General features: G+C 37.5%; 4 protein-coding genes across 15 annotated transcripts; 2 read left to right on the forward strand and 2 right to left on the reverse strand.

Annotated features, from left to right (window-relative positions):
• Positions 1-4,587: 4,587 nt before the first annotated feature.
• On the forward strand, positions 4,588-39,716 carry SRD5A3 (steroid 5 alpha-reductase 3). 3 transcript variants are annotated; one of them, XR_009052853.1, is made up of 7 exons: positions 4,588-4,911; positions 11,743-11,885; positions 13,707-13,904; positions 17,293-17,427; positions 18,277-21,897; positions 36,390-36,448; positions 39,633-39,716. XR_009052853.1 is itself a non-coding variant. In XM_057729601.1 (5 exons), the coding sequence occupies exons 1-5, from the start codon at positions 4,691-4,693 to the stop codon at positions 18,534-18,536; spliced, it is 957 nt and encodes a 318-aa protein (XP_057585584.1). In that variant the 5' UTR covers positions 4,588-4,690; the 3' UTR covers positions 18,537-26,155. The 3 variants fall into 3 exon arrangements, 1 of the variants encoding a protein (XP_057585584.1); XR_009052854.1 differs by lacking the exon at positions 39,633-39,716 and having other exon boundaries at positions 36,390-36,921; XM_057729601.1 differs by lacking the exons at positions 36,390-36,448; positions 39,633-39,716 and having other exon boundaries at positions 18,277-26,155.
• Positions 39,717-45,112: 5,396 nt separating this feature from the next.
• TMEM165 (transmembrane protein 165) lies at positions 45,113-70,943 on the forward strand. Of its 2 annotated transcripts, XM_057729600.1 has the most exons (7): positions 45,113-45,832; positions 53,353-53,378; positions 55,745-55,970; positions 63,913-64,088; positions 64,646-64,828; positions 69,306-69,411; positions 70,092-70,943. In XM_057729600.1, exons 1-7 carry the CDS (start codon positions 45,328-45,330, stop codon positions 70,166-70,168), a joined length of 1,299 nt encoding a protein of 432 aa, XP_057585583.1. In that variant the 5' UTR covers positions 45,113-45,327; the 3' UTR covers positions 70,169-70,943. The 2 variants fall into 2 exon arrangements, with proteins under 2 accessions (XP_057585583.1, XP_057585582.1); XM_057729599.1 differs by lacking the exon at positions 53,353-53,378 and having other exon boundaries at positions 45,520-45,832.
• Positions 70,944-74,570: 3,627 nt separating this feature from the next.
• On the reverse strand, positions 74,571-206,056 carry CLOCK (clock circadian regulator). Of its 9 annotated transcripts, none has more exons than XM_057726671.1 (25): positions 205,719-206,056; positions 204,354-204,436; positions 166,668-166,755; positions 160,344-160,485; positions 141,912-142,003; positions 136,132-136,221; positions 133,623-133,682; positions 129,677-129,816; positions 126,487-126,578; positions 121,424-121,513; positions 116,068-116,188; positions 112,588-112,701; positions 112,332-112,450; positions 110,260-110,342; positions 109,982-110,088; positions 108,085-108,232; positions 107,450-107,525; positions 97,648-97,789; positions 95,659-95,759; positions 95,047-95,136; positions 91,948-92,100; positions 90,895-91,104; positions 89,992-90,197; positions 85,607-85,859; positions 74,571-79,837 (listed from the first exon to the last, which is right to left on the reverse strand). In XM_057726671.1, the coding sequence occupies exons 6-25, from the start codon at positions 136,176-136,178 to the stop codon at positions 79,658-79,660; spliced, it is 2,532 nt and encodes an 843-aa protein (XP_057582654.1). In that variant the 5' UTR covers positions 136,179-136,221; positions 141,912-142,003; positions 160,344-160,485; positions 166,668-166,755; positions 204,354-204,436; positions 205,719-206,056; the 3' UTR covers positions 74,571-79,657. The 9 variants fall into 9 exon arrangements, with proteins under 9 accessions (XP_057582654.1, XP_057582653.1, XP_057582647.1 ...); XM_057726670.1 differs by having other exon boundaries at positions 89,992-90,194; positions 129,677-129,825; XM_057726664.1 differs by having other exon boundaries at positions 129,677-129,825.
• A 6,613-nt stretch (positions 206,057-212,669) lies between these two features.
• PDCL2 (phosducin like 2) lies at positions 212,670-241,077 on the reverse strand. Its single transcript, XM_057726912.1, has 6 exons — positions 241,021-241,077; positions 240,229-240,349; positions 239,561-239,651; positions 226,652-226,795; positions 216,554-216,762; positions 212,670-213,145 (listed from the first exon to the last, which is right to left on the reverse strand). The coding sequence occupies exons 1-6, from the start codon at positions 241,075-241,077 to the stop codon at positions 212,988-212,990; spliced, it is 780 nt and encodes a 259-aa protein (XP_057582895.1). The 3' UTR covers positions 212,670-212,987.
• Between the last annotated feature and the right edge of the window lie 13,006 nt (positions 241,078-254,083).

Raw genomic sequence — 254,083 nt, forward strand, 5'->3', positions numbered from 1 at the left:
AATCAATAGAGAAAATTAACAAAATCAAAAGCTGGTTCTTTGAAAAAAAATTAATAAAACTGATAAGCCTCTAGCCAGGCTAACTAAGAAAAGAAGAGAGAGAACACAAATTACTAATATCAGAAATTAAAGAGGGTACATCACTACATATCCCACGGACATTAAAAGGATAAAAGGAGTATATGGGAGTTCTCTGTACTTTCTGCTCATTACTCTATAAACCTAAAACTGCTCTAAAATAAAGTCTATTGATTAAGAAAAAAACCCTGAGGCATATCCCATCAGCAGGGTTGAGCAGGGAAGGGTGGGGAAAAACAGATCATTCTCAATGGATGGGGAAGAGGGCATATGGTAACAAAAAATGCTTGTGCTTGAAAAATACATTGAATGAATGAATATGATCTCCAAATAAGGTTACATTCTGAGGTACTGAAAGCTAGGACTTCATCATACAATTTCTTTTGTGGGACACAACTCAACCCATAACGTGGGGCGTGGAATGGAAGGCATAAAGCAAAATTGGACCTTAGGGCAGGAGAGGCAGTGACCTAGAACAGCTGAGAGCAAACAGGCTGAGGGAATGAATGGGAAGCTACGCGCCCCAGGCTCAGTTACGGGGAAATAAAGCCAAAGGGGACCTTCAAGGCTCAGGCAGAATGCTGATAAGAGCTAGCTGGGGAGGACCAAGCCCAGCAGCTATGCCAAGATTCAGGCAGTCAGGTCTGTCACCTGCTCAGGCTTGATTGGCAGAAAGGACGTAAAGAGAGGTACAGCCATCAATATAACCACAGGTACAGAAAGTGCACCTCAAAGATCCCTTTTGTGAAGTAGGTATTCAGATCAGGTATTCAGGTACTGATATGCTGTTCAAGGAGCCTATGATCAGGGCCTGTGGACCCGTCCCCTAGTTCACTGTATAAAACCTTATGCAAACAATTAAGAAAATGGTAATAGGAACATACATATCAATAATTACCTTGAATGTAAATGGACTAAATGCACCAACCAAAAGACACAGACTGGCTGAATGAATACAAAAACAAGACCCACATATATGCTGTCTCCAAGAGACCCACTTCAGACCTAGGGACACATAACAGACGGAAAGTGAGGGGATGGAAAAAGATAGTCCATGCAAATGGAAATCAAAAGAAAGCTGCAGTAGCAATAGTCACATCAGATAAAACAGACTTTAAAATAAAAAATGTTACAAGAGACGAGAAAGGACATCACATAAAGATCAAGGGATCCATCCAAGAAGAGGAGATAACAATTATAAATATATATGCACCCAATATAGGAGCACCTCAATGCATAAGGCAAATGCTAACAACTATGAAAGAGGAAATGCAAGGCAGAAATAGAGACACAGATGTAGAAAATAAACACCAAGTGGGGAAAGCGGGGAGGGTTGGGGGTGGAATGAATTGGGAGATTGGGATACCAAATTATACACTCTAAATATATGCTGTTTATCATCTGTTAACTGTATCTCAATAAAAGTTCTTAAAAAAAAAAACAACCTTATGCGTGGTGGGGGTTCAGTAAATTTGTTCATTCATTCATTCATTTCACAGATAATTACTGAGCACATCCTATGCACCAGGAGGTACAAATGTGCTTCCTAAATTAAGAAATGAACGCATGTGGCATGGCATGTGGTGGCAAAGGCTACGGAGAAATATGAAGGAAGTGTGGGAAGTGGGAGAAGGTTCTGTTTCTGGGCTCTCCATAATGCTCCACTATCTTTTTGTCTATCCCTGCTTCTACACCACACTGACATAATTACTACATCTCTGTATTAGTCTTGATATCTCATGAAGCAAGTCCTCTTTCTATCTTCAAGAGTACCTTGGCCATCTTCAGCCCTTTCTACTTTTATATAAATTTTAGAATTGGCTTCTTAAGTTCCACAAAAAGCTGGGGTTTGATTGGTATTACATTTCTTCCATGATCAGCTTGGGGAGAATTGTAATTTTAACTATATCGAGTCTTCCAATCTGCGAGTTTAGTATCTCTCTCCTTTTAAATATGTTTTCTTTAATACCAGTAACATTTTATTTTCTTTGAAGACTTACATACATTTTATTAGCTTTATTCCTAGACACATAATAGTTTATGCCACTGAAAATGTTATCTTTAAAGCATTTATTTTCTTTGTTGCTCAGAAATAGAAATGATCAATATTTAGAAACTGATTTTTGTATCCAAACTTACCAAACTCTATTAGTTCTAATATCTTATTTGCAGACTCACTGGAGTTTCATATTACCTTCAAATAATGACAGCTTGTTTCTTTGTAGTCTGTAGGACTTTTATTTCTTTTTCTTATTTATTGAGCTAGCTAGGGCCTTCAGGAAAGCACTGACTCCAAAGGTTACTGAATTTTGGTTTCATATTTTGAAGGTAAAGAGCCAACAGGATTTGCTGACAGATTGTATTTAACAAGAAAGGAATCAACATCGAGTTCAAAGTTTTTGGTGTGAACAATTGGAAAAATGGCATTGTCACTCACTGTAGACCAAGCCAAAGGTTTGTTGATTATATAGTGCAGGTAATGAAATGAAGAAAGACAAGAACTGATTGATACTTATTGGTAATGATCTCTCTTAACAGGCTTTAGCCTGGTTTTCCACTTTCGAAGTAACTCACTCCAGTAAGGATTTAAACATTTACAAATGCTCGCAGTAGGGTTTGACTTGTGGCTTTCTGTTCAGCCACTGCCCTCTACAGGGGGCTTATCTAAATATGAGCTGTGCACTCTGATTAAAATCCAAACCAGAAAATATGGGATAGAGCTTCCCTGGTAGCACAGTGGTTAAGAATCCGCCTGTCAACGTAGGGGATAGGGGTTCGATTCCTGGTCTGGGAAGATCCCACATGCCCTGCAGCAACTAAACCTGTGTGCCACAACTACTGAGCTTGCGCTCTTGAGCCCACGAGCCACAACTAATGAGCCCATGCTCCGCAACTACTGAAGTCTGTGCGCCTAGAGCCCATGCTCCACAACATGAAGCCACCACAGTGAGTAGTCTGCACACCACAACAAAGAGTAGCCCCTGCTCTCCACAACTAGAGAAAGCCTGCGTGCAGCAACGAAGACCCAACGCAGCCAATAAAGAAAAATAAATTTATTTATTTATTAAAAAGGAGAAAAAATATGAGATAATTTTTCCCTCCAGCTTCAATCCTTCCTGTTTACACTAAACAAACACACACATTCCCCCCCCCCCCACATTTTGTTTTGTGATCTTTCCTCAGATCAGGTAACTACAACAGAACTTCCCACTCATGAAACTTGATCCCTGCAGTGAACTTCCAGGTAGCTTGTCAGGAAAGATGTCCTAGAAAGGCCAGCAGCATTTCTATGGGGTTACCCTGATAACAGTGAAGAGACAATCATACAAAGATACCTCACTGTCCCAGCTGGAAGGTCAATTTGACCAACCGTTATGCCATGTTTCTCAAGTCACTGGTAAAGCCTGAAGTGTCCTTGCACAAGCAAGCAAAACTATAAGAAGCTGGCAAATTTAACAATCCAAAGGACTGTTCAAGCCACATTAACCTTCCCACCCAGTTCCCTGCTGCTCATTCACCACACATGTAGGGTATCACACGGGGGTAAGGGCTGCCACTCCCCTCTCCCACCCCTCACCTGCCACCCAATCTCAAGAATCTAAACTCCGAAAGGCAGGGACGTTGTCCTGTAAGCCTCTCTCTCCTCAGTGTCCAAAACGATGCCTGTCATATAATAAGGCATACAATATTTTCTGGAATTGACATTTTCAAGGCTTTAAAAAAATATTACCTAAAAGAGTTAAATTTACATTTGTCCTAACTGAAAATCAATGTTGTTTAAAATTCATGAGTTAATAATAACAGCACTGTCACTGCATGGACGTAAATATCAGAAGGAACGGCAGATGGAGTTAATAACTTTGCCTCGAAGGAGCAGAACTCTAGAGGCGAGGGAGAGGATTGCAGTTTTTAAAATACAACTTCTACCACTTTCATTTTTGTATTTGCAATTGCCTTGACTTTCTACTTTACCTGTGTACATTATACACAGTCCTAATATCCTAATACAACTATTCATTTCCGTGTATGACCCGCCTTCTTCATCCATATATTCATACATTCATAGTGATACAGCTATTCACGACCATAGCTATACATTTTAGCCGGCTTCTTTTTTTCACTTGACCTACAGTTTCAGTTATAAACAGTTTTCCGTGTTTGTAGTCTTCATAACTACGTTAATGGGTTCATGATATTCCAATGTGTTACTGTACCATAATTTAGCTAGATACCTTAAGGTGGATTGCTTTCAATTTTCCAGTGAAAATACTGCTGCAGTGAAGACTTGTAGACATGCGGTCTTGCTCATTCCGCTGCTTTGAGTCATAAACTGCTGAATTATATTTCTGGGGTTCCACGTGGGCACCCCTGACCCAGATGAGGGACAGAGAGGGACCGTCGAGTACCTGCGTCCCCCAGACCAGGGAGCCCGCGCGGCGGGGCGGGGCCTGCTCCCGAGGGGCGTGTCCTGGGCGGGGACGAGCTCGCCCCGGCCCCGGGCTGCGTCACCGACGTTCGGCGCCGCTGAGCCCGGCGCGCCGCGCGCGAGTGGCCGCCCCTCTGCTCGCCGGCTGTGAGGGCCCGGGGAGCGCGGACGCCAGGCGCGCCGGCCATGACTCCCTGGGCGGGGGCCGAGCTCTCGGCGCTGAACCCGCTGCGCGCCGTGTGGCTCACGCTGGCCGCCGCCTTCCTGCTGACCCTGCTGCTACAGCTCGTGCCGCCCGGCCTGCTCCCGGGCTGCGCGCTCTTCCAGGACCTGATCCGCTATGGAAAAACCAAGCAAGGGGGCCCGCCGCGCCCGGCCGCCTGCCGGGCTTTTGATGTCCCCAAGAGGTGAGCGCGCCCGGGCGCGAGTCCTTGGTTGTCTGGGCGCGAGGGCCGGGGGTGCCCCGCTCGAGCAGCCGGCAGGGGGCAGCAGAGGCGGGCGCGGGGCCGGCGCGGACCGGGCCCGGGAGGCCCAGGCGGGTTCCGCGACGCGGCGCTACCCCGGGCCGCCCGTGGGCAGCGCCCGCGTCCGCCGCTTGGCCCGGGGGGCCGAATGCCGCGAGGGTCCGCCGGCGCGGAGGATGCTGAGCCGCGCGCGCCCTCGGGGGCGCGGGAGCGTGAGCTTGTGGCCGCACGTAGCCCTTCCTTCGGGGGAAGTGGCAGCGCTTCCCGATACAGGCCTGGTCACCAGGCGGTGAAGTGAAGTCTCCTTTGTCCCCCAGTTCTGCTCTTTCCCCGCTCCTGCGCTCTACGGGCTCATAATCTAACCTGAGGTCTCCGGAACTCACCAGACGTGAAGGCACGCCCTCCTTTCGCGGCCCTGTGTCCCCTGTTTGTTTCGCCAAGCCTCAGTAGGCAGGATGAAGGGTGAAACGATGGTCGCCAGCGGGCGCCACGTCCTTCGGCCGCACGGACCCTCCTAACCCGCATCTCGGCAGGTGCCCCTGGAGAAGGCTGCCCGAGAGGGCACTTTGTAGGCAAGCCTGGTCCCTAAGCGCCGTTGGACTTTCAGCAGACTTCAAAACTAAGTTCAGCGACAGGTTAAATCGTCATGACTTAGAAAGAATTCTTTCAGAAATTGTGAGGCTTGTTATAGCTTGTTTTCGTTTGTTTTTACTTTAAATTCAGAACATAACCAGGGAGAGTCAGCCAAACACTTCTAGGTGGTAGGAGTATGGCGGTGGCTTTTCTTGGAGATACGGCCTAAGTTGGCATTTGGGAAGGAATCTGGAGACATGTGATAGGGTTTCTGATGTATTAAAACACCTGAAACCTCTTATTGGCGGTGCCCCAGGTCTGCAGACAAGAAAGGGTCTAAGTGAACTCGGCTTCCCACTGTTGACTGTTGCAGAAATATTCATCAGGTGTTAACACTGAGAAGCGAGCACTAGGTTATTCTGAGCAAAGGTAACAGGGATGAGGCCTTGGGAAGAAGTAGACGATTCAAACACGGTAAAGCTTCTATTTCTTAAAGGCTCTTTTTAAGGTAAAATTTCCTGTCACCCTATTTTTAATCAGCTTTTGAGTGTAGTACTTTTCTGTTTCATAGCAGGGACATTCCTAGATTGTCATCTTTTTAATGTTATAAAGTGAAGGAAAAAATTCTTTTGGGAGTGTGAATTCTAACAATTGAAATTCTGAATTTTAAAAAAGGTACTAGTGTGGCTGGAATAAAGGGCACATTTCAAATCATTCCGTGCACTTACCTGTTTCTTTGGCTTCCATACCCTGTCGGTGACTACCCCAGTCTGTCATTATATGTGACAGCCAAGAAACAGATTTTGTGCTTTTCCCTTACTCATTGCTACAAAATTGGTACTCTTTGGGCTTCTAGTAATTTCTACTATATTATGAAATAATTTACGCCTTTTTCTTCTTCCAGAATTGTAGAGTGGACCCTCTTCTGGTGTTTTGCTTGGCCTTTTTTCTAAATTTAAAATTTCTTTTCATGCTAGAGAAGGTACAGCAAATCCAGGCCAATAATGAAAGGCAGAATGTCTAGATGCTATATTTAAATATTTTTCCTTGTTCAAAATTCAGTACTCTTAAAGGTGAAAATAAGCCTGTAATTTTTACACTTAGAAATAGGCAGCTGTAAAGCATGTTTCTGCACCAAAGAGCTTAGGTGAATATATTCGGGATTATTTTTTCCTGAAGAGGAATTAAACCTTAATTGAGTTCATGGAATGTTTGATTCCATTATCCCTGTCTGGTAGTTTTTTGTTTTTGTTTTTTTTAATCACAGTGATAGTTGCTTGTTTTCTTTTGGTTCCTGGAGTTTATTCAGAAAGTCTGAATAAATACAAGACCTCGAACATGAGTCACCGTGCTCTTGACTTGCATAGTGTATATGGAAGTACTTTTGTTTCTGACATTTCAAGATGTTCTAGAAACATTGCAATTGAATTGAGCTTTAGAGACAAAGAGAACCATCCAGACTTTTCCTACTGGAGTTCAGAGGTCCTAACCAGCAGTTCAGGGGAATCTGTGGATAGAATTTGGGGCAAATTGTGTTGGAAAAAATTACATCTTTATTTCACTAACCTCTAGCTGAAATTCGGCATTTTGTTAATGCTGAGTATAATCAACAAATCACACTAGAATCAGCAATACCTGCAATTTTGTGACAGGTTTTTTTAATATTGTATTAAAAATGTTGAAGAGACTTCAAAACAGTATTTTCATCACTATAAGAACACTGTATTATCCTCCACTATATCTTGTTATTTAATACATTGATTAAGAAGCACATATATCACAAATGTTTCTTAGTGGTTGTGTTACCTATATTTCAGCATAATTGGTTTACTTTGTATCCCATATGTATTTTAAGCATGTAGGCCTCACCACACTGCCAAAGGAGTCCATGGAAGAAAAATGTCAGGAATCCCTGCTCTAGACTATAAACTCCATAGGTTTACATTTGTCTTGTTTGTTGCCATATCCCAGGCTCAATGCCTGACAAATAATTAGGTCCAAAAAAAAAAAAAAGGTTTTAATTTTAATTGGTTTGTTGATTAACTTGGCTGCTTTCTCTGAGAGTAACTTTGGATGTGGTACCTTCTCTTTCATTAATTTATTTAATCAGTGTTTACAGAGTACTTACTATTGCCAGGAGCTATTCTAGGTACCTTGGAGCCTTTGTTTTTGTAAAACAGTAAGTATGTAAACAAATTTTGTAAAACACACAAGGTAATTTCAGATGGTAATAAGTGCTTCAGAGGAAGTGCAGCATGGTTACTTGATCATGAGCAAGGTGGGGGTGGTGATGACCACACTGGAAGGGTTGATTGGAAAGGGGCAGGGCAGGAGATGAGTTCATTTCGGAAGGCCAGGATAGTGGCAGGCCTTATGGACTGCGGTGGAGATTAGATTTTATTCTGAGTGTATGGAAAGCAGCTTTCGGATGGGAAAGGAGGCATGGCATCATGTGATTTATGTTTGAGAGGGTGACTAGCCATTGTGTGGAGAAGACTGGACAAGAGGCTGTTAATGGTGGTCCAGGCAAGAGGTGGTGGCATGGATTAGAGTGGTAGCATAATAGCACCTGTTTGTCATATAGGTGGTGATGACATTAAAGCACGTGGCACAGGGCCAGGCACCTAGTCAGAACTCAGGAACCATTAGTTTCCTTCCTTAGTTAAACTTGTAATTGGTCCTGGGATCAGTTCTGGCATTCATCAAATATGTATTAAATCAGATCGTATCTCCTGTCTCAGAACCATCCAGTGGCTTTCAGCTCACTCACAGGAAGAGCCCAAGACCTTATACAGTCTTGTCCCCACTGCCTCACTTGGGTTCTATAGTTTGCCTCCTGTGTGGCTCCAGTCCAGTTTTCTGGGTCTCTCTGCTTGTTCTTTCTCCCACCTCAGGGCCTTTGCACTGCCTGTTTCCTCTACCTGGAAAGCTCTTCCGCCAAATAGCCAGATGGTTTATGCCCTCACTTCCTATAGTTCTGCACAGATAGAACCTTCCTATCCACCCTGTTTAAAAGTATAATACTACCATCCACAGCGCTCCTTCTCTTCCCAGCTTTAGTTTTCTTGTTAGCGATTATCACCTACCGACATGCTGTAAATTTTACTTCTGTGACTATAAGCTCCATGAGGGCAGGAACCATTGTCTTTTGTGTTCATTGCTATATTCCCAGAGCCTAGAGCTGTCCCTGGCTTATAATAGGCACCAAAATGTTTGTTAAGTCAGAGGAGTGCTTGCTCGGTGCCCAGCCCTGTGTTACCGTAAGGGTAACCTTATCCCTGCTCCCAAGGGCTCACTTCAGTTAAGCGAAGTGCCAAGGGAGGAAAAAGAGAGAGAGAGAGCGTCTAGAACAGAAGGAAGTGGAGTTTTCAGATCTGCTTTTGAGGCTTGAGCTGGGTCTTTTGAAAAGAAGCGATATGACCTCAAAGAGTAGAGCACGTTTCCTATAGTGGGAAATCAGGCAAGTAAAACAAGTGATAGAATGTACAAAATGTAGGAATAAGAAAAACAATCTGCCTGTGAATCAGAACCCCATGGCACAAGTAGGGCACAGCGAAACGTGGCTTAGCTTATAGCAAACATACTTGAGTGGTTGGTTTGGTATAAATTGGTATGTGTAAGATAGGGCTGGAAAAGCAGGTTCAGGTAAGTCTAGATCACATGAATAGGAGCACAGCTTTGTGATTTTAACTTCAGAGTCATCAGGGTTGAGTCTGGAGCCAAGCACTGCCACTTACTACGTGACCTTGGATAAGTAACTTTACCTTCTGAGCCTCAGTTTCCTCATCTGCCACGTGAAGATAACCATGTAAACTTGACAGGATTGTTGGGAAGATGAAATGAAATACTCTTACTGCTCACCCCACAGCTAGATGATTCTCTTTCCTAGTTACCAGAGGGATTTCTTTAATTTAAAAAAGACTGAAATGAATGAGCTGTCCTCTCTCTCTCTTTTTCTTGATTGTGATAAAATATACATGACATAACATTTTCCGCTTTAGCCCTTTTTGAATATACAGTTCAGTGGCTTTAAGTACATTCTCATTATTGTGCAACCAACACCACTATCCATCTCCAGAACTTTTCCATCAGCCAGAGGGATTTTTAAAACATAAGTTATCACTTCACATCACTGTGTTTAAATGCCTCCCCATCACACTTAAAAGCCAGTATCCTCACAGGACCCTGTAGGGTCTGCCCCTCCCTTTTCACACCCTAGCACCCTCCACGCTGGTGTCCTTTATTGTTCCTCGGGGCCTTTGTGGTGGTTGTTTCCTCTGCCTAGAAAATTCTTTCCTCAGCAGTGCACAAGGGTTACTCATTCTAGCCAAGTGTCACTTCCAGAGAGGCCATCCTTGACCGTCCATCCAGAATGACCTCCCCTCTGCACCCTCTCTGTCCCCTCACCCAGCATTGGACTAGATGTCTACAGGTTCATTTGCCGACTGCCTGCTGGAAGATAAGCTCCATCAAGGCAGGCACCTGGTCACTTTGCTCCCTGCTGCATCCCCAGCTCCAAGAACATCACCTAGCAGGTTCTAAGTGCTCAATTAAGTTTTGGGGGACTTCCCTAGTGGTCCAGTGGCTAAAACTCCATGCAGGGGACCCCAGTTCCATCCCTGGTAAGGGAACTAGACCCCACATGCCACAACTAAGAGTTCGCATGCCCCAACTAAAGATCCTGTGTGCAGCAACTAAATAGATCCCACACACAGCAGCTAAGACCCAGCGCAGTCCAATGATAAACATTCAAATAAAAAAAATTCTTTTTCAGAAACATGAAGTAGGTAAAGTGGCTCAAAAATTGCTCCTCAGAAGCTGGCCCCTCCTCTTTCCATGGGAGCCTGCAGAGCAAGGTTCTGCTGGCATTCTGCTCTGCTCTGCTCTGTTGGCTCAGACCAGAACTGGCTCAGTTCTGGGAAGTGTATCTTAAGGAAGACCCTGGCAGGAAACAAAAACTAGGGACCTGGGGGTGGGGACAAGGGGATAGAATTGACACACATGCATGAACTTTGGAGGAAACTAAGCTCTTGAGCCTGGAGAAGATCCGAATCTGGAATAACAGGACATCTCAGAGAGGACAGATCCAGTGATAGAATTTGTAACAATAGTGGGGAGAATTAAGTGGGTTGCTGTGGAATAATCAGCTTAGATCAGTGTTTGTCAGGCTAGGTTGTGGGCATGGTCTGGGGGACTGTAAGTTCTGGTACTAACGAGCGTATGCTGGATCAGCGGGAAGAGGAGTCCCTGAGTCTATGCGTAATCCTCTTGACTCCAGGCCGTCTTACTGCATCACAGATTAATGAGACAAGGAGAGCTTAATATAGATGTGGTGCATTGAAGACCAGGGAGGCCAGATGACCTCCAGGCACCCTGCAGAGTCACAAAGATTTTGAATTGATTTGATTAGAGAAAAGTAGTAGAGGTATACGTAAAGAGATCTCAAAAAAAACCACAATAGGCCCTGGTGACATATTAGGTGATTTCACTGCAGCAAACTAACATCATCTTTTGCATTAAATTGACATTGCTAATTGCAACTTTTATCGGCTTTGTGGTTTTATTTATTGCATTCGTTACTGTGTTGATTGCAAAATACACATTGTATGCGTAAGAGAGATGTACCTATCATGAGTCAACAGCTAGTTTTATGAGTTAATATTTGTCATGTTATTATAAACGTAATTTAGGTCAACGCAATTTAGGAAAACACTGAATCAGATGACCTTTAAGGTTTCTTGCAGCACTGAGAGCCTGTGATTGTGCAAATCTTGTGTAACAGTTGTATGACTATTGCAGCAATGTTACTCAAGATTTAGAAATCTTCCACAGATTTGGCTTGTGTTAGCACAATCTAGGTTCTCTCTGCCAGGCTCCAGGGCCCCCTTTTTTTGAGTTTGAGCCCAATCCTGTTACCTCAAGATAAGAGAGAGAGCTAATTGACCCTCCATCTAAGTTTAAAAGGTCATTCATGTTCTTGTTAACCTCAGGAAGCCTCTTTTTCTTATTAGTTTACCAGTCCCATCTTTTGAAAGGAAATTTCAGAGATCTGAACATCTGTAGGATTCAGGTTCTATTAAAAAGCCAAAACTATACTTGTGGAATGGGGGAAACAGGATAGGAAACTAAAAATAGTCTTCCTATATAAAGGCTTAAAGTGAATGTACTCTGATGATTACCTAACTTGTTTTCCCTTCACAGGTATTTTTCTCACTTCTACATCATCTCGGTGCTGTGGAATGGCTTCCTGCTTTGGAGCCTTACTCAATCTCTGTTTGTGGGAGCGCCTTTTCCACACTGGCTCCATGGTTTGCTCAGGATTCTTGGGGCTGCGCAATTCCGAGGTGACAGCTCCACTGGCTAATTCCAACCGTTGCATCCTGTTCCTGTCTTTCCTGCCTGTGGGGAGCTGTTCTGGGTATTTCACAGCTACTCTCAGGCTCCTGCTCTGTGGGGCTGGGAAGTGGAGGGTGCGGGCAGAAAGCGTTCTGCATGGATCATGGCCAAATGGCCAAGGGGAAGGCCCCCGCTCCTTCACTGAGATTATGGCAGAGCTGAGAGTCTGCTCTTCATCCCTGGTTCCCCAGCAAGTGCTGTGCTGAGCAGACTGGCTGTCCTCCCTCTGATATTTTTAGTACTGTTGATAAATTTATACAGAAGTCTTCACACTTAAGGGGAAAACATTTGCCTCAGCTTTGCCTCGAAACATTTATCGTATATATAGCTCCAACCAAAATCATGCCTCTGAACTCCAGAAATTTGATAGAAAATTACTTTTTGATCATAACAAAATGTTTGTTATGCTGTGAGACTTTAGTTATATAATACAATTGACTGTAAATAATTGTTGACCAGATAATTACAAAATAGCCTTTAAATTTGCCTCATTGTGCCTCGAATAGAGGATACACAGAGCAATATAAAAAGTAAGGACTTGAAGGTGAAAACCATGAAGTGCCCTCAATTAATGTCAGGCAGCGGAAGAGGGGCAGAATTAGAAACAGATTGTTCTGGTGCAGTCTCCTTGTTCCAGCAGCCAAACCACTGGCTCCCTAGGAACAGTTCTTTTCTGTATAACCAGAGGAACTTGTTGCAAAAGATGACAGAAAGGAAAGCTGTGTAGATCCTACCTGGGAGGGGAAGATACCTCAGTGAATCCCACTTCACCCATTAAAATTTTACCTCTTCATTTGCTTACTGGGGGGCCAGCTGGAGTTCTGATATTTGGAGGGCAGTTGTGAGGAGTTTTATTTGGTTGTTTGTTTTAATCTATTCCTGGAGAGTTAGAACTAGGTTTAACTATATTTAAAAGAGAAAAGCAGGCAAAGCCAGGTTATGTGATAGAAGTCTCCATAGAGCCTGCCCTTGGGAGGGTGTGGGGAGGGGCAGGGCCTGGAAGGGAACATGCTGGTTGTGTTCTGTTTCTTGATCTAGGTGCTGGTCATATGGGTCGGATGGGCTGGTGTAGTTTGTAAAAAAATCATTAGGCTGTATTCTTACAGTATTTTTATGATGTGTGTGCTGACATTTTAAAAAAACATCTAGATTGTCATTTTTAAAGCCAGCATTTCTTCTGACTTCTTCTGGGGCAGAGGGGTGAGAGGCAAATAGGAAAATAGATCTCAAGGCTCACAGTCCCCCAAAAGTATCATCTCTCTCTCTTTTTTTTTAATATGGAAAGAAATGCATAATTCTTCCTGTCTCTGTTCTCATCGCCCTTTCTGCTTCTCTACATACCTGTGTCTCTTGTCCCCCCTGACCTCAGGGATCCCACCTTGCTCAGAGGTCATCCAGGAACTCTTCCTATTTTCAAATGGGGATTAGTGCCCAGAACCAGAGACCATGGAGTTTGGTTTCTGAGAGCACAGACCCCTTCACAGCCATGTAACCCAGAAGGCTTTTACATGACAGAGTAGAGTCAGGAGACCTGTGCTGGTCTCAGCTCTGTCACTAGCTTACTGTGCAACTTTGAGCCAAATTCCTTGACTTCACTTGGCTCATGTTCTCATTGCAAAAAAAAAAAAAAAAAAAGAGGAGGTGTTAGATGATATCCAGGGCCCTTTCCCATCTCTGATCTTGTTTACGCCTGTTTAACAGTAGGGAAAACCATAGCTTTGGGTCCGTGCCGGAGAGGGATGCTGAGTGTGTTCTGTTCTGAGTTGTAGGGGGTGAGCTCGCGCTGTCTGCCTTCCTAGTGCTGGTGTTTCTGTGGCTGCACAGCCTGCGAAGACTCTTCGAGTGCTTCTATGTCAGTGTCTTCTCCAATGCCGTGATTCACATCGTGCAGTACTATTTTGGACTTGTCTACTATGTCCTTGTTGGCCTAACTGTGCTGAGCCAAGTGCCAATGGACGGCAGGAATGGTGAGTGGTTGCTGGGGTCTGTCAGCCGAGTCACTACGTGAGGGACTCTGGGTGAAGCGCTCCACCAAGCATCGTGGACGTTAGAAAGTAGGAGACCTGCCCAGTCCACTTGGCATGTCAGGAGTTTGAGCTCTAATTGTAGCTTTAAAAAGCCAACAAGCCCAGGGGTGCCTAGCAGATACGTATCACATTACCATGACTACTAAATCCTGAGAGACCCCGACATAAGCAGCAGTGCCTTCAGTTAAGAGAGTAAAGTGCAAAGTCTTCAGGAGGCCTGGTTTAGGGATGAAGACATGCGATGTGGGGTTTCCCTCCGTGGGACTGAAGTCCGTGAACGTCTGTGGAGTTAGTCTGGAAGGAAAGAGGCAGTGTGGTCAAGAGTAGAACAGGAAGCCGTGGAACACACCAGAACAGGAGAAAGGGTCCGCAAGCCCCGTTGCCTCACCAGAGCCTCGTCGTCCTGGGCTGGAGGGGTGAGGGATGAGGCTGGGGAAGGGAACGATGTCGTGCAGGGTGAAATCGTGGAACACCCGAGGGGGAAGAGGTGCCCGAGCTCGTGGGGAACAGTTGGGATTTGAAGAGGAGGTGGGGAGCCATTTTGTTGCCATTTAGTTCTTGTGATTGTTCCCGTTTTAACAAAGCTTTTTTCAAGCGAGGCAGCTGGAGGGCAGAGGACAAAAGAATATTGTGGTAAATCAGAATTTGCACTTAACACGTCTGAGCTCTCACTAGCCAGGAAGAGGGAAGCAAAATCATGAGCTTTGTTTAGGAGGAGGGAATGAAGTGTGATTTGGGGGCCGGGGGAGAGGGAGGGTTGGGTGTCTAACATATCTGACCATCATTTTTGTAAAAGCAGTGCGTACATATCATAAAGAGTTCAGGTTATTTTGGGTGATTGAAATGACTTTCCAGCGCTGAGGTTAACGTCATCTTGCACGCTTAGTATCCGTTGGCCTCCACACGCTGGGGCAGATCATGCATGACTGTTTTCTCTAAGCCCAAGTCTCCGTGTTTCTTAAAGCCGCCCTGTCCCTCCTCGTACATTGAGCCCAAGGTCTGGATGTGTCCGATACTCCGTGAGTGAGCTTCCTCCTCGGTGTCGCGTGCCCCTCTGTTGGCCTGTCTCAGTTGCTGTGGGATAACCCATGGCCTCCACGGCTTGAGGAACGATCTTAAAGTCCGACTTATTTACACTCTTGCCCCATTCCTGAGTTATGTATTGGCTGCAGCCACTCTCTCTCCATCTACTTTCTTCTAACTTCATCAAGACAGCTTTTCCTCCCTGAGCTTTTGGCCGTGGCATCCTTGTGCAGCCCATGTCGCAGTTTGAGCTGTCATTCCTGGAGAACAGTCCTAGGTTTTCACCCAGAGGAGCTTTCCGAAGCTCTTTGGTAACCCACTAGCTTGCAGTCTGTTAGCATTACATATGTCTCCTGGAGTCTCTTCCGCTGCCTGGACCCCAACTTCTGCCCTCCCTCCTGTATAAACAGTCAAGGAAAGACTGCTGAGACACCCACAAAATTGCTTTTAGGCACTCCTTTCTGAAGTTTTCTGAAACTTGTGTTTCACCTACCTGTCCTTCAGGAGGTCATCTGCAGTCCTTTGGAGCAGTATGGTGAGGACTGGTTTCAGGAATTCATCAGAGAAGAACACACTGGGGCATTTGCCAGCTGCAGGGTCTGATAGAAATGACAGGGGCTTGGGAGTCAGACGGGCCTGAGTCTGAATTCTGGCTTATTTAACTTCTCAGAGCCTCAGAACCTTCATCTGGAGTTAGGGACATATACTGATTTCTGAGGGTTCTTGTGAAAGTGGAAAGAAAGTATACCTGTAAACTGCCCAGATCTTCACATCTCCTTGTCTTCAGAGTCTAGAGGGTCTGCCCCCAGTCAGTCTCCATTGCATTGTTCTGTTGTGTTTTCTTCAGAGTACCACCTCAACCTTAAATTGTCTTGGTGATTGTTTTTTTAACTTGTTTCATGTCTTGCGACTAGAATGTGAGTTTATGAGCACTGGGATCTGACCTGACTTACCCACTGCTTTATCTCTTCTGACAGATGCCACACTCAGTAGAGGCTCAATAAGGAACGAATGAATAAAAAGATAATTAGATACTTTACAGATTAGACCCTTGGTAAATAGCCTTCTGCCTGCCTCCCCTTTCCTGTATTATAATTCCAGCTTACTCTAAAAATTATTTTTTCTCTTATAGGTAATATCTCTGCCTTTAGAGTAGGTGACTTGGCAGTGACGTGAACTCTCAGACACTTGCTTCAACTTTTAATCCTATGGCGATTTGCTCTTAAAGCTCTCTGATTTAAAGCTAGTTTTCATATTCTGTTTATTTTTAACTTATAAAAATATAAGCATTTAGTTAAACGGCTAAACCTTGTAAACATTAAGAAACTGTGGTAGTTTGTTTATAGAGAACAAGTTTGTAAAAGAAATTTACGCCATCAGACTTTGGTGGACTGCCATTAGCCATTAGCCATCATTGGCTGAGTCCTGCATCCCAGTACCCATGTGGAGTAGCTTGATCCTTGGTTCCTGTACCTGAATCAGCTTTGCAGGGGCTCCCTCTTGGCTGCAGAGCCTCAGGCTCTTCCCCGTTGTCAGTGGACAGCTTTGTTTCTTCAGTCAGGTGGCTGACTAGCCTCTGCTTCCTACCAAACATAGGGAAGTCCTTCATTTGCTTTTCTGATGCCAGTCCTTAGAAAACCTGCATTCTTCCCATCTTGTTGGTAGCTAGAGAAGAAAGAAGATGATGAAACTTTGAGTGTTTCTACTCCTGAAACAAAATCTCTGACTAGTTCTCTCTAGTCAGAAAGGGATACTGTTTTGGTCTTTATCTTGCAGTTTACATTTCTCCTCTTTTTGAGAAGTTCTATCCGTAGCATTAACTTCCAGTGATTTTCTTCGTTGGCGCGAGCCAGTCAAGCCAGCATTCAGGGTTTCCCTGGAAAGGGCTTAGGGTGAGATCCTTTAGAAAGTGTTTTTCTGAGAGCAGACTGTAAGAAAGAAGACGTAAACCCAGGCTTAGAAATAAAAATGCAGAGTAGTCTCACCACACAAGAGTACCTCACAGGAGTGGGAGACAGAGCTGACCCCTGTGCTTGAATCACTTGAAGGAGCAAGAGAAGGTGTTAATGTAGAATTCTCTGCCGGGGGCCCCTGAAGCTGCCTCTGGCTGAGGAGCACACCTCCTCCATCCACAGGGATGGTGCTCTCCCCTCTGTATGTGGGAAATTATAGCAGGATGATGATCTTCTAGTCATGAAGAACAAAATAAGTACATAATTATGTTCTACTGACTATGATTTTTTTAATGCTCTGAGCCCCTGAAGTTTTACAGAGTTGGCTAATAAGATAATTCTTATTTCTCTAGTATATGTGATAGGGAAAAATCTCTTGATGCAAGCTCGGTGGTTCCACATCCTCGGAATGATGATGTTCATCTGGTCATCTGTCCATCAGTATAAGTGTCATGTCATTCTCGGCAATCTCAGGAAAAATAAAGCAGGTGAGATATCTTTCAGAACTACCGCACCTGGATTTTAGCTGTACATATTCCTTCTCTTTTCTTTCCTGCCCTGGTTAGTTGACTGATCTATCAGATGATCACTTTTGACAAGACTCTCTGGCTCTTGATATTCCCGTCTGTAAAATGAGAGCATTTTACTGAAAGACTTCCCTGGCACCATCTAGCCCTGACATTCTACGACTATTCTGTGCCCATATTTTGAAGCCTACGCTGCGTATGTGTGTCTAACCAGCATGTGAGCACTAGTATTACTGTACCAGGTTAGTATCATTCTAGCCAAAGCAAAAACAACCTGAGTTTTTAGTTAGCTTGTGTTGACTTATCACAGGTACAGTTTTTATTAGACTTTTTGAAATATTAAAAATGGACTAGTACTATTCCGCATTTATCAGGTGCTTATTTTGTGCCGGCCCTGTTCTGAGTGCTTTATATGTAACTTCATAGTACTTGCTGTAGGCATGTACAGTCTTATCTGCATTTTGCAGATGAGGGAACAGAGGCACAGAGAGGTTAAGCAGCTTATCTAAGGTTACACAGTTTGTAAGTGGCATAGCTAGGATTTGAACTCCTGCATTCTGACTCTGGAGCCTGAGCTCTTAATAACTTGGATGGTTGTTGGAGAAACTCATTTACGGTTGTTAGTATAACCTCAGCATGTGACTTTTTAATATGTAGTAGATTGACAGCGGGGGTGTGACAGGATGGTGATTTGTACAGGTCTTTGACACCCTTTTCTAAATGAGTTTTTATAAGTTACTTGGAGGTTGAAGTGGTAAAACTTCTTTTGGCAACTTCAAATGTTCAAGGTGTCTTCCTTTTCCGTTTCAGGAGTGGTCATTCACTGTAACCACCGAATCCCTTTTGGAGACTGGTTTGAATACGTTTCTTCCCCTAACTACTTGGCAGAGCTGATGATCTACATTTCCATGGCTGTCACCTTTGGTTTCCACAACTTAACTTGGTGGCTCGTGGTAACATACGTCTTCTTCAGCCAGGCCCTGTCTGCTTTCCTCAGCCACAAATTCTACAAAAGCAAATTCATCTCCTACCCGAAGCATAGGAAGGCTTTCCTACCATTTCTGTTTTAAGATAACCGCAATTATGAAGAATGCACACCAGGTGACAGGTTCAGTTCCTAAGGACAACAAAGTCTAGGGACCAGAGTACAGTTTCTGTGGAACTGTTTGAAACTCTCTGTTCCATTTCTGTTACCAGAAGTCTTCACTGCATGAGCAAAGCAATACCCCTCAAGAGCATGGGTCTTGGGACTTCCCTGGCAGTCCAGTGGTGAACGCTCCGTGCTTCCCCTGCAGGGGGCATGCGTTCGATCCCTGGTCGGGGAACTGAGATCCCACTTGCTGCGCAGCGTGGCCAAAGTAAATAAATAAATAAAATTGAAAAGAAAAAGAAAATGAGTCTTCAGAGAAGGAATACTTCTGGCAGACCTGGGAGTGCCGTGCCTGTTTTCTGAGATGCTTTATAAAACCAACCAACTGCTAAAAAACAGATGAGACTTCTCCAAGCTGCTTCAGAGACAAACTAAAGCCAAGAATATATGAACAGCTTCAAACAAGCACATACACAATGGAAGAGATAAGGTGGCTTTGTTTTTGCTACAGGCAAATTAACTGTACCACACAGCAAGCAGTACAGTAGGTGCTCAGTAACTGCCTGCTGCTGCCTGCTGCACTTCAGTCCAAGCAGACTAGCCTTTGAAAGTGACAACAATGTATAATTTCACAGCATTGGATTCAGGGAGAAATGAGTTTACTGAAGTTAGTTTATACTTTTACTAATTACCACAAAGATATCCGGTTATGTAACCATCAGTAGTCATTTCTCCCTCAAATCATAGCCTAACAGAAAGTTTGAAACCTCTTTTATTTAAAACTTTTTTTGACATCCCTTTCTAAGGAGTGCCTTATAAGGGAAAGCATCTGAAATAAAATATTTTTATATTTATGCATAAAAAGCTTTCATGAATGGAACTGACACTGTGTTGGATAGTGCTGTAGCCTCCTTCATATGTAGTTATTCAGATTGGATTAATGTCTCCCTGAGTTTATTTAACTAATAGAATGAATCCAAAGATATTTAAAAATAAAGTTTACACTTAAAATAGCTTATGTGAAATAAAATGTCCATGATTAAATCAAGTGGATGTAACTGCATAGTGTGAAAATAGAAAATAATACTATAGCCTGAGCAATGCAGTAAAAATTGCACACTTGTGCAGCATAAAGATTTACTGGCTTATTGGCTGAGGTATTAACTGTGTTCCTTTTATACAGATGTCTTACTATAGTCTTCTAGGTACTGAAGTTTTGCACTAAGAGGTACCATGCTGTGGGGGAAAGCACCTCATTATTAACCAGACACGAATGGAATGCAAAGCCTAAGAATATCCTCCCCACCTGCATCTCTGGAGTAGTAAACCAAAGCTGCTAAACAGGTTATTTTTAATCTGACTTTCAATATATGTGTATCAGCACATATTCTAAAGTCCTTATAATTCTGAAGTAGCATTTTCTCACCAACAATCAAATACCACTTCCATCAGCTGATCCATCTAATAAATGACATTCATTTCAGTTATCATTTAGATTTGTCATCCTCAGGACCACGACTCAGGAACAAAACTTTCTATACCAGAAATGTAAAGCATGTTGCATTTCGGTCTTAATTTCCACACAAAAGCATAAATAATTTTAGTGGCCTATTATTTGGGGAGAAAAATGTATTTTTCTTTAGCATGCAATTTTATATTAGGTTAGACTAGGAATTTGGCTGCTGTTCTGAAATTTCATTGTACTTTTAAGTAAAATAATGAGTGTTGCCTGTGAAGAAGCCCATTGGGCTGTGAGAGAGGCTTCCCAGCCTGCTCTATACACGCTGTGTCCTTGCCATCCTTCTCAGGCTTCTCCTGCATCCTACTCTCCCTTCCCCTTCCTTGCCCAAACATCGCATTTCTAGGTGAATACAAAAAAGGAAGTAGTGTTGTCCTCAAAGGGGTTCCGAACAAAGTTGTGTGATCTTTGATGAAAGCCCAACCGTGGAGGAAGGTTGAGAATTGTGCTGTGTTTGCACGATCACAATCAGCATTGCTCTTTGTGTTGGTGAAAATATTCCCTGTGCCTAAAGGGAGAGCACCAGAGAGTTTGCAAATTCTTCACATGGATGATCCAGACATAGCTTGGGAGTAGGAATTCTTGATTTTCCTATTGGCTCAGTTGAATAGCTTTACTCTTTTAATTCTGTTACTATTACGTTCAGGGAAATGATACTCAAGTACCTCATAACAGCATTCCCTGGATTAACTAGTGACTATAAAAGTAGGCTGAAAATAGCCTTTGTTTTTAAGTCTCGAAATTGTAGCTCATCCTCTATGCTAACATTTGCTTTCAGTGAGCAGGGATTCTTTTCTCTCCACAAAGCTTTGTTCTGTATTATGTTCTTAATTCAATGAGTGGTTCTTGGTAGAATTCCTATCCAAAAAAAAAGCCTTTATGGATATTTTTATATGAAGCTTAATGGATAGTTTAAGGAGACTGTAAACATTTGCATAACTAAAGTTACCTGAAAATTCAAGGACCATTGATAAGTAACATATCTCAAAATGAGCTGATATGTTAAAGGTCTTAAAAGAGTAAATGAGCTAGTAGAAATTTTTTACACCTATCTAAGCAGTTTCTGCCCATTTGCTTACATTGCTTATCAGAAAAAAAAATTCTGATTTTTTAACAGGATCTTAGTTTAACCTAAGATTTTTCTGATAAATGGACAAGAAACTGTGGAGGTGGCAGTGATCCCTAAGTAATTCATGTGATGCATACTTCATCATTTTTCTCAAATACCAGTGATCTAGAAAGCCATGTATTGGTTTTGGGAAAACAAAGAGCTACCCTATGCACATAATATCAGGTCTCTTCCTTCAAAAAGACTGAACGCTTGAAGCGCTTAGAAGACAAAAGAACACAAGGGATTTATCTGCAGAAAGACAAATCTGCCTTTTGAGTCTAGCCCTCTGGGTAAAACCTCATAGCTCATGTGCAGTTTTTATCAGGGCTCCTTGGCCTACATAGCATCTTGCTGCAAATTAGGAAAATCGTTCCTCTAGGAACATCCCCATGAGAGCAGGGCATGAACCTTTGTGGGCACAAAAGGCAGCTGGTGATGGGACTGCAGCTCATGAACAGAGCTTGAGCTGGATCTCTGCCCACTCACCCTTCAACCTGGGGTCGTTTGCAGTGCACAAACTGCACAGCCTTCCATAGAGACCCTGCTGCCTGTCTGTCTGCAGGTTCTATTCACTTGAAGAAAACAAGACTTGATTTCATGGAATCATCTCGTTGAGAAAGACCATAAGAATTAAACTAGAAGGGGAAGTAAGCACTCCATGCAAAACATCTGTGCTTCCACACACTGAAATAGGAGTTTGGTGGTTAGCAGGTAAGTGACCCTCAAACAGTAGAATGTCTGTTCAGATGCTAGGATGCTGGCTCCAAGTAGAATATTTTGCTTTTCTGATTACCAACTCCTGTCTTTCCAGTTCTTTGTTCTAGTACAGCAACTCCAACAGTCTTTCCACCCCATTGGGACCTTCAATCTGTTAACATCATAACATTGTTATCGTTCTTCACCTCTCCTAAGTCTTTTCTCCTTGCCCTGCTGAAATGAATCACTCCAATCATTCTTTCTGTATATCGGCAACTCTTGCCTCCCCACATTGCTGCTTCCTGCTGATTTAACCAAGGCGCACCCCTGGTTAAATTCAACCCTCCCTCCTTTCTGTATGCACCTCTGCAGCTGAACTGTGGCTGGAGAAACACAGTCCACAAACATCCCCCTTCAAATTCATGGCCGCTAACCTTGAGTGGTCTTCACTGCTGTGGTCACACGGAACTTCCCTAGTCCATTCACTCTCCCACTCTGCTGACTGTGTCACATCTCTGCCCTCAGGAAAATGAAGCTGCTGGAAGACAGTTTCCACAGGTCACCACCACTGCCTCCACCTACCTAAGCATTTGCTCATATATGTTTTCTGCCCTCGCTATTATTGTTGAAAGATAATTTTCTTTTTTAAAGATGTATGATCATGGTTCTCATACAAATATAAAATGAACATGTGTCAAAGATTTTACTGAACTCATAATGAAGGAACCAGTAAGACGTTAGAACCAGTTCAAAAAATTTTAAAGAGCAGGCACATATATGGATAATAAGGCATGCTAAAATGAATTTACATATTAATAGATGCAAACCTGGCTTCTGTAGTGGGGGAGGAAAAATCAATTTTGCCTTCACTGGACACAATTCATTTATATGTCTATAGAAAAGAATTTTTTGCATTCCTACCAAGTGTCTACAGCGTACAAAGTTCTAAAATAGCTCAAAGACAAAGTGCAGATAACCTAAAGAGTGTGCCAGACAAGACACCAGTAATATTTTTTGCTCATTTCAAAGTCATTGACAATTTTTTCCCGAAACTAAACAATCTCTGGGTTTCTACTCAAAGCTAGGCCCTCTTGGACACTAGAGTCAACCTAAGGACGTTGGTTAGCCACTCTTCCTCCTACTAAATCAGCAGACTTTTACCCTTTCTCAGTTTTCCCATCAGCAAAAAATATCTTTTTAAAACCTACCCCATTTCCCTCACCAGATACCACTTGATTTTTCTGGTGGCCTTGCAGCAAAACTAGAAAGATTTATTTTGTTCTTACTAGCTCCAGTTCTTTTTTCTCTCACTGCTAAACCCACTGCAGTCACCTCCAGACCTCACAACTCAACTGACACTGCTCTTGAAAGTCTCCAGTGACCATGCTAAATCCAGGGGTCACTTCTCAGTATTCATACCGACACAGTAGCAGCGGTCAGTCACTTCACCTTGATACACTTCCTTTAATTGACTCCAATTGTCTGCACACTCTGAGTTTTCCTCCTGCCTCCCTGGCTATTCCTTCCCAGGTTTATCTGCAATTCCTTCTCTTTATCCTGACTTCTGAATGTAGGAATACGGCAATTCCCAGTTCTTGGTCCCTTTCTCTATCTTTAGATGGTGATCTCATACAGTCTCATGACTTTAAATGCTATTTATATACTGACAACTTCTAAATATATATATATATCCAGCCTAAACATCATTCCTCAACTCTAGACTCATATGTCCAACTGCCTGCTTAATGTCTCTACTTGGTGTGTAGTAAGTATCTCGATTGATGTGATTAAGTGTGAATTTCTGATTTTCCTCATCCCCACACCCAGTCCTCTACAGTCTTCCCATATCTTTACTTACTCAAACTGAAAACGATGAGGTCTTCCTTGGCGCTTCTCTTTCTCTCATGCCCCACAGACCAATCAGTGGCTCTACATCCAGAAGTCATCCCTATTACATTAACTCTATGAGCTGCCATCTTGATTTCAGCCACCATCATTTCTTGCCTAATTTATTGCACCAGACTCATAACTGGTGTCCTGGCTTTCTCCTTTATTTTCTATGGCTGATTCTCAACACAAGCCAGAGTGATCTTCCAAAAACATAAATCATGCCACTACTCTCAAAACCCTGCAACAGCTCCCAGTTTCTCTCAAATTAAGGCCAAAATTACCCCAGTAACCTACTAGCTTCGCATATAATCTGACCCCCAGTCATCTCTCTTACCTCATCTCCTATTCTTACCCTCATTCCCTCTTCCTACACGCTGGCCTCCGTGCTGTTCCGTATACATCAGTCATGCTCCTATTTTAGGGCCTTTGCACTGGTTGTTCCCTCTGCCTAGAGTGTTCCTCCCCCAGAGAGCCACATGGCTAACTCCCTCACCTTCTTCAAGTTACTGTGTTACCTACTGCTGTGTAATGACGTACTCCAAATCTTAGCAGCATAAAACAGCAAACATCTCTCATAGTTTCTGTGGGTCAGGATTTTAGGTGCAACTTAGCTGGGTGCCTCTGCCTCAAGGATTCACTGCAGTCAAGGTATCACCAGGGCTGAGGTCCCATCCCCTGAAGGAGGATCCCCCTCCAAACTCACTAACGTGGTTGTTAGCAGGACTCAGTTCCTTGAGAGCTATTGAACTGAGGGCCGGGAGCCTCCCCTAGTTCTCTGCCACATGGGTCTCTCTGTGGGGCAGCTCATAGCATGGGACCCAGCTTCCATCAGAGGTGAGCATGCAAGACAGAAGACAACCTCTTTGTACCTGAATCTTGGAAGTGCCATCCCATCACTTTTTCTGTGTCTGTTTGTTGGAAGGGAGTCACTAGGTCCAGCTCATACTCAAGGAAGGGAATTAAACAGGCAGGATTGTCACGAGGGTGTGGGTCATTATCTAAGTGGCTGCCTACCAATCACCTTCTCAATAGGGTGACTTCCTTATTTAATGTTGCAGCCTAACCCTCTCCCTCACGTTTTCATCTTGCTTTGCTCGCATGAGCATTAATAAATCCTTACTGTTTTGAGCCACGTAGGTTTGAGATGGTTTCTTCTGTAGCAATAGCTAACTGATGCACTCTTCTAAAAAACACTACAATGTGCTTTTTTTAACTTACGCTTATTATTTGACTATCTGTCTCCCCTCACTGGAATGTAATATACATGAGGGCAGGTTTTGTTGTTTTTATTTTTGTGTAATTGTTTTGGGCACAGATGTATCTCTTGCACTAGAAGAGTGTCTGACACATAATAGATACTCAATAAATATTTGTTCAATGAATGCTTCTGTTGTCACTGTTATCTGCATAAATTACTACTCTCCTCCCTTTGTTTGTGGAATTGCAATAATATCTACCTTACAAAGACTGAGCACAGTCTATATTCACATGTGTAAAAAGTAGTGATCCAGTTGTGCATTTATATTACCAAGAAGGCAGTAACAATATGGTAAGGAGGAAATAAAATGAAATTCAGTCAAAAGAAATGCTTAGGAATCCATAAATTGTCACAATCCCAATCACAAAATTTTTTATCAGGTTTTATAAGAGAAATATAGCATTTGTGGAAAATTAGTAAATACATCTATTCTTCAAAATATTAAGATTAAAAATGTGTTTAGTGAAGAGGACAGTGATTGCTCTTCAACCTGAAGCCTATATCTTTAATTCTTATTCCTTCCCTACACTTAAAAAAAAAATCAGCACTTTGAAATTTATTGCTTCCTGACCTCTAGACCTATATAACCTGTGTCCTGCTATTAACGAACTCTGACCATGATTTTTTTTCTGTGAAAACAAACTTTATTGCTTTGGAAAGTTTTGAAAAATATGGTTGCTTGAAAAAAAAAAAAAGTCTGTTCACAAAAAGACAAATGCTGTATGATTCCACTTATATGAGGTATGAGATATTTAAAGTAATCATATTCACAGAAACAGAAAGTAGCATGGTGGTTACAAAGGGCTGGGGGAGAGGGAGAAATAGGGAGTTGTTTAATGGGTAAAGTGGTTCAGTTTTGCTAGATGAAAAGTGCTGGAGTTCCTTTGTACAAAAATGTGAATATACTGAACACTACTGAACTGTACAGTTAAAAATGGTTAAGATGGTAAATTTTATCTTACATGGCTTTCTTTTTTATTGAAGTAGATAGTTGATTTACAATGTTGTGTTAATTTCATGTGTACAGCATAGTAATTCAGTTATTTTTTCTGATTATATTCCATTATAGGTTATTACAAGATATTGAATGTAATTACTTGTGCTATACAGTAAATCCTTGTTGCTTATCTGTTTTATATATAGTAGTTTGCACCTGTTTATCCACACTCCTAATTTGCTCTCCCCTCACTATTGGTAACCATAAGTTTGTTTTCTGTGTCTGTGAGTCTGTTTGTGTTTTGTGTATAGATTCATTTGTAGTATTTTTTAGATTCCATGTGTAATACAGGATTTCTTTCTCTCTGACATTTTTTCCTGAGTGTAATATTGTCTGGTACATCCATGTTGCTGCAGATGGCATTATTTCATTCTTTTTTATGGGTGACTAATAGTCCATTGTGTGTGTGTGTGTGTGTGTGTGTGTGTGTGTGTGTATCACATCTTCTTAAGCCAATTGTCCATTGATGTGTACTTGGGTTGTTTCCATGTCTTGGTTATTGTAAACAGCGCTGCTGTGAACATTGGGTTATATGTATATTTTCAAATTAGATTTCTTTTTTCTTGGGTGTATATCCAGGAATGGGTTTGCTGGATCACATGGTAGCTCTATTTTTAGTTTATTAAGGAATCTCCATACTGTTTTCCATAGTAGCTACACTAATCTACGTTCCCACCAATGGTGTACGAGCATTCCTTTCTCTCCATACCCTCTCCACTATTTATCATTTGTAGACTTTTTGATGATAGTCATTCTTCTGACAAGTGTGAAGTGACACCTCGTGGTTTTCATTTGCATTTCTCTGATAATTAGTGATGTTGAGCATCTTTTCATGTGCCCATTGGCCATCTGTATGTCGTCTCTGGAAGAATGTCTGTTTAGGTCTTCTGCCCATTTTTTGATTGGCTTGTTAGCTTTTTCGCTATTGAGTTGTATGAGCTGTTTCATTTTTTGGGTATTAACCCCTTGTCAGTCATGTCATCTGCAAATATTTTCTCCCATTCCGTAGGTTGTCGTTTTGTTTTGTTGATGGTTTCCTTTGCTGTGCAAAAGCTTTTAAGTTTGACTAGGTCCTATGTGTTTATTTTTGCTTTTATTACTTTTGCCTTAGAAGACTGATCTAAGAAAATATTGCTACATTTTATGTTAGAGAACATTTTGCCTATATTCTCTTCTAGAGGTTTTATGGTGTTATGTCCTATATTTAGGTCTTTAAACCATTTTGAGTTTATTTTTGTATATGGTATGAGGCAGTGTTCTACTTTCATTGATATACATGTAGCTGTCCAGCTTTCCCAGACTTTACTTTTTTTGTATAGTCTGGAGTCTAGAAGGATTATACTTTCAGCTTTGTTCTTTTTCCTCAGGATTGCTTTGATGACTCTGGGGTTGTCAAAATAACTTTAGAATTATTTGTTCTGTGAAAAATTTCATGGGTATTTTGATAGGGATTGCATTAAATCTGTAGATTGCTTTGTGTAGTATGACCATTTTAATAATATTTATTCTTCCAGTCCAAGATCATGGGCTAGCTTTCCATTTCTTTGAGTCATCTTCAATTTCCTATATCAATGTTTTATAGCTTTTAGCATATAGCTATTTTTTCTCCTTGGTTTGGTTTATTCCTAGGTATTTTTTAGACACAATTTTAAATGGGAATTTTGTTTACTTCCTCTTTCTGATATTTCACTAATATTTCATTATTAGTGTAAAGAAATGCAAAATGACTTCTGTATACCAGTCCTACTTTGCTGAATTCATGTATTAGTCCTAATAGTTTTTGTGTGGAGACTGCAGGATTCTCTATACAAAGTATCATGTCATCTGCAAATGGTGATGGTTTTACCTCTTCTTTTCCAATTTGGATACATTTTATTTCTTTTTCCTTGATTGATTGCTGTGGCTAGGACTTCCAATACTCTGTTGACTAGAAATGGTGAGAGTGGGCATCTTTGTCTTGTTCCTGAATTTAGCAGAAAGGCTTTCAGCTTTTCACCATTGAATATTATGTTGGCTGTGGGTTTGTTGTAAATGGTTTTTATTATGTTGAGATAATTTCTCTCTATACTCAGTTTGGTGAGAGGGTTTTTTTATGCATTTATTTATTTTGGCTATGCTGGGTCTTTGTTGCTACATGTGGGCTTTCTCTAGTTGCAGCAAGTGGGGGCTACTCTCCGTTGCAGTGCACGGGCTTCTCAGCGTGGTGGCTTCTCGTTGCGGAGCACGGGCTCTAGGTGCGTGGGCTTCAGTAGTTGCAGCACGCAGGCACAGTAGTTGTGGCTTGTGGGCTCTAGACTACAGGCTCAATAGTTGTGGTGCATGGGCTTAGCTGCTCCGTGGCATGTGGGATCTTCCCAGACCAGGGACCGAACCCGTGTCCCCTGCATTGGCAGGCAGATTCTTAACCACTGTGCCGCCAGGGAAGTCCCAGTGAGAGTTTTTTTTTATGAGTGTGTGTTGAATTTTGTCAAATGCTTTTTCTGTCTGTTGAGATGATCATTTGGTTTGTATCTTTCCTTTTGTTAATGTGGTATATCACATTGATTGATTTGTGTATGGTGAACCAACCTTGCAACCCTGGAATGTATCCAACTTAGTCATGGTGTATGATCCTTTTTATGTATTGTTGGATTTGGTTTGCTAATTTTTTTTGAGGATTTTTGCATCTATATTCATCAAAGATATTGGCCTGGAATCTTCTTTTTTGTAGTGTCTTGGTCTGCTTTTGGCATCAGGGTGGTGATGGCCTCATAGAATGACTTTGGGAGTGTTCTCTCCTCTTCAGTTTTTTAGAATAGTTTTTCTTTGTATGTTTCATAGAATTCCCCAGTAAAGACATCCAGTCCTGGACTTCTGTTTGCCAGCATATTTTTAAAATTACAGATTGTAGTTCACATCTAATAATCAGTCTGTTCAGATTATCTGTTTCTTAGTTTTGGCATGCTGTATGTTTCTGTACCCTTGTTCATTTCTCATCGGTTGTCCAATTTGTTGGATATAACTGTTCATAATAGTCTCTTTTGATTTTTTATTTCTGTGGTAGCGATTGTTATTTCTCCTCTTTCATTTCTTATGTTGTTTATTTGGGTCCTCTGTGCTTTTTGGTGAGCATTTTTAGAGGTTTGCTGGTTTTGTTTACCTTTTCAAAAAAAACAACTCTTCATTTTATTGACCTTTTAAATTTTTTTTAATCTCTGTTTTATTTATCTCCTCTTTGATCTCTAAATGATCTCTATTATTTCCTTCCCTCTGCTGACTTCAGGTTTTGTTTGTTCTTTTTCTAATTCTTTTAAGTGGTAGTTTAGGTTTTTTTATTTGAGATTTTTCTTATTTCTTTTTCTTTTTTTTCGTAAAAACTGGTACAAAGTTTATTATTAGAGACATAGCATAAAAACAAGTGGGAGAGCACACAGAAACAATTTGTTTACTTAAGACAAAAGCAAGGCAAAGATGCACACCTGGAGAGAAAGTGTGTGGACGATCTCCTTAATGAGGAGGAGTGCCGTAAAGAGGCAGGTAAGTCATTTATACAGGGCAGTTCTTCCAGGTCTTTGTTTACCTTTGGCCAATTTTCTGGTTTCTTTTTTTAAATTTACTTATTTTTTTGCTGCTTTGGGTCTTCATTGCTGTACACAGGCTTCCTCTAGTTGCGGCGAGCAGGGGCTACTCTTCATTGTGGGCACAGGCTCCTCATTGTGGTGGTTTCTCTTGTTGCGGAGCACGGGCTCTAGGCACATGGGCTTCAGTAGTTGTGGCTCACAGGCTCTAGAGCACAGGCTCAATAGTTGTGGCACACAGGCTTAGTTGCTCCGAGCTCGTGGGATCTTCCTAGAGCAGGGATCGAACCCGTGTCCCCTGCATTGGCAGGTGGATTCTTAACCACTGCACCACCAGGGAAGTCCCCAATTATCGGGTTTCTTTCTTCACGCCTGACCTGTCCCAGGACCCTCCCCATCATGCATGCGCACCTTTTTTTCCAAGATGGATTTCAGCCCCGAGGCCTATGGGAAAGCCTCAGCATGACATATTGTGGGGTAGTGTCCCCTCCTTTTCGACCTCCATGGAGCCTTTCTGTGCATGTGTCATGTCTCCCTTGTCCCAAGGATGGGGAGTGTATGACCTCTTGATCTCCTAACAGGGTTTAGCCCCTCTCTGTCCCTGCCATAAAAGTGTCCAGTATTCAGTTATTTACCCTGTACCTGTTGCTGTTTCTTATATCAAAGTGCAGGTAATGAAATATAGACAGGAGTCCGGTCATCAATATGCAGTCCTGGAGCCCGTTTGTCTCTTGCCTCAGGAAGGGTAAACAAGAGCCAGGTAATGAATGTCTGGCCTGGAGCTCATCTTCTTCTCTGCTTCACGAGATGTAAACGGGAGGCCAGCTGTAAATGCCTAGCCTGGAGCCCATCTCTCTCCCGCCTCAAATCCCCCCTGAGAGATGAGGACCCCCGTAAATCTTTATTGGGAAAATGAAGGGCAAAGGTCTGTCTTCTGCAGCTTCTTCATGCTGGCCTGGGGCTTGTAAACCCTACCTAGTTGGAGTTACAGAGCTCTGGTCCTGTCTTATTCAGGGGCCCAGGGTGACTTCTGTTGTTTTTTCAACAGGATCTATTCCGAGGAGTGGCTGTAATCTCTGCATAGCCATCATCTTGTCTGGGAAACCCTTGTGTCAGGTGTAAATTACCAAATTGTTGTAAACCATAAGTAGCTTGAGGAGAAGAGCGTCTTTATATCTTGAATTCCTGGGTTTCAGCGCCATCTGATCCCAGAGAGGCAGCAGTGAGCAGTGGCATGAAGTGAGATCTTAATTCCCTGCCCAGGAACTGAACCTGGGTAGCCTGGATGAAAACCAGGAATCCTAGGCACCAGACCAGCAAGGGCTAGACGCTAGCAGCTATTTTCCCCTGGCTCTTGCCCCCAGCGAAAAATGCATTTCTCACGGAGGCTAAAACTGTAAAAGCAGGTAAAAGTTTATTGTTAGAGACATAGCATAACAAGAAGTGGGAGAGCATACAGAGAAACAGTTTGTTCAGTTAAGACAGAAACAAGGCAAAGATGCACACCAGGAGAGAAAGGGTGTGCGTGGCCTCACTAGTGAGGAGGAGTGCTGAGATTTTTCTTATTTCTTAAGGAAGACCTGTATTACCATGAACTTCCCTTTTGGAACTGTTTTTGCTGCGTCTCATAGATGGTGTAAAGTTGTATTTTCATTTTCATTTATCTTGAGGTATTTTCTGATTTATTATTTGATTTCATTGTTGGCCTGTTGTTTTTTTAGTAGCATGTGTTTTAGTCTCCGTGTGTTCATTCTTTTCCCATTATTTTTTTCTGTGGTTGATTTCTAGCTGCATACCATTGGGTCAGAAAAGATGCTTGAAATATTTTCTATCTTCTTAAATTTGTTGAGGCTTGTTTTGTGACTCAGTATGTGGTTTATCCTAGAGAACATTCCATATGCACTTTAAGGAATGTGTACTCTGGGGGATTTTTGGATGTAGTGTCCTGTAGATAGGTCTAACTGGTCTATTGTGTCATTTAGGACCTCTGTTGCCTTGTTCATTTTTCTGTCTGGGTGATCTGTCCATTGATGTCAGCAGAATATTAAAGTCTCCTACTATTATTGTATTATTGTTAATTTCTCCCTGTATGTCTGTTAGTATTTGTTTTATTTTTTATTTTTTGGTCTTCTTCTATTGGGTGCATGTATGTTATCGAGTGTAATATCTTCTTCTTGTATTGATCCCTTTATCATTATATAGTTCCCTTCTTTGTCATTCTTTATGGCCTTTGTTTTAAAGTCTGTTTTTTCTGAGTATTACTACCTGGCTTTCTTGTCATTTCCATTTGCATGAAAAATCTTCCATCCCCTTACTTCCAGTCTGTGTATGTCTTTCACCCTTAAGTAAGTCTCTCGTAGGCATCATAGTGCAGGTTCTTATTTTTTTTAATCCAATCAGCCACTCTGTCTTTTGACTGGAGCGTTTGGTCCTTTGATATTTAAAGTAATTATTGATAGGTATGTACTTACTGAATTTTAATCCTTGTTTTCCAATTGTTTTTGTAATCTTTATTTCTTCTTCATTTTGTTTTCCTTTTGTAGTTTGATGAATTTCTTTTGTAATATGCTTGGGTTCCTATCTTCTTGATTTTTGTGAATCTATTTTATGATTAATTGATTTTGGCTGTGTTGGGTCTTAGTTGTGGTACACGGGATCTTCTTTGCATCATGCGGACTTCTTAGTTGCGGCATGCATGCAGGATCTAGTTCCTCAACCTGGGATTGAACCCGAGTACCAGCATTGGGAGCATGGAGTCTTACCCACTGGACCACCAGGAAAGACCCTATTTTATGTTTTTGATTTGTGGTTACCATGGAGTTCATGTATGTTGACCCATAACTATATCTACTTGCTTTAAACTGATAGTCATCCAAGTTCAGACAAATTCTAAAGGATACACATTTTTATATCTTCTCCCCCACATTTTGTGATTTTGATGTCCTGTTTTATATTGTCATGCTTATTCTTTTACTGTGTATTATAGTTATAATCACTTTTATAAATTTTTTATTGGTTTTTAATCTATGTACTGGCCTATTTAAATGACCTTCAATCATTTTATATATTTACCTTTCCTTTGTGATTTTCCTTTCCTGTAGATTCTTCTTTTCTATTTAGGGAAGACTCGTCAATATTTCTTTTAGGCTAAGTTTAGTATTGCTAAATTCTTTTCATTTTTGCTGGTCTGAGAAATTGCTTCTCTCTCCTTCTGTTCTTTTTTTGGTAGTACTTTATATAAAGTGTTATTACTGACCTCCAGATATGCAATGCCAAACACATACAAATATCATCTATTTTTTATTTATTTACTTTTGTTGATGTATAGTTCATTTACAACATTGTGTTAGTTTCAGATGTACAGCAAAGTGGTTTAGTTATGCATGCATATATATCTATTTCTTTTTTTAGATTCTTTTCTCTTATAGGTTGTTACAAAATATCAAATATAGTTCCCTGTGCTATAACAGTAGGTCCTTGTTGGTTATCCATTTTATATATAGTAGTGTATATCTTAATCCCAAACTCCTAATATATGCCTCCCTGCCACCGTTTCCCTTTGATAACCATAAGTTTGTTTTCTATGTCTGTGGGTCTATCTCTGTTTTATATATAAGTTCATTTGTAGTATTTTTTTTTTAGATTCCACATATGAGCGATATATGCTATTTATCTGGCTTACTTCACTGAGTATGATAATCTCTAGGTCCATCTGTGTTGCTGCAAATGGCATTATTCCATTCTTTTTTATGACTGAGTAATATTCCACTGTATAAATATACCACGTCATTATCCTTTCATCTGTCAATGGACATTTAGGTTGCTTCCATGTCTTGCCTATTGTAAATAGTGCTGCAGTGAAGATTGGGGTGCATTTATCTTTTCGAATTATGGTTTTCTCTGGATATATGCCCGGGGGGGAATTGCATGATCATATAGTAGTTCTGTTTTTAGTTTTTTAAGGAACCTCCCTACTGTTCTCCATAGTAGCTATACCAGTTTTATTCCCACCAACAGTGTAGAATAAAACCTTTTTCTCATTACCAGCATCTATCATATGTAGACTTTTTTGATGATGTCCATGCTGACCAATGCGAGAGCAGGTCTTTCTTTCTATTTTAAATGATAATCTAGCTGGGTAGAGTATCCTAGGTTGAGATTTTTCCATTTCAGGACTTTCAGTATATCATGCCACTCCCTTCTAGCCTGCACAGTTTCTGCCAAGAAATCAGCTGATAGCCTTATGGGGGTTCCCTTGTAACTGACTCTTTGTTTTTCTCTTGCTGCCTTTAGAATATTCTCTTTATCTTTAACTTTTGCTATTTTAATTATGATGTGTCTTGGTGTCGGTCTGTTTGGGTTCATCTTTTTGGGACCTTCTGTGCTTCCTGTACCTGGATATCTGTTTCCTTCTTTAGGTTTGGGAAGTTTTCAGCCATAATTTCTTGAAATACATTTCCCCTCTCTCTCTTCTCCTTCTGGAAACCCTATTATACATAGATTGGTATGTTTTATGTTATCCCATAGATCTCATATATTGCTTTCATTTTTGTTCATTTGTCTTTCTGTCTGCTGTTCCAATTGGGTGATTTCATTATTCTGTCTTCCAGATCACTTAGTCATTTTTTTGTGTCATTTAGTGTGCTATTCATTGCTTCTAGATTGGTTTTTATCTCAGTAATTGAATTGTCTATTTTTGGTTGGTTCATCTTTATAGTTTCTAGTTCCTTGTTACAGTGATTGGCATTTCTATTAATAATCTTTCTTAATTCAGTTAGTGTTTTTATTACCATTTTTTTAAACTCAGGGTCTAGTAGACTAATGAGTTTTGTGTCATTATTTGTTCTTTTAGGGGATTTCTCTTGCTCTTTCAATTGGTAATAGTTTCTCTGACTTTTCATTTTACTTAACTTTCACTGTCTCTATGAATTTAGGAGAAACAGTTATCTACTGTGGTCCTGAAGGAATGTTTTTATGTGGGAGTATCCTTGTGTAGACTGTGTGTGTCCAGTATCTTTGGTTCGAGGGCTGGTTTTGGTATGGACGCCAGCCACATCTTTACTTAAGGTGTGCTGGCCGTTATCCCCTTGATGGGAGTGTGGTTGGTATTGTGGTGTCCAGAGCCTGTACTGGATGTGAGACAGGGCTTCCTCTTTGCTCCATGGCTGTCACCACCCTGGCAGGGGCAGGTCTGCTCCCCAGTTGTTGGAGTAGAAGCTCTGAGGGTTGGATTCAGTCAGGCTCTGTTGCCCTTGAGTGTATGCCCTGCCCCCAAAGGAAGGGATTATTGAAGCAAGTGAGGCCCATGCAGTCACAGAAGACCAGTGTACTGCCTTTGTAGACGTCCACAGTTCTGCTCAGAAGCAGCCCAGTGTCACATCCCTTTCTCCCTTGTATTCATCCCAGATCTAGTGCAAGGCTGTGGTGTGGAGTAAGCTAGGGTGGAGGGTTGGGGCGTTGTGGCTGCACCGCCGCTGGAGATCTGGGCTGCCTCTGTGGCAGTCTTCTCCCAGGAACTGTCTGCCCCAGATCTCGTGCTAAGCTGTGGTGTGGCGGGGGTGTGGCCCAGGCCCTCTGGCTGGGAGAGGAACCACTACTCCTGAGCACGCTGACAGTGGCCATCCCTGTCCTACTCAGACCACATGCCATACCCCTCTGAGCTGTCTCTACATAGCTAAAGGAGCCCTCTCCCAGGGCCAGTCTTCCTGAGATTCAGAGCTTAGCTGCTACTTGCTTGCCAGCCCATACGCGCACTGACAGGGGCCTCCACGGCTCCACTGGAATCACACCCCAGGCACCCTGGTCTGTCTCTGTGTAGCTGGACTGACTCTTTGTCCAGATTTCATGCCAGGATGTGGGGTTCAGTGAGCAGGGCTGGGGTGTTCGCTCTTTCAGATTGGAAAGTGCAGCGAGGAAGCAGCAGGTCTCTCTCCACCCTGATTGTCAGTAAGCCAGCACGCACGCACTCCTGGCAAATAGAGTCTAGGCTTCTCCTATCCACTTGTCTGTCCCAGTGGCTCTCCCAGCAGGCAAGGGGGCTTGTGTCCGCCATGCAGGACCTCAGGACTGGGATGCCCACATTGTGGTTCCAGCTGCTCACTCCCCAGGGTGAGGGTCTACCTGTGCAGGCCTTTTCTTCCTTCAGATCCCTCCCAGGGGCAAAAGTCCCTACCTGATGCCCTTTTATTCTCCACCCTGTCCAGTTATGTGGAGGTCTTTCTTGCAGCTTTGGTTCGATAGGAGTCCTTCTACCAGTTTCCAGTTAGTGTTCCATGAGAATTATTCCACACATAGATGTATTTTTGATGTGTTTGTGGTGGAGAGTGAGCCCCACGTCCTCCAACTCTTTCATCTTGACCCCCCTTCTCCTCTGGCCATGATTTTTTGGCAGATCTTTGTTGGAATATAATTGCTTCACAATGTTGTGTTAGTTTCTGCTGTACAGCACAGTGATTCGGCTATATGTATACATATATCCCCATATCCCCTCCCTCTAGAGCCTCCCTCCCACCCTCCCTATCCCGCCCCTCCTGTTCATCACAAAACATCAAGCTGATCTCCCTGTGTTATGCAGCAGCTTCCCACTAGCCATCTATTTTACCTTTGGTAGTGTATATATGTCAGTGCTACTCTCTCATTTTGTCCCAGCTTCCCCTTCCCTCCCCCACCCCCGTGTTCTCAAGTCCGTTCTCTATGTCTGCATCTTTATTTTTTTAATTTTAAGTTCAGTGAGTTACCCATGTATCACCATTACCCCTATTACACCAGTACCTTTAACTGCACTTTTTTCCCTGCTTTTGAACAGGGGTCCCACACTTTCATTCTGCACTGGGCCCAGCAAATTATGTAGCCAGCCCTGGTCAGGTAAGCGTGTGACAAATTTTCATCATAAGCCATTTTTTTTATAAATTTATTTTTATTTATTTATTGGCTGCATTGAGTCTTCATTGCTGCACACGGGCTTTCTCTAGTTGCAGACAGCAGGGGCTACTCTTCATTGTGATATGCAGGCTTCTCATTGAGGTGGCTTCTCTTGTTGCAGAGTATGGGCTCTAGGTGCATGGGCTTCAGTAGTTGTGGCACGTGAGCTCAATAGTTGTGGCTCACGGGCTCTAGAGCACAGGCTCAGTAGTTGTGGCTCATGGGCTTAGTTGCTCCGCAGCATGTGGGATCTTCCTGGACCAGGGATCGAACCCATATACCCTGCATTGGCAGGTGGATTCTTAACCACTGCGCCACCAAGGAAATCCCTCATCATAAGCCATTATTGAAGACAGTTTGTGCTATGAATGCTTAAGAAGTACAGAAAAATAAATAAATAAATAAATAAATAAATAGCTAGCTAGCAGATCTGGGAAAAAAAAAAGTACAGAAGAGAGCAAGAAATGCAAGAAAACGCATGTTCTTAATATGTTCCATACAAAAATCTACAAGCTGGTAGGCATTTTATCTAAGGTAAGAGTAAAACAACGCAACACTATGGGCCAGAGTGCAGAATTTGGCAAAAGGAAAAATCTGTATTTGATCCAAAACGGATGTCACAAAAGAACGGTTTGGGACAATGCCTCCAATAGTTTGACATCCTGATTAAAATTATAGTGTTTGGCATCCAAAGCATGAGATTAACAGGGATAAACATCCATTCAAATGAGGGTCAGACTTGTACTTTATAAGCAGTAAGTCGGCCGGATCATCCTGTCAGCATTCTGTGATTTTCAAGTATGAAGAGCCGTTGTTCCCCAAATCAGAGAAATGGCACCACAACGTGGGCCCTCCCCTTCTAGGGGTCTTCAGAATTGACAGCTTCCAATGAACTTTACCGTAGATACAAAATCACCATAGAGATGACTTACATTTGAAAATGAAACATCAGGGAAAAGCACTTAAACCAGATGAACCAAATTTGCTTCCCATAGAGCTAAAAAAGATCCACTTAATTATAATTATTTTTATTTTTATATGGTGATTGTTGTTATATAAAACCACTTTAAAAGAAGATGCATATTTACCCAAAACAAATTTAGTTCTTTCTGACTTTTAATGAAGTTATGGATTTCTAAGTGATAAAATTTGTGTATCAGTGCTTTTAATGGGCCGCATTTCTAGTACCTACAATGTTGAGATAGACTGAGAAAAGCTGCAAGCACCTACAGAATTACAGAGAAAGGCATCATAAACAATGTTTACAAAATTAGGAAAAACAATCACAATACATATAAAAATGAGAAAATAGGTACTCATGATATATAAAGCCCTCTTACAAATTGTAACAAAACTTTGCAGCAAGCCTCAGTTTTCTAGGCTGACGGTATCAAAGTTAGGTTTGAAAGACAAAAGCAAGTTTAAAAGAACTGTCTGAGGAGAGTGTGGGAAAAAGTGGCATTCCCCTGTCTGGGTGGTCCTCAGGAAACACAGTAACTGTGATTATAGATGGAAAAGCCATGGGACTTTATTAGCCAAAATGCCCTACCTGCCCCCTCAGCCCACGCTCCCAAGCCTCTCTAAAACGCTAGTACCAGAAAGCTTGGAATTTACAGTGAAAATAATTTAATGAGCTAGAACAAGGCCAAAGAGAAAAGGAAGTTATCATCAACACAGTGGCAAAAAGAAAAATAAAAACAGAAACACACATACATGCAAAAACCTGAGACATAACTATTTATCTAGGTATAGTCTCCCAGAAAGGATAGGACTGCAGGCCTCTTGTTATCACACGTGTGATTCCAGCTGTGTGGAGGGTATATGGGTTTGTTATATTCTAGGGCTGTAAAGAACCAAGCTCCCTGCTCTAGTATAGGGGAAGGATTGCAGACTGACAGCCTGAAGCCCAAGTTGGACTCATAGATAGGTATTATTTTGCCTGCGCAGTTTTGAACACTTTTTAATGAGCAGCTGTTATGGTTATGTGTTTATTATGTGTCAATTTAGCAAGGCTATAGTGCTCAATTTCTTGTTCAAACACTTAATCTAGATGTTGCTTGTGAAGATATTTCGTAGGTGTGATTGACATCTATAAGTTGTGTACCATGAATAAAGGAAGTTACCATCAGTAATGAAGGTGACCTTCATTTGATAAATTGGAGTCCTGGAAAGCAAAATCTGAGGTTTCCTGAAGAAGGAAGTATGCCCCAGGACTGTAATATAAAAATGTTGCCTGAGCTTCCAGCTTGCTGGCCTGCCCTAAGCATTTCAGACTTGCCAGTCCCCACAATCATCAGAGCCAATTCCTTAAAATAAGCCTCTTTCTCTGTACACACACATACACACACACACACACACACACACACACAACTGCAAGGGAAGTTGGGAAATGTGGCATTGTAGTTAACAGTGGCCGCACAGCTAGTTTCCAGAGAATAAGATGTAAGCAGATGTGCTTTGTGGCAGCATCTTTAAAAGACACATATCCTGTGTCCCTTCTTTTCCCAGCCAGTCATCTGTCCTGCTGCCTGGACCAGGCTGCTAGAGCTCTAGCAGCTATACTGGGTCATGAAGATAAAGGCCACACTCTAGGAATGATAGAGCAGAAAGCTGGAAGGAACCTGGATCCCTGATCCCTGGGGAGCTAGATTAGTTCTGAACTGCCTCTCACAGAGGGAAACATTCTTATCTAATTCATGCTAGATGGTGTTTTGGATTTTCTGTTACATTTAGTGGAAGGTAATCCTAGTTTAAAAATTAGAAAATATCACATAAAAATTCTAATCCCTGGCTTCTCCTTGGCAATTTGGAATATCTAATAAACTTGGGGTCATGCTCCCCATTTTAGCAATTGCCTAGGGCAGGATAATGGATGCTCACCTGCCTTAGACAGAGCTGGAGACCCCACCAGTTTCCTTGCCTCTGTTGAAGTTCCTGAAGGCATTTGAGCTTGCTATTCCCTGACATGGATGTTGGGGTTTTACTTCTATGGTATGATAGGCCCTTGCACAAACTTATTTTGTCTTCTTAGGCTGTTTCTCCAGCTACTTTTTTGGACAATAGGCAGGATGGAAAATCATGGATGCCAGCCTTATAACTTAGTCCTTCCTCTCTGCATCATCTGCAGGAGGAGCATTCCCAAGGTGGTGTCGTCCACAAAGGAAGATGAGTCTGTTGCTGGTGGAAGCGGGCCTTCCTCTGCCATTCGAGATACTACATCAGTCATAGTCCTATAAATCTGCCCATGGGAGGAGGGGGACAGCTTTCTGTCTGCATACTTCTCACGGTGGGGAAGCTCTACTCTCAAGGCTTGGGAGGAGAAATACTGAAGGTCTTCCACTCCATGGCTACAACCTTCTCATTTTAAAGACCTTCATCTAGTCTAATGAATGTGTATTCCTATAGTCCACTTAATTTTGACCCAGTTTCTCATTAATACTCGTTTTATTTTAGTGAAAGAGTATCACCCCACCCAGTTTCCAACCATCTTTGCCCTGAATAGCATCACCAGCCTTCCTGCATTGACTTGACATGGCCTGAGAGGATTCCCCCTAATTTGGGGGAGGGGATGGAGGTTGGAGTCCCAGTTGCTGTCAGACCTAAATGGACCTGGCAATCACTTGGGGAGGAGAGATGTCCTGGCTTGAAGGGTTCTTGGTGAAGTAAAGACTGATTCTTATCTTTGGCAATGAATGAACTCAAGGACACTAGGATGTGAGGAGAAAGTAGGATGAATTCTTTCTCAGAATCAGGCTAAGGACAAAGAAGGCATAAAGGACCCTTCAAAACTGCTCAAGCCTTTTCATTGTGGAATGAGGCTAACCTGCAAAGAGGAAGCTGTAACAAGGTCAGTAATCTGTGTTTTTGAGCCAAACTGTGTCTATATCTATATCTAGATTTGTCTTTGCCTTTTCTTTTCATTCTCGGAATTTCATTAAACTAATGATTCACTTATAGCTGAGTGTCTTCAATGGCCAGGCACTGTTTTATACCTTGGAAATACAGTGAGCAAAACAGGTAAGATTTCTGCCCTGATGGAGCTTACATTTTAGTTGAGGGTTACAGATAATAAATATAACAAGTGAACAATTAGATAATCAAGATAATTTAAGATAGTGATAAGTGCTATGAAAAAAACTAAACAAACAAACAAAAAGAAAACCAACTTAAAAAAAAAAAGTTGAGAGACTGACAGGGGGAAGGGAGCAATCTACTTTAGATGGATGGGCAGGATGTTCTCTTTTGAGGTTATATTTACCCTAAATGACCCGAAGAAGATCTGAAAAAAGAGTCTTCTAAGAAGAGAAACAGCAACTACAAAGGTCCTGAGGTGGAAAAAAGCTTGGTTGGGCATGACACATGAGGTAGAAACAGCCAGGAGATGAAGTCACGCAGAAGGCAGGGGTTCGATCACATAGAACTTTAATTCAGACTTGAACTTTATTCTGAGGACATTAATTGGACTTAATTATAAGGGCATTTAGAAGCCATTAAGATAATGTTAAGCAGGGGGATAAAATGATTTAATTTTGAAAGCGCTCCCTGGATGCTGGTTAGATTATAGATTGGCGAGAGCGCAAGCAGGGAGGCCAAGTAGGAGTCATTTTAACAGTCCCGGTAAGAAATGACACCTAGTTTGGACAAGGTGGTAATGGTGGAAATAGAGGTGAACAGATTCAGGATCTGTTTTAAAGGTAGAGATAACAGAACTTGGCAAGTGAGTTGGAAATGGAGTAGAAGAAAATGAGAGGAATCTAAAGGGGTATGCTTGCCTGCATCCACTGAGATGGAAGCCTGAAGGAGGAACAGGTTTTTGGAAGAAAATCATGAGAACTCTTTGTCTCATGCTTTATGTGAAATGCCTGTGAAACATCTAGATGGAGATGGCAAGCATATAGTTGGATAAATAAGAATTCATGGAGCACATATTGAGCATTCTTTATGGGATTTTCAGCCTGCCAAGAAGGCCCTGAAAGGGCAGTTCTCCTTCCCTCTGGAGCAGTTGAGGTGCCCTGTAAGGTCCAGATCCCCATCATCTAAAGGGTTTTAGCATACCTACGCATAGTGATATGTTTCACTTCATATAGTAGAAGTGCTTTAAAGAGTTGTGAGGGTCAAGCCAGTTGTAAACTGCTGTTTGTCATTCACTTACATTTCAGTTTGCCAAGCAGCTTCTTAATTTTGAATGATCTTCAGTTGACTGTTAGCAGGAAGTTTCTGGCTTCTGCTTCCCCCTCTCCTTTCTCATCACTCCGTTCCCTGGCTTTTCTAACCAGCCTTTACTCTGTGGACTGTTTCAAGTTAAAAAGCTTAAATTCACCCTTTGATGATTCTGGGGTGCAGGGAGAGGTCTCTAAGAGAGCTCAGGAAAGAGCTCATCTCTTCCTTACTTCTGAAAAGTTGAGGAAGAAAACAAAGAGTGAGACAAGCCCCCAGGAGTGATTTTAGGTCTGGTAGCCAGGTGTGCTGAGCTAATACTGAATTCCAGAATTAAGAGCTGTCTCCACCTACCCAGTGGCAAGCAGCTCCAGGCTGAGAGCAGGCAGGCTGTGGGAAGAGCAGCAGAAACTTGGTTTTCCCTGTGGGCTGCACCTCCCAAGAGGAAAATGGTGGCAGAACTGAGCCCAATATGCCCAGTTACTCTGCCCAAATTTACTTTCCGTCATCAGAGATGAAATGGTTAAGCCTTGGAGAGAAGCCAGGAAAACAGTCCTCCTCATGAAAACTTGGAGTGGAGAAAAGACATTCTCCCCTAATAATAATGGAAATGTTCACCATTAGTTCGCTGGTTTAATATGTTTGGTTTTCAGAAAGTAGGACGCAGTTAAGTTCATGCACAATTTTGCCACTTATGAACTGTGTGATTTGGGGAAAGTTACTTGAGCTGTCTCAAATTTCTCATTTGTAAAAATGAGGATAAGAGTACCTACCTTGTGAGATCATTCATGTAACATTCAGTTCACTGTACCAATCAGAGTAAGCACTCAACAAAGATTTGCTGCTACTATTACTGCTGTAATGATGGCTATCAATATTACCAAGTTAGGAAATCTGCTAGATGCCAGGGATATAAAAGATAAAAGACATAATCTTACCATTTAAAGCTCAGTAAGGAGGCAGGAATAATAATTTTAAAAAAACAACAACATTAAAATACAGTGTAATGCACATGTGGGTTTCTTACCAGAAGGGTGCCTACCAGTGATAACATTTTAGTGAGATGTTATCTGTGCAGGCCAGGACAAAAAAAAAAACAAAAAACAAAAAAACATCTTGGAATTGTTGAGCCTCCTGTATCCTTATTTGTTAGGGTCAAGTAAGTGGCTCTGTTTGCAAGAAAGGTATCAGGAAACTACCTGTGTTTTTAGTTGTTTTGTTTTGTTTTGTTTTTTGTTTTGTTTTCCAAAGGAGTTAGTCACCAGTGAGGAATAGAACAATGATGGTTCTAAATCCTCAAGGTGGTAAAAGCTAAAACCAGCCCTGATTTAGCACTCCTGGGCATGGAAAGGGCTGATTACTTTGGAATCTGACACCTGGAGCCTAAACTGGCAGGGTCTGAGGGCCCTTGGACCAGGGTGACACGGGAACAGGCCGGAAGGGCTCCATTCTGGCCAAGATTCTGACACTGCACTGACCCTACTGTGCAGGTCCCCCCTGGGGGCAAGGCTTTATGTCTGTTTACATCTGCTAAACAGCTTTGCTGCCTTGTCCCTGAGCCACCCCTCACTCAGTGGCTGGTGCATAGGCATCCTGCAGCTTAACCCATAAGTCCTCATTGCCACAACTGCAGGGGTGACTAGGAATTCAGCCATGAGTACTTCCTGTTAGAGAGCGCTGGAGTGTAGGGGTCCACCCCAGAAAATAAGCCAAGCACCTTCCAGGAATCAGGGACATGTGGCCAGTTTTGCTGCATTCACCCTTCTGCCTCAGTTTTCAGGCTGAGCCATCAGACTTCCTTTCAGGTACCTCTTAAGCACAGCAAATGCTCTAGGCACAACAGAGAGGGAGTTGAACGGAGGATAATTCACACTTCCGGGTTCTCTGCTAGATAGTGAGACTCAAACATGTGCATCCTAGGGACAAACTGGGAGGCACGATAGTTGTATGCAAACAGGAAGGCATCCTGGTTACCAACACAATAATAGACGCTTACATAAGCTACAGCAGCAAGAAGCAAGGAGTGGTGAATTCTGTAAGAGGAGGTGTTGGGGGAAGACTTCAGAGAGGTCAGGCCTGAACAGGTTTTGGAAGTATGAGTAGGAGTTTACAATTACAGCATGGAGGAAGTTAATTACAGACAGGAAGAACAGCATAGACAAAAGCTTGATTAACCCATGACATAACATGATATCTTCAGTGAATTCAAAGTAGGTTTGTCCACTCTGCCACAAATTGTTTTGGTGGATTCATTTCTTGTTCCAGTATTTACTGATAACCTTCCTTAGCTCTTCACAAAGTATAGGCTTAATATATGTAAATATATATAAAGTATTTATAATAGTGCCTGGCACATGGTTAGCACAACCTTAGTCACACTTCTAACTAAATAGCCCAACTTTAAAAAAATAAGATGTAAAAATATTCTCAACCAATCAACCTTTCCTATTTTCTACTCTTGCCCACCCCAGCCCCCATCCTTCTAAAATCGTAAACTCAATTTCAAAAGCCAAACATTTTAAGAGGCCAGTCTAAGTTGCGGCACAAAACACGTAAAACGAAAATGCATTGCAGGAAGAGGGTAATGTTAGATGTTTTGGTCTGGGGTGATTATAGGCAAACAACATCTAAAACAAGGCTTGGGTTGCGAAGGAGGGGGTACAGATGACAGAGGAATTTTGCCGTCGCCCACAGCTACACATCTGTAGGGGCAGCCGGGGGAATCATTACAGCAAGGGCAGGAAGATGTTCTGTGGTTTTTATTACTTTCCCTGAGGCAGAAATCTGGAGACTACCTTGAAATACAATAACAACCTAATTTTTTAGGCTAAAATGGGATGAGTTTCTCTCCGTAATCTGTTCATTAACATTTAACCTGTACCTCAGCCTAAGAGACCTGGGCTAAGATTTTTCCCATGAGAAGGAAAATTTGTTACATGATGGTGTTAAGGGCGTCAGGCCCTAGAGATCTCTTATGACAAAGACATTAAAACAGTTCAAATATGAGAGTAGACATAGGAATTAAAGAAGGAAAGAATACTCAAACTTAACCTATTTGTAATTTTGCTTAACATCCTATCATACTAGGCATTGGCTTTGTCAGCAATAGCTTCCAAAGATTCATCGTAAGAATATGAATAGACTATGAATAGATACTGATGGAAAGTAGGCAGTGTAAAAAAATTTAAAAAAAAGGTTTGAAAATTTTCTTATTTCCTAAGACTCATTTCAGAAGTTTGTTTTAAATAATCGCATCTTGACGCTCTAAGAATACTGTCCTCAGTAGATCTCCGGGTCGGAGGCGGCCCCGAGAATCGGTGAAGGAGTGCGGCATCCGGCTAAGGTGTGGCAGTTCCCGCAACTGCCACGTAACCAGGACGCTCCAACTAATTTGACGACTAGGAAAGGCTACGTGAAGATATAGGCTGGCCTGGATATTAAGGAAGCAGACCCAGGAGGGAACAAGAAGTAAAGAGCCGTGCGGTTCTGGGACGGTGGGCAAAGAGAGAAGAAGAGGGCCCCGGGTGGGGCGTGAGAAGGATGCGAGGCGAGGAAGGTCACGCGGCGCCCTGCACCTCGGCGGCGCCGGGTCCAATGGGAAGAGCGCGCGAGCCGCACCTCAACCTGCCCGAGGACGTCACGACGCCGAGGAGGACGCCGGGCCAATGGGAGGCCGTCCCCGGCGGGGGCGGGGCCCGGAGGAGTTGGGCCGGGCGGCGCTGAGGCAGTTGGCGGAGGCTTGTGGCCGCCGCGGGCGAGGGGAGGGCGATTCCCGGCTGCGGACGCCGGCCTGCTCTGCGCCTCCCGTCCGCCCTGGCCACTTCCCGCATGCTGCAGGCTCCTCCCTGAGAGGCGGCGGCGGCGGCGAGGCCTGGGGGACGCGCCCGGGGACGGCTCGGGGTCGAGGCTTCCAGTCGCCCGCACTTCCTCCCGAGGCGCCCGAGCGCGGCCGTCTCGACGTGCGGGATGGCGGCGGCCCGGGGGAGCGGCCGCGCATCCGCGTCCCGGCTGCTCCTGCTTCTGCTGGTCCCGCTGCTGTGGACCCTGGCCGGGGTCCGGGCCGTACCCGAGGAAGAGCTCAGCCACCGGAACAAGGAACCGCCGGCGCCTGCCCAGCAGCTGCCGCAGCAGTCCGCTGCCGTGCAGGGCCCCGAGCCGGCGCGGGCCGGGGTGAGCGGGACGGGCCCGGGAGGGCGAGGCTGCGGCGTCAGCTGAGCCGGGTACCAGGCTGGCGGCCGCCGGAGCGCAGCCCTCGGCGCACGCTGTCGGCGGGGGGAGGGGAGCCCGGCGCCGGCTCCCCGGGTGGAAGACCGCGGAGAGCTCTTTTCCCGGGTCGGGCCTGGCCTCGCCTGGCTCCTTATGGGGGGAGGGGAGGGGAGGGGAGAGCAGAGCCGGGCGTCCACTCTAAACCTTTAGTTCGGGAGGATACAGATGCTGCGGAGGAATGGGCGTCTCGTTGATTGATCAGATGTATCCTACAGAGATGGAAGTACTCATCCCGAGGAGAAAGTTTTTCACGGAGGGCAGCTGGGAGGCTTTTCGTTTTCTCTGAGAATAATAACATTGGCCATTTCATTGTTGAAGCAGCGTATCCCAAGCTGTTTACCAGATTCAGCTTTGCACGACTTGTGATTTTTGCCAAATGTGTATGGATAACGAAGCGTGCCTCTCACTTTTTGAAAAACGTGCTTTGGCTTACAGGAAATACCCCTTAGGAATGCAGAGGAACAGTCAGTCTTTGACAGTAAGGAGTGCTGTAGCGGTGTGGGATGCCAAAACTAAATTTATAACTGTACCAGAATCCTGCACTTTGGCCTTCACTAAGTAGATATTAATTAACATCTTAACTGAAATTACTAGAATCACTGAGTCACTATTGTTCAAAATCTCAGCAGCGTTTTTAAAACTTAGTTCCCCTATGTGCTGGGCCTTCTCCTCGTTTCCAGTTTGGATTGCTGAATTCAGGCCCTCTGTAGTCTATTCTAGTAGGGGGCCGTTCGGCACTCAACCCTCCCCGTTTCCACCCCAGGCTACCTTCAGCTTGTCCCCACCTAACTAATCTTCCTAAACATTGAATTCCATTTTCCTTCTCAGAAATCTTCAGTGAGTTGCTCGGCATAATGATTTCAGTCCAGTCTCTTCAGCAAGATGTTCAGGTTTCTTGGTGATCTGGCTCCAGTCAACCTCTCCAGGCTTTTTAGCCCCCACTGCCTTTCTCAGTCATATCCTGTACTCACCATGTGCTCTGTGGCTAGTCCCTCCAACAAAAGGACTCTAAATGAAAGGGCTTTAGTGAGCCTAAAGCCCACTGATCAGAACCTTTCGCATCTTTCAAGAACCAGCAGATAGCTCCTCTGTGTGAAGACTTCCCTGAAATTTCCTGGCTAAAGATGATTTCTCTCTCCTGCCTATCACTCCTAGGCTCAGCTGACCCAGCTGGCCATTTCTCCTTGTGAAATTGAACTGAAATGCTGATCCGTGAAGTCCATTCTTAGTGCCCATCATTTGGCCTCTGCCACTTAAACTCATTACCAGGAGTTTACTTTAAAGCACTAAATATTTTGGGTTATGTAACTTTCCAGGCCTTGCGTTGACGTTTTAGTCATATAGTGATTTTTGAGATACAAAAAGTGGTAGGTATGCTTATTAATATCTTTTTAGACAGCTAGGAGAAATACAGCCGTGTAAAAAAGGCAGCCGTATCCAGTGACCATGTTTAAGTGTCTTAAGGATCCTTGTCTTTAAAACTGGGGATGTGGAGGGAAGGGGCAGGCACAATATAATGTGATTTTTGTCTTTACTATTTTGATATATTCTTGATAGTTCTTCTTAGATAGAAATTTATTCTATTTGTTCTGTACTGTAGTAGAATCTAATTGTTTTAATTAGGTTTTCATGTAACTTTTTTGTTATGGCTCAAGTGTTTTTTCCCTCTATCTACTGTATTACAGTGTATCGGAAGAGATTTTTCTTTCACATATTTTCTGAACTGTGTAATTTAAGTATCATTTGCTTTTTTTGTCCACTTATTGGAAGTAAGATATAGTCAGTTCAGTTTAATAGATGTGTAAGCAAGGATTCAGCATGGCTGAATATTCGAAAGTTTCAACTGTTTTGCTTTGCAACTACACGCAGCACATCTTTTAAAAGAGTAGGATATTTAAATATATGTATGCTTTTGTGCTCCAATGTGAGTGTGGACTTCTGAAAATGGAGAGGAAAAAAATGTACTTTACTTGTAAGCTTTCAAATGTAAGATGCATTGTAAAAATGTAGTTGTATCTTAAGGTGCTTTAAAGCAAGATTACTGAACTTCTAATAGGGGTTTGTACACTGGATTTTTTTTTTTCTCTTTATAATCAGGTAAAGTTGAGGGAGGTTACTCTGAACTTATAGTTAAAAATAAACCCCAGTTTACACACCCATTAAAAAAGCCCTGTTCATCACTAGGATCCTTTCATTTATGCAGTGTACTTATAGTGACTTACTCAGTTTTTTTTCTTATTCCCTCCCTGGGCAGAGTAATGCACAGAAAGCATTAAGTCCCTTTAGTTGGGGGAGACCTGTGAGATTTAATAGAGGTAACTTATAATTTGCTGCATATTCTGGAAGGCCAAAGAAGGGCTGCCCTGGTTGTGAAGCACTGGTGATTAAGCCACAGAAGCCTACCTAGCACTTGACCCAGTACAAATGCTCCTTACTCTACTTCTGCTTTCCTGGTTTTGGCATTTCTTTTATGTATTATCTTTTAACACGAAGGCCTTCCACACAGTGTTTTAAACTTTCTTCCATTTTCATTAAGTTGCAGTCCTGCTCCATCCAGTCCAAACTCTCAATTCTAGCCTCTACAGCTGAGACTGAGGCCAAGGGTGTGAAGACCCTGTGTGACTCATGATTGCTATGTCAGAATGAAAAGATCGGGATGTTACTGCATTAATTTGTTGGTGTTCTGCTATCAAAGCAATTCATTTAAAAAAATCAGTGAAATTAAATACACTTAATACATTTCAAATGTCAGAATTTATAAGTATGTTACAAAACAGTAACATTCATAAAAACAAAGCTGTTAAAGGTTCATTAAAATGAAAATATATTTATAAAAATGTAATTGTTAAATATGTTATTCTAATATGAATTAACAATAACATTCATAAAAATACTATTTAGAAAACAAGCTAAACCATCCACAAAAAGATGATAAAGAAAATTTATAATAAAATATAATTTTATTTCTGTATTTTAATGCAGTCTTTTAAAACCAAGTTTATCCATGGTGTCCTTAGGTTACACATGTATTTTTGTGCACATTTTTCCAATTTCTGAAAGGTTTTTCTGATTTCATACAACAAAGTAATGGCAAGGAGACAGTTCTAAGGCAGTTCTAAGCATTTTCCTTTGACTCCTTTATCTTCAAATAATCTCACCTCTTGTGTGGTAACTTTTGTTGAGGGACTTCATTTTTGCAGGGGCATCAGTCTTTTTCTTGGTAGCAGGCTGTAGATTTTGTTTCAGAGAAAGCACCTTCATCTACTCTAGCTTCATCATGTGTAGGTGGAGATTCTGATGCAGGTTATCTGTATCAATTTCATGACAGTAACATGTGTTCATTTGAACTCTGGAACTAGAATAGGAATTATTTTTTCATTGATAATTGTTATTTTCTTCCTTCTCTTGAAGATCATGAGAGAATAAAAGGATACTCTCTAAATGAGGGAGCTTTTTCACACTTTTTCAATTTGGAACTAATTTTAACTTTAAAATTAAGTTTAAGTAAAGTTAAATTTAAGTAAAATAAAATTAAGTTAAATTTAAGTAGAGTTTTATTCAGTAAGTTTTTTTGTTTTTGTTTTTTAATTATAAGCTGTTGACCCTGCTAATTTGGGTTTCAGATCCAAATTGAAATACTGAAAGAGTGGTATTTTTACTAAGGAAAACACTGTATTTCATTACTTACTTTAACACTGTGTAAATGACGGGTGGAATGCCAAAATTGGAATTATAGTCATTGCATCTGAGTCTCCTCTACTAATCTAAATATTTGCTTCTATGCCAGTACTTTCTGCCTTTCTCCTGTATTGGACAAAACAATCACCTTTTCCATACCTCCTCTCTGTCAATGTGCCCATTCTCCTCTCACCTCCAATACTTTCCTTCCTCAATATCTTTATTCTTTCCTTTTCTTTGGTTTCTTTCTACATGCTTATACATGCCCACAGGTTTCTCCTGTTTGGAGGGGTAGGGGGGAAAAAGTTGATTTAACTCTACTTGACTGCATTGGTTTCTGTTCTTCAGTTTTATAAATGAAATTTCTAACTAGGGAATTAGCTACTTTTTCATATTGCTTTAGTCTTCTGTAATCTGGCGTCAGCCCATGTCTTTACATTGAAATTTCATTTTTGAAGGATACCTGTAACTTACTTAATTGCTAAATCCAGGGCTCCTTTTCAGTTCCCTTTTGACACTATGAACTCTGCACTTTTTTAAGAGTCCTACTCTATCTGGGTTTGTATGAAGTTGGGGAAATTATTTAACCCTGTTGGTTCTCAGCTTCTCCTTTTGTGTTAAGTTGGAATAACAGCTTTAAGGTTTTTGCGTATCAAATAAAATGATGTATGTGGAAATCCCTGGCCTTTAGTTAGTAGCTCAGTGAAATGGTGATTGCCCCTAACTTGACCATCTGTGGTGTTCTCCTGCCTGCCTCTTTAAATATCTAAGACAGTTTTGTTTTCTCTTTTTTCCCTCTCCACTCCCTTCCCTAAATATAGACATTGTCTAAGCCTCATTTTTTCAGTGTAATCTCTGCCTTTTCCCTTAGAAATCTAGTCTTGAAATGCTCTAGCTAATAAATTAAGGTTGCCAGCAACCAAATACATACCTTGAGGCTGTGCTGGCCTAAACTCAGGTGTTTCATTTCTGATTACCTCTTGGAAACCTTTATTTGAAATGCTTTTTATCCTCAAATTGAACATGTACGAAACCAAACCCCTTTATTTTGATTCCTCTTTCCCATATACTTTATGGACATAAGAATAGCATCTTTGATTCTTTGTCTTTTTAAAATTCTATAAATTTTTCTTTTTCATCATGTACAGAATCTTTTCCCGTGTCTTCAACATTGGTCTTGTGCAACAGACCTCCTAGTTAATTGGTCCAGTGGCAGGTATTCTCTATTTTCTGTCCTGATCTGTTAGTCACAATGCCTTAATTAATTACATACGTATCTTCTACTCAAAAACTTTAAAGGGCTTCTCCTTGCCTCTAAGCTGGTCTGTAAACATACAGGCTTTTCAGTCTTGGCCCAGCTTATCTTTCTTATCTTACTGCAGCCATTCATCTGATGGTTTACTCCCTGTTCTCAAAATAAAGCCTGTGTTCTTTCAAATTGGCAGTCCAGGGAAGGAGGTGAATACATGTACCTGATGCATTTTCAACTTAGCCACTCCATAAGCGATTAGTATGAATCCTGCTGTGATTTTCCAGGAAACTTATAAAATGAACCTCAGAATCGATTCCTCCACGTTGGTCAGAGGTTGCCCCTCTATATTTCTGGGTAGTGTAGTGAATAAGTATGTGCAGAGCACTTACCTTCTGGTTGGATCTGTCTAAAGCTAGTTACAGCCTGCAAGGAAGTGGTCCTCCATAGCTGGAGTAAGAGATTGGGTCAGGAGATTTTTGTAGTGGTGCGCAATAGGTGTCTTTAATCGTGTGCATGGTGAAAAATCCGAAACATATAGAAGAATGTAGAATGAAAAGCGTATCACCTGCTCTTGTATTCTAGTTCAGGGGTCAGCAAACTGCAGTTTGCCTGTTTCCGTAAATAAAGTTTTATTGGAATAGAGCCAGGACATTCATTTAAGTATTACTTATGGCTGATCTCAGGTTGTAGCATCAGAGTTGGGTAATTACCAAAGAAACTTTACGGCCCATGAGGTTCAATATTTGGCCCTTTAAGAAAACATTTGTCAACACCTCTTCTAGTCATCCTGGTTCCTTCCCTGGCCACTGTTACTGTTTCCTGAGATTTCCTGTGCATTAGCAACTGTGTATATACTTTATATACCTATCTAATTCTCTGCCCCATAATATACATACAGTAACTATGTACATAACATGTACTTTTTTTCAACTTAAAAATGTCTTAGTGATTTTTTTCTTATTAGTGTATATAAAACATTCTTACTTTTAGCCCTATAATATTCCAGTATATGGAGCTACCATTTTTTTAACCAATTCCCTATGGATGGACATTGTTATTTTTGTCTCTTTTAATTATTACAAATGATAACATTACATTTATGCGTGTTTCTGGTACAAAAGGTTAACTCCCTGAGTGTTCCTGTCTCAGACTTGGTTTTAGTCATGTACTTGCCACGACTCATTGGCCACAGCAGGCCTTCAGTTTGAGGAGAGTGGGATCCTTAAGGGGCTGGAGTTGTTGGGGTAGGCCTTGCTCAGGAGTTCTACTTATGTTGGATCTTGAGGAATCTAGATGAATAGAAGGATAATGACAGGAAGGAAGGGAAGTAGGACTGCATGAGTGAGGCTTGTGGTTACCAAAAACTTGAAGTGCTCTTGAGCTGCACTGCCCAGTACTACAGCCATGAGCCATGTGGCAGTTTTTAAGCACTTGAAAAGATGTGGCAGGTCCAAATTGAGATGTGCATGAGATGTGTGCAGTAAGTAGATACACACGGACGTTTGAAGATTTGGTAAGAAAAAGAAAGAGGGTTAAATATTGGAATCTCATTTGTCACTTGGAAAATATTCCTAGAGTAGTATTTTAGACATATTGGGTTAAATTAAATAATATAAAAAATAATTTTATCTGTTTTTACTTTTTAATATCTGGCTACTAGAAATTCTGTTTTATTTTTGGCCATACCACGTGGCTTGTGGGATCCCAGTTTCCCAACCAGGGATCAAACCCATGCCCTTTGCAGTGGAAGCAGGGAGTCCTAACCACTGGACTGCCAGGGAATTCCCTAGAAATTTTAAACTTATATTATGTGGCTGGCATTATTTTCTCCTAGACAGTGCTGCTCTGGCTCACCCTTCATTAGGGAGTATAGGTTTGTGTTGGGAATTGGCATGTGATTAGATGGGACATATTAGATAGTTACCAGAATTAAGTATTTGCATTTTTTATGTTCTAGATATAAGAAGGTCATGATGAAACTAATTTTTAGGAAGATTAAACTGGTCATGTTGTGGTGTGCTATAATAACTAACAGTAACTGAGTGCTTACTGTATATTAGGCACCATCCCAAGGGCTTTATGTGTAGTAATTCATTTCATCCTCACAACAACCCTGTAAGGTACAGGTACCCCTCATCTTAGAGATGTAACTTGAGTTACATGGAGGTAAACTTACTGGCCTAAGGTCACACAGTAACCAGTAACGTCTTGACTATGAACCCTGGAAGTCTGATTCCAGAGCCCACTTATTAAACGACTGCATCTGTCACTCTGAAGGTGAATTAGAAAAAGGAGATGATCCTTGCACACAGTAATCACTTGGGCAGTAGATTGACAACAAATGAATGAATGGTAATTGATCATTTTCTGCCCCTACTTATTAACATTTTAAGTTTTTAAAATCTTCTGTCTTTGTAATACCCTGGTACTTTTTGTTTTAAATTCATATCACACCATGATTGGTGGCTGTTTAACACTGATTTTGGCTATCCAGGAGCAGCTCAATACATAACAAGAACTGTAAGTTGATTTTTCTTGTGCTTTGTATATAGAAAGGTTTTAAGAATATGTAGTTTTTGTTTCGCTTTATGCTTATAAGGCAAGTTTTATTTTATCCTCCTCATTTCACAGAGGAAGAGAGGCTAAGTACTGTGGCTAAGGTTGTATGGCTGGGAATTACAAAACCATGAGAATTTGTGGTTTTGATCATTATTGTGTTTTTAAAAGTAAACATTTTCTGTTTGAGCTTGCAGCTAATTGGTCATGAATGGTGTAATTTATTCCTAAATAATTTTCTTGGATTTCAGGTCCTAAATATTTTGTAACGGAATTTTTTCATACAAAAGGTATTTCCAAGAGGAAAATGTTGCATTAGTGAAAGCTGAATGAAAATGCTTATATTTTTCATGATGCTTAATGCTCATAGGGTATTGGAAGAGACAAGAAGGTCAGCATCGTTGGAATTAAACTGATAATGGAGAGAAAGCTAGACTCCCTTAAAATGGTACTTGCTTAATCAAGAGCTGGCTTCCAAGGCTTCCGTTTTGGTTTAGCCCTGACACGAAATATTTTCTAAATTGTTAAATTTCCCCAAGTTTTAGCCCAGGGTCTACTCTGAGTAATGCTTAAAGTTCTCTGATCTTTACTGTGGAATTTGGGAGTCAAGTTTATGTCATTTGTTAAGGAGTGACATGCACACTACAAATTTAGGCTTTTATTCTTATCTCTGACTGAGGCCTTTGTGAATAAAAGTACTTCTGTTTATACTCTGTCAAAAATCATACATGTTTTTGGGTTTCTTTTTCTTTTTTATCTCTTAAGTTTCTAGGTTATCAAAATTAAAGATAGGCAGTTAGGATTGGAAGAGACCTTTAGAAGTGATTCCTTTAGTCCAGGGTCTCTCACTCTGGGAACTATTGATATTTGGATTAGCTGATTTTTTGTTGTGGGGAGCTGTCCTGTGCATTATGGCTTCTCCACAGCAGCACCTCTGGTCTCTACGCCCGAGACGCCATTAGTTTCCCTTCAGCTGTGACAGACAAAATGTCTCTGGACTTTGCCAGAAATCCCCTGGGAGACACAGTCTCTCTGGCTGAGGACCTCTGATGAGCACACTTCCTGTAGGTGGTGGCTCTCTTCTTCATAACTCTGACGCTGAGGAGGGGATTTGGCACCCTCTCCAGCAGTGCATTTCAGCCTCTGGGGCTCTGGTAGGGTAGAAGTCTTTTCTGTGTGTTAAGCTGCAACCTGCCAATGACAACTTTTTAGTCCTACCTCTTGGGACCATATAGACTTTCATACAGACTTTCTCAGTTATTGGAACATAGGCACCCAGTTCTTCCTGGTCCCTTATGTGATTATTTTAGAGCCTGTGTTGGCAAACTTTTTTTTGTCATGGGCCAGATAATAAATATTTTAGGTTTGGCCGTGTATTTGCAGGCTACTTAAGGTCTCTGTTATAGTTTTCCTTTCCTGCTTCCCTCCATCCTTTTCCCTCCCTCCTTCCCTCTTTCTCTTTCTCTCTCTCTCTTTTTTTTTTTGCAACCCCTTAAAAAATATAAAAATCATTCTCAGCTGGATTTACTCTTAGCCATAGCTTGCCAATCCCTGGTTTTAGAGTCTCTTCTGGTTGCAGTGATCTTCAGAGGGCAGTGCCTTCTTAAAATTTGTTGCCTCAGAGCCAGTGCAGAACTTTGGGTAAGGGCTTTGCAGCACAGAAGATGGGCTTGTCACTAACTCTTTAAAGTACTTAAAGTGCTTACTCCCTTTTTGGGAGCTTTGTCACATTTTCAACTCAAAATGACCTTAACACCAGCCAAGACTTTGGCTTATCTTTTGTATTAGGCCACATTTCAGCCTAGGATATTTTTAGTGTAGGACCGTCCATATATCCAGCTATATTAGATCTCATCTTAGCTAGAGCCAACTCTTCCTCTAGCCTGTTGAGAGCTTTTTGGATCCTACTTTCTTCTAAGTGTCGATGAAATTTCTCTCAGCTTCCTGTTGCTTGAGTGTGTGATGAGCATACCCTGGATCTTACTCCCCAGTTATGAATAAAAACTTGAATGAGACATAGCTAACAACTAAATCTCAACTCACACTTAGAAAACAAGGTAATTTTAGTGTGTGGATATAGCTGGTCTCTACTCTTTTTTTTTTTTTAAGTTGTTTTGTAGACTTGTACTTGGATTTCCGTTGTAGCAGGCATCAATCAGAGGTTGCTGTCATCACTAATGGCTTTCAAAGTGATTAGACAGTAAATAAGTCTAATGACCATGACAGAAAAACCATCTTAATTCACATACACACTAAAGTAATTTAAAATAATGACTTTTTTCAAGAAAATAGCTGATAAATGTGTTTTGTGTTTTTTTTTTTAATTTTAGAAAGGATTTACACCAGCTGCTCCAGTTCTTACCAATAAAGAAGATCCAGCCACCCAGACTAATTTGGGATTTATCCATGCATTTGTGGCTGCTATATCAGTTATCATTGTGTCTGAACTGGGTGATAAGACATTCTTTATAGCGGCCATCATGGCGATGCGCTATAACCGCTTGACTGTGCTGGCTGGTGCTATGCTTGCCTTGGGCCTGATGACGTGCTTATCAGGTGAGTGCTTTTTCCTCCTAATGAGTTTATTGAATTAAAGAGAAGGCATGGTGGCACTGAGTCACTGACTCATTCAGCTAGTTACGCTGGAAATTTTGTTCATGTCTCAGAACTTAGTAAACAGAAAATGTTTTCAGTACATAAACTCCTAAAAACCATATTGCACTTTTAAAATTAACTTTTTAGCTATTCGTAGTCAAGATGCATACTCCTCATTTATTCACTAGTTTTGTTGATCCCTGCTTTTTTGCTATGGGTATGCTTGCTTTTTTTTTTTTTCCCTTGTTAAGTCCAGAGAAATTTATGTCTGATATCTTAGAGACAGGACTCAAGCAGCCACGGAGAACTGCATAGTTCCTGTTGAAGGACTTTGGTAATCAGTAATGAGGGGTCACGTTCAGCATATTGTGTTCTATTCAGCTATTCTTACCCCTTACCCCAAGAGTAAAGGGATGAAACATTCTTAGATTCCCAGTTTGTGTTACTGTTTGAGTTACTATTATGTAGGCTTTGATTTTTCAAAGAATTAAGAGCAGAAGAAAGTAAACTTAACACTAAATAATTAAGCATCGTTTAGTCTCTGATTCAAAAGCTACCTTGAGCCACGTAGTTGGATGGAAAATTGCGGGTTTTCTCCTTAGAGTCAAATTTGGATTGGAGTCTGATTCTGCTATGTATTTTAATAAGTTACTTAGCCTCTTTGAGCTTCAGTTCTCCATTTGTAAACTGGAGATAGTATCTTAACCTGCCTCACAGGGTTGTGGTTTGTATTCAAATGAGATCTTATATTCCAGGTGCTCAGTCATTCACCCCTCTCTCTCAGCATGCCTTATTAGATTTCTCATGAAACACAGTTCTTAAAGTACAGGACAGGTTCTATTTTTTGCTGCTTGGATGCTTATTAAAGTTTGTCTTTTTAAACATATTATAATGAGTATCTTATTGGATAAAAAAGTTTACTTTTCACATTTGGATATTAGCATTAACATTATTCATATTTCACAATAAAAACAATTTTCTCTTCAGAAGCAAATTTTGATTCTAGTAAACAGGGAAAGTGGGGTGGTTGTAAATGAAATCAGTTGTTTGGAATGAGTTTTGAATAACGTCAGAGAATTTTATTTTTGAAAGTTCCAGCTTTAAGGGTAAACTAGAAGTCTGTCCTCTCTCCGCCCATCCCCTCCTCTGAGCCTAGCTCCATCCATTCCCACGCCGCTTCTGTGGGTTTAGCTCCTTTCCCTCGGCTGTGAGTGGGGCTGGTCTCTGTTGGCCTGACCCCTTGGCCTGCCTCCCCCTGGCTACGGGTACTGGTAGCTCCTCTCACCTGGACCATTTGAAGGAATAGGCTGGATCAGTGGTCTTCACACCTCTTCCTGTATACCTTTAAAATAATTTTGAAAAACTATGTACCCCCTCTCACTCTTCATCTTAAGTTCAAGGAGTTTCAAAGATCTAATTTTTGGTATGTTGTAGAAAATTTGGTGTATTGTGGAAATTTTGGTATATTGTGTATTTTTTTTAATGTTTGTCTTATAAGTGTTTTAACATTTATTACACAATATTTAAATTTATATTACATTTATTACAAATATAATATAAATACACATATTACATTTGCAAACTGATTAAAAAAGAAATTCCAAAACAAAAGAAATTTCAGACATTGTACATTTTTAACACAGTCTTTCAAGACAGGTGTTTAAACACTGTTTTACCGGTCAAATCGTTTGCCACATTTATTTTCCCATCAGCCTTGTCCACACTGTATCAGTTCCCCCTAGATGGTCGAGTTCAGTGCTGGGGAATTTCTACAGTCTCTAAGTGTGGTGCTTTCCTTTGCAAAGTTTCCATTTTCCAGTGTTATTTCTTTCTTGTTAGCATCCCAGATTTGCTCCTAAACTGGCTTTTGCCTTTGGGTCTTGAGCCCTTCCTCTGCATTCTTTTGGGAGCCTGGAGCTGCTTCCGATGGAGGAGGGGTGTGGGGGTGGCCAGGCAGGAAAGGCATGAGATTTGACATCTTGAGCCTGGGGCTGAATCTAGCCTCTACTGCATGCTCATTCTGCAGACAGGAGCGGGTCACATGGCTGCCATTTGCTGAGCACCATCTGTGTGCCTGACGCTTCAGGCCCACTTCAGGACAACCCCCTGTCCTGTTACAGATGGACATGTAGAAAGCAGAGACATTTTATACACTCATGGCTCACAGGCAGCGGAGCTGGGATTCAAGGGCAGTTATGTCTGGCTCTGCATCCGGCGGTTTTGGTGGTTTTTTCCAGGGTAAGAGGTTCTGCAGGGGCAGGTGGATAAGGGCTGGAGGCTGCACAGTCAGGGTGGCTGTGGGCCCCCAGTCCTTCCTTTGAGAAAAAATTACTGTCATCTCTTTGATACTTTAAAATGTATTGGGAAAAGCTTCAAAGTCATAGGAAAATAATTTGAAGCTTAAAACTCTACTCCATTATGACTCTCTAAGTTATTTAAGCTCCTAGAGAATCTTTGTCTGCTGTAAACTCAGAATAATAATAGTACAGTTCTCATAGAATTGTAAGAAAGATTAAAGTAAAACAAGCATTAGCCATCTTGTATAGGATGGTTAGTTCTAGAACAGTTCGTTCTCTTCCTCCTTATCAGAAGAAGGCTTTGCATCTAGGTATGGCTCAGCTGTGCCCAGGGCACAACTGAACCATTTATTCAGATATTTTCACATTGTTTACAATACTGGCTAATTAATTCAACAAATACTTGTTTAGAAACAACTGAATGCCTAGAAAAGTGTGGGATCTGTGGCCAGGGATGCCTGGTGGAAGGTGGGGTTGGCAGCCAGGTAATACGGTGGCTGTGAGAAGTGTCTCCTCTGGCCCATCCCACCCTGAAGAGAGCTTGATGTCTGAACAGCCTCCATCCGGCATTCTTGTCTTTGGCTCTTTTCAAAATTTCTCACTAAAATTCAAAATCATCAAGAGAGGCAGACTTCTCAGTTATTGTGAGTTTGTTCCTTAGGAGGAGTGACCATAGAGAAACCCAGGGCCGATTTGGGAGAAGGCCTGAGAGGATGGAGAGGGATCAGCGGGGAGGTAGGAGCAGTGCAAGGTCAGCATTGATTTCCTTCCTGCCTCAGCCGGAGTGGGCCTGCGCCAGCTGTCCCAGGTCTCCGGCCTGCTTGGCCTGTTCTTTTAAAATACACCCAATGGAATCTAAATACCGTTAACAACGTGATACTTACCGTCACTGCCACCATCATTCCTTTTAAAAAAACACGAATAAGCACTGCTTTAACATTTGGAAATTCACATTGTTCTTTTTTTCTCCTTTAATTCTTATTTTCATTTACTTTCCTCATAGGATTTTACTCTGATGATGGTAAGTTTTTGGATCACACTGCCATATTTGTCTGCAGCAAAAATATACATTTAAATTGAACTTTAGAAGATGGGGAAAATTTCCTTTCTTAAGTCTCTAAATGTTAACATTTTTTATCAATTGAGTTATAGTTACTAGTACACAGTTGATCAAAGCAAAATACATCACAAATTTAAGTAAAAATGTTTAAAAAGTTGGAGATGCATCTCTTAATGAGATGAACGAACTGTTCTTTTCAAATTAGTTCGTATGTCCATGGATGATACTTATTATTGCTAGAGTGAAGCTAGGTTTAGAATCAATTCTGATCTTTTTTTAAAAAATAGATATAAGGGCTGAAAAATTTTATTCATGTTAAGTAGACAGGAAGGAGTTTTATTATAGCCACATCACTCCGTTCACTGAACTCCTGGATTATACACTGAAAATCATATATTGGTCATCAAATGTTTTTAAATGATTTACCCACTGACAACTTAGTAAGGTCTTCTCTCAGTTTTGTTAAAAGCAGAGAGTTGGAAACCGTCAAATAGACCAAAAAATGTTTTTTCTGAAATTCATCAAATGACTTCTTAAAAGTTTAGTCTGTTACTTAGAAGTATCAGTACCTTATTTAACTGGATACATTTAGAAATGGTTGAGAAAATTGAAATATTTTTAATTTCAGTGTACTTTTACCAATAAAAGATTTCATTTTAAAAATTGTATCATATCACATGCTTAAAATATATTTTTCTGGAGCCTTGGAGCTACAGATTTAGCTCATTCAACTTGTGGAAAATGTCCACCACGTTGCAAATTGCCGTGGCAGTTGCTCCGTAGTAAACCAACTAAGTCAGGTTTATTTTCTGTCAGAAAACATTTACTTGGTTTTTGAATTTAATAAACATGATATACGTCCCCATGGCAACCATCTGTTTAGAATTCTAATTCTAAAATGGTTGGCTGGCCAGATTGGGCCTGGACCCCAGCTAGGCGTGAGCTGCCTGGGGAAATAAGCCACTGGGATTTAGTATCTTTCTGATGCTCTCTTTGCTGTATCAAGACTCTGCCTTAGGGAAAAGCATCCCTCTGGTTGGGGGATGAAAGAAGCACAGTTTCTAAGTAAAAATTATTCCTACCAAGGCCCAAATACCCTATTTTTTATCCATGACCATTATTTCCAGTGCCTATAATGCCATTATTTCTAGTGCCATGGCCTTATTGGAAACTTGTATAAGACAGGGAATACCCAAAGCCCCATCTCTGGTTTGTGATGCCTTGACTGGGGATACCAGTATTTCAGACCCTCTCTTTGGTTCCCTAAGATGTCTTTCCATACAGTGGGAAATATACCATAGGAAGCTGGGTGAAAGGCATCTTTGTGGAGTGGGCAGAGGGCAGCTGTGAAGGAGGGATGTGAAAAGGGAGAAGCCACACAACTCCTCCGCTACAAGCACGTTTTCAGGCAGATGAGTTTTGGGGGAAAGTACCCAAGGAAGTTGAACTGCAAATAGATTCTTTCACAGATTGTTCATCTGTGTCTCCTGGAAAGTCTTTGTGTATGAAAGGCTCCAGTAATCAGCTTTCCTAACTGCAGAGTTCAGTTTTCACTTTAATGAGCCCCTCAGACTACATTCATTGGCATTCTTATCTTTTTATTCTCTTTGTTTCTTTCTATGTCTGTGAAGAAGAAAAAAATTGTACCATAAATATTGATATTCCCCACAGTTTTATCCTTGGCCCAGTTTTTTCCCCCTCACACTAATGTTCTTTTGCCATGTGTTTTCTGTTTACTTATTTGTAAGTCAGAGATTTCTGACTTGATGCAAATCACTTGCTTGCTTAAAGAGAAATAACCTCTCATTGTTCACAGAACCAAAGTACTCGAGTGTCTGAGGAAAGGCTTCCAAAGAAAGAGGAAATAGAGGGACAGTAACCAGGGGAAGAAGACAAGGTTATAGTGCCAGATAGTTTTTTTCTCTCTATGGAGATGTCAAGGCAGAAAACACAGGATTGTGTCAGTAAGTAGTTCTTTTAGATTATCTGAAGATAAAAGGAAAACTAAATTTAGGATATTTTAAAAGGTTTGCTACATTTCTTTTAAAATTTTTGAAAACCTTTTATGGAAAATATTTTAGATTTACGAAGTTGTAAAAATAATATAGTATAAGAACACCTATATACCTTTTATCCAGATTCATTTGTTGTTACCATTTTACCACATTTGCTTTAGCATTTGTGACCTGTCCATTTATATCTGAATAAAATTATGTGTATACACACACAATTTCTATATCTCTAGGTGTATATGTCCATATACACACAGTTTATATATCTATAGAGAAATAAAGTACATATACACATGCTATATGTCTTTATAGACACATTGTTACATTACTCTACCCATATTTTAATCTTGTCAGTTGATCTAACAATATCCTCTATAGCAGTTTTTTCCCTCCTGTAGAGGATCTGGTCTAGGTGGTACGTTTAGTTCTTTTTCGTCTTTTAATCTGAACTATTTCAACAGCCTTTTCTTATGTGTTTTATAATATCGTTTTTCTAAGATACATCCCCCACCCCTTTAATGCGCTGTTCCTCATTTCGTGTTTGTGTGATGTTTCCTGGAGACTAGACAGGTTGTGCGTTCTTGACTAGAACAGTGCACAGGTGATGTATGTGCCTCTTAAGAGTATCACATCTGCTAGCACCTGAGGTCCACTTGTCCCTCACTGATGATGTTAGTTTTGATCACCCAGTCAGGATTTCTCTTGTATACTCTCTTTTTTTCTTCCCTGGCAATTAATGTGTAACCTTTAGGGAGACTTTAAGACAGTACAGATACCCTATTCCCCATAGTTCAGCATCAGCTGATGACTCTTACCTGATCTAAACTTTACCTTGACCCTTGAACATGATGGCTAATTCCAGTACCCCGGCCACATTCACCAGCGAGCCCTGGCATGCCACTCTAAGAAGGAGCTCTCGGCCCTCCCGTTGGTTTGTCTATTTATTACCAACATAAACTCATGAGCTCCTTTTTTTCAGTGGTTTATAATGAATTGCTTAACTATATTTTTTCTTAAATTGTCCCAGGTGTGGCAGCTGGAAGCCCCTCCAGGCTGACTCCTGTGTCCTGGTGACATGCTGTTTGGTTCTGTTCTCCCTTCCTTTCTAGTGTTACAAGATAGTGCAGTTCATCTTGTACCTCCTCTGCCCGGTCCTGGAAGTAGCCATTTCCCTGAGGAGCCTTTTAGTGAGGAATATATGAGAAACCAAGAGCTGGGTGCAAAGGTGGTTCATTGTTACGGAGATGTCTTAGCTTCCTGGCCTTTTCAGTAGACAAAACCAGAAAATACATATGTGTATTATGTCTGTGTGAACGGGCACATATACACACATAACTGTGTAACTTGGATATAGATATGCACATGAGCATAGGTTTACATTTCTAAACATGATTTTAAAATCTTTTTCATTTTTGTAATATAATAAAGCAGGGAATGGTTTAATGCCTGTGCAGTTCTGCATTTGATGTTCAGGCAGTTTTATAAGTGTTATGCCCATTTTATAAAAATAGCTGGTGAAGTGAAGAGTAATTGCATTTATTATATGTATGGAAATACCCTCTGGCCCTTCCATAGGTTTTAATTACTAACTTCATATTACCAGTGTGAATGTGTTTCAGTTAGGATTTGGGTTCTTGATATATTGTTAGTTCCAAGTATAGTTTTTTGTATAATTTATACAATTATCCCTCTGTACTTAATGATAGGAAAGAATAGTCCCAAATAAGTTTGAGTCTGTTATGTTACATAGGTGTGTGTATGTATATATATATGTGTATATACAGAGATATATATATGGAATTATTAGTTTTCTTTCATAAGATATACTTATTTAAAATAGTTGCAAAGGAGTAGAGTTTTGTTTTGTTTTAAAGCTCTTTATTGGAATATAATTGCTTTACACTCTTGTGCCAGTTTTTGAGGTACACCAAAGTGAATCAGCTGTATTTATACATATATCCCAATATCCCCTCCCTCCCACAACTCCCTCCCACCCTCCCTACCCTGGCCCTCTAAGTCATCACCCAAGGAGCAGAGTTTGAATAATGCCACGTGAGAATCTTGTCATGATTCTTCACTATAGAAGTTTGTAATTTAAAGATGTGTGATGAAGAAATATCACATAGGACAGTGGTGTAGCTTCCAGGTTATTAGATCATGGGGTCCTTAGAGGGCATCACAGCTAACCTCTGAACTAAAGTACTGTGCCCTGCATGACCTGTGGCGAGCCAGCCCCTGGCAGGTGTCTGAAGAGGAGATGATTATCTCATGAGCGATCTGTGTGGAACCCCTGCCACCTACCACCTGCACCGTTGATTTCTTGCTAAGCTGAGTCATTGGCTAGAGAGAAGAGTTCAGTATTGGTGGAGGGAAAGAAGTGGAGTTTAAGATTATTACGTTTTAGATTAGCTTTAAATTAGCTTCTTCATTTTCCCTTTAAAACAGTAGTAAATGATGACGTCTGAAGTTAACTGTTTCTTTGGTTGGTGTATAATCTGCTAATTAACCAGATATACTGTTGCATTTTCTTGCAGTTTTGTTTGGCTATGCCACCACAGTCATCCCCAGGGTGTATACATACTATGTTTCAACTGCATTATTTGCCATTTTTGGCATTAGAATGCTTCGGGAAGGCTTAAAGATGAGTCCAGATGAAGGTCAAGAGGAACTAGAAGAAGTTCAAGCAGAATTAAAGAAAAAAGATGAAGAAGTGAGTCAAAGCACTGTTAGACATCTGGACCAAACAGGCACTCAGCCGTTCAGAGTAAACACTATTCAGAGGTTTTTCAGGGGTCATCCATATCTGTGATACATGTGGGCCACACAGAAATAGCTTATTTTGTTTAGTTTCCATTCTTACATCTGGCTGTGATAGGACTGGGTTAGTGTGAATGGGGTAGAGAAAGGACTCGGGGATGAATATTGAACCCCGTAATCAAGTTCCTTAATTAGATTGATTATAAGCTCCTGAAAAACAAGAAGTGTAGTTTATCATAATTGTACATGTTTCTTTCCACAGCATCTAGGACAAGAGATCAGTAAATAGTTTGATTTATTTTGTTGGGAAGAAATGGAAAAATTGAGAATGTGGCATTTGTTGCTATGTGAGACCAGTGGTTCAAAAGTGAAGTGTAGGGTCGTATATCTTTAGTTTCTCAGAGCATATTCCCATAGAATTTAAACACTCTTTAAAAGAAAGAATAATTTTGTGCTATATTGACTTGTTTCCTAGGATTACTGTCTTTTTTTTTTTTTTTTTTAATTTAGTTTCAACGAACCAAACTCTTAAATGGACCAGGAGATGTTGAAACGGGTACAAGCACAACAATACCTCAGAAAAAGTGGCTGCATTTTATTTCACCCATCTTTGTTCAGGCTCTTACGTTAACATTCTTAGCAGAATGGGGTGATCGCTCTCAACTAACTACAATTGTTTTGGCGGCTAGAGAGGTGAGTGGTACTTGGAGATGACCACGTCTGTATTAAAACTAAGCATAACTAATGCTGCTTTGCTCCAGAGGTCACTGGACAGTCAGGGTGGATCAAAGGATGCCTTCGTATGCTAGACTGTTATAGATCTAGTAACCCTGCTACTCTTTAAAACTGACCCAGTTTCTACAGTCGGTCAGATGACTCCCTTTTGACTCCTCTTCCCTTCAATTTTTTTTTTAAGAACTTTTATTGAGATATAATTGACATGCAATAAACTGCATATATTTAAAGTGTGCAATTTGATATTTTTTTCTTATTAGTAATGTATGTATAGCAATCCCAATCTCCAAATTCATCCCACCTCTCCCCCCCCCACCCCCCTGCTTCCCCCTTTGGAGTCCATATATTTGTTCTCTACGTCTGTGTCTCTGTTTCTGCCTTGCAAACTGGTTGACCTGTACCATTTTTCTAGATTACGCATATATGCATTAATATGATATTTGTTTTTCTCTTTCTGACTTACTTCACTCTGTATGACAATCTCCAGGTCCATCCATGTCTACAAATGCCCCAATTTCATTGTTTTATGGTAGAGTAATATTCCATTGTATATATGTACCACATCTTTATCCATTCATCTGTGGATGGACATTTAGGTTGCTTCCATGATCTGGCTATTATAGTGCTGCAGTGAACATTGGGGTGCATGTGTCTTTTTGAATTATGGTTTTCTCTGGGTATATACCCAGTAGTGGGATTGCTGGGTCATATGGTAATTCCATGTTTAGATTTTTTTGTTTGTTTTTCATTTTTAGTTTTTTAAGGAACCTCCATACTGTTTGCTCTCCACAGTGGCTGTATCAATTTACATTTCAAGAGTGTTCCCTTTCCTCCACACCCTCTCCAGCATTTACTGTTTGTAGATTTTCTGATGATGCCCATTCTAACCGGTGTGAGGTGATACCTCGTAGTTTTGATTTGCATTTCTCTAATAATTAGTGATGCTGAGCAGCTTTTCATGTGCCTCTTGGCCACCTGTATCTCTAGAGAAACCTATTCAGGTCTTCTGCCCGTTTTTTGATTGTGGTGTTTGTGTTTTTTTGATATTGAGCTCCATGAACTGTTTATATTCCCTTCAATTTTGCCAAAATGATGGTGTGGCAGTTGTTTTGGCTTAGTTTTTCCTTTCCTCAGAAACTCCCTTTGTATACTTTATGTTGAGAACATAAATTGGTCTGTTATCATTGAAGGCCAATTTGGCAATAAATGCCTAATGCCTTAAAAGTAGAAACATCTTTGGCTTCTTCTGCTCCTTGTGCTAAAAAAATGATTTGAGTGTTGCAGAGGTTACTTAGAAAATTTGTTAAGTCTTAGCCCCAGGTTACTCAGTCCTAGGATGTTCAGCCGGAAGAGACCTCAGATTATCTTGTTCTAGCCTTTGCTCTACAGATAAAATCCAGATAAAATCTTGAGGCCCAGAGAGACTGGGTGACTTGCCTGAGGACATAAGCTAGTTGGTAGCAAGGATGAGGACTAGAGCTGAGGCAATCTGCCTTCTAGGCTTAAACATTTTAAGAAAATGTTTAATCCTTATTTCTTTTGAGGGGAGTAAGGTTTTACATGTCTGTTGTTGTTCACAAAGATTAGGGTCTACTAAAGAGATGGTTGTGGGATGGGAGGCTGCTGCTGCTTTTCAGCTCTTGATCTCAACTAATGCTATTTCTTGTGTTTTTATGTCTATTATCTTTTTTTAATCAGATGGTAAGATTTTAGATAGCATGCTTGATTTGAATTTGTTTTCAACTCCTAGGAAATATCTACCATAAAAGAACAAGTTCCTCAACATAGACTGCAGTTCAGAATATAAAACAAGAGTTGAAGGCCAGGGCTAAAATAGTTGAGGATGGGCTCTTTTGTCAGAGAAGCCTCAAAAATGCTGTATCTCGAGGGGGAAAAGAGGAACTCAATTTTTCTTTGAGTCCCATATTTAAAAATAAACTTTCTTTTAAAATGTCATTTTAATGGCTTCGACCTGTATTTTTCTTGATTTCTAGCCTTTATTGGCTTTCATATTGTCAGAATTGGGATTTGAAAGTAAGTGATCATTTTGTGGTGGTGGTTCTGCAGAATCAGTGCATTTTTCTTCATACTGTCATCTAAATGGCATAGAGCAACTTGTGACAGGCTCGAGATTCTGAGTTCTCGGGGTGCGCTGCCTGCCAGCAGTGTGGCACACACTACCTGGGCTTGAGTCTCGCCACGTGAGCACAGTACTGCAGCATCTGCTTGCTGGGTCTGGGCTGAGAGAAAATGATGTGTGTAGGTTTCCCAGCACAGGGAGTAGCCACCTTCCACACTGCAGCATCATGGGGACATGTAATGGGCTCTTCAGGAACAGAGATGCAGTTGTCTATTTTTGTTACTTTAGTATTCCCAATTTTTTTTGGTAACTTTTTTGTATAACCCATGCAGTAGTCTACTCCAGTCCATTTTAGTCTGAACTTCATTTCTGCTTCCAGTAGAATTCCGTGTTCTCACTTTGGATTTCACAGAATCCTAGTGTCCTTTGAGATGTTAATGGGTACTAAGCAAAAAAAAAAGTTGAAAAACTTTCCAGGGTCAAATAAATTTGGCAAATAATATATCCTGTTTTTTTGTTTGTTTTGAAGATGGAATATACAAAATAACAAGGACTCTGAAAAATCCTGTATTAAAGGAAACATTTAATTTTATTTAATCCAGTGATTTTTCAAGTGTCACTTTCAAATAGAATGAAAGCATCTTCTGGGATGTTAGTTTTAGAGGTTGTAATAGAATTTGGGAAACGTAGTCCCACTCTTCCATTCCTCACAGGAAATGCCCCATTCCCCAGGCCGTACACACACTGCCCACCCCAGGAAACAGGCCTACCTGCTACTTCACAGGGGAAAGCAGACGTCATCGTTTCTTCATCGCCACCCATCACAGTGGTAGTCCTTTCCCGCCTGTATTCTGGATCCCAGCCCCCCGTGCTCCCACTTACAGATTAAATCTTTGCCTTTCTTCCAGCCCAATCTTGTGAGCATTTTAGCATGTGCGAGTTTTTCCATAAAAAGTTTGACCCCTTCCTTAACCCTGCTTCTTTTCCAAACATAAGCCTCTTCTTCTGCCCCACCCTTCCCTCAGTTTCGGAGGGCTTGGCTGTGATGGGAACAGAGTTGGCTCCACTTCCTTGCTTACTAAACCCGCTGGGCTCTAGTTTCTGACTCACTGGTAACGATTTGGTACTTTTAAGTTCACTGCAGCCATTAATGGGTCCTGCTGTGGTCGTCTTGGGAGGCTAATTTCTGACTACCTATTCAGTCTCCCTTGGGCTCCTCTTCCTGTCATCTCTTCAGTGTTGCTTTCCTCATCACCACATCGTCAACACCTTCCTACATTCACTCCTGGGGTTATATTCCATCCCATCACTTCTCCACTGCTGAACTCAACTGACTCTTGAACTTCTCACTCCTGTTGGCATCCACAAACCCTTTTTCCATTGCTTCCTCTACCTTTTTAATCACACTGGTATTAGCATAATTCATCTAGAGAATTTTGGGTGAGAAAGTCAGGCCTGATTTTTTTCATACCTGCCATTCACTTACCATGAAGGTATATCAGTTTTGCCTGTTTCTCTCAAATCCATCTGCTTTTCTCTGCCTAATCTCCCATGCCACCAGTCCAGGCCAGCATTGTCTCTTCCCAGGGCTATTGCAGTAGCTGCTTAATTGATCACCTCAGTCTCCTTGCCCTCCAGTTCACTCTCTAGATTAGACTTTTAAAGCGTAACCTGTTCTGTCAATCCCCAGCTAAAAACCAGTCAGTGTCTTACAAAGTCTAAACTCCAAACTTATCCTACCTTGTGACTCATTGGTTCTCTCTAGAAACACTCAAGTGCTTTGCAGCTGTCTCTTGCTGCTGGCCTACTGCCAAGTCAGGTGCTCCAGCTTGTTCTTGAGAGCTGTCTTTTCTACAGAACTTTCACTGGTCTTCTCAATGTGAGTGCCTCCAGTTAGCTTTGGTGGCAGGTGTTTACTGAATGAATACTGTGTCCTGATGCTGAGGACACAGTGGAGATTGAGAGGCAGGGTCTCTGTTCTTAGGAAGCATAGTCAGACCACACCGTAGAGGCTTATGTAGTTTCTAGACAGTATCAAATACTGCCTGAGGGAAGAGGTGTCTAGGGTAAGTCTCCTTAGCACTCATCACTTAGCTAAATAATGCCTGCTGAATTAGGTTATTTTGATCTTACACATTGCTTTGAGTTTATTCCTTTTGTCTCTAGTCCTAGGTTTAACTGGAACATATTCCTTCAAGCAGCCATTACACTTTCCATAAATTATACACCTGAATGTGTAGAACTGTTTTATGCTTTTTTTCATTGTTACTGACCTCTGCTTCCATTGCTTCATAGTTATCTTTCTCAGGTAGCAGTTTCAACCTTGGTTTTAAATTAATGGTATTTTGTTTCCAGGACCCCTATGGTGTAGCTGTGGGTGGAACAGTGGGACACTGTCTCTGCACTGGACTGGCAGTAATTGGAGGAAGAATGATAGCACAAAAAATCTCTGTCAGAACTGGTAAGTCTTTAGAAAATACCATTTATTTTAACTTTTAGAATCACTGAGGTTAGAAAAAGTGTTTCTTCTGAAGTAGACTTGGTCTTTGTTACGATAATCTCTTAGAGGTCTCTGCTATTGCAAGCATGAACTGTTTTTCACATGTGTAGATGTTAGTAAAATACAGAATCATCTCAAAAGCATTACTGGATTCATAGTAGCTTTTTGTCAACATATTTAAGTCAGTGAAAGAATCGTGTGTAAATAGAACTTTCTGGCTCTGAAAATGTGTCTTCAGAATTGGGAATCACAGGTGGAGGCCATATTTACTGATTCAGCTGAGAATTTCTTACCGTAGCTGATAATCTTAAAGATGGAATAAAAAATAGTCTCTTTGCTAGTCAAAAGTTGTTGAAAAATTCTTTTATAATTGGGTTTTAAGCTGAGTTATAGTTCCATTGTTGCTTGTCAACACTGTCTCAATTTAGTGTAATTCTGTTATTAAAACGGTGCATGGAAATAAACTGATTCTTAACTGTCCAGTCAGGCATGTTAAGTATTTTGCATGTTAAGTATTTGGAAATGAGGTTGAAGTGTTTCTAATCTGTTTTTAATGATACTAGATTAGAAGAGGAATAGGCGGCAACATTGTGGCTTATTTAGAGGAATTTTGCCTTAAACTTTTTTCTATTCTCTTACAGTGACAATCATAGGAGGCATCGTATTTTTGGCATTTGCATTTTCTGCACTATTTATAAGTCCCGATGCTGGTTTTTAACATGCTATTGTTCATTTGTATTTAGTTTAAGATAGGTGAACGATGTACATAGTGTATATTATAACTAAAAGTGATGGAAAATACTGTATTTTGTAGCACTGATTTGTGAGTTTGACCCATTTAATGAAGTATTATGTCCAAAAGAAATAATCACTGATTCTGTTTGCAAAGTGGATTTTTAAAAGAAACCTAAGTGTGGATTTTTTTCTTTTCTCCAGCATAATTATGTTAATAATGTCTCCGTTTTTAAAGGGCTTTTTGTTTGTTCTTTTGGCCGGGGGCAAGGTGAGGGTAGCATATAGAAAACCATTGTTGGGGAGGGGGGTCTGCCACTTAATTTTCTTTCAGCATTGACGCCTTTGTAAGGAATATGAATTTTGTCCTGGATAACTGAGGTGTTTTAAGATGTTTACCTTAAAAATTTTCCTGGGGGAAAGAATGAATTAACTTCTATCTTTTAAAACATTTTCCTGAGTAAGCAGTAGTTTAATCAGAAGTCTTTTCAAAATTAGGTTTTTTGTGGGGTTTTTTTTGTTTGTTTGTTTTTAGAGCAAGAGAAATGTATTACTGTTAATAACATGACAAGAATTGTTTGCCAGGTCCATTCTTCCTCTTTTTTCAATTGGGTAGGAAACCCAATATAATAACAGTCAATATTTGACCATGTGGAATTACCAAATTAATAGAGAATACTGTGAGCGTATTCATATTTTTTTCTATACTGAATAAACGATGTTACATAGATACAACATAAATAAAAGTGGTATGACCCGTGCTTGTTTTTCCTTGTGTGTTACGCAAGTTCATAACTTTCTAATTTATCAAATCATTAATATTTATAGACCAGTTTCTAAAGTCGATACAAAAAATAGCCAAGCATTGTTCTAAAACACTGTCTTAACCTTCCCCCAGTTCTGTGAGGTAGTAGGTACTAATATAAAGTTGAAAATAAAAGGGCTAACTCACCCAGGGTTACATGGTAGAGCAGCAGGCAGTCAAACCGGACAGTTTAGTCCCAGAGACCTTAATCACTGATCATGGTGAAGGCCGCCTCATGTTATCATAGCAACTTCAGTAATCACTGTCATTTAAGTCTCTTCCAGCTTGAGTACCAACTGCTCCATCCGAGCAGCATAACTGTTTTCTCCCAGCCTGATATGCTCTATTACCATACACAGTAACACTGCCATCAGAAGCTTCTACAGACCTGAAGGACAATTACTATAGAAACCCCTGCACGTTCCTTGTGTGAAGTGTAACAGTAGACCCAGAGCAAGTCAGGTTTACTGAGCTACTACAAAGTCCACAATGTATAGTCATTTTGTAACTTGAAGAGATTGGGAAATAATCTAGTTAATCACCCAGTATTCTTGATGAAGCATTCTGCAGTAGTAACTCTGTGGGAAAGACAGCTAACCATTACTGTGAGGAGATCTAAAAGTAGTTGTCAGTGAAAAAGCAGCAATTCACATATTTCTGAAAAAGTCATTTTTAGAAACTTTTAAGTTCTCTACCATGAAAAGTGTGTATTACAGAGTAGAAAAGCACAATGTCTATGAATTAAGATAAAGCACTTTAAAGAAATCTCAGGTTAAATCCCCAAACTAGACTACACAAGAATTCTCTACAGTTAAATACCCCACTACTGCCTTAGATTATTACGAACAGAGTTAAGTGAGGAATTGCATTATTTCCTTTCCAACAGTAAAGGATAATTCCTTCTTAGAAAGTAGCTGGTGCCATCACAGCCCACACCTGGAATTGCAGGCAGCCTAGTGCCAGCACCGGCTTAACAGCAAATAACAGCGAAGCTTTCTGAGGCACCACAATCTTGTAACGGGACACAACCACTCGGAGAATTTGGCATCTCAGACCTTAGCTACAAGGTAAAAATTGTTAATGCAGTTACACTCCATTGCTGAATAAAAAAGAGGGAAATGTCATTGGTAGTGATCTTAAAATATTTAATATTCTTTAAAATCCAAAATAATGTGATTCTTACAAGTTATGTGCCACATAAAGCAGGTGTTATTTTGTTTTTTCTCTTGAGAAATGCAGGTGATACTGGAAAACATAGCACTGAGGTATTTTTTATTTTTAAAACTGAATAAGGAAACAAAGTCTGAATCTATTTTTACATTTATAAAAAAACCCAATGCTACTGCTTGGCTCTTTTACTATAATTTTAGGTTCTGAATACAAGTCTATGAGAAAGAGCATTATAATAATAATACATATAGTTTTTAAAAACTGTGCACATCATAACCTGGAAAAATGATCATACAGCAAGAGGCCTGAGTGGAGGTAGGCTAATAACACATTTTATCTCTTCTCAAAGGATAGCTTTGAGAAACAAGTGTAACCAATTGTAACACGAAATTAAAATGGCAATATTAAATTAGTAACAAAATGATCCACATTTTATACAGCACTGTATTTCCAAACATAGCTCATGAAAATCAGCAGAGAACGTAATATAGCACCGTTGAAACCATTCATTATCCCATCGTGCTTCTGTATAATTTAGGATTTGGGCTGAAGATATTACTTGGATAATGTCAGTCTTGTTTTCATAAATCAATCTGGATTTCAATGAAATGTTTGCTTTAGAAAAAAAGGTATTCTTAGCCATTTATAGCTCCACCCTTTCAGAAGGAAGAATGACAGGCTACATCTAACTTTAATTTAAAACCAAGAACCAAGCAGTAAGAACAGCACATCAATGTCAAGAGTAGCACACTAAGAACCACACAGAACATTAGAATTTGGTGTGTGTTTTCACAACTACCAACTGACGTTAACAATTAAAAATTTACAGAGATGAAACCTTTTTTTTTTTTGCACTAACTGGTTTCAGTACAGCACTGAATTTAACTCGTCTTTGGGCTTCAGTCTTTACATCAAATGAATGTGCAGGTGCCATACTGAGGGCCTTCCCCAACTTACACCATGATAAAACATCTCAAAATAATCCCAGGATGACCTAAATTACAGCTGTGCTGGCTGACATCTATAAAGGAAAAGGACATTTCCTGGCCAAAATTTTTCTCTTTTTCTTGATGATGATTGCCTAGTTACATAATGCATCAATCTGAAGATAACATAGCTTTGCTAACATTTTAGCTCTTCAGTAGTGGCACTACCATTGCCAGCAGTGAATCTGTACCAGTACAGGCCAACTCAAAACGTACAACATAAAACATCTGAATGTTGTTTTTAAAGCGATGTCACAGTTTGTTTCCTCAGAAACTTAAAAGCATACATTTAAAGAACATCATATCTCCAATTTAACCCTTAGAGTCAAGAAACATTTTTTATATCATTTATATCCAGCTTGTGGTTGACCTGCTTTAATTACCATTCTCTAAGGGATCCCAAAAGCTAGAGTGTGCTCTGGAACTGGCCTGTGGGACTCAAGAACTGCTCTGGGAGTCCTAAGGTGGAGAATTCTGTTCCAGTGCAGACCAGCGAGAAGTACCCTCAAATTTCTAGGCTGCACATGTTCAAACACTGCTTTATTGGATAGTGCTGTGGATGGAGGTTTGGTTTGGCTTTGTTTTTAAAGGACCAAGCAACATTACACTATATAAAGACAGCAAACACTTTTTTGTAGAAGAGTTTGCAGTGTTCCACCTATATTTAAGGACTTTAGATGGATTTTAATATGGATATGATAATGACAGCCATTAGAAAATGCTGATTGTTTTAATAACATTTTCCCAAATTGGCAAAACAGAGGCAATGTCTGCCATGGGTTCTGTCATACTGGCCTTTGGCTGTGTTGGGGAAGTTACCATATAAAAAGTGCCCACAAAATAGAAAAGGCAACAAGTGAAACTAGAAAAAAGTTGGAGCTATATGAAGCAGATCTGAAAGGAGTTACCTTTACTTTCTTATCTAAGCTGAGAACAGGAGGGAAGCACAGGGGCGTCTGGACTGGGGCTCCACTGCTGTCCTGAAGGGGAACAGATTCGGATCGCCATGAAGAGGCGCCACGAGGGCTAAGGACTGCACCCCAGGTAGGAAGAACCAGTCCTCCGCACAGAAGATTACGAGGCAAAACAAAACAAACCACAACTAAATACATGACACTGTGAAATCACTCTGATGAGAAAAGAGAACACAAAGATATTTAAAAATATAAATAAATACATTTAGCCATTTTTATTCAAGAAACCCAGAAAACTGCTTTCAAAGCAATTGTTTCTTTAAAACCACTTTCTAAATTCTTCCATAAATACTATTTTGATTGTCACTTAATGCAGCACCTCAGTGTTTGCTGGTGGTGGTGATGGAATTTCACTTAATATTTCTTCATAAATTATGTCCTATTTCAATAAAGAACATTTCCCTAGGAAAAGCCAGGCAGTTTACAAAATATTGTTAAATACTCAAAAACAGAACCTGCAAAGTATTATTTTATTTAAGAAAAACAAGGAATGTAGTGTTAAATTATGACATGGGGAAAAAGTATGCAAAACAGTCACATGGAAAGAAAGTGTTTTAATTTTTCAATATCCACGTTTGCTTAACTTCTTGTGAGCTGTTCAATACTGTTTCAAACATCCTGAATTAATAAGTATACCATCAAAATTCATCCCCAGTGTTTCCACAGGAGACATTAAAATACGACCAAATTATTTTTTTTTCCTTTTCTTCAACCAAAGTAGTCTTTCTCAGTCCTTTTTGTGCAAAACTATTACAAGAGCAATTCACATGGAAACACTGAAATGACATGCCAACATTTCAGAACACATTTAAAACACTCAGAATAATTCTTGAAATTATTGTATTCTAAAATATGACTACCAATCACTTCTAGGTTAGTTCTATACATCTATTCACACTGATGCAATTTTCCTAGACCTCTGAAAATAAACAGGCTCATTGGTCTCTTTTGGTGTCCATACAATAGGCAAGATAGGTTTACAATAGTGTCTAAATGGAACTAGGCATCTACAATCTCTTGACTCCCACCACATTCGAAACAAAAGCCAAAGTTCATTTGGCTACCTTGAAATCACTCCCATAAACCTACTATGGTTCACTGGATCTAAACATTTCTCAGAAATGTGTCACTTAAAAATTTCACCTAAGTGATGATTTGGGGATCCTTTAGAAATGGTAATATCTAAGATAATAAACTTTATCAAAATGAATAATTGCAATAAAGTGCTTGTTACCTTTTAAAATGATGCTTTTAGACTGTGGTGTGTTGTCTGCGAAGTGTGTGCTATTCCTATATAAAGGATCCCCAGGCATGAGAGTTGGGTCTTCTCACCTGTCTCAGAAAGCAGCAGCACTATCTCTTGGTAGGCTGACAATAGGCACATTACCCATGCAGATGAGGCTATGCTAGGGCTATGGCAAAAGGGGAAGTAAATTAGAAAAGTGGGGAGGCATGTGAAGGGTTCCTATTATATTCATAGTTATATACAAATATATTAAATATGCTATAAAAATAGTCAACTCTTTTCCTTTGCAATTACTTCAGAAGCTCCTTTTAGAAGAATGCTCACCCCCCCCAAACAAAAGACTCTTTTTCTCCAATCGCTATAAAATGGCAAGTGCCTTTGTGCTGTTTCTTTTCCTCCGTTTAAAAATTCCATCAGCTTATTCCTGGCTAGACTCACTCAGCAATAATAATATCCAGTGTTTAAACCTTCCAACACTGACTCCCGAGGGACTAAGAACAGGGTCACAGATATTGGAAAGGTTATAGACTTGAATGAGTTTTACACAAATGTTTGTCAACAAACGTTCAATCACCAGAGAAATACAGAAAAAGAAAAAAAAGTAGAAATGAGCAATACCAGAGCAAAATGCTATTTGCAGTCCACTTTAAAAAAAAAAAATAGTTTACCTCAATGTAGTGGAAACATTTTAAAACACGTCGAGTAATATCCAGTTTAAAAATAATTTTCACCCGTCTGTGTAGAGCAGGCAAATAGAGTTACTATTTTAAGGGGCCCCTTCCTAAGGCTTCTTGAACAAGGGTTCATCTCCCTTCAACACACAGTGCCCTTAACTAACTGCAAGCAGACTGCTTTAAGGCAATGACCAACAACCCGAGCGCTTCTGAGGAAATCCAACAACACTTTCACTAATCTGCTTTGAGTATTCTATAACAAACTAGTCAAAGTCACTGGCATCCTTTTATTACTAGTACATTCCTAAACCAGATTTTAGTGACAGAGCAGAGCACAGGACTCCGGTTCCCCCCTCCACTTGGGACAGAGTTGGGAGACTGAACTGTAGTATTTACTTACACGCTACCCCCACCATGCCCCGTATTTGCTTTTCTGCCTGTTTTCACTCGAAAAACAAAGTACTTTTAAATGTCTTGGTTCTGGTTTGAGACCACTCTCGGCAGCAACCTTTATTAATTCTTACAATCCTCACTGGTAGGTGTTAACACAATAGCGTGACTCACCCAGTGCCACAGAAGTCCAACGAAGGTAACACCTAACGACTGTCACCCAGAATAAAGTTTTTTTAAGAAAAACTGAATATCTATCAGAGTAAAGCAGAGGGAAGATAAGATTTTTAAGTAGCTGAAAGGTGTTCCTATTTGGTATTTTTTCATGACTTAGGTTTGGATTTTAATTAACAACTTTGGCTACAAAAATGAATGAAGAACAGGCAACTGCTGAATCTTCATCAGGATGCTCAAGTCTCAATTCAGGGAGGAGGGGGCAGGGGCTGCTTTGCAGTCCAAGTTCCAGGGAAGCAGCAGGAAAACAAAGGAAAAGAAGGAGCTAAAAGCCAGTTAACTAGCTCTTCTGATACAACCTTCATTCTGACAGCAAAAGAAAAGCAGCCAGCTGCTCCTTTAAATGCAGCAATCAATTCTTAGCAGGAAAAAAATGAGCTGTGAGGAACAAAAGGAATTATAAAGCAAAATCTTGTCTAATTTTCTTTCCCAAATATTTGTGAGGATGGAAAAATACTTGAAGGGACTGGTGGAGGAGAATGTAAATAAACAGTCTACAGATTTAGCTTGTGGCTTGTCTTATGCTTTGCTTGTGTTAACCTGAGTACACAGTACTCACAGTTCACCACCTTTCTTTTTACATATGGAACTTAGAGGATAAACCTTAATATAATAGTTTGTCATATTTTTTGTTTGCTAAATCCATATCACTACATATTGCCAATAAATAAATGAGGCACAACTCAGATATAAATATGGAATGGCATGATAAGGTTAAGAAAGGCAATTTGAAAGGGGAAGAAAACACTGTTGCCATACTCGACAACATCAATGTTGTCCACATGTACACATGCTCAAGAACACAGATATTCTGACATCTATTCTTGACATTCATGAAGAAGTCAGAAATCTCTTCTGGATGATCATTTAGCTAGAAGAGGAGCTCCTTGATATGTTAATTACTGATTGGCATCTAGTAACACTTCTTTTGTAGAAGGGTAGGTACCAACTTTCTTTGGTTGTTTTCAACATTAATTTTCTAATTAATGTGTGGCCAGGTATGGTTTTCTACAGAAAGACAAAGTATATCCCTTAAGGATGATAGCAAAGCTGAGAAAAGAAAAGTCTTAAGAACCAACTGAGAGTTCTCCTGACTTCTTTATCTAGCAGTTCTGTATTAGATTATTTTCATTGCTGAAATCTTTTCTGTTTAACAATCTCAATTCTGTTATACATTTTAAGGTCATTTTTGATTTATTACAGCTTGCTGTCTTCCCTTTCCTCAGTAATAATTTTTGATATTCTAATAAGATATTTTCCCATTAATTTTCCTTTGTTCTATAGTTATAAATTTAATTATTAGTACCATGAAATCTATAAAATGCTTTTTTTTAAATGTATGTAATTCTGGTTGGAACTTACTGCCTTTAGAATATGATATTACCAAATGAAATCTTAGTTCATGTTTATGAAGCATGTGAGCTATAATATTCCAATGCTGTAGTGAAGGCAAAGTCAATTGCTACCCCTTCTTTTTTCTTTACAGGATTTTAAGATGACACTGAGTAAATACTGGTAATTCCTAAATGACTACATAGCTTTAAGGAAAATACTGATTTAGGAAAACAACTGTGATCACATTAGTAACTCTGATAGTATCATCAGGATGTCATCTTTTATTTACAAATTATTTGTACCTCTAAACCAAGAGACTCAAAGTAGTCTTCATTGGGAATTTAATGGCAACTGATACCCACATGCTTTTAAAAATGTACCAAGATTTCAAAACTGCTACTGAAACCAGACAACGAGTTCAAGATGGTGAGTTATCACCTGAATCAAAATCAAGGCACTATGGGTTTTTTTTTTTTCCTCAAATAACCCTGAATCATTTCTGACTAAAAGAAGCATTGAAATTGTGGAGGATAATAAAAAGATTCCAACAAATCCTAAAAGTTAAAATTCCCACCAGTGAGAATGTTAAAAAGTGCCTAAAATATTCTGTGTGCAAATTCACTCCTATAACTGAAACATTCTTGAAATCACTTTCAGGCTTGTTAAAAACTGTTTACACAACTATTTCCAACTACGAACTAGATCAAAATATGTGATCAAAACTCCCAACCATCTTAAAATAAAGCAGTGCAAATCCTATTTTCAAACATAATTGAAAAATAATGAAATGAGGGATATTTCTGTGTAACTTGAAAATCCTGTTTCAAATAATTTAACCTGAAAAAAAAAATCCATTCCCAGCAGCACATCATACCTCACCGAACAAACTGTGACATCACAGTCAAAGTATGAACAAAAAAACCACTTGTGCCCCGGAAGAGTAGAATACTACCATATTGTAAACAAAAGGGCAAAGAGGATGCATTAGTTTGCACATGGCGTCAGAATCTAAGGAAATGTACTCATACCTAAAGGAGGAGATAATGCTTTCATGCAGCATACAAAATGTTTTGCTTTCTCTTATCCAGACATATACATAATATTATTTTTACAGCATCTGTACATAGAGAATTTAAACCCACACAACATTCTGAAATTAATTACTATTCCATCATTATCCAAAAAGGGAGAGGGGTTGGGGAAGGGGGCCTACTGAATCTACTGGACTGTCTTCATGGCATCATTGTAAGCAAACCCCTGACATGGCAGTGGTGTATCCTCTGTAACACTCGGAAACAGGCACAGAACCACTCAAAGTTACTAACATTGTTAGTGCCTTTCTGATTCACTGGAGGTCATGTTTCATAGCTGAGCTTCTTAACATTTGGCAATATACTCTTTTTCCATCAAAAAAATATCTGGGCAAGTAAAACACTGTCAGAATTGGCTATGACCCTATGATCATCTCCTGCTGGCTGGTATTTAATGTACATCTGCAGCACTAGGCAGCATTTTCCCTGCTAACTAATTCCAGGAACTAGAACACTCAATACTGCATCTCATGAAACCACTGCAACTTTTCATCCTATCCTCAGATCATCTGATCAACTCTTTATGGGCCACCCCCTTCCTCCCTTGAAGGCAGAGAGGAAGCACGTGTGCTACTGTGGTTGAACCTTGGAAGGATCCGTCAAATTGTCAGTCCTGTGCCGACTCAGCTGCTGCTGTTGCTGAGACTGGTGTTGCTGGTGATGTGACTGAGGGAAAGTGCTCTGCTGTAGTGGAAATGCAGCAGAGAGGATAAGCTGAGTTGAAGGGTTCCCATGGAGCAACCTAGAAGTCTAAAAACACAAATGGATTATGCAGCACTGCTTTACCCCCACTGCACTGTCTACATTAAGATTTACTCAAACTCTCCACAGGAACAAAATCTGTACATAAGTTTTGCTTTCTCATTTAAAAATATTATTTTGGAAAATACATATGAGAATTTCCCTCTTTCTGAAAGTATAATAGAATTCCATTGTTTTAAAAGGAAACTGTACTAGAGATTTCATGATACAGAAAGCAATCTATGTCCTAAGACAAACCACAGATATTCTTTCACTTTATATTAAAGACCACATTTAACCAGATGATACAATTCAAGCATCACTAAGAGCATATGAAACATGAGCATTGTGAGGTCAAACAGAAAATGCCTTCTGCACGGCCTTTTTGATTTGTTAGAGCAGTAGTTCAGTGGCCAAGAGCTTGGGCCCTGAGGTACACTGCCTGGGTTCAAACTCTGGCTGCCCTGTTTACCAGATGTGTAACTTGGTCAAGCTATTTACATCGCTGAGCCTCAGTTTCTTTATTTACAAAATAAGGATAATCATAGTACCACCCCACACTGGGTTTTTTGGAAGATTAAATATTAACATTATTATTACTTAAAAGTACAATAAAAATGAGGGCAAAGTTAGAGACTTATATCCTATAGTGTGACGTAACAAAGAACAAAACAAAAAAGGCGAGCACAGGATCTGAATTCAGGAGCCCTGGCTTTGAGTTTTGCTCTGCTATTTATTAGCTGTGTGGCCTTGGGCAAGTGTCAACTCCATGAACATCAGTTTCTTTTGCCTAAATGCTCCTTCTAGAGATATAAAGAAACTAGCCAAAAGAAAATGAAAGTCTCTCCTTGCTACTGACAATACATCTTGATGCAGAGTTCGTTATTTTAAAATAGAACTGTGATGGGTGATTTCTGCAACTGTATATGAAGGCCACCTGCACATGCACACAAAAGGACAGATCTTTGAACCTTCAACGCCATTAAGCTTTGCTAAGGACCTGGAGACATTGTCTTTTTCTCTTTGTTATTAGGAAAAGCTTTTGTAAGGTAAAGAACTCAGGATGTTTATGGAGCCTTAAAGGGTCACAACAGAGGTACATTTTGGAACTAGGTGTTACATAATCAGAAAAGACAAATCGTGTGTTTCTATCCACATATGAGTGTATTTCTAAAGGGTATTGCCTATCTTTTTCTTTAGTGGTCCCATGGTCTTTGGAATGTTTTTTTTTTTTCTTCAAAGTGGAAGAGAATGTTTATTCTTTTAAGAGCCCTTGTTCCCCAAGAGACTTAGAAAACTGAGCTCTTAAGGCAAGTCTTCTCCTTTCCTAAGCTTTTGCTTAATTCTCATTGAATACATTTCCCCTATAGAATAGTTTATAACTTATTATAAATTCTTGTCATTAATTCTTTTATAACAATAGCTAATCCAGTCATTAATGGCTGCACTATAGGCTTAAAGTATAAGGGGCTGTATGACTCTCAGAGATATTTAGGCAACTAACCTCTCTTAGTTTAGCACATCACCAAGTTAAGAACTACATTTGCACCAGAACACCAGTGGTGATAAATTAACACTACATTTTTGCCTGAGTAAACAGTATAATAGTGAATCTTCCAGTCATACTATATGTTGTATATAGTATGACTTTAAAACTCAAGATATGTGCTCTGCATACATGGAATGGTATCCAGCACACATCTAGGCTTAGCCTACATTCAAAATTGCTGGCCTTAATAAATTGGATAACCTGGAAGAAATGGATAAATTCTTAGAAAAATACAATCTTCCAAGACTGAACCAGGAAGAAATAGAAACAATGAACAGACCAATCACAAGTACGGAAATTGAGGCAGTGATTAAAAATCTCCCAGGGCCAGATGGATTCACGGGCAAATTCTATCAAACATTTAGAGAAGAGCTAACACCTATCCTTCTCAAACTCTTCCAAAATATTGCAGAAGGCAGAACACTCCCAAACTCATTCTATGAGGCCACCATCACCCTGATACCAAAACCAGGCAAAGATGTCACCAAAAAAGAAAATTACAGACCAATATCACTGATGAATATAGATGCAAAAATCCTCAAAAAAATAGTAGCTAATAGAATCCAACAGCACATTAAAAAAATCATACACCATGATCAAGTGGGGTTTATCCCTGGGATGCAAGGATTCTTCAATATACACAAATCAATCAATTTGATACAACATATCAACAAATTGAAGGATAAAAACCATATGATCTCAATAGATGCAGAAAAAGCTTTTGACAAAATTCAACATCCATTTATGATAAAAGCTCTCCAGAAAATGGGCATAGAAGGAAATTACCTCAACATAATAAAAGCCATATATGAAAAACCAAAAGCCAACATCGTTCTCAATGGAGAAAAACTGAAAGAATTCCCTCTAAGAACAGGAACAAGACAAGGGTGTCCACTCTCACCATTATTATTCAACATAGTTTTGGAAGTTTTAGCCACAGCAATCAGAGAAGAAAAAGAAATAAAAGGAATCCAAATTGGAGAAGAAGTAAAACTGTCCCTCTTTGCAGATGACATGATAGTATACATAGAAAACCCTAAAGACTCTACCAGAAAACTGCTAGCACTAATTGATGAGTTTAGTAAAGTAGCAGGATACAAAATTAATGCACAGAAATCTCTTGCATTCCTATACACTAACAACGGAAGAGCAGAAAGAGAAATTAAGGAAACTCTCCCATTCACCACTGCAACAAAAAGAATCAAATACCTAGGAATAAACCTGCCTAAGGAGGCAAAAGATCTGTAGGCAGAAAACTTTAAGACACTGATGAAAGAAATCAAAGATGACACAAACAGATGGAGGGACATACCATGTTCCTGGATTGGAAGAATCAACATCGTGAAAATGTCTGTACTACCCAAAGCAATTTACAGATTCAATGCAATCCCGATCAAATTACCAATGGCATTTTTCACAGAACTAGAGCAAGAAATCTTACGATTTGTATGGAAACGCAAAAGACCCCGAGTAGCCAAAGCAATCTTGAGAACGAAAAATGGAGTTGGTGGAATCAGGCTTCCTGACTTCAAACTATACTACAAGGCCACAGTGATCCAGACAGTATGGTACTGGCACAAAAAGAGAAAGGAAGATCAATGGAATAGAATAGAGAACTCAGAAGTAAGCCCAAACACATATGGGCACCTTATCTTTGACAAAGGAGGCACGAATATACAATGGAAAAAAGACAGCCTCTTCAATAAGTGGTGCTGGGAAAATTGGACAGCTACATGTAAAAGAATGAAATGAGAACACTTCCTAACACTATACACAAAAATACAAAATGGATTAAAGACCTAAATGTAAGGCCAGACACTATAAACTCAAAATGGATTAAAGACCTACATGTAAGGCCAGACACTATCAAACTCCTAGAGGAAAACATAGGCAGAACACTCTATGACATCCATCAAAGCAAGATCCTTTTTGACCCACCTCCTAGAATCATGGAAATAAAATCAAGAATAAACAAATGGGACCTCATGAAACTGAAAAGCTTTTGCACAGCGAAAGAAACCATAAACAAGACTAGAAGACAATCCTCAGAATGGGAAAAAATAGTTGCCTAAGAAACAATGGACAAAGGATTAACCTCCAAAATATACAAGCAGCTCATGCAGCTTAATACCAAAAAAGCAAATAACCCAATCCACAAATGCGCAGAAGACCTAAACAGACATTTCTCCAAAGAAGACAGGCAGATGGCCAACAAACATATGAAAAGATGTTCAACATCACTCATCATCAGAGAAATGCAAGTCAAAGCCACAGTGAGGTATCACCTCACCCCGATCAGAATGGCCATCATCACAAAATCTGGAAACAACAAATGTTGGAGAGGGTGTGGAGAAAAGGGAACCCTCCTGCACTGCTGGTGGGAATGTAAGTTGGTACAGCCACTATGGAAAACAGCTTGGAGGTTCCTTAAAAAACTACAAATAGCACTACCATATGATCCAGTAATCCCACTCCTAGGCATATACCCAGAGAAAACCATAATCCGAAAAGAAACATGTACCATAATGTTTATTGCAGCACTATTTACAATAGCCAGGACATGGAAGCAACCGAAATACCCATCAACAAATGAATGGATACAGAAGATGTGGCATATATATACAATGGAATATTACTCAGCTATAAAAAGGATTGAGATGGAGCTATATGTAATGAGGTGGATAGACCTAGAGTCTGTCATACAGAGTGAAGTAAGTCAGAAAGAGAAAGACAAATATTGTATGCTAACTCATATATATGGAATCTAAAAATGGTACTGATGAACTCAGTGACAAGACAAGAACAAGGACACAGATGCAGAGAATGGACTGGAGAACTTGAGGTTTGGGGGGGCGGGGGGTGAAGGGGAAGCTGAGATGAAGTGAGAGAGTAGCATAGACATATATATACTACCAACTGTAAAATAGATAGCCAGTGGGAAGTTGTTGTATAACAAAGGGAGTCCAACTCGAGGATGGAAGATGCCTTAGAGGACTGGGGCGGGGAGCGTGGGGGGGACTCGAGGGGTGGGGGAGTCAAGGAAGGGAGGGAATACGGGGATATGTGTATAAAAACAGATGATTGAACTTGGTGTACCCCCCAAAAAAGATAATAAAAACACAACAACAACAAAAAAACAAAACAAAGGGAGTTCAACTCAAGGATGGATGATGCCTTAGAGGACTAGGACGGGGAGGGTGGGCGGGAGTCGAGGGAGGGAAGGAATACGGGGATATGTGTATAAATACAGATGACTGAACTTGGTGTACCTCAAAAAAATAAATAAATAAATAAAATGAGAAAAAACAAAATTGCTGGCCTTTTACACCAGTAAGGAAAAAGCTTGATTTTCAGATGCCACAATCTGCTACTGTGTACCCGCAATGAGGGTACTCAAGTCCAGAAATTTGTCCTGCTGATTTCTTTGCTAAGGATCACAATCTAGGTGACTTTGTTCTGCACCCTTTAGATAAGCAGATTCTGTCTGATACACCCACATGAGATCTGTGTCTGCATTTTGGTTAATCTGAGTGTCTATTAATACATTTATCAAGATAGTAGTCATAAATAAAGCTACTTACACCATGCTCAGTGATTTACATGCATCTTTTGCCCATGAGATATGATGTACTAGCACCTCCATGTTATAGATGAGGAAATCAAATCTTAGCAAGTTGAAAAACCTGCAGAAGTTCACACAGTATGTGGTACAGCAGTAACTCAATCTCAGGGCAGCCTGTGCCTCCACAGTGTATCTCCTCTGATACTAATTTATAACCAAAAAGTTATTATAAAATTTAATCCAATAAATACTTTAAGATAATGCCTAATTTTTAAAAAAATCCCTTTTGATACCTCTGCCCTGTAGAGAGTACAGCTTGATGGGCCACAAGAGGAGAGAGAAAGGTGCCTTTGCTTGAATTACAGAAACTCTAGCCAGAGAGAGCTCTATTTAAAGTGCCCTGATATGGGCAGGAAGCAGCTGCTTATTTTATCCAGCAGTTCAGATAATTGGGTATCTCCATGGCAGGGCTAAAAGTCTTCCAAAGAGAGAGCAAGAGAAGAGAAAACAGCCAACTCGGATAAGCTTTCAGCCTTTACAGAAATTTAAGTTGTACAATAAGCTTTTATGGATTTTTTCAGATCACTTAAAAAATGTTCATTTAATCCCTAATTTCACTATATAAAAGTGAATAGGTTTGGGACGGCTTCCCCACGGGGAGAATTACCTGTAAAAATTGCTGCGGTGGTTGAGTCAGCTGAGCCTGAGATGGTTGCTGAACTGAAGGGAGCTGCTGTTCCTGGGAACTCTGCTGCTGCTGCTGCGTGACTGACAGTGTCTGGGACTGCGGTTGTTGTGGAGCAAAGGTAGGGTAGGCAGTCACCACCTGACCCATAAGCATAGCGCTCGGTACCATGACCGCCCCACAGGCTACAGGAGCAGTTACTAATTTGGTCACAAGTTGCTGACCTTGAGAAAATCTGTGAAGAGGAAAGAAAGGGAAAAGGGAGTCAGAAGTACAAGCTATACATTATGAAAGGCAGTGGGGTGACTATTTCTCTAAGATAATACCCATGATATTGCCAATTTAGTTTTTTAAAAGCTGTATGTTCCAATTTTATTTCATGTTTTTCAAGATTCCTTTTGGGATACCGGTGAAACAAAAATGTGTAGAGCAAAATGAAATGATCACAAACAAAAATACAAAATTTTTGTTTCAATATCCACATGCAAAAGAATGAAATTTGGCCTTTACATCATATATAAAAATTAACTCAAAATGGATTAAAGACCTAAACATAAATGTTGAAACTATGAAACTCTTAGAAGAAAACATAAAAACATAGAGGGAAAGTTTCATGACATTGGACTGGGCAATAATTTCTTGGATATGACACTAAAAGCACAGACAACAAAAGACAAAATAGACTGTACAACAAAATTTAAAAAGTTTATGTATCAAAGGACACTGTCAACACAGTGAAAGGGCACTCCACAGAGTGGAAGAAAATATCTGCAAATCATCTATCTGATAAGGGGTTAGAAACTAGAAAATAGAAAGCAATCCTACAACGCAGCAACAAATAAACTATGTGATTAAAAAATGGCCAAGTGTCTTGAATAAATATTTCTTCAAAGACAATACACAAATGATCAATAAGCACTGAAAAGATGCTCAACATCACTAATCATTAGGGAAATGCAAATCAAAACCATTATGAGATACCACTTCACATCCATTAGGATGACTACTATCAAAGTGCTGACAAGAATGTGCAGAAAGTGGAATCTTTGTGCACTGCTGGTGGGAATGTAAAGTGGTTCATCCACTATGGAAAACAGTATGGTGGTGTTTTTTCAATAATATTAAAAATATAACTACCATATGATCCAGCAATTCCATTTCTGGATATATACTCAAAAGAACTGAAAACAGGGACTCAAATAAATAGCTGTACATCCATGTTCACAGCAGCTATTCAAAACAGCCAAAAGATGGATACAACCCAAATGTCCATCAGTAGATGAATGAACCAACAAAATGTGGTATATACATTACAATGGATTACTATTTAGCCTTAAAAAGGAAGGAAATGCTGACACATGCTAACATAGATGAACCTTGAGGATATTATGCCAAGTGAAATAAGCCAGTTAGAAGAGACATATGATTCCATTTATATGAGGTATCTAGAGTAGTCAAACTCATAGACTTATGTGCTTATAAAGTGTAACGGTGGTTTCCAGGACTAGGGGGAATAGGAATGGGGAGTTATTATCTGATGGATAATGATTTTTAGTTTGGGAAGAAGAAAAAAGTTCTGGAGACCAATGGTAGTAATTGTCACCATGGTGTGAATGTACTCATGTCAGTGAACTATATATGTGAAAATGGTTAACATAGTAAACATTATGTTATGTATATTTTACCACAATAAAAACTTTTTAAACCTGTTAAAAATATCAACTTTTTTCATTTTGTAAAATTACTAGGTACTTGGGAGTTAGGTATATGTAACACATGGTTCATTTTGCTAATCAAAATAAACTTAAAGCTGTCATAAGGAATTTTTTAAAAAAATGTCTAGGTTTATAAGTGTTTACATATTGAAAGTTGTATCTTACAAACATAATTCAAAACTAAATGACATTCTAATACTACATAAAAGCACCCTCAATTTATAAATTTATCAAGGAGCATAATTCATTAATATTCCCTCCCACCCACCTTCCTTCTTCCACAGTCTTTAATAAAAGAACAATAACCAAAAAACGATGCCTCTTCAGGGAACAATATTATTTCCATCTGCCTTTTCTGTGAGATGAAGTTAGTTTCCAACATTGGTCATTATGGTGAAGAAATTGAAATATGACTCTACTATAGATTTAGCATGCATGACACAACTGCAATTATAAACTGCTTAAAGTACATAACTGTAATTAAACTTAGCACATACATATACTTTATATGTTCCACAAGACAAAATATATCTATTTTGAACCCATGCCAAATCTTAAAATATATATATTATATACTTCAGGGCCAAATGTATTTTACTTAATTAATTAATTTATTTATTTATTGGCTGTGTTGAGGTCTTCAACTGCTATGTGCAAGCTGTCTCTAGTTGCAGCACACATACTCTTCATTGTGGTGTGTGGGCTTCTCATCGTGGTGGCTTCTCTTGTTGCAGAGCAAGGGCTCTAGGCACACCAGCTTCAGTAGTTGCAGCATGCAGACTCAACAGTTGTGGCTCACGGGCTCTAGAGCATAGGCTCAGTAGTGGTGGTACACGGGCTTAGTTGCTCCGCAGCATGTGGGATCTTCCCAGCCCAGGGATCGAACCCATGTCCCCTGCACTGGCAGGTGGATTCTTAACCACTGTGCCACCAGGGAAGTCCTCCAAATGTATTATTTAATGCAATAACATATATAATAAAAAATTTACATATAAAGAAAGAACAAAGAAACAAATAACATTACAAAGTGACTTAACCACAGAAGTGCTAGGCACTAATTTCTCTGTAATCTTAGAAGAAATCAGTATCTGAATTGCTCAACTGCCCACTGGTAAACTATGAGAATACCTCATCCCTCTCTGGCACCAAAAGACATTCTGCAATCTACTCTGGCTTAACTTCTGTGGCTCTGTATACACTCCCCCCTCTGCCTAGAACACTCTCCCGGACTCCCTGCCACAGGGATATCCAAAGCCGAGCTCTTTAAAACTCAGGCCAAGTATCTCCTCCCTCCCTGAAGCTTTCCCTGACCACACTCCTCTCTTCACCTGCTTGCCTCATCCCACAAAACTGCTCACTTCCTCATTTCTAAAGACCTAGTAAGTACTTATCACATCAAATAATACTGTTTTATTTACTATTCTATGGCTTTGACTAGTCCTGGGATAAAGAATGCGCCATACTCGTCTAAGCAGGCACTCAAATGTTTGCTGAAGTATGCTTTTCCCCCTTCAAAAAATATTTGTCTATAAATAACTGCTAAATTGTGTCCTGCAAAATGCATGTCAACATTCTGCATTAATGGACTTTCTCTTGGGCTTTAAAACTAGTTCCCTAGATTTCTATGGCACATATTCATAATACTTCCCTTCAGAAGTCAAAGCTAAAAGCTGGACTTTTTAACTTGAAAGATCTGAGTTCCAAAGAGAAGCAATGAGTTTCTCTCTGTACTTATTGCTTCTGCATTCCGGCAGCTTCTTTACTCTTTGGAAATTATTAATAGGACTTGAATAAAATCTATTACAGAGTCTAAATACAACAGCAAGATTTTATTATAAAAGCAGCAGCCTACTTAAACTGCACTAAAATAAGTAAAAAATAAAGCATATTTAAAATACAATTAAGGCTACAGAAATCCTGTAGTTGTTGAAAGACATCTTCCTAATATTCGAAAAGGGTATTTCTTCAAAATATTTGTTTCTAAGTCAGCTATTTGGATGACTAAAATAAGTCATAGATGGCAGTTTTTCTAGAATTGCCCACAAAACTTTAGTGTAATATATGTTTAAGCACTTGAGCTTTGAAATCAGACACTCAGGCTTGAATTCAGATCCCCTTCTTCATTCCCTTAACAGCTTTATTAAGAATAAACTCACTTTATTCTTACCTGGGAAATAAAAGACCCTAACACATATTTCTTTTAAAAATAAGAATTAAATGAGATAATATACTTTGAGCATTTAAGTGAAGTACTTAACAAAACTCAGGAAAGGTAAGCTACTTTTACTCCATAACATGTATAAACTACGGTAGCATACACCCTAACCATTATTACTACATTGACAACTCATCAGCATCTGTACTGAAATGATAAAAGTTTTACAGTGATACAGACAAAACCTATTATACAACTTGCATAACAATGTGCTGTAGAATTTGGATTCTACAATATCTGTTAGCACATTTCTGAACAGGGAACAAAATCTGTTGTTACTCCTTTATTATAAAGTCTAAACAATGGATACATTCTGTGTTTTTATTTCAAATTCAAGAGGGAGCCACAAATTAAAATCACAGTTTTAAAAATCAAAGTATTGTTTTTCAATCAAACAATTGACACCTTTGGAATGACTAATGAAATATGACCACTACCTTATCTGTCTGTCCTGAGTGAATGTAGTTACTGCAGCACTCTGAGAGCTGTTTTGTGGCAAACTAGATGGAATCTGGACCATGCTTCCGGCCGTCGGCTGAGAAATCACCATAGTGTTATACAGTGGGGCTGAAAGAGTGCTCTGTGTCTGACCGGGAAGAGATGTTTGTTGACTGTGCCCGCCTAGCAAATTCTGTTGATTCTGCTAGAAAAGAGAAGATTTTACAGATAGATTACCTGAAAGAAATTTATTCAAGAAGTATGATTCTACTACTCATCATTCTAACAACAGCTGACATGACAGAAAAACAAGTGGCAGAACATATTACCCCGAGAGAAGTCTAACCACAAAGGAATAATGTGTAGTAACTGAGAATGAATTAGCCTTCAACATCTTGCTGGAAGGTAAGCTATTACTTCTGAAAAGGAGCATGATCTCTCAACAGGGATGATATGAAATATACACAAAGAATTTCTTTCAAACACTCAAAGTAAGTGACTGACATTATACATTTTTATACATTTCATTTGAAGTCTTGAGATTTATAATCACAGATGCATACCAATTACCAAAATTTCCTAGAATGCTGATTAAGTCACTGCCCCAACAATACATTCTTCACATACAGTAACATATGTCCTGGCCAGACTCTTGCAAGTCAAAATTTTTTTAACACACGGAAGTAGTCTGTAAGTTCGTTTTAAGCATTCAACATTCAACAATTTAAGAACAATTTTGCTCAAAATATTTTAATTATCATTCTCAATACTATAGTTTCTAATTATTACTATTAAAGTTTTAAATCTGGTATTGTTCAAGATGAAGCTTTATTTTTGTTTTAGCAACACCATACATTTCAATCACTGAACCCTCCATGGCCCACTGTACTTGATAACGTTACCTGACTTGATGTACTTTGTAAAGTCTGCTGTTGTATCATATGCTGAGTTGTGCTGATGTGTCCAGTATTCATTCCACTTTGAAGCTGGTTAGTCTGAACAACCTGGCTTTGCACATTTATAGGTGCAAGCTGCTGAATATTAGATGAATTTCCAGAAGAAAGCTGAACAGAACCAAAATTCAATCCAGGGGCTGACTGTTGTAAAAACATCTTTAAAAATAAAGATTACATTAAAACGATCTTTTTAAATTAAAAAGAATGAGAACATTAAAAAAAAAAAAAAAGCTAAAAATTAACTTTAAGAAGCAAGTAACCAGAAGACTAAGTCATTCTGAATCAACAATGAGCCATAAATAATTTCTGAATAAAACATGATACTCATTTTCATTCTTCCAGTCTCCCTAACCCCATCATGTTTCTAATCGTCAGAAAAAGTGTTATAAATTTCAAAACCTCCAATTGTTTGACATTTTCCATGCCGGGACTATTATATCAGCTAGTGTTACCCTAACTCAGAAGCTACTCAAAGGTCTGTGGACTGGCAGCTCTGCATCACCCATCATTTATCATTGATGGCATTAGACAGAAGTAGTTTTCACTTAAAGTTTCTCTTTTACCAAAGTCCTAGTCTCCTCGGATAGACACAACTTTAGAGTGGCCTTGTTGGTAGACCACATAAGACTAATTTGAATCATACCTACCAGCATATTTAAAAAATGATTGATGATTGATTTATAAATTCTGTACCTACATGTACCTAAAAGTCTATGTAAAGTATTATTCTGATATTGTGGATTTAAGCTTACTAAAAATTAGACTGCTAAAAGATGATTCTAATCTGGAGAAACAGGATGCTGATGGAAACACTCAGGAATGAGTTATCTTGAGAGACTGTAAATGCAATCATATTGAGTAGATAATCAATGAGTATTTATTGAACTAAACTGATGAAATGTATCTTTTGTATCTCACTTTTAATTAAGAAAAGTCAATTTCTTAAGAAGCCAAAATGCAAATAGCATGCTTTGTTTGTATTCAAATATAATAACTTACCTGCAGCCCTTGACCATGGACCATTTGAAGCTGTTCTTGAATTTTTCTTAGTTCTTCTTGTTGACGATGAATATTTGCTTCTATCATCCGAGTCCGCTGCTCCAACTGGTCTTTCAGATGCTGCATGGCTCCTAACTGAGCTGAGAACTGAAACTTAAGTATTGTGGATGGAAAAAGTGTAACACATTTTACAATCACTTCTGGTAGTTGTAAAATGTGAAACATAAGCAATACATCATGAGCTAAGAATGTTATGCCCGTTATTATTTCATTGTTCTCTCAACTCCTAATTCACCTATCTTTGCTCAGCTTTGTGACACTGGAGCTGGACCCTATAAATATATGTCCTTAGTCAGCAGGCACAAGCAGTCATGTCAGTGATGATGCTGCAGGGATACTGAAAAGGGAGGTGCTTATCTTTCTGGTTCTGGTGCTTTATCCTTCCTGTTCTTATGCCAACGGGTAGCATCCTAGTGAGTGTCATCACACTCCAGCAGGTGGCTTTCCAAGAAGTCTCACTGGCATCCTAGTGGGCAGCTCCTCAGCAAACTTTACTGGTACCCCAGCAAGTGGCTTCTTGCTCTCCAGTGCTAGTGTGTGGCACCCCAGTAAATGTGTATATCATGCAGTGGCTACAGCCACACCTGCCCTAATGGGATCGGAGTCTCAGCCTGGCCTGGAGGAGCAGGAGTTTAGGAGGGTCGAGGGGGTCTTCCAAGTTGCTCCCCCTTGGCTACTCTCTCTCTCACTTACATTTAGTGGCTATTTTCTACACCTGTTTTCCGTGTATTCTTTTGAATTCTGTTAACTGCTTTCAGTAGTTAATCCCTGTTACCAGTAATTTTTTATACTATCCCTGTTCAAACTTCTGGTCTAGCTTCTGACTAGATCTTAACTGATTACAAGATGAATTAATAACACTAGCTTTAGAAGACCTAGGTTTCTGTTGTGGTGCTGCCACTTGCTCCAACAAGTTACTGAACCTCATTTCTACTCTTTAACAAATGAAGAAGTAGCCTGCACCTAGGGTTATTCACATCCAATTCTGTCATCCCCAGAACGTCCTCTTTGTGTACGTCATTAGAAAGTTATAAAAATCTGACAGATAACCAACCATAATATTTTCAACTGAAACTGTTCTCAGACAAGTACAAAACCTAGCCTTTTAAAGGCTAAGTGATTATAAATAAATGCATGTATACGTAAATGAAAGCGTAGTTATTCTACTTACAGAGTAAGTAATGTCTTCAATCTTACTTATTTCTCTGTTTCACCTAAGTTATAGGTAGCTTCTATTTACTGTTGCTTGAAACTCAGCCACATTTGGTGATTCACCATTTATTTACATCCAGGAATATTCAGCACAGAATGAAGTATAAGAGCGGAAAGAATTTCCCTTTATTGGAAATCTGTCTTAATCTTAAAATAGTCTCCTACAATGCATGTAGAAGTGAGAAATGCCCTCCAAAAGCTTTTTTACTCTATCTTCAAAAGTCTGTATTGAGAACACTGAATATTACTTTTCAAAGTATACAACTCTGACTTCTGAAGTTGACAATAACCAGATCAAATCATACATTAGATTACACTAGGTGTGAGAAAATATTACAAATTTAATACCCTCATGCTTTAATTTTTTATTTGAAATTTTATATTTATGTCATACAAATATATTTTAACCTAACTAAAGTTCTTTATACCTTTAGGTAAACATGACATTGTTACCACTTAAAGGATTTCTATTAAATACCAGTAAGAAAATAAAAATAAACACAGAAAGCAGAATAATGCGAAATAAAATCACAGAATTAAGAAGCAAAGTGCTTAGCTTTATCACTGAATGAAATATGAGATTTGAATACTTATTAACATTTTTGACATAGTAGATACTATTTATTTCATGAAAATATTCCTTTACAATGTTAAGAAATGCTTATTCAGTATCTTGACATCAATGAACTACTAATATTGAAAATATGTCAAATATTTACAAATATTTACAAATATTTTCTGTTACCCTTCATAATAAAAAGCTTTTGAGGACTCAATGCTGATAAAAACTACCACAATTCCAAATACTATTTAATACTATAGTGCCATTATAAATACCTTACACAATTATATGTTGCTAAAAGTCAAGATTATGACATTTAGGTAATTTATAGCATTGTCAATATATCTGTACAAGTGTCATAATATATAAAAGCTATAATCATATATACACAATTTAAATAATTACATATGATAAAGGTATTTTTAAAAAACATTGTTTTTACCTACTGTTAACTATCATCTGAAATTAAGATACGGTTAAGATATCTTTAACACCTTAAAATTTTGGATTCTTTTTAGCACAACTTAGTAGTATTTTTAACGTGTCTGAGGCACTGAATGAATACAGTCATAAATTACAAGTTGTGAAGTTATAATCAAAAGTGTCACTTCTGTAATACCTCTTCTTTGTCTTGCTAGTTTTTATATTTAAGCCTCCTTTGGGACTCAGCCCAAGTAACAATTCTTCCAGAAAGTTCTCTCTCACTTCCTCAGGCTGCATTAAGGGTCCACCTAAAGCGCTCATATATCAAGCCTTTAGACTCTGAGCATATACTATAACACTGTATTGTAGTTATCTGTTAGTCCCTCTAGATGTAAGTCTCTTAGTATACATATATTCGTACTGCCAGCACCTGCAATATCTGATAATACAAGTAACTCAATAAATGTCCTATATGTAAACAATGAATGAACATATGAATAAAATTACTCAATTCTTCCAATATCCATAGGAAGAACAAAATGAACATTTCCTCTTTAGTATCTTTCTGTTCAGTGTTTCTCAATAGGGATTAACCAGGATAGTATTTTGTTGTACAAAACTGTCACACAACCTAGAAGACTATTAGCACCCCTGGTCCTTGCCAACTAAAGGGCCAGCGGTACCGAATATCACTCACTGACAATCAAAAAAATCCCCAGATTTTCTAAAAGCCCACAGTTGAGAGTTACTGCATCTGTAAGGATGTATTTTTAAAAATCTCTAGTAGCTTAAAAACAATTTTTAATTTTAAAATACTTAACTGAAACAAACAAGCAAAATACCTGGGACATGCCTTGTGGAACTGGTAAATTTGCAGCTTGAGACATCACTGGCTGTGTTAATGACTGACCAACAGACTGGGAATTTATGGACTAGAAGCAAAATAAAAAGTAACACTGGTGTGACAATCATTCCCATACCTGAGTACTTCCACCAGAAATATCACCATGGCATCTTTATCAGTGAATTACAATAAGCCTCGTACTTTTTTTAGCTGAGTACAGGCATGTCTCCCCCTCTAAAACGGTAATGCCTATTCCCTATTTATCTTTTTGTCTTTCAAGGCATCTGCCACATTACCTTGCATGGGCTCTCAATAAAAGGCGGCTGGACTTTACTTAAAGTGACTGGTATTTGAAATTAGATATAAAATGGCTCTATATTATCAGTTTTCCATAATCGAAAAAAAGTCTAACATTTTACCTGAAAAATAAAGTTACTGGTTTGACAACTACTTCACAAAAAAATTGAGATCTTGAGTAAGTGTTATAAATCAACAACTATTTAGAGTTTCACAGAAAGGGATAGTGAATAAATGATTTTCTGAAGATTTAGATGATATTTTCCCCCTTTAATAAATCTTTACTCAGAAGGATACTATCTGAAGAGTTTACCTGACTGCTAAATGATGACCTCCTTTGTGCCATCTTTTCATGAGCTGGTATATGCTGTCTGGGAGGAGTGCTAGTATCCGTTGGGATCTTTGTTGGTGTAGCTAAGGTTGTTCAACAAAAACAGAAGAGCATTAGTACTTTATAAAATACAATTTTCAAAGATCAATCGCAAAATGCATTTCAGTGAATAAAAGTGGTTTTTATTTTTCTAAATTATTCAACAAAAGTGACATCTATGACAATAAGAAGATTCATTTTAATTACTTCTTTTTTAAGGACAAAAAAAATACCTGAAATAGGAAAACTTCAGATATAAAAATGGTTACTACTCCTATAACTCAACAGTAAAAAAACCCAATAACTCAATTAAAAAATGGTCTAAGGACTTGAATAGATATTTATCCAAAAAAGATATAGAGATGGCCAGCCAATATATGAAATAATACTCAATGTCACTAATTACCAGGGAAATGCAAATCAAAACAACCACTTCTACCTGCCAGGATGGCTATTATCAAAAAAAAAAAACACATTGTAAATCAACTATACTTCAATAAAAAAAAAAAAAACAGCTTATAAACTGTTCAAAAAAAAAATCTAAAGACAAGTGTTGGTGAGAATGTGGAGAAACTGGAACCCTTGCACACTGTTGGGGGGGACGGGAAATGCTGCAGACTGTAGAAACAGTATGGATGTTTCTCACAAAAATTAAAATTAGAACTACCATATATGATCTAGCAATCCCACTGCTGGGTATTTATCCAAAAGAATTGAAATCAGCATCCTGAAGAGATGTTAGCATTCCAATCTTCACTGTAGTACTATTCATAGTAGCCAAGGTATGGAAACAATCTAATGTCTATTGACAGATGAGTGGATTAACAAAATGTGGTGTATACATATAATGACATACTACTATTCAACCTGAAAAAAGAAGGACATTCTGCAATATGTGACATGGATGAATCTTGAGGCCACTATGCTAAGTGAAATAAGCCAATGACAGAAAAAGACAAGTACTAAATGCCTCCATTATATGAGGTGTTTGAAGCAGTCAAATTCATCAAATCAAAGAGCACAATGGTGACTGCCAACGGCTGGCGGGGGGATTATTAATTAGCATACAGTTTCGCATAAGCACAATGAATAAGCTCTTAGAGATCTGCAGTACATCATCATACCTATAGTCAACAACAATATATTGTACACTTAAAATTTTAACAGGGTAGATCTCATTTTAAGTGTTCTTACCACAGTAAAAAATATTTCTTTTAAAAAAAAGAAATAGCTCCAAAATACATAAAGAATTCTTTCAGTTCAAAAGAAGAAACAACTCAATTTTTTAAATAGACACTTCACCAAAGAGAAGGTAACAATGGCAGATAAGTACACAAAAAGATGGTAAACATCATTTAAAATCAGAGAAATACAAATTTAAAGCACAATAAAATCCCACTACACACCTACTAGAAAAGCTAAGATTAAAAAAAAAAAGGAAAAGCAAGAAAAAAGAAAAAACCTGACAATAGCCAAGTGCCATATGAGAAGTGGAGTGACTGGAACTCTCACACACTGCTGGTGGTTAGGCTGAATGGTAGAGCCTCTTTGGAAAACACTTTAATACTTCTTTCAAAGTTAACCATATACTTATACTACCCAGCAATTGTACTTCTAGATAGTTACTTAAGAGAAATGAAAATGTATGTCCACAGAAAGAACTATATGTAAATGTTTATAAGTAACTTGTTCATAATTGCCAAAAAATTAGAAGCAATCTAAATATCTATTAGCTAGTAATAACAAATTATTGTATATTCACATGATGTAATACTACCTAGTCATAAAAATTTGAACTAGTTAAAAAAAAAAGAAAGGAAATAGCTGTATAATAGGGAAAACATTTTTTTCTAAGATCTCAGAAATCAGTAACACAAACAATTTAGAAGGACTCTCTTTAAAGGAAGTCTGCTTTCAAGCTAGGGTACTCACAGGAAGGGTCTGAGACTGCAGTATGAGATGATTTTCTTGAACTCCGGGAGGAAGCAGAAGGGGTTGGGCTGTGATCAAACCTTTCCAATGCTTCCTTGAGACTGACTGTATTTATACGGTTATCAGACCCAGAATCTTGGCTCTAAGGGGACAAGAGTAAAATAAATGTTTTCTTGTGGTTCAGTTCAGAGATCCCAAATTAGCAATACTGCTTGCTAATTCCTCCTTCCCTCAGTTTTTACCCATAACAAGGCAAGGGTACCTGTGTAATATTAGGTAGAGAGATGAAAAAAAAAATTTTATAGCCAGAAAGTTTTGGTTTCATTTTCTATTTAAAGAAACAACAGATGCACAAGAATGAAGTTGGATTCTTACCTTATACCATACAGAAAAGATAACTCAAAATGGATCAAAGATCTAAAGATAAGAACTAAAACTATAAAACTTTTAGGAAAAAAAGGAGAAAAGCTTTATAACATTCAACTAGACAGTGGTTTCTTGGATATGACACTAAAAGCACAGGCAACAGAAGTGTATCAAAGGACACTATAAACAAAGTGGAAAGGTACCACAGAATGGGAAAAAACATTTTTAAGTCATTTATTTGATAAGGAATTAATACCCAGAATATATAAACAGCTCTTACCACTCAACACCAAAAACAAAACAACAAAAAACAAACACAAAAGACCAAAAAAAAAAAAAAACTCACCACAAAAAAAATTTTTTTAATGGGCAAAAGTCTTATAGACATTTCTCCAAAGAAGATATATAAGTGGCCAATAAACAAGTGAAAAGATGCTTAATATCACTAATCATTAGGGAAATACAAGTCAAAGCCAGGAAATACCACGTTGCATCCATCAAGATGGCTATTATCAAAAGACAGAAAATAACCAGTGTTGGTGAGGGTATGAAGAAATTGGAACCCTTGTGCGGTGCCAACAAGAATGTATAAAATAAAATAGTATAAGCTACTATGGAAAACAGTATAACAGCTCCTCAAAAAATTAAATATAGAATTACCATACGATCCAGCAATTTAATTTCTGGGTATATCCTCAAAAGAATTGAAAACAGGTACTCAAACACAGCCATGTTCATAGCAGCATTAATCACAATAGCCAAAAGATGGATGCAACTCAAGTGGCCATTGATGGATGAATGAATAAACAAAATATGGTATATACATACAACAGAATATTATTCAGCCTTTAAAATGGGAAGTTGTTGTATAACAAAGGGAGTCCAACTCGAGGATGGGAGATGCCTTAGAGGACTGGGGTGGGGAGGGTGGGGGGGACTCGATGGGGGGGGGGAGTCAAGGAAGGGAGGGAATACGGGGATATGTGTATAAAAACAGTTGATTGAACTTGGTGTACCCCCAAAAAAATAATAAAAAAAATAAAAAAATAAAAAAAAATAAAGAGAAAGTGATATTTCTTGCCAAAAAAAAAAAAAAAAAAGGAATCCTGATACATGCTACAATATGGATGAACCTGGAGGACATTATGCCAAGTGAAATAAGTCAATCACATAAGACAAATACTATATGATTCCACTTACACAAGGTACCTACAAGAATCAAATTCATAGAGCCAGAAGTAGATTGGTGGCTGCCAGGGGCTGGAGGGAGGAGGGAACAGGGCGTTACTGTTTAATGGGTATGGAATTTCAGTTTGGAAAGATGAAAAATTTTGGTGATGGATAGTGGCAATGCCTGCACAACAGTGTGAATGTACTAAATACCACTTAAAATTGGTTAAGATGGTAAATTTTGTTACATATATTTCACCACATCAAAAAAAAAAGCCAAAAAAACTGAATATACATATGGATGATTCATCCAATATCCTGTCCTGGCCTCTCAGCTTTCTAGTAACTTCTCATCTCCAATAAACTTTTTCCTCTACTCCATTCAATCTCTACTCCTTGTAATTACCACACACTGTTGCGCCTCTAAAAGCACAGATTAAAATCTGACTGTAAACCACACTTCTCTGTCCTACCTAGCCTTCCAGCTCTCTTGTTCCTTTGGAGACAATTATAGTCAATCTAAAATGATCACCAACCTAAAAAGGATACTCAACACTAAGCAGAAACATTAAGTTTTCTAGTGGGCTCACTTTCCTGCTCTTCACAATTATTCCCATTGCTCTTAAACCTCTTTCTCCCTCTCTCTCAACTGATAGCTTTGTCTTAAATAGATGAGAATACTTGCCACTACCAAATATGTAACTCTACCTATTAATATATCAGGTATATGAACATACCCATCTTCTCTTTCCTCATTATAATGGAGGGAAATGTCAAAGAGAGGGTCCATCAAAGGCCCTCCATATGCAGCAGTGAATTAAGGAACAATTCCCTGTTCTTCCCTATCCCAAAGAAGCTACATAGAAGTGAGACATATGTTTATATATATACATATATAATATGATTTCACAGTCATTCACACCACAAAAGAAAAAGTAAAGGGTGATGTGACACAATGCCTCCTCCCCTGCACTCTAATCGCTCTTCACATCCTCTGTTTTATCTCCATCTCTCACTGTCTCCCAGCTCCTGAAACCCTTCTGCCTTCCTTCAATGTCCATAATCAGCAAAATCTATGTTCTCAACCTCACCTCTGAACATTCCTTCACTAGCTTCCTCTAACTAAAACCCAGAGCTCCCCAGAGGGTACCACTTTCCTTGTAGTTCTCTTAAGCAGTGGGTGTTTCCCTTCTCTCAACCCACAGACCTCTGCTCTGGAGGTGGAGCAAAAGTTCTCCTACTGCTCTTGCCCCAACATTTTATTTTCCCTTCCTCCTTTCCCAGAACTCACAGCTATGAACCCCACATTATCACACCACATAACTCACTCTCTCTCCTTGCTGCAGTCATCTACTGACCTTGTGGTTACTCCTAAGTAGCTGAATTAAAGTTTCTGCTCCTGGCTCAGTACTGCCCTCAATGATTTTTTTAAATTTTATACTGGAGTATAGTTGATTTACAATATTGTATTAATTTCTGCTGTACAGCAAAGTGATTCAGTTATACATATACAAGTATCTATCCTTTTTCAGATTCTTTTCCCATATAGGTTATTACAGAGTATTGGATAGAGTTCCCTGTACTATACAGTAGGTCCTTGTTGATTATCTATTTTATATATAGTAGTCTGCATTTGTTAATCCCAACACCCTGATTTATCCCTCCTGTCCACCTTTCCCCTTTGGTAACCACAAGTCTGTTCTCTAAGTCTGTGTCTGTTTCTGTTTTATAAGTAAGTTCATTTGTATCATTTTTTAGATTCCAGACATAAGCAGATATCATACAATATTTGCCTTTCTGTCTGACTTACTTCATTTACTATGATAATCTGTAGGTCCATCCATGTTGTTGCAAATGGCATTATTTCATTCTTTTTTTAATGGCTAAGTAATATTGCATTTTATATATATATATATATATATATATATATATATATATATATATATATATATACCACATCTTTATCCATTCCTTTGTAGATGGACATTTAGGTTGCTTTCATGTCTTGGCTATTGTAAATAGTGCTGCAATGAACAATGGGGTACATGTATCTTGTTGAATTATGGTTTTCTTTAGATACATGCCCAGGAGTAGGATTGCTGGATGTTATGATAGCTCTATTTTTAGTTTTTTAAGGAACCTCCACACTGTTCTCCATCGTGGTTGTACCAATTTACATTCCCACCAAAAGTGTAGGAGGGTTCCCTTTTCTCCACACGTACTCCAGCATTTATTGTTTGTAGACTTTTTGATGATGGCCATTCTGACTGGTGTGAGGTAATACCTCACTGTAGTTTTTATTTGCATTTCTCCAATAATTAGCAATATTGAGCATCTTCTCATGCCTATTGGCCATCTGTATGTCCTCTTTGGAGAAATGTTTATTTGATCTTCTGCCCATTTTTTGGTTGAGCTGTTTCTTTGGTATTGAGCTACATGAGCTATTTGTACATTTTGGAGATTTATCCCTTGTTTGTCGCATCATTTGCAAATATTTTCTCCCATTCTGTGGGCCTCCTTTTCATTTTGTTTATGGTTTCGTTTGCTGTGCAAAAGCTTTTAAGTTTAATTAGGTACCATTTGCTTATTTTTGTTTTCATTTTCATTACCCTAGAAGTGGATCCAAAAAGATACTGCTGTGAATGATGTCAGAGAGTGTTTGCCTATGTTTTCCTCTAAGAGTCTTATAGTATCCGGTCTTACATTTAGATCTTTAATCCATTTTGAGTTTATTTTCAGGTATGTTGTAGAGAATGTTCTAATCTCATTTTTTCACATGTGGCTGTCCAGTTTCTCCAGCACCACTTATTGAAGAAACTCTTTTTTTCCATTGTATATTCTTGCCTCCTCTGTCATAGATTAACTGACCACAGGTAAGTGGGTTTATTTCTGGGCTTTCTATCCTGTTCCACTGAAGTGTAAGTCTGTCTTTGTGCCAGTACCATACTGTTTTGATGACTGTAGCTTAGTCAGGAAGCCTGATTCTTCCAGCTCTGTTTTTTGCCTCAAGATTGCTTTGGCTATTCTGGGTTGTGCTTCCATACAAATTTTAAGATTTTTTTTGTTCTAGATCTGCAAAAAATGCCATTGGTAATTTGACAGGGACTGCATTGCAATCTGTAGATTACCTTGGGTAGTAATAGTCATTTTGACAATACTGATTCATCAAATCCAAGAAGATGGTATCATCTTTGATTCTTTCATCAGTGTCTTACAGTTTTTGGAGTATAAGCCTTTTTCCTCCTTAGGTAGGTCTATTTCTAGGTATTTTATTCTTTTTGATGCAATAGTAAGTGGGATTCCTTGATTTCTCTTTCTGGTCTTTCACTGTTAGTGTACAGAAATGCAACAGATTTCTGTATTAATTTTGTATCCTGCAACTTTACCAAATTCATTGATGAGCTCTAGTAGTTTTTTGGAAGCATCTTTAGGATATTCTATGTATAGTATCATCTCATTTACAAACAGTGACAGTTTTACTTCTTCTTTTCCAATTTGGATTCCTTTTATTTCTTTTTCCTCTGTGATTGCTGTGACTAGGTCTTCCAAAACCATGTTGAATAAAAGTGGCAAGAGTGGACATCCTCATCTTGTTCCTGATCTTAAAGGAAATGCTTTTAGCTTTTCTCTGCTGGGTATGATGTCAGCTGTTGCCCTCACTGATTCTTAATTTGTAGGTTATCAACATTCACATATTTGACACCATGACTTCTCTCTTCCTTGATGAAGACCTTGACTTCCACTTGTCCTCACTTTTAACCAGTAAGTATAAACCTCGTCATAACCAATAAGAATAAACCTTCCATAACCTCAATTTCAAACATCCTACTCTTTGCCCACCATTCCCCCTATTTCCTCCCCACTCCCTTTAGTATCCCAACTCCAATAATCCTTTCGTAGAACCTAAAATACGCTGATTCTACCACATTTTCATAATCACTCTCTCAATTCATCTTCTCTCCCCTCTCTACCCAGCTTAAAATCACGTTAATCATCACAACCACACCCTTGAGTGTAACATCAACTCCCTTGCCCCATCTCCCTTCACCATACTCCCTTGGGAAAATCCCAATGCTGGGGAAACCCAACTTTTAACCTATTGCACTTCTGTTCCTACAGAGCTGAACATGGCTGAAGAAACACAACATGGTGACTACTGTTCTCTCCTTAAATAAATGAACAAGAACCTCAATAAGGCCTTAATGCTGCCTGTCAAACAGACTAAAATTCCCTTGTCCATTCACTTTCTCACTCTCCTAGAAAACCATTCAACACTTTTCCCTCTCTTTTCAAGCCCTCAACTCCATTTCCTATTTCACTGTAGAGAAATGCCAAAGCTCCACTACTATATCAACCTCCCTATCAGCATACACACTCACATATTCTACCTTTGTTCATGTTATTGTACTTCAGGGATCAGCACACTTTTCTGTAAGGGTTAGAGAGTCAATATTTTAGGCTCTGGGGGCCACACAGTCTCTGTCACAACTATTCAACTGTTGTAGTACAAAAACAGTCATATGCAACATATAAATGATTGAGTGTGGCTGTGGAATCTGATGATCTAATTTTTATGTGTCGCAAAACATTCTTTTTTGTTTGTTTGTTTCTATCACTTGAAAACGTGAAAAATACATCTGTAGCTTGAAGGTGTTACAAACCAAGGCAGAGGGCCAGATCCAGCCTAACAGCCATAGTTTGCCAACCCCTTCTATAGCTGAATCACCTGCTCCTCTATCTACTACTCTCTCCTATCACAAATTTTTCTCTCCTTCAGACCACTGTCATCAGTATACAAACATAATATTATTTCTCCCACCTCAAAAAGCAAAAGCTTATTCTTAGCCCAGTTCTTCCTACTATTGCCAGATCTCTCTCCTCTTTGTAGTAAAACCCTTTCCTACTCACCATCTCTAATTCCCTTTGTCCTAGAAAATTCTCTTCTAAACCCGCTCTAATCAGGCTTTCCCTCTTATTACTATTTCACTTGGTCTGTTCTTACTGATCAATGAATACATGTTGTTGAACTCAAAGCTCAATTCTCAGTATTCATCTAATTTACTGTATTTCAGCAGAACCGGACAAAGCTGATTGTTCACGCCTCACTGACACGCTTTCTTTTCTTGGCTTCTAGGACAATGTAGTTTCCTGGTTTTATTCCTACCTCAGTGGATATTTCTCCTTGGTCTCCTGTGATTGGTTCTTCCTTGACCCCTTCACTTCTTAATGCTGGAGTGCCCCAGTGCTTAGTCCCTAGTCATCTTCTCTCTACACTCATTCCCTTGGTGAACACAGATTCCTGACTAAAACCATCCACACATGGAAGTTCCTGAAAAATGTATCTCAAGTGGACCTCTTCCCTAAACTTGTGAAGACTATGGTGGTAACATTAATGTGCTGAGAAAGTAGACACAGTTGGAGTATATTTTGGAAGTAGGGCTAGTTGAATTTCCTAGGACTGGACATGGGCATAAGGGAAAATAAAAAAGTAAGGAGAGCAATCCCTTTATGTATTACTTTGGTTTCTATAACGGTCCTTATTTCAAGGAACCCTAGATTTAAGCACTTTTCTCAGAAAATTTCTTTCACTAAAAACATACTGGATCTTCCACCCCTAAGCAGAAAGAGTTTTTCTTTGGAAAAATTCTTTTATGTGGCACCCACGAGAGCAGCAGCTAGAGCCATGTCCAGTACTTCCTGGCACATGGAAGACTTTTTTTTTTTTTTAATTGAAGTATGGTGGATGCACAATATTGTTAGTTTCAAGTATACAACACAGCTACTGAGCATTTAAATACATTACAAAATTAATATCCTGGTAAGTCTGGTACCCATCTATACCCATACAATGTTATTACAGCTTTATTGGCCATATTCCTTATGGTGTATATTACATTCCTGTGACTTATTTTACAGCTGGAATTTTGTACCTCTTAATCCCATTCACCTATTTTGCCCCATCCCACAACCCCCTACCCCACTCTGGCAACCATCAGTTTGTTCTCTGTATCTATGAGTCTGTTTCGTTTGTTTATTTTGTTTCTTAAATTCTATATATAAGTGAGATCAGTCGTCTTTCTCTGACATTTCACTTAGTATAATGCCCTCAAGATCCAGCCATATTGCTGGATAATAGCAAGATTTCATCTTTTATGGCTGAATAGTATTCCATTGTATATATGTAGCACATTTTTCCTTAGGTTGTTTCTGTATCTTGGTTATTGTAAATAATCCTGCAGTGACATATGGGTGCATAAATATTTTCGACTGTTTTTGTTTTCTCCAGGTAAATACTCAGAAGTGAAACTGATAGATCACACTATTTTTAATTTTTTGAGGAACCTCCATACTGTTTTCCATAGTGGCTGCACCAACTTACAATCCCACCAACAGTGAATGAGGGTTCTCTTTTCTCCACATCCTCGCCAATGCTTGTTGTCTTTTTGATAACAGCCATTCTGACAGGGAGAAGGAGACACCTTGTTGTGGTTTTGATCTGCATTTCTAATTTGATGATTAGAAAGATGTTGAGCATCCTTTCATGTGTCTGTTGGGAGAACGTCTATTCAGGTTGTCTGCCCATTTTTTAATTGGATTGCTTTTTTGTTACTGAGTTGTATGAGTTCTCTATATATTTTGGATATTAACCCCTTATTGGATACAGCAGTTGCAAATATCTTCTCCCATTCAGTAGGTTTCCTTTCCATTTTGTTGATGGTTTCCTTCACTGTGCATGGAAGGTACTTAATAAAGTTTGTTGAATGACCAAATGACATCCCACCCATTCTGTCTCCTGGTATGCTGCCTATCTTAACTCATTTTTTACATAGATTCTTGACTCATTTCATTCCACTTTTTTTTTAACAGATCAAAAATACTTGCTGTAGGCAACTTCTGATATGGCTTATAATGATGTGTACCTTCAGGTATTCACAACCTTGTATAATCTTTCCCCTTTACTGTAGGCTGGATCTAATGATTTACTTCCAATGAACGCAATAAAGAGAAGTGATGGGATATCACTTCTGTGATTAGGTTACAAAAGACTAACTTTCATCTTGCTAGATTTTTCTCTCTCTAGATCTCTTTGCACACTTGCTCTGACAGAAAGGGCCACCTAGAAAGGAACTGAGGATTGCCTCTGGCCATCAGCCAGCAAAGAACCAAGGCCCTCAGTTTAACTGCCCATTAGGAATCCAATCCTTCCAACAACCACTAAGTGAGCATGGAAACAGATTCTGCCTAGGTTGAACCTTGAGATGACTGTGGCCCTCAGTGAGACCCTGATTACAGCCTCGTGAGAGACTCCAGGCTGAAACCTTGAATGCACAGTCCTGAAGCAGAGGGCCCAGCTAAACTGTGTCTGGATTCTTGACTCACAGAAACTATGAGATAATATTTGTGTTATTTTACATCATTAAGTTTTGCTACACAGCAGTAGGTAGTTAATATACTGCACTTCTACCTGATATAATGAAAAGAGAAACCAGAGTTCAAAATCTGACTATAACTTCCCAGCCATGAATCTTTAAGCTCAGTTTTAATATTTTCAAACTGGTGATAACACTTACTCAGATAAGGATGTCTGAGAAATAAATGACATTTCGTAATTCATATAAAAACCTGGCTGGAGGACTTCCTAGGTGGCGCAGTGGTGGAGAATCCAGCTGCCAATGCAGGGGACAAGGGTTCAAGCCCTGCCCTGGGAAGATTCCACATGCCACGGAGCAACTAGGCCCGTGCGCCACAACTATTGAGCCTGCGCTCTGGAGCCCGTGAGCCACAACTACTGAGGCCATGTGCCACAACTATTGAAGCCCACGCACCTAGGGCCCGTGCTCCACAACAAGAGAAGCCACTACAATGAGGAGCCTGCACACCACAATGAAGAGTAGCCCCCGCTCACAGCAACTAGACAAAGCCCATGTGCAGCAACGAAGACCCAACACAGCCAATAAATAAATAAAATAAATTTATAAAAAAAAAAACCTAGCTGGAGCCTAGCACATTGTAATGAATGTTAGTTTAAATCTAAGCTGATACATGTCTCTTGTATGATTATCACTAAATAGCAGGCCCCTTCAAATCTTTTTTAGAAGCACATGAGGTTTTAAAATATTAATATAAAAATAAACAGTATAGTTATAACTTTATCACAAGTAAGGGAATGAAATATTTGAAAAACAATTTTCCTGTAAAATATTGAGTCTTGTCTTTCATTGGGAAGAAATAAATGTAAGTAAAAACAAAGCTGTAACATACATACTTTGTCAGCAGCTGTCTCCGGAAAAGACTCTTCAATGCCAAGTTCTCGTCGTCTTTCAGCCCTAACTTCCGCATAACTACAAATGGAAAAAAATAGAATTTCAGAGTTTGATCATTCATTTAAAATACTGCAGAGGTGCAACCACTCAGTGTTTGTTATGTGTCTTACTTGCTCATCACAAATTCCAGACTATTTTCTATGTACCACAAAAACCTAAAACATATATATATATATAGTGTATATCTTAATTCAAATCTCATTTTTTCTATGTATCTCAAAAGTTTTATGTGCTACTGTAAATGATCCATAACCACACAGAACTTAAATTAAGGGGAATTAAATAAAGGAAGAGTATGCTTTATCTACTCCAGTTCTCCTTTTACATGACTGACTGTGATATATACACAGCATCCACTCTAAACCATAAAATTTATGTCAAGAATTATATACCTCTATATATCTGTACTGCATTTCTATATAATGCCCATAAGTAAATTTAATAATCAATTGAAAATATATATCCAAAATGGGGGAAAAAAATCACTTTGTATTTCATTAATAAGTTATACATAAAATACGTTCCAGAATCATTAAGGATATTTCTATATTCAGAAATTCTATAAAAGAATTATTACCTTACTACAGTGTGAGTACAAACAATAAACTCTGGCCTTGAATTCCACTGATGATAAGTGATATAATAATGAGTCTGAAGCCAAATCCACTGTTGTCCTTTGGTCAGGAACCTATAGTAACATGATTTGCCTTTTCCGTACTGCATTACTAAGAAGAAAAAAATACGTTTTCATTCATATTTTACCTAAAGGTAGCATCTACATTTATATCTATATATATAATTCTTCTTCTGGCTTTTCAATAACATATAGTATATCAATTATAAGAAACTGCTATTCTGTAAAGATAACAATTAGCATATCTTCCACAGTGCCCAACTTACAGCCAATTATTACTGATCTTAGATACTTTTCGTACACAATAAATTTCCAAATACTCAAGAATAAATTATTCACATACTGACTTTCTCCTGCTAAGATATACTGAGGGTAACAGCAATAAGTAATCGCACATGATCTCCACCCCCACCCCCCACCCCCACAACTACAGCATCTTTGAGGCATTTAATTCTAAACCTTAACTTAAAACCAAAACAAGAAAAACTTAACCATTTAAAGTAACGGATAATACAGTATTTCCCAAAACACTCTCTGCGGATTGTAAGTTCACAAGCCTTTTAATGATATGAAGCAAAAAATGGGTTTTGTGGTTAAATTAACTTGGGAAAATTTGTTAAACAGGTCTTCTCAAAGCCTTGAGTATGCTAATGTATGTCAAGTTTCTGGTGGTGGGAAGATGGGGACTGATTGTGAACTCTTACCTAGTTTTCCTTGACCATAAAATTCATTCTTAATAGACTGGCATTCAGTGCAACAAACCTTAGAAAACGATGGACAAGAATCACTTGCTCGCTCTCACTCTCTCTCTATTAATGAGGAAACCAAGGTCTACTTGATTTTGAAATTAGATACTTGAAATTGCTTGTCCAAAATTATCCAGCTAGTTAATAGAGGTGTCAGATCTTTCTCATACATCATGGAGCTTAGTGCCCATTATCATGTGAAGTAAAGAAAGTTTCTTTTATGAAGTGACTTTACTTTGAAAATCTTCCACATAGTTGATATCATACAACATGCTTTATTTTCATAGAGAGGTTTACGAGACTAGCCTAAGACATTATGAAAGTATCGTAAATATCTAATTTAGAGGACACTCAAGAGGGAAGGATTTGAGGAGGAGGATAAGAGAAGCAAATAAAACCTATTAAAAACAAACTTCTGAAACAAAGAATGAACAGCAGGTGGTAAAAGGGTAAGTCTAGACTCTAATCCTGTCTCTGCCACCGATGAGTTATGGGATTGTAAGTAATTAGTTAGCCTTTCTGTGTCTCAGTTTACTTGCGGAGACAACTTTCTACTTTCCACAACTGTCACGATGAATAATGGAGATGATGTACATAAATTGTGTAGAACAGGGCAAAATATGATGATAATGTTCCTTCCACTAATATAACAATTGCAGGTAATATTAACAAAGCATTCACTAAGAGTTTTCTAAAAGAGATTCTTTAAATGTGTCTCTACCTCCTGGGCCTAGAAATCAAAATTTATGAAATAATATTCTAATATTTTGACATACTATTACAATTTTCAAAGGAATCTACTTCTCTTACTGTAGATGTAGAACTAATACACTTCAAAGCAAGGTTTATTAGATGCCATATTATAAAACTGTACTTACTACTATAGACTGAAATGATGTAAAAGGGAAGAAGTTTAATTTAGACTTGATCTAGGATTCCTATTGAAATTAGTTATATACACAAAGAAAAAGTTTCCAATATATTTCAAAAATACAAAAATGGTTATAAGTCTGTATTTCACCACCTTCTCTTAATATGATAGTTATTTACAGATTAGAAAATTAACATCACCAGAAATATTAAAATCTACTTACAGTGCTCGTGACATTTTGCCAAATTTTCTAGGTCATCCACATGATAGTAATCATAGCCTGATGTTCCCAGAACTTCAAATGGCAAATATCCTATTATGGGTGGTGCCCTAAATTACATATAAAATAATATTACGACTTTTTCCATAATAAAAAATAGCCAACTAGAAATAAATTTGGGGAGGAACTTTTATTTTTTAAATAAAAGTTTGCCCTTGAAATCCATTAATTTTAAGAAGTATGATTATTATCTTTTTATAGAATTTAAAAATGGGAATTACCTATGATCCAGAAATAGAAACTTCCATTCTAAACTATGTCTAGATGTAAACTCTTCATTAGGTTCTTCAACAGTACACATTTCCTACAAATAAATTAATAATTAAAATTTAGAAATACTTTCTGTGTCCCTAGCAGAGTCCTAAATCTCATTAGCTGTAAAGTCATTTTTAGCTAACTTTTCTCTAAACACTTTTTTTTAATACTTTTTTATTTTGTAGTACGAAAGTATGTGACAATAAATAGATGCAAGCTTCTGGGGGAGTATTTCTCACTTGACACATTTCTCTATTCATTCACATGCCTACAAACCCTAATTCTGAATTCAGGTTTCTCTCCTGAATTAGAGTTCTATATTTCTGTCTGGATGTTCCTGCACATCACAAACTCAGTATGTCCTAAAATAAACTAACTGCTTTACTCCTCAAACCCAGTTGCACCATGTCCCATCTCATTAATGGAGGCATACCTGTGTTGTGTCATTAAGTCCAGAAATCTGACACTCAGGATACACTCATTTTTATCTTTCACCACTTAAATGGCCACTGCTAAATCCTTTCAATTTCACCTTCTAAGTTTTTAAAAAATCTACTCGATCCCATCCATCTTCAGGGTCTTAGTTTAGACTCTAGACCCCTTGCCATCACTGGCTCACACTACTGCCAATGTGTCTCCCCACACAAGTCTCCCTGTCCTTCAACTCATCTTTTATTCTGGCCACAATTACCTTATAAATACTTAAATATGATTATGTAACCTCCCTGCTTAAAAACTGTAATGGGTGCTCATCCCGTTAGGATAAAATCTAAGCTCTTCAGCAAGGAGAAACAAAGAAAGAAGCACATGTCATTGCTGGCATCTGCTTACTTTTCTAACATCATCTCTCACCATCCCTACTCCCCCCTCCACACACAGTAATCCTAGACTCTAGTCCTACTCAACAATGTATTCCAACCTGCTTCTGTGTCCTTGAATGACCTTCTGTAGCAAAATGTAGTAATTAAGAGTTTGGGCTTTGAGAGAAAAGGAATTAGAATCAATCTCAGTTCCACTGCTTAACAGCTGTGACTTTGGGCAAGTAACTTCCTTAATACCACAGTTTCCTTACATATAAAATGGCGATCATATCAGCATTTTTAAAAATTAAATGAGATAATGCATATAAAGTATACAGCATGTGGTAAGCAGTCAATAAACACGTTAGCCACTGCTATTAGTTCCTAAGACCAAAACAAGCTGAGCGAGACTGGTTTAAGATCCTCTAACTCAGCAGTCCCCAACCTTTTAGGCACTAGGGACCGGTTTCACGGAAGACAATTTTTCCAAGGACTCGGGGTGGGGAACGGTTCAGGCAGTAATGCAAGCAACGGGGAGTGGCAGACAAAGGCTCTCTTGGCCAGCCGCTCACCTCCTGCTGTGTGGCCCAGTTCCTAAAAGGCCGCACGGATGGGTACTGGTCTGCAGCTCTGGGGCTGGGGACCCCCGCTCTAACTGCTAATTCAATACTTTGTCCTATAGTATGGTGTTTCCCTAAATTTAAAATCTCAGCCTGGCTTATTTCCAGCCACTTTCCAGTGACTGAAGTCATACATTTTCCCACTTCCCTACTAATCATCTGCTACCTGGGCCAGGGATATAAAAATAAATTATTTAACTGAATTTCAAAACTGAAAAGGTAAATTAAAGGCAGTAAAAAGCCACTTGAAAATTTAAAAGAAAATTTCAAAACCAATCTTTTAAATTTACCTAGATTTTTGGCTTTTCCCCTTTAATGTAGTTGTGAACTATACAAAAAAACCATCTTAAAATTTTATACAAAAGCAGGGACAATGATGATACATAACCACCAGTTAACTACAAAGGCTATATAGTTAAAAATTAGTTATATAAATTAAGCAGTACCTTGATAACTCGTTATTTGCTTCAAAAAAATCATGACTGTGTATATTTAATTACTCATGGCCACAACTACCTCAATGCTTACAGGAAGTATCAGGAAACAACAAAAAAATTACACAGACAGTTCTCATAATATGAAGTGAAACCCCTTTGGGAAATAAAATTAAAAACATACCTTGATGAACTGAGGTGTAGCTAATCTGACAGTAGCTACAAAACAAACTCTATCTTCATAAGAAGGCCTGTGTGTGCGTTGTATTGTTCCTTCAAAACCATTGTGTGCTGAAGTGGATACTAAAACAATAAGGAAATAAGTATCATCAGTTACTCCAGTACAATCTAGTTTTTACTGAGATTCAAACATCTATGTCTTTAAGAGCTTAAAAGAATACCAAGTGAAAATACACTGCAAGAGAAGCATTTTAACTTACCACTGTTTAAAGATTTGAAATTTCCTATAAATTTCACATATTCATAAGTAGATGGCTCCTTTGGGTCTATTGTTCCTCGAAGCATATGACAACAAAACTCTAACTGATTTTTTGCTAAAATAAGAAAAATACGACTTATTTGTGATTTACCATAATGAACGATATATCACATAAAGTAAGATTATAGCAATTGTATAAGTTTACAATCGTTATTTTCTCCAACAGAGGTCCTCAGGGACATTTTGTTTCATCCATAAAAGCAGAGTTTCTTTAGGAGGTGATCTCACTTTGTCCTTAATAAAGAAAACAGATCTTCTGATACAAGCAACTCCATATTCCTCCATTTTTATTTGTCCTTCCTTCTCATTCTTCGCTCTAATTTCAAAGAAAGGTTTCGCTTCCTATTCCAAAGCTATTACTTCTACCTCTACCTTGAATAGTCTTTCCTATCTTCCTTCTCTAGGACCAGGGCCACACCACAGTTATTCATTCTTTAACATCCACACATGTTCTCTGGGTCCTTACTTTATACTTTTAAATTTGTTCAGGTCTTTTCATCTCAAACACATAAAGGGTTTTTCACGCTACTCTTTTTAGGAGCACAGTCCTCCTTTCTTTTCATTACGTGCTCTAGTTTCCATACGTTCACCTCCCTTACCTTTATGCACTGTGGCTTTTGCCCTCACACCTCTACAGAAATTGCTCTTCTAAAAATCACCAACATCTGTATTAAGTTTGTCTTTCCTCACTGTCTCTACCTCTTCTTAAAACTCACGTTTTCATTCCCATAGTACAAAACTTACCTTCTTACCTTACTGACCATTTCTATCTCTTCTGCTAATCAGTCTTCAAACAATGGGCATCACAAAAGTTCTTTTGATCGTAATCTATTAACCTTTACAAACTTATCAGCATTAACAAACTTATTTACTCCTAAATCTCCCTCCCCAACTCAAACATTTTATGTAAGACCAAGTCTCATATGACCGCTGGATTTCAGGACATTTCTACCTGATTGTCCCATCAGTAACTGAAACTCACAATATTTGAAAATGAATTTATCCCTCTTTCTTCCTAAGCCACCTGTCCTTCCCCTTTGTCCCATGTATGCTTATCTCCTTAGTTAGAAATCATATCAATTTGGTCTCTTCTCTTCCTAGCACCAGCTCCCAAACTAATCTGTCACAGGATTTGCTGTTTATTTCACCAAGGAAGCATCCAGAACCACCAACCTGGTACAGATGTAAATTACCCTGCATCTAGGTAACTGCAAAAATGTATTCTCTATGCCTCCACACTCTTGCCACTCAGACTCACCCTTGCCTACTACTCTAAGACTAACATTACTTGCGTCATTATTATTTCAGCACTCAAGGACTAATAACACCTCTCTTCACTCACAGCATCAAACTCATACTCTTCTGTTATTATCATGAATGGGTTTATCATCAGACTCAACAGGTTCAAACTCTTAACTCCCCTCTTCCTAAAACCTTCCCCACTCATGATCCCTAGCTGTTTGGACACCTGTGCCTGACACCAAGTCCTACTGACTTTATCTACTCAGCACTCATATGCATGCTTTCCTCTCTATCCTTACTTCTACTGCTATCCTTTTAATCTCCAGTCTGGTCATTTTTCAAAATTTTGCACCTGAGAGATTTTCTTTTCAGACCACAAAACCACCCAAATCCCCTTTCACTGGCTTCTCGCTATGTAAAAAATAAAAACCAAACTGTTTAGGATGAAATATTGGGCCCTATTTCCTCCTCTAGACACAAATTATACCACTTGTACTACACCTCACCTTCATTATGGCCCAAATAACTTATTTACAGAATCCTGAATTTTCCAAGCAATTTCCCCTGTTTTAAATCATGTTTACTCCTCTGGCATGAAACATCCTTTTCATCTGCAGAAATAACTTTTCTTTGTATATCAGTTCTTTAAGTAGGAGGTCAGCAAGTCATTTAATTAAGGCTTTTCTCTATTAAAAAGTACTGATGGGCTTCCCTGGTGGCGCAGTGGTTGGGAATCTGCCTGCCAGTGCAGGGGACACGGATTTGAACCCTGGTTGGGGAAGATCCCACATGCCAAGCAGCAACTAAGCTCATGCGCCATGTATTCCACAACGAGAAGTCACCGCAATGAGAAGCACACGTACCACAACAAGACCCAATGCAGCCAATAAATAAATAAATTAAAAAAAAAAAAAGGTATTGATGCCTGATCTTGGAAACAGAAGCCTAAGGTCTGTCCTTCTGTCAAAGGCTTTCATTCAGTTCTCCAGAAAATGCTGCCCTTGTGAAAGTCTCTAAAGCAGACTCCTCTTTTGTCCACCTCTTGGCATGGCCCACGTTCCATCTTTCTAATTTTTCTCTCCTTACTCTATATATTTACCTCAAGCAACGTCATTCAATCCACGACTTCAAATACTGTTTACAGGCCTATAACTAGGCTCTACATCATTATATCCAACCCAAATCTTTCTCCTAGGTGAAAGACTAGTCTCTTGGTCAATGTCATAAGAACTCGATTTTTAAAGAATTATAAATAGGCTTCAAATGGATTCTCCTAGTCTCCAGTTCTTCTCAACTCCTTCTGACAGGCTATCTATTCTTATCAAAGATGTACGTTCACACACACGTAAGTGTGTATGTGTGTATCTCCATTCCTGAACACCTAGTGTTCTACAGAATTTAAAGATTCAAAATATAAACAACCTTTAAAATGATTAATGTCAGTATTACCAGAAAAGTCAAAATTTAAAAATCATGGAAAAAGTGGTTAAAGAAGGCATCTAATAACTAATAGTGAAATGTAGTGCTGTAATGATTTCAGATTTTACACATGATAATTTATTCAAGAAAATGAGGTATTCTGTTCAAATTAATTTGTCTAGGGAATCTAGGAGAAAAGTCAGGTTATACCATGATATTTTATACTTATTAAAGGCAGGGACTATTTTTTCCTATTCTTAGCACTTTTATGATACAGCATAAGAGTATCTGGCACATTAAACATATCCAATAAATTACTGTTTAATTCTGTTTAATTAATAAAGCAAACAATTTCCTTTATGAAATAATTTTTTAAAATATAGAAGTTTGTCCCATAGTTTCAGTGTTCAATTGGTTAGTGACCATGAAAATGAGAACGTTTAATGTTCTCTCATTAAATACAGTAAGATTTTATATGAAAATTAATAAGAATACATTGTCAAGTTCCATTTTTGTGTAAAATACAGTTTTATGGTATGTTATAACAAAAAAATTAGATTTCAATGTATTCTGGAATAGAGTTCAGACTTTTAATATGGTCATAATTCCATCATATTTTAATATTTAAAAAAGGATCTAACAGGGTATTTGGAACGATGCTATATATTAATTTGCATACCTGTGTTTATCACAAAATTACAAAAGTAAAGAATAACGTAATCAAATTCATTTAACTTTTTGCTTAAGAGCTATTACTTACATTTTAAATATTCAGGGGTTAATGAATCACTTTCCAGCAGATGCGTAGAGAGTATTTTATAAATTTCTGAATGTTCCCCCTCTGGGATAAAATTAAATATACTTTGATCCACAAGATCTGACTGAAAAAGAAATTTTTAAAAATTAAATAATTACAGTGATTCAAGAGACCTTTATTTTAAAAGTACATAATCACTCTTAAAACATCAGATGAGCATATGGTTAACATTTAATTACTTGTAAAAACTGACCAATTTCATGGTTACAGAGTACAACTCAAAAAATAAGACTGAGAAGGTGGAAAGGTTAACATGACCTCATGCCTCTGATACTAGTAGCATCAGAATCATGATCAATATGACCTTTGAAAGTCTGATAAATTGTTTGCAAAGGTGAGTTTTAAATTTGAACATGTAAACTATAACAGGACTAAGAAAGTTCATAAGAATCTTTGGCTACCAGATGTAGCCTTACCATACATCCCAACCTCTGGTAATTTATGGTGGTGTACACTACAATAAAAGACCACAGGAGTGGCCATAGGCTACATGAAGAAAAGACTTGATTCTGGTGTCATTTCAACTGTCTGATGTGTTCTTTCTTTTTTATTTCATCTTTTCCAGCCATCTATCCTGTATCCCACTGGCAAAAAGCCATGCTTTAAGATAACCACCCCCCTCCCCAAAAAGGCAAGTTATATGTTGAGCATTATAATCCTTGCTAAAGTATGGCTTTAATCAACAGTAATCGGGACTTCCCTGGTGGCGCAGTGGTTAAGAATCTGCCTGCCAATGCAGCAGGGGACACGGGTTTCACCCCTGGTCCAAGAAGATCCCTTAGTTGTCGTGGAGCAACTAAGCCTGTGCGCCACAACTACTGAGTCTGCGCTCTAGAGCCAGCGTGCTGCAACTACTGAAGCCCGCGAGCCTAGAGCCCGTGCTCCACAACAAGAGAAGCCACCGCACTGAGAAGCCCGAGTACCGCAGCAGAGTAGCCCCTGCTTGCCGTAACTAGAGAAAGCCCGTGTGCGGCAACAATGACCCAAAGCACTCAAAAAATATGTATATATTTTTAAAAAGTTATTAATGACAAGCCAAAACCGAAAATCAGTTTTCTCCTTATTGTGTTTGATCCTAAGCAAGTATTATTTCATTTTCTCAAAACACACTTGTGTTTTTGCTTTCAAAACTTCAAATAACATATAATACAGCAATGTGAGTGATGCGAGGAAAAGTATCCACCATAATTGGAAAGCAATTCAAACAAAACTGTTTTAATAAAGGCCACGATTAATTCAGTACGGAATGAAATGGGCCTGCTGGATCAGCAGCAGTCTCCTCTGCCCAAAACTTCACCTGCTGGTCTACATGGTTTGCTGACACAAACATTTAAAAAGGTCCAGAAAAATGTTACTAACAGAGGAAACTGGGTAGGGCACATCCGGGAACTCTCTGTACTACCGTCTCAATTTTTCTATTCATCTAAAAATAGTTCTAAAATTAAAAGTTTAAAAAAAAACCCAGGAGGGAATGGGAAGGTGACAAGGGTTTTCACTGAGAGCAGAATCTTAATGATCTAACACTTGGATCCCAACTAGATCTGCTGTAGACATGTTGTTATTTCAAAATGCAATGAAGATCCAACACCAGTGTGCCATTAGGAAGGAATTTTTAAAACATCTACATCAAATAGTCTAGTCACTTTCTTATTCTCAACCAATAATTGCTAAGTGCCTCTCTGAGAAATTAGCCAGCATACCTGGAAACAGAGATAAAGTCCCTGCACACAGAAAGCTTACGTCTACCATTATTTTATCCAAATAAACAGAAAATTACAATTCACTGTATGTGTCATGGTAGCAGTATGTATAAGGTAACGTAAGAACAGAAAGAAAAGGAATCTAATTCTCAATGAAGTCCAGGGAAAGTGCCCAAGAAGCAGGCTTTTAACAAGTCTGACCACATTGCAAAATATACCCTGATTATGAGTAAATTAAAGATTATATAGTTTCTATAAATACATAACTGAAAAAGATCCAATAAAATTGTCTATGGTTTAAAAGCATATAATTATACCTTTATTCAAATTACTCAACCTTATTTTTTTAAACTGTAGTTGATTTACAGTATTATTAGTTTCAGGTGTACAATATAGTGATTCAATTTTTTTATAGACTACACTCGTTTAAAGTTATTACAAAATAATGGCTATATTTTACTGTGGTGTACAATATATTCTTGTTGTTTATGTTATACACAGTAGGGGTAAGCCCATACCTCTATCTCACCCCTCCCTCAACCCTCTCGCCCCTGGTAACCACTAGTTTGTTTTCTTTGTGAGTCGACTTCTGTTTTGTTAAAAACATTCTTTTGTTTTATTTATCAGAGTCCACTATTCAATCTTATCTTAGTCATATGTTAATCCTACCAAGGATCTCTTTCCCTGGCTTTTTTCACTATGTAAATTTTTTTTAAAAAAAGAATCCCCCAGAAAACTCAGTTAATTAGTCTGTCCTTTTCTTTGCCCACAGTAGTTTACTTACATGTTGCTATAATCTCACTGTTTATTCCCAAACAATTTTTAGATGTTGGGCTAATCACCTATTCTTTGAGCTTACCTGTACAAGAAAGCTCCTGGAGAAGCAGTAAAGCCAAGTCATTTTCTACATGACCCACTGAAATTAGCAAATTACTTACTGCCTGGCTTTCAGAAACAAAGTACCCTTTTAAAATGTGGCCTTTTAGGTGTAGAGTCCATTCTCTTTAAAAAGTACAAAGTAGCAGAGTAATCAAGGGAAGGAGATACTGCTTTTCAAAATCTCTTGAAAGAGATCTTTACAAAACAGTTGACTGTATTGTCATACATTTTCAAGAGATGGGCATTTTAAGAGTAATTTATAAATAACTTGAAAATATTTATGCCACAAGCCCCATTGTAAGCAGATAAGTTAGGGGATCCCTGGAGAAAGAGAACCAGGAATGGCTTTCTTGACATTAGAGAAGCCATTTTGTAATCTAAGCCTGACCACAATGCTTGCCCTTGAACAGGTCTCAGTAACTAATGATTTTAAGGGAACAAAGGAACACAGAAACAGAGAAAAGGCTGGCAAACAACAGCCCAGTGATAAAGGTGAATCCTAGTTCCTCCTCAAAGGATATACATAATAATACATCTGAGTTCTATAGAAACCAAGCCCCCCCCCCCCCCCACTGCCAGTGGAGGATGTAATCATGTTTACCTTTTCTGACTTCAATCACATAAAGCTTGGACTCTGTCAACCTTTGCCCCACTTCTATGCTGAATTCTCCTCTGTTAAAGCCCCTTCATGAATATACATGTCCCCTTAGCTTAAAAATTCCCCAGTTTGAGGGACTTCCCTGGTGGTCCAGTGGTTAGGAATTCACTTTCCAATGCAGGGGAAGTGGATTCGATCCCTGGTCAGGGAACTAAGATCCCACATGTCGCAGGGCAGCAGGGTAACTAAGCCTGCTCACCGCAACTGAAACAGGAGCTAAGGGGGCAGGGCACAACCTATGAAAGAACTATATAGCCCAAAGACATGACATAAACTGATTAGAACCAAATGGGTCCGAGATGGCAGACAAGTCTTAGACGAGACTTCCACTAGACCTTGAGCCTCAGTAATACAACCACAAGGATCAAAAAGTGGGCAATGGCCCAATTCCTGGAAATCCCTACCCCCTCCTGAAATAGCTGGAATATCCCTCCCACTCATTAGCCTATGAAATTACCTACTCCTATAAAAACTGACAACCCCATACTCCGGTGCCTTTCTCACCTTCTGGGATGGCCCACGCTCTGTCTGCGGAGTGTGTTTCTCTCTAAATAAATCCACTTCTTACCTATCACTTTGTCTCTCACTGAATTCCTTCTGCGTTGAGACATCAAGAATCTGAGCCTCAATAAGTCCAGACACCAGGTGAGTGATTTCCAAATTAAAAGACCATGGGTTCAAGTCCCATTGAGGGTTTTGGCCAAGTTTTGAGTTCTAGCAGCATGGGTTCAAGTTCCAACCTGGGGTGCACGGTTTCACAACTACTGAGCCTGCATGCTCTGGAGCCCACGTGCCACAACTAGAGAAGCCCACATGGTGCAAGGAAGACCCAGCGTAGCCAAAAAAAAAAAAAAAAAAAAACTCCAATTTCGCTGTTAAGGGAGAAACTGCTTTGGGAAAGATCCCCAATGTTCTCCTTACTTGCTGCAGGTAATAATGAATCTTTCCTTCTCCTAATCTTTGGTTTGGTTGTGTCAATTGGCTCAACACCCACCAAGAGGCGAACTCAGCTTCTGGGTAATACCATGTTAGATAAGAACATTACACATTTAATTAAAAAACCCTCAAATTCATAAGAACTGTCATTTGTGGCAGAGCACCTAGCATAGTATCTGACAGAGTAGATGTTCAATAAATATATGTTAAGTAAAACAGCAAACACACAGTTCAGGTATTCACCATTCTAATCAAAATTATAATTCTTTTCTAATCATCTACCCTTTTGGTCATATTAATAGCAAATTGAATATGGCCATTAATATATTATCAACTCAAGCCACAGAGCATAAAAGTTCTGTATCTATTATTTTCAGTATGTTCTTATAAGTCATTCTTTTGAGAAAATTATTATTTAGCTGCAACAAATATCTCAGTAGAAATTTACTTATTCTCAAGATATTTTCAGTGATTAAGCAACATGCTGATTAAAAAGTTAATACTGAAAAATAGGCATTAGAATAAAGAGGGAAGGAAGAACAGGTTAAATAAAGTGCTGGTTGAATATTTAGTTACTATAGATTAGAGTCATGACTGACCGAAGAAGATACAGCCATACTAAAACAAAGACTTATTCAGAGGTCTCATCCCCACCCACTCTGACTGTAACAGGGAAGAGCCAATTTTGAGTCCATGTTGGATCTGTTTCTCGACTTTAGTCTTTGCTTCTCATTGCTTTTGTTGTTATAATCATACATAATGGCCTGCAGGGAACCCTACCTGTGATTGGCTGCAGAAAAGAAGAAATTAACATCCCCTCCCCGAGGCTGCTTTTTTACTTTCCTTTCCTTTCTGATTCTATAAAAGAAGCTGGCATCCAGACCCCTATAAGATGGTTTTTGGGGAATCCCAGTCCGTGATCTTCAGTGTCTGCCGGCTTTCCAAATAAAGTCTTATTCCTTGCTTCAACACCTCGTCTCCGATTTACTGGCCTGTCATGCAGCAGACAGAGTGAACTTGGACATAACCACTGTTCAACATTACTCTGGGGGTTCACTTCTTAGTGCTTTAGAATGTTTAAAATAGGCATTAAATAAGAAAAAGATCACAGGATTTTTATACTTACTGGTAAATGTTCAAGTAATGAAGTTACACTCTCAGACACATATATTATGCTTCCATCTGTCATGATTGCTAAAAAAAAACCATCAAGAGCCTGAAATTAAACATAATGGTCAGTTAAACGAAAAGAAAAAAGTATTTCACAGGACAGAAATAAAAATCTAAGATAAATGACAAAGGACTTAACTGTGGAAATTTCCAGAGCACTGTCAAAATGCTAGCTTTTCCCCTTTACAATATCTTAGTATCTAACTCTGTGCGTTTTAAAATGCTTCTGGAAAAAAAGAAATCACTCTACGGCCATTACTGGATGGTTGGTTTCTAAAAGGTAGAGACTTAAGGCTCTACCTTTATCATGTTATTATACAACGATGGCCTTATTCGAAGATGTTAACATCTCCGAAGCACACATGCCATCAATAATATGTCTCTGGGACACAAAAGAACACATTATCATCTTCAGATATATTAACAGAAGTATGTGACTGAAGCACAGGGAGATACATGGGGAATAAAGTGAAAGGGAATAAGCTGAAAAAGTAGGCTGAGATCAGATCATGGAAGACACTGAATACCAGGGCAAGACATGGACTTTGTTCAAGAGTGGTCTGGAAGCAGTGTGTAAAATGGATCTAGAGGGAAAAGTGAATTAAGAGGAAAATCTCAATAGCCTTCAGAACAGTTGGGAAGTTAAGGAGAATCCAAATGAAATTAGTAGCAGTAAGAATAGAGAAGAAAGGACTTAGGCACGCATTAAGAACTGTGATGTTAGAGTTCAGGGGAGAAGTCAGCACAGGGGAAGAATACTGAATAATAAAGCAATCCTGTATTCACATGTCACAAAGTTTTTCATTTGAGAATCCTAGGCAACAAAGAGGCAGCTAAAGAAATGAGATCTGCAAAAGAGAGGAAGATGCCAAAGACAAATCCCTGGGGAACTATCTACTTAGGGGGATGAAAAAGAGCAAAAGAACCAGAGAAAATGACAAAGAGAATACGCTGTTGTCGATGAAGTCAATGGAAGAAAGAATGACAAAGACAGTGAGGAGGAAGAGGGATGGTTCAGTATAAAATGGGATCAAATAAGATAAGGAATGAGAAAATGAGTACTGAATTTTGGTGACTTTCAAGAGTTATTTCAACAGGAAGGTGAGTCACACTACAATGAGTTTAGAGATGGGTAGATGATCAGAAGTTTATGAAAGGACACTTTTTGAGGGGACAAAGTGTCAAGGGAAGTCATTTTTTTAAGAAGAAACTTAAATATATTTGCAGGCTGAAGGAAAAGAAGATCCAATGGAAAAGATGTTGAAGATACACAGCAGAAAAGATATACCTTAAGAGGAGTTCCTCTTCTCATGTCAAAATACTTATCATACTAAATTTGTGTATCTTGTTTTAAGTATACGGTTCTCTCAAAGGATACAATCTCTGGTAAGCACTATATATGACTTCTCCAATACTGTATCTGCAGCACCTAGCATATGTGTGGCACATGGCAAATAAAAAAATACTTGTACGTAATTTATGGATCTGAGAGTGAGAGCAACCTCCCTCTAACTCTAATTGCTGAGGTATATGTTCAATGTATGGAAAAAGGCACCCCCCCCCCCCCCCCCGCCATCTCCCCTTCTATTGAGGGAGACAACTGAGTATCAGAAAGTACTTATTTTGAGTAGATGCCTGTCTTCTAGAATGGCTCAGACAAACTCATTCTTGGCTAACGTAAGGGGAGTGGATGAAAACCTTGTAATTTAAGCAAATTCATGAAATTTTTACAAAAAATCCTTGGTACAATAATGCCGCTATATTTCCTAAGGAAAAGGATCAAAATGATGTTAAGAAGAACATGCTTTTCTCATGTGAAGCTAGATTGTGTCATCTTTGAAAGCAAATTACTATTTTCTATGATGATCTCTATTTGCTCCTAGGATATTTGCTGGGAATTAGGATGCCACTTTCTTCTGTGAAGAGAATGAACTAAAATTAGAACTCTTAATGCCTTGATCCCACGCCCAGAACCAGAGCCTGCCCCTTCCTCTTTCAAAGCAGAAAAGAGAAAAGCCTCCACCAGCATCTCACCAAGTCTTAACACAAGAAGGGATCCAGGGCTCAAACTTCTTTTGAGTAGAAGTTCCCAAGAAGATCGGTAGGTACACCAAAAACTGAAGGGGCTTTAAGGAGAAAGACTTGAGAGACACAGAAGGAAGAGCAAGACAGAGAAGGACATCCTCATCCTAAGACTGAAGATGAAGGTTATCCCTTCCCACGGTGTATGATAGGAGGGAAAGGGCTCATTAGTTAAAACTCATCTTCCTATCTGACATCTACCTTATCCACAAAAAAAGACCTGTGTAAACCTTCATTGTTTGCTTAGTGAGTGTTTAATCTGGGAAGACTGGATGGAAGTTCTAGGGAAGGGGACAGAACCTCCTAGTGATGAGACAGGCAGGGCACTGGCCCTTCCCTTGTAGACTACTGGAGAGAGCTGTCAGCTATCAAGGCGAAAGAACTCCTTACCAGGAGATGACTTCACATAAAGATAACTTTGCATAGAGGTCTGGGCAGGCTAAATTACCCTGATTTCCTTAGCTACTCTCAACACCCCCACCAAGGGTAGCAAGGAATATTCCTTAAGCAACAGAGACAAGAGAGAGAGGGGACGGGTGGCAATGAAAAAATGGAGAAAGACAGCCAAAACATAAGGTATCAGTGAATTTTAAGATCCTAGTCTCAGTTCTTTGATTAATTAGCAGTCTGACCCAACAAGCTGCAGCCTCTCCAGGCCTCATCTGTAAAATGAAGAGGCTGAGCTGAATGACCCCAACTCTTCTACTAGCAGCTCTAACATTCTAAGATATAGCCTACAACTGAAATTCTGCTGGAAAGGGTAACCAGCCTGCCCAACTGTAATCTGATCAACATGTGTTACAGTCAACAGTAACACAACTAGGTTAGTTGGACCCAGGTTACAATACACACATTTATACATATCCTTCAATCTTGGCATATGAACTTTAAAATGCATATCTACTTAGTAGTTGTAAATACTCACTAAAAATCAAAAAAATACTTCACATATTAAAAATAAATAAACGTAGTATTTCTCAGGAATGTAATTTTAAAAGCTGTGAGGATAATCATGAGACAACTAATTTTTATTTTCAAAATTAACATGTTTAAATTTTCTCTGTTGTATATTATATATAATGTTATAATCTCTAGACTCATTTATTTTTAACACTTATCTACATATGCGCTACATGTGTCTTGACAATTTAAAAAATCTGTTCATTGTAAAGAAAAATTTGAAGACAATGCTTTCTAATTAGCTTATTAGTGAATAGGTAATATACCTTCCTACGGTTTTTAAGTGTAGATATTACACCAATTTATGAATTTATAAAAAATTTTTCATGCCAATAAAGCAGGGTAAGCAAATAGTTTATGATTAACACAGCTCTTATTAAATGACTGTACTGAGAAATAATCAAAGAAAAAAAGAGTAATTAATTGAACTGATTTCTTCTTGTGGTTACAGACATTAGCATGTGTGTACCCTTTCATAAATGTATTACTTATATCTAAAGAGATAATTTTGGACAATGTCAAACTACTTTCTAGAGGAGAAAAAACTTAACAAAATTGGAACTATTTTTTGGTTTGTAACTTAAGTGTCTACTAATTTAAAGAGCTGATTGCTGGTTACCAAGCTAAAAGTTTTGTGCCATAGCTAGCTCTCACTGAAAAGGAGTCTCATGAGCGGAGTGGGCACAGGGGCTGGGGCACAGGCATCAGAGGCTAGTCTTCCTGCAGTGAATCCTAACGAAGCCAATTACTGTTTTATTTTGAGCAAATTTCATAATCCCTTGTTCCTCAATTTCCTCATCTGAAAGTTAGAAAGGGATACTAATAGCGTATCTTCATAAGATTATTGTGAGGATCCAATGAGGTAATATGTGAAAAGCGCTCAGTTATTTTTCTTTCTGCTGAATACATGAAGACTTAATTAATCCAGCAATTAACTGTTCCACCTAAGTATAAATAGAAAAATAATTCATTAATTTGCAAAATAATGTTGCTTTAGACTTTAGTCAATATACAAAGACACTGCACTTGAGACACGGCTATTACATATACATACACCACACAGATAAATGCTTAGGGTCTAAAATAACAGACCCAAACAAAGAGAGTAATAAATGTAAATTATTTAACAACCTCTATGTCCCTACCTCAGCTGCTTTCCTACACTTCTTCCACGTCTACCTTCTTTTGCATATGTATTTTTCTTGTCTTTAACTGTTACCACCAAAGTATACTACCTTTATTCATTATAAGTTTTCATGGAAATCTGATACTGAACTCTGTACTTTGTGTGCACAGATGACATCCTATTAATCTAAATAGGAAGTGATTAAAAAGTAAAAAAGTAAAATTGATAGGTATGAATGACTCAAAATGTTTATTGGTTTTATAACTGATTGCATGTGTAATCAAGTTTTGCAATTCTAAGCAAATATGATCTGAATTGTTTTCAAAAGTAATTTTGTCACAAAAGAACATCTACTTATTTCCTTTTAGAAGTTTCTATTTGAATTGAGAAGAGCTGCCTTTCAAGGTATATTTCATTATTTTAATATTTTCAAAAGTCTTCACTTATTATCATTTTATGTTGTGTTTAGGTGGACTTTAATTTGTTAAAAAAAAATCCTACTGTCTAGTAGAATACATTTCCTAATAATATTTAATGTGATGAATAATATATTTTATTTTTCACTTAAAAGTCAGTGTGGTTCAGGTAGAGAACTTAGTAGCTATACGTTTCCGACTTTTGTTAAACCTCTCAAAAATTCAGATGATACTGAAACCACAAAGATTTGGCATTATTTTACCTTACAATACTTACATCAGTTAATTTTAAATGAAGAGATAGCTGACTGACTTACACTGAATTAAGATTTCTCAATATTAAGTTAATATTGTTAAAACTATACTAAAACTGGTAACCCCTGTGATTTCTTTTTTAAGGAAAATAAAACTTTCCAAAATTAAATCTGGACATACCTCTAGCATTAACTGTGTAAACTCTTCATTACTAAGGAATGTAGGTTTCCAGTCCTGTCGAATTTCACTAGCATCTGACTGTGCAGTGATTTCTGTAAACAGATTGACACATTAGTGTATTTATAATCCAACCACAGGGGGTGAGGGGTACAGAAGTCCTACAAGTTGCCTTCCCTTTTCCCACTCTAAACCATAGTCAATAACATTTATTGGTCTAGGTAAGTATCAGAAGGTCCAAGTTTTGGTATGATGAAATTATCTGAGTAAATGTAGCAAGTTATCTGCTTGGATTTGGTCTTCTGAAAATACCAGTCTCTTTGGATTTTCTCTGGGGAGCTTTAAGAACCTGTGTTGCTGACAGGCCTGAGATTACTTCCTGCTTTACACAATGAGCAAACAAAAATCAGAACAAGCAGATTAGATCAAGCATTAGGAATAAATTCTTTTTCCCCTTCCTTTCTTTGCCATTCAAATGGTAGCACCTAGAGCACACATAAGGACATGAACCTGGAGGAAAGGAGCCAAAGAGATCAGTCTGCTTTTAAAAAAGAATGACTTTAGGCCTGCCTATTGCCAGGCAGAAAAATTCTTTCCAGTCTGAGGTGTTCTATTCTTAATTAATCAAGGAGACTAAATTAAAATTTTAGGCAAAAACTTTATAATAATAAATACAGAGTGATTCTGCTTAGTGTCCTCTGGTATGTTTTTTTAATGGTAAGGAGGCTGGTCAAAAAATTGGAGATCCCTGGCTTAAGGCACACATTTTAATACAATTATTATAGTTTATTTTGCAACATACTTCTAATGGATTTAGTTATGAGAAAACTATTCATAAACGATGAAATGTGAACTATTTAGGTAATATTTTTAAATGCAGACATATTAAAACAACAAAGTAAAATTAAATTCTATGTCATAGGGACTTCCCTGGTGGGGCAATGGATGACTCCACACTCCCAATGTGGGAGGCCCGGGTTTGATCCCTGGTCAGGGAACTAGATCCCACATGCATGCCGCAACTAAGAGTTCACATGCCAAAACTAAGGAGCCCTGGAGCCGCAACTAAGGAGCCCACCTGCTGCAACTAAGACCCGGTGCAACCAAATAAATAAATATATATATATTTTTAAAAAGCTATGTCATAGATTTTATTCTACACAATATACTCTACCTTGCAGTGAAAAATATGGACTAAGTTGTTTTGATTTTTCTATTATCAGATACATAAATATAGCATATTAAATTGGCACCCAAAATTTGGCATATTGGAAATGCCTGTACTAGATATGAAGAGTAACTGAGAAGTATAGCTACTAATTCTGTGCAATATAGTCATGCTTTTCAAATTCACATCAATCACACACATTCAGAAAAAAGGACTTAAATTCATACGCATATCTCATCAAGTTTAGTTTAACCCAGGTTTTTTTAGAGTAATAAGTATATAAGAATTACTTTTCAATTTAAGGTAAATTTTATTTTTGTGAGACTCATATACCCAATTTTGAAAAAAAAAATCTAAATGCCAAAATTAATCCTCTGTTGTCAGGAGGAAATAATTATGCATGCGTATTATTTCATTTCATTCAACAATCATTTACTGAACTCCTACAATGTCTGAGGAATGAGTGTGCTATCTAACAAGGGACACTGAAGTTAGTGAGAACACTATTCGTAGAGATAAAATATAATGATAATGGTGGCAATAAAAATGAAGACCAGCAATTTTGACACACTAACAGAATAATCAACAAAATTGGCAACTGTGATGGTGTACTAAAAAGAAGATGAAAAAAATGGGAAACTCTTCTCAGGTTTGAATCCCAGGGGATTGAAAGGACAGTGGTGTGAAAATGGAAAAAGGAAAAGTTGAGAGAAAGAGATGACAAATGAAAATGCATTCTATTTTAGATGCGTTGAGCCTGAGGACATGTAAAACAAAGACCCAAAAGTTACCTGGAAATAAAAAACTGAAAAGTTTGCATCTAAAAATATAGATTTAGTAGTTTAACAGAGAGGCAAAACCAAGGAAAGGAAGAAAGAGCACAAAAGATAAGACCTTGAGAAATGTCGCATTCAGAGGGCAGGAAAAGAAAGAGGAGAGACGTTAGCTTAGTTAGGAGGCGGAAGTGAATGAACAAGTACAGTGTATCTCAGGCCAAGGGAAAAGAAAGCCAGTGGAAGATGGATGAAAATTTCCAGTGCTTCAGAGATGCAGAAGAGGATGAAATATAAGAAAAAGCTACTGCTTTATTGGCAGCAGTGGGGGTCATGGCATTAAAGAAATTAACAAAAATAATTTTAAACAGTGGTGGAGCATAAACCAGGCGAATAATGTATTACACAGTGAGCTAGCGAGAAATAGAGGCTCCACTTACAAATTCTCTTTCTGAGAAGTTCTGCAGTTTCATTTGCATCTGAAAAAGGAATGTCCTTTTACAAGTTTCTCACCTATTTTCTATTAAGTAGCATCTATTAAGTACCAAAATAGTTAATAGTCTTTAAAATTTTCTATTTATGACTTACTTACTCAAAGTGATTTTCTTTGATTAACCAATAATCACTTTAAAACATAGTGTTTATTTCCTAGATATACACTGAAGCAATCTTTTTAAATGAAATATAAGGCTCTCACAATCTGACTCTTGCTTCTCTTTCAAATATACCTGAGACTTTCCAAGTCAAACTATGCTCCAGTTAAAGTGCTTCTCTGGTTTTACACATGCTATCTCCCCCACGTGAAATGCTGTTTTTCTTAAGCTAAAAGGAAGACTCAGTTGAAAAATCAACTAAGACTTCCATGACACATTCTTTCCTCTGTGTTCTCATACGAAATTTATAGTTTACAAGCACAACTCACATTATAATTACTTGCACTGTAATTAGCTGTTTATATGTTTGTCTCCCTTGGCCTGAGTTACTTGAGAGCCAAGACTGTCACCCTGCACCACAAGAATCTAGGATATACCAGTAGGCACTAAAATAAATGTTTGTTGAATGAAAGAAAGAACATACCAAGAAATCTTTAAAAAGGCAATTATTTCTTTCTCTTAAAAAAACATTAGGAAAAAAAAAAAAAAGGTCAGGAAGCATCCAGCCTCAAGCATCACTGCCAAGATTCTATCACATTATACTCTGAGTCCGTTATTTTAAAAAAACAAAAAACCATTTTACAAAGTTAAAAATGTACCTTTATGTTTTCGTAAAAAATCAATGCTCTTCTGTAGAACAGTAGATTTGTCCATCTTTCTAGCATTACCAGGAAGCATGGATCCCAGCTCTTTAATGAGAACATTAAATTGATCTCTACGTTTCTTTTCAGATTTGTTTCTGGATACTCTGATAAAACAAAAAATTAAGTAAGCATTTTTCAAACAATCCATTTAATTATACAAATAATTTAATACAATGCTCAATATTGACACAACCAAAGAGCATGGACTTCTGTCAATAGATGGTAATAAATACTTATATCCTAGGTTACCAACAATATACTTGATTAGGGCAATAATTTTTCTTCTTGGTTTAACCACTAAAGAAACTTTCACATATTAAGCATTCAGCATATATGTTTTTATGAAAATGTCAGTAAGACAAACTACACTCAAATCTCAGGTTTTAATAAATCTAATGTTTACCAAGAATTTGTATTTTCCTTATAAGATTATTCTAAATATTACTCAGATACAGTTTGTGAAAGTACATATAATGTATGAATGCAAGTTATTAAAAATTACTGAATAGGAAAAAGTTATCCATCTCCCATAAGTTTTAAATTATGAACAGAAATCTAAAAATGAAAATCTCCCTACCCTCGGGCTTACCCACACATTCTTCCTCTTTATTCCTCCATCCCAGCCTCCAACACAGAGCTGTAACCACTCGTTTGCATATCTGTCTCTCCACTGGGCTGTAAGCTTCTTGATAACAAAGCCCCAATTTTTTCATCTAAGCACTTAAGCATAACACCTAACAAACAGTAAGCACTCAAAATATATGTGCTAAAGGAATAATTCCCACTGTTCTACGTGAAGCAGTAACTAGCAGCAAATTCTTAGTTGCACTGGGAACTCTTGAGATAAAGACAATTATTTACAGATCAATTAATCATTCTGTCATACTTCTAATGATCTGCTTTGTGAAGTCAGATTTTAGAATCCAGTTTTTGTTTAAGCAAAGTATACTACTTTCCCAAAAGATCCCAAAGGATCAGAGAATAATTCTATTAATTTAATTTAATTTTTTTTCAGTAAAGAAGCATTTATTCTGTATTAATACTGGGAAAAAATACAATTGTTTAAACCCCTTTAGAAACATAATAGAAATTAACTGACTACCTCACCAAACACTGAGTGCTTTGTTATGACAGAGACTGTGCTAATAAGGGCTAAGAATACTGGAGAAGGATAAACCTTTTCAAGAAATGCACCTAATACCTATGGAACTTCCTAAGTGTGCTGAATTGAGTCATGAAGGCTGAGTGAGAAAAGGATGGTGGCGGGGTGTAAGCAGGGCATTCCAGACAGAGGAAACTTGTACAAAGATGAAAACCTAACAGGGAATTCCCTGGCGGTCCAGTAGTTAGGACTCCGCACTTCCATTGCAGGAGCCACGGACCTGATCCCTGGTCAGGGCACTAAGAGTCCGCATGCCAAGCAGTGCAGCCAAAACAAAACCTATCACAAATAGTTCGGCTTGGCTAATGTGGCTAGCGTACAAGCTTTCTGTGCCCACCTATGCTGGAGTTTGGGGGTGGGTGGCAGTTAGGAATAATTAGTACTGGGAAAAAAATCATGAAGTTTTTATGCTACACAAAAGGATTTTAGTTTAATAATAGTGAAAGCCATGGGAAGGCACTAAAAGGTTTTAAGCAAAGAAATGACATGAACAGAACTGCTTGTTAATAAGAGCATTCCAGCACCAGAGTAATGAAAAGATCGATGCTTGGCAAAACAAATTCATTTAACACACACTACTCAAAACTTACTGTAGGAAGCAACTGCAGTATCCTAGGCTATAAACCATGGCAGTGGCAGTGTTAACAGAGCAGTATGGGTCTGAGGGTTAACAGGCAGAACTAGTGATTCTAGGTAAATGAGATTTAGTTTGGAGTGGGGAAGCAAAAGAAAAATCAAAGAGGATTCCCAAATTACTGATAACGCTCTTTATCAACGTGTAGTATAAAATGAGATATTAGTTTTGGTAGACAGATGGTTTGGGGAGAATTTAAATATGGTGAAATTGCCTGTTTGACATTTTAAAGGACACATACTAGAGAAAGTTAGACATACAGATCTACTTATATTCCTCTAGAAAGGAGTAAGTAGGAAATGAGCATCTAAGAATTATTATATATGAAATATCTGAAGACACAGGTAGGGGGTAAAATTTAGAGCCATTATTTGTTGTATATTTTATAAGTTAGGCACTACTGGAAACATGTATGAAATTTCACTTAATTCCTACAAAACAGACTTTATTATTTTTCATGTTATAGGTGTGACAACTCAGGCATAAAAGAGACTATGCCCAGGATTATAGAGTTACCATGACATAATAATTCACAACAGGCATTTTAACTCCAGTGTAAGAAATATATACAAATCAAATACCATTGTCAACTCTACCACTGGATCACACCCATTAAAGCAACTTTACTTCATGTTACATTCAGGTTGGAAGTACTCAGCCTTGTGACGACCTCAACAATAATAGGCCACAGATGTCAGAGTTCAACATGGTCCATTTAATTCTGACAGCATTACTATGAGGCCTTCTCTTTCTCCAAGGTTTCCCACAGTGATAGAATATTTGGTCCCCTAAAAACATGATCAAACCTTCAAAGTCTCTGCAAACAGAAAACCCTTAGCTCACCTTACCATCTATAAACTGGGCCTTTAAAGCTGTCCAAGTAAATTCCTCAAAGTTCTGCCTCTTCATTCAGGCAAGACTGACTATTCCCACCTTATCAGTGACTTTATCTCTACCCTGAAATATTTTATAAGAACTTCCCCCACCAGGCTGAAGTTAAGGGAAAGGAGTTATCCGATATATTTTTAGCTTCAAATTCAGGTCATTTTATTTCCTTGAATAAAGTTGTATAGCTTTCCTCAAAATCTTCTTCCTAGATGTATTTTAATCATTCATTTAAGAATTTAGCAGTTTATCTGGTTATGTGAATATAAAGACATTTAGGAACTATTACTTGCTACATATTTATTTTTTGTATCTGTATGTAATGCTACAATACCCTCTAACCTCGCATCTAAGCACCCAAGTACTTCAATGTGTCTGGAAAAAAAAACAAAGTATTTACTGCTTACTCTCAATGACTACAGATTTGGCTGTAATGCTATCCGGGACCCTCCCTTCTGACACTATAATTACCATCAAGGCCCATATTTAAGGTCAAACCCCCACCATCACCATCATGGCTCTAGATCCCATCCTGTCACCTACTTGATGATACCTCTCCATCAATTCTTCTCCCTCCCAATCTCCATCACCCACTTTCCCTTTTACTGGAGAATGGCAGCATGTCAAAAGACACAGAGGCCAACCCTGAAAGACCTCCCAAGGGCCAAAGCTGGAACAAACCAAGCAACAGAATAAATAACATAGCACTGGCGTATAACCTATAGTACTAAATAAATATACAGGAGTCCACACAAAATATACATGAGTCCATAGAGATATAAATAAATGGGAAAGAGACATTTTTTTAACAGAAGAATTTCAAATATGTGTAGATATCCCCTCCTATGGGAGATGAAGCTTAATTCCCCCATCCCTACTCTGAAGGCAGGCTATATTAAATAAATTGCACCCACAGAATAGAGTGGGTTAATGGAAAATAGTAACTACAATGGTGAATCTAGGCAAATCCTGCCTTAGTTCAGTGATGAAGGCTAATGTCGCCAGTGATGTCATGTAGATATTATATGCCATAATACGATGTGGTGAGAAGGGTACTTTTAGAGGATAATTTTATGTAATTTATAAACTACATACTGATATTCTAAGCTCTTCCACCTTGCTAACATATCTAAGTTCTTAAGGCAAATAGATTTTGGAAAACACTGATTTACTATCTACTGTTACACTTATTTACTATTTTATATCTTAAGTTGAACTACCTTTTTGCTTTGTCCTTGTCATCTTCTTCAACCAACCCATCGAAAATACTACCATCATCTCTAAAAGAAAAAGAAAGTGGATAGAGAAAATAAGAGCAGATTCACTAAGCAATAGCAATACTAAAACGACATATGAATCTCATCAGTTATATTCTAGGATTTTTGTAAAGTTATGAATTGCATAAATTCAAACTCAGTAACTACTAACCTGTTTTCTAATACATATAGACAAAGTTCAACTATGTTTTACATTTTTTAAAGTTTATTACAATAAACAAGAATTTAACTAGAAGTTAAATACCTTACTCCAAACTTTCAGTAACTAGTAAAAATCTATAGAAAGTCAGTGTATGTGTCATTATATAAAATGATTCACTTGAAATTATTTTCAATTATAGTAGCACATTTAAAAAACACATTTTCTGAGACATTTACTTTATAAAAACACAAATCACTCAGAAACATCACAATATCTAGCATATTAACTTATACTGATATATTTTCATCCATTACCGATTCATCTGACAAATATTTGTTAGCACTCATGTGCCAGGCTCTGTTCTGGACATGGTTACAGAGCAGTTAACTAGACATATACGTTACTGCTCTCATACAGCTTATTTTCTAGTAGAAAGAAACAAATCAACATGAAAATGTACAAATTTTTTTTTTTAAAAAGGGGTGATGTTTTAATTACTGGGTGGTTACTTTAGTCTGAGTGGTTAGGGAAGGACTTAGTGAAGTGGGGATGTTTGAGTTGAGATGTAAGTGATAAGAAGGGACTGGTTATAAGAAGACCAAGGGGAAGAACATTCTAACAAATGAAATCAAAATCACTGGTGGTTAACTCCTTAATCTAAGGGGCACTATAAAATAGTTTCAAGTGATATGAGCTTTTACATGAACTCACTATTCACTCCTTTAACCACACCTTTCTGTGGCCTATAAAGTGCCTATGAGCCCCACAATTGAGATCATCTATAAATCTTGTATCATAGAGGTTCATGAATAGACTTTTGGGGTTCCATGTATACACTGAAATTTATAAAAAAAAAAAAATTCTGTGTGTAAATGCACATCATTGAGGAGAGAGTCCATAACTTTCATGATATTCAGAGAGATAATGAACTCATGTTAAGAATCACTACTTTATGTATGAACCCCTAGATGTCATCCCTACATGTCATATTGTCTAGAATGGGAACTGACAATCATTCAGAAGCATAGTGCCAAAATCATATTTAATCTCTCAGGAGCAGTAAACAATCATCCTTTCTGAGGAAAAGACTATACACAGATTACACCTGAAACCATGGCAAAGCCCAGATGTATGGCAGTGGCAGGCAGGCCTCCCTGAGGTAACTCCTTACCCCTTAGGTCTTAAGCTCTGATAGAGTATATACCTTCACTATTTAACTCATAGAAAAGGGAGGAAAGCTGTCCCTAGATGTCAAAAGTCACTTCTGTGCACAACTCTGGCTATAAAACACTTAAAGAATCCCCTATGGAAGAATCACACAGTACACTATAATAAAAGCACAGGAACTTTGGTGTCAGACAGACCAACACAGATCATAACTCCAGCTTATTACTTACTATGTGACCTTAAGCAAGTTATTTAACCTTTCTGACCTATAGATTCCTCATCTGTAAGATCTCATGGAGGCTGGGGGAGGAGTTGAGGGAGGGAGGGAATACGGGGATATGTGTATAAATACAGATGATTGAACTTGGTGTACCTCAAAAAAATAAATAAATAAATAAAATGAAAAAAAAAGATTTCATGGAATTATTGTGAAGTTGAATAAGACATAAAAAATATTCTGTACAGTAACTGTCAAAGAGTAGATATTTAAAAAAAAACTGTTACTGTATTCATCAAATTTAAGACACCATTGACTACAGGACTTACTATTTTATGTACCACTAAGAAAGAAAAAAATGCCACCCGTTAAACTATGATAAGCCAATTGTAAGATGAATCCCAATGTCAGATATGTTAAAATGTAAAAAATAAAAAATAAATAAATAACATCTTAAAATCAAAGAAACAAGGAGGCCTATCCTTTTCCCAAGAGTAAGATTTAAATATTATAATTTCAACTAGTGAAATCCTGATTATAGTTACCTCTTATGAGTCACAAATGCTAAGATGCTTAAAGGGCTGAAGTTAAGACCAATAGATAAGGAGATGGATGAGTCCAGAAAGTACCAAGGAAACATCTGCAATTATCATAATTTCTTTCAGAGCAGTTCTAACCAAATCACTCAAAATGACAGCTCAAGATCCATTCAGAACACAAGCCACATGTTGCTGACTTTGGCTCTAGATAACACACCTTCCTTATTACTATCACATGAAATTTGCTCAGTACAGAAAGTAAATGTAACAGTAACTATGGTTAAGCATAATACTCCTTTTATCAGTTTGATATAGACCATTACTCTAATAGTGAATTTTTAAAATAGCTTTATATAGTTCAAAATAAACAAGTCTGTAAAAACGTACCTGTCAACAAGTGAGCTCATTTTACTACAGCTTACGGTAAACAACATAACATATTACGTTTTCGTCTTGTGGTAGACATTTGTACTTCTCCTTGGGTGGAAAGAAAAATAAACGGTCATTAGTTTTCTAAAAAACGTATGTCTACAAACACAGTAATTTCAGAAACACTATATGTTCTCATAAAAACTTCAATATGTTTTTGTTTCTACCAAAAGCTAGAACGTTATTTTCAAGCAAATATGCTTAGCTGAGGCACATTTGAGGCTTTTTTTCCTTTTAAAAAAAGGACTACGGGGGGGAAAAATTGAAGACCATAATTCATTTTCCTTCTATAACAAAATAATCAAAATTAAAAAGCCACTCTTAATATTCAGTATATATATTAGACTATGTAACTACGTAAGCAGGCTACATATGTAAGCCTATGTAAGCAGGCCATAATAACACCATTTAATGGGCAATAAACATTTGCTGAAAGCCTATTTTCTGTTAAACTGTATAGTTACCCTTGGAAATACAAACATGAAACATGCAACCACTATAAGCAAAAATCTGCAGTTAAACAGGGAGATGGATAACTAAATAATTATAATAAAAGGGATAATAAAGGTATATAAGGTGGGTCAGAGGAAATATTCTTGATGACAGTGAGTTTGTTAGTCAGTCTGGACTCTTGTTACTGAAAATGTGGTCCACAGACCATCACAATCATCTGAGAGCTTCTTAAAATACAGAATCTTGAGCCCAACCCTAGTCCCACTGAAGCAAAATCAACATTTTAACAAGGTCTCCATTGGATTTGTATGACCATTTAAGTTTGAGAAATAAGAGACTAAAGGACAGGAAGAGGTAATAGTTGAAAGGATTCTAAGCCACAAGAAAAGCTATTTGCAAAGGCACAAGCAATTATGAGATGAAAGAGCATCATATTTGAAAAAGTTTTCTCTTTGGAGAAAAATGTAGACATATTACAACTGAAAGTTTTAATTACTTGAGCATAAGTTGAGAGACAACAGGAGTGGCAGAGGGGTGAAGGCAAGTCAAGCAGAGAAGAGCCTAATTTATAAAGTCTCATACTCACATGGAAGGAATTAAAATTTACTGCTTTAAAACTCAATCATAAGTCTAAAATTTCTCTCTCTATATGCTATACAGTTTTTCTAAAGCATAAGGCAGGTTTTACCCATACACAATACATACAGTCATGATTTAGATACTGAATAACCACCTTAATTCTAATAAATACCCTAAAAGTTTTGAGGCATAAGAAATTCTACTTCATTTTTTATTTAAAATTTAGAAAATAGTGTTAATGTGTAACTCTAACTAAATCAGAGAATATTAAAGGACATGAGATTCTAAAATGCTCTATCATTGTTTTCAAGTGTATATTCATGAGAGGAAGAGAGAATAATTCTTGATAAATGATGCTGGGTTGCCTATGTGGCTATGGCTGCAGAAGTGGAACTGTGAAGGGCTAAGAGTTCTTAAAAGATAATGAGTGGTGGAGTCAGAAAAAATAAAAAGAACTAACTCCAGGATAAAATAGTGATTTTAAGCATCTGGGTCAACATCAGCAGATGGAACACAAAATTACAGAATTTTAGAGTTAGAAGAGATTTTAAAGATCACCTAAGTACAGCCCTCTGGTCCAACAGACATACTTATCATCATGGTAATAACAGAGGTTGGTTCTATCACTAGAACAAAAAGAACAGTGCAAAGGTAACAGAGCCAATTTGGGTGAATTAAAAAAGAACAGTTTCAATTTAAAGTTAAAAGACCAGATCTGAGCCTCATATAGCACGAAGTATATGCTTGTTTAATTATCAGAAGGTAGAATAGGGCGAACTAGAGGGAAAAAAGGACCCCAAGAATAAGGACTTAGACTATATAGGAGGGGCCTTGCTGACTCTAAGGAAAGTGAATCCAAAATGCTTTAGAAGACAGACTGATGCTTTATTAAGCTATTTCACTACTGTTGGTTAACAATATTTTTCCAAACACTACTTGTTGTCCAGCTAACTGAACAACATAAAACCATCTCTCTGATGGTTTAGCCCAAGATCTTTTCTCTACTCTTCCAACCAACTGATAGGCATGCTATATCTAAAGGAAAGAAAGATAAAGGAAGAAGTGAAGTAGGCCCAAGTACCGTAAAGCTATTGTTAGAAGATTCCTCTTGACTTCTTTACATTGTGTTGAATTAACTTTAACAAAACAAAGTGGTAATATGGGAGAAGCCAAAGGTCTTGTGTGGGGTCTATCCTAGGACTCACGCTTTCAGGACAAAAAGACCAGGCAGAGTCACACTTGTTCACGCTCATGGATTCTAAGGATCCATTTTTTAGAAGACATGAGATGTCCCTACTCATAGCAAGGAATTTCAGGTAGATAGTCTAATACAGATTAACTATTATTAAAAGTCTTTTTTCTTAAATATAGATATTAATAGACCAGTATGGTATTCAATACGTCTTTAAAAGGATCAGTTACAGTCATTGGAACAAAATAAATTATAAAGGATCAAGTTACAGCTAGGAATCAAATGCTCCTTTACTTAAGCAACTTGAGCTCAAAGTCACTCAATGATATGAATTCCCAGCTGAGTAAGCACCACAATGCTATTTTATCACAATGGAGGGCAGGATGGCATATTTTTTAAATAAACATCATTTTAAAAACAAGTTTTAAAAAATTTTATCAAATGGGAAGGTATTAATAACTAAAACTTTCTAAGCAATTCAAACTTTGCAAAATACTAAAGCAGGTATGTTTTAAATTCAACATGCAACATTATACATAATTAACAGAAAATCTCAGTGCTTGGCAGCTCATCTTTGGAAAAGAACTATTAAATACAATATAATGTATTCTGCATTAAAAATAAACTATGCAGTATCTAATGACATGATATTACTTGTCCTCTGAATCCCATCTACTGTCACTTCTCAAAGCTTTCCATTTCTACATCATTAATTTCTCCCTCTATAACTGGATTATTCTGATCAACATCTTAAAAAAAAGAAAAAAAAACCCACACAAACAAAAATTTCCTTGACCCAACAACCCCCTTCAGGGACTGCCCTCCTTTTCTGCTCCCTTTCATAGAAAAATCACTTGTCAAAGTTGTGTACACTTGGTGTTTCAATATCTTTAATTCATTCCACTCTCTTATTTTAAAACAGTGTTCATTTTCACAAATGTGTACTTGTTCAAAGTTTAAAGTGTCCAGTTTCACAAGACTTTTTAAAAATCAGAAGTCTTCTGGGCTTCCTAGGTGGCGCAGTGGTTAACAATCTGCCTGCCAATGCAGGGGACACGGGTTCGAGCCCTGCTCCAGGAAGATCCCACATGCCTTGGAGCAACAGTTATTGAGCCTGTGCTTTAGAGCCCATGAGCCACAACTATTGAGCCCATGTGCTGCAACTACTGAAGCCCACGCGCCTAGAGCCCATGCTCCGCAACAAGAGAAGCCACGGCAATGAGGAGCCCGTGCACCACAACGAAGAGTAGCCCCCACTCACTGCAACTAAAAGAAAGCCCGCACACAGCAAAAGAGACCCAACACAGCCAATAAAAAAAAAAAAAAAAATCAGAAGTCTTCTGATCCCCATTTCCTTTCAACCACTTCCCTCTCTTTAACTGTTTCCTTTGGTAGTTAACTCCCTATCTCTAATAACTTTTACTTTATTACTACTTTTTGTTTTTAAATAAATTATTTATTTATTTTTGGCCATGTTGGGTTTTCATTGCTGTGCAAGCGCAGGCTTTCTCTAGTTGTGGCAAGAGGGGGCTACTCTTCATTGTGATGCACGGGCTTCTCACTGCGGTGGCTTCTCTTGTTGTGAAGCACAGGCTCTAGGCTCGCAGGCTTCAGCAGTTGTGGCATGTGGGCTCAGTAGTTGTGGCTCACAGGCTTAGCTGCTCTGCAGCATGTGCGATCTTCCCGGACCAGGTCTCAAGCCCATGTCTCCTGCACTGGCAGGTAAATTCTTACTGCACCACCACACAAGTCCCTACTTTATTACTTCTTGATTCTTTCTGTTTCAGGTAGGATGCCTACACATTTCCAATTTGGCTGAGTTGTTCCAATGTAATTATTAAAAGTGCTTGATTTTGCTCTCAAAAGTGTCTTTTTTTTTAAGCCACCATCTACCAAATTCAACTACAAAAAATAATTTAGCTTTGACTCCCCGATCCTTACCTCATATACAAACACACTTGCCCAAATTCCCAATACTGTGATTTGGGCCAGGTGGTTATATTCAGAGTTAACATTATTATGACTCTGTAAATGCAATTCACAGTTAAGCCATGTGGTATACAATTTTTTTTTCTGAATAGTTTTTCCTAGAGTTAATCATTGTTTTGTTTTATTGTTTACCTGGTTTTCTATATACTTATCAAAAATTCAGCCCTAAACTCTTCCTTGTCTAAATCTCTTCTTAATATCTTCAAATACATTACAAATTCTACCAATTTAATCTTTTTGCAGCTATTTCCCTTGGCACCTTCTGACCTACTCCTACTGGGACTGGATGACTATAACCAGTGACCAGCTGTAATCTTGGAGTCACTCTTCATTATTATTCTGGTGATTTCCTGGGTCTCTACTTAAGTTGCATTCCCTGTTTCTTGTATCCTATGGCTTCATTTTTTTAGTTTACTTCTTTATTTTTGTTGAGTACCTCCTACATTAACTGCTCAAGAAATGAAACATGGCAGATAAATTTTTTTGAGACATCACAAGTCTAAAATTGTCATTGGTCTACCCTTAATCAACAGTTTAGCTAGATTCTGAATAATGAGTTAGAAATCATTTTTCAGAATTAATAAAGGGAAATCATTTTTCCCTTCTATCTTCAGTGGAGACAGCCTTCTCCACTGTCTTCTAGTTTCCAGTGTGGGATCAAGAAGTCCAATGCCATTCTGATTACTGATCCATTATATGTGACCTATTATTTTTCTTATTCTGGAAGCTCTTCCTTTATCTTTCCCTTAAATATAGCAGGCCTATCAATTGGCTGGAAAAGTAGAGAAAAGATCTTGGACTAAACTATCAGAGTTGTAGTTATGTTAAACAAAATTGAACAGTGATATGCCCTATCTTGGATTAATTTTCACATATGTATTGGTCACTCTATGGGCTCTTTCTATCTGGAAATGTGTGTCCTCTAATTTCCAGAGAGTTTTGCTGAATCATTCTCCATTCTCTATTTCTCCTCTCTAGTTCCTCTATTCTCTCTTTCTAGAATTCCTATTTTTTGAGCATTGGAGATTCTGGACAATTGCCCCAATTTTCTTATCATTCCTCTCCCATTTTCTCTTTGCTTTACTTTCAATATCAGTATCATTTTTTAGCCTTTCCATTGAGTTTTCCATTTCTAATTTCATTTCTTATTTTTTTCTCTCTCATGTTCATGGATTTAGCATCTCCTCTTATTTCTCAAACTATTAAAGGACAGTTTTGTATTTCTTTCCATTTTTACCTGCCTACCTGGTCTCCATTTCCCCTAACTTAGTGTTTTCTCTTTTGGTTTGATCTTTGACTCTCACAAAAGATGCTTTTCAAAAATGTCTAGTGATCTTTGGTCACAGCTCATATTTAAGGATGGGATCCTGTGAACTTTACTGTAAGGATATCAGGTTGGGACATTTTATTGAGGAAATTCTTATGTCAGTATCTTCAGATCTTTCCTCTTAGGTTGGTTATAATTTCCATTTTCCTGGGAAAGTATCATTTCAAAGTACATTCCAAGATACAACCCTTTCATCACCTTCTGTATTTTGAGGATCTTTTGAACTGATTCTTCAGAAAACTTGAAGTTCAATGTATTCTTCTGTATGGCTGACCATCAGTTTCAGAATTCTGTTTAAACAAGAAAAAAATTTGTTAGATTTACTCAACTTATATAGACATTTATCATGAAAAAGGTTTTAAAATAATTTTGAAACATAAAATTTAGAACTTTGTCACAGAAATATAACAAATGCTAAACTCTAAAAATTGTTTCTAAAAGAAAATAAAAATAAACTACAACGATCACTTTTAATTCTACTATAGAAGTTAAAAGACAAAAGTATAAAAATAAGTATAACTATAAAAATATGTTAATGAATACACATACATATGTGTTAACAAATACTCATATATATAGAATATAAAAAGATATAATTTATGACAGAGATAAAGTATGGTGGGGGGGAGAGAAGTAAAAGTAGAGTTTTTGAAGTTATCGGCTTAAAATAGATTATTAAAACGATATGATGTTTTATGTAGACCCATGGTAAGCACACCAAAAAAACCTATAGAGGATATACAAAAGGAAATGAGAAAAGAATCAAAGCATGTCACTATAAAAGAAAAAATCAATGAAACACAGACATGAGAAAAAAAGTGACAAAAAGCGACAAGACAGACAAAAGCAATGAACAAAATAATAAGTTCTTCCCCATCAGTAATTACTTTAAATGCAAATGAATTAAAGTTGCCAATCAAAAGAAAAAGTAGGTAAATGGATAAAATAACAAGATCCAATTATATGCTATCTACAAGAGACTCACTTTAGACTTAGGGACACACAGAGACTGAAAGTAAAAGACTGGACAAAGATATTCCATGCAAATGGTAACCAAGAGAGCAAGAATGGCAACACTTATAGCAGACACAATAGACTTTAAGTAAAAAGCTGTCGCAAGAAACAAAAAGGACATTATATAATAAAAGGGTCAAATTTATCAGGAACATAAAACAATTATGGATATATATACACCCAACATCAAAGCACTCAACTATTTGTAGCAAAGATGTACAGAACTGAACTGAGAAACAGACAGCAACACAATAGTATGAAATTTCAATACCCCAGTTTCAATAATGGACAGAACCCTAGACAGAGAAGATCAATTAGAAAACACATGGCTTGAACAACACTATAGACCAATGGACTTAACAGAATATTGAGCAGCACAATACACATTTTCTTCAAATGCACATGGAACATCCACCAGGATGGATCACATTATGCAGCAAAACAAGTCTTAATAAATTTAAGAAGATTGAAATCCTTTGTAAAATATCTTTTCTGACGACAATGGAATGAAACTAAAAATCAGTAGTACAGGTAAACTGGAAAATTTAAAACATGTAGAAATTAAACCACTCTTGAACAATCAATGGGTCAAAGAAGAAATCAAAATGGAAATTAGAAAATATCTTGAGACAAACAAAAGCACAACACGTCAAAACCTATGGGATGCAGCAAAAGCATCATTAAGAGGGAAGTTTATGATAGTAAATACTACATCAAAAAAGAAGAAAGAGGAACTTCCCGCTGGCATAGTGGTTAAGAATCGGCCTGCCAATGCAGGGGACACAGATCCGAGCCCTGGTCTGGGAAGATGCCACATGCCATGAAGCAACTAAGCCCATGTGCCACAGCTACTGAGCCTGAACTCTAGAGCCCGCAAGCCACAACTACTGAGCCTGTGTGCCACGGGTACTAAAGCCTGTGCACCTAGAGCCCATGCTCTGCAACAAGCCACTGCACTGAAAAGCCCACGCACCACAATAAAAAGCAGCACTCTCATCACAACTAGAGAAAGCCCATGTATAGCAATGAAAACCCAACACAGCCAATAAACAAATTAATTAGTTAACTTTTTTAAAAAAAGAAGAAAGATGTCAAATAAAGAACATAACTTTACACCTCAAGGAACTAGTAGAAAAAGCCCAAAGTTAGCAGAAGGAAGGAAATAATAAAGATTAAAGCAGAAACAAAATAGAGAAGAAATAAAACAATAGGAAAAAAAGTGTTTTTAACAAAGAACAACAAAAAGAGGAAACATTACAACTGATACCAAGTAATACAAAGGATCATAATAAACTATCATGAACAATTAAATGCCAACAAATTGATAATCTAGAGGAAACAGATAAATTCCTAGAAACATAGCACCTATCAAGACCAAATCATGAAGAAATAGAAAATCTGAGTGTATCTATAACTAAAAAGAATATTGAATCACTAATCAAAAACCTCCCAACAAAGAAAAGCCCAGGACCAAACAGTCACTGAAGAATTATACCAAACATTTAAAGAAGAATTAAATAGTACCAATCTTCAAACCCTTCCAAAAATTGAAGGGAAAGGAATACCTCTAAGCTTATTGTATGAAGCCAACATTACCCTGACAACAAAGCCAGACAGACTCCACAGTAAAAACTACAATATCCCTGTTAAATACAGATGTAAAAATCCTCAACAAAATATTAACAAACCAAATTCAATAGCTCATTAAAAGGATCGTACACCATGACCAAGTGAGATTTATCCTTGAGGTACAGGGACAGTTCTACATACAAAAATCAGTTAATGTGACAAACCATATTAAAAGAACAAAGTATTAAAATCACACAGTCATATCAATTCATGCAGAAAAAGCATTTGACATAATTCAATACCCTTTCATGATAAAAACACTAAATAAACAAGGGACAGATAGCAATTTTGTCAAGATAATAAAAGCTATATATGAAAAGCTTCACAGCTAACAGCATGCTCAACAGTGAAAAACTGAAAGGTTTTCCTTTAAGATAAGGAACAAGGCAGGGCTGCCCACTCTCACTACTTCTATTCAACACAGTAATAGCCAGAACAATTAAGGAAGAAGTAAAAGAAATCAAGTGTAAAGTCTGAAGTAAAATGATCTCTGTTCACAGATGACATGATCTTATATGCAAAAAGCCCTAAAGAGTCTAGCAAAAAAAAGCTTTTAGAGCTAATAAACATCAAAATAACAGGACACAAAATCAACATACAAAAATCAGTTGCATTTCTATACACTAACAACAAGCAATCTGAAAAGGAAATTAAGAAAACAATGCCATCTATAACAGCATCAAAAGAATAAAACAAGAATAAATTTAATCAAAAGGCAAAATTTCTGGTGTGGAAAGGACTTCAGGAACTTGTCAGTTTCAGATGGAAATGTTCTTTCACTAGCAAGGAAAATCAGAAATTGCTGTATTCTTACTATTTCTCATTGTAGAAGTGAGATATCACTGAAACATTCTCATTTTTAACGTTCTTCTAAATCATGAGCTCCTTCAAAGCAGGAGTGAAGCTTCACTTATTCATCTATTATTAGGACCTCTCAGAATATGTGACAAATACTAAAAACTCAATAATCATCGTGAATAAGTGAATTAACCAAGACCAACCCAACCTTGCCACACCAAAGTTAATGCAAAACTTCACACTCACAGTTTGCTTCTGACGCATGCAATGTCCATTCTATTTATTTTTTAAAACCAAGAATATGCTATATATATAATATGACAGCAAGGAGGGATATTTTTGATAGCAAAAAAAAGAGGGGTATTTTTGAGCACAAAAAGGGATTTTTTTTTTTATGGCAATAACAACAAAAAAATCCCTGGAGATTAGGGACACAAATAAAAATAAGAGATCTGAGTCAAAAAACACCAGAACAATAGAACTGAATTCCTAAAATGTGCATGAAGCAAAATTCAGAAGCAGATCCTAGTGTCCTAAGTACTTTGGGATAGAGTTAGACTAGTTACCATTAAAGCACCTAACAAATCCAGCATGCTGGAGAAGTATAGAAGTTAGGACCTTGAGTTTAGAATCAGAAAAGCATGGATGAAAATCTTTGGACAATTTACTTAATTATCCTAAGTCTCAGAATTCTTACCTAAGGCAGCGGTTGTGAAGACTAAACGATATAATATATAGGGAAACCAATTATTAACAAAATAAACACAAATGGAAACTCCCCCTTTAAAACCAAGTCCAACTCGAGGATGAAAGATGCCTTAGAGGACTGGGGCAGGGAGGGTGGGGGGGAATCGAGGTGGGGGCGTCAAGGAAGGGAGGGAATATGGGGATATGTGTATAAAAACAGTTGATTGAACCTGGTGTACCCCCCAAAAAAATAAAATAAAATAAAATAAAAAAACAAAAAAAACAAAAAAAAAAAAAAAAAACCAAGATAAAAGGCTTAAACATTTGCAGCATGACAAAGGTTAAAATTCTTACCATATAAAGGTCTCTAAAAGTTACCTGAAAAAAGATTAAAACCCAACCAAAACAAACAAACAACAAAAAGTATAATTAAATGAGGAGCCATAAAGAAAATAAATGGCTAATAAACGTAAAAAATTATCCCTGGCTAGAAATCAAAGAAACTTAAGTAAAAGCATATTATAGTTAAATATTAGTGACCCCTTAAAAATTCTACTTCATATATTTATCATTCAGCAAATATTTACTGAGTACCAATACAAGCGTCCAATACAATGCTGACTGTAGTTTTGAAACAGTGAAGTAGACACAGCCACTACATCCGAGGCAGTTCCCAGAGAAGACACAAAGTGCTCTCTGAACACACTGGGAGTGACCCAGAAGTTAAAGGAGCCTCTGGGAGAAGTAATATGTAAGCTGAGATCTGAAGAATAAAATAAGACTTCACCAGGCAAAGAGAGAAATTTGATCTATACCAAAAGAACAGTGTATGCAAAGGTCTGGAGACATGAGAAGGAACTGTGATTTTAAAATACTACAAGTAGTTTAGTATGATTAGAGCAAAAACCTAAGGGCAGAGGGTGCCAGAGGCTGTGGCAGGAGATGATAATGATGAGGTGAGCAGACCATGAACAGGCACATGAAGGGAACTCCCATCCCTCCCCAAGATGACACTGAAAGGCTTTAAGCAGAAAAGTGACATTAATAGACATCTGTTCTTTTGAACCATCGTTTTGGCTACAACAAAGAGAATGGAATGGAAGGAGGCAGGACTAGAATTGGAGAAACCAGTAGAAGCAGAGTATTATAACAGTTCAGGTGAAATAATATAGATGCAGAGATTATAAGAAGAAATATAGGAATTTTAATAGATACTGAGATGACTAGACAGAATTTGGCAACTGATTAACAGAAGGTGGGGGCAGGGAGCAGTCAAGAATATCACTCAAATTTTGGTTTGGATGCATCTGTGGGTTGATAGGTAACACAGGAGTAAGTTGGAGGGGAGTGGGATGGAATGATGTTAAAAGCAGTGGCTAACATTTACTGAACATTTACTATGTGTTAGGCATCCTTCAAAGTTTTGTCTCATTTAACACTCAACGATCATATGAGGTAAGCTCCATTATTATCTCCATTTTACAGATGAGGAAACTGAAACACAAAGAGAACAGGTAAGCTGGCCAAGATCAGCAGTAAAGCTAAGATATGAACCCTGATAGTCTAGCTTGAACTATGCTCTTAATCACTATGTAACAAATACCTCACAAATACTTTTAATGATGGATTCAGTTTTAGACGTTATTTTTAAGATATCTGTGCGACATACAAGAGGGAAAATGAACAGTAGGCAGTTGAAAATGTGGGTTTGGCATTCAGGAAAGAACTAGGTGAAGATGTAAAGTGGGAGCCATCAACATAAATATGTGAATTAAGGATAATGACTGGATGGGCTCCTCTAGGAAAAACATATAAAATGAGGGGGAAAAAAAGGCTAAGACTGAAGCCTGATGACAAATTAATATTTTAGAAACAGGCGGAAAAGTAGCTGGTAAAATGGGGAGGAGGCAGAGCAAAAAAACTTTCAAGAAATGGGCTCTGGAAACATTTCCTGGGTGTGAATTACAGATTAGCTCCTTTATTAGATATGAGTCTGAGACTAGCCACTAAATCTCTATGCATCATTTTTTTCATTTCTAAAATGGAGATAATAGTAGTACCCACCACATACAGTTGTTTTGAGGATTAACTATGTTACACGTTTGGACAGTATATAGAAAACAGCAAAGGCTCAATAAATTTTAAGCATGAATAGTGTTAATAATAGTATCAACTAGACGGAAAAGGACCAAAGATACAGAAGAAAGCCAAGAAGGATTATCTGTCAGTAAAATTAAAGGAAAAGAGTGCTTCAAGAAGTGGACAATGTTGGGCTTCCTAGGTGGCGCAGTGGTTGGGAATCCGCCTGCCAATGTAGAGGACATGAGTTCAATCCCTGCTCCAGGAAGATCCCACATGCCGCGGAGCAACTAAGCCCGTGCGCCAAAAAAAAAAAAAAAAGAAGTGGACAATGTCAACACTGCACTGTGGACAAGAAAATGACTCTAAAGTCTCTATTACATTTAATAACAGCCTGATAAGTTTGGTGATGAAGATACGAAATAGACACAACACTGCTTCAAGAGAGTAAATTAGGGCTGCCTTTTCTAAAAAGAGTTTGGTGAGAAGAGTCAATAACTTGAAGCACTTAAATGTCCTTTGACCTAGTAATTTAACTTCAGAAAAAAAAGGAAATAACCAGAGATGTAGCCAAAGTTTTATATTCATTGCACTATTACTTAAAATAGTAAAGCTCGGAAGAATTAAACATCCAACAGCAGTAACAATGGCATTAAAAATATATCAAACATAAATCCAAATATGCCAAAGTATCACCTGTTGTTATTCCTGAGTAATTAGCTCATGGATTTTTTTCCATTTTTACTTTTTCTTTAGCACTTTCTAAAATTTTTCCAAGAATATGTATTATTTTATAATCAAAAACTTTACTGCCTTTTTAATGTTTGTTTTCTTTTAATTGTCCAATACTAGAGCCCTGGCTACACATAAGAACATAAAGTACATGTTATCCATTCCAGAGAACAAAACATGAGCAACAAAGTAACACATTACTATTACAAAACATGAGTAACAGAGACTATTTTCCTAGGTATTGTTCATGTAACTTAAGGAAAAAGCTTTTCACCTAATTATTAACAACTTTTAAATTATTCATTAAAAAGGTTTAACTCAAGAACCTAGGTTTAAAAAAATGGAAACTCCAAAAAATCTTTTTCTAACCTAATAACCTACTGACCCACTGACCTACTTTGGAATTTAGGCTAGTTCAATCTGATATCACAGATCTTTCTAGGCCTGATGGATCTATTAACATTAATTAAAAGTAGTGCTGAAATTTAACTGACTGGTATAATACAAAAGCCAACAGTCCTTAACTATGTTTATCACCATTTATGAAAAATTCAAACTTGCCTCAGCAGATTACTATCTGTATTATAGCTAAAAAGATAATTAATTCTAAGAGAACAATTTTAACTTGTAAAAAAAAGACAAATACATTTAAAATTAATTATTTAATGTATGAGTAAAGATGAAATTTAACAGTAGTTCTTCAATTTATTCACTACTGAATGGGAACATCAGTCCACCTCTACAATGGATATAAAACATTGCCAAGATGAAAAAACATCCTTGACTCTACAGCAGTTTCTAAGACCAACTTAAATTTAAAATTGACAGTAAGAACAAGAAACACATCCCAAGCCACAGTCTCATGAACCAGACCTCTTAGAACCAAAGAAAATTCTGGCTCAAGACAAACATCAAATGCTACCAAAATTCTAGCCTGTCAAACGTCTAGATGTGAGGTATTTTTGAAGCCTCATTAAACAAAAACTGAAAAATTAATACAGCTCTAGTGGCACACAAGACTACTGCAGTTATTCAACTAATGTATTTCTTCAAATGTCTGAGCTTCCTCTTCATGTGATGGACTGATCTGGTCCACAGAATACATGAGCACCTTAACCCTTTTTTGATGTGAGACTAAGGCCTGAGCCTGTCCCCAGTCTCCAGTGAGCCCCACATAAGATCTGAAGGTGCAGGAAGGGCCCAAGCCTGAGTCTCAGCGTGAACTACACACTGAACCAGGTACCATAACCTCAAACTTATACCACTGTGCACCAGGCCCTACACTAGTATCCACAGGAAGAAAGAGAGGGTCCTGTGCTAGGCAGAATAACAGCTCCATTTAAAGGGCCATGCCCTAATCCCTGAAACCTGTGAATATGCTTCAGAAAAGGACTATGCAGATGCGATAAGGGTTAAAGATTTCAAGATCAGTAGTTTATGCTGGATATTCTGGGTGGTACAATGTACTCACATGAGTGATTTTAAAAGCAGAGGATCTTGCCTGGTTCTGGTCACAGCTGTGAGACAAAAAAGTCAGAAAGATGCAATGTTGCTGGTTTTGAAAGTGAAAGAAGATAACCACAAGTCAAGGAATATGGGCAGCTTCTAGATATACTCTGTATATTCCCACAGTGACCCTTTCCCCTTTCTTTCCCAAAGAAAGAAAACACAAAGAAACATTCTCCTCTGAAGCTTCCAGAAAGGCATGCAGCCCTACTGACACCTTGCTCTTAGCCCAGTGAGACCCTTGTGGAACTTCTGAGCTGTAGGACTATAAAATAATAAATGTGTATTGTTTTAAGCCATTAAATTTGTGGTAGTTTCTAAGTTTGTTGTTCTATGACAACAACAGAAATTTAATACAGGTCTAAAATCTCTGGCTGCTCTTGATAAATCTGCCTTTCCCAAACCCTCTCTCCCTCCATATTTACAATAATCTACCTAGGAAACCACCAGGACTAATCCCATTATGCCCTACTTTCCTTTTGTATCAGTCACCAGGACAGGCCCAAGACTCTCAGATCATCCACCATCACCTAGACTCTTGCCCTGTATACTCTGTATATCCCCACACTGACCCCTTCCCCTTTCTTTCCCAATTTCCAAAATCCTTTCATTGTATCCTCTGGAACTCCCACCATGCCATTAGCAAAATATCCTACTTCCTCAATATTGCTGTTGCATACTCACTTCTCATTTCCTGTACCAACAGGTCTCTAACTCTCCTCCAGGAGTTCTGCTCTAGCCTTTCAAGTGATAGCTGTAATTCTCTCCCATGTCTCACATGACAAAGCCCTGGTGTGAGGTGGACGTCCTTGCTCCTTATTGTAATTTCTGAACTATTTTTTCTCTCCCATGCCCCAAGACCGTATCAGTTATTACCATTTGCTTGTTGTAAGCATTCATAAACCCCCAGAATAAGCCCTCTCATTCCCTGAGGGCTGTTTCTCTCCCCAATACCTCTTTTGTCATTGTTTTCAAATTTTGGTAAATGATCTACATAAATGATCCTCCCAACATCTTGGCCAGTCAACTCCTTGATCTCCTCTCCTCCAACAATCCTGTGCCTACCTCCTACTCATCCCCCTGGAGTTACTCTAGAATTCACCATTACCAATAATCACATGTCCCTCCATATTTTCAATTTCAAGCACTTTATCCCTCTGAATCTCACACAAGAGCTAGGATAGCAAGTGATCTGCTAGAATCAAACCCACAAAAAACAAACACATACACACATACACAAGCATTTTTTTCTAACTGGCCACACAGCCCTAATTTATTTACTTATGTTTATGTCTTTTTTTTTTTTAACCTGTCCTAGCCTCCTAATCTTTGCTGAGCCCTTCAGTTTCTCATCCCATAAAAGGTACAAAGGAGCAAGGCAAGTTTCTCTCAGATGGTCAGAGGATATCAGAGATAATAACAATCTCTGTTGGTCAGGTTGTTCATCATCCTTCATTAGAAATGCTTAATTTTTTTTCATATTTGTCTAAACTCTAGTCTTCCTTTTTTGCCACTGATTCCTTTGTATATTTAACATATAGATTCAGAGGGATAAGCCATTCCATGAGCCATTCTGTGGCAAAATGCAACTTGCCTACAACTCTAATACAGCTAAAGTCAAGCTGATAATAAAAACGTCTTATAATTCCAACTTATTTACAGCATTTACTAACAGAGGTGCAAATAACACAAATATTAAAGAACAGGTGGAGGGAAACTGAGGCTTCTGAAGATCACTTGCTTTGACAAATTATAAGACCCCAATTTTCCTTTCTAGCTTCATTTTATCTTTCCAGCCTCATCTCCCACTCCACCTTCACTGTACACATATTCCTTATTCTCCAGCCACATTAAACCTGTCACCATTCCTATGAAATAGATAATAAAGATCCCTGGGTACACAAAGGTCTGCCCTCAGTGTCCAACACATCATCAATACAAATGACTTCTTAACAGACTAAACTAAAATTGATCTTCACAGGAAATCGCACTGTCCTTCACATCAGGATTCAATTAATCAATATGTAAAACTCGCGCTAGTGAAAAACTAAATGGAGGTACCATGTATTAGTTTCCTGTGGCTGCTGTAACAAATTACTATAACCTCAATGGAATAAAACAATACAAGTTTATTATCTCCCACTTCTGTAGGTCAGAGCCCAACACAGGTCTCACTGGGCTAAACTAAAGGTGCCAGCAGGGCCGCATTTCTTTCTGGAAACTTGAACAGGAAAATGTTTCCCTGCCTTTTCCAGCTTCTAGAGGCTGCCTGCATTCCTGGCTCATGGATCCCCTCCTCAATCTCCAAAGCCAGCAGCAGGCCAAGTCCTCCTCAGGTTGCCATCTCTTTTGCTTCCCTCTTCCCTTATTAAGACCCTTCTGATTACACTGGGCCCACCCAGATAATCCAAGATAATCTTCCAATTATAAAATGAGCTGACTAGCAACCTTCATTCCTCTTTGCCATTTAACCTAAGATAGTCACAGTTTCTGGGAACTTAAGATATGGACAACTTTGAAGGGCCATTATTCTGCTTACCACATGCCATGACCCAAGAAATCTCTTTGATGAACACAAAATATCTTTTGGGGATAAACATTAAGTAATTTGATCTATCAATAGATAAAAGACTATATCACCATTCAGAAGTTTATAACTATCTGAACTATCTTTTCCTTTCATGTTTCTTCAAGGAAACTGAGAAATAACATGTATGAGAATTCCAGTTGCATGAGTTTAACTGCAACCGAAGGTCTAACTTTATTGCTATATGCAACAGGCTCTAATGGATGCTTTTCTGAATGGCAAAAATTTTAGTTTAATATCCAAATGCATATGAGAGCATACTTTCCCTTTTGGACAATTATTTAATGGCTACACCATACACAAAAGCGGCATCATTTATAGGTATCAAACAGATATCCAAATAAGATTGATCAATGCTAGCCTTTGTGGAATGTTTTAGTTTTAAAAGGCAAATGTATATAAATTTTCAAGATGGATCTCCAGAAAAACAGAGTGAATTATATCAACCCAAAAGAAGTACAGAATTTCATTAGTGCTATAAATCTACAGGGACCTGTTAAGAAATCTGATTAAGTAGCATTACAAAAATAACAGGTTTAGGGTCAGCTCATGAGATATTTAATAACTTACAAATAATATGTATAAATATAATGACAACGTTTTGACATATACTTCATCGGTGAGGCCACCAGATCCATATAAAATACTACCAAAAAATGTCAATTTTCAAGGCCATGAATATTCCTCTTTCTGCAGTGTAATCACTTCATAAAAAAGACAGTTGTTTTGACCTATTAAAACTTGGGTAAACTGCCAGGTTGCTTTTGTGCAGCCAAGTAGGTCAAACAAGTTCACAACCACCTGAAAACTAGTTCAAATAAGTTTAGATGCATTCTGAACCACAGATTATTCAGAAAACTACCACCATAAAGTATTCCTTCTTCACTAAAATTATTATTACATATACATTTATATATAAGATAAAATTCACTCTCTTTAAATTGTAAGATTTTACAATATATGATTTATATATATGCTGTCCAGTTCCACTTTTCTGTATCTAAGTACTTTCAAAGTTTTCAAATGAACAAAAATAAGTGGGTATATTAAGTTCCTTAGCTGACTATCATTTTTTTAACCCACTGACTCACTGCTTGATCCTTTCTCAGACAAGGTCTGGGAAAATCACAGGCCAAGACCATATCTGAATCTGTGGAGTATCAAGGGAGATGGAACTCCCTTGATACAGACACATTTTATTTGTAGCATGCAAGTAAGAGTAATTAAGGATAAAAGAGGATATGTAAATGGATGCTAATTCACAGCCAGAGGCCTATGACCAGGCTTCACAGGGTACAACCGGGACTTAACTATTATAGAACAGAGACATACCCTTGATACAGAAGATACAATTTGAGATTTCTATTGATTTATCTTCAAGTCTGCTATTGAGCCCATGCAGTAAATTTGTATTTCATATATATTTTTCAGTTCTGAAATTACCACTTGATTCTTTTATATGGTTTCTATTTCAGAGAACTATCTTTCTCTATATATTTTTTGAGATATTAAGTATATTTTTATTGAATCTTTCTATTCACTTGAAAAATGTTCATTTTTGTCTCATGGGCCATGGATATAATATAACAGGTGCTTTAAAGTCTTTTTCTGATAATTCCATCATCTGAATCATCTCAGGGTTGGCAGTTATTTATTGTCTTTCTCTTTAAAAAGTCATATTTTCCTGTTTCTTTGTATGTCAAGTAATTTTGGATTATATCCTAGGCATTCTGAATATTAGATTATGAAACTGGATTCTAGTAACATCTTCTGGAGAATTTGATTTTTTTTGTTTAAGTTTATACTACAAGTTATATATTGCGTTCTAGGGGTAGCAGTACCACTGTCAGCTCAATTTTCAGTCTTTGCTATGTTACTTGGGTTTATCCTCTGCATGCATCTCTCAGGAGCAAGTCTGGGACTTGAACAGCGGTTTATATCATAGGTCAGTTCTCTGTCTTTGCTGTGTTTCTTTGGGTCTGTACATGCATGGGTAGCTCATAAGTAAGGTGGAAGCTTTGTGGGTCTCCTCTCACATCAGCTCTCCTCTCTGTGAGATTTCCCCAGCATGCTCCAGTTTCCAGGGGCCTTTTCCCAAATCCTGTGACCAGAAAAATGGTTTTCTCTCAGAGTTTTAAAGTGCTTGTACCACCATGGCAATGCAACTTTATAGGTGGAGATGGTGTCAGGGCAGGCTTGGGAGGGAAAAGGGAGAACTCCTTTTCCTTGTCCTCTGGCTAGAAATAGGGGTTTCTCTCAGGGTTTCTGCAAACTGCTACACCCACTGTGCAGTTCCCTAATTCAGCCCACCATTTGGTCAAAGGTGGGTCATGAAAAGAAAAAAAAGATATATTCACCACTATACAGGCTAGTCTTCAAGTTATGACTTCCCTTCTCAATTTGCCTATTATTAATTTTCAAAGTCTTTAGATAGTTGCTCTTGGTATTCTATTGAGAGTATTTAGTTCTAATCAGTCAGAGAAAGGCTCACTCCATTTTGTTATATCCACTTCCCAACAGACTTTCACCTGATGGCTTTAGTAGTCATTGACTGATCATTACTTAGATCACAATTCTATTAGAAATTGCACCACAATGAGTTTCTAATCCTATTATTCTCCCAGCATTTCTTATTACCAGTGATTTCTCTACAAGAGTAAACTTTCCCTCTTAACTATCTGGTTATCCTGGGATAAAATCTGTGCAGAAAATGAAGGCTACATGGTTGATTCTTTCATTTACCAGTGATTTTCAGAGTAATAAAATGAGGGTTTTTTTAAAGTATTATCAGAAACTTTTGAGTTCTTACATATTTGTGCTTCAATCTTCAGTTGTTATACATATTTTGAACCTATTTTCATGGAAAATTTCAAACATACACAACAGTAAAAAAAGAATAATTATTAACCCATATATCCATCACCCATTTTCAACAATTATCAAATCATGGTCCATCTTATTTCATCTATACTGCCCCTTCCCCATTCCTTCCCATCCTCCTTCGTATTATTTGAAGCAAATTCCCAAAACTAAATTATGTCATCTGTAAATACTCTAGGATGAATCTATAAATTATAAGGACTTTACAAAAACATAACCACAATATCACCTTTAAAAGTTCATAAAAGATGTGTAAGACCTCTATACACAAAAAAAAAACATTTCTGAGGGAAATCTTAAAAGATCTGAATATATGGAGATATACTATGGTTAACATTGAAAGTCTCAATATGGAAAGATATTTAATATATCCAAATTGATCTACAGATTCAATATTAAACTAGACAATAATAATATGAAATAATAAATATTTAATTTGCTTAATACTAAGCAGGGATTTGTTATTTATTTACTCATTTAGGAAACTGAGAGGCTGAGTATAAAATCTTTATTGAAATTCATAAGAACCAAAAAGAACCAAGGCAATTTTGAAGAACAAAAGTAGGAGAACTGGGCTTCCTAGGTGGCGCAGTGGTTAAGAATCCGCCTGCCAATGCAGGGGACACAGGTTTGATCCCTGCTCCAGGAAGATCCCACATGCCGTGCAGCAACTCAGCCCATGTGCCACAACTACTGAGCCTGCACTTTAGAGCCCGTGAGCCACAACTACAGAGCCCATGTGCTGCAACTACTGAAGCCCACATGCCTAGAGCCTGTGCTCTGCAACAAGAGAAGCCATGGCAATGAGGAGCCCGCGAACCACAATGAAGAGTAGCCCCCGCTCGCCGCAACTACAGAAAGCCCGTGTGCAGCAACGAAGACTCAACACAGCCAATAAATTAATTAATTAATTAAAAAAAAAGAGTATGGCACTGGCATAACAACAAAGAGACTAATGGAACAGAAATAAGAGTCCAAAAATAGGCCCACAAAAAAAGTCACCTGAATAACATCAAAGGCACTACTACTGCATTACAGTAGGAAAGAGTCTTTTCAATAAATAATGCTGGACAAAATGGAATTCCAAATGGAAAATAAACCATGAATCCTACCATATACCATGCAGAAATCTAAGTGTGTAAGTTACAACGCTCAAGTTTATAGAGGAAAACATAGCAGAATATCTTCTTGGCTTTGAGATACAAAGAATCCTTAAAACACAGAAAGAACTAACCATAAAAGAACAGTCTGATAAACGACTTTATGAAAATTAAGAGGGTGTCCCTGGTGGCACAGTGGATAAGAATCTGCCTGCCAACGCAGGGGACATGGGTTCAATCCCTGGGCCAGGAGATCCCACATGCCATGGAGCAACTAAGTGCATAAGCCACAACTACTGAGCCTGCATGCCACAACTACTGAAGCCCACGCACCTAGAGCCCATTCTCTGCAACAAGAGAAGCCACTGCAATGAGAAGCCCGCGCACCACAGTGAAGAGCAGCCCCTGCTCACCATAACTAGAGAAAGCCCATGCTCAGCAAAGAAGACCCAACACAGCCATTAAATAAATATTTCAAAAGGAAAAAAAATTAAGAAATTATCTTAAGACACACTACTAAAAGAGTAAAGAAGTAGGAGAGATTTAATACTTAGCCCAACAAAAAATTTATCCTAGAAATGAAGAACTCCTGCAAATCCTTAAGACACACAATCCAACAGAAAAATGGGCAAACAGACATAGGATCAAGACGGTGGAGTAGGAGGACATGCGCTCACTCCCTCTTGCAAGAGCACCGGAATTATAACTAACTGCTGAACAATCATCAACAGAAAGACACTGGAACTCACCAAAAAAGACACCCCACATCCAGAGACAATGGAGAAGCCGCAATGAGACGGTAGGAGGGGCGCAATCACGTTAAAATCAAATCCTATAAATGCTGGGTGGGTGACTCACAAACTGGAGAACGGTTATACTGCATTAGTCCACCCACTAAAGTAAGGGTTCTGAGCCCCACAAAGGCTTTCCAACCAGGGAGTCCAGCAACAGGAGGAGGAATCCCCAGAGAATCAGACTTTGAAAGCCAGCGGGATTTGATTGCAGGACCTCCACAGGACTGGGGGAAACAGAGACTCCACTCTGGGGAGGGCAGACAAAAAAGTGTGCTCACCAGGACCCAGGGGGAAGGAACAGTAACCCCACAGGAGACTGAATCAGACCCACGTGCTGGTGTTGGAGGGTTGCCTGCAGAGGTGGGGGGCAGCTGTGGCTCACTGAGGAGATGGGCACTGGCAGCAGGGGTTCTGGGAAGTGCTCATTGGCATGAGCCCTCCCAGAGTCCACCATTAGCCCCACCAAAGAGCCTGTAAGCTCCAGTGCTGGGTAGCCTCAGGCCAAACAACCAACAAGGTGGGAACACAGCCCCACTCACTGGCAGAGAAGCAGATTAAAGTCTTACTGAGCTCCACCCACCCAGCCCTACCCACCATCAGTCCCTTCCATCAGGAAGCACCCACCATCCTCCTAGATAGCTTCCTCCACAAGAGGACAGACAGCAGTATCAAGCAGTATCAGCAGTATTTCATCTTGTAGAACTGAACACCACAGCCACAGAAAGACAGAGAAAATGAAAAAGCAGAGGACTTTGTACCAGATGAAGGGACAGGACAAAACCTCAGAAAAACAACTAAATGAAGAGGAGATAGACACCCTTCCAGAAAAAGAATTCACAATAATGATGGTGAAGATGATCCAGGACTTTGAAAAAAGATTGGATGCAAAGATCGAAAAGTTTACAAAAGACCTAGAAGAATTAAAGAACAAACAGAGATATGCAACACAATATCTGAAATAAAAAATACACTAGAAGGAATCAATAGCAGATTAACTGAGGCAGAAGGGTGAATAAGTAAGCTGGAAGACAGAATGGTGATAATCACTGATGTGGAAAAGAATAAAGAAAAAAGAATGACAAGAACTGAAGACAGCTTAAGAGACCTCTGGGACATTGTTAAACGCATCAACATTCGCATTATAGGGGTCCCAGAAGGAGAAGAGAGAGAAAAAGGACCTGAGGAAATACTGGAAGAGACTACAGTTGAAAACTTCCCTAATATGGGAAAGGAAATAGCTACCCAAGTCCAGAAAACGCAGAGAGTCCCAGTCAGGATAAACCCAAGGAGAAACACGCCAAGATATATAGTAGTCAAAGTGACAAAAATTAAAGACAGAGAAATGTTATTAAAAGCAACAAGGGAAAAACAACAAATAACCTACAAGGGAACTCCCATAAAGTTAACAGCTGATTTCTCAGCAGAAACTCTGCAAGCCAGAAGGGAGTGGCATGATATATTTAAACTGATGAAAGGGAAGAACCTACAACCAAGAATACTCTACCCAGCAAGGATCTCATTCAGATTCGATGGAGAAATCAAAAGCTTTCCAGACAAGCAACAGCTAAGAGAATTCAGCACCACCAAACCAGCCCTACAACAAATGCTAAAGGAACTTCTCAAAGCAGGAACCATAAGAGAGGAAAAGGACCCACAAAAACCAACACAAAACAATTAAGAAAATGGTAATAGCAATATACATATCAATAATAACCTTGGAATGTAAATGGACTAAATGCACCAATCAAGACATAGACTGGCTGAATGGATACAAAAACAAGACCCATATATATGCTGTCTCCAAGAGACCCACTTCAGACCTAGGGACACATACAGACGGAAAGTGAGAGGATGGAAAAAGACATTCCATGCAAATGGAAATCAAAAGAAAGCTGGAGCAGCAATAGTCATATCAGATAAAATAGACTTTAAAATAAAAAATGTTACAAGAGACAAGAAAGGACATTACATAAAGAGCAAGGGATCCATCCAAGAAGAGGAGATAACAATTATAAATATATATGCAACCAATATAGGAGCACCTCAATACATAAGACAAATGCTAACAACTATGAAAGAGGAAATGCAAGGCAGAAAGAGAGACACAGATGCAGAGAACAAACATGGACACCAAGTGGGGAAAGCGGGGATGGGTTGGGGGGAAATGAACTGGGAGATTGGGATACCAAATTGTACACTCTAAATATATGCTGTTTATCATCTGTTAAAAAATTTTTTTTAAAAAGGGCAAATAATATGAACAGGTATTTCTCAAAAGAGGATATCCAAAAGGGTCAACCTTTTAAGTTACCAGATAATAACAAACTAAAACTACAATAAAATTTCACTACATACACAGTAAAAGAGTTATTAATTTGAAACTAATAATTTCAAGTGCTGTTGAGGATGGAGAGCAACAGAAACTCATGTACACTGCAGGTGGAAGTGTAAACTGACTCGACCACTAGAAGCATCTACAAGCTAATCAGCCAAATACCCTGACCCAGCATCTTCACCCCAGATATTTATCCAACAGAAGCGCATACATATGTGCCAAAAGACATGCTCAAGAATGTTCATATCAGAATTGTTCATAAGTCAAAAACTGATACTAAACCAAATGCTCATCAACAGTACAATGGATGAATAAATTTTGGTATATACATATAATGAAGTATTACAAAACAATGAAAAAGGATGAACTACTGCTTTATGAATCAATATGAATGACTCACATCAACAAGATGTTGATCATAAAAAGACAAAAGAAGTTCAAAAATAGACAATACTAATGAATAGTGAATGAAGCAAGAATAATAGTTACCTTTGGGAGTGTGTGATGACTGTCAGGGGGCATGAAGGAGGCTCCTGGATTGATGAAAATGTTCTATATCTTGATCTTGGTATTGGTTAAACGAGTGTTGACTTCACAAAATTTCATCAAAATGACACTCGGTATTTATGCACTGTATAATATGCATGTTTTAATTCAATATAAAACATTTTAAAAGTTAGCAATACTATATCAGTCCCTTGTTTTTTTAATTTTTTGATTATTTTACTTGGTGAAACTGAAGTCCAGTAGAACTAGGTTTCTACATCAACCTGCCTCTTACTTGGGTACCAGAAGTCCCATTTACTTCCTTTCTCTGGATAATTACTGAAGAATAGTTTTGATATGTGCATTCTTCCCACATTATGAGGTAAAAGTCTACCTTGAAGTTAGACCTATCTCATATTCACAAACTAGATAATTCTAAGATGATATTTTTTTCCTAATGTAAATATTCTCAATTTTCTATGTTAAGTTCCAGGTCACCAGTTCCCACAGTTTGTATTTGGAAAAAAAGAGGTAAGAAAATTCAAAGCTTCTGAGGCTTAGCATCTAAGCTCAGTTTTAGCTAAACTTGAAAAAAGCAAATCAAGGCAAGGTGTAAGCATAAGGTTGTTGCAAAATTAAATGAATTATTAAATGTAAAGTGCTTAGAATATAACGCGTACCACAAAGTAAACGCTCAAAAAAGGTCTGCAATTATTTATTCCAGTTTAAAAAACACTAATAGATCATTATTCTTGAATTTCCTTCAAAATACTTATGACAATAAAAACAGATCCACTTTTAAAAACAAAGTATATTTATGGAGCTAAGGGAAAACTTAATAGACTTTTAATGAAACAAGCTGAAGTGAACATTAAAGAAAAGTACAGGATAGATGAAAATTTAGTAAACTATACCTAAGATTTTTTTAAAGTTCTAAATTGTACTAATGGATACTTAACTATGATGTTAGGACTAGAACTCCTATATATACTTTATCCAGTCTGCCAACTGTTAACATCTGTATCATTTTCTTTATATACAGATAAACGTATTTTCTGAACCATTTGAGAGTAAGCTGCATATCTCATGCCCCTTTACCCCCAAATACTTAAATATGTACCACCTAAAAACAAAGACATTCTCTTAAATAACCATAGAATAGTCACTGACTTCAGGAAATTTAACAATTATACAATATTAACGTCTATTTTTTTTAACAGAGCAAATAAAGTCCTTTAGGGCTTTCTTGCTCCTGCAGTTCAAGGTCCACTTCAGAGTCATGTATTGGATTTAGCTATTTTATCTCCCTAGACTCCTTTAATCTGGAAGTTTTCTTTCAGCTAAATACCTTTTAAAACGTCTTATGTTTACAAGGTATTCTTCAAGATAAGATTTTAAAACTTGGGTTCTTAAGCAAACTATACAGGTAAGTTTCATTTAAAAAGAGATTCAGTGGAAGAGTTAGGAAAAATTTCAGAAGACTTAAAGATGAGAATATATAAATCTTCCTATCCAAGAGTAGCTTTAGTATATATACATTTTAAAGCTTTATAATGAGGAGGTTTCTCGATTTCTTTGATATTGGTAATTTGTGGATTAGCAGTTTCATAACCTTGTCCCTCAAGATGTCAAAAAATTACAATAAAAAGTCTAAAGTATAATCAACTTAGACAAACACATCTGGCCAATGATGTGATAGTTACCTGTAAGGAATGGATCCAGAAAAAAAACGGTTTTCATCAAAACAGTTTTCATCAAAATTCTCTCCTACAGCTAACAAAAAGATGCCCAATCCCAGTATACAAACCTTTAAATGAATTGGAATTATTATGATCATGCATAGATCTAACGGCTATTTGAGACACAAGAGATCTTGTTCTTTTATTCAACAAACATTGACTGTGTGCCAACTGTGTGCCAGACCTATGACAGCAACAGAGGGATCCAACAGATTAAAAAAACAGGCATGGTACCTACCCTTAAGAAACTTATAATTTAGTAAACCTAAGATTCCTGCTTTCAAACAGGAAAAGTATTATTCTTCCCTATTTTGAAAATGAAGCAACTAGGATGCAGAGTGGTAAACGTGTCCAAAGGCACAATACTATGAAATGTTCTAGAGGCACAAGAAAGGTAGATCCTGAAATCGTGATCTTTAATCTCCTAATAGAGGACTTAACTTGCCTCTGTCAGAATGCAGAAGAGATCCTTAAGACTATCCTCCAATCTATCTACTGACTCCAAAAGGGACCATGTACTGTCATCTCCAACATACATACTAGCTTCTGTTCCACTGAAACAGTCACAACCAGTTCCCAAATAATATATTAGTACTTTGACTTAAAAAATAACAGGTTGGGGGGAGTCGAGGGAGGGAGGGAATATGGGGATATGCGTATAAATACAGCTGATTGACTTTGGCGTACCTCAAAAAAAAAACCAAACCAGGTAATCTCCATATACAGAAAAAACAGAAACTGTACAAAAGGTACTATTAGATACTTTTAGAATGGATATGATAATAAATATGGAAACAGAAGATGTGGCTGGTCGTAGTGGTTCTTTAATAAATAACTGCATCAGTGATAGGATATAATAGGCCATAAGGTCCAGCAAAGTTTGGTCTTTTTCAAAGTTGTATATAACCTAGTACTTTTTTTTCAATTAGTGTGAGGAATGCTACATCTAGAGGAATTGGGATGATCAGTGTTAGGGAGAGGAGTTGAACCTCTGATAATAAAGGTTTAAGCTTTACACAATTACAGGGCTCTGCCACCCTAACAAACTCTGTTCTCGGGCAGGGTGTTTTTATGAATTAAGATCATTAATTAGTTTTAAGGTGCTTTTGTAAAGTAGGCCTTATTTCTCTTGTCTTTCATACTGGGAGAAATATATAATAGATAGAAACTGGGTTAATATGGTGTGAACTCAGATCACACAGGACTTTAATTGTTGAATAAATGAAATTTTAATAGCAGTTACACCACTGGGATGTCCTGATCCAACACTGAGGTCCTAAACCCTACTGTCAATATGAACTCTAGAATAGCATTGCGCTGTTATCCCTAGCATAACTTGCTCTGTTGTTCAATTTTTTGGATGAATAAGTGATAAGATATTTTGACTAGTTCATCTAAATTTTAATCATTCAAAGGCTTTTTTGTTCTCCGAGGTACCCCAACCAAAACTGTTAACCCATCCCTTGATGGTTTAGTTCATTACAGGGAGTGTGGGGGGAGGAGGTATTAAAGCGCCATAGGGTCTTCTCATCTTTTGTTATTCCTGCCTCTTCACAGGAAGGTCAATTTCACTGATTAAAAGCAAGAGACAGTAAAACCCTTGTGTGGTCATTCATACAAGTCCTTACTCAAAGCACAAATGATTATGCTACCTTTGCATGATCAGGATACCATGGCCATTTAACAGATATCATTGAGCAAGCAGTGCCTCTAATACTAGTTACTCTAGAGGTGATGTTTTTGGTAAATAGGCAAGGTTTGTATTTGTCAAGTTCCTTTTACTTGTTTTCATCTTTCCTTAGGTGCATACCTGTGTCGTGTTAACAGTAATTTTAATAAATAATCTAACACTGACTTAGGTTTATTTGTTGTTAACTACCAGTGATATCTATTACTTATATAAGCTTACGCAAGGAGAAATATTTCTTGTTATGTATCATATTAACATTACTGCTTCTACTAATTAATAGATTAGTCCAGTATCAAATTAGGAGTTGATTTACTTACTGTTAGTATTAAGGTAAATGTGTTGTTGAGCTTGAACTTTCTTTAATCATTGGCTGCTTTTAAGCCAACTATGGTGTTGTTTATTTTTACTCTCTAGATAAGACTGTATCCTGTTTCTAAAAAGCTGTAACTTTTTAGATTAATATTTAAAAATACATTAAAATTTATGATTTTTTTAAGAGTTCTTAAAGTTGAACTAAGATTCTTCTTCTGGACAACCAACTATCACAGGGCTCTTTAGGCTTGTCACCTCTACTTATAAATCTCACAATTTTGCCACATAGATGAGTTTGTTCTAATAAACTGTTCATAGCTTGTCTGGCTTCAGGGTATTTAACTTTTCTGTTAAAAATTGCATAGTTAAATCATTATACTAAAGGTAAAAAGGGAAACCTTTGCTTTTTATTACTTTTAATGCTTCCTTCATCATGCATTTATGGTACTTTCTCTATAGCGCCAAAATTTTTTAAATTTCTATCTCCTATACTTTAATTATTGAGTGAATGATTTAACCTGCTTATAATAGTTGAATTTGCTGGCAGTTTGGACTAGATTTGGTTCAAAGCATCCGTAAATTATGAAATCTCCTGAGTGTAAACTACATGCTTTGATTTATCCAAGTACACTTTCCAGTATGCTTCCCTTGTTACGACTTTATGTCTTCTCATATGTCTGGTACTTACTCAGAGGTTATAAGAGGTTATTAATGCTTGAGGAGAGTAATGGGCGGAGTGTGCATGCTTCACGGCCTGACCAACTAAGCACTCTATTCTTAATTTACTACTAAATCCTCCTTTGGTTCTTAGTTTCACAAAAACTTTTGTATAGTAAGAAATAGGTTCTTGAAATAGAAAATGTAGCCCATTTCTTCTTATCCCATACGTTACACCTTGACCTAATGTTTTTATGTACAATAATTATGCTTACTGTTATTCATTTTTAGGGTTTGCTGAAAATGGTGGTATATACAGACTGAATTAGCAAATGTTGGTGAGGTTTATCAGGGTTTAGATTATAGAACAGGCTCCTCTAGAGGAGTATGAAGCACCATCAAGTCCCTTGAATTTTAACCTATTGTTAGTAGTACTCCGGTGACTAATTTTGTTATTATAATTATTTAAGTTTAGTGCTAAGCATAGGGGTGTATCTAGTCCCAGTTTGGGTCTTAGCTGTCATGTGATCAGTAACTATTAACGTCACTTCCATAGTTATTTTTTATTTTAGCTATAGCTTTTTACAGCTTAGCTAGAACTTTATTTTTTATTATTCTTTAACACATTTTACACCAATTTTTTCTTAATTTGGGTTAATTGTATGACCACAGTGGCTGGCACAAAATTTACCAACCCCAAATAACATAGCTTAGATGAACTTTCATTTATGGCTTAACTTTTATCAATGCTGTTTCCCGTAAGGGTGGCTAAGCAAGGTATTATGAGCTACTATTTTAGTGTGCTTGATACCTGATCCTTGTAATCCTTCATGATTCAGAGGACAGTGTGCTTATTAAGTTATTATGGTAACACTAATACCTGGTAAAAAACAGAGTAGTATACTAATTTTCTTTCTACATATGCCCATATACATTCATTTTAAAAGTGATAGGATGATCAACTTATTTTCTGTTTTAAAACAGCAACACAAGTCAGTCTAATGTGAACATGGATTCTGCTTTCTAGACAGAAAAAAGTGTAAGTCAGTCACTGAGAGCTGGTATCAATTCTTACCTCCCTCTAATTTTCCCACACCATCTCTTACTTTGCACTCAATCTATAAATACTTCTCCACCCAGGTAGAGTAGAGGTCAGCTAACTTATTCTGTAAAGGGTCACATAGTGAGTATTTTTGGCTTTCTGGGCCCTAAGGTCTCTGATGCAAGTACCTAACTCTGCCACTATAGTTTGAAAACAGCCATACACAATATGTAAAAAACAAGAGTGGCTGTATTCCAATAAAGCTTTATTCATAGACACTAAAACCTGAATTTCATATAATTTTCAAGTATTTCAATAAAATAATATTGTTCTTCCAGGATATGTTTTCCCCAACCATTTAAAAATGTAAACACTATTCTTAGTTCATGGGTCACACAAAAACAGGCAAGAGGCTGGATTTGGTGGTGTATAGACCCCTGATGAAGAGACTTGCTTGTAAGCTGGAGCTACAGTAGGTGACCAGCCCTTCTTTACCTCAGTCAACTGATTCTTTATCTCTAAACCTAACACCTGACAGGAAATAACTCTTATTCTACTTTTCAGTCATTTGCTCAAGAATTGCTGAAAGAAAACACATCTGGATATCAAGTATCTTACCAATAAATAATTTTTTATTCCTCTGAAGAATAAAAATTCTAAAGATAAATAACTATCAAAGAAGGTAGCAGATCATGCCCTAAATATTTTTATAATTCTCTGTCCTATGCTCCTTGCCAGGAGATTGCAAACCTCACTGTACCCAATAATTATGCCAAAAAAGGAAGGGAAGGAGTGGGGGAGGAGGGGGGAAGAGGAAGGGGAAGGGAAGGAAAGGAGGCATACTTCCCAGCTCAAAAGGAAGATTAACGATATCTCGTGAAACTCACCAAGTTGTAAAGATTCATCTAAGAGGAATGCAGAATTTTCCAAAGGCATCTTACACTGTGATAAAATCAGCTTCTAAGTTTCAGCAGCCTTACAGGAAAAAAAAAAAAAAAAAACCTGTAAAACAAGGGCAGCTGTGGAAATAATGTTAACCAAACTCTAAGTAACAGCATCACTAGTATTTTTTTTCCCATCCACATATACAGCATTAACTGGGACTTCCTATGTGCCAGGAACTGGAGATGCAGCAATGAACATGTCGGATTCCATCAATCCCTATGGAAGCTCAGTCTGTAGGGCAACTCCAAATGGGATGAGAGGCTTTAAGAATCATGATGGTGTGAAGGCAAAGCATGGTGAAGATAAAAACCAAGCTGGTGGGAACTGGTTAGGAAAGGTCTCCTAGAAAAGAGGCAATTAATGAGTAGGATCTGACCAAATAAAGCAAGGGGGAGGGGAGAGAAAGAACATGTTTCATTAGAAGGGAACAGCATGTTCAAAGGGCCAGATGTAGGAGAGGATATGGCATTTGTGTGGAAGTAAAAGAAGTCTAGTGTGGCTTCTCAGTGTAAGAAAAGGGATGGAGGTCATTCTCTGAGACCAGATGGGTAAGGGAGGAAAGTAAGAAGTGAAGCAATTTGCCCTGCGTCACTCAGTCACACAGGGCTAACGGGCAGAGCATATTTTAAACTCTCACCACTTGACTGCAATATATTAGCCATTCTGAAGCTCTTCCCAGTCCCTAGCCTCGAGGGTCTTAGAGGTTGACCCCTGGGAAGGAAGGTGAGGGAAAGTCCTGTGGAGGATGATCCTTTCAGGGGGCTTTTGCAAGGGCCTGAGGGAAAACTGCCAGCCTCCCTATGAATGAATGAATTGATCAAACGACCATCAGGGACGCTCCTGCAAAATGATGGGGAAGAAGTCAATTTCAGCACCATTTTCAGTTACTAATTAATAGTCGCCAAGCATTTTACTATGTGTGAAGTCCAGTTCTAAGTGCTTTACACATATTAACTAATTTAATCCTCACACCATCCCTATAAGGTAGATGCTTTTATTACACTATCATCAGAAATGTTGATGATACTTCTTACCACAATATTAAAAGCATTTTAATTACCTTTCAATCTGAAAAGTACTATTTTAAAGATTAACAAAAACAAAAGACTTTACAACATTAACCTGGTTATTTCTCTGTTAGGGAAAAAGTTGGAAATTTTGTTCTGTGCTCATTCATTCACTTACGATGACTGGTTCTACATATCCAATGATCAGGGGAAAAAAACACCAAATTCCTGCCCTCGTGGAGTTTTAGTCACTGAAATACAATAAAGATTGATACTCCCTGACAATTATGTTTTTGTAACATATCCTAAGTTTTTTGAATGAATGAAGAATCAACACCACAAAGACAAAATCTGAAGCATAGATGAAAATCAAAACCTGAGGGGAGAACTTCCTAGGTGGCGCAGTGGGTAAGAATCCGCCTGCCAACGCAGGGGACACGGGTTCAATCCCTACCCCAGGAAGATACCACATACCGCAGAACAACTAAGCCCGTGTGCCACAACTATTGAGCCTGCGCTCTAGAGCCCGTGAGCCACAACTATTGAGCCCATGTGCCGCAACTACTGAAGCACATGTGCCTAGAGCCTGTGCCCCTCAACAAGAGAGGCCACGGCAATGAGAAGCCCGCACACCACAACAAAGAGTAGCCCCTGCTCGCCACAATGAGAGAAGGCCCGTGTGCAGCAATGAAGATCCAACACAGCCAATAAAATAAGTAAATTAATTTAAAAATTAAAAAAAAAAAACAAACCTGAGGGGAGTGGATACTGATATCAAGGGAGTATCCTCTAATGGAAGTACCATATATCCAAGGTGCTCTCGTTTTTCCCTGTACCATACACTTCTGTTAAGAACAATACATGACATTAAAAAGGTGGTATTTTGGCCCCGATGAACTGTTAAAACTTCAGGATGTGAGAATTACAAAAATTTCTAATTAAGAAGCTTGTCTGAGAGAGAATCCAATGAAAACAGTTATGATAAATATTGAACTTAGTTCATCCAGGTTAAAAGTCTGTGGCCAGACTCCTTACATAATTTATCAAGAATTATTTAGAACTCAAGATCTGAGAAGCAACTTAAATTAGAATTCAAGATCTGTACTTTCACCATTCTCAAAGAAACGAGAAAGAAATTAGTACATTCTATCAATCACCTGTGTCTAGTATCTGCAACTTTAAGATATTTTACACGATTTCAAGGAGTTGGAAAGAGCTCTCACTTCAGTCAGTGTCACATATTCAAGTAAACATAACACATACCAAAGTTAAGTAAGAGTTTTATATTTTCTTGAACATTTATGGAGAAACATTTTTATTAACTTTTGCCAAAAGAACACTGGACACAGTAACTCCATATTTCTTTTAAAACCTGGACAGGTCTTCATACTGTCACATTTCACCCATTTCTCTGCTGTTTTTCATTCCTATATAGACTTTATTAGATATAGATAAGTTTAGCAGGAATATATTGTAAAGCTTACTATAAATGACCTTAACAAAATTATAACTAAGTGTTTTGTAAACTTTACACTTATTAATGACCCAACATCATTTCTTTTTACCATTAATTACCACTGAAACCAGTCTCATTCTAACATATATGTAATATTCATCCGTGGATACATAAATTTCATGAAAAGAGAAGTCCCCTCAGAAGAGATACATTTAGGTTTAGTAATTGTTTAATAATAAAATCAAAAATACATTTATGTCATACTCATAATTATAATTCAGAAAAAAGGTTTTTCTTTAACACTTAGACCATTATGATCATAGTTAATAAACATTCTGAATTTCAATTTCTATTCATACTTTTGATGCCCAGAAGCATTTTTGAAGTACTGAAAGAAAAGAACTGCCAACCGAGAATCCTATATCCAGACAAAATATCCTTCAGGAAAGACAGAGAAATTAAAATATCCACCAATGAAGGAAAAGTAAAAGAATTTGTCATCAGTAGACCTGCCTTAAAAAAAGAAATGACTATAGGAATTCTTCAAACAGAAAGGAAATGATAAAAGAAGGAATATTGGAAAATCAGGAGGGAAAAACTGGAAAGAGGAAGAACATGAGTAAATAAAATAGCCTTTTCCTTCTCCTAAGTCTTCTATATTATTTTTGATGATTTAAGCAAGAATTATAATACTATGTAATACAGTTCTCAATATATATAAAGAAAATATAAAAGGCAATTATATTAGAAATGGAGGGGGTGAGTAAACGGAGTTAACCAGGAGACTGTAATAAGTTACCTATACATAAAATATGTACAACCACCACAAAAAAGCTATTCAAAGAGACACAATCAAAACATTATAAATAAATCAGGATGGAATCCTAAAAAATGTTCAACTAACCCACAGGCTTCTTTCTCCCTCTCCCACTACTACTGAAAAAGGAGCTGAGTTAATGCACAAGATACTCTATCCCCATGCAAGACAGGTATTGAACAAGTTTGAGAACATTGATGAGTCACATACTCTAAAGGCAGAATTTTCAAAGCACTTATAATATCAGCTTTGACTACTCTCATACACTGCTGGTGGGAGTAGAAATTGGTACCAACTTATGGAGGACAATATATCAATATATTAACAACATTATAAACTTCCTACACTTTGGTCTAGGGGTTATAATCAGCATTTTTTTTTAAATGAAAAGGGATAGAAAAAAAAGTCAAAGTACAGGACACCTAGTAATGGTTAGGATATTTCCTGAAACTGTTGTTTCAGGTATGTGTTTACTAGAGTATGTGTACACTGGGTCACAACATCAAATATATTTCTTACTATAGGCTGTGGTCAAAGATGTTTGGAAGCCACTGTTTCACCTCAAAAAGACAGCCTGAAGCATAGGGACAAGCTGACACCTTGGAAAGGCAGGATTCAGTGCCTGGATATTAAGAAAGGCATATAAGGAGACGAAACAAACCCAAGGTAGTAGGTTACCAAGCTACACAGAGCCATGAGAAACATGGCTTATTTGGGGTGAATGCAGAGGAGATGAGAGGATTTATCTGACTGGAGGCAAAGAAGAGACAGAAGCAATCCATCAAAGTTTGTCCCCCAGAGTGTTAATTTCTCAATGATACCATTTTCTTTTCTTTTTTTTAACTTTTTATTTTATATTGGAGTATAGTTAACAATGTTGTGTTAGTTTCAGGTGTACAACAAACTGATTCAGTTATCTATATACATGTATCAATTCTTTTTCAAATTCTTTTCCCAATTAGATTGTCATAGAATATTGAGCAGAGTTCCCTGTGCTATACAGTAGGTCCTTGCTGGTTATCCATTTTAAATATAGCAGTATGTACATGTCAACCCCCAAATCCCTAACTATCCCTCCCTCCCCACCCTTCCCCCCTGGTAACCATAAGTTCCTTCTCTAAGTTGGTGAGTCTGTTTCTGTTTTGTAAATAAGTTCATTTGTATCATTTTTTTATATTCCAAATATAAACAATATCATACGATATTTCTCCTCTGTCTTACTTCACTCACTATGACAATCTCTAGGTCCATCCATGTTGCTGTAAATGGCATTATTTCATTCTTTTTAATGGCTGATTAACATTCCATTATATACATGTACCACTTCTTTATCCATTCATCTGTCGATGGACATTTAAGGTTGCTTGTATGCCTTAGCTATTGTAAACAGTGCTGCAAAGAACACTGGCGTACATGTATCCTTTCGGACCATGTTTTCCTCCAGGTGTATGCCCAGGAGTGGGATTGCAGGATCATATGGTAGCTCTATTTTTAATTTTTTAAGGAACCTCCACACTGTTCTCCATAGTGGCTACACCAATCTACATTCCCACCAACAGCGTAGGAGGGTTCCCTTCTCTCCACACCCTCTCTAGCATTTACTGTTTGTGAATTTTTTGATGATAGCCATTTGACTGGTGTGAGGTGATATCTCATTATAGTTTTGATTTGCATTTCTCTAATAATTAGCAATGCTGAACATCTTTTCATGTGCCTCCTGGCCATCTGTATGTCTTCCTTGGAAAAACATCTATTTAGGTCTTCTGCCCAATTTTTGATTGGGTTGTTTGTTTTTTTGATATTGGGCTACATAACCTGTAAATTTTGGAGACTAATTCCTTGTTGGTCACGTCATTTGCAAATACTTTCTCCCATTCTGTGGGCTGTCTTTTCATTTTTTGATTTTCTTTGTTGTGCAAAAGCTTTTAAGTTTAATTAGGTCCCATTTGTTTATTTTCATTTCCATTACTCTGGGAGACGGATCAAAAAAGATATTGCTGCAATTTATGTCAGAGGGTGTTCTGCCTATGTTTTCCTCTAAGAGTTTCATAGTGTCCAGTCTCACATTTAGGTCTTTAATCCACTTTGAGTTTATTTTTATGTATGGTGTTAGAGAACGTTCTAATTTCATTTTTTTACATGTAGCTGTCCAGTTTTCCCAGATCCATTTATTGAAGAGACTATCTTTCCTCCATTGTATAGTCTTGCCTTCTTTGTCATAGATTAAATGTCCATAGGTGCATGAATTTATTTCTGGGCTTTCTGTCCTGTTCCACTGATCTGTTTCTTTTTTTGTGCCAGTACCATATTGTTTTGGTGACCATGGCTTTATAGTATAAACTGTAAAAAATATAAACACATGGAGGTTAAACAATATGCTACTAAACAACCAATGGACCACTGAAGAAATCAAAGAGGAAATCAAAAAATACCTAGAGATGGGACTTCCTAGGTGGCACAGTGGTTAAGAATCTGCCTGCCAATGCAGGGGACACAGGTTCGATCCCTGCTCCAGGAAGATCCCACATGCCACAGAGCAACTAAGCCCAAGAACCACGACTATTAAGCCTGCGCTCTAGAGCCCATGAGCCACAACTACTGAGCACATGTGCTGCACCTACTGAAGCCCATGCACCTAGAGCCTATGCTCCACAACAAGAGAAGCCACCGCAATGAGGAGCCCATGCACCACAATGAAGAGTAGCCCCCGCTCGCCACAACTAGAGAAAGCCCCTGTGCAGCAAGGAAGACCCAACACAGCCAATAAATAAATAAATTTTACTAAAAAAAAAAAATACCTAGAAGACAAATGAAAATGAAAGAACAATGATCTAACACCTATGGGATGCAGCAAAAGCAGTTTTAAGAGGGAAGTTTATAGCAACACAATCTTACCCCAGGAAACAAGAAAAAATCGCAAATAAACTAAGCTTAGACCTAAAGCAACTGGAGAAAGAACAAACAAAATCTAAAGTTAGTAGAAGGAAAGAAATCATAAGGTCCAGAACAAAAATAAATGAAATAGAGACAAAGGAAACAGTAGCAAAGATCAATGAAACTAAAAGCTGGTTCTTTGAAAAGATAAACAAAATTGATAAACCTTTAGCTAGACTCACCAAGAAAAAAAGGGAGAGGACTCAAATCAATAAAATTAGAAATGAAAAAGAAGTTACACCTGACACCACAAAAATATAAAGAATCATAAGAGACTACTGCAAGCAACTGTATGCCAAAAAAACAGACAACCTGGAAGAAGTAGACAAATTCTTAGAAGGTACAATCTCCCAAGACTCAACCAGGAAGAAATAGAAAGTATGAACAGATGAATCACAAGTACTGAAAATGAAACTGTGATTAAAAAACTCCCAGCAAACAAAAGTCCAGTACCAGATGGCTTCACAGGTGAATTCTATCAAACATTTAGAGAATGTTTCCTATCCTTCTGAAACTGTTCCCAAAACATTGTTGAGGAAAGAAAACTTTCAAACTCATTCTATGAAACCACCATCATGCTGACACCAAACTGAGACAAAGGTATCACAAAAAAAGAAAATTACAGGCCAATATCACTGATGAACATCGATACAAAAATCCTCAACAAAATTCTAGCAATTCGAATTCAACAATACATTAAAATAGTACATTAAAATACATCATACACCATGATCAAGTGGGATTTATCCTAGGGAAGCAAGGATTTTTCAATATCCGCAAATCAATCAATGTGATACATTACATCAACAAATTGAAGAATAAAAACCATATGATCATCTCACTAGATTCAGAAAATTCAACACCCATTTATGATAAAAATTCTCCAGAAAGTGGGCATAGGGGGAACATACTTCAACATAATAAAGACCATATAAAACAAACCTACAGCTAACATCATAGTCAATGGGTAAAAGTTAAAAGCATTTCCTCTAAGATGAGGAACAAGACAAGGATGTCCACTCTTGCCACCTGTATTAAACATAGTTTGGGAAGTCCTAGCTACAGCAATCAGAGAAGAAGAAGAAGAAATAAAAGGAATCCAAATTGGAAAAGAAGAAGTTAAACAGTCACTGTTTTCAGATGACATGATACTATACACAGAAAATCCTGAAGGCGCTACAAGAAAACTACCAGAGCACATCAATAAATCTGGTAAAGCTGCAGGTTACAAAATTAATACACAGAAGTCTGTTGCATTTCTATACACTAACAACAAAAGATCAGAAAGAGAAATTTAAGAAACAATCGCACTTACCATCGCATCAAAAAGAATAAAATACCTAGGAATAAACCTACATAAGGAGACAAAAGACCTGTACTTCGAAAACTATGAGATACTGATGAAAGAAATCAAAGATGACAAAAACAGATGGAGAGAGATACTATGTTCTTGGATTGGAAGAATCAACACTGTCAAAATGACTATACTACCCAAGGTAATCTACAGATATAATGCAATCCTTATCACATCACCAATGGCATTTTTTCAAAGAACTAGAACAAAAAAAATCTTAAAATTTTTATGAAGACACAAAAGACCCTGAATAACCAAAGCAATCTTGAGAAAGAAAAACAGAGCTGGAGGAATTGGGCTCCCTGACTTCAGACTCAATGACACCATTTTCTTTGCTTACTTTTTTAAGGTAAATTTTAAATCACGCATGTGGCTTCATTTGTGGTTCACATTATATTTCCATTGCAAAATGCTGGCATTGAACCTGGAGTGCTGCTCTTTTTCTCTTTGCATTCAATAGCTGAATTGTCGAAGAGATGTGAAACATCATCTGCTGCGATTTTTCCTCTCTTTGCCATTATGGGCAGAAATGAAAGTTTCTGAATTCTCAACTGTGTTCAATGAAAACTAAAAACAGCCCACAAAAATAGTGTCTCCAGGCTTCTTTTATAACTTCTTGAAAGATGATGCAATTACTTGGGCAATACAAAAAAATTAAAGACTAAAAAAAAAATGATGCAATACCAACATTTTTTTTCCATATTCTATCACCCTTCTGCATGATTCCATTATTCTTCTATTTTCATATTATCTTTTAAGGAAAGATAGCAATAATTGGTGAGTCACAATAAAAGAAATCTTAAAATGATGAAACACAATGTTTAAAGGTAAGAGAACATAATTAATGCAAGATAGACATTTATTCAATTTTTTTTAAAGTACATTTTGCTTTATTCTTTGGGAGACCTTACAGAATAATAATCATGAAATACTAGTCATTATAAATAGCTGGAAATGTTTAAAAATCAAAAAGTCTGGTACACTAAGGGTTAATCAAAAATTGGTAAGTAAAAGGTAACTAATAAAGCTTTTTCTTGCCTGTCCTATCAAACTATATTCCAAGGTAACCAAAGAGACTTAACTGGTGAGGGCTAGTCCTTCAAAGAATTTTAGCTAATAAGAACAAAAAGAAATTACATAAATAGATGGGCAACAATCATCAATGGATTTTAAAGCCATGAGGAGAAAAAGTGATGGTGAACTGCATAACAGATCACAACTGGTCAATCTTACCATCTCCAAAAGTGAGACAGACATTATGTACCTCCCAATGTAATGAAATTCATAGTACACAGAACTACTTATAAAATGTTCTTGTGTAAAGAGTCAAACTGGAATCTATCAAATCTTTGTATCATATATTCTTAATAGTAGCAATGTCACACACAGGGGTGAAAAAAATCTTCAACATTAGTAAATCTAAATGGCTTCTTCCCCTCCAAAGCGGAATGCTATATATATATTCATGGGTCTCAGAGAGCAGACAATAAAGGAAAAACTGTCTAAAAAGGGCCTTTAAAGGAGTAATAAAAAAAAGAAAAAAGGTTGAGAAACACTGCTTTAGATCAAACTTTCAGTTTAAACTAATATAGAAAAGGAATAAGTAAAATGACATCAGGAAGAAGCTATCAGATAAACCTACGATGTGAAATATTACAGAACAACTGACCTAGTTTCTTCAACATGGAGGAAAAAAAGCGAAAAGGGGGGGGGGGGTTGTCAACTGTCCTAAATTTTAAAAAGCGTCAGAGCCTTTAGTTTTAGAAATATTTACATTTAGAAATATTTACAGATGAATTATACGTGGAATATGCTTCAAATAGCTTTAGGAGAGCATACATGGGTGAGGGTATAGATGAAACAAGACAGGTCCTGAGCTGATAGTGATTAAAGCTGGGTGATAGTGATTACATGGGAGTTCATTATTCTATTCTGTATACTGTTGTGTATGCATTCCATTACAACAAAAGTATGTGTTATTTGAGGAAGATTTTTCATTCTTAAGAAACTGGAACAGAACTGTGTCATATACAGCTGTGGCAAACATTTTCTATCAAAGGTGATCGACAAACTGATGTCGTTCTTCTTCCAAAAAAACTGTACTCTTAAGAAAAAAAAAAAAAAAGGACTCAAGAAACATTACAACCAACTGTTAATACCTCATCTGAATCCTGTTTCAAACAACATCAAAATGTATTTTTGAAACAACTGAAAAAATCTGAATAAGGACTAGGCATTATATGATAATAAGAAATTACGGTTAATTTGGTTAGATGTGGTAATGATACTGAGTTTATGTAAGAAAATATCCTTTTTTAAAGAAACAATTATTTAGGGGTGAAGTAACAATTTCTCTCCTTTCTTTCTTTTTTTCTTTCTTTTAAAGAAAACCTGGAGAGTGAAAGAAATAATGATGGCAAACACTCAGTTTGGCCTCTCTTCCCTTTGAAAAGCCTACTGGCAGGACAACACAGAAGTACAAAAATTAAGATCTATAAAACAATGAAAAGAATGGAGAAGGGAGTTATGAAGAGATTAAATGATACCGTAGATTTCTGGAGAACAGAAAGTAGATCCAAGTGTGTTAACAGGTCAAGCAGAACTAAGGAACTAAGGAAAGCACATGCAAAATTCACACATAAAAGGACTACACTGGAGGTCTGAATCCACAGTCTAGGCTCTAGAGTTAGCAGGTAAAGAGGCTGAATACAAGTGACCTAGGAAAAAGCCTTACTTGTCTCCTTTCTCGGCACCCCTTCCCTGGCTAAGCAAGGCCCAGCATCACCCCTAGGCCCAAAACAGCGCCACTCTTTTCTAAAGAATTCTAGCAGAAATCTAGCAAACTGCTCAGAAAGAAACCAGATGGATGTTAGTGTCCACAGAGCTCATATCAATATGACAACTGGAAAGCTCCTGAGAATAACAATAGGTTCCCTGCTCTTAGGCTCTAAACCTAAACTTTCCAGCAGACAAAACACTCCATCTATGAACAAAGAATTACCAAGTAATCTTTTCAAACAGAGATGTCAGTTGGAAAAAAAATCCACCTATCCAACAAGGGGAAAAACCCACCGTAGCTACCTAAAATAATCAAGATAATCCTGTAGCAATATACATGAACCAACAATAATAATTTCTAGTCATATGAGGAAAAACTACAGCTAGAAAAAGACCAAGATAAATAAGCAGATCAACTAACCCCAGAAGACTCATAGACTCTTCAGGGTACAGAAGAAAAGGATAAAAAACAAAAACAGAATGCTACATATTTAACAAACAATGACACAGATTTTACTATACCAAGAACTGTTGTAAATGCTTTACAAACAGGAACTCCTTTGCCCAAAAAGCAGTTATTATCCTCATTTTGTAGTTCAGAGACTGAGCACAGAGAGGTTAAATAATTTACCCAAGGTCATGTAGTTATTAAGTGGTGGAGCTGCAATCTTAACTCACACAGTCTGACAGTCTAGTTCCATTGTATATGCTTTTAAATTACTATACTAGTTGCCTCTTGAAATAATACCGACAGAAAATAAGCAAACTACTGAAATACTTAAGAGTCTGCTTACAGACATTCACAGAAAAGTAAGAACATATAGTTGAATACATCTCTCAGAATATAAAATAAAAAGGCAATGACGGAAAACTTGAGAAGAAATAAAAGACATAAGGTTCAAACCAGAAAGCCAAGATTCTGTTGGTGAGCCTATCGAAGTGGGAGGACATAGAAAACCAAGATATATTACCCAAAAAGTAATGAGAACATTTCCCATACCTGAAGGGAGACAACTGCATTTCAACTGAAAGGGCCTTCCAACTCCAGAAAATGCAGGTAGAATAATAAGAACAACTTATACCTAGCCACGTAACTATAAAATTCCAGAACTACAAGGACAAAGGTAAGATACTAAAGCTTCCAAAGACAGGGGGAAAGGGTCATTAAAAAGTAACAAAATTCAGAGCAGCATCAGACTTCTTAACATCTTGATCTACACAGAACAGAGCAAAACCCGTAAGTTCTAAAGGAATTTAATCTGAATCTAAATTTCTGCACCCAAACTATCAAGCAATTATGAACCAGGCCAAAGTCATGTTCAGGCATGCAAGAATGTTTACATCTTAAGTACCCTGTATGCTGAAGCTAGTTTAGAATATATTCCAGCAAAAAAGAAAGAGAATGCCATGAAAGAGGAAGATGTGATATCTAAGAAACAGTAAATCTAACCCAGAAATGCAGTGAATGAATATCTCAGAATGACAGATACACAGCAGGCTTCCAACCCATGAAGACTAAAGGAGGAAGTAGGACAACTCTAAAACGGATGTCTCCAGGAAAATCAGGGATTTCTGTCCAACAAATAATACATATTGTTATTCAAGCAGGAAACATTTCGACCAAGGAGAAAAAGGCAATTACAGACTGTAGAGGGGGAAAGATGAACAGAAAGTCAGAATATAGGGCAAACTAGTGGCATGATTGTGAAAAAAACTTAAGTAAAGATAACCACTTTACCTTGATATGACGTATTTTATTTTTTGAGTTCCATTATCATAACTTTGTACCCATGGAAAATAGCTCAATGATTAACTGTAATTTATTGTGTTCAAGCTTTTACAATTATCCTACTGAAAAGCCTGAATGTCTTAAATCTCATTATACAACAGAATGTAAATGTTATGTGATCAACCTGGTCAAACACAAAAGAAAAGGTACAAATGGAAGTGAAGGAGTAGAAAAGACAAGATCAAGAAATGGAAAAAAGCCTTACTATCCTTATCTTACATAGTAGAGATTTAAAATATAATGTCTAAGAAACATTTTATTTACAGATGCAAAGGTACTAATAAAAGAACTGATTATAATGTTTCAAACTTTGGGATGAAGAGAGATAAGAGATTAAGGACAGCATAAGTAAATTAAATCTTCATCTTTATTAGAGAATAAGAATTCTTTCAAGAGAATAATTTAAAGTCAATTAATCAAGAAATAAAAGCAAATCCCAGCAAAGAAAAGCCTGGGACCAGATGGCTTCACAGGAATTCTCTAAAACATTTAAAGAAGAATTAACACCAATCCTCCTCAAAGTCTTCCAAATAATTAAACAGGAGGGAACATTTCCAATTCATTTCATGATGCCAGCATCACCCTGATACCAAAACCAGAAAAAGACACAAGAAAACTCCAGACCAATATCCTTGATGAATATTGATGCAAAAATCCTCAACAAAATACTAACAAACTAAATTAAATAGTACATTAAATGGATTATATACCATGATCAAGTGGTATTTATACCTGGAATGCAAGGATAATTCAAAACATGAAGATTAATCAATGTCATATACCCCATTAACAGAATAAAGGGGGAGGAAATACCACCTCGATTGATAAAGAAAAAGTATTTGACAAAATTGAACACTTTCACAATAAAAACACTAAACAAACTAGAAAAGAAGCAAACCACCTCAACATAATAAAAGCCATATATGAAATGATCACAGCTAATATACTCAACAATGAAAACTGAAAGCTTTTCCTCTAAGATTATGGACAAAGCAATAATGCCTACTCACATCACTTAAATTCAACATGGTGCTCGAAGTCCTAGCTAAAGCAATTCGGCAAGAAAAAGAAATAAAAGTCATCCGAATATGGGAGGAAGAAGCAAAAAATTACCTCTGTTCACAAATCACGTGATCATATATGCAGAAAACCCTAAAGATTCCACACCAACAAAAGCCTGTTAAAACAAGTAAATGATTTTAGCAAAGGTGCCCAATACAATTCAACACTCAAAAAGCAGTTTTGTTGCTAAACATTAACAAGGAACAATCCAAAAGGAAATTTAAGTAAACAATTCCATTTACAATAGTATCAAAAAAAAAAGGGAATAAACTAAACCAGAGAGGTGAAAATTTGTACACTGAAAACTATAAAACATAGCTAAAAGAAATCAAAGATACAAAGAAATGGAAAGACACTCTGTGGATTGAAAAAACACAGTGTTGTTAAAACATCCACACTATCCAAAAGGTTCTACAGACTCAATGCCATCTCTATTAAAATCTTACTAATGGAAAATTTCAAAAATGGAAAAACAATCACTCATATGATTCATATGGACTCATACTGAATCTCAAGGCTACTCGAAATAATTCCAAATAGCCCAAAAAATCTTGAAGAAGAAAAACAATACTGGAGGACTCACATTTCCTGATTTCAAAACATACTACAAAGCAATAGTAATCAAGACAGTGTGGTGCTGGCATAAGGACAGATATGGAATACCAATGAAATATAATAGAGAGCCCAGAAACAAATTCTTGCACATATGACAAAATGATTTTTAACAAGGGTACCAAGACTACACAATGGAAAAAGGACAGTATTTTCGACAAATGGTGCTGGAAAAACTGGATATTCACATGTAAAAGAATGAAATTGGACCTTGCCCTTACACCATACACAAAAATTAACTCAAAATGGGTTAAAGATCTAAACATAAGATAGAAAACTAGAAGACACCTAGAAGAAAACATGGGGGAAAATTCAGGACATTGGACTTAGCAATGTTTTCTAGGATATGATACTAAAAGCATAGGTAACAAAAGCATAAATACACAAATGGGACTACATTAAACTAAAAAGTTTTGATTTTCAAAAAAAATCAAGAGTGAAAAGGCAACCAACAGAACAGGAGAAAATATCTGCAAAGTATATATCTGATAAAGGGCTAATATTCAGAATATACAAAGAACTACAACTCAAAAAGAAATAGTCCAACTGAAAAATGGGTAAAAGACATAGACAATTCTCCAAAGAAGATAATCAAATGGCCAACAGATATAAAAAAACATGTTCAATCCCTAATCATAAGAGAAATGCAAATCAAAACTACAATGAGATATTACCCCAAACCCATTAGGTGGACACTGTTAAAACAACAGAAAATAAGAAGGGTTAGTGAGGATATTGAGAAATTGGAACCTTGTTCATTATTGGTGGGAATGTAAAATAGTACAGCTATTACAGAAAACAGTATGGACATTCCTCAAAACAATAAAAAGAGAATTAGTATATGACCCAGCAATCACATTTCTGGGTAGATATATTTTAAAAAACTCAAAACAGGATCTTGAAGAGTTATTTCCACACTCATGTTCATTGCAGCATTACTCAGAAGAGCCAAGAGGTGGAAGTAACCCAAATGTTCACCTACAGATGAATGGATAAAGAAAATGTGGGACAAACAGATATGGAATATTATGCAGCCTTAAAAAGAGAAGGAATCCTATCACATGCTACAAAATGGATGAACCTCAATGACATTATGCTAAGCAAAATGAGCTTAAGGACAAATACTACATGACTCTACTTTCAACTAAAGTAGTCAAAATCATAGAAACAAAGCTGAGAGGTGGTTGCCAAGGACTAGGGTTGGGGGGAAAGAGAATTAATGTTTAATGGGTAGTGTTTCAGTTTTGCAGGATGAAAAAGTTCTAGGGATCTGTTATAGAGCAATATGAATATACTTATCACTACTGAACAGGACACTTAAAAACAATTAAGAGGGTAAACAATGTTATGTGTTTTCCTAACACAATTTTAAAAGAAACAAATATGTTGCTTATAATTATGGAGATAAAGATCAGAAAAACCGTAAATATGGTTAGAAGTGATTGCTTCCTATGGTAGTGGCTACTACTCAGAGCACTTCCATCATCACAAAAAGTTCTATTAGACAATGCTAGTACAGAGAAATCATAGTATAATAAAACTAGAAAACTGACCCAAAAAAACCAGAAAACAGAAAGCTTGCTCATCTTATATTTTTACTTTTATACTTGTTTCCCAATTTTTCATATTCCTTGCTATTTCTCTGTTGCTATACTGTTTGTGTTTATTGTGTACAGAGCATATTTTGTCTAAAGTTTCCTTCCATTAACTAAAATGTTTTATTCTGAGTCATCTCTCTTTTGCATGTTACATTTCTGTTCATTTCCTGTGGCAGAAGTTTTAGTTAGGGCCTGTGCCAATTATTTTTAAAATATTTTTTGATTTCACATCATTTTTTAATGAGAACTTACATCAGTTTCCTAGGGCTGGCAAAACAAAGGATCACAACACTTATTCTCTCACGATTGAGATGCATGCCCTCTATACCCAATTTCTTGGGAGTTTTTATCAAGAAAGGATGATTAACTTTGTCAAATACTTTTTCTGCATCTATTCAATAATAATTGGTCATGTGATTTTCATCTCTCATTCTAGTAATGTGGTATACATTTACTGGTTTGTGTACACTGAACCATCCCTGCAGCCCAGGGATAAATCGAATTTGATTATGGTGTATGATCCTTTTAATGTGCTGCTGAATTCAGTTTACTAGTAGAGTTTGTTGATAACTTTTGCACCTATATTCCTCAAGGATTTTGGCCTGTAGTTTTCTTTTCTTGTAGTATCCTAATCTGGCTCTGGTATCAAGTGCTCCTTCCTCTTCAGTTTTTTTGGAAGGGTTTAAGAAGGATTGGCATTTAATATTCTTTAAATGTTTGGTAGAACATTTCACTAGTGAAACAACCTGGTCCTGGCTTTTCTTTGCTGCAAGGCTGTTGATTACTGTTTCAATCTCCTTATCCATTATTGGTTCATTCAAATTTCCCACTTCATGATTCAGTCCTGGCAGATTGTATGTTTCTATAATTTATCCATTTCTTCTAGATTAAACAATTTGTTGGCATGACTTCACAATGGTCTCTTATTTTCCTTTGTATTTCTGTTGTGTTGGTTGTAATGTCGCCTCTTTCATTTCTGATTTTTTTTTCTTTTCCCTTAGATACAGCTAAAGATTTGTGAAGGCTATCTTCTCAAAACACAAACAAAAAACAGTCATTAGTTTCATTTATCTTTTATATTGTTTTCTTGGTCTCTTTCATTTATTTCTGTGTTAATCTTGGTTATTTCCTTCTTTCTGCTAATTGCTTTAAATGTTTTCAAGAATTTTCCTGTGAAGTCATCTGGTCCCAGGTTTTTCTTTCCTAGTTCCTTGAGGTGTAGTTAGGTTGTTTTTTTGTGATCTTTACTTTTCCTTTAATCTAGGCATTTATTGCTATGAATTTCCCTCTTAAAACTGCTTTTGCTGCATACCATGTGTTTTGGTATATTGTGTTTCCATTTTTGTTTGTTTCATGGTATTTTTTAATTTCCGTTTTGATTTCTTTAACTGATTGGCTGTTTAGGAGTTTGTTATTTAATTTCCATACAACTGTGATTCTTTCAATTTTCCTGTTATTGATTTCCAGTTTCACACCATCATATGGAAAAGGTAGGTGGTACAATATCAATCCTCTTATGTTTGCTAAGGCTTGTTTTGTGACCTAACATGATCTACCTCATAGTGTTTCCATGTACACTTAAGAAGAATATGTATTCTGCTGCTGTTGGGTGCAATGTTATGTATCTGTCTATTATGTCTATTTGGTCTAAGGTATATTTCAGGTCCAGTATTTTCCTTCATTCTTCTAGATGACCTATCCATTGCTGAAAGTGGGGGTACTGAGGTCCCCTACTATTACTGAATTGTTGATTTCTCCCTTATGTTCATATTTAATATTTTTAGGTGCTCCAATATTCGGTGCATATATATCTGCAACTGTTATATCCTCTTGATGAATCAATTCTTTTCATTGTATAATGACAGTCTTTGCACCTTGTTATAGTTTTTGATTTAAAGTCTATTTTGTCTGATATAAGGTGAGCTACCCCTGCTCTCTTTGGTTTCCATTTGCATGGAAATCTTTTTCCATTCCTTCACTTTGAGCCCACATGTATCCTTAAAGTGAAATGAGCCTCTTATAGGAAGCATATAGTTGGATCTTTTTTATTAATCCAGTCAGCTTCTCTATGAGTTTTGATTGGAAGATTTTATCCATTTACATTTAAAGTAATTATTGATAGGTAAGAACTTTCTAATGCCATTTTATTAAATGTTTTCTGCCTGTTCTGTAGTTCCCTTGTTCCTTTTTTCATCTTTTGCTGTCTTTCTTTGTGAATTGATTTTCCATAGTGGTGTGCTTTGATTCCCTTTTATCTTTTATGTATCTACTCCAGGTTTTGCTTTATGATTACCATAAGGCTTACATAAAACACCTTCTAGCTATAACAGTCTATTTTAAGCTAACTTAGATCACATACAAGAACTCTACTCTTTTACTTCATGTTTTTGATGTCATAATTTACCTCTTTTAATACCGTGCATCCATTAACAAATTATTGTAGATATAGTTACTTTTTAAAATATTTATTTATTTGGCTGCATTGGCTCTTAGTTGTGGCACACAGGACCTTCATTGTGTCATGCAGGATCTTTAACTGCAACATTCAAGATCTTTAGTTGTGGCCTGTGAACTCTTAGTTGTGGCATGTAAGATCTAGTTGCCTGACCAGGGATCAAACCTGGGCCCCCCGCATTGGGAGCACAGAGTCTTAGCCACTGGACCACCAGGGAAGTCCTGTAGCTATAGTTACTTTTAGTAGAGTTGTCCCTTAAACCTTTATATTAGAGTTAAGTGATTAACTTAACCATGTTACTTTGAATACTCTCACATTATCTAATACTCTGAATTTGATTATATACTTACCCTTTACCAGTATGTTTTATATTTCCATTTGTTTTCATGTTACTAATCAGCATCCTTTCCTTTCAGCTTGAAGAACTCCTTTCACCATTTCTCACAGGCAGATCTAGTGGTGATGAACACCCTTCGCTTTTGTTTGGGAAAGGTATCTCCCCTTATATGTCTGTAAAAACTTTGCTGTGTAAAGTATTCTTGGTTGGCAGGTTTTTTTCTTTTAGCACTTTGAATACATCATTCCATGTTCTCCTGGTCTGCAAAGTTTCTGCTGAGAATTCTGCTGATAGCCTTATGGGGGGTGGGGGGGGGGGAGGTCCCCTTATATGTGAATTTATTTCTCTTGCTGCTTTTAAAATGTGCTGGATTTTAGGCAGTTTTATTATAATGTGTCTTAGAGAAGATCATTTTCACTTGAAATTTTCAGGTGACTGATTACCTTCCATCTTCATGAACTTGAATGTCCAAATCTCTCCCCAGATTTGGGAACTTCTCAGCCATTATTTCTTTAAATTAGCTTTATGCTTCTTTCTCCCTCTTTTCTCCTCTGGGGCTCCAATAATGAGTAGATTGTTTCTTTTAATAGCATTCCATTATTTACACAGATTTTCTTCACACTTTCTCATTCTCTTTTATTTTTGTTTCTCTGATTGGATGATACTTCTTGTGCATTATTTCTTTCTTCTGCTTGGTCAAATCTGCAGTTGAATATTTTTAAGAAATCTTCAGCTCAGTCATTGTATTCTTCAACTCCAGTATTTCTGTGTTTATTAATGGTTTCCATTTCTTCGTTAAACTTCTCATTTTGTTCACACACTGTTTTCCGACTTTCATTTACTTGTCTGTGTTCCTTTAATAGTTCAGTGAATTTCTTCAAGAGGATTATTTTGAATTCTTTCTCAGGTAGTTCATAGATCTCTTTCTTTAGGGTCAGTCACTGGAGTTTTGTTCGTTTCCTTTGATGGTGTCATGTTTCCCTGATTTTTCATGATCCTTGTGGCTTACATTGGAGTCTGCATATTTGAAGAAATGGGCACCTCTTCTAGTCTTTACAACATGCTTCAGCAGGCAAAGTCCTTCACCAGTCAGCCCATCCGGAGATTCTGGGTGACACATAAGGTGGTTTCCACAGGCGAGTTTACTGCTGGAGCCATGGGGTGGGAGGCCTGACGCTTGCATTTTCAGGGACCATCCTGGTGTCTGGCTACAAGAGGGAGGACCTGATTCAGGGCCCACAGAAGCCAATCTGGAGTCAAGTTCCATATGGGCTAGATTTAAGCTGGGGTGTATCAGGGATCTGTGGTCATGGTAGTTGGTCAGGTGTTGAGCCCAGCTGAGAGTATGGGTTCACAGGCATTGATTAGGATCCAGGGGCCACAAAGACAGTTGGTGCTGGGATGTGCCAGGAGCCTGGGTTCATGGAAAATTGCCAGTAGCCCTGTGCTATGGAAGATGCCCAGGGTCGCGGAAGGCAACCAGTGCTAAAGTGAGTCAGGAGCCTAGATTCTCAGGAGCCTGCTGAGGGCCTGGTGCCAGAGTAGTTGACTGGCACCAAAGTGACCCTGTAGCCTGGGTCCACAGGAGCCAGCTAGTGCTACAATAGATCAGGGACCTGGGTCTGCTGGAACTCACAAGGAGCTGAGGAGTCACAAGAGCTGCCTGGGGCCACTGGAGCTGACAGACACTAGGTAGAGATGGGACCTGGGTTTGCAGGAGCAAAACTGATGTTTTGGCAAGGGATGAGTGCTAGGAATCCCTACGCTGCCAATTTGGTCCAATGATGAAATCTCACATACTCTGATGATAATATTGTTAACCTTCAATAATTAAAGATTTTAGAGACTTAAAAATAAAGTTTTGAACATATGGTTTAAATCTTACTACTTAAATAAAATGTGCTTGAACAACTAAAGTTGTCAGAGCATTAATTTTCTTAAGTGGTTGATTAGTACTAGTATGAGTGAGAACTCTCAATTGGCACAAACTAGAGAATTTACATGTGGACAACTATGTTATAATGTGGAATATTACTCCCACCTACAGTTTAGTATTCCAGTGGTGTAAAGTTATGCTCAAACTCCTTAAGGAACTTACAGTCTTAACTGGATTATATACAACTAAATATTCTTTTTGATAGGAAGATAAATTGCAAGATTATCATCATATACAATAATGGTAAAGTATTTGCTAAATATGAATAGAATAAATATACATATAAATATGGATACATCAGTAATTTCTGCATTTACTTATGTTCAAAAACTACTGACTATATACTATGGCCAGGCATTTTAGGTACTAGGGCTATACGACTGAACAAAGTCCCTACCATTAAATACTATGACTTATGATAGCAATATAATATTTTCATTTTTATTCTTATAATATCTACAGAAAGCACTAGTAAACATCTTTAGAAAATTTTAAAATGTCAGGGCTTTCAACAAAAGGTAGTGTGGAATATGGGGATATGTGTGTAAAAACAGTTGATTGAACCTGGTGTACCCCCCAAAAAAAAAATAATTAACAAAAAAAAAAAAAGACTCCAATCGAAGACTCGCAGGGAGATGATAAATAAAAAGTGAAAATTAATGAGAAAAAAAAAAAAAAAAAAAAGGTAGTGTGAGGCAGAGTGAGCCTAGCCTAAGGATGAAGAGATACTCTCCTCTAAACATATACAGGTATATGACTTGATGAAAGCTGAAAGAATGGAACAAGCACTTGTTTCAGGTTGGGCATTGTTTCAATGGTGCCACTGGACTCTTGCCGCATATTGTAAACCATATTATTACAGAATTATTTTAGGGCTGGTAATCATAATGCAGCACAACCTAAGTTAAGTGACAAACACATTTATAGAACATTTCATTACTATTGGGTTTTTTTAAACATGTATTAATGTTTTAGGACAAAGACAAATAAGAAAACATCAAAGATTTATTGAAAAGCAAAGTTTTAGATTGTCTTGAAGTCAGTAGATAAGTCCCCAATCTCCTATACCTTCAGCAAGCACTTTGTAATTGATTTAAGTATAATTATAAAGATCTTCAGTCATTAAAATGATTTAAATTATATTCCAAGGCAGAAAAAATTCTATTTCTAAAATACTGAATTTTTAAATGTTGAAAAATTATTTGGAGATCAAGACTTTTCAATAGACTATTATAAAGATAAATTAGTAATGCCATATTCCCTAAATTTTCCACTACGCTGTGGATTTATTTTCAGTCTTTTTGACGATTTGCTGTGTAATACTGTTCCTCTAAGGTAAGTGTTTAAATTTAATCCCTATGCGTTTAATTTTCTTATTTATGTGTAAAGTTACTTGAACTATCAAACAACAACATACTGATAGTTTCAGAGTGTCAAGCTGTAAAAACTGGCTTGGCCAGTCAATTTGGGAAACTGGAAAACAAATATTATACACATTCAACAAATGACACTGTAAATTAGTCTGCCTATACACACTTTCAAGTAATATTAAATCATAGGGCAAAACTTCTTTCTCTTCTGCCCTCAACCTTATCTATAGTCCCTCTCTCATAATGAATCTGCAAAAAAGATGTAATAATACGTTCTGAAAATAGATAATAACTACAGCAATAGGTTGTGAATAAATAATGCAATATAAAGTGGCATCTCAAATAATAACAAATACCTTCACTATTGAAGCAGTAAAATTTTCATATAGTTATTTCTCAAATGTCCTTGCTAAAGATGTCGCTCTTTACTTATAATTAAAATATTCCCTAGAAGTTCAAGAGAAATTACCTTTGAAATATATCGTAAGTCTTCAGGGGCTGTGAGTATAGGCTTTGATTTTTATTTCCTGACCCATGTAACTGCCCTTTTGTTGTCTGAAAGATGCTTATTTAGATTAAAATCTTAAAGTACTCCAAATATTTTATATGGGTCTTTTACTAACTACTGAAGTCAAATTAACTATTTTATCAATTAAAGATAAGTAGTATATGCCCAAAGTTACAGAAAGCTGCTTGCTATCCTCATCTGTACATGGAAAGAAGACTGGCAATTGGTACCTGAAAAAAATTTTAATACTTTTAGTATAAATTAATTGTAATCAAATCTAAAAAAAGTATTTTTTAAGTAAAGGAATAAAGTTACACTTAACATTTAGTGGATAAGAAGCTATTGTGCAAAGACAGTTTATAAGCTTCCATTTTATTTGTATATCCTATTAGTCTCTCAAAAGTTGCATATTACTGATGTAATACATGCACATGGTTTTAAAAAAACAAATAGTAAAAGAACTGCAGTCCTCTTCCCTAGAAGCATTCACTTTCACCTATTTGTTTGTAGTTTCTATATTTATCTCTATAATTATAGGTAACATGTCTGTCTGCATTTCTTGATTAACTTCAAATTATGTCTAATGACTCCTTGCTATGAAAGAGAGGAATTTAGTTCACATATACTGTCTTCAATCTGTTTCTTCTCTCCTCACTCCAATGGCAATGAATCCTATTTGAGCACTTGATATGTCGTTAGTAAGATTGAGAAAATGCATTTTAAATTTTACTCAACTTTAATGAATTTAAATTGCTAGATATAGCTAGTGGCTATCATATTAGATGCGCAGTTCTAAATTATTCCTCCCTTTAGGAATATACAAAAGTTTTGTTTATGATCTAGGACTACAATAAATTTTTGTATATGTTCTATAAATGCTTGGAAAGAAGGCACAGTCTCTATTTTCAAGGTAGGATTCAGTTTATCCATCAAAATTTGCCTATTAATTGGAATATTTAGCTGTTCTATTACCTTAATTTGTTTCTCTTGATACACTTCAGTCTAAAAGAGATCCATTAAAGTCTACAGGTAAAGTTTTTCTGAATAACTTTCCAGGATCATTTTTACTTCCTGAATATTAAAGCTCTACTATTTTTGCACATATATTTGGTATTTCTTCACTGTAAATTACAATCTTTACAATCAAAATACCCCTCTTTGTCTCATTTAATTCTATCTTCTCTTTATATTTACATTTTATAGTTATTTTAATAGCCTTTTATTAAAATAATACTTTTATAATCATACCAAATGTACTGAAATTAGTCTTCCATTTTTTCATGTTACCTATTAGTTCTCTACCACAAGCTATGTTAAGATAAGCTTTCTCATCTCACCAGATTTCAACCAAAAACATGATCTTTCTTACTGTTTACCTTTCTGCTGTTAGGTTTACTTCTATTACTACACTTGTTGATTTTAAATGCTATGGACTTCTAGTTACCACACAGGAGGCAACTAGCATACTTAGCACACTTTTTCAAGCTCTCACCTTCTTTCCCTTTTTCCTCCTGAATTGTTAGTTGTTTCATCATTAGGTTATAGAGCAGACTAAGGTCTGCTTAAATATTAATTTCTCAATGAAGACCTCTCTGTCCACACAATTTAAAATTACAAACCCCTCCCTCCCCACCCCCAAATTCCAACCCTCTACACCCTGATTTGTTTTCCTCTATAGTATTAACCACCATCTAACATACATTTAACTTAAGAGTTTCTCATCTGTTTTCCCCAGGTTAGAATGTAATAAGCTCCCCAGGGCAGGTCTTTTTGCTTTCTTTGTTCACTGCTATAACACCAGCAACTAAAACAGTGCCTGGCACACAGCAGATATTCACTAGGTACTTGAGGAACAAGTAGGATAAAGTCCACTACTACAAGTATATTCAAAAACTATACAAAGCATTGCTGAGAGAAATTAAAGGCCTAAATGAACACAGAAGTATATTATGTTTACGGTATTGGAGAACTTCCATTACCAGATTTAAAACTACAGTAATTAAGAGTTTAAGGTACTGATGTAAAGATAGATATAAAGTTCACTACATAAAATAGAATTCAGGGACGTCCTAGGTGGCACAGTGGATAAGAATCTGCCTGCCAATGCAGGGGACATAGGTTTGATCCCTGCTCTGGGAAGATCCCACATGCCATGGAGCGGCTAAGCTTGTGCACCACAACTATTGAGCCCGTGTGCTGCAACTACTGAAGCTCACAAGCATAGAGCCCACGCTCTGCAACAGGACAAAGTTACCACAGTGAGGAACCCTTGCACCACAATGAAGAGTAGGTTCCAATTCACATGACTAGAGAAAAGCCCATGTGCAGCAACGAAGACACAACGTAGCCAATGAATTAATAAATAATTCTTTTAAAAAACAGAGTTCAAAAAAAGACCCACACACATATGATTAATTGATTTTTGACAAAAGTAACAAGGTAATTCAGTAGGCAAAGAATAGTCTTGCCACAAATGGTGCTAGAACAAATGTATATCTACATGAAAAAAATTTTTTAAGAATTTCAACCCTTTTTTGTATCATATATAAAAATTAACTGAAACGAATCATATACTTAAACATAAAAGCTAAAACTATAAAATGTCTATAAGAAAACACGAGAGAAAATCTTCAAGTAAACAAATATTTCTTAGGACACAAAAATATGAAGCCTAAAAGAATTAATAAATTGGATTTCATCAAAATTTAAAACTTCACTCTTCACGTACCATTAAGAAAATATAAAGGGCAGACAGATTGGGAGATTAAATTTTCATAATTCTAATATCCGATAAAGACCTCATATCAGAATGTGTTTAAAAAAAAGAAAAACAAAAAGAAAACCCTCTTACATCTCAGTAATGAGCAAACAACTCAATTTTTTAAAGGGGTAGAAGATCTGAGGAGACACCTCACAAAAGAAAATATATGCATGACCAATAAGCACATGTAAACATGCTCAATATCATTAGCCATTAGGGAAATGCAAATCAAAACCACAATGAGATATAACATTACACACCCACTAGAACGGCAGAAATTCAAAAACACTGACAATACCATGTGTTAGCAAGAATGTAGAGCAACTGAAAATTTCACATTGCTGAAGGGAATACAAAATGGTAAAACCACTTTAGAAAATAGTTCATCAATGTCTTATAAAGTTAAACATATAATTACCATACAACCCAGCAATTCTATTCCTATGTGTCTGCCCAAGTGAAATGAAAACACACATCCACAAATGTTCAGCATTTTGTTTAAAATATCCAAAAACTGGAAGCAATCCACAAATCCAACTAATAATTATGAACAAATTATGCCATGTCTCATACAATGGAAAAGTATTCAGAAATTAAAAAAGAAACTACTGACATAGATGAGTATCAAAAGCATTATGCTAAGTGCAAGGTAGACCCAGAAGACTATATACTGTAGTATCCCATTTATATTGTATTGCATAAAAGGCAAAGTTGTGTTAACAGAAAACAGACTGGTGGTTGTAATGAGCAAACCACCACCAGTTGTTTCAGGGAGAGAGAACTTTTCAAGTTGATAGGAATTTTTTGTATCTTGATTGTGGTAATGGTTACAAGAATGTATACGTCAGTCAAAATTCAGTATGTGTACTTACTCTGGACGAATTTTAACATATATAAATTATACCTCAATAAGTCTGATTTTTAAAAAGTATACCAGGTCAAAAACTAAAACCCAACTACCTAAAACCTAACGAATACTTAATACAAAATTGTTTATGAAATCTGAGTATTCTGCAAAGCTTCTAAAAACCAATAGGGAGTTACCCACATCCAAGTAAGACAGAACAGTTTGCAGCAGGTCAATATTCTTCTTGAGAACAACTAGAAAAGCTAAATAAATTACAAAAACCATATTTTTAAAGGCAGCATAAAGATGTCTTTAAGCATGGAGGACAACAAGGTCTACAACTCCAGAGAAGGGGGACTATTTTAAAGGTGTTTAGATGATCTGCAGTTGTCTTTTCCCTGGGAGTATTTCCGGATTATGGACTAAGAGTGAAGGCTGAAAATTTGAGATCTGGCCTGTACAAAACGCTGCTGCTGAGGAACCAAGGAGCCAGGAGAGCTTTTGTTGTTAACACAAGGCTGGAATAACAAAAAGGAAACTGCAGGGACCTCAAGCTCAAGGCTAATATCTCTCACAGGACATGTGCTTAATTTTGAAACAGTGAAGGGTAGGACTTCCCTGGTGGCACAGTGGTTAAGAATCCGCCTGCCAATGCAGGGGACACGGGTTCAATCCCTGGTCCAGGAAGATCCCACATGCCGCGGAGCAACTAAGCTCATGTGCCACAACTACTGAGCCTGCACTTTAGAGCCTGTGAGCCACAACTACTGAGCCCACATGCCACAACTATGAAGCCCGCGTGCCCAAAGTCTGTGCTCCACAACAAGAGAAGCCACCACAATGAGAAAAGCCCACACAGTGAAATGAAGAGTAGCCCCAGCTCACCACAACTAGAGAAACCCCACACACAGCAATGAAGACCCAATGCAGTCAATAAAAATTAATTAAATTTTTAAAAATAATAAAAATAAGTAAATAAAACAGTGCAGAGTAAGAACCTAAATAATAATTGAAAAACATTGAAAAGCAAAGTGAAATTTTCCACCTTTGACATTGCTAAGGGGATAAAGACCCTTTAGAATGAAATGAAAGGCTTTGATATGAAAGTCTTGGAAAACTACACCCTACAAATAAGGTAAAGAATGAGAAGAACACCACCAAACTACTCAAATAGCAACCTAGCTTCTGTATAAATTAAGGTGGTTGGCTTCCTATTCTATTTGCCTAGAAGAAAAGGTAAACATCCTCTGGCAGAACGTACTTGGTAATGATTGCTTTATTTTGTTTTTTTAATTCACAATGTCTGACATTCAATCACAAATTAAAAGATATAAACAAAAACAGTCAACCAAGTTGACCTAATTGATATTTAAAGAACACTCCACCCAACAACAACAGAATATACATTTTTTTCAAGTGCACGTGGAGCATTTACTAAGATCATTTTCTGGGCCATAAAACAAACCAATAAATTCAAAAAGATCCAAGTCATAACAGTATATTCTCTCATCACAAGAGAATTAAGTTGAAAATAATAGACAACTCTGGAAAATCCTCAAATTCTTGGAAACTAAATAATATACTTCCAAATAACCTATAAGCCAAAGAAGACATCAAAAAGTAAATTAAAAAGTATTCTGAACTGGATAAAAATGAAAGAAATATATATATACTAAAATTTGCAAGCAACATTTAGAGGGAAATTTATAGCACACATATAGTAGGGGGAAAAGGTCACAAATTTACCTTAAGAAACTAGAAAAAGAAAACAAACTAAACCTAAAGTTAAGTTAAAGAAAGGAATTAATAAAGGTCAGAGCAGAAATAAGGAAACAAAAAACAGGAGAACCAGAGGAAATTGGTTAAACCAAAAGCTGATTATTTGAGAATCTTAATAAAATTAATAAATCTCAAGCCAGATTGATCAGGGGAAAAAAAAGAAAAGACACAAATTCCCAATATCAGGAATGATACCAAATCTCTACAGATTATACAGATATTAGCCTCATGATATACTCTACAGCTATTTAAAAAATAATAAGAGAATATTATAAACAACTTTACTAATTCAACAACTTACATGAAATGGACAAGTTCTTTGAAAAACCTAGCAACATATGAAGTGACAGAAACACACAACCACATGAATAACAACCAACAGAAAAACAACATAAGTAGACCAATGGTTGATGCAGATATTGCAATTAATAGACAAGTACTTAAATAATTATAACCAATATGTTCAAGAGAATTGAAGTCTGGGACTTCCTAGGTGGAGCAGTGGTGAAAAATCCGCCTGCCAATGCAGGGGACGTAGGTTCAATCCCTGCCCCAAGAAGACCCCACATGCCACGGAGCAACTAAGCTCGTGGGCCACAACTATTGAGCCTGCGCTATAGAGCCCGTGAGCCACAACTATTGAGCCCACGTGCTGCAGCTACTGAAGCCCACACGCCTAGAGCCCGTGCTCCGCAACAAGAGAAGCCACGGCAATGAGGAGTCCGCGCATCACAACAAAGAGTTGGCCCCACTCACCGCAACTAAAAGAAAGCCTGCACACAGCAAAAAAGACCCAACACAGCCAATAAAATAAATAAATAAATAAATAAAATTTTAAAAAATAATAAATAAAATAAAAAAGAGAATTGAAGTCTATTAAAAATCTATAAAATAGGATCGAACAGATATTTTAGAAATCAAAGTTTCAATGTAAAATTAAGAACACAATAGATTGGCTTGGAGAAAAAATAAGATAGTTCTTGGTGTAGTATAAGATAGGTCATTATAAGATACCCAAACTGAAATATAGAGAGAAGAAACATTTTTAAGAGACATGTGAAACATGATGATAGGGTGTAATACATGTTTAAATTAGAAACTATAAAGGAGGAGGGGGCAGAAGCAATAATTGAAGATGTAATGACAGAGAACTTTCCAAAACTAAAGGCAGCAAGCTACAGATTCAAAAAAGCTCTATGAACATAAAGCAAAATACAAAGAAAACCACAACTCAACACATCATAGTCAAACTGCTAAAAAAACTAAGAAAAGAAGGCATTTTGAGAAGTCTTTTGAAAAAAATAAGACATTATTATTATTAGCAAGACTACAAGCTGATACATTACCTTCAATAAGACTTTAACAGAAAGCTATAAGACAATGAAATAATTACCAACACAGAATTCTACACCCAATGAAAATATTACTCAAAAAAGATGAAATTAAGATGTTTTCAAATAAACAAAAATGGAAAAATTCACTGTCAGTAGGTAGGCCAATATTAAAATACATACTACTAAAGTAAACTTTTCAAACAGAAGGAAAATGATCCCAGACAGAAACAGAAATGCAGGAAGGAAGAACCCTGGAAAGGGTAAATATGAACAAAAATTGACTATCCAAAACCATACTATCTTCTGGAGTTTAAAATATGTATAAATAAACTGCAGAACAATAACAATGCAGAAAGGGTGGAGTATGAGTTAATTTGTAAGAAACTGTCATTATTGGGGAATCGTAAAAGTGATAATTTGTATTACCTGTATTATAAGCAATTTGTATTGTAAGTCAAGTATACTTGTTTTAACCTCTAGCATAACCATAAAGGTATAATGAAAGAATATATAACTAACAAATTAATAGCAGGAAAAACAGAAAAAATAATTAGATTAATGCACAAAAAAGAGCACAATAGGCAGGATAAAAAGGAATGCAAAACAGATGACTCACAGAGAAGTCAAAGTTGATGGTAGTTACAAACTTGGCTATTATCAGCAAAAAATGTAAATGAACTACAGTTGACCCTTGAACAACACAGGTTTGAACTCCACAAGTCCACTTGCACGCAGATTTTTTCCAATAGTAAATAGTGAGTTTGCCAAAAAGTTTGTTCAGTTAATGGATACACTGTTCAATAAAGAGCTTGGTGAAAATGAAAAATGTGTCTTTTATTTTTACTTAAAACCAAACGAACTTCTTGACCAACATAATACTTTAGTAATAAACGATTTAAGGTTGGTTGAATTAAAGAATGTGGAACCCTGGACACTGAGAAACTGCATATATGGAGAAACCAAGGAGGGGCCAACTATAAGTTATACGTGGATTTTCGACTTTTTCAATCATGCTGAAGGTTAATGCCCCAATTGCCGTACTGTTCAAGGATCAAATGAAAACAAAGTAAAACACTAAGACTAGATAAAAACAATAAAAATATCACTTTATAAGTAAAGATATCCAGAGAACATGATGACAGGAAAAAAAGCAGTTTATAAAACTGCATATATTCCACTTGCTATAAAATTGTAACATGTACATCATGTACATATATATATACACACACACACACACACACACCCCAACTGCCTTAGAAAATGCTGAAAAAAATCTTAACAGAGCTTTATCCCTGAGATTTTGGGTGATTTTTTTCATCATAGATTTTCTTTGTAGTTTTTGGTACTTTAACTTTTTCCAAAGGAAAAATACTCATTTTTATAAAAACCACGAAACTATTTTCAAAAGAAAAAAATCTTAAGTTTTAATAATGATCAGCCCCAACAAAAGAAAGAGACAAAGAAAAATTTAAGAATGTGATCAAGTCTAAAAAGAAGCTAAATAAGGTAAACTTGTTTCATACAATAAACTCTACTGGTGAAACAGACACCTTTATAATTACAGATACATTATATCATCATCAACTCTGATGGAGACAAAAATTACCAGGTAAGAGCTGGAAACAGCATTTCCATTAACTGTTTCTCTCATGTCTCTTCTTGCTTCCAGTAAAATTTTGTGAAATTTCTACAGAATTATATAAGTTAAAGTTGTAAAATAAAATTTGAGTTCTAACATTTTTCATTTTAATTTGTGGGTTTTTTCCTAAGTAACTTTTAATATTATTTCAACTAAAATTTAAGTTTCAACATAGAAAAAAAGTCACCAGTTTGGCAAAGGGATTTCAAAGAAATATGCAAAACCATGCACCTTGGCAACATCTCCTAATAACTTTTTCATTGTTCTAAGTCACATAAAAAGGTCAAGTACTCCCAAACTCTCTATGTAGATACAAAACTCTAAGCAACTTATCAAAACTGGGACTCCCCTCTAAAAAATGATAAGAGCCATGTTTGGTACACAATAAGAAAGTAACAAAACAACAGAAATAATAACTTCGAACATTTACTGAACAATTAACTACGTGACAAATACTCATTCTAATTAATTTGCATGTGTTGTTTAATTCTCACATAATATTATGAACTAGTATTATCTTCATTTTACAGATGAGGAATTGAGGTAACATTTGTCCAATCACTAGCAATAAAACCAGGATGTGAACGCCAAGCAGGCTAGCTAGCTAGAGAGCCCTGCATTCCTAATCACTATACCATGTCATAAATATAAATAACTAAGACCTTTAAAGTAGTTTGCTGTCTTCATTACTAAATTTCAGGTAATAAATAATAATAAGTTTTATTTAGAATAAAACCAGATATTTTAATAACCTGATCATGTCACTGAGAATAAACAGAAGAAATAAGCACCTAAAGACTTCGTATTTTCATGACAAAACAGAAAAAAGTAGAAAGCAGTCACTATCAAAAGTAATAGTCATACCCTACCACTGCACACAAAAATAAACTCAAAATGGATTAAAGACCTAAATATAAGACCCGATACTAAGACTGTTAGAGGAAAACATAGGCAGAACACTCTTGGACATAAATCGCAGCAAGATCTTTTTCAATCCACCTCCTAGGGTAATGAAAACAAAAACAAAAACAAACAAATGGGACCTAATTAAAAGGAAACCATAAACAAAATGAAAAAACAATGCTCAGAATGGGAGAAAATATTTGCCAACGAAGCAACTGACAAGCGATTAATCTTCAAAATATACAAACAGCTTATGCAGCGCAACATTAAAAAAAACAAACTACCCAATCAAACAATGGGCAGAAGATCTAAATAGACATTTCTCCAAAGAAGACATACAGATGGCCAAGAGGCACATGAAAAGGTGCTCAACGTCACTAATTATTAGAGAAAAGCAAATGAGAACTACAATGAGGTATCACCTCACGCAGATCAGAATGGCCATCATCAAGAAATCTACAAACGATAAATGCTAGAGAGGTTGTGGAGAAAAAGGAACCCTCCTACATGGTTGGTGGGAATGTAAATTGGTACGGCCAGTACAGAGAACAGTATGGAGGTTCCTTAAAAAACTAAAAACAGAGCTACCATATGATCCAGCAATCCCACTCCTGGGCATATATCTGGAGAAAATCATAATTTGAAAAGATATATGCACCCCAATGTTCACTGCAACACTATTTACAACAGCCAGGACATGGAAGTAATCTAAATGTTCATCAACAGAAGAATGAATAAAAAAGATGTGGTACATATACACAATGGAATATTAGTCATAAAAAAGAATAAAATAATGCCATTTACAGCAATATGGACAGACCTAGAGACTGGCATACTGGGTGAAGTCAGACAAAGAAAGACAAATATATGATACCGCTTATATGCGTAATCTAAAAACTGGTACAAATGAACTTATCTGCAAAACATAAATAGAGTTATTGATATAGAAAACAAACTTATGGTTATCAGAGAGTAAGGAGAGGAGGAGGGATAAATTGGGAGATTGGGACTGACATATACACACCACTATATATAAAACAGGAAACTAATAACGACCTACTGTAACTCTACGCAACACTCTGTAACGACCTATACGGGAAGAGTTTAAAAAAGAGTGGATGTATGTATAACTGATTCACTTTGCTGTACAGCAGAAAATAGCACAACACTGCAAATCAACTATATGCCAATAAGAATTTTTTTTAAAAAGTAACAGTCATAGAAACCTGAGAAAATATGTAACTTCCAAAAGCAGACAACAGAGGACACATTAAAACTACTGCATTAAACTTTAAGATCATATCTATTTTCTGTTGAAAATAGCTTAACTTAATAAATTTTCTCCCCAATTTAAACTAGAGGATATAGATACCTAAAAGTTGATTAATATGTAACAGAAATCCCATACAAAGGTAACATCAATTCTTTGGGTGAAAGTATTTTTTCTTGGTATTTAGATTTTCCTTTTAAGGAAGTTTTTTAGAGCAATCAAACTCTCTGTTCTGTTGTAAAAAATGTTATAGCTTAAATTTTAATTGAGTGTGTGTGGGGACTGCTTCATAGATTCAACACTTAATCAAGAGCACTGCTATCCAAACAATGTATGCTCATGAAATGCAAAGTTACTTTAATACAATTCAAAGTTAAACCTACCTTAGAAAGAAAACATACCACTATAAAAATTTTGGAATCCTCCTCATTATGGATCCATATTAGATAATTTATCATATGCTTATGGCATATTTTTTCAACAAAAAGCACAAAATTTCTATTTAATCTCAACATTAATACAAATTCAGTATTCTATTTGAATTCTTACTCTTCTGAAGACTATTCCTATGGAAATTTTTTCAAGTATCAATTCTACCTAATTACTAATGCTGTCACTTCTAAAAGTGTCCATTTTTTATAATTTGTTATAAGTATTTATTTATTATTATGCTGTGCATGTGGGATCTTACTTCCCCGACCAGGGATCGAACCCATGTCCCCTGCAGTGGAAGGGCAGAGTCTTACCCACTGGACTGCTAGAGAAGTCCCATTTTCTATAATTTCAAAAACTGAAAACCTGCATCCAACAGAAATAGACCAGTAAATAAATTATTACATAAACATAAAAGAGGATACCACATAGCTATTAAAAATAATAATGTTGTAGAAAAATACTGACATAAAAATGTTCAAGATTCACTGTTAAGTGAATAGAACAGTTCACACAACAGTGGACACATTATGAGACCATTCTGTAAACATCACATGTCTATAAGTGTACATATACAGTGGCTAAACAAAATGCAGGGAGAAGATATTTCAGAAGGTTAACAATGGCATCTCGTGGTTGTGAGAATTCCAGTGGTATTCTAAAAATTTAATTCATGCTCTACATGTTTCCCAAGATTTCTACATTAGGGCTACACTACTTTTATAACTGGGGGGGAAGAGATTAAGAAAGAAAGAAACTATTTACATTACAGCCACATTTTAATACAAATGATAAATTTTTAGCTAGGTATATGGTTAACCCTCATTGGTGTAACACCCATCTGTGCTTTATTTTTTAAACACAAAATCTTGAACATGAATCAATCTGTACTTTCATTTTCTACTATTTGGGGTGGGAATTAAAATTTTAAGTATCTAATTAAATGTCAACTGCAAAAAGATGGGAGTTTTTGTCTTATAATTGGATCTTGTTAATATAAAAATGAAAACTTTATTTCTGAAAAATAAAAGGTAAATCACACAGTATCCTATAAATTGCAAAAACAAAATAAAAATTTATTTTTACAAGTGTTTTCTCTGTAGACTTCTAAGACTTAATAAGTAGAATTACATCTTTATGAAATACACACCTAAAATAAGTAACAACTCAAAGCTGACACCATACTTAGGAGGAGTTTAGGTAATTTAACATTCACATAATTAAAAACGTAAAAAAAAACAGCTATCTCTTACCCACCTAATTCACAGAAGTTATACCTAACAGAGCTATAAAAATAAGTAACAAATGGTTGTAAAGCAACCTATAAACATCATTATAACAATTACAATCAGTAAGAATTAAATTGCTCTGACACTTAAAAGTATTCTATAAATCATACAACTCCATCTAGAATTTTAGACTCAGAAAAGGAGAAAATACAACGTCCACTGGTACAATGCCTATAAGAAACTACACTTTAAATTTTTTTTTACTTCTATGCATCTACAAAGAACTGGAAAAAAACACAAACAATAAAAGGTAGTTTGCTGTGGAACTTTGACTAATTTTTCACTGTTGTTTGCTTTCATAGTTTAAAATATGTACCGCAAATAACTATCTTATTTGACACAGCACCAGAAGTAAAAACGTGGGGGAGACGATACATTAAATACATGCTTTGAGGGAAAAAATAACATTACAGGAAAAAACAATTTACTTTTCATACTAACACTGCTTGACATGTTAGATGGTAGATAATAGTTAACTGACAGAATTAAATCTCCTATTACTTCTAAAATCCTGAAAACAAACGGAGGCTGTATTACAATTATCAAATAAAATATCGAATGGTTCTTCCCAGTGGAAAAGAGTGAAAAACAAAAATAAACTATCATTTAGTGCTCCTAAGAGCCTGCTAAGAGGACGCAATTTAACTCCTTACCTCCTTAACCCTTAAGAGCTAAGATTTGAGCTTTGTAAGTTTGTGCTATCCTTTCTTAACTATTTAAAATGTTGAGATATCTACTCTCCCTCCAAACTCCACGCCCACAAAAATAAAAAGCTGGAAATAGTCTTACCCTTACAAACTTTGTGTGTTTTTCTTCTGGAATATATCATTTCCTATCTTGTATTATAATCATTACACACATGATCTTTTAACCACACTAGATTTCAAACCCACTAAGGGCAGGGTCAATTGTACTGCATCTTTCTATGTATCTCACATAGCTAAGTAAAGAGTCTTGACCAATACTCAACTTTCCATCACCTAAGAAGAATTGCCTTGGTAATTATTTGCAGCTTGGTTTAAAACAAATAAACACCGCTGGAACTATTAGAAAGGTAATGTTCTCTCTGAGTGGAAGTATGCATACAACTTGTCTGCTATCAGTAAAATACAAATCAGACCAAAATGCCTCTTCTCCCCTTTCTGCTTCAAAAGCTGGATTCCATCCAAGTCAATCAATGTCTCTTAGTTAAGGACAAAGCCTGCCTAGGTTCACCTCAGAGGACCAGGAGAGGATGATATAACCTAAGGGGCTTTTTTTTTTTATAGGAGAGTAAGATCAAAATTTAAACCATGAGCTACTGACCAGGTCAAAACCCAAAGAAAACCCTGGAATGTGGACCCTAAAGAGTCCTATAAAAGTCATGGAATCCATGTCTTACAGGTGAATTCAATCTACATCACATAAAGCTCACACCAGTTAAAACCTCAATACAAACTCTGTAAACGTACCCCAAACCAACTAGCCCCTCACAAGAGAAAAAATGAGAACGTCCTAAAGTGTATACTATATGTTAAACTTTCTGACATACTCTAGGCCATTTCCCTCTCCTGTGGGTAGTAACAGAGCCTACAGCAGAGGCAAACTGCCAAAGCAGACAATCAATCAAGATAATTCAATTTTCAAGACTGAAAAGTCTATGTTTGTAAATGCACAGAAAAAGAACTAGAAGGTTATATAACAGTGTTAACAGCAGTTATCTCTGGGGAGAGATGTGAGATAAAGCGGAAGTGTGCAAAGGGCATTTCTTCTGATTATATATACATTGTTTTAATTTTTCATGAACATTGATTTACTTCTATGTCAAAAACAAAAATTTTTTTTTCAAAAACAAAATTTTAAGTAAAATTTTGAAAGGCAATTCTGCTTTTTCAAAAAGGCTGAATAGACCTACATAGAATTCAAATGAAAAATAAATGTAATTTGCAGAAGTCTGGCTACTAGAGACCTACAGATCAGATAGAAATAACACAATTACCCTATCCTACAAAATAAACAGGAATGCTGGTAACATAACGAAAATGCCCATAGCAACTGTCACCCACTACTCAACATTCACTACTTTGATCATACAATGTTAGCCACCAGAGGGATTTTGAGTACCTTCCCCCCCAAAATTACATCCTGTTTATAGCAATCCATAAGTCATAAAAAATGTTTAGTGTTCTGCACCAACATATCATTGACTATCAGTTTTATTTAATTATCCATAAGAAGTACTATATACATACACAAATTTACATGTCACTGAGGTTCATGTCTGAGTGCCTTGAGAATAGCATTTCCCAATTTGAAAAGCAAACTACCTGGACAATCAATTCTATTATCATTTTAATGGAGTGTTCATATTCTCAAACTACTTGTCATGAGAACTTTGGGGTTAAAAAAAAAGTAAAAGTAAAATTTTATACAACTACGATTCCTGGAAAAAAAGGAAGGGAGGACAAACTATACTCTGAAAACAGCATAATCCAGCCATAATGCCCAATGTAAATAATGTCATATATTTTAGCAAAGTAAAATAAGAGTAAACATCTCTAAGAGTTCAATTTGTGACATTAGTATCTTAAAAACTGAAGTATAGATAGCCAAACCTATCCAAAACTTTCTTTCAATTTTAGTTCATTTTGCTAAAATAAACAATTTAGAAACCATACTGAAAACGGCCAAAAGTACCATAAATTAGGAAAGAAAGACAAGCAAAAGACAAAAACCAGAGAGCAAATTATTTTGGAGAGGAGGATGTTTGTTTAATCTAGTTTATAAATCCATAACATAGTCATAAATATTTTAAAATATAAAGACATACAGTGTACGTGTCGTTTCCCACCATCCGGCTACTTCTCCCTCTCCCCCACCACTATTAGTTTTCCACTATCCCCCTAGAGTTTCTTTATACTTAGAAAAACAAACACAAATTTGTATTCTTATCCCAAAGGTGCCCCCTTAACACACAAAGTAGCACATTATCCACACTGTCCTACATCTTGGGTTTTTTTGTTTTTTGTTTTTTTCACTTTATAACATATTTTGGAGATCTTTCCATGTCATTACACAGAAAGCTTCCTCATTCTTCTTTTCACAGCTGATCATGACTAGTTCTACCGCAACTTCCATCTCTCTTCTTCAGGCTAACCTTTAATGATATTCTATTCAGTCAACTACTTAACACCTGAGTTAGTTTCTCCTCTTCCCTCCCCCCACCAAAGATTTTAAGAGAGAAAGCAACTCATTATCTAAATTATATCCTTTTTAGAACGTTTATTTTTCAACCAGGTAGAGGGAAAACGTCGCATAATCTTCTCCTCTTATCACTTAAAATGAAGCTACAAATTAGAATGCAGACTTCAAGAGACATTACCTTTTTTTGATTCGGGGGATCAGCGTAATAGCCAAATCAACAATTACTGTAAAAGTTTCTTTACTTCTTAGGGTTTTCTTTCACTGTAAAAGAAAACATTGGTTTGTTTTTGTTTGTTTTTTAAGGTTAGATAGCCTTAAAGTCGTATAGCGTGGCATTCTAATAGGAAGAAACCGCCACCTGATTCGATCTTTGATTTGCCAGGTCAGAGACCGAGGCTTTCACCTTTCAGGATTCTGCTCACTTACTACTAACAGGACGACTTCTACCCCAGCGAAAACGCACTCAAGAATATAAGCTCTGTGGCGCTACGCGTTGGAAACTACACGCCGGGGGCCAGAGCGCCAGGACCAGCTGCAGAGACTCCCGCTTCGCAGGCGGAAAGGCATCTACAAGAGGCAGCCGCCCGGGTGACAGGGAGCGGGTGGACGGAAGGAAGACCGACACCACGCGGGGAGCCCTCGAACCCGCTCAGTCGCTCTAGTCGGACGCGCGGAGCCGCGCGCTCCCCGGGGACCGAGCCCCGGAACCGCGACCCCTAACGCAACCAGCCCCACGGGCGGCGGCGGCCACCGCTCGGACTGCGGACCGCGGACCGCGGCGCGCGGCCCGAGCGCCGGGAGGGCGGGGGTTCCCCGGAGGAGCTGGCCGCCCCGGCGCCCCATTGGGCGCCGCTCCAAACGTGCCCGAGTTGTGACAGGAATAAAGTGGGTCACAAGGCCTAGCGGGTCCCCAGCGAAAGCCCGCTCCGCACCGGGTCTCCGGCTTTCCCGGCCGCTCCGCCGCTCGACTCTGCCCCAGCCCAAGGGCGCGCTCCAGCCACCCGGCCCCGCCGTGCACCCCAATCCCGCCCCTGCCCCGCAGGTAACGGCAGCTTTCCCGGAGGGCCCCTCAAACGGGGCGGGCCTCCGCCCCAACTCCCGAGAGAAGACACACTAGGGCGACAGGCAAAACTTGGGCTGGGGCGCCCGCCCGCCCCTCCCCTGGCCGCCGCCCCTCCCCTGGCCGCCGCCCCCCGGCCCCACACACGCCGCCCCCCGCTCCCTCCCCTTCCCCGAGCCCTCACCGTGCGGCTTGCGGCGGCTCCGGCTCCTTCCCTCCCCCACCCGGGAGTCTAGCTGCGGTGACTCGGAACCACTAGCCCGGCTGCGCCCCGGAGACGCCGCGGCTCCCCGCTCCAGCAGCACCTGGGGCTGAGTGGCGCCCCCCACCCACCCCCAAAACAGTCACCGCTACTGCCTCCCGCTCCTCCGCCCCCTCCCTTTCTTCCCCTCCTCCACCGGCACCGGGAGCACGCATGCGCCTCCCAGGCAAGCCTACCGGCGGACGTCAGGCCCCAGGCCCACCCGGTGGGGCGCTACTCACCGGGAGCGCGCACGCGTCGGCGGCCAGATTTCCTTCGCGCTCTCGGTCTCGGGGGTTTCCTTTTTTACACCGGTAGCCGCAAGCCCAGTCTGTGATTGCGCTCCTTCTCGGCGCATGCGTCGTCGGTGACCCCCGCGGGCTCCGACGGCCGGTGCTCTGCGTTTGCCCCGCCCCTCACTCTCCCTTTCCCCGGCGCGTCTCGGTGCGCATGCGACTTGCCCCGTTAGTCAGCGCGGAGCTGCAGAGGGGATCCCGGGCGCCGGAGGAGACTCGCGCTTACTTGGGCCGCGCGTTTGCGCCGTCCTCAGCCGCCCGCCGGGCGTGCAGATCTCCCCGGAGTCCCCTTCCCCGCACCGGTTACTGGAAAGCAGGGGAGGCGGGGCCTGGTCAGCGGAGGGTGCGGCCGAACCCGGGAGTGTTAGCTTTAGGTCAGGGCGGCTCTGGCTTTCACCCTGGGTTCGGGGAGCGAAGAGGAGGAGGAGAAAAACGAGCGTTTCTTGTATGAAGGATTCCGAGGCCAAAAAGGGGACCCTCTCTCTCTTGGAAAGGAAACCATTTTGCCAACGCCAGGAAAAAATTTTCGGGTGTTGGAGGGCGAAAGACGTTTCTTTTCCCCGCCAATGGCATCCCTTGCGTTTTGTTTCCTGGAACTGGAAAAGGGGATTTGTGAAGGTGACTGGATCTCCAGACTCTTCCTTTCCTCTCTCCTGGAAGTGCACTGCTTTAGTCGCTTCTTATTGGAGGGTGGGCCTGGGGAGACCAGACGAGAGTCCTTGGCTGGAGAAGGGAGGCCAAAGAAGGTACGGATGTGCTCCTTTGGAGTTTTTTTACCTGGCCTTAAAGGCTAGGTGACAGTATAGAGGAAGATGGGAAATGCAGTGGAAATAAACCAGGACCCTAATTTTGCACCGTTTCCCAAGTTAGAAAAACGTGTGAATATTTCCCCCGTATCTTAGGGAGAAATTACTTCCCTTGATGGTTAAGACACACTTAGTCCACAAGCGAAAGCATATTTCAGTAGTTGAAAATTATTGGAAAAGAGATCTTTACAGCCCTAATTCCTAGCAGTTTTCATATTTTAATAATGTCCTTTGGATTAAAATAAAAGCCGTTTTCTTGTTTCAAAAAATAAACAACTGTTGTGACTATAAAATCCTCCCTTCAAGGTAACGTGCATCTCATGTACATTTCAAATTCTTGCAGTGTACTCGAGAAAAAGAACATCAGAATTGAGGAACTTATTCAGGTCCCTAATCATTCACCTGAGGGTTTTTCTGTCGACAGTAGGAAAGCATGATGGAGTCATCATATAGTAGACAGGATTTTAGTAGACATTTTTTCCTGCTTAGCATTTATTCCCTATTCTGATCATTTCTTTTGGAGAACCATCCTTCTCTTCACTCTCAGACTGGGGCAGGACTCCAGAGGAAAACATATTTGAGTTAATCCTCTGCCTTAGGCTAGACTTACTAAGAAGGGTGATCTCTCTTTTCCAGTGGACTTAAGACTGGAAAATGGGAGCCTGAAGCCATCTTCCCACTCGCAGATTCTGAGAAAGAAGGCAACATGGAAGAAAGCAGATTCAAAAATGCAGATTTGGCCTGGAGACATGTTTGATGCCCTGAATCCATTGGGGACTAGATAATTCTGGAAATTTCAGTTAAGTTACTCAATAAATTTTTTCATGTATTTATTGCTTAAACCAATGAGAGATTTTCTGTCACTTGCAATCACGAATCCCAACATACTGGTAGCAAGAAAGGAGGCAAGATTATTAATACTAGTAAGGAAGGTTTCAACTAAGAAAAAGGGTTTGAATGCTTCACCTAGGAAGTGAATGTTTGGATTTTATTCTAGAGAAAGTGATCTCATATTCTGCATCATCTAGAAGACATATCTTCAAAGATACCTTTGCCCTTTTTAATGGTTCCATTGTCCTCTTAGTCACTAGGAACATATCATGTTCATCTTTGACTCCTTCCTCTCTCACTTCATGTATTTAATCATTTACCAAGACCTGTTGATAATCCCGTTTTTGTGCTCAGTCCTCTGCCACTACTCAAACATTTCCCATGACTCAGTTCACAACTTACCCTCCCATATTCTCTCCAAGAAGAAAACTGTATCAAATATTTTTAATCACATTTCCAACTGCCAGATTCCACTTTTCCCTAAAACAAAAATCCTGCCTCATAGTTTCATAGACCCTAAATTGTTCCCCAACCTAAATCCTCTCCTCAAACACAATTTATGTAATTCAAATATTCTGTTCATTTTTTCTTGTCCAGCTTGCTGTAATTTAAACCAAGCATTTCCAACTCCCTTCCCAACTGACTTCCACAGTTGATGCCTTGATGGAGGCAATATAGTGTAGTGGCTAAGGGTACAAAATTTGGAATTAAATGCCAGGATATATCCCAGCCCCACTACTTAATGTCTGCATGACTTTGAGTAAATTATTTCTCTGTTCTTCAGTTTCCTCATCTGTAAAGAGGATAATAATCTCATCTCGTAGGAAAATTGAGAGAAGATATAGTAGATAGCTTGTGTGTGTGTATGTGTGTATGGTACTACCTGATACGTAAGAAATCCCATATTAGTATTGGCTATTAATAATGTTCCTTTTTGTGTAGTTCTTACATCTCTTGCTCAGTTTCTTCCCCTAGTTCCTGTATCCTTATGTCCTTTCTGTCCTTTCATAATACCTCTCTCTTCCATCCTTTCCTTGATATTGCTAGTTTTACCACTATAGTTTAAGGTAAATTGGGACATGGGAAATTTGATATGCAAAATGGGGTATATACTGTTAGGTTTTGGGGGGGGCGGGTTTAAGAATGCTTTGTAGTTTAGTCGATTACTCTTATCCTTTCTAGATCCTTTAAAATAGAGGGAAGTCAATAATATGAGGTGATATTATAGACTTTGTAATCAAAAGTCTAGGCTTAAATCCTGACTAATACTTACTAAGAGGCACTGAGCAAGTTAAATAATTTCTCTGAGCATCAGGGTATTTATAAAGTGAGAAAGAAAAGCATCTCAGAATTGTGATGATTGAATGTAAATTACAAGCTACTGCAGAAAGGTTAGATGATAAGGATGTTGGTGGTGGTTTTAGATTTTTATGATTTGTTGTTGGAACCCTAGGAATGGCTGAAACAAATCACAAATTTGTAACTCCAGCCTACACCTCTTCTTTGGGTTCCAAACACACATATCCAATTGTCTGTCTGATGTCTTCTCTTGAATATCTCCCATATCTTGGATGTTCCCTTCAGTTCATTCTCCACAGAGCTGCAAGAATATTCTTTTGAAAATATAGATGAAATCACATTTCTACTTAAAATCCTTACTGTTTCCCATTACATCCAAATTCCTAATTGTGGCCATAATAACCTCTTTGACGTAGCCCCTGCTACCTCTCTAACCTCATGTCCTACCATTTTCTTCTTTTCGCATTACACTTCCACCCAGAAACTTCCTCTAGTTCCTTGCTAATCTCTCTGTATTCTCAGGCTTTGGTACACGCTGTGCCCTTGCCTGGACCACCCTCCTACCTTTTCTCCTGGCCGGTTCCTCTTCAATCTTCATGTCTCAAAGATCTAACTACCCTATTTTAGAGGTCTCCTTCCTACCTTTCACTGCCCCCTTCCCAAAGAGTACCCCACAATTATTCTCTAATACTGTGCTTTTTTTGATATTTGTTTTCTTATCTAATAACTATCTTCCCCCACCCCTCATCACCACATGGTAAATTCCAGGAGATAAGAACTGTGTGTTTTTTTCAGCACTGTACATGCAGCATCCATTTCAATGCCTGAGTTGAATGAATGAATGAATGAATGACATGAAAGTTAAAGCATGCTAGAAGACTTTTAGGATTATTCTTATATTCCAAATTATGATGTAGACAGATTATAGTCTTGTCAGGAGGTAAATTTAGCAATGTGTATTAAAGTACAAAGGAGAGAGATACTGAAAACAGTTAGTGAAACACTAGTACTGTGTTAGTAATTGAGTATTTGAAGACCCACAAGAATATATAACACTATAACAGATACAGCTAACACCCATATAAGAGGCTGCTGAGTGAGGTCCAAAATAGGGAACAAAGAACATGAAGTACTCACCCTCTAAATAGCTGCCCACGTTTGGAGCCAGATACTTACTCTTTCAGCCAAGACTGCAAGCAGGACAAAACTGGACCTAACATGGTGAAAACCTCCAACCCCCCCACTTTCAGTCATATAAGCAGAACACATGGAAGAGGAGAATGAGAGAATCATTGGAGCCATGTCTTATGAGCTTCCTGGAGAATACTGTGGCTTTTCCTCTCCCATTTATTCCCCACCCCACTCCAAATTAAGTGAACAAGCCTCCAACAAAATCAGCTAGAGAAACTGGAGTGACTGTTAAGAAGAGACTGGCATCTCATTCCTTGCAGATTTGTTGAGATACCCTGCATCTACCTACATGAACTGTGGAGGACAGAGACTTGGAGAGAAACAGCTGGCCGGGAAGTGGGCTGGAGTAACGTGACTCCTACAATTTGGCATGGCAAGGATGTCTAAGTTGCTAAGGGGTCCATTGATGCTGTGTAGAAAGTGCCCTCCAGGTTTGAACCATCTTGACACCTAAGGCTAAAAGAAATTCTAGCAGCAAGAGGCTGGATATACTTATGGGAGTGGGAACTAAGAGAGATCAAAAGAGAAAGAGCTGCAGACTGATCTCCCATATCACGGAACTGTGCAGTGGAGAGGCTGCCTCTGAGTTTCTAGGAGAACTCCATGTGCCCATTAAAGAGTGAACATTTTGATGCAATATGGATTGTATTTACCCAGTTAAGAGAAACTTATCCCTTTCTTCTCTAATCTCCCTCTCAGTCCCCAACACCACAGAGAATGGGCCTTGAAAAGAGAGGGAAATAATTGGCTAGAAACAAACTCCGCCATCTTCAGAGTTCCTGAGTCACAAGTTAGCCAGAGAAACCTTGGCTGGGAACTGAGACTGGAGTCTTAAACCAGACAGACTTTTCATAACCAAAAGCCTGAAAAAAGAGTTAAAGAATATGCTCAAGATGTCTTTAGGGGACTTGCTACCTAGTGAAGCTTCATCACCTAAGGATCTCATTAAAACAAAAATTCCAATTCAGCTAGCCTGGGATGGGGCCAGAGATTGCATTTCTAACAAGCTCCCTGGGGATGCTGCTGATTCTAGGACCACACTTTGACAAATAAGACATTATAAAGTAGGGAAGGGAGTTTCAGTAAAGCATGGTTGGCAGCAAGGAATAGAGAAAAATATTAGGTTGGCTATATGAAATATCCATTTTTCTAAGTCAAAAACATTTGAATATTGGCAATTTCAAAAAACCTTTTAAGTTTGTATCCCATCAAATAAAAATGCATTCAATAAAATGGGAAACAATATTAAATATTAAATAATTCCCCCACATTCTAACAATTATTTATACCCTACTTAAGTGAGAATGTATAATTGAAGTAGGCTGTGAAGTAGTACTGACTTGTACTAGCAAGCATGAATACTTGCTAGAAGAACATATTTGTGTGTGTGCATTATTTGAAAAAGGCTGAGGCTGGAATCAAAACCCCTAATATGCCATAATTTTATGAATTTTACAAATGTTAAAGTTTTCATGAACTGTACTTGTGTATAAAAACTACTGCCACCTGGTGGATTTGAGTTTAGAGCTAAAAATATATATGGATCGTTTTATTGACATCTTAAATACTTTTACTACTTCCTCTGTTAATTTTAACTTAGAAAGTAGGCAAATATGGATTTACTAAAAATAGATTACATTTAGGGGAACCTTTTTGCATTCAGTTTCAACTGGAAGGGAAAGAATGTGTATATTTGTATGCATTAGATGGCATTAAAGTTACATTTTAACTTTATGATAATATGGCTTTTCCTTTAATTTCCACAACGGTTTTATCCTCAATAGGAATTTTTCCATCCGTTAGAGAATTTCAGGAGTTGGACATCACAGGTAATCATGTCTCTGATATGTGTGGATAAAGCTATAATAAAGACCATTGTGTGCAATTTCCAACTTTCCTTCCTGACTTTCCTTCCCTTCATCTCAATATGTATATTTTCAAAAGTCTTTGCTATCTCAGAAGGGGTCTTCCTAATTCTTTCCAAAGTTAGATCATTTGATTTTACCTTATCTGGTGAAATAAAATATCATTACCTTACTCAATCTGTATTTAACTTTCCTTCCACTTCATCATTCTCTGCAGCCTCTATGATCCCAACTCACCCCCAAAAACAGCAAAGAGCCTTTTCTGATTCTGTGTTAAACTGCTTCAATTCTCACCCATTTATTTTTGTAATCTAATCATTTAAACAGTCTAGATTCTCTCACAGATATCAGTGAATATCCATAATCAGGATGATGAGTCATCAATACAAAAATAATAGAAGAATAAAATCTGTTATTGAACTACTACATGTTGGATTTAACACCATTTTCCCTAAAAGTCGTGTTAATTATTAAGCCAAGATAAAACATCCTGCAGGTCTTCTTCCATGTCCTAATATATATTTTCTCATGATGAATTCTTCTGTGATTACTATTAAAACATAGGTAAGCCTCACAATATACTTTTCTCACTTCTCCTCATGATTTAGAAACTTATATATCATATAGTTCTAATGATTTGATAGTCCATTAGTGAGTCTACTTAATAAGTCAATATTTTCTAACTTAATAATAGAAAAACTATAATGACAAGTGGAGATGTTTCTTGCGTACTTTCCAGAATCTTTAAATTGCATTTTTTCTACTGAGTGGTTAATTTTTTTTAACAGGTAAGAGATTTCAAAGAAAAGGCACATGGTCATAAATTTAAGTATTTTCACTCAAAGCCCCCAAAAAATAGATTTTAATATCTATTGAAGTAAATTAAATGAAACTTCATGGTTCTCTTTCATCACTTTTATTCATAAGCCTCTTTCAAAGTGAGTAGGCAACACAGAGGACTTGTAATATTTTTGTTTTTGTCCAATACGGATCGGAAAAAGGATAAACCACAGAAAAATATGAAGCGTTCAGTACAAATTCTAGTTTTGTTGGAGGCAATGAATATTCTAAAATACCCAAAAGTTTTTATAATGACATATAAGCTATAGTTCTAATATAAAAAAGAAAAATTTATTTACAAATTTTCTGCTCTTTGATTATAAAGGCAGTGGCAAATAAAACATTCCATACATAAATGCTTTAAAGCTATTTATTAAATATTTCTATTTGGTATCATCATTATCGCTGTTTGAACTATTAGTGTCATCATAAATAGAAGTGTTTCTAATCGAAGATACCATCACATCTACAGTGCCTTTTTTGGGGTTTTCTTCCAAATCAGTCTGTATTGCTCCAACTTCTGCTAGCTTCCATTCAAGTTCTGCAATGTATAATCCATCAATAAATCAGATAAAAATCTTGGGACATCTACATGAAACAGAAGGTAACTCATAAAATTAGTGTGGAAATGACAATATATTTAGAACTAGATTACAATGAAAGTGCTACAATATCAAAATACACATTGGATACAGCAAAGTTATACTTAAAAGGAGAAATTATGGTTAAAATGTTTATTTTAAAATGACTGAAAACAGTGCCTTGAAAGTACAAATCAACAAGCTAGGGGAAAAAAACAATGAAGTAAACCCAAAGAAAGCAGAAAGAGGGATATAATGAAGAAAAGACCTTAGCAAAAGTAGAAAAACAAAATCAGTAGAGGTGAACGACAAAATCAAAAGTTGGTTCTTTGAAGAGACTAATAGATACACCTTGGGCAAAAATGATCACAAGTGAAGGAAAAAAACCAAATAATGTAAAGAATTTACATGGGGCATAACCAAGATAAAGATTTTAAAGCCATGAGACTACTATGAGAAAAAAAGTATGCCAATACATTTGAAAATTTTAGTGGGAAAATTTCAACAAAAATGTGAATTATGAAAACATATTCAAGAAAGAAACTGAAAAGAATTGAATTGATAACCAAAATCCCCCAACCCTGCAAATTCCTTATTTTGTTAAATTTATTCCTAACCACTGTATAGATGAACAGACCATTTGTGAGGAAAATTACAAAACATATTACATGACAAAAAGTAATACAATTGACCCTTGAACAACACAGGTTTGAACTGAAAGGGTTCACCTACATGTGGATATTTTTTCAATACATGCATATTATAGTACTACATGATCCAAGGTTGGTTGAATCCACACGTGCAGAACCACAAATACAGAGGACCAACTGTAAAGTTATGTGTGTATTTTCAACTGCATGGGGGTCAGTGCTCCTAACCCCTGTGTTGTTCAAGGGTCAACTGTAAATATATTTATGAAGAAAATTACAAAAAAAATGAAAGAATACCAAAACAAATGACAAGCTTTATCTTATTCATTGATAGGAACATTCACGAGTATTAGGATATCAAGTCTCCAACAATTAATCTATAAATACAATTCTAATAACTAACCAACATGATTTTTCACAAAACTTGACTAATTCCAACATTTGTATTAAATTTTGAAAAAGACTTGCCCTACTAGAGACAACTAGATTGTTAGAAAGGTACAGTAACTAACACAGTGCTATACTGATTCAGAGATAGACAAACAGACCAGTGGAACAGAGCAGAAATTTCAGAAACAGATTGAAGCATTTTTTTTTTATCCTGAAAAATGACACTGGAAATATTAAAAGTCAGTGGGGGAATAACACCTCATATATATTAGGATGGTTACTATTTAAACAAAACAAAACAGAAAATAAAGGTGTTGGTGAGGATGTAGAGAAATTACAACTCCTGTGCATTGTTGGTGGGAGTGCAAGATGGTACTGCCCGTATGGAAAACAGCGTGCTGTTGCTCAAAAAATTACAGTAGAATTATCACATGATCCAGCAATGCTACTTCTGAGTATACACTCAAAAGAACTGAAAACAGGGACGAGAACAGATTATTTGCACGTCCATGTTCATGGCAGCATTATTCACAATAGCCACAAGACAGAAGCAACAAATCTTTCCATCAACAGATTAATGGGTAAACAAAATGTGCTATAACAACATACAATGGAATATTATTCAGCCTTAAAGCCTTAGAAAGGAAGGAAATGCTGACACATGCTACAATATGGATTAACCTTGAGGACATTATGCCAAGTAAAATAAGCCAGTCACAAAAGGACAAACACTGTATGATTCATTTATATGAGGTACTGAGAGTAGTCAAATTCAGAGTTAGAAAGCAGAATGGTGGTTGCCAGGGGCTGGAGGGAGAAGAGAACAGGGAGTTATTGTTAAAGGATATAGAGTTTTAGTTATGCAAGATGTAAAGAGTTCTAGAGATGGATAATGGTGATGGTAGCACAACAGTGAAAATATATCAATACTTAGTGTCACTTAATGATATACTTAAAAATGATTAAATAAAATAACTTATTCATAAATTAAGTCCTGGGTATGTAATGTATAGCACAGTAACTATAGTTAATAGTACTGTATTGTATATTTTTAAATGGTTAAAATGGTAAATTTCATGATATGTGTATTTTGCAGCAATTAAAAAGATTTTTTTCAAATATAACAATTTTAAAAAGCATGGGCCAGATAACATACAATTCATGATAGTGATTACTTAGTGAGGCAGGGAGGAGAACAGGATTAGGAATGGAAATATAGGCAACCTCAATAATATCTGTACTGTTTATTTCAATAATAAACAAATAGCTGAAGCAAAGATGAACAAATGTTCACATTTGTTATTTTTGGTAATAGTTAAATGAATATTTACTATACTATTGTTTGTATTATTCTTATGTAGTTTTTAAATTTAGAGGATAAGGTACAAGCTGAAAAAACAAGGTAGTAAAACAAGGAGGGGCCTTAGAGACTGGAAAATTCTGGAACAATGAAAATACTGGAGGTCTTAGTAAGGCCAAAAACAGTTTTAGGGGAATGAGAGAGTGAAAGAAAAGCTGTTAAAAACAGCTATTCACAATGGCTTTAATACAATGGTCTGAGAAAAAGATTTTAATAATACAGAACTAAAGCAGTTCCAAGAAATGACTAGCTGAAGAATATGGTCTTAGAACTAGGTTAGAAAGTCAACATTATTAAAGAAGGTAAAAATATAGTCCTGTGCTGTGTACTATGAAAAAGAAAATAGTAGTAGGCATAGTCCTTGCACCTGTTAGAGACACAAAACTCAAAGAGAGCTGGTTAACCAACAAAATCTGACAGTATGTAGGTAAGTGCAAAATAAGCTGTATAGAGAATACATGCTACAGAAATTCAGTAGAGAAGTTGATGACAAATTATAGGTTGGTCCAGAATCACATAACAGAATAAATGGAAACCTAGGAGATCCATGAAGAAATAGGTTTTGGATGGAAGAATAAAGTAGGGTAGGGTATTTGGGGTACAGGGAAAGAGCACGAAACAAAGTATAAAGGCACAAATGAGTTAAGTGTGTCTAGAGTAGTGGTTGAAGACCAGCCTGGCTGGAACAGAAACTAGGAAGCACTGAGAAGTATGATTGGACAGGTGGGCTGAAATTTTCAAGCATATGATCTGAATTTTTAACGTATTTGAAACAAGGAACCATTGAGGATTTAACCAAGTGGGTGTTATGACAGTATTATTGTAGGAAAACTAATCTGGAGGCATCTAAGAAGAAACTCGAAACAAGGGGAAAAAAACCTTATGTTTTATGAAAATAAACTTTCACGATATTTGTTAATTTATAGAAGTTTTTTTTTACAAACAAATTTGAAAAGTAACATCATTACCTTCTAGCTTGAGATTTATCCCTCCACATTCTATAATTCCAATGAATTTGCCTTCTATCTGACCATTTTTATAAACAAAAATTGTTGGTAAACAATTGTCATGGTAGTGTTGAATACAGCTATTCACAATGGCTTTAACAAATTTAGTCTCAGGAAACTTTCTTGCTAGGAGACTAAGATGCTGGTTAACCAACAAACACATTGGGATGCTAAAAAGAGAAACAGTACACACAACATCTTTAAAAAGCAGACTACTCATCTCAGTCTAATAAAATAAGTGAAACATCTCCACGACAAAAATATACCTTTAGCTATTCTTTTAATATCGGAGCATATTAATTGTTATTCTCTATGTTTATCTTTACTATTGATGAACTATAGAGTTCTCTGATTTTTGTTTTTAATATTTATTTATTTGGCTGCACTGGGTCTTAGTAGTGGCACACAGGATCTTCGTGGTGGCATGAGGAATCTTTTAGTTAAGCATGCACGATCTTTAGTTGCATTTTTGGGGATCTAGTTTCCTGACCAGGAATCAAACTGGGGCCCCCTTCATTGGGAGCATGAAGCCTTAGCCACTGGACCACCAGAGAAGTCCCAAATTCTCTGATTTTTATTACAAACACCGTTAGAGCCTGGGAATGAAGCTTGCTACTGCGGGAATTTGCTGCCTAACTGAAGCTAACCACATCTAATTTAGCATTAATTTAATGGAGCCAGTTCCTAGTTTACAGCACATGGGGCAGGGTGGGGGGAGGGTGGGGAGAACAAAGCAAAAGGAAAAGAAAAAAACAGGACACGTCTAGGGACTTCTTAGCAGTTCTGAATTGAAACAAGGGGATCCCAACTCTTCATCAAGGGTTTTTTCCACGTGAGATCATCACATCCGAAGTTCTTATTTTCAAACTTCCTTGAATTCCTTTACGCTAATAAATTTCATCTACCCTTTGCTTTGACATCCTGTTCCCCATCATCCACAACTATTCTGCATCAGAAATTTACTACTGGAAATGTAACCAAAACCTACAATTCTTCCTGCTCTATCACTTAACTCTCATCACACTCATGCTTTAATTAGTCTCTTTTCTCTCAGTCTATCACTCACTCACAACTTTATCAAATTCTTTCAAAGCTAATCCTCTGCCTTATTCCACACTTTGTACATTTCCTGGGGGAGCCTTTCTCTTTTTGTTATTCTGCTTCTCTCTCTTCCTGTTTTCTTAATCTTTCCTTCTCTACTTTATATAAATATACTCAAATTACTACATTTTTTAAAAAGTCCCTTCTCACTCTCTCCCTCTAATAACTAACTCTCTCTCCTTCTGGTCACAGCCCAGATGAAAAAGATAAAAAATCTCTACATTCTGTTCACTTCCCTTCTTAAAAGGCTCTCCTTTTTTGAATCCTGTGATAACACTTTCTATTAATTTCCTTTTTACTCCTTTGACTTTCTCCATCTGTCTATACCTCAGACATAGATATTCCTTGTAATTATGTCCTAGACCCTTTTCTAATTCTACACACATTCATTGGAATCTTATCCATTCTGATATCAACAGCTGATGAACTTCATCTCCCCTCCTCCCTCAACCAAAAAAAAAAAAAGCCAAAAAAAACCCTGCTCTTTATCAGTATTTTCTTTTTTTGGGGGGGGGGTGGGTTGGGGTTTTTTTGTGTGTGTCTATTTTTTCTTTAAGAACTTTTATCGAGATACAATTGACATACAATAAATTGCATATATTTAAAGCATACAATTTGATTTTTTTATTTTTTAATGTACTTTTTGATATTTTTTCTTATTAGTAATGTATGTATTTTATCAGTATTTTCTTTAAAAAAAACCACTAAATTTGATACAAGTGTATTTCTCCTTTGTATGCATTTACTCATCATTCATATGGAGCATATTTGAAATTATAGTGTAGAGGAAAGAAATATTTGTGTGAACTGTGTTAATTAGGGAAAAGTTCTTTAAACAGACAAAATTAGTACTTTTTTTCTCTTGTACTACACTTTATATGTCCTTTCAAATATATATATATAATGTTTAATTGGCCTCTTGTACTATACCATAAAAGCATCTTATTCCCCTTGGTATTCTCAGCTCCTAAAACCTGTCACACCTATAGTTGAAGTCGAAGCCCTCTTAATTAAGTGGCTCATGCCAGAGCATACTGCATGCCCCAGGCAGGTGGTAACCCTTTTGGACTTTTGTCTGTTTTTTCCCTTAACACCTCTTTATGCCCATTGCATATTTTATTACAATTAACAAACAAATAAAAATGGGACAACAAAAATCACTGTAGTTCTTAAGAAAATCAAACGCATGCTTTGGAAAAACTTCATAAAGGTGAAGCACTAAGAAAAAAATTGCTGTTTAGTTCACTGTAGGCCAGACAAATATAAATGACAGAGGAAGAATAAAGATTTCTGCACTCAAATTGCTTCCCATGTACTTTTGCGTTCTTGCTCCATTTTAAACAAACCTTGAAAACTGAAATCAATGATAATGTACTAGTTTTTATCAATATTGGGGGGAAGACTTTGTATATTTTTTAATTTGGCTTTTTTTTTTTTACCAGTTTCTGGCTTTTATCCTCAATATATTTTGCTAAACTTGTTTCACAAATTAAACAAAAAAACTCAACAAAGTGGGTATAGAGGGAACATACCTCAACATAGTAAAGACCACATGTGACAAGCCCACAGCTTATGTCATACTCAACAGTGAAAAGCTAAAAGCCTTTCCTGAAGATGAGGAACAAGACAAGAATGCCCACTCTTACCACTTTTATTCAACATAATATTGTAAGTCCTAGCCAGAGCAATTAGGCAACAAAAATAAATAAATAAAAGGCATCCAAACAGGAAAAGAAGTAAAATTGTCACTATATGCAGATGACATGATATTACATGTAGAAAACCCTAAAGACTCCATCTAAAAAAAAAAAAAAAAAAACCCAACAGAAAACTGAATAAAAGATTTCAGTAACATTGCAGGATAAAAAATCTATGCGCAAAAATCAGCTGTGTTTCTATACACTAATAAAGAGAAATAGGGCTTTCTAGGCTCAGTGGTTAAGAATCCACCTGCCAATGTAGGGGACATGGTTCGATCCCCGCTCCAGGAAGATCCCACATGCCGCAGAGCAACTAAGCCCAGGCACCACAGCTATTGAGCCTGCGCTTTAGAGCCCGTGAGCCACAACTATTGAGCCCATGTGCTGCAACTACTGAAGCCCACGCACCTAGAGCCCGTGCTCTGCAACAAGAGAAGCCACAGCAATGAGGAGCCCGCGCACCACAATGAAGAGTAGCCCCCACTCAGCGCAACCAAAGAAGGCCCACGCACAGCAAAAAAAGACCCAACACAGCCAATTAAATAAATAAACAAATAAATAAATACAAAAAAAAGAGAAATAAAGAAAACAATCAAAAAAAAAAAAAAAAAAAGAAAACAATCCCATTTATAACTGCATCAGAAAGAATAAAATACCTAGGAATAAACTTAACCAAGGATGTGAAAGACCTGTATGTTGAAAACTATAAGACATTAATGAAAGAAACTGAAAAAGAAACAAACATATGAAAGATACTCTGTGCCCATGGATTGGAAATTATTTTTGTTAAAATGTTCATACCACCCAAAGCAATCTACAGATTCAATGCAATCCTTATCAAAATGCCAATGGAATTTTTCACAGAAATAGAACAAATAATCCTAAAATTTGTATAGAATCACAAAAAATCCAAATAGCCAAAGCAGTCTTGGGAAAGAACAACAAAGATGGAGGCATCATGCTTCCTGATTTCAAACTGTATTATAAAGCTATAGTAATTAAAACATTTGGCATTGGCATAAAAACAGACACAAAGATCAATGGAACAGCACAGAGAGCCCAGAAATAAACCCACACCTTATATGGTTAATTAATTCATGACAAAGGAGGCAAGAATATACAATGGGGAAAGGACAGTATCTTCAATAAATGGTGTTGGGAAAACTGAACAGCCACTATCTTGAATACTATCTTATACCATACATAAAAATTAACTCAAAATGAAAACTTGACCACTATCTTACACCATACACAAAAATTAACTCAAAATGGATTAAAGACTTGAATGTAAGACCTGAAACCATAGAACTCTTAGAAGAGAACACAGGCAATGACATAGCTCTTGGTAATGATTTTTTGAATCTGACACCAAAAGCAAAAACAATGAAAGCAAAAATAAATGAGACTACATTATACCAAAAAGCTTCTGCACACCAAAAGAAACTATCAACAAAATGAAAGGCAACCTACTGAAGGGGAGAAAATATTTGCAAATCATGTCTGATAAGGAGCTAATATCAAACTATACAAAGAACTCATACAACACAATAGCAAAAAACCAATCCGCTTTAAAAATGGGCAGAAGATCTGAATACACATTTTTCCAAAGAAGACATACAGATGGCCAACAGGTACATGAAAATATACTCAACGTTATTAATCATCAGGCAAATGCAAATCAAAACCACAGTGAGATATCACCTCACATCTGTTAAAATGGCTATTATCAAAAAGACAGGAAATAACACGTTGGCAAGGGTGTGGAGAATAGAGAATCCTTGTGCACTGTTGGTGGGAATGTAAATTGGTATAGCCACTATGGAAAACAGTATAGAGGTTCCTCAAAAAATTAAAAATAGAACCAGCACATGATCCAGCAATTCCACCTCTGGTTATTTATTTGGAGAAAAGAAACACTAACTTGAGAATTTACATGCACCCCCATATCCACGGCAAGGTTATTTACAATAGATATGGAAAGGACCTAAGTGTCCATCCGTGGATGAATGGATGAAGAAATTGTGGTATGTATACAATGGAATATTATTCAGCCATAAGGAAGAGTGAAAATTTGCCATTTGGGACAATATGAACGTACCTAAAGGGTATTATAATAAGTGAAATAAGTTAGACAGAGAAAGGCAAATGCCATATGATCTCTCTTATATGTGGCATCTAGAAAGAAAAAAGAAAATGCTTATAGATACAGAGAACAGATTGGTGGCTGCCAGAGGTGGGGAAAATGGATAAAGGGGGACCAAACGTAAAAAAGTCAAAGCAGGGAATCACACAAAAATATTTTTAACTTAAATATTTTATTTTCATCTGACATATACAAACATACATTAACTTAGTAATCTTTGATATTGGCTCATCAGCTGCTCATCTATAGCTTTTTTCATCTAAACTATACCATAATGCATTGTCTTCTGTATTTTCTTAGTGCACTCAAGCCAAAAAATCTCCCTTTCCTCTACAACATCTAATAGGTAATCAGGTTATATTGATTCTACCTCCCGATCTCATACCTATCCTCTACTCTCTTTTCTCCATTGCTTTACTCCTTTCCTGTCTTATCTGAGCAACATCAGATTGTCCTAAGTGGTCTCTGCGTTTCCAGTCATGGTTCCCCAAACCCATCCTAGACTCTACTGACAAAGTTGGCTCAGCAGGAAAATCTCATCATGTAACAAATGGCCTTTCCTCGATCATAAAATCCTCCAATGGCTCCTCACTGCCTTCAGAATAAAGTCTGGGCTCCTCAGTGTATCTTTCAAGGTTTCTCTGTGATCTGGCACCTGCCTATCTCTCCAGCATTACTGTCTGCCTGCTACCATGTTACTCAAGGTCCTCCAAAGCAAGATGGCAGCTCTTATTTCTGTACTTTTGTTCAGGCTGTATACTCTATCTAAAATACCCCCATTCGGTCTGTCTACTTCCTCTAACCCTGTAAACTTGGGGAATCTTAATTTTTGAGGTCAAGACCAAGAATTATTTCACATAAAGTTCTGTACTTCCACCCTCCAAGGGTAGAACTTACTACTCCCTCTTCAGTGCCTTTACTCTCCTCTGTATAGAATTCAGTCATAGCACCTAAACAATATTATTACATTTAATTTTCTCCCTCTACTATACTGAAATTTTTAATGGCAGAGACGGATGTCTCATGTGCCTTTGCAACTCCAGCATCTACAAAATCCTTGGAAATTATCTTAACATTAAGTGATGTTACATATCAATTTATGCAACAAAAAGTAAAAAAAAAACAAATTAAATGCATTATATGTTAATTTACATTTCAGAATATATATACACACACATATCTTGATAAGTATAACCTGTTACAAAACTAGATACTGCTTTATTTTAGTGGATGGCATACTAAAAGTAGTATTAGAAAAATATGTACTGCCTAACTTAATTCAGTTTTCCACACAAAGCAATGACATAAATATAAGTTTTAGTTTCCCTCAAATAGATGAAATGAATCCACAAATATCTAATTTAGAAGAATTTCATAATTACTATCAGAATGAGAGCTGAGTCAGTGGTATGACCCATTTATGGGGTGGGGTCGTATTAATGGCAGAGGGCAGGTGGGCATTGGTGGTGGCAGTATAGAATTAGGAATTATGGAAATTAGGAATTGGGCAGTATGGAAAAGTATGGAATTAGGAGAGTATGGCTCAATAGACTGTGGTGCACGGAGAAAGTAGTTGCCTGAAGGCAGGTCTGACAGCAAGTAGTAGGGGAACAAACTTGGTGTTGGGGTTCAAGGGCCAGAACTGAACTCCAGAAGAACTGTAAAAAAATAAGGGAGACCTCTGATATCAGAAAACAAGTTAAGGGCCTAGTTAAGATATTTGAGGTTCAAAATATGAGTTGGGTACAGGAATAACACAGAAGCCCAAAATTAGAATTTGGACACAGGTGTAAGATTGAATAAAATCAGAAACAAGGCTGACTTTATTGGCAAAGTTAATTATTTGTGTGAAACATGCTGTATATTACTTAAACAGAAGAATTCACCATCAATGGAAGAAAACCCACAACAAGGGAAGCACCCAAAGAAGGGCATTCAAAAAGTTAGGTAAGTTTACTAGCTTTAGAATACATCAACACACCTTGATTATAGAACTATATAGTGATTTTTCCCTTACCAAAACATGTATTAACCATCTTGGCACTTTTTGACATTAATTACAAAACATTTTAGCTTACATGCCAGATTCCACATTATTTTTCTTCTTTTGAAAGAAACTGAGCTATTGCAAGTTTTGTCTTTATTCCCCTCTGTAAATGGTATTATTAAAGTATCTAGACAAGCTCTTTCAGAAGGGATCCACGTTGCTTAAAGACTATATTCAGGGTAATCCTAGCCTCTTTCAAGATATTCTGAAGAACTATAGGCAGAAGAGCCCCAGTGCTGACTAATCAAAAAGCAAAAGGCAAGACATGTTGGAAACGTAGTACTTGAACTATTCACTATCCTGTTATTGGTGCATCCTGTGTAAGTAGAAGCTGAATTTGACATCTGGTGCTTTTAACTAGGATTAAATTAAATCTCCTCTCACTGCAAGCATAGCATACCTATACCTCTAAAAGTATAATGCAGTGACATTTTAGTGAACAGGCTGTTTTGAACACTTGTGCCTTGGGGTGTTTATTGAAGCTTTATGAAAACTATTGATGTTTTGTTAGTGTCCTTAAAGTTATACCCATGCTTTAAAAACTTACTCTGTAGGAGAGAAATGGTGTTTATACCATGTTTTAAGACTCTCTAAGATGAGACATCTTAGCTGCTTTCCAGCCTTTTAAACTATTAAGCCACTCAACTTGCCTATGTGTTATTGGAAATACTTTTAAAGTTTGTGATGGGGTCATCTAGAGAGCCCTTTTGGGGAAACTTCACAGTCCCAGTGTCATTGCCATACAGCTTCATTAGAATTCTTGAACCATAGCTGAAACGAGCCTATTATTTTTTAGTTCACCCAGGTAGTATTTAGAACTTTGGGTGGTGGGTAAAAACTTAAGGAGACTTTCCGTTATCTTAGGTTGCAGGAAACTTTGTAGTTTTTGAGGTTTAACACATTGTGTGTCCCTAAATTAACATTAATCACTATGCTAATGAGTATGTAGAACATTCTCTTGCATTGATGCATTTTGTACCTCTCTCCATTAAAAGCATAACAGCCAAAAAAAAAAAAAGAAACAAGGCTGACCTGAAATTGAGTCACTAGGTTCACTGGCCCAGGGTGAACTAGATCCCTTTAAGGTACCTTAAGCAGGCTGAGCCTATATGAACTTAATGGTAAAGAGATATTAAAATTACAGCATTTGGGAATCTAGTTAAAAAACAAACTCTTACCCTCCTGTAAAATTTATAGAAGTCAGCTAGAAACACAAATTTGTTTGTTATAATTTATAATATTAAAAAGTTATTGAAAACTAAACTTTTCTAAAGAACATGTGTAACAAATAATTGTTTTCTGTTTTATAAATTTGATTATAGATTAATTTTCTTAATTTTGTAGCAACACATTATTGTATTTTCTTAATGTCAAGAAAACTAATATTTTATGTAACTATCATATTGCCCCCCAGGAATCTTCTGAGAAGGTCATATATCCTTAAAATATTATAAAATATTAAATATTTTAATATGTATATTAAAATATTATATCCTTAAAATATTATAAAAACAGATTCTTACCCTCTGAATCCATCAAAGCATAACAGTTTGAACCAGTCTAGATGAGACTAAAACACATTCAACCTCTTTTATGAATTTTTGAAAATTATTTGTCAAAACTAATTATCTAGAAATAATCATTAAAGTAAATTTTATACTATGGTATGAGCATTCAGAACCAACATCTAGTTTGCTAATCATAATGAATCTCAGAAAAGACATTCAGTGAATCACTTTGGTATATAACATTTATCACACACAGATCCCAGTATTATAATTGTCAGTATTTCTCATACCTATTTGTGAAGAATGAAAATCAGCAGCATTTACACATTGGTTTTACCATATAAGTGGTATAAGTAAAATGGGAAATGATTCTTTTTAAGGCTTTAAACTACTAAAAAATTAATTACCAGTCTTTTTAGTTACAGTAAAAGTAATGTCTTCTTGTATGAGGCATGGTGTCCAATTAAAATTTGTCTGAGAAACTGCTGAGGTGGTTAACAGCAGCATTCTAATTTGCCTAAGTTGCTCTGTTCAGAATTCCTCTGAGGATCTTAAGAGAGAAGAAATTTTTTATACAGAGAATGAGATGAGTACACGAGGGCTACTGTCATGGCCTCTGTTCCTGATTGGTTTGGAGCCCCTGCAGAGGTGCTGGGACCAAAAGCTGGAGGGGTTGTTTCCATGAGAGATGCGTGAAACTATGGGAGCTGGCAGCTCCTCTGGCAGGGAGTGCAAGGGAATTACTCTTTTAAAAGAGACTTAAGATCGGAATTCCCTAGCAGTCCAATGGTTAGGATTTGGCGCTTTCACTGCCATGGCCCCAATATCTAGTCAGGGAACTAAGATCCCACAAGCCGTGTGACACGGCTCCCTCCCCCCCCAAAATGAGTGACTTAAGAGATCTGATATATCCAAATACACTGCATGACCCTTGATTGGATCCTTATTCAAAAATACATGTATTTATGAAAGAGATTTTGAAGTCAGTTGGAGAAATTTGAGTAAGGACTGGCTGGGTATTAGATTCTATTAGGAATTATTATCAATTTTGTTAGGTGAGAAAAATGGTATTATGGTTATACAGAAAAATACCCTTATGTTTTGAAGAGGCATGCTGAGGTACTTGAGTAAAGCATCGTGTGATTTATTTTGAAACGGTTGTACAAATACACACACATACACATACAAACAAAATTATACAAATATGGCAAAATGTTCATTGTTGAATCTACCTGGCTGGTATTTAGGGTGATCATTTTATCATTCTTTTTACTTTTCTGTATTTTTGAAATTTTCTATGAATTTTTAAAAAATTAACTGCCAAAGAGTACTTATTTTTCTAAGTATGACAAGTTCTTTAAATTAGACATGAAAATGTATTAAAATACCTAATTTAATCCCTGATGCCAATGACTCTATACTTTTTTTAATTGAAGTATAGTTGATTTACTTTATTTTTCTTGATTAGTCTTTGTTATATACTTATACAACATTAAAACCAAAAATATGTCTGTTAAAACATTAGTATACTAGCCTTTTGCAAAAAGCTACAGTACTTACCTTGATCTGTACAGGTGAATTATAACCCACACATCCTTTTCTGCATTTGTGACTTCATTCACATACTGATTTCCAGAAATTTCTCTTAATTCCCCAAATTTTTGTTTTTTATTAAGAGCTTTCCATTCCTGTAACCGCTTTTCTCTAGTTAAAAAAAAAAAAAAAGAATACGAGGATATGTGTATAAAAACAGATGATTGAACTTGGTGTACCCCCCCAAAAATAATAAATAAATAAATAAAATTTTTAAAAAATTACATAAGAATATTGCTATATTCTTAAAGCCATCCCCACATACAGTAATAATTTAGAGCAATGAATGTAATGCTATTACACATCAAACACTTTAAAGAATAACTATTAACAGCTTTACAATGCCAGTTTCTCTTTTTATATGGGTATTTGCTTTATCATGGGTATTTGTAAAGTACAAGAAATTAGCTATTGGCTTTTTTTAAGATAGTCAATCATAGGTACAGAGAGTTTATTTAGATATTGGGCTAACAAATTCTCATATACAGGTTAAATAAAGGGAGAGTATACATAACAACAATAACTAACATTGATTGAATGCTTACTATGCTGCTAGGCACTGTTTTAAGTGCATTAACTAATTTAATCCTTGCAAAAACTTTATGAAGTTAGTACTATTATTATCTCCATCTACATGCTCTTAACTATCATGCTAAGCTGACTTGCAATTCAAAGCCTTTGTGAAAATATGTAATTACTTGTTATAAATGTATTGCAGGTAGAGAGGTAGTAGAGAAGAGTGATTTGAGTATGGACTCTAAGGTCAGACTAAACTGGGTTTAAGTGCCAGCTCCCACTTATTAGTAGCGTGGACTTGGGCAAATTATTTAACCTTTCCAAGCTTCAGTTTCCCCACAGGTGAATAAAACTAAAATCTCCTTGCATGGGATTGTTCGGGATTAAATATAAACATGTAAATTTCTTAGGATGGTGTCTAGCACACCACGAGCCTTCAATATATGTTATCTAGCTATTCATCTATAGAGAAACTTAAAACTTCATTAAACAACTCTCTCAAAATTTATATACTTTGATTTAGTTGTTGAATACTTGAGTTCATGAAGCAAATCTAAGTGGTTCTGACATATCTACAAGCATCTTAAAAGTTACTGACTCTATATCTCTAAATTACCTGGGAGTACTTACTCCCCTCCTTACTCTGCGTACTAACTATATTTTCTTGTTTTCTGTACAGTAAGTCCCCTACACACGAATGAGTTCCATTCCGAAGTCCAATTTGTTCATAAGTCCAACAAAGTTAGCCTAGGTACCCACCCAACACAATTGGCTATACAGTACTGTACTGTAATAGGTTTATAATACTCTTCACACAAATAATATATAAAAAAAACAAAAAATAAACATTTTTAATCTTACAGTACAGTACTTTGAAAAGTACAGTGGTACACTACAACAGCTGGCACACAGGGGCACATTCGCATCTCTGAAAGTTCACAGCTTGAAGGTTCATATGTAGGGAGCTTACCGTATTCAGCTCTAGCATCTGGGGTCTATCCTGATCCTGGAGACACTGCCCCTCTCTGAGCTAGCCAGTTCCCAAAGATAGCAAACATTCACCAAAGAGCACATTCCTCAAATGCAAACCAACCAATCCAGAGCCCGGTCCCTCAACCACCTCCTTTACTGGGCTGAGCCACTATCCCCCTGCCCAAATCACCCCCTGGGCCTGATACCAGACAACTAGAAGTGGGCACTACAGTCCACAGCCTGCCAAATTTTTTCAAACTAGTCAATCCTAAGTCTGCTTATCCTGCCTAGCTTGTCTTTCCATGGAAACTACATAAAGGCTATGTCCATATTAGCCTTTCCCTCCTCCTGCCTCTTGACCAACTTGTGCTTCCCCATGTGGCCCTGCATAGTGGGGCACACCCCCTACTCTTGAGACCTGTGAATAATAATGGCAATTACCTCCTGATCTGTTGGCTTCACCATACCTGAATATATACAAAATCCTGGGTCTATTTTAAAACACTGTGTCCTTATTTCACATATTAGAAACATGTCAAGACCACTCACTTTACATAACAAGTAATCCAAGCAACATTAAGCCTAGAGGAGAATGTCAAGAATAGCAATCCAAGTCTAGGGCCCTCTCACAGTTTTCAAACTGAAGTCCTTCAATTTTCCTTCTGCTGGCCCAGATATTCAGAACTTACGGTTACTCCAGAGGGCTTCTGGGAGCCCTGTTTTGTTTGCATTGAGTATTTAGCGTCACTGTCATTAATGTCCCACAACTCGATCTCATTGGCTTAATATTTTTCAGAATTTTCAATAAGTTTTTGTTCCAGCGATGGCACTATGCCCTATTTAATGGTACAACTATCAACTATTTTCTTCTTCCTTCTCTCTTCTACCTTCTCCCCATCATTTTTCTTTACTTTCCACAGAATTGGGCCGGGAAAGACATAAACACCTGGGTTAGTTTAGCCATCAGCAACTGACAGTGTTCAATGGCCTGCATTTCTCACCTAACAATCATACCAGTTGTGATTCAGCTACATAAACGGAAAGCCCTCTAGCTATTTTAAGCAGTAAGAAACTTAATCTGAGGAATTAAGCGCTTTGCAAACTTAATGGAAAGATAAAGGAGGAGGCTCCAGACTGGGCTACCAGGAAGACTCCCCGAACAACATTGCAAAACTGGTCTGCCAAGGGAACAGCTTTCTCTGCTGTAATCCAGAAACTGGGGAATCTGGAACTAATGTTCCAATTGTGTGCTAGTATCCCCTACTCTGGGGATCAGAAAACCACTGTAACTGTCGTTGTCTCTAGGAATCTATCTCCTTAGCAAAGACTGGGAGAAAATATTTGCAGAAGACATATCTGAACTGGACTGTTATTTGAAATATACAAACTCTAAAAACTTCACAATAAGAAAACAAACATCTGATTTAAAAAATGGGCCAAAGATCTTAACAGACACCTCACCAAAGAAGATATACAGATGACAAATAAGCATATGAAAGGATGCTCTACATCTATGTCAACAGGAAAACGGAAATTAAAACAGTAAGAGGCCACTACACACCTATTAGAATGGCCAATATCTGGAACACTGATAACACCAAATGCTGGAGAGGACTGGAGAAACAGGAACTGTCGTTCATTGCTGGTGAGAGTGCAAAATGGTACAGCCACTTTGGAAGAGTCTGGCAGGTTTTCTTTTTTAACAAAACTAAACATACTCTTGTCATTTGATTAAGCTATCAAGCTCCTTGGTATTTACCCAGAGGTGCTGAAAACATGTCCACACAAAAACCTGCACATAGATGTTTACAGCAACTTTACTCATAATTGCCAAAAGTTGGAAGCAACTAAGATGTCCTTCAGTAGGTGAATGGATAAATAAACTGTGGTATATCCAGATAATGAAATATCATTCAGTGCTAAAAAGAAATGAGCTATCAAGCCATGGAAAGACATGGAGAAACCTTAAATGCATATTACTAAGTGAAAGAAGCCAATCTGAGAAGGCTACATACTGTATGATCCCAACTGTATGACAGTCTGGAAAAAACAAAACTGTGGAGACAATAAAAAGATCAGGGGTTACCAGGGGTTGGCAGGGAACGACTAGGCAGACCACAGAGGATTTTAGGGCAGTGGAAATACTCTGAATGGTACCATAATGATGGATATATGTCATCACACATTTGTCCAAACCCAAGAATGAACTGTAATGTACGTTACGGACTTTGGGTGATTCTGATATACCAATGTAGGTTCATCAATTATAACACATATATCATGCTGGTGGGGAATGTTGACAGTGGGGGAGGTTATGTATGTGTGGGGGCAGGAGGTATATTAGAAATCTATACCTTCCACTCAGTTTTGCTGTGAAGCTAAAACTGCTTTGTAAAAGTCTTAAACAAAATTTTTTTTGTCGTTGCTGTTTTGTTGTGGCTTTAAATGAGGGATTTGCTTTAAATCAGCACTATCAAGATGACTACAGAAATTTCTTTCTCAAGAACAAGTAAAATTTTACAAGGCTACAGGTTCCTTTTTCCTTAGATCCAAAGTGACGGCAAAGATATTGAAATAATACCAGAATTTGGTGATCAGAATTAGAGCTGTACTTTTGATGTGGAATATGCAAGGGAAAGAACTTCTGTGTATAATATCTCTCTTTAACCTCTGTGGCAGAGACTATTTGGGTGGTATAGCTTCCTCTTCCAGGACTCACAGGAAGAATATATTTGCCAGCTTCCCTTGCAGTTAGATTAGGGCCATGAGACTGGATTACGTCCAATGGAACATGAGTAAAAATGATACGTACATTTCTATGACTTTCCCCTGAAACGTCCCATCCCATCTTTCATACTATCTTCCTGGTCCACATGCCTGGACGTTAAAGATTCTGAGATGATACAGCCCCTAATGAAATGTTCATTGCAGCACTATTTACAATAGCCAGGACATGGAAACAACTTAAATGTCCATCAACAGATGAATGGATAAAGAAGATGTGGTACATGTACACAATGGAATATTACTCATCTATAAAAAGGAGTGAAATGGGAGTCACTTGTAGAGATGTGGATGGACTTAGAGTCTGTCATACAGAGTGAAGTGAGTCAGAAAGAGAAAAACTATCGTATATTAATGCATATATGTGGAATCTAGAAAAAAAGTACAGATGAACCTATTTGCAGGGCAGGAATAGAGACGCAAATGTAGAGAATGGATGTATGAACGTGGTGGGGCAGAGGGAAGGGTGGGATGAATTGGGAGATTAGGTTTGACATAAATACACTACCATGTGTAAAACAGATAGCTAGTGGGAACCTGCGGCATAGCACAGAGAGCTTAGCTCGGTGCTCTGTGATGACCTAGATGGGTGGGATGGGGGGGAGGGAGGTCCAAGAGGGAGGGGATATATGTATACATATAGCTGATTCACTTCATTGTACAGCAGAAAGTAACACAACATTGTAAACCAATTATACTAAAAAAAAAAAAAAAAAAAGAGCCCACCTTCCTAGTCATCACCTGAAGAGCTGCTCAGAATTGTAAAACACACATCATCTTGAGAGAGGAAATTTCCTGTGTGAAGCCACTGAGATTTTGCAGTTGTTTCTTACAACTAAATATCTAAATAAATTCTGCTGACATAAATTATCTAAATAAATTCTGCTGACATAAGTGACCGCATCAATAGATTTGTGATTGTTGAACAAACCTTGCATTCCTTGAATAAACCCTAATTATTCACTATATTGATTATTTTAATATTTTATTTTCTAATATTGCATTTAAGATGTTTGCATCTATGTTTCAAAGGTGAGATTGATCTAAAGCAATATTTATCAAGTTGAGGCATGTGGGCACTCTATATGAGAATTACTGGGGAATGGCAGGTTTCACAGATGGGCATATTCCTGAGACTCAACCCAAAGTTACTGAATATTACCTCTTGGTACTGGTGTCAGGAATGTGAATTTTTAACTTTATATTATGGACAGTTATTAACATTTATAATAGTAAAGAGACCCCAGATGTATGCATCTTCCATCAATAATTTCTATGGCCAATTCTCTTTCATCTCAACCCCTACTAACTCCCCATTTCAAGGGCTATTTTGAAGCAAACATAAGACATCATGTCATTTTATCTGTAAATATTTCATTATATCTCCCTAAAAGATGAGAATACTTTAAAAAATTTAATCCACATGGCATAATCATATTAAAACAATGGTAATTCCTTAATATATTCAGATATTGTTCAAACAATCCTATTCTCTCCATTTAAAATATTTGTTATAAAATATCCTTAACATAAAATTTACCATGTTAACCATTTTTAAGTGTACAGATCAGTGGCATTAAGTTCTGGCCCCATTTTTTAACTTTGTTTATTCAAATGGGGATCCAAATTAGATTTATAGAGTGGTTATTATATCTCTTAAATCTCATTTAATACACAGATTCTTTTCCATCTATTTTTCCCCCAGAAATTTTTTTGTTAAAGGAAACTAGATCGCCTGTCCAAACTTTCCCACAGTCTGAATTTAGCTTATTATATCATCATGAAATCAATTCACACAAGAAATCAAAAATTTTAGTAATAAAGCTAGGTGATTATTTTGACTAACCAACTTAAGAACCATGAGTCTATTATTTCCTATCTGTATTAGCCTTGTCTGATTGTGATAGTAAGATTATATTATCAATAAATGTAACAATGTCACATGCAGTATATTAGTAAGCTTTCCATTCCTAATAAAAACATAGGGATTATCTGTGCCTTGAAAAGTAGAGAAAAATCAGCTATACAATAAATTTTAGGAAGCAGGCTATCTTCTTCTTCTCTCATTGTGTCAATTCTGAAAACTATTTTTTCATTAAAAAACCATATTTCAAAAATGATGTATATGGCCATGTATCAAATACTCTCCTGTGTTTGGCTTCTTTAATTCAGTATAATGTTTTCAAATTTCACCAAAGTTTGTATCAGTAGTTTGCTTACTTTCTTACAGAGTAGTATCCCCTTTCATGAATACACTACAATTTGTTTATTCATTCACTTTACATTCATTTATCATATTGATGGACTTTTGGGTTGTTTCCAGTTTCTGGTTTTTATGAATATTCATGTATTAGTCTTTGTATTGACATATACCTTCAATTCTCTCAAGTAAATATCAAGGAATTTAACTGATAGGTTATATGTTAAATGCATACATAACTTTAGAAGTAATTGCCGAACTATTTCCCAAAGTGATCATATGAGAATTCTAGTTCCTCCAAAATCTTTAGTTTTCAATTGTAACATAATTCATATACAATAAAATTCAACTATTTAAAGTGTATAACTCAGTGATTTTTTAATTATTCACAAAGCCATGCATCCATCACCACTATCTAGTTCCAGAGTAGTTTTACTGTACCAAAAGAAACCCCATATCCATTTGCAGTTACTCCCTAACCCCCCCATCCCAGGCCCTGGAAATTTATAATCTGCTTTCTGTCTCTATAAATTTTCCTAATCTGAACATTTCATATAAAAAGAATCATATAAATTGTGACCTTTTGTCACTGGCTTCTTTCACTTAACATAACATTTACAAGGTTCAGTCCTGTTGTAGCATGTATCACTTCATCATATCTTTACATGGCTGAATAATATTCCATTGTGTGAATACACCACATTTTGTTTATCCTCTCACCAGCTGATGGACAGTGTTTCCTTGTACTTTTTTGGTATTGTGAATGCTGCTGCTATGAACATTCACGTACACATTTCCTGTGTTTTTAATTCTCTTGGGTACATATATCTAGGAGTGGAATTGCTGGATCATGTTAATTCTATATTTCATATTTGAAGAAATTTCAGACTGTGCACCATTTCACATTCCCACCAGCAATCTATGGTGGTTCCAAATTCTCCACCTGCTCACCAACATTTTTGTTATTTTTCTGTCTTCTTTTTTACAACCACCCTAGAGGGAGTGAAATGGACCTCATTGTGGTTTTGATTTGCATTTCCTTAATTACATATTAAGCATCTTTTCATGTGCTTATTGTGCATTTGTATACCTTCTTTGGAGAAATGTCTAAGTCTTTCACATGTTTTTTGAGTTGTTTTTTTGTTGTTGAGTTTTAGGAGTTCTTTATATATTCTGGTTAGTAATCCCTTGTCATATATCTAATTTGCAAAGATTTTCTCTCATTCTGAGAGTCGTCTTTTCACTCTCTTGATAGTATCCTTTGATATACAAATATTTAAAATTTTAATGAAGTCCAATTTATCTAGTTTTTTCCTTTTGTTGCCTTCTGTTGTTTTTGGTGTCATATCTGAGAAATCATTTCCAAATCCAATGTTATGGACATTTCCCCCTGTGTTTTCTTTGAAGAGTTTTATCATTTTAGTTCTTACATTTGGGTCTTTGAGCCATTTTGAGTTAATCTTTGTATATGATATGAGGTAGGAGTCCAACTTTATTCTTCTGCATGTGGATATCCAGTTTTCCTAGCACCACTGGTTGAAAAGATTGTCCTTTCCCCACTCAATGTTCTTGACACCCTTGTTGAAAATCATTTGACTGTTTATGAGAGGGTTTCTTTCTGGTCTCTCTATTCTGTTCCTCTGGTCTGTATGTCTATCCTTATGTCACTATAACACTGTTTTGATTACTGTTGCTTTGTAGTAAGTTTTGATATCAGGAAGTATTGGTCTTCCAACTTTGTTCTTTCTCAAGATTGCTTAGTTTCCAGGATCTGAATGTGTTTCTTTTTATTCACTCTGCCAATTTCTGCCTTTAACTGGAGATTAACTGGATTAATTTAAAACCAATTTACATTTAAAGTGTATAATGTAAGTGCCTGATATTAAGCTTTTGATTACCAAGGCACCCATTTCAAAAGACATTCACCTTGAAAACCATACTGTCAGCTGTACGACATAGCTACTAGCAAAACAACCAGATAAGGAATTAGGTTGCCCCCACCCATGAAAGTCTTTCTTTCAGAGAGCCCTGGATAACCTAGATAACTGAACACCTGAGTGACCCCTCTTCTCCCTTCCTGAGCTCTAATTCCAGCTCCTAGGCGCTAGATCATTCAATAAAGAGTGAACCCATGAAAAACCTAGATACCCCATCAACGGACTCTAATAAGGCTCAGACCCAAGTCCCACACCCATCCCCTCCATACCCCCCACAGACCTGGCTGAGTGGCCCTCAGGCATAGTGTGTATTCTTCAGGATTTCTGAGGAAAAAATCTTATTTCTCGAAGTTCTCTGATGATTTCTTGCTGAAGTGCACCCTCAATCATAATACGAACCACAAGAACTGGTCCAGTCACAACTATGAGTAATATAGGCAGTGAGTGCCTCAGGCATTCCTAGCCAATAGCATCACTATCAATAGGCTGGGACTGACACAACAAAGTAATTACTAAAAGGGACTTACTTCTGCCATTTAGCTATTTTCTTCATTTCTGTATTTTACATGCTTTTTGTTTCTCAATTCTTCCATCAATGCTTCTTTTTGTATTTTTGTATTCTAGATGATTGTGTGGTATACCATTTTAATTTCCTTTCTCTTGCCTTTTCTGTATTCTTTTAGTTTTTTTTTAGTGATTACCTTAAGCATTAAAATTAATATCTTATAATAACCTACTGTAAGTAATGCCAATTTAGCTTCAATAGCATACAAACACTCTGCTCCTATACATCTTCATCCCTCCCTCTTTATATCATTGTTACAGACTACATTGTTATATACTGTGTGTCTGTTAATACTGATATATAATTATTGTTTTATAAATTTGCCTTTAAATAATATAGAAAAAAGGGAGTTAAAACCAAAAGTTCAGTAATATTGGCTTTTATATTTACCTATATAGTTACCTTTACCTACATTATTTATTCTTCATATGGTTTTGAGTTACTGTCTAGTGCCCTTTAACTTCAGCCTAACAGACTCCTTTAGCTAATTTTTAGGGAAATTCTAGTACAGTAAGTCCCCTACATACAAAGCTTCAAGTTTAAAGCAAACTTTAAAAGATACAGATGTGTGTTTGCATGTCCAATCACATAAGTTAGCTCATGTGTCTTGTGTACACCATCATGTCCATGCATCCTCTACAAGTAGTTGTGCTCTTGGTACTTTACTATACAGTACTGTATAGGTACAGTAATACAGTATCTTTATTTTAAGGCCAGGATGTTCAGAAGCAAGCGTAAAAGCAGCAGTGATGTAGCTGGTACTGCTAAGAAGTGCCAGCTATTGTACTATACTACGGTACTTTTCAAGATACTGTACTGTACTGTAGGATTAAAAATGTTTTACTTTTTGTGTCTGTTTGTTTTTTATGTATTATTTGTGTGAAAAGTATTATAAACCTACTATAGCACAGTACTATATAGCCAATTGTTTTAGTTGGGTACCTAGGCTAACTTTGTTGGACTTATGAACAAATTGGACTTACAAATGCACTCTCGGAATGAAACTCGTTCATATACAGGGGACTTACTATGGTAAAAAACTCACTTAGATTTTATCTAGGAATGTTTTAATTTCTCCTTCATCCTTGTAGCATAGTTTTGCCAAATATGTAATTCTTGGTTGACAGCTTTTGTTTTGTTTTCTTGAAGCCTCCAAGATTTCTGATGAGAAATTGGCTGATGGTTTTTTTTAAAGGATGTGTCTTTGTGTGGATCTGAGTTTATCCCACTTGGAGTCCACTGAGCAATCTGGATTTGTAGATTTATGCCTTTTGTCAAATTGGGGAGTTTTCAGCCATTATTTTTACAAATATGCTTTCTGCCCCTTTCTTTATCTTTTCCTCTGCTGGTACTCCTATACTATATATGCTAGTTCACCTAATAGTGTACCACAAGGCCAGTTAGGCTCCATTCACTTTTCTTTATTCTTTTTTCTTTCTCTTTCTCAGACTCAACACTTTAAATTGTCCTATCTTCAAAATTTCTCTATCTTCTAGTTCAAATCTGCTTTGAAGCCCTTTATTTCAATTCAATTATTATACTTTTCAGTTTCAGTATGTCCTCTTGGTTCCTTCTCATAATTTCTCTTTATTGTTATTCTCATTTTGTTCATATGATATTTTCCTGTCTTTGTCCATGGCTTCCTTTAGCTCTTTGAGCATCTTTAACTAAACTGTCTTAAAGTCTTTGTCTAGTAAGTCTGACACTTAGGCTTCCTCAGGTATATTTTGTATTGATTTATTTTGTTCCTTTGAAAGGGCCATACTTTCCTGTTTCTTTCTATGCCCTGTAATTTTTGTTGTTGTTGTTGAAAATTGAATATTTCATTCAATTGGTAACTCCAGAAATCAGATTCTTCTTCTAACCCATGTTTTTGTTTTTGTTTTGTTTTATTACCTTGGGTGTGTCTGTACCAGGATCAGCCTGAGGTGAAATCATAAGGTCTTCTCAGGCCTTTTCTGAGCCTTCATCTTTCCTGAGGCTTTCTAAATTCCCCAGTATATATGGTTGTTTTCAAATGTTAAAAACAAAAAACCCCAAAACAAAAAACCAATGTGGCTCCTTAAAGTCCCCTGGAAGCCACCTGAGTCAGTGAGGGTTGACACAATGGCTGCCACTCACTGGGTCTGTACCTCTGCACTCAGAAGCAGCAATCTGCAATCAGAACACAAAATCCTGATATTTGAGGTCAAAGTCCTTATTGCCTACCCTGGCTCCAGCAAGAAACACAGGTTTCTGTTGAGACAGCTGCCTGCCATGGGGCTGGGGGTGATGAGGGATGGATAGCTGTTACTACACTGAGGACTGAAATCAACCAATACTAACTGCAATTTACCAGCCAAGCTTTATCCTGTAAGCTACAAGTGTTCAAATAGACTCCAGAGTTCCCAAGCCATCACTTCAGACAGTTTCTGGCCACACAATTACTGCCTAGGTGGAGAGATGGATTCCTGGAGCTTTCTACTCTGACATCTTTCCTGGCATCAACTTGGCCAGTTGTTTTAGGAAAACCCCTCAAATTTGGATTTCTTTAATATATTCTTATGATTAGACTGATGCTATGCATTATTGAGAAGGATACCACAGAGCTGATGTGGTGGATGTGGAGTCCTCAGCACATCATATCAGGAGTTACTTGATGTCAGCGTGTATTACTGGTGATGTTAACCCTGGTCACGTCCCTAAGATGGGGTCTGCCAATATTCTACACTGTAAACTACTTCCCCCTTTATAACTACTAAATATTTGGGGCCAATACATTGAGATTATGCAAATATCCTGTTTCTGTTTAAACTTTCACCCACTCATTTTAGCATCTATCAGCAGATCTTGCCCATGGGATATTAATACTATGGTGTTCTGATGGTGATTGTTCTGTTTTCCTCATTTCATTTACACTTATCAATTAGAAATCTTCAGTGAGGAAAAAGTGTTACTTCCTCCAAATTTGTTCATGTATTCATTTACTTATCTATATCACTATAGACTCAAAGATAATTATTTTACTACTTATAATTCAATATTATAGTAATTAATTTTGTTGTTCAAGTTGTTCCAACTCTGGCCATTGTGAGATCTTTTAGTTTGGCTCCTGTGCCTTAAAAAAAAATTTTAGCACTTCCTTAACTTTCTGATATTACAAAATGCCCCAGACTCATACTGTTCTTTCTCAACTCACACTGTTGAATAAAGCAGTTCTCTAAGAAACACTGGTTCCCTTTATTGGAGAATAGTATTATGAATCAAGAGCTTAATTCTAGGTGTGTTCACTGCTACCACAGTATTGCTGCTTCTAACCCAAGTCACTGATTTTTTTTAGCGTGATAACAACTGTGGATTCCTAGGACCAATCCCGCTTGATCAGAATGTATTATTATTCTTTTAAATTGCTGGAGTTAATTTGCTAATATTTTGTTAAAATTTTTCATACGTACATTCATAAGAGGTATTTTTATGCAGCATTCTGTTTTTGCAATTCCTTGCCTAGTTTTGTGTCAGGATAATCTGGGAAATCTATGCACTTATTCTAATTTCTGAAAGAATTTGTTTATGACTGGTAATTAATTACTCATTAAATGACAGAAACCCCTGACAGACATCATACAAGAAGGAAAACCATGGCTCTGTTTTCATTAGCCTTCTATTGATATTTTCAACTTTATTCATATGTAACTTGATGAAGTTCTACTGTATATTACTGAATAGTTTTTTACTTAAACAAAGGCAAAAAAGGTCAAGAAAAAAATCAATCTTATATAAAGTGAGTTAATTTTAAAATGTTACTTAAAAATTAGTCTTGTTCTTTTTAAAATATAGTCTGTAGACAAAATAGGACTTTTTGAGTTTCATTCTTACAATACTTCATACAAAAACTCATAAATTATCCAAATGAATCACTGTACCTATATATTTCAATAGCTTTCATATCTTCATCATCAAATTCATCTTCAGCTTCCTTCAACTGTGCAAGAGTCATCTTTTCATATGGTTTAACTAAAAATAAGTTGTAGATAATTGAGATATTTAAAAACCAATTTTACTTTATAGTCACATGTCTAGAAAAAACAATATATTAAATAAATGGAGATCAACAATATCTTTAATGTTGCAGTTTCTCCAACATACAAAGCTATATTGTGGTTGACTGCTTCAGGTTTGTTTTAAAGTGCTATTACTCCCTCAGAGTTCACAGAACTACCAGGCTATATTTAAAAGTAGATGTGAATATCAGTTAGACCTCTATAAATTTAGATTTCCTCAAATACCTACAAATCTTGCCAAGTAATACATTTTATATAGAATGATCAAAATAGAAGGTAATCACAAGGTAGAGAAATATAATAGAGAAAAAAAGCTCACTAGGATAGATACCAGGGCATTTCAGCTCTGATATTAACTAGCATGTGACTTTCAACACATGGATTAGAAGTTTTAGGTGTTAGCATCCTAATTTCAAAAATTTATATTAAATTATTTCTAATGTCCTCTCTCCCTGTAAATTCATGAAATACATGATCACTGTCATACTATAATATTTCCTTCACCTAGCCCACCAAATGCATAACTATACCCATTGCTTCTTTCTGTAAACGTAAAACCATTTCTTCAATTTCATCTTTTGGCTCTTCTTTTGGAGGAAGAATGCCAAAATCTCTTAAAATTTCATTCCATTCTGTATCTTCATTTGGATCCTATATAAAAAAATAAAAAATTTATTAGCACAGTTGTGCATTTTAATACATGTAAAATTGATACGTAGCATTTCCAACCATGTAATTGTTCATGAACTCTATAGATAAACTAGATAATTAGTTTTAAAGACAAGAACAAAATGGCCTACTTTTTCCCCCATTTCCCAGTACTAATGCAATTACATACTTTGATAAAAAGAATACATCCTCTACCCTCAAAGTTACACTGAGATGTTTAATAAAAAATAAATTTAAAAAACATATATCAAACATTAATGAAGAAACTTGTAAGTCATGAAAAACTCTCTGAAGACTATAATAGGCAAAACCAATTCACATCATGTAAAACACTGTTTTCTTTTTCTATATAAAGCATTCAAAAACTCCAGGTGGACTTGCTTCTTTTCAGCTATATAGCTTCGTGGAATTCTTACTCCCAAGTTAAATCTTAGAAGAGGTTACAAATCTCTTCATAGTTCAATTTCTGTCTAACCATAATTTCTTTCTTTGAAACTTAACCTTGTTTTCCATGTTACTTAGGCTTTGATGTTTTATTTGCTGCTCTTCCTGAAACTGTCTGTCATATATTAACTATATTGTCTTTCTAGTCTACTGTCCCTTTTCTCTGAGGTTTTCAAAGAAAGGGAGAATTTGTATACATGAGTAAATACTGCTGCAAACAAAGTATAAGATAGCCTTGAATGAGCTCCACCTTCAGGTATTGACATCTTGCATAATCCCTCTCCTTGATTATGGGTGGGAACCATGGCATGCTTCTAATCAATAGACTATGGCAAAGGTAAAGGAATATAATTTCTATGATTTTATTCCATAAGATCATAACTTCCTTCTTGACAGCATTCTCTCACACTTGCTGGCTTTGATAAAGCAAGCTGCCATATCGTGAGATCCCCAATGGAGAGAACTATGTGACAAGGAAAATGTAGTCAAAAATCAGCTGGACACTGAGGTCCTCAATAAAATAGCTCCAAAAGAACTGAATTCTGCCAATTACCCTATAAATGAACTTAGAAGTGGATCCTTCAGATGCACTCTGTTGTACCTTCAGATGCAACTCCAGCTCTAGATGACACTTTCAATTGCAATCTTGTTGGAGACTCTGAAAGCAGACAGCCCAGCTAAGCAATGCCTGGATTTTTGATCCATAAAAATTCTGAGATAATAAATGTGTTATTTTAAGTCACCAAGTTTGTGGTAATTTCTTATGCAACAATGGATAACTAATACAAGTATCACCTTATTTCTCCTCTTCATCTTATTCTTTGGACAAAGTTTTTTTATTCACACTGGGTCTTTTACTGTTCTCTCTATCCACAAAACCTTCTGATCTCCATTCTTTCTATATGTCTTAAAACAATTAAAAGTCACCATCAGCAGTAGCTTTGCACTTGGTAATGGCAGACAAGATAATTTGGATCAAGCCTCTTACTGAGAACAGCTAGTAAAACTGGACAAAATAGAAGAAAATTAATTTAAAGGCACTGGAGAATCAACAAAGCAGTGAAGAGAATTATGGTGAGAACATCCCAGATGAGCAGGAGACCCAGAAAAAGGAGCTTTATGTTTGGGTCCATTCCCCTTCAATCAACTACCGATTCTAGAAGAGGCTAAGAGGCTGAGAAACTGAATAAAGGCCCACAGATTCGAGCAGAGTGACCAAAGACAGAATCAATAAGAAAATGATAATTAGGAGATCATCATATATTTGGAATTAAAAAAAAAAAATTCTAAATGACCCAAGGGTCAAAGAAGAACCCACAATGGAAATTTAAAAGCATTTGGAATTGAATGATGATAAAGCCATGTAATAAAAATATGTGGGCTGCAACTAAAGCAGTTCATGAAAGGAATTTTATACCCTGAGTTTAACATATTAAAAAATGAAAAAGGCTTACAAATTAAGATACAAGCATCCAAAAAAGGTTGCAAAAAGAACATCAAAATAAATCAAAGGCAGAAAATAATAAAGATGAAAATAGAAATTAATGAAATAAGAATCAAATATATAATAGAGTGGATTAACAAGGCCAAAAATTGGGTCTTAGAGAAGACTGATATTTCAATAAATACTTGCCAAGATTGATAAAGAAAAAAAGTGAAAAGGCATAAAAAACCATTATTTAAGATGAAAAAAGGGGAACTCCTGACAGACAATACAAATATTTAAAAGGAGAAGGCTCTCTATTATGTTTTGCTCATATATTTTTTTTAATTTAACATGGAAGCTTAGATCAAACTATAAACCTCTCTAATTAAAACCATTTAAAGCTACAAATTTTCCTTTAACAAATTCTTTAGCTGCATCCTACAAATTGTGGTATGCTATATTTTTGTTATTATTCAGTTAAAAATATTTCTAAGCTTATGATTTTTTTGCTGACATTTTTATTTGGAAGGATACTGCTTAATTTTCAAATATTTTGGACTTTTCTAAGTATCTTATTAATAATTTCTAAGTTAATTCTGCTTGGTCAGAAAACATACTATAAGATTTAGATTTTTTGAAGTGCATTTACTTGTTTTATGACCCAGGAAATGGCATATTTTAGTGAATGTTCTACATAGTGTGAAAAGAATGTGTATTCTGCCACTGGTGGGCTTACTTCGTCACAAATCAATAGACTGCTGACAGATTTGTTCAGATCTTCTATTTTGTTAGCAATTTTTGTATCTAGTTGTTTTATCAGTTACTAGGAGGAGGGGTGCTAAAATCTCTAATTATGTTTGTGGATTTATCTATTTCTCCCTCTGCCAGTTTTTGCTTCATGTGTTTGAAGCATGATTATTATGCAAATCCACAGCTATACTTATATTTTCCTGATGAATTTCTCCTATTATTATAAAATGTTTCTTTTTATTTCTAGTAGTAATCCTCATCTTGATGTCTGTTTTGTCACTAATATAGTTTATACAGCTTATCCCTAAGTACTGCTTAAATAACATCTTTTTCAATCCTTTTACTTTCAACCCATCTGTTTCTTTGTATTTAAAGTGTGTCTCTTTTAGCAATATGTAGTTATGTATTGCTTTTCAAACTATTATGATAATCTCTACTTTTTAATTGAAGTGCTTACTCCATTTACATTTAATATAATTATTTTTTATTGGCGTATAGTTGCTCTACAATGTTGTGCTAGTTTCTGCTGTAAAGCAAATTAATATAATTGTTAATATCAGATGTTGAGCTACTATTTTCCTGTTTTCAATTAGTATCGTTTGCTTTTTTGTTCCTCTGTTCCTTTCTTGCCTTCTTCTGGTTAATTAAATGTTTTTTAGAATTCTGTTTTTTGCAACTGGCTTTTTAGGTATACATCCTTGCATTATTGTTTTAATAATTGTTCTAGAAATTATAATGGTATCTTCAACTTATTACAGTTAATATTGTACTATTTTACATAGATATGGGAACCTTGCTTCCATTTACCACTATCCCATTCTCTGCCTTACTACTGTTATATATATTAACATCTACAATATATTTGAACCCCTATAATATAATGTTATAATTTCTGCCTTAATTATAATGTCTTTTAAAAAAATTAAGAGAATAAATATTTAGTTTTTAGAATTTACCCACATATTTACCATTTAAGGTGCTCTTCACGCTTACCTTTAGATCCAGTTTTCCACCTGATGTAACCTCTTTTCAGTCTGAAGAAACTTCCTTTAGCATTTCTTACAGTGCAGGTCTGCTGGAAACTCTCTCAGTTTTCACGCTTTTGAAAATGTTTATTTTTTCCCAGTTTTTTGATGGATAGTTTGGCTGGATATAGAATTTTTGTTTGAAAGTTTTCCCTTCAGCATTCAAAGCATTTTAAAGGCCTTCTGGCCTCCAATGTTTCTTATGAGAAGTAAATCATATTACTGTTCTCCTATATATACATAATGTACACATCTTAATATTATGTCTTTTCTCTGTATGTTTTCAAGATTTTGTCTTTTGATTTCAGAAGTGTGTCTATGTGTGCTTGGTGTGGTTTTTTTTAAGGACTTTTTTTTTTTATAAATTTATTTTTATTTACTTATTTAATTTATTTATTGGCTGTGTTGGGTCTTTGTTGCTGCACACAGGCTTTCTCTACTTGTTGCGAGCGGGGGCTACTCTTCGTTGTGGTGTGCAGGCTCCTCACTGTAGTGGCTTCTCTTGTTGTGGAGCACGGGCCCAGGCACGTGGGCTTCAATAGTTGCAGCACATGGGCTCAGTAGTTGTGGCTCACGGGCTCTAGAGCACAGGCTCAATAGTTGTGGTGCATGGGCTTAGTTGCTCCATGGCATGTGAAATCTTCCCAGGGCAGGGCTTGAACCCATGTCACCTGCATTGGCAGGCAGATTCTTTACCACTGTGTCACCTAGGAAGACCTTTTTAAGAACTTTTATTGAGATACAGTTAACAGACAATAAACAGCATATATTTAGAGTGTACAATTTGGTATCCCAATCTCCCAATTCATTCCCCCCAACCCTCCCCGCTTTCCCCACTTGGTGTCCATATGTTTGTTCTCTACATCTGTGTCTCTATTTCTGCCTTGTATTTCCTCTTTCATAGTTGTTAGCATTTGCCTTATGTATTGAGGTGCTCCTACATTGGCTTCAGATATATTTATAATTGTTAGCTCCTCTTCTTGGATGGATCCCTTGATCTTTATGCAATGTCCTTTCTTGTCTCTTGTAACATTTTTTATTTTAAAGTCTGTTTTATCTGATATGAGTATCGCTACTCCAACTTTCTTTTGATTTCCATTTGCATGAAATATCTTTTTCCATCCCCTCACTTTCAGTCTGTATGTGTCCCTAGGTCTGAAGTGGGTCTCTTGGAGACAGCATATATATGGGTCTTGTTTTTGTATCCATTCAGCCAGTCTGTGTCTTTTGGTTGGTGCATTTAGTCCATTTACATTCAAGGTAATTATCGATATGTATATTCCTAGTACCATTTTCTTAATTGTTTTGTGTTTGTTTTTGTGGGTCCTTTTCTTCTCTTATTTTTCCAACTTAGAGAAGTTCCTTTAGCATTTGTTGTAGGGCTGGTTTGGTGGTGCTGAATTCTCTTAGCTGTTGCTTGTCTGGAAAGCTTTTGATTTCTCTGTTGAATCTGAATGAGGTCCTTGCTGGGTAGAGTATTCTTGGTTGTAGGTTCTTCCCTTTCATCAGTTTAAATATATCATGCCATTCCCTTCTGGCTTGCAGAGTTTCTGCTGAGAAATCAGCTGTTAATCTTATGGGAGTTCCCTTGTATGTTATTTGTTGTTTTTCCCTTGTTGCTTTTAATAACCTTTCTCTGTCTTTAATTTTTGTCAATTTGACTACTATATGTCTTGGCATGTTTCTCCTTGGGTTTATCCTGACTGGGACTCCCTGCGTTTCCTGGACTTGGGTGGCTATTTCCTTTCCCATGGTAGGGAAGTTTTCAACTATAGTCTCTTCCAATATTTTCTCGGGTCCTTTTTCTCTCTCTTCTCCTTCTGGGACCCCTATAATGCGAATGTTGGTGCATTTAACATTGTCCCAGAGGTCTCTTAAGCTGTCTTCAGTTCTTGTCATTCTTTTTTCTTTATTCGTTTCTGCATCAGTGATTATCACCATTCTGTCTTCCAGGTCACTTATTCGCCCTTCTGCCTCAGTTAATCTGCTCTTGGTTCCTTCTAGTGTATTTTTCATTTCAGTTATTGTGTTGCATATCACTGTTTGTTTGCTCTTTAATTCTTCTAGGTCTTTGGTAAACTTTTTGATCTTTGCATCCAATCTTTTTTCAAAGTCCTAGATCATCTTCACCATCATTATTCTGAATTCTTTTTCTGGAAGGGTGTCTATCTCCTCTTCATTTAGTTGTTTTTCTGGGGTTTTATCCTGTCCCTTCATCTGGTACAAAGTCCTCTGCTTTTTCATTTTCTCTACCTTTCTGTGGCTGTGGTGTTCAGTTCCACAAGACAAAATACTGCTGATACTGCTTGATACTGCTGTCTGCCCTCTTGTGGAGGAAGCTATCTAGGAGGCTCCTGAGTGCTTCCTGATGGGAGGGACTAATGATGGGTAGGGCTGGGTGGGCAGAACTCAGTAAGACTTTAATCGGATTTGGTGGGCGGAGCTCAGTAAAACTTTAATCTGCTTCTCTGCCAATGGGTGGGGCTGTGTTCCCACCTTGTTGGTTGTTTGGCCTGAGGCTACCTAGCACTGGAGCTTACAGGCTCTTTGGTGGGGCTAATGGCGGACTCTGGGAGGGCACACACCAATGAGCAATTTCCAGAACCCCTGCCTCCAGTGCCCCTGTCTCCTCGGTGAGCCACAGCTGCCCCCCACCTCTGCAGGCAACCCTCCAACACCAGCAGATAGGTCTGGTTCAGTCTCCCATGGGGTCACTGCTCTTTCCCCCTGGGTCCTGGTGAGCACACTTTTTTGTCTGCCCTCTGCAGAGTGGAGTCTCTGTTTCCCCCAGTCCTGTGGAGGTCCTGCAATCAAATCCCGCTGGCTTTCAAAGTCTGATTCTCTGGGGATTCCTCCTCCCATTGCTGGACTCCCAGGTTGGAAAGCCTAATGTGGGGCTCAGAACCCTCACTTTAATGGGTGGACTTCTGTGCTATAACTGTTCTCCAGTTTGTGAGTCACCCACAGCATTTATGGGATTTGATTTTAACGTGATTGCGCCCCTCCTACCGTCTCATTGTGGCTTCTCCCTTGTCTCTGGATGTGGGGTGTCTTTTTTGGTGAGTTCCAGTGTCCCTCTGTCAATGATTGTTCAGCAGTCAGTTGTAACTCCGGTGCTCTTGCAAGAGGGAGTGAGTGCACGTCCTCCTACTCCGCCATCTTGATCCTATCTTGCTTGATGTGGTTTTATTTGTATTTATCCTGTTTGGAGTTCGCTGAACTCCTTAGATCTTTAAGTTTGTCTTCCCTCAAACTTTGGACAATTTATCCATCATGTCTTTAAAATTTTTTTCTGCCCCCTCAACCCTGTCTTTCCTCTCCTTCCAGGATTTTTGACAGTATGTTACATGTATGTTAACCATGTATTCCAGTTAGATGTATGTTAACCAATTTAACAACATCCCTTCAGTTCACTGAATCACTATTCACTTTTGTTTTGTTTTGTTTTGTTTTTGTTTTGGCACACGGGCTTAGTTGCTCCGAGGCATGTGGGATCTTCCTGGAGCAGGGATCGAACCTGTGTCCCCTGCATTGGCAGGCGGATTCTTAACCACTGCGCCACCTAGGAAGCCCCCACTATTCACTTTTAATATTTTTCTCTCTGTTCTTAAAATTGGACACTTTCTACTGATGAATCCAAGTTCCCTGACTCTTCTGTCATCTCCAGTCTGCTGTAAAGCCCATTTAGTGAATTTTTTATTTCAGTTGTTGATCTTTTCAGTTCAAGAATTTCCATTTGATTGTTTTATTACTGTTTCTATTTCTCTAAGATTCTCCAACTGTTAATTCATTTTCCTTTAAGTTCCTGAATATATTTATAATAGCTGCTTTAAATTCTTTGCTAATATCAACATCTGGATAGTCTTGGGATCTGTTTCCATTGATTGCTTTTGAATATGAGTCATATTTTGAATACAGCTTTTCATTTTTTTTGCTTGTCTAATTTTTATTGTATACTAGACATTGAGGATGATACATCATAGAAATTCATGATTTTTATGTTCCTCTGAAGTATGTTGATTTTCATACTTGCAGGCGGTTAACTTGGGTGGACTCAAACATCAAACTATTTCAATTGAAAAGGGCAGCAGCCTAAACCTCAGATCAGTTCAGTTCTTCCACCTTCTAGTGGCTACTTTTTGCCAAGCACCTTCAGGTCTCTTATATACATATGGAGTTTAGCTGACAATTAAGAATTTGTGTGGATTTTATACACAGAATTTAAGGATCATCCCTTCTGTGTTACTTTCCTTTCTGAGATTTCCTCACGATTCTCCCACCACTCTATAGCCCAGAACTTACCTTCCAACATCTCTATTAAGATGGTAGTTTTCTGCCACCCCATAAAATGCCCTCAACTGTATCTAATTTTTCTGTTGAACTATTGTGATCATTTTAAAATGTGTTCACAAGTTCCTTCACACTCCTTTCTTGAGAGTTGAAGCTTAATCTTAATTCCATTGAGTATAGGCTGAACCTGGTGTCTCATTTCTAATAAACTGAAAATATGATAGAAGTGACACTATGTGATTTCTAACACTAAGTCACAAAAGGCACTGCTGCTTTTTCCTCTCAGTCTCTCTCGTCACTTGCTCTGGGGAAACCAGTTGCCATGTTTTGAGGACACTCAAGTAGCCTGTGTTACTCTGCTTGAGATGCCATAACAGAATATCACAAACCAGGGGACTTAAACAGAAATTTATTTTCTCACAATTCTTGAGGCTGGAAGTCTAAAATCAAGGTACCAGCAGGGTTGGTACTGGTGAGAACTCTTCTCCTAGCTTTCAGGAGGCCACCTTCTTGTTGTGTGCTCACACAGCCTCTCCTCTGTGTGTGTGCAAAGAGAGAGAGCATGCTCTAGTGTCTCTTCCTCTTCTTACAAGGACACTGATCCTATCAGCAATGTTTTGTAGTTTTCAGCATACAAGGCTTTTGCTTGTGTTTACATTTATTCCTAAGTATTTTATTCTTTTTGATGCAATTATACACGGAATTGTTTTCTTAATTTCCTTTCATATTATTCATTGTAGTGTATAGAAATGTCTTCATTAAATTTTAAGGTCACTTTTTATAGTTTCTTACTCCTTGAAGATAGTTTCAATTTGGTCTTTTATTTTTTAAACATAATAAGCATGGTTGCTTTATAACCTGTTTCTGATCATTCAGATAACTGAAATCTCAGCAAGTCTGTTTTTGTAGGTTCATGCTCATAATGCCCTGTTCCCCTGTGTGCCTGGTTACTTTTTTTTTTTAATTAATTAATTTATTGGCTGCATTGGGTCTTCGTTGCTGCACATGGGCTTTCTCTAGTTGCAGCAAGTGGGGGCTACTCTTCATTGTGGTGAACGGGCTCTTCATTGCAGTGGCTTCTCTTGTTGCAGAGCATGGGCTCTAGGCATGTGGGCTTCACTAGCTGCAGCACATGGGCTCAATAGTTGTGGCTCATGGGCTCTAGACAGCAGGCTCAATAGTTGCGGCGCATGGGCTTAGTTGCTCCATGGCATGTGGGAATATTCTTGGAGCAGGGATTGAACCTGTGTCCCCTGCATTAGCAGGCAGATTCTTAACCACTGCGTCACCTGGGAAGTCCCTGCTTGGTTACTCTTGACTGATTTCTGTTTGATGTCCTTGAGGACTTATCTCAAGGACATGAATTCTAAGATAAAGATGTCTTCCTCCACAGAGGATTTGCTATTTCTTCCAGGCATTTACAAGCACTACAGTATATAACCAATTTATAACAAATTCACAGTATGAAGTTTGTTGAATCATCCAGACAATATGCCTTAGGTTGCAATCTACGTGAGAGCTGTCTTGAGCCACAAGACAAACCTATTCTTGGGGATAGGTTTTATTGCTTTTCCTTTTTGCCCCTGCTCCACTAAGCATCAAGACAACCTTCCCTGAATTCCCCTAGACATGAGTTTATCTCTGGTTCATACTCCTATTAGTTTCCCATGCTTTCATGGACCATACCTGTTGGTTCCTCCTCACCCTGTGATTACACTCAGGACCAAACTGCAGATTGCTAAGATGACCTTGTGGTAAAAGCGGCTTTAAAACTCTGGAAATCCATTCGTCTGCTTTTCCACTTTCCCGTTGATTTTGGTCCCATCATTTACTATCATGTTACCTCCGATGCTTTTAAGGAGATATGTTTTACATTCTAACCAGCATTTTTACTTGTATTCAGCCGGAGAGTTGGTCCAAATAACTGAGCCCACTATTCTCAGAAAATCCAGCAATCACCTTTTTTAAAAAACCCTCCCTGCACTTCACCCCTCCTACCACCCTCTCTTTTCTCCTTCCTACTCAAACGTCTTAAAACAATTGTCTATATATGCTATAACCACTTCCACCTCCCATTCACTCTTCAATCTACTCCAAATTTGGCTTCTACCTCCAATACTTCTTTCAAAACTGTTCTAAGGTCGCCTATAAGCTCCATGTTGTTATTTTCAATGGATCTTCATTGTATTTGACCTCTTAAGCAGAATTAGGGAGAGTTTGTCATTTTTTTCGTGTTAAAACACTCCTTGATATTCATGATATCAAATACTTATGGTTTTATTCATACCTCTCTGTGACTGCTCTTCCTTAACTGATCTGGGAGTTAGCTGCAATGGGATTTAACAGTAAATGCTCTATACTCCGATCTTCCCTTCACTTTTAGAAATTATCTATGAAATTGTAATAACAGAAATAGAAATAGGCACCACAATCTATTTGATAAAAGTATTATGAATTTATCATGATATATCTGACTCTTATTCCCCTATAGGAAGCTCTTTTAGAACAAGTCCATAACTACACATAAGCACTGAATAACTGGCTGTTGAATAAATCAATGACTAAATAAATGAACAAAAATTAATATGCTGTTATCTTTACTCTCAATTACATTTCAGCCTATTTCTTGAAAAGCAGATAAAAATCAGGACAAATTTGCAATGTTTTTACATAGTGAATAAAATGTACTTGCTGGAAATCTATTATACACACAAAAGGAATGTCCAGTAACATTATATGTAATTTGTGTTCAAAATACCTTAATAAATTATACAGCATACACGATTACCAAAATTAAATATGTAAAACTAGAAAAATCACAGTGGTTTTAATTTCGGGGGAGCAGGTGGGAAGAAGCTGTTTCTGAAGTTGGATAATGAGAATTTTACTCTGATTTTAAAAAAGTAAATGAAAGCACAGGATTCTGGTTAATACTGCAGCTTTAGGTAGAGGAGCAGCCTTCTTAGGAATTAACGGAAGTTTAACAGAGCTTTTGTGATCACGTAGGAGAAACTCCAGGGACAGCTGGTCTTTCTCAAGACAGATAAGACTATTAGCGTTTCCTCTCTGACCTTTTCAAAATGTAGTGGAGCAGGATACTTATATTGAATTACACTTAGGCTAAAGTTGATGGTCTATTTCTTAGGTTGGAAACAGTGCAGCACTAAGATTTCCAGGATTTAGGTATGAAACGCAATCAAAAGGCTTCCTCCAGTGACAAACGGAAGTCTTTCTTGAGTGCTGAAAAAAATGGCGTTCTCCTAGAGTTAATCTGAATTTCTCTCCAACCGTGACAGAGACGGACGCAAAACTGAGCTTTTAACTGAAAAAACAAATGTTAGAACCTAACTCCTGTACGCCGCCCTCCCCATCGTGCTCAGCCTCAGGCCCAGCCGGGCACCCCCGCCAGAGGCCACAACTCTCACCTGCATAGTGTTCCGCCTCGTCCCTCATGCGCCGGCGACGTCCAACCCCTGGCGGGGAACTCCTGTCTCCAAGGTCCCCTCAAAGAGGCAAGGGAACCCGCCGAGGTCTTAGCAGTTCCCACAGCCCACAGGGAGGAAGAGCGGAGAACAAGCGCCTCTGAAGCACGGGCGGCTGGCGCAGCTCTGTTGCCAGGCAACGCGGAGGCGTGGCCTAAGGAGGTAGCTGAGGGTACTGACGCACCTGGTCTCGGGCATTTATTCCAATGGGTGCCTGCCTCTTCTGTTCACGATGCTGGTGCTGGCATTCCTCCCACCCTTCTCTCCACCACCAACAAAGTAATGGGTGGTTTCTGAGCTTCTGGCACCCTTCAATCCCTGAGTTCTGTCTTCATGGAGAAGTAACAAAATCCTCGGGAGATAACCCTTCAGAGGAGAAGCTGTTAACCCAGAACCCATAGCCTATATTTGGATGGACTTTGGGGATACCTAGCCCCAGCCCCTGATGCACACATAATTTTGTTGTATATGTAAATTTTGGGGGGTATTTAAGGACCAGAGCTTTCATCATATTCTCAAATGGCTCTCCACCCCCACCTCAAAAACCCATTGCCTTTGGAGACAGGAGCTCAGTCTTTAGGTAGGAAACCTAGACAGTTTCTTTCCTTGGCATTTAGATTAAGGAAAGGATGTTTACTGGGAGCTTCCAGGAACGTGAGGAAAACATTTGAGGTTATTGCCAAATAAGGTTATACCCATAGTCACAAAGATGTGAAAAGATTTGGGAAAGAAGAAAAAATGTTTTTAGTGACACAGTTTTAAACTCAGGCTCAGCGTTGGACCACTCAGTGCCCATTTAATACAAATCCTACACTCCTAATAGCCTATATGTTTTGTTTTATTTGTGTGTAAGATATTAGTATTAAATATAAAATATTTTAAGACATCAATTTCTGTAATCATGTTTTGTTATATTTTCTTTTTTCTCATTCCCCTCCTCCTCCTCTCCCCTCTCCACTCTTTCTTCCTCCTTCCCCTTCTACTCCTTCTCTTTCTTCTTCTTCTTCTTCTTTTGAATATCAGGGGAGGCCCCCAAAATGTAAGTGGCCTAAGTCTCTGCAGATTTCCAAAAGATCCTGGGAGCTGCTCCTTGTATTAGCAGCCAACTCCTTTTCTTATTCTGACTGTCCAAAATCTAGACTAGTTGAATTACTGTGCATAGCACTAGCTAACATTGCCTGTACATTTAGAGCTTTAGAGCCCTTGTTACTGAATTAATTCCTATGGACTCTGCTCAGGCCCTACCTGTGCAATGGCTCTCTGCCTTGGTGGGGGAGGGTTCTTCACCCATTCAGGTTCGAGCGGGCAAATAATGAAGCCAAAGCTGAGATCAACACAGCACAAGTTTTATTCAGTGGCTGAAGAACAGAGAAGCAAGAACTAAGTTCACAGATCAACTTCTTGCCCACGTGGCGAGAGGGATTTAATTTTAAAGAGGAAAGACAAAGGGAGGAGAAGAGAGACTAATGATGGGGAAGCATATGCATTAGTCTACTGGGGAAGGGGCAAAGCTTTTTCTGAGACAATGGGGTGCCATCCCTTTTTATCCTTTTTTGGTCCTTAATATCCAGTCTTGGCCACCAGTAGGTGTGTCGTTTAACATGCTAATGTAGTAAAATCAGCATATAATGAGATTCAGGGTCTGTTGGAGGTTAGATATGACACCATCTTGGTCCTAGCTGGTTCCATCTGGTTTTTGTTTGTTTGTTTGTTTGTAGCTTCCTTTCTTATTTCTGGACCCCTTAATTTAAAGATTCATGTTAACTCTTGCTAAAGGTGGGGGATGGCAGGTTTTGAGTAAAGACCTGGAACATCTCTGGCAACACTCTCTGTCTCAAGTCCCCATCTCACCAAGGCAATTCATTTCTTAAAGAAGATACTTTTTGTTCTCATTCTTTCTTATGTTATTCACATGGGTTGACAAGAAGTGAAATTCAGGGACTCTGCTAGTGAAAAGCATATTTTAAGCTATAATCAGTGGTCATCATTTGTAAGACAAAGACTTGATAGTCTGAAGAATGTAAGACCTACTCCTACGCACACAGAGTGCCAGTTTTCTCTAATCAGCTAGCAACCTGCTGATAGAGTAGGCAGTTATTCAAGAGGCCAGGTCAGAAGGGAAAACCCAGGGGAATCTGAAGGGAGATAATCTCAACATCCATATGAGGTTAATTGTGCCCACTAGACACTGATTTGATATAAAAAGTTCACCCACTGTGTTCATGATTCTCTACTAGTAAGACTGTCTTTTTTCTGGTAAGGGACAAGGCTGGTTGCCTTTCAGATGCTGCAGGGTGAA

The sequence above is a fragment of the Hippopotamus amphibius genome, chromosome 3 (assembly GCF_030028045.1).
Source record: "Hippopotamus amphibius kiboko isolate mHipAmp2 chromosome 3, mHipAmp2.hap2, whole genome shotgun sequence".
Classification (NCBI taxonomy): Eukaryota; Metazoa; Chordata; class Mammalia; order Artiodactyla; family Hippopotamidae; genus Hippopotamus; species Hippopotamus amphibius.

Bases quoted from the DNA above. Each gene is read 5' to 3' on its own strand.
- SRD5A3 (XM_057729601.1), top strand. From the start codon at position 4,691: ATGACTCCCTGGGCGGGGGCCGAGCTCTCGGCGCTGAACCCGCTGCGC. The intron at 11,886-13,706 runs GTGACAGCTCCA...TCTGAGTTGTAG, and splicing joins TGGGGCTGCGCAATTCCGAG to GGGGTGAGCTCGCGCTGTCT. The intron at 17,428-18,276 runs GTGAGATATCTT...TTTCCGTTTCAG, and splicing joins TCTCAGGAAAAATAAAGCAG to GAGTGGTCATTCACTGTAAC.
- TMEM165 (XM_057729600.1), top strand. From the start codon at position 45,328: ATGGGAGGCCGTCCCCGGCGGGGGCGGGGCCCGGAGGAGTTGGGCCGG. The intron at 55,971-63,912 runs GTGAGTGCTTTT...ATTTTCTTGCAG, and splicing joins CCTGATGACGTGCTTATCAG to TTTTGTTTGGCTATGCCACC. The intron at 64,089-64,645 runs GTGAGTCAAAGC...TTTTTAATTTAG, and splicing joins TAAAGAAAAAAGATGAAGAA to TTTCAACGAACCAAACTCTT.
- CLOCK (XM_057726667.1), bottom strand. From the start codon at position 136,178: ATGTTGTTTACCGTAAGCTGTAGTAAAATGAGCTCACTTGTTGACAG. The intron at 121,514-126,486 runs GTATGTCCAGAT...GTTTAATTTCAG, and splicing joins TTACACAGTTAATGCTAGAG to GCTCTTGATGGTTTTTTTTT. The intron at 112,451-112,587 runs GTAAGTTAAAAT...TTATTGTTTTAG, and splicing joins TTTCAAATCTTTAAACAGTG to TATCCACTTCAGCACACAAT.
- PDCL2 (XM_057726912.1), bottom strand. From the start codon at position 241,077: ATGTCAATACCTGAAGGTGGAGCTCATTCAAGGCTATCTTATACTTTG. The intron at 239,652-240,228 runs GTATAGTTATGC...ACTTATTTTTAG, and splicing joins TTTACAGAAAGAAGCAATGG to TTAAACCATATGAAAAGATG. The intron at 216,763-226,651 runs GTAAGTACTGTA...TTCTCTTTTTAG, and splicing joins ATTCACCTGTACAGATCAAG to CATCCCAATGTGTTTGTTGG.